This window comes from Ceratotherium simum, chromosome 3 (assembly GCF_057802395.1).
Source record: "Ceratotherium simum simum isolate JZ-2026a chromosome 3, ASM5780239v1, whole genome shotgun sequence".
NCBI classification, from domain to species: Eukaryota; Metazoa; Chordata; class Mammalia; order Perissodactyla; family Rhinocerotidae; genus Ceratotherium; species Ceratotherium simum.
The window spans coordinates 67,956,901-68,240,938 of record NC_141902.1 but is presented as its reverse complement, the minus strand read 5'-3'; the positions used below and the strand labels follow the sequence as shown (position 1 = coordinate 68,240,938).

At 55.9% G+C, this 284,038-nt stretch overlaps 2 protein-coding genes across 3 annotated transcripts; both read right to left on the bottom strand.

The window, feature by feature from the left end:
• Positions 1 to 45,983: 45,983 nt before the first annotated feature.
• On the bottom strand, positions 45,984 to 124,152 carry LINGO1 (leucine rich repeat and Ig domain containing 1). 2 transcript variants are annotated; one of them, XM_087428733.1, is made up of 3 exons: positions 124,004 to 124,152; positions 110,314 to 110,399; positions 45,984 to 48,515 (listed from the first exon to the last, which is right to left on the bottom strand). In XM_087428733.1, the coding sequence occupies exon 3, from the start codon at positions 48,501 to 48,503 to the stop codon at positions 46,659 to 46,661; it is 1,845 nt and encodes a 614-aa protein (XP_087284859.1). In that variant the 5' UTR covers positions 48,504 to 48,515; positions 110,314 to 110,399; positions 124,004 to 124,152; the 3' UTR covers positions 45,984 to 46,658. The 2 variants fall into 2 exon arrangements, with proteins under 2 accessions (XP_087284859.1, XP_004421901.1); XM_004421844.3 differs by lacking the exons at positions 110,314 to 110,399; positions 124,004 to 124,152 and adding an exon at positions 63,695 to 64,185.
• Positions 124,012 to 248,544, bottom strand: LOC147917601 (uncharacterized). The gene is made up of 7 exons (XM_087429080.1): positions 248,502 to 248,544; positions 248,094 to 248,206; positions 247,860 to 247,993; positions 247,037 to 247,490; positions 225,770 to 225,885; positions 171,062 to 171,104; positions 124,012 to 124,185 (listed from the first exon to the last, which is right to left on the bottom strand). Exons 1-7 carry the CDS (start codon positions 248,542 to 248,544, stop codon positions 124,012 to 124,014), a joined length of 1,077 nt encoding a protein of 358 aa, XP_087285206.1.
• Between the last annotated feature and the right edge of the window lie 35,494 nt (positions 248,545 to 284,038).

The window sequence follows — 284,038 nt, the reverse complement described above, 5'->3', positions numbered from 1 at the left end:
TGTTTCATTAATCCTTTCTACTGTTTTTTTGGTCTCAATTTCATTTATTTCTGCTCTGATTTTTATTATTTCTCTCCTTCTGCTGGCTTTGGGCTTTGTTTGTTCTTCTTTTTCTAGTTCAATATGTATGCCATGACCCCATTTTTGTTTTTTAAAAAAGTCTGTGTATAAAAATATATAGAATAGATACGGCTAGGAAAAATTCGGCAATGATACACAGCAAACTATTCATAAGGGTTGCCTCTAGAGGAGATGATGAGGAGTTTTATATTTTTTGCTTGCTTTCTTATGGTTTTTTTTTTTTAAAGTGAAGATTATTTGGAAGAAAAACAAAGTTGGTGTTTTCAGTGACCGGGTTTGTTGACATGGAAGCCCAGCTGTCCTCATACGGATTCTCCAACTTTTTCTCTTCTCTCCTGGCCCAAACCCACATCCTGTACTCCCCCCATAACCCACACACCCCTCGATCACTTAGGCATTCACTACACATCTCCCATCCCTTTAGGTATTTACCATTAAATATTAGAGCTGGAAGATTCTTTGGGGACCAAGGCCCATCTTTGTGGTACTGATAGAGGGAAACTGAGGCACAAAGGGGCAGGGACGAGTTGGAGGCCTCTCTGAGAGGCTGCAGCTGAGCTGAGGCAAGACGCAGGTGTCCTGAGGACCTGTCCACCTCAAGGAGCCCAGAGCAGACCCCACCCCCAGCTCTGACCTCCGCTGGGTCCCGCTTCCCACGGAGGGGGCCTCGAGGAAGAGGGACCAGCGCCCTCCTTCTCCGGAGACGGAGGAGCCATGAAGGAGAGGAAAAGAGACAGAGCCAAAGAGGAGGAGGGACAGGGTGGGGGTGGGTGTCAGCGCAGGCCTCGGCCTAGCGCCTCCGGCAGCAGCCAGATAATAAGCAAGAATAATAGAGGAAAGAGAGCGAAATGTCACACACGCTCTGGTGCCATTAGCCACCAGAGAAGGGAAATATCACATAATTATGCCGGGCCTTTGTTTGCCTTCGTGGAGGAAGAGTGTGAGGGGCCCTGGTAGTGTGTGTTGGGGGGCTGTGCCTCTGGGGATGGGCCTGTTTCCCCAGGGCAGGGGGGCGGCAACGAGACGAGGATTTCAGGGCTGCGGCTCCGGCTCCGGGACCCCTGGGCCTCCCACTCCCCAGTCCCTGGGCCTGATGTGACTCCGAGGGGGGTGGTGGGAACGGGGACAGGGAAGGGATGGGACTTGTTCCACCTGAAAACTGAGACCTGGAGCTCAGAGGTCTCCTTGCTAAACGGTCTGCGCCACTGTGTATTTATATTTCCCTCGTTGTTACCCAAGTCACAGAAACGCCTGGGTAATGGCTGTAAAATTACACACTCACAGCTAATTCAGGTCCGACTCTTGGCAGAGCAGCCACGTTTTAAGGAGAAATAAACACAGCCTGAAATAAAAGTCTGCAGGAATACAAATCTGCAGCAATGAGGCTATTCCCCCTTCCCCAGGCGACAAGCAGCAAACATCACTCTCTCACATCCAGGCACAGGGACCACGGCCAGCCGTTCCCATCCCTACAGGCCACTTGAGGGACTCTTACACTGAGCCCCGACTCTAACCCGGGGCTGGGCTGGGTCTCCGTTTTTGCAGACCCAGGCTACTCCTGGTCCTGACTCCCTTCCTCTTCATTTTTCTCCTAGCCAAGAAGGTTTTAACCACCGGCTCATCATTCGTTCATTCATTCATTCATTCATTCACCAAGTGTTTCCTGAGCACATACTTTGTGCCAGACATTGTGTTCTAGTGGTGAGAAAATACAGACATGGGTTCTTTCTTGTCTGGTGCAAGAGACAGATATTAGACCACTAGATGCATGAGCAAATATACAATAACAAGCTAGGATAAGTGCTCTAAAGGAAAAGAACAGTGTGGAATGGGAGAGGAAAAGGGAGGACCTACTTCAGATTAGGGGGTTTGGGAAGGGCCTCTTTTAAGGGAAAGGAAAGGCCTATTTGAGTTGAGGCCTGGAAGTGGGAGTTTTCCGGGAGTAGAGTATTCAGGTGGAGGGAACAGCATGGGCAAATGCCCTGAGGCAGGAAGACCAGCGTGTTGGTGAGCAGGGAGCTGGGGGGAGTGTGATGTGAACCCGCCTGGAGAGACCACACAGGTGCTGTAGGCCACCTTCGTGAGCTAGGAAAGGTTATAAGATTCTAAGGAAGGAGGGAATGAGATCTGATTTATGGTTCTGAAAGAGCTCCCTGTTGGGCTGGGAGAGGCTTGCAGAAGAGTGAGAGGGGATGTGAGCAGCTGGGGGACGCTGTGCAGAAATCCTGGGGAGAGATGACGGCGGCTGGGGAAAGGACCGTGGCAATGTGGACAGGGAGAAAGGGACGGGGAGAGAGGTCCCAGGGGCAGACAGGACTTGGATTTCCGGAGTGAGGGAGAAGAAGGAGTCAAGAGGGCTGGTGGATGCAGGCCTATTACCCGAGGCGGGGAGACTGCAGGAGGGCAGGTCTGGGACATATGTCTGAGGTGCACAGAGATGGGACTTACAGCCATGGGACTGGACAAGCTTGCCTAGGGAGATAGAGAGGTGAGAAGAGACGGTGTTTAGACACGTGTGAGTCTCAGCTCGGACTCTCTGTGACCAATGCCCTCCCCCTGTCGCTAATAAAATAAGAATGAGTCCCAACCACAATTTGTTGAGGGGACTAAATGAGGAGTGCCCAGTGTCAGCCTAGTTGTGGCAGAGGCAGCCCCACCTACCTGACGCCACCCTCGGGATCTGCTCAAAGCCAGTGTCTGCAGCCTGGGGGGTTCACAGGGGAGTTGGGTAGGGGGTGATCCATGTTGCAGATGGGAACCCAGGGGAACCCATGGAGCTCACCCCAGAGATGGGAGAGCGAAAGGTTGACAGTGGTGAGAGCAGGAGGGGAGGCAGAGGAGAAGATGGTGGGCTGGGAGGACAGAAGAGACAGAGCGCAGACAGAGAGTTGGGCTGGGGCAGCAAGGGGGTCTCTATCTCCACCAGGCAGGCTGGGCTGCAGGAACTAATTAGCACAGACATTGTCCTAACGAGGCCCTCTGACTCTGCTCAAGCCCATACTGTGTCATGTTCGGAGTGTGAGCATGTGAGCCAAGGCCCACCCCTCCCGCCCCCCGAGAAACCTGCGGGAAGGCGTGGGCACCCTGAGCTGGGAGATAGGAGGACCTGGCTCACCTGGTCTGACTCTGCCTGGTCCCCAGGCTCCCTGTGAGAGGGTTGATGGAGGTCCTGCCTGGGCATTTGGGCCCCAGATCACCCTTGGCCCAACCCCAGCCCCCTCTGGCTTCACTGTGCCCTGCTGCTTGCCCATCTGTGTGTGGGGGGACATGTTTGCTCTTGTGCACTTATTTTCCATGTTCCTGTGTGTACTTGAGTACTTATAAAACACCTACAAACATGCTTACATGTGCTCGTGTGTGTTGAACATGTGTGTGCACATGCATGTGCATGTACAGGAGCAAGAGCACGAGGGGAGAGGTTGGACCTACAGCTGCAGTGGTGAGCAGCAGGCTCCCAAGTCCCACCTCAGTCTCCCTCCCCAGAGGATTCCACCCATCTCTTCCCCCACCCCCCACTGCAAGGTCCCTCTGTCCTCGTGCTCCTGCAGCTAGCATTGCACCCACTGTCCTGGGGTTGGGCCATAGGCCTTCTCTGAGGGCCTCAGACTGACTGCTAGCTGCTCTGCAAGAGGTTGGGGCTCCTCCTTGTCTTTGTCAAGCTGGTGGGCTATGCCGGTGGCAGAGGCCCGAGGGTCCCAGGAGTGATGAAGGGAGGCTGCTGATGCTTTGGGACAAGTGTCCACACTGGCCTGGGGCTGCTGAGGGAGCTGTGTGCTTCAGCAATACCTAGCTGGCCCCCGGGGCCCCTGGGGTCTGGCTCCAGCCTCCTTGGCAGAGCTCTGGAAAGGAGAGGCTGCACCCAAGTCCTCATAACCAAGGACATCTGGATGAGGACAGTCTTGCCATACGCGGTTGGATGAAGTTTCACTTATATACCATAAATTGTCTAAGTTCCAGGTCCAGCCCTGCCATCAACATGCCCTTTGATGCTGGACAACGCCCTCCTCTCAGGGCCTCAGTCTGCTCATCCATAAAATTGGGAGGATAGTGGACTGGACGACTCCCGGGGGCCTGTCCAGTTCTAATGCCTTGTTGCATAATTGAGGCTGAGGCAAAGCAACTCTTGGCCACTGAGGATCCACCCGGCGGCGTGAGTAGGGGCATAGGCAGGAAATCGAGAGAGCACAGTGACGAGCAGCAGCAGTCCTAGCACCTGCCACGAATGCCCTTGTACGACCCTGCGTTGCTGCGGGCCTGCAGTATGGAGAGCCTCTCCCTCTTCAGGATCATTTAACAACGACTGCTCATCTCAGCACCTTGCCTTCCTGAGCTCGCAGGCCCGCAGGGAGACAGACGCTAAGCAATCTCAAGCCAAGGGCTGTTGGAGAAGCCGGTGTGGACAACTGGTTCTCCCCCGACCCCGGCTGGTTGTCCCCAGGTGGGGTCCACGTTTATACCTTTCATCTTCCCTACTGCATCTAACAGGGATGCAGTAGGCAGAAGCGGCCCTAGGAACAGCTTAAAATTTTTATGCATTATTTTGAAAAGGGATTTCATTCACATGTTTCAAAAATCAAAAATATATAACACAGTATAGAGCAAAAACCTTCCCTCCCGCTCCCTGCTCTGGAAGCCCTGCTTTTAGTTTCCTGTGTGTCCTTCCAGGGTTTCATTTGCTTTCAGAAGCAGATACAAACGTGAGCAGCTTCTGAATGGATGACTAAGTGATTTGGGGGCTTTTGCGGTGTGATGAGCGCCGGGCCTCCAGTCCCTGCCCACCCTTAACCCCAGGGCTGCAACCATCACAGGATGGGAATCAATCGGACACTTTCAAATATTTATGAAACACTGATGGATTTTTTTCAGTCTGAAGTTGTAGCTTTCATGGAATTTGGCTTTATTAGCCAGGAAGTCAATATTTTTCCTGGGCCACCGCCGAGAGGCATGCATTCCTGTGGTGCCCCCAGTCCTGTGGGCCCCGCTGCTCCTGCCGTGTCAGCTTGCTGGCGGCTTACGACTTCTCTGCCGCTGGGAGCTGGTGGAGAAGGACACAGAGAGGCCAAAGCTCGCGGCTGGGCGGAAGTCCTGCAAAGACGACCTCTGGGGCAGGGGCAAGTCAACCTCCCTCCCCGTCTCAGGTACCCAAACTCAAGAATGAGAAGTTCGGCCAATCATTGAGTGTCATTGCTGCTTGATGCTCAAGGGGACCCTCCAAGCCTTCCCAGACTGGGGGCCCCCTAAGTGCAGGGCTAGTTCTTCTCTTCCTCCTCTCTCTCCCTCCAGCAGCCCCAGACACAGGGCAGAGCTTGGGTGTGGGCTCTTTCTTCCTCACATTACGGCAGAATCAAGGCTCCATTATTCCGGGAATGGCTGTTTCCATGGGATCTAAGGGGGTCAGGACCCCTGGGTTTCATCCCAACTTGTCCCTGGTTCGTGGCTTCTTCACACTGGGACCGGAGTGGGCAGCTGTTACAAAGCTGACAGGACCCAAGTCTGATCAGGGTGAGGGGTGGCCACAGAGCACGGCTGATGGGGAGTTGTGAAAACAGAGCTGACGTTTCCACGACTCTGAGGTCAGAAACTGGGGCAGCAGAGAGAACTAATGAGCTTGGCTGCGATGGGGTGGGTTGGGGGGAGAGCCAAGAGGAGGGGCAGCTGGAGTGCAGCCAGCCTGGCGCCAAGGGAGCTGTGGCAGGGCCTCCTTACCCCCGTCCAGCCTCTCGACATATATGTGTTGTGTGTGTATATTTAATTTTATGGTCTTATGATCTTAAAAATACTTAAACGTATATTCAAGTAATATGAATACATGAATACATTTTCACCACAAAAACTGGAACAATATGCAAGGCCATGACACAAGAGGCTTCCTTTCCCTACGAGCATCCTCTGCTGCTACCGTCGCTAACAGTTTGATGTGTAGCTTGCAGACTTTTCCCCACATATTGTATTTACATATAAAATATCTACGTACACACAGATAATAATATGAATAGGATCCTATGAGAAATATCTTATTCTGGAATTTATTATTTCCCCATAAGCTTGGGAGATCTTTGCATGTTGTTATATGCAGATCTGCCTTACTCCTTTGAACTGCTTCCAGGTGTTTCTTACAAAGGATGGGCCTTAGTTCTCTTAACAATTCCCCTATCCGTGAGCTTGCAGGCTGTCTCTGGTTTTCTGCTGTTACACTAAGGCTGGGGCCATCCTTGATGGTCCTGCTCTCTTGGCCTAGCTCAGACCTCCCCTCAGTTCCCTCAGTCCCCAGGTGCACAGGCCCCTCTGGCCAAAGGAAGGTGTCTGGTCCGCAGTGGCAGCCTGAGAAGGAAGGGTGGTAGGCAGGCTCCCTCCTGTGGGAGAAGCGGAGTGCTGGGCTCAAGGGTGGATGCACGTTTGGTCGCATCTCAGGCAGTGAGATGGTGGGGAGCGGGTGGTTCATAATGCTGCCCCTCATGTCATGCCGTCTCTCACCCCCCACTCTCTCTAGGGGAAGAAACCCGGAGGCTCTGTGGGTGGAGGCTGGGAACGGAGATGTCACTGGTGGCTGCAAACCAGAATGGTGAGAGGGGAGCATGGGGTTTGACTGGGACTTGACGAGTGCACCACTCAAGGTCGCGAGCCAGGGTAAGGAGCTGGGAGTCCACGCTCTCTGAGTGCTTACCGTGTGCTGGGCACCGCCAGGGGGTTCAGATACTGTTTTACTTCTGTCCTGTGTGGCAGCGATGATTCGTTTACAGACACTGGTATCTCAGCTCAGGTGAGGGGGCTTGCCCCGGGTCACACAGCCGCTTTGCCTGACAGCACAGCCTGAGTCCTTCCACCTTCCCCGGCTGCCTCCCCTTGGCCGCTCAGCCCCCTGCCTGACCTGACAATGCCAGGTCTGGAGCCCCACAGGCCTCCTGCCAGCCTGGGGCTGTCAGGTAAGCGGTCAGTGGTGGCGGATGGACTAGGGGCCTCTCCCGGAGGAGCAGGGTCACCACGGGGCTGACACAGGCTGCCAGAGCTCACCCCATCCTGGTGTCACTTGGCTGAGGGAGAGGCAGGCCCTGGGATCTGGACGGCATTGGGAGAGTCAGGCGGGACTCAGATATGCCCGGGCCAGTGGATCTGAGGCCAGATTGGGGTCAAAAGACCAGCAGAATGGCCAGGGCCTTGTTGGTCTGTGTGACAAGCGAAGGCCTTCCTTTCTTGTCCCTTCACCCCTCTGTGTTAGGACAAGATTAGGGATTTCTTCAGATTCTCAAAAGCACCTGCAATCCCCAAAGAGGTTCCAAGTCCATGGACTAAGGCACAATCTGCAGAGGGCTCCTGGTGCGGCGGGAGAAGGGGGAGCCTGAGTCAGACCCCATCTCCACCCCGACTCAGCTCACCACTATACAGGGCTGGACTGAGCGTCCCTAAGGGCCTTCCCGGCACCTCCAGCTGGACTCCCCTTCCTGTCCCAGGGAGAGCAAAGTATTCTGGGAGGCCCAGGTAGGGGTGCTCCAGGGCACAAAGAATAGCCCCTGCCTCGGGGTGGGGGAGGTGCTGAGAGAAGTAGAGGATGGTACAAGGATAAGTCTCTCTCTCTTTTCTTCCACCAAGGAAACTTGGCAGCGGGGGAGGATCCAATGTGATGAGCTGGGGCTCCACGATTTGGGTGCTGGAAAAGCTGTCCAGGCTTGGGGGCCCCAGACTCCTCTGCTGCCCTCCCTTGGACCCAGGTGTTATGGGTACCCAGCTCTGTGCTGGGCCACGGCAGGGGACAGAAGAAGGGGGGCCCTGCCGTGCCTTCGGAGAGCTCCTGCCAGGCCTGGTGGACACATTCCAGGCCAAGCCACAGGGTTTGGACTCTGGGGCTGCAGGAGCTCAGGGAAGACCTGAGGCCCATCGATGAACAAGGCCCTAACATCAGCAGATGGCTTCAGCATCACATAGGCAGGGCAGGCTTCCTGGAGGAGGAGGAGGGAGACAGTACTGAGTGGGTCTCCTACTCATGTGCTCTGGTGCCAGACATACCCGGGTAACCCTTCCACCTCGTCACTTATTGGATGTGTGACCAGTGACAACCGCCTTTACCTCTCTGTACCAGTCTCCTCGTCTATGAAATGGGAATAATAACAGTCTAACCCAGAGGGCTGTGGTGAGGATCCCAGTTGTCCATAACAGTGCCTGGCCTACAGCAACTGCTCAACAAAGATGAGCCACTTTTGTGATTATTTCCATCACTGTGATTAGAGGAAGTGAAGAATATGAAAAGATGAAGGGGCAGCAGGCTGTCCAGGTACCTGCCAAGAGGGGCTAAAAGCCCCAAGGCTGGAATAATCTCAGAGGAGGCTCCACCTCTCTGGGAAGAGGGGGTCCAGCACAGATTTACAAGCTGCTGGATTAGCTTGTCCCCGGGCTCCAGAACCCACTCACCCCCAACTTTGACCAGACTTTGCCAGCGTTTAGCCCCAAGCTCTCTGACCCCTTCTGAAGACACCCAGAGAGTGAGTGACGAAACCTAGGTACCGTGACCTGGGATATGTTAGGAAACATTTGGGCCCTGAGTGAGACAGGAAGGAAGTAGGTGGCTGCCTACTTTGACTGTGCAGAAGGTCAACTCTTCTGGGAAGTGGTGGGTGGGTAGATCAGACTGAGTCAATCAACAGCTTCTCAGGGGACAGGGCAGATCTCTCTCCTGGTCTGGGCCTCTATTTCCTCATCTGTACAACGGAGAGGGGGCGGCTGGACCAGATGACCAGACAGGCCCAGCTGTCAGTGGCTGCCTCTGAGCCAGCAGTCCAGGGTAGAAGCCAGATGTGGAGGATTGGGTGGAGGGTCTGACCCGAGGGAGGGTCCCCAGAGGGAAGGATGGCAGAAAGCTGGGAAAGGGCAGACCCAGCCCCTCCCTTCTTACTGCCTGGTGGGTGACAGCTCCTGCATTGCCTGAAGAGGCTGAGGCTGACTGACGAGAAGGCTCCAGAGCCAGGCTGTCAGCAAGAGCCCCCTGTCACCTTTGCATGGCTAATTTGCATCAGATTTGCACAAATCTGCATAATTTAGGAAGCAGCCAGTGCTCATCTTGGGCAGTCCAATTCACTGTGATTTTATGAGCTTTGAAGCAGCCCTTTCTTCTCCTGCCCACTCCCCCCGGCTTCCCTCCCCTCTGAGTCTGGCCTGTCAGATCCCGCTGCCTCTGCCCACCTTCGCAGGGCTGGAGGATGGGCCTCCCAGGCTTGCTTGGGTCCCCCAAGAGAGCCCCTCTGCAGCTGCTGAGTGTAGTTGCCTGTGAGCTTGACGTTGGTCCCGGCCCAACCATCAAAGAGGCCTTCGCAAAGGAGGGGACCCTGAGAAAGCTCTAGTGTTCACCAAGAATGAGCCAGGCCAAGGGGACCGAATCTCCTTTCCCAGCAGGGCACGAGGTGCAGGGTGTGTCTGGGTTCCTGCGAGGCTGTGTACCTGACGTGGGTGAGGCTGGGATGGTGCTGTGGGGCTCAAGGACAGGGCGCAGACTGCGACTGACTGGCCAAACAGCTGTCCCCAAGGGAACTGACTCACGGATTATTGATGGCCCAGATGGACGTCCCCACACCTGTGCTGCAGGGCTCTGTCCCTGCACTCTCAACATATTTATTCTTGGATTAGTTGAGACTCTTTTGGGTACAAGTGACACTAACTCAACTCCAATTGGCTTAAGCAAAAGAAAAAAAGAGAAAGGAGATTTATTGGCTAATGTAACTGAGAAATCCAGGGGTATATGGACTTCAAGCACAGCTGGATCTAGAGGCTCAAATGCTGTCATGAGGACATTGTCTCTCTCTTCTGCTTTCCTCACTGTTGGCTTGAACTGGCTCCCTCACTGTCACGGCCCCTGGAAGCTCCAGTGCTATATCTTGTGACTCCAAGTCCAGGAGAATCAGAGCTTCTTCCCACCAGTTTCGGTTAAAGTCTAGAATGCCATTTTATTGGTTTAGCTTGGGTCATGTGCCCAAAGCTGAACCAATCACAGTGATCAGAAGCATGTGGCCCTCTCATTGGCCAGGTGTGGGTCACATGGCCATGGTGGGGGGACAGGTAGAGTCAGCCCCATGACAAGGATGGAGAGTGAAGGGGAAGTTTCCTTGGGGGGGAAAAGCAGGGCCCCTTCCTAGCAGGCAGGGAGGTGGGAGTACTGGGCAGGCTGACTCCAGCTGGGCTCTAGAGCTTTCCATAGATGACTATGCGGATGCCAACCGGGAGTGCAGGGAGCGGGAGGTGGGAAGGCGAGGTTTGTGAGGACTAACAGGCTCTGGATGGGGAGCCCATGGCAGGTGCCTGGCCATATGAATTTCCTTCCCGTTGTGACTAAGGCAGGACTTGGCCAGGAACTGACCCTAGCCCCCGGTGCCTGGGCACTTGGTGGGGAAGCGGTGACACCCAGTGACTACAGAGCCCTGAGCCACATGGCCTCTGAAAAACAATGACAAGGAGCATTGTAGAGCAGAAGGGACTGCAGTGGCCATCTGGATGAGGAACAGAGGCACTGTCATGAGCTCTGACGGAAGGGAGGCAGGGAAGACCCTGGATTTCCTCCCAACAAATGCTGAGTGAGCCCTGGCCCTTTAAAGCTGGGGAGGCTGAGAGGAAGGGAGTAATTATACACATTAGAAACCTCCATTTTAACACCATCCCTCATCAATGGGTCCTCTACCCCATCCCAGGCCAGAACTGCTGAGTCTGCCCTCCCCTCTCAGACCAGCTCAGCACTTTCCCTGCTCACTCAGGTCCCCGTGCTGCCTGGTCCAGGATGGAGGCTGTAGCTCAGGCCTGGCGCTCCCAGCCCTGCCCACACCCCTGCTGCCCGGGCCAGTGCGGTGGGGCCGACCTTGCCAGCTTTGCCAGAGGTCAGGCAGAGCCCAGGCTCCTCCTCACGGGACTCGGCCCCGGGAAGGGCCAACACTTACCACGTGCTCATGAGGAGCCAGGCACTGGGCTAAGTGCTTTTACTCATCTAATCCTCGACGGCCCACGAGAAAGACACGATTATCATCATCCACTTCCTCCCTGTTTTACAAATGAGAAGCCTGACACTCAGAGAGGTTAAGCAACTTGCTCCAGGTGGCACCACCAGCAAAGAGCAATGGGACTGGAACCTCGAAGACCTGGGTTCTTTCTATGGCACTGTGTCCCTTCCTCTCTCTGTGCCTCAGTCCCACCATCTGTACAATGGGCAGAATATCACCCAGGCTACCAGAGGTATGGGGAGGATCAAATAAGATTTTAGAAGACAAGGCTTGAGAAAGCATCCTCACTGACAGGGAGAGGCGGGGGAGCTGGAGGCTACAGCCCCAGAAGACGTGGGCGGATGGAGTGTGTGGAGGAAGACAGGCAGCTGTGTCTCCCACTGCAAAGAGGAAGAGGAGGAGGATGGGCTTTAGGGGTGGAGACTGGGGCCTTCACTGAGCAGTAAAGGCGGGTGAAGTGCAGTTGCCCAGGCCTGAGGGAGCCTGCTCGTGCCAACCATGTGTGGAGGATTTTAGCTGGAAAGAGAGGAAGGAAGAAGGGAGCGTGGGAACAGAGCAAGCAGAGGGCTTTCTGAGGCACAGGAAATGGAGCATGCTTGGGTCAGAGCAGGGGTCATCTGAAGGGGAAGGGGACAACCACCTCATCTCCTGGTTGCAGACCCCCTGCCGGGGGCTCTATGGCCATTAACCATTGCCTCCGCACCACAGTCCCCTGCAGCCTGGTGTCAAGCCCATTTTACAGAGGAGGAAATAGAGGCTCAGTGAAGCAAAGCCACTGATGGGTCTCCCAGCTGGGGGGTGCTGGGTGCTGGCTCTGCTCCCTGCCTGCCCACCTGCTCTCTGTGGTTTGGGACGCACAGAGAGAGGCCTTGTTTTTGTACGTTGTCACGCTGTTTTCCCAGAGCATGGGCATCGAGCCCCACTTTGGAGGTCTCAGGGGCTCTCAGGGCAGGCGGGAAGCCCACTTGGGGTCATCATCCTCACTTGTGACCAGCGTTCTCTCACACAGCCTTTCCCCAGAGGAAGAGCCAGGCTCGGGTTCAGGAACTTGGTACGGGTCACTACTGTCTCCAAGGTGACAAACTGCTTCTAGAGGTGGTGAGCTCCCCATTTTTCAGGGTATGCGAGCAGAAGCTGGGTGCTGTCTGGGTCTGGGCTACTTCAGTTGGGATTGCTGCCCTGCCTGTAAAGTGTCCCGGCCCACCTCTAATGTCCTTCTCAACTCTTAGGGCAGCCCCAAATTCCTGATGGTGTAATTTCTGGCAGGCCAGTTGACAGGAGTGTGTGCGTGAGTTGGGGGTGTCCTCCCAGAGTCCCTCCAACTTCACTGTTTAGGGGGTTGCCTCCTCTGTTTCTGTGTATGCCTGTCCCTGCCCCAAGAATTCCCTGAATACACAGGGTGGGCAGATCCTCATAGAAACAGCCAATACACCCTTGTGGGCGCCCACGGCAGCTGCCCAGAGCAAGAAAGAAAGAGAGAGGCCAGGGCCCTCGGGCTGGAGCAGTGAGCTGGCCTCCCCTAACTGTGCGGCACAGCGGAGCTGCCTCATGCGCACGGGTCTCCCTGGGAAGCCACTAATCCCATCTCACACCTCCTGTCTCCTGGGGGGCAGCTTCCGGAGGATCAGCACGCCCCACGCAGGAGACGAGACGTTTGGGGCGCTTCCCGACTTCACTGACGGTTTCTCATTCCAGGCCCTGAGCAGCTGTGTGAATTTCCTTCCAAGTCCTCAATTTCACAGATGCCAGCTTGCGGGGCCAACTGGTGGTTACCCAGCAACGCGGCAAATATTTGGGCCAGCCGGGCTGGTCTGTGCCCCCTACCCTGGGTTTAGTGAGACCCTAGAAGGCATGCAACTCCGTGGGCTTTGCCTGGTTTTTAAAATATCTGGGCACTTAGTAAAAATAACTCCGCTTGGCAAAACCTTTCTGCTGACCCCTTCTCCAGGGCTTTCTATTTGGGGACATGGCGGGGTAAGCGGGGGTTCTGGCAGAGATAAGGAGGGGATGGGGTGAGAAGGCAGCTTGCAGCAGTGGAAAGAGGAAGCAAGGGCTTTGGGGTGAGAAAGCCTGGGTTCAAACCTGGCTTCCCAACCTTTGGTGGGTGGGAATGAGTGGAGCCCCCGACTCAGGTCTGCTCTGCCCCCCCCCCCCAGGGTTCCCCGCCTCAATCCCTGGCCTGCAGCGTCTCCACCTGATCTGCCCCAGGTAAACCTGGCTCCTCCCAGTGCCTCTCACACTGTGCCCCTCTCTCGCCCCACTCGGGCACCCCATCTCTCCTGGAAGCCTCATTGGTCCTCCTGGCCCCTGCAGTTCAGCCTCCACTCTGGAGCCAGGGAGCCTGCACTAAAATGCAAATCTGATTCCCTCCTAAGACCCTGCTTAGACCCTCCCCGACAAGCCCCTTAGCTGGGTACCCCGCCCTGCCCAGCTCCCCTGCCTCCTCTCCCTTCTCCCAGGCACACCCCTCTGCTCGGCCATTTGCCATTGTCTAAACCGTGCTCCCTCAGGCCTCCAGGCCCTTGTCAGGGCTGTTCCCCGGGTACCACCCCACCCACTCCTCCTCAACCCCCAGTATCCACCAGGCTACTCCCAGTGCGTTCTGGAGGATGTTCTTGAGCTGGCTCCTCTGGCCTTCCTGGCCTGACGCCTGTCAGTAAACCCTGAGTGGTGACTTTTTCTTTACTGATTTATCTCGCATCCCCATAGCCCTCCTACCCTGTCCCGGTCCTGTCCACGCTGCATGCGGAGCACCTTGGGACAGGGACTGAGGTAGGGCCACTGCTAGCCCATACGGTGCCTTTGGGAGAATTAGAAAGAGGCGTCCTTCCTCTTGGCACACGGAGCACGGGCCAGACCTCACCCCTCTCCCTCCCCCGGCTGGGCACTGTGACCCTGGGCTCGGCTTGTCTAGGCTGAGTCCCCAGGGCTGGCGCTGCACCTGGCACAGCGTGGGTACTCAGAGGAAGCGGGTTAAGCTGGAGGGGGCCGTGTCCGTCACAGGGGCCCGTGTCTCCAGCCTTCAGCCCGGGGCTGGTCATGGCTCCCATGGGGGGTTATGGTTTCTTCTTGGTCGTGGGTGCTTCCTGCTGTGTCTGCTGCAGTGGGGCTCTCACCTGGTGGGGCTCACAACCTGGTGTCTGGCCAGGGTCTGTCTGGCTCTCTGTCCACCTTTGTAGATGTTCGTTCTTGTAGACTGAATCGATTTCATTCCTGTTGTAGTTGAGACTGTGCAAACAAAAACTCTGGTTGGAATTGACAAGCTCGGTGTCCAGGACACGGAGGGCACTGTGAATGCGAGGCAGGAGGGGTGGCTGGAACACAGGGAAGGGAGAGGCAGCCTGGAGTCCAGCCACTGTGGCCCGAGGTGCTGGCCTGAGGCAGAGCGACCTACAGACGGGCTGGGGCCCAGGGCCCACTCAGCCTCCCCCACACCCCCATCCTTCCCTGGCACAGGCTGTAGCTGCCTCCGGGGATTTTCTGAGAAGGACCGATGACTCTGGCCTGTCTGTCTTGTCTTGAGTGGGGAGCAGGTACCTGGCTCACTGGGGCAGGGAAAGGAATGACAAGCCTCCCGCTCATTCCTCGAGCACCTGACAGGGACAAGGATAACCCTGCAAGGGCTCCCGTCACACTCAGAGAAAAAGCCAAAACCCTCACAGTGGCCCACACGGTCTCACTGATTTGGCCCCATTCCCTCTCTAACCTCATATTTTCCACTCTCCCCCCACTCCCCTCCCCAACTCATTCTGCTTCCACCATGCTGGCCTCTTTGATGTTCTTCCTACACCCAGACACGTCCCCACCTCAGGACCTTTGCACTTGCTGTTCCCTCCATCCCAGATTCTCAGCTTAGGACCCAGAGGACTCACTCCCTCACCCCTTTGCACCTATACTCAAGGGCCACCTTCTCAGTGAGGCACTCCCTGACTGCTTGTTTAAACTGCAACCCCTCCCCAGCACCCCCAAGTTCCTGCTTAATTTTTTTCCATGACACTATCACCATCTAAAATATAATTTCTTTTACTTTCTTCTTTTGTTTCATGTTGGTCTCCCCTCTAGAATGTAAGCCCCATGAGGTCAGGCACTGTTCTCTGCTCTCTCCCCAGTGCCTGGCAGAGGGTAGGGAGAATGAATAACAGAAGAATGAATAAATTACAATAGTGATAAAAAACAGCAGCTGCCAGGTGTGGGCACCCACCTGTGCCAGCCCTTTGCATCCATTATCTCCTCCCAATACCCCTCCGCCTCATCAGTGAGAAAACTAAGGCTTAAGAGGTTAAATGACTGCCCCAAGTTCACTCAGCCAGCAGGTGACAGAGCCAGGCTACTTGGACCCCAGGTCCCCTGTGTACCCACATGTGGCCACTGCAGCAAGGAGCGGCCACCCCAGGCCTGTCCTCTGCTATTTCCGCTGGGGGCGCACTTGGCTTTGGCCTTGGGATCCCAATGCAGCCGCAGCCTCTGACGTTCCCAACCCAGCAATGGGCCAGAGCCTTGGGCTGGGAAGGAGGGGAGAAGGGATATTCGAGCATCTGTCCTCTGTTCCTGCAGCCTGTGGCCCCACTCTCTGTCCCCTGCAAGGTCCCTTTGTGGTCCCAGGGCATCTGACATCCTCCCACAGCTGGCACACATCTATGTTCCCACTTGCAGCTTCCTGAGCGTGACTTAAAAGGCACAGCTTTTAATCTCCCTTCTGCCCAGCCTGCCCGCCGCCGGTCATTCCAGTGGCACATGAAATATTTCCTGACTCAACCTCTTTCTAAATCTGCTTGTCACTCTCTCTTCTCATATTAGGCCCCCCAGCTCCTCATTCCCTGGCGTCCTCTGCCATCGCCTTCTCCAGCAGGGCCCCCAGGGAATGTTTGTATGAAATTATTTTGTGAAATCCAATAAAAATTTTAATCAGGTCAACATCATTACAGGAAAAGGAAATGATGGATCTTCCCTGGTGTAGAAAAAATGGAGAAGAAAAAAAATCCACCCATCCACCCATCCACTAATGCATGCACTTGTGCACACGCACATCCATGTGTGCGTGCACAGATGCACGTGGCACCTGGCACTTCACACGTGGGTGCGTGCTCATGGGGTTTGTGTACATCATTGGCAAGTCCCTGCCACCCTCTAGGCCTCAGTTTTGCCATCTGTACAATGGGGCCTTAATTGCCAAACACAAATTCTTACTAGCTGGGAGACTCCATAGTCTGGTGCTGCTGGCTGCCGTGCCCATAGTCACATCCCCTGTGGAGGAGGCTGTTTGCCCACACTGCTGAGAGATGCCATCTCAGATAATAGAGAATTGAGTCTAATGCCCCAGCCCCCCTCTCCAAGCCCACCCCTAACATTGTGGGGTCTGGGGCAATCATACAAACGGAGGCCCACATACCACATGTTTAGATATTTAAAGGTTACAAATCAAGCTAACAAACTGCTAAATAAAACATGTTCCAGGCCCTGACCTTGACAAATACACCTTCATAGCAACCTCAAAGGCTAGGGTCACATATAGAATTCTTGGGAAGAGCTGGCCCCTAACTCCAGCCCCAGACTCTGGCCTGCCCCCTCCTCTGTCCCTCTACCCCTGGCTCTGAGCCCCCTGACAAGGGCCTTGCTCACGCACTTGGGGCCACAGCCTGCAAGGCCGAGCTCCATCTACACTCCCCCCCGCCCCCACACACAGCCCCTTGGACACTGCTCAGGCCTTGAGAGTGGACATCGGCGGCCCGGTGCCCTCTTAGAAGGGGGCTGAGGGAAGAAGCCCCTCATGGCAGAGAGTTCTGGGGCCAGGCAGGGGCCCCCAAAGTGCAGGGCTCGGGGCAGGACCCCCTCTTACCTGGGTTTGGGGCTGTGCTGGCTGCTCTCCCCGCCACGGGGAGGGGAGGAAGGAGAAGCAGCGGTCACTCTCCAGGGCCTGCTGAGTCCTGTGGCTTGAGCCCAGCAGTCTGGCCCTAGACCCCTCTGTCCCCACACTGCCCTCCAGAGGCTCCCTCTGTGGCTGGGGTACAGCATTTAAGGGGTGCATGCCAGGGAGACCCTGGGCACAGAGACAGGCCTCAATGTGGGTAGGAAGTTTCTCTGCACCTGCCCAGTCCGGAGAGCTTCCTCATGCAGGGATGTGGTGGAAGCTGGCCGCGGGGCTGCTGATGGAGAGGGACACCCCGCCAGGCACTCACGTGGGAGAGAGGCTGGGCTTTCTGAGCCATCGGGTCAGGGCAGCTGGGCATGTGCGAGGGGCTGTCACCACCCTGGCAGGAGTTCTGTGGGCACTTTCAGAACCTGCCCCAAGGATGCCCCAGGCTACCAGAAGCCCTTAGTGTCTATGATTCTGGAAGACAAATCCACTAACCCATTAGTGCCCACTGCCCTGTTGCCAGGAGGAGAGTCTGGAATACAACCCAGGGAAGACACAGCCTCGCTCTGATTCATTTCCCCATCCATAAAATGGAGCAGGAACACTAGAACAGTTAGAGGGGGCTGCATCTCTGATGTGAGTAAGGTGGGGACAGAGGAGACCCCACCTCCAGTTCCCTCCCTTCTCCAGCCCTGCCCCCACTTCTCCCAGGCCCGAATCCAGGAAGCTGCTACGCTTCTGATATTTACAGAAGCCTGTCCCTCCTCTCCTTCCAGATGACATCTGAGCCTCCATCTGGACCATCAGGGCAGTCTAGAGGGCAGGGCTGGAGAGCTGCCTAACTTGACTCTCAGGGGCCCCCAGGGCCGGAGTCTAGAGCCCCCATCCTCCCCCAGGGTGATGGGAAGAGAAGTAAAACAGAGCCGAGGGACTGGGGGGCTTGCACTCCAGGGAGCCTCTCCTCGCACCCACGGCCCTTCCTCCCCCTGGGACTCCTCCAGCCGCCCAGGGCGAGGGCGCTGACCCCGTGCAGATCCACCGGAATCCCCTCAGCTTCTTGCCGGATGCACATTCTGTAATTGGGGACCCGAATTGTTCAATGTTCCGCATAACCCATCTCCCCTCCTCCTGGCCTTCTCGGCCCTGGCCCTGGGGCCTCCCCGACAGTCAGGGTCCGGGATGGCGAGGGGGCAGGGCTTGCTCTCCTTGGGCCCCTGAGCAGAGCCCTGCAGGCCTCTCTGCCCATGTACATCCAGTGGCGCCAGGCTAATGGCACTACTGGTGCAGAGAGGCACAGGAAGGGTCCCACCTCCCAAGGCTGTCGGCCCAGGTAATGTTCTTGGCTGTGACCAGATGGCCATCCTAGTGGCTTTGGCCACCTGAAGAATAACCAGTCATGCCTCTGTTTATGGACCTGGGGCTCTGATGGGGACTATGCCCTGGGCGGTCATGAATGACCCTGCAGCTCAAAAACAGCCTTGGATAGTCAGTGATGTTATCAAAGAAGGAAGCAAATCTTCCGTGAGCGCCACTATGTGCTAGGCACTGAGCTACTATTATCTTATTTAATGTTCAAAACAACCCTGCAGGGGAGTTGGTATTGTCCCCATTTTATAGGTGAGGAGATTAAGGCTCAGAAGTTATATGACTTTCCAAAATGCACTGTGTTGCAGATGTTGCTGGACCCTCTCCATACCCCCTCATCCCACTCACGCCTACCCACAGCTTCCCACACAAGCATTTGCAAGTCTTCGCCGAGAGCTGTCTCTGGCCCAGGAGCTAGCTTGGCCCATGGTGGGGTACACCAGCAATGTCAGGAGTTATCACTCCCGGGAGCACTTCAACCAAAGGCCAGGGGGTGGGGGGGATAAATACTCCAGTCCCTCACGCCACAACAGGAGGACTCTGAGTGTGCTCCCTGCAGTCCCTCAGAGGGCCCAGGAGGACACACCGGGTGCCCACAGCAGCCACCTGTGCAGCTTCCTTCTCTTCTCTGTCTTACTTCCCTTTTCCTCCCAGTGCTTCCTGGAATCGCTTCCCAAACAAACAACTTGCCCTCAAATCCCTGTCCCAGTGTCTGCTTCTGGGGAACCCAGCCTAAGACTGTCAGGCATGCTGTGAGTGCCAGCTGGGACTGGGTCCCTGGGGAGAAGACGACATTTTCAGTCCCACAAGGTGTTCTGATCCCAGTCCTTCCCGCAGGGCTCCCCATTCCCTCAGGACACAGTCTGCACTCCCGGGTCAGGCCTCCTCCAGCTCCCACATCCTCCTCGGCCACATCAGAGCACTCGCCAGGCTGCCCGTTCTCTCCTCTGTCCCCTGCTAGGCTGTGAGCCCCAGGAGGGTGGGGACTGGGACCTGGCACCAGTGTGGCACCCAGAAGATGATCAGAACCAGCTCCTTGAGTGAACAAGGGTGCTGGCCATGATCTGGGAGCTCAGGACAAGGGTTTGGTCACTTCCAGAAGGATTTGGCTGGGGATGGGGGGGAATGCCTTCCTCGTTACCAGCCCAAAGAGGCTGCTTCCTGCAGGCTGAGGTGAAACCATGTGAGTCACGGAAACAATGATTCCTTGTTGACTGTGATCATTGGAGCATTGGTGCCACTCTCCTTTGCAATTTCAGTGAAGAGGCCCTTCTGCCAGAAGGAAGCCTCCTGGCTCTGTGACAAGGTGTCTTGGGTCTGCCAGGCAATCCCTCTCTAAGTAGCAGGAGCCTTGGGGAGATGGATCCAGGTGTGCAAGACGTGAGCAGCAGGCTGGGAGAGGGCTCGGGGCCCTGCCTGGAAGGAGGTGAGGGGGGAGAGCATGAAGAGGAGCAAGGAGACTGGGGGACCTGCCACCCCTGGAGGCAGCTACACAGTGAGTTTGTGATTTCTTCCAGATCTGGAACTGAAGGCTCAAGTCTTTCCTCTGGCCTGTCCTCCCATTCAGTCTCAAGTGATTCCAGGAAGGGGTCTCAGTCACTCTAAGGATAACATGAGGCCCCTGAACTAAATGGCATTTTGGAAAGAGCACAGGTCTGAAGTCTGTCTTCAAATCCTGACTTTGCTACTTACCGGCTTGTGACCTTGGTCTTAGTTTTCTCATCTGCAAAATGGGGAGAGTCAGAGCGACATTTGCTTTCCACGGCTGATGAGGGGATAAGATTCCTTGTTTCATTCAACAAAAATGTACAGAGCACTTTCTAGGAACTGAGGACACAACGGTGAACTAAATAAGTGAAATATACAGTCTGTTAGCTATTGATAAATGCTCAGGAGGAAAATACATCAGGGAAGGAGGATAGAAGGCGTCAGTAGTGGGAGTGGGCCTGCAGTTTTCAAGGGGCCAGGGAGGACCGCCCTGAGGAGGTGACATTTGAGCAGGATCTGAAGGAGGTGAGGGAGGAGGTCATGCGGATCCCGGGAAAAGCGAACCAGCAAAGGGAACAGCAGGTGCCCAGGCTCTGAGGTGGGTCACGTGGCCGAGGAGGCAGGAGGCCGGGGTGGAGGGAGCTGGGAGACATTAGGGAAGGGGTGGGAGGAGCAATGGGAATGCAGGGTCACGGTAGGGACTTTGTCTTTTACTCTGAGTAAGGCAGAAACCGCTCAGGCTCCAGGGAGGGGACTGACAGGCCCCTGTTTTAACGAGTCACTCTGGCCGCTGCGGGGGAACAAGGCCGGCAGGGAAGCAGGGCGTCCAGGAGGAGGCCGCTGCAGTAGGCTGTGAGGGAAGACGGTGGCTCACACCAGGTGAACTGACGTGGAGGGACCTGGTGGCGATTGCTGGTGGGGAGACGATTTATGTCACACAGGGACACGTCATCATGTCACGAAATCGTCACTTGGTAAGAAAGTTATTCTGCTTTCAATTAGTTTCAGAAGCCTCTGGAGACACTGAGGAAGTCTCTGGTTGGTGCTGGCACGCCTTCCACACCTCTGACCCCTGCAAATCTCCCTGAGGCCCAAACGATAGGCCTCAGGCTCAAGGACTCCTGGCTTCTGGGTCTAGTTCATATTTCAGAATGTGGGTTTGTTTTTATCGTTTTCATTGTATTTGGTTTTCTACTTACCTTCTATCTATGAAAACTGAGACTGCGTTTTCTCTTAAGTTCCTAACAGAAAAGTTTCTTTTAAAACAAATTTATCTGAGTAAAAATGTAAGTTGGCTTAAAGAATATTAGGAGAATAACACAGATAGTATAAGGGTTCAGCAGAGGTCGTGGGGTGGAACCTGAATCTCTGCAGTTTGGGAATCTCTGAGCTGAAGCGGAGAGCCTGTTTTCAGCTGTGCGCTACCCCACCCTGCCTGGACGCTGATGTGCTAAGGCCCCGTGGCTCTGAGTGATGCTTTGTACTTCTGGTGTCTCCCAGACCTTTGCCGGCCTCCGAAGCCCAACACTGCCTCCACTGACCAGCCCTCTACCCCTCCTCCCCTCCTGCTCTGGGAAGGGAAGGGGGGCCAAGGCCAGAGGTTAAGAGCTGGGAGACGGGGTGCCACCCAGGGCAGGGCTGGGTCAGGAAGCAGGGACTGAATCCTCTCGCTGCCCCTTTGCAACACAGGGACCCTAGCCTTTGTTACCCTCAACAAGGGAGGGTCTTGAGACGTGGGAAGAAAGCTTTGCTGCAAGGCTCGCTGGATCTGGCAGGGAAGGTTGGGGAGGACTTTAATCACCATGACTGTCATGCCCCCGAGCCAGCCTCCCGCTCTCACCTGTCCCTTGGGATCTGAACCATTGTCACATTTTCTTAGCCTTTTCTTCACTCTCAACTTGCCCTTTCTCCACATGCAGCCTATAGATCATCCTAAAGGTTGGAGGGAACTAGAAAGGAGGGAGGCAGGAGGGGAGCGGCCTGCCGGGACGTCCCCAGGAAGGAGGTTTGTTTTGGCCCCAGAGCAGCTGTCTTGTGGCTCTAATCTAGAAGGATGGGTCTGCACAGCCACCCAGCCAGCCTCGGGGCTGGCTGGCGCCCTCTGGCCCTGCCCAGAACAAGTAAGGTCCAGGCCAGGCCAGCGTGGCCTGGGGTTAATCATTTTGAGCAGGGTCATTGTCTCAGCTTCTGACCCCACTGCCCCGCCTATCCATTCTTCACACTGTGCTCGCTGGGCTCCTGTTCTGACCACTCTCCTGCTCGTGCACTTGCACTAGCTCCCTATGGTCTACGGATGTGGATTCAGAGCAAGCATACCAAGCACCTCCTATGCTCCAACCAAGCTTCTAGGTGCTTCCACAGATGCCACCCTTTTTGAAAGACTCTCCCAGGATTCCAAGGCTGTTTTGACATCTCCATGGAGTTTTAGCTAGAGAAGATTGAAGTGGCCTGGCCAGACCTCTGCTGCCTGCCTACACTTGCTGTCCTGCTGTCGTCCCCGGGCCCAGCCCCAGCCTCCCTCGTGGTCAAAGTCTTGGGGTGGTGTTCAGGCTCTAGCCCTGGGTCCCCTGACCAATCCCATCTGGGACGTCTCTATCCGAGAAGGACCACGAGGATGGAGGACATCAGCCTGGCCATCCGCCTTTACTTGGCACTCAGGTTGCCTAGCCTTCTGCCAGGGTGCATCCTCTTTGGCTCCTCTCCAGCTGTGTCAGTTCCCCCCACACCTTTCCCTGCAGCCAGGACCCATTCTAACCTTGGCTCTGCCGTCAACTTACTGCATTAATCGGGGGTGTGGGACAGGGGATGGATATGGGACAGAAACCCCAGGATTGGCTGGCCTGGCCTCGCCCACTTTGTTCCATTGTCTAGGCTCTCCCTCAGTCTCAGCAGCCCCAGCCTCCCCAAGCCCTCCCCTGAGCCTCACGGGGTCCTCACCACCTCTTACTCAGGGGCTCGGGCCATCTTGGCTGGTTGTTGAGGTCCGGGGGGAGCTTTTTATCCAGATTTTGTCAGATAGGTTGAGGGGAGGGCAATGTCCCTTCTTGGACCCAGAACTTGACCCTGGGTTGGCAGGGAGCAGAGGGTCCAAGAGGCCACCCTGCCAGATGTGCCCTCTTCCACTTGGAGAGCTGGGCGCCTGGGTTTCCAGTTTCTTCTGAAGACTGACTGAAGGGCCTCCCTGCTCTTGAGCTTTCCTCCTCTGGGATAGCTGGGAGACAGACTGTCAGATTTCTGGGGTGTTCTGGAGCAGCCCTGCCTGGATATCAGAGATGACAAGGAGAATTCCCAGGAGCCTTCCCGCCCTAAGGAACTGGAGCATGCCAAGGATCCAAGACAGAAGGCCACGAGGGTGAGCAGTGGGGCTGTGGATGGGGGTGGGGAGACAACACAGCAAGCCCAGGATGGAGGATGTGTGGGTGCTGGGGCATGAGCAGCAGCAGAGTTTTACCAGAACATTCCAGATCACCAGGGACAAGGGTTTAGACATTCACAAAAGTGTATGCCAGGGATATGCAAAGGAAATAGGTCCCAGCTATGGCCCACTGGGTGGAAAATCCTGTGATGGCCCTGGGTCAGGGCAAATCAGTTCAAACTTCTGCCCACAGCAGGGGCAGTGGGGGAAAGGGAGGCAAGGCAGCACCTCAGAACAACTCAGTTAAGACCTCTTCAAACGAGACACTTCTGAGGGACCAGTGTTCTTCTACACTTCCGTTCCAGGCATCTTTGCAACTGGAACAATCTAAAATGTGACGATAATTCCAAGGAGTGAAAGATTCCACGATCAGACTCCAAGAGTCTGAGGTGCAAAGCTTCCCTACACTTGAGGCCCCAGTGTCCCCACCACGCTGGCATGTGTCTGGGGGACCATTCTTCCCAGTCTTGAGTCAGGGGAGGGGAGTTACCAGGAGATGCTCATGGTGTTGGCTTTGGGCTCCCAACGTTTCTGAAGGCCAAGCACTGATTTTTTTGGACAATACGGCCTCTGCTTTTTCAAGGGACAGGGCCATTTTCCCTCCTCACTGGGCTGGGCCAGGCCGGCTGGAGAACCAGCCACAGGTTGTTCTTTCTATGGGAGATTACAGTGGCAGCATGCCTGCCACGAGGGATGAGGAACACTCCACTCATCAACCTAGTGTATCTCCCCTCCCTGCTGAGGGGGAGGGGCAGGAGGAGAGAGATGGGCCTGGCTCTGGGGGGACACCTAATCTCTGCTCACCTGCGCCTGGGGCTCTCTATTCCTCTGGGGAGACAGGTTTGGCTCTCTCTTCTCTGTCCCCCAGGAGACCCCCAAGTCTCAGAGTGGCAGCTGTTAGGGGCCAAGGATGGGTTGGGGCCAAGTTTGCTTCTCTTGCCTGGTAATGCTCCCCCGCTCCCCTTATCTGCCTAGACCCCAAGGTCCAATGTCCCGGGGTCTGGCTCCTCTCCTCCCCTCCCCCAATCTCCCCTAACATGGGAACATGCCTATTACCTTATATTCCTGCCTGAGGTTTTCCTCCCACACGTCCCCTTGCTTGAGGGAGCGCAGAGTGCCCTCAAAGCAGGAATCCCGTCTTCTCCTTCCCCATAACATGTGCTTTTCACAGGACACAGAGTGTGACTGTCCAAGGCTGCGCTGTCCAACACAGGAGCCACCAGCCACATGTGGCCACCGAGCACTTGAGACGTGGCTCACTGAACTGAGATGTGCTGTAAGTGGAAAATACACGCCAGATTTCAGAGACTTAGAACCATAAAAGAATGTAAAACAGCTCAAAAAATTTTAATACTGATTACATGTTGAAATGATAACACTGGGTTAAATACACTTTTAAATTCATTTCACTTGTTTCTTTTTTTTAATGTGGTTACTAGAAATTTTAAATTCCATGTGTGCCTTGCCCTTGTGGCTCATATTATACTTCGCTTGGCCAGTGTTGGCCTAAGGGCAGGGTCCCAGACGTCTCTGAACACAGAGCTGTCCACACAGGAGGCCTGGGGACTCTGAGGGGGTGCCCGTGTGAGCCCCAGAAGGAGTTTCAGCCTTGCGCCTGAGAGCAAGTTCTGGGGTTGTGGAGGGGCATGTGAGGAGCCGTTGTGGCAGGTGTGGGGTGTGCCCGGTGTTGGGGGACTGAAGTCTCCGCTGGCTCCTGATGATGGGGGCCATGGGGGCCGTGGCCTCCAAGGCAGCCCTTAGCAGCAAGTTCCCAACGCCGGGGCCTTAATGCGTAAGGGACCTGGAGCAAGCATTGCGGGGGTCACATCATAGCTCCTCCATCAACTTGCTGGTGACACTGGGTGCTCTGTGCCTCAGTTTCCTCATCTTAAAATGGAATTAATATTAGTACCTCCCTTACAGGGTTGTTTTGAGGATTAAATGGATTAATGCATGTAAAGGAGTCAGAATATCATACGGCGCATAGTGAGTAAGCAACTCAGCACGCAGGAGTCGGTGGTGTCGGTGCCCTGGTCTGGGTCACTCAGAGGAGGGAGGAGGAAGGAGATGGGGCAGGCCAGGCTAGTGTCCCAGTTCCAACATGGCCTCCATCTCCTCAGTGTCCTCGTCCCCACCCCCGTCATATGAGGGTAACTAGAGCCCTGATGGCCCAAGGTGGTGTTGGGAGTTCGGCGAGCATGAGCCTTCCTCCTGGTCCTCTTGCCCTTCTGATGCCCTGCCATGTCCCCCAGAGAGCCGAGTGGAAGACTGGAGTCCGGCTCTGGCCTGGCCCTCTGGGGAAGGTGACCTTGAGGCCTGGCGGGGTGGGGGCAGGCCAGGCTGGTGAGGGGCTAATAGCTGGAGGACCCGGGAGCCCCGACTCTACCAGCCCCTCGGAAAGCCTGGTCTTAACACTGCTGGAAATTCTTAAGCTGGGATTTGAGTTTAATTACATATTGATTAAATGGAACAAAGGCGCGGGGGCTCCAGGGAGCAGGCTCTGTGAGTGCCTGATGGAATTTCAATCCTGCTTTTTCCCTGTCTCCCACTCTTTAGAGGCTCGGAGCTCTCCCCGCTGAGACAGCCCGGCTCTTCACGAGCTCTGTGGGCATCACAGACCCTGCCTGGAACAGACGGGCAGCAGGGGGCCCTTGGCTACACAGTGCTGGGCTCGCTCTCCTGCCCCAGCTGCCAGCAGCCCCATCTACCCGCCATCCCAAACCCCTGGTCAGGCCCAAGGAAGTCCCATGACCTGCCCAAGGTCACACCCAAGGTCAGAGGCAGATCTGGCACTTGAACCCGGGTCTCCTGACCTGTGCTCTCCCTGTGCAGGGCACTACTCTCTGGAAGGCTCTGGGTGGCATGGGGCCTGCTCTGTCTGCCAGGCTCACCATGATTCCACACTGAGAGGTGCCCAAAGATAGTCCTATTCCACAAGTATTTCTTGAGCACCTACTGTGCAGGTTCTGCGCTGGGCACTGGAAGTGAGGCTGCTGTGGTCTCTGTCCTTCTTCATGGAGCCCATGACCCGATCTGGGGGACCAGGCATCGTCTTCCTATGAGACGGCATCAGGCCTGAGGCTTACAGGACAAGAGGAAGTAGCCAGGCAAAGGTGGGGATGGAGGCAGAGAAGAGGAACAGCATTCCTAGGAGAAGGAACAGCATGTGTAAAGACTCAGAGGCAAAGGGGGGCACTTTGGTGGGCCAAAGGAGGCTGGATCACTGAGTGTGAGGTAGGGCATAGAGGGATAAGCTAGAGGCAAGAGCTGGACCCATCTCGAGAGGCCTGTGGTGGACAATGGGGCGTTACAACGTCCTCCCCACCGTTCCCCAGCAATGCAGTTGGGGAATTGGCCTCAGCTCAGGGGAATGGAGTTGCCATTCTATTTCCTTACCTGTGAGTAATCGGCTAAGGGATGGGCATGTGACCCAGTTCTGGCCAATGAGAGGTGAGAGGGGGCGCACCCACTTCTAGACTTCATATGCTGTGAGCCAATTCATTTCTGTATGGTTTAAGCCAGTACTAGTTTGCTATTTTGTTATTTGCAGCAAAAAGCATCCTGACATATATCCGTGTAGACCACGGTAAGAACTTTGGACTTCACCTTAAGAGCAGTGGGGAGCCACTTAAGAATTTGAATGTGAAAATCCTTTCTTTTTAAAAATTTTTGCTTGGAGTGCCAAGTCAAGAAGGAGGGAGGAGTGAAATCAGAGACCTCAGCTGGAGGAAGATGCTGCCCAGGGAGGCCATGAGCTCCCCATCAGAGCAGTGATGGGAGTGCTGGCGACTGGGGCAGGAGAGCGAGCCCGGCGCTGTGTGGCCAAGGGCCACCTGCTGCCCGTCTGTTCCAGGCGGGGCCTGAGATGCCCGCAGAGCTCGGTAGAGCTGGGCTGTCTCAGCGGGAGAGCTCTGAGTCTCTGAGAGAGTAGGAGGCAGGAAAAAAGCAGGATTGAAATTCCATCAGGCATCTGCCAAGGGGCGTCCCCTGCCCCAGGCAAGGGTTGTGCATGATGACACCTCTCATTTCTTAAAGATTCGACAAGGGTGCAGACAGCTTCCCTACTTCCTGCTTCCCTGGAATTACAAGATCTTTGGCCTGAGTGAAATTCCCAGACCTCAGAGCCACCCAGGAGCCCAAGGTCCTAACCAACACTCCCTATGTCCCTCCTGCTTTGTCTTCCTCCCTGGCACTAACCACCTTCAGCTGTTTGGCATATTTCACTCATTTACCTCGTTTATTGTCTGTTTCTCCCTAGACCTGCGCTGTCCAATATAGTGGCCATGTGGCTGTTTGATCACTTGGAATGTGGCTAGTTGAATTGAGATATGCTGTCAGTATAAAATACACACCAGATTTTGAAGACTCAGTATGAAAAAAAGAATGTAGAATATCTCCTTGATTTAAAAATATTGATTACATGTTGAAATGATAATACTATGGATATACTGGCTTAAATAAACTATATTATTAAAACTAATTTCACCTATTTCATGTTACTTTTTTAATATAGCTACTAAAAATTTTAGGGCCGGCCCCATGGCTTAGCAGTTAAGTGCGCGCGCTCCGCTGCTGGCGGCCCAGGTTCAGATCCTGGGCGCGGACTGACGCACCGCTTCTCCGGCCATGCTGAGGCTGCGTCCCACATACAGCAACTAGAAGGATGTGCAGCTATGACATACAACTATCTACTGGGGCTTTGGGGGAAAAAAATAAATAAATAAAATTATTAAAAAAAAAAATAAAAAATAGGGGCCGGCCCGGTGGCGCAAGCGGTTGGGTGCGCGCGCTCCGCTGCGGCGGCCCGGGGTTCGCTGGTTCGGATCCCGGGCGCGCACCGACGCACTGCTTTGGCAAGCCATGCTGTGGCGGCGTCCTATATAAAGTGGAGGAGGATGGGCACGGATGTTAGCCCAGGGCCGTCTTCCTCGGCAAAAAAAGAGGAGGATTGGCGGATGTTAGCACAGGGCTGATCTCCTCACAAAAAAAAATAATAATAAAAAAAAATAAAAAATAAAACTACATATGCCTTTAAAAAAATATATAGCTACTAAAAATTTTAAATTACTCAAGTGACTCACATTATTTTTCAATAGACAGTGTTGCACTAAACCAGGGGTTGGCAAACTATGGCCCAGGGGCCTAATCCAGCCAGCAACCTGTTTTTGTGCAGCCCAGGAACTAAGGATCATTGTTACCTTCTTAAAGGGTTGTAAGAAAACAAAAAGACAAATGTGCGACAGAGGCTGTGCATGCCCCGCGAAGCATAAAATATTTACTGCTAGCCCTTTACATAAAATGTTTACACTAGACTATGAGATTGACAAAGGCAGAAACTTCTGTCAGTTTTGTTCTCCGCTGGGTCCCCAGCGCCTACAGCAGCAGGCGCTCGGCTGGGCACACAGTGGGTATCCAATAAGCATTCGATGAATGAATGAATGAATGAATGAGTGTGTTGCCAAAACTGACATGGCTGCCTTTTGTCCCTACCCTGGGTGCTGCCCCCCAGCAGGCCTGGCTGCCCCAAGAGCAGAGCCGCACCTTTCCCGGGTCCCCCACCACACAGCTGAACCTGGGGCCCAGGCAGGGGGGTGAGGCAGGAAGGACACATGCGGGGCAGTGCGCTGCTTCCTCCCACCCTTGCAGACGCCAAAGCCACCGCTGTCCATTCCTGCCGCCAAGAGCCTTGGGGGTGGGGACAGGATTCACCCACTCCTTGAATCGGACAAATCCGGATTTCTCTAAGGCAGAAAGCTCTTGACAGACAGAGGGAATCAGCCTTGGCCTGGGCAGGCTGGGGTTTGGATTACTTATTCTTCAGCATCCAGGTCTTCTCCAAGGAGTCTGTCAGTGGAAGGCACGGTGACCACAGCCCACAGCACCAGGCCCGGCAGACACCAGGTTCTGCCTGCCCGGCACAGAATTCTGGGGCTTTGACAGATGGGAAATCGGGACTTGGTCATCACGTTTTCATGCTTTAAATAAAAGTGGGTTTGGGGGTCTTGTTTTTGCCTCCTTTGTGCTTAGCTTTTACATCCCTTGCAATAAAATTCCTTCTGACCATGTCCACCTATCCAGCAGGTGCAAGGAGAAAGCAGAAAGGATTTTGATGGTTCTGCCTGGTCCATACACGACCCAGAGAGAAAAAAGAAAGAGATGTGTGGCTTTTTCTGGGTCAGCAGTGATAATGGTGTGAAAGCCCCAAGAGATGCTCAGACCACCCCTGAGGGGGTGGGATTGCCCACGTTGTGGGCAGTATGTTTTCATGGAAAGTGCAGACTTAGAAATCAGACCCATTTCCTAGTGGCGGACATTTCATTTTTCTGGGCCTCAGTTCCCCCTCCGTAGAACGGCTTAGGGTAAGGGTTCCCACGAGGGTCAGAGTGGTGGTTGAGCAGAGTGCCTGGCACTCAGAAGGCCCTCGATAATCGGCAGTTGTAATTGATTATCTTTATTTAGGAGACAATTCCCTCACCGGGGTCCAGAGACCAGAGAGGTCTAGACAGCTCCTACTTGCTTGATGTGGCCGAGAAGGTCTCCAGCCTGCAGAGCCTCAGTACAGGGCATCTTGGAGCCAGGGGAGATGGGGGGCTCACTGAGTACCAGCGCCAGAGCCATTCTCGACTGAAAGCCTCCCTCCCTCCCTCCCACTCACTACCTTTGTCCTGGTTCGGAGCTCCTGGGATGTGGCAGCAAGAGATTGGCAGCTTCTGTGCTTTCCTTCCTTTTCTCCCTCCGCTCCTCGTTTATTTGTTATTTGTTACATGGGCTGTAATTAAGGAGGAAAAATCTGTAAAAATTAAGTGATTCGGAAGGTGCTGAGCAGGGATGGGGTGGAGGCGGAGAAGGGGCTTCGGAGAGGCTCACTGGAGAAAGGGTGCTGGTGGAAGCACCTGGAACTACCTGCTCGCTGCCTCGTCTGGAAACCCAACTGAGGAAAGCACCTACTATGTGCAGGTCCCTGGGTGGTGAGACAGACCTGGGCTCTGGCCTGACTCAGGAGGGTGGTAGCCTCTTGAGGCTAGCACCACACATCTCTTTCTTTTTTCTAGGTGGGAGAGAGACAGCTAAATAGACATCTACACTGCCAATGACAGAGGGAAGCTGGGCTCCTGGGCCAGACCTCTGCTCTCTTCTTGATTTGCTGAGGAACAAGCCCTTCTGGGCAATTCCTCATGAAGAAAGTGGGGCTTCCTTTAAATTTGTCCAAAATGTAACCTCCCTCATCAGTGTTTCCCTTATGGATCGTTCCCTTAGGTAGCCCCAGAGAGAGAGACCACCTCACCCAGTCTGAGGCAAGGGACGGTCAGGGAAGCCTTCCTGGAGGAGGCAACATTGGTACAGGGTTTTGAAGTCTGCTCAGGAGTTTAGCAGTCTGGGTCAGGACTAGGGAGAAAGCAGAGTTGAATTTCTAGTCAGAGGGAACAGCACGTGCAAAGGCTGGAGATAGGATGGTGCTTGGTGTGTGAAAGGAGCAAGAGCACCCTGGTGTGCGTGTGTGTGTGTGTCTGTGTGTGTCTGTGTCTGTGTCTGTGTGGTGGGGGACCAGAGCAGTGGAATGCGCCAGGGCAGGCAGCCTTAAATGCTAGCCTCAGGAGCTTGGGAATCTTGGCCTCTGGGTGATGGAAGCCTTTTGAGGGGGCGCATTTTTGCCCCAATTTATAGGTGAGGGCCCCGAGGCTCAGAGACGTGAAAGCCTTGCCCAAGTTCCCCAGACTGCGGGCTGGGCCTGGAGGGCAGGCGCCGACCTCTGCCTGCCTCTGATAACGGTGTTAATGACTCTAATTCACTTTAGTCCATTAATGAGTCTTTATTGAGCAGAAGCAGGCGCCAGGAGTGCGTGGGTGTGTGGGCGCTCCAGAGCCCTGCCCCCACTGAAGATGGCCATCTGAGCCTCCCTGGACAGCAGTCCGGGAGGCCAAGATATCTCCTCCTGCTCCCTGCCACCACCCTTGGGCTGCAGTGCCCCTAGATGTCCCTCCAGGCCAGTGAAGCCTTCATTCAGAGAATAGAGGGCAGACAAGGAGGTGGGCCGTCACTGGAGCCGCGTGTGACCTAGCCTCAGCACAGTCTCTCTTGGGGGCCAACCTAGGCCTTGGGTATGTGGTAGGGGGTTGTGTGGCAGGACCTCCCCGGCTGATGCAAGCATTCCTTCCCACCTGCAGAAAGGTGCAGAAGCAGCCACAGCAGCAGCCAGAGAAGAAGGGAGTCAGCTCAGCACCCAGAAGCAGCTCCCGGCCAGCTGCCCCCTTCAGCTCCCAGCGTGGGCTGCGTGGGGTAAGGTGGGGCTGTCGCTGGGCTGCTCATAAGAGGCCTAGGAACACAGGCTGACAGGGAGGGTCCTAGAGCACCGGAGGACCCTAGCCGGAAAGTGCCGCCTCAGCTCAGCCTACAATAGGAATGAATAATGCGTATGCATGAGACCTCATGACTATGCATATCAAGAAGAAGCCTAAATGCTCCAAGGGGCTGGCTCAGCTGGACTTGGGACAAGGCAGGGGTCTCTGGCACCTCCACCTCTGTGGCCCTAGGACCCTAGCTTATGTGGCTGACAGCTGTCAAAGCAGCCGGAGTTGGAACCCCAGTTCCTGCCTTGGTTCTGCTCCCGTCTCCCACTGTGACACTGAGCACACCACTCCCTGAGTTAGGCCTCAGCTTTGCCATCTGCACGATGGGGCGAAGACTCTGCTTGAATGCCTCCAGAGGCTGTGCTGAAGGTCAAACCCAGGCAATAGCCATCATGTGAGTGGACTCCCCTGGGAAGTTGAAGAAGGATCTTTAAGAGTCAGGGGTTGCCCCAGACTCTCAGTCGAGGTCCCCAAGATGCAGTGCTGCAATATTAACTTCATTTCACAAACGCGAAACTGTGGCCCAGAAAGGTAGAGAGACTTGACCAAGGTTATACTAGTGAGTTCTAAGCCCTGCGGCCTGGTCCTTTCCCTGGTCGACTTTAGGACCCTGGACAGGGCTACTTCTCCCCAACCTAGGCACCCGTGCTGTCCCCTGTCGCTTCACCAGGGCTTTCTGAGCCATTTGTTTTTATGTCTGTATGGTGAGCAGCCTGCAAGCTGGGCAGGCGTCCGCCTGTGAGTATAAAACTGACAAGAGGCACCGGCGGAGTGTGGAAACTGTCAGCAGAGCAGCCGCCTGTGAAATTAACATGATATCCAAAGCGTCAATGTTTATTTACTGCAAATATCTGGACAGGATGCAAAGCAGGCCTGCAGCTGCCGCCTTGGGGTGAGGGTGCGGGTCACCCCTGCCCACCCCTCCTCACCAGCTCCTAGGCCCTGCAGCAGAATCAGCCGATGCCCTGATTGAGACTCCCACTCTTTTCTTGACGTGCTGAGGAACAAGCTCTTGTGGAGAAAGTGAGGCTTCATCTGAGTTTATCCGAAAGTAACCTCCCTCACGTCCTCAAGTTCCCATGATGTGTCCAGCATCTGGTGCACAAGGATGGGTCCTTGTTCTCCATGGCAGCCCTCCCCCAGCCCCAGCTGATTGGGCCAGGTTGAGGTCACCTGACTAAAACTCATCCAATCAGAGTGTGTCTCGTGGGAATTTGAAATCAGGACACAGAGATTAGGTTCACTGCAGGGAACTGAGATACGAGGTTGTGTGGGCTCCTGGCACGGGCTGCTGTCTTAGAGTGGTCAAGCTGAGCCAAGTGTACGTTGATAGGTGAGGGAGAAGCTCGGTTGGCAGAGATGAGGAGGAGAGTGGAGCAGATATGAGGAGGGGAGAAGAGATGAGAGACCGAGCTCCTGGTAGAGACAGACGTGGACAGATCGTTCTCAGTTTGGGACAAGGAAGCCTGGTATTTCATTCTGCAATTGTGTTTCTCCAAATTGCTCTGTAACCTTACATTCAAAGGGCACTTTTTGGAAAAAGGGCAAAAATCCACTGAAACTGGCCCTAAGACAGAGACTGACCCTGGACTGAGGTGACCAGAAGCAGACCCTCAGATAAAATGTGGAATTAGCTGGGCAGGACTGAAGGGGTAGTCGGTGGCCCATAGCGAAGCCACTAATTATGCTGTGCCCATAGTTGTTGGGACCCAGACCAGGGGCCCACCAAAAGCCAGGCTCAGGAGACCACAGAGAAGAGCAGAATCAGGGACCCTCCCCATAGCTTGCCTCTGCTTCTCCTGCATCCTCTGTGAACTGGAAGCATGGCTCTCAGTAGCTCCCAGGCTCACCTTTCCTGGCCTCAACTCCAGGGAAAAACTGATTCTGGTATTCTCTGGTTCCAAGTTCAAATGTCCTGGGGAAGGGTTCTGGTTAGCTGCACTTGGGGCAGGTGCTTGTTTCTTGTCCACTCGCAGCAGCGAGGAGAGGTGGGTATGGACTGGCTTAGCTCGGGTCAGGTACCCTCCCCTAGTCTGGGCTGTGTCCCGGGCTGTGGGGTCCATAAGAAGATGGCAGTTCTTAGTCACACCACAGGGTCGGGAGGGCACCTTACACAAAGCAGACAGAACAATCAATGTCCATTCTGTTCTTTGAGCACAGAGATCTGGGGCCTCAGGCCTGCTCCCATCACCTACTTCTCTCCAGAGGGGACCCCTTGGCCTCTACTGAGGACAACTGTGCAGTGCTGGCCTCAAAGCTGGTTTCTACTTCCCTCTTTGCTACACGGAAGTTTTCACTGCACTTGGGCTGGTTTCCCCGCATGATTGCACACAAGAGCGTGGATAGTGGCTAACATCATTTAGCCCAGTGTCCCCAACTTGCCTGGTGACAGGATCAGCAGAGTCCCTCCCCAGACGTCGGATTCAGTAGGGCTGGACCAGGCCTGGAAATCAGCATTCTGACCTTGTCTTATTTTGGGGCTGGCTTGGGAATCATCGATTTAGGCCATGGAGGGCGAACCTCTCACCTGGCTCGAAACGAGACCAAACTAGAGGGAAAGAGGACACTGGCAGTGTGGACTTGGCCACCAGGAAGTCTTCAGTGGTGGTCTGTACCTTGGCTGCACATTAGAATCACCTGGGGACTCTTGAAAATCCTGTGACCAGGCAGCACCCCAGATCGCTGAAGTCAGAATCTCTGGAGGTGGGAGTTAGGTAGTGGCATTGTTTAAAGCTCCCTTGGTGATTCCAGTGTGCAGCCAGGGTTGAGAACCACTGGTCTAGGGAAAGCCCCTATTTTCACTCCACTCACACTCCCACTTTAAGAGCCCACCCCTCCCACAGCCTGGAAGAGGTGGCTCCTCTATCTTCTGGCCCTGCCTCAGCTGACTGGACCAAGGGTGGGCACCTGACCTAGCCTGGTCCATCACAGTTTCTCTCGGGAATTTGGAATTGAACATGGAGGCTGAGTGAGTTGCCGTGGGAGCTGAGGCTGCCTTCTTAAGGTAGCTGTGCTCTCAGGCACCCCCTGATTGGGTAGCAGAGGAAGCCGCTCCCTCTGCAGAGAGGGACAGGTGACCTGAACCACTGTGCAGCCAGAGCTGAGCCAAGAGAAGAGAGAGGAGGCTTCCTGTGATGCGCTTCCCTGAGGCTATATCCTTACAGAAACCCCCTTGTTGGAGAACATCTTTAAACAGGCTTCTGTTCCTTGCAGTCAAATCACTTTGGATACAGACAGCACTGAAATCCAAAAGTTACTCCTTCCCAAGAGCCCCACACACCCCCCCCCCGCAGCCTCCAGTGATCTGCCCTGGGGGGCCCCGCAAAGGACAGCGCCTATTGGGCACATCCCGCAAGCCAGGCCCTTTCCACGGGCATTGTGTCCAAGCTTCCCAACGACCCTGTAAGGTGGGAATGATTATCCGTTTTTCTGAGAAGTGCGGCATTGTGCCCCAGGGCGCCTGGCTGATTAGTGTGGAACAGAGACATAAACCGGGATGTGCCAAATCACTTCCAGTGGATCTCTCCGGAAGCCAATTATGCAAAGCAGGGCAGAGTGGAGGTCCTGCTGTGATAAGGGGGTGAGGGGCTGTGGCTTGCCCTCCCTCCAGAGTGGGGACAGGGCCTGGGGGAGGCAGAGACCATTCAAAGAGAGAGATCCTGCAGGAGAGCCGCAGGCCCAGAGACCCTACACAGGGCATGCTCAGAAGCTGAGAGCTATGATTACTCTCCTCATCATTGTCGTTGTCGTCAAACAGGCTACAGAGCCAAATCCCGTGTGATTTCCCACAACGCCTGGTACTTACATTTCTGATCGCAATTTTAAATGTGTATTATCTGAGTGATTGGCTGGCTGGAGTCTGTCTCCCCCACCAGACTTAAAGCTCCCCAAGGGCAGGAACTTTCCCAGTCTTGCTGCTCATAATAACTGCAGAGTAGGCGCTCAATGAACACGTGGGAGGGAGGGAGTTCTCAAGAGCAAGAATTATTACTCCATTTCATAGATGGGGAAACTGGAATCCAGGGAGGGGAAACCAATTGGACAGGGTCAGACAGGGAGGAACAGCTGAGCTGGGCACCCCCCGACCCAGAGTAGGGAGCAAGGGAAGCCCAGGAAGACAAAGCAGAGGTGAGATTTCAGGATGGCTGCAGGCAGAAGTGATCCTGGATGACTACGTAACTACAAATTGAGTGGGGGATGAGAAAGTAGTGAGAAGACTCTGAACAAAGCCCCTTCCCGCGATGAGACCTCTCTCTCCAGCGGGGAAGATCCTCTCCTTCCAGGGGTAGCGGGTGGAGTGAACAGTGGCAGCTCCCTACAAGGCTGAGAACCAGAGGCCCGTCCCAGAGTGAGCAGTAGGGGGGTCACGAGCTGGAGGGTGGGAGAGGTCTGGAGAACCTCACTATAGGCCTCTTAGGAATCATGCCTGCTTTTACTGTTCCTGAAGAGAGAGAGATATCAGCTTGTCCGTCCAACAGGATAAAAGACAATTAAGATTGGTTGTGACCACGGACTCCTAATTTCTACCCTGATGGGACAAGTCTCCCGCTTGGACAGGGCACCTGGTGTTGGAACAGGTCTGGCTGTGTGTCAGGGACAAATTCTCCATTGCTCGCCACCTGTGAGTCTCCTGGTCCAGGGCCCATGCTTGTTCTGAATGTTCTGAATGAAGGCTGGGCCCAGAAGCTGTGGGGGAAGGTGGCATTATGTATAATGCGGAGTCCATAAGAATAACAATAGTAGAAGCAAACATTTATTGGTCATTTGCTCTGTGCCAGACACTGTTCTAAGTGCTTTGCAGGCATAATCTAATTTAATCCTCACAAGTTACACGGGCAATTTGCCCAAAGTCACACAGCGGGTAGGCAGCAGAGCCAGGATTTAGACCCAGGTCGTCTGGCTCCAGATCCCACGCTCTTACTGGGCCCCTCTGACCCGCCTCCCCTTCTTGATTTGCTCTGTGTTTCCCTGTGATTCAAACATTCAAGGTCTGGTCCTGCCTAGGCCCATTGTTGGCAGGCTCCAAACTGGGGCATTAATTCAGAACTGGAGGGGCAGGGGCGGTCCTAGTGAGGAAAGGGAAGTGACCTATACCAGGCGCTGAAGGTTGCCAGAAAGAAAGACGGTGAGCACGTGTGTATGGGTGTGTGGTGGGGAGAGGAGGGGAGGCGCCTGAGGGGAAGGAGCTGGGACATTTGAGGGAAAGAAAGGAGGCCAATGCAAGCTCTTTAGAAGCCTCTGGAGAGAGACCAGACTGGATCATAAAGGCTCCCTGGAGCCTTTGAGCCAGGTCCTCTCACAGACCTCGCGGGGTCTGCCACACAAGGCACCTTTGGCCAGGATTCTCGCCTTCCTTGGCACATCCAGGGGGCCCAGTGTCAGTGGGATTCATTTCGGGCTCAATATCTGGTCGCCTCTGCGGCACCCCTATCACTCCTACCCTCAGCCTAGCCCTGCCTTCTAACCCTAGAAGGACGAGAACCGACGGGGGCACGAGGGTCCGGAGCGAGGGCAGGGTTCCCTTGGCCACGCCCCCCGGCCCCGCCCAGCCCTCAGCCAGGCAGCTCGGCTGGTCGCCTAGGAGACAGCGCCCGGCGCGCTCTCATTGGCGGGCCGCGGCTCCGCGGGTGCCAGCAGGCTGCGGGCTCGGGCCTGCGTGTCCACGTGTGTGCGCGGGCTCACGTGTGTGTGGAGGGTGCGTGAGCACTGAGCACAGGGCCGGCCTGGGCGCGCTGTGACCCCAGGAAGGAGGGGGGCCGCGGAATGGGAGGCGGGCGTGGACCTCTGGGAGGAGCTAGATGGCGGAGCTCGGTTGGGCGTGGCTCAGGCAGGGTGCACTGGAGGCGTGTGTCCATACCTCTGCGTGCTGCGGAGAGGGCTGTTTTGTGAGGCTGTGCTTTAGTGTGAACGCACGGGTGAGAGTGTCGAGTGTCGTGTACCAAATGCGAACAGCTGTTATCTGTACCAATGTGTACACGGAGGGTGTTTGCTTGCATGAGTGCATAAAAAGGTTTGTGTGGACACATAAATTGCTGCGTGCCTGTGTGGGAGAATGTGTGAGGCTGTGTAAATGTGAACTCTTCCGTGTGCACATGTGTGCCCGCTGGAGTAGGTGTGTGTGTGTACGCATATGAGCAAAGAGGTGTGCATATTCGTGTGCACACTCTGCCTCTACCTCTGCTCCCACACTTCAAATCTTTCCTCCTTAGACTCTGAGATGTGTCCCTCTCATACTCAAGTGCCCACCATAGCTCCGCATAGCCCAGATGGTGCTCTACAGAACACCTGCCTCAGCTTCCCCAGCCCCCACCCACGCACATCCGCCCTCCTTCCCACAGGAGCACCGAGAGCCAACAGGAGGAGGGCTTCTGTCCCTGCTGCAGGGATGAAGCCTTCAAAGCAGATTTTCCTCCTCTTGAGCCAGGGGAACTGGAGCTGAAGGCCCCAGGGACTCTTGAAAAGCTGGCACCTGCCTTTGATCTCCCCTACCTGCTCTCTCTACATGAATGGTACCTTCTCTTAGCCTCCTGCTGCCTGTGGGACACTGGCTCCACAGCTATGGGGTGCTTGCCAGGTGTTATTCCCTCATCTACCTCCCCACTCCATCCTCCTCTTCCTACAAGTGTGTTTGGGAAGGTTTCTTTTGTGGGGGAGGGCTGGGGGCCAGCTGGAGGGCCCATCACAGGCTGCCCTGGCCTCTCCAGCTCTTGGCCTCACCACAGAACAATCCTCCCATCTACCCGACACTTCCAGCAGCCCCTTCTGCCTCTGGGCAACTGCAGGGGCCCATCAACCTTGCAGTGTCCCTGTCCCTTCCAGCTGCTCTGCAGGAGAAAGGCAACAGCTGTTCTCCTGGCTCCTGGCCAGCCAGGTGCGGGCCAGTGGTCAGGCAGTCCTCCTCCGCACTTCTGGCTGCAGGGCCTCCCACCAGTCCTGCTTCCCTGCTGGCGACCCCCCTGGACTCACCATGGGTCAGAGGATCTTGTCCTACTCCTCATGGGCCGTCCTGCCTAGCTGAGCTCTTGGAGCCCTTCTGGTCCAACCCCAGCTGTAGAGAGGGACAATGAGGCAGAGGGGCAGGAGCTCGCCCCAACTGGCAGAAGATTGGCAGGTTCCCTGAGGATGACACAGGAAGACTCCAGAAAGGTGACCTCCGGGGTGTGTGTGTGGAGGGGGCTGCTCTGATGGCTGGGCCTCTGGGGGCTTTGGCTGTCCTGGCTCCAGAGTGAGCAGCACCTGAGGAAGGTTGGGGGGAATGGGCAAGAGGTGGCCTGAGGTAGCCAGGGCCAGGGCAGGTAGATGGGCCTCTGTTCCAGTGACTGCACAGTTGGGGGATGTATGGGCCCAGGCACAGGGCTGGGCAGTAAATGTCGTTGTGCAAGAGAGGCTGTAACTCTGCCTCACTTCAGCAGCAGTGTGGGGGCTGGGAAGTGATGCAGAGGACACTTGAGGTCTGGGGTGAACCTTGAAGCGGGGAGGGAGTGGGGAGACCCAGGCCTGAGAGAAGGGGTCGGCCCAGAAATGGTCAGGGACTGGTGCAAGGTCACACAATGAAGTGTCGCCACCTCCCGGTGCAGGCTCTGCTGGACAGAGCCCAGGAGAGACAGACGCCCTGACCCAGCTCTGGGTGCTGCTGAGGGGCAGCCGCACACCCCCTCCCACCCAGGTCTGCTCCCTGTGCCCTTGGAGTGTGCTGAAAGAGGCTCAGGCTGGCAGGTGATGGAGAGGACAAGGCTTTACTGTGCCTGTGTCTCTCTTTACGACGGCATATTTTTTAACAAGCTATGTAAATGTCTACTAGTCAGAGAGCAAAGTCAAGGCCTCCAGCTGCCCCCCTCCTCCGGAGCTGGGTGTCCCCCTGGGGCCAGCCTGGCCTTGTGTTTCCCCCGGGAAGGCTTTCTGGCCACTGACCACAGTGGTTGCCTCTCTGTCACCACTGCCCGCCCCCACCACCGCCCTTCAGCTGAGTCAGAGCTGGTGCTACTACTGACTCACTCATTTTGTGACCTTGGACCTGTCACTTCCCCTCTCTGAATCTCAGCTTCCTCATCTGCCAAATGGGAGCACACAGTGAGCATTTTGTGCTTTCCGAGGTGCCATGACTTAGCTGTGCAACCTTGCACAATGGCTCAGCCTCTCTGAGACTTGTGTTTCTCATCATCAAAACAGGGAGACGGGGGCCAGCCCGGTGGTGCAGTGGTTAAGTTCGCGTGCTCCACTTCAGTGGCCCAGGGTTCACAGGTTCGGATCCTGGGCGCAGACCTATGCACTGCTTGTTAAGCCATGCTGAGGCAGCGTCCCATATAAAGTAGAGGAAGATGGACAAGGATGTTAGCCCAGTGCCAATCTTCCTCAGCAAAAAGAGGAGGATTGGCAGTAGATGTTAGCTCAGGGCTAATCTTCCTCGCCGAAAAAACAAAAACAAAACAAAACAGGGAGACAGTCATGCTGATCGCCACCCTTGGGCTGAGCTCTGGACGCTGGGAACCAGGAGGGGTGGATCACGGGGAGGGCCCACTGGTGCTTTCTCTTTCCTCCGCCTCCAGCTTCCTCGTCCTCCTCTGTTCCTCCGGAGCATCCTGCTGCTCCATCCTCAGGATTGGCCGTCTCCATGGTGGCGTGTCTCAGCCCAGACTGGGAGTGAGGGGGTGGGGGACAGGGGTGGGTAGTGAGGGGTAGAGGGAGAGCCAGGCCCTGATCCTGCTGGGGTCACATCCAGGGCATGGGTTGGCATGAGGGCTGGGGTGTGAAGGAACTGGGAGAGGAGGGGGCTGGGGCTGAAACACTGGGGCATCCCTCAGTCTCCATGGCCCCCAAAGGCCCCAGCCTTGCCTTCCCAGACACCAGCAGTCACCTGGCATGATGACAGGGCCTGGGCTGGGGATGCAGGATGAGCCATAATAGGTTTACGGGGAGGCTGTAAATCCCTTTACAGGCTGAGCAATCAGCTCTCTCGGGCAGGCAGAGCCAGGGCCACGCTGCATGGCCACTGTTCTCAGACTCCTGCCCGGCAGCTCCCAGGGGCCTGCCAAGTACCAGGGCCAGATTGCCAGGTCCTCAGGACAGGCTGCGGGCCTCGTGTATCATGCTCTGATCTCCGGGCCCCACAGAGATGCCAGGTGGGCTGGGAGCCAGGAGGGGGGACTCACTGGCAGAAGCTTTGATCACGACTCCCACCTGTGCACTCACTCGCCCGTGCCACAGCACACTCTCCACCTCAACTCGTCCCACCCCAAGGGAAGGAGCCGTGGGAGATGATGTGGCTGTGCCCACTTCACAGATGAGAAGCCTGAGTCTGGAGTGGTTCAAAGTAAAGAGACCAGTCTGGTGCTTTTTCTGCCATGAAGGACAGGTGCCCTGAGTGTGAATCCTGACTTCATCACCCACCTGGCGGTGAGCCCCTGGCAGTCACTGCTCCTGCCTCAGCCTCAGTGTTCACATCCAAAAGGGAGCATAATAGAACTCCTTATGGCAGGATTAGATAAGAGAATGTCAATAAAGTGTCTGGCTGGGTGCCTGGCACAGCCCTTGATAAACAGTAGCTATTATTATTATTGCTCTATTACCCCAGTGCCCCCTGCCTCCTGCTTCTGCTCAAAAGGACACTGCACCAGGGGCTGCAAACTTGGGTTCAAGTCCTGGCTCTTTACTTACCAGCTGTAGATCCATTGGTAGGCCAGTCACCATCACTCGCTAAGTCCCCTACTCCTGGGTCAACTGTAGAGGCCTGTGTACCAATGAGTGGTTCCTAAAAGAAAAAGGGCACCGCAGAGGTCCCTGTGGGGGGTCACTTCCAAAGGTGGCTGCAGCGACTCTCACATCCTGCATGCCCTTTTGCTGTGTGACTTTGTGGCTCCTCCCACCAAGAGCTGGGGTCTGTCCTCCCTCCCCTTGAATCTAGGGAAGCCTGTGACTCGTCTTGAGCAATAGAATGCAATGAACATGAAGACGGGGTCTCCTGGCCTACAAAGACTTCCTTCCTCAAGAGACCCGGCAGCTTCTGTTTTCCCCGTCTTGGAGCACTGTGCCACCATAAAGAAGTCCAGCTAGTCTGCTGGAGAGACCATGCAGACAGAGAAATCAGCTCCCTCCAGGCCTGCCAGCCTCCCCAGTGAGGTGATGGACATGGCCGGAAGCCACCTTGGACCTCTCTGCTCCAGTCAAGTCTCCCCAGTCGACACCGTGAAGAGCAGAGATGAGCTGTCCTTACCAAGCCTTCCCAAGTTGCAAAACTAAGAACAAATAAATGGCTGTTGTTGTTTTAAACCACTAAGTTTTGGGGTGGTTGTCATGCAGCAGTGGATAACTGATATAGGCCCTAAGCCCTTTCTGTGCCATCTTCTCCCAAATTTGGCTTGCATGAGGCTAAGCTCCTTGGCCTTGGCTAATTGGACAAGGGGATGAGCACCTGACTTAGAGGCAGCCCATCCATTGGCTGAGAGTTGGCCAATCAGATCCTTTTCCTCTGGAGAACATGAATGAAGATATCAGCGATCCTAGCAAACCAGACTGTGAAGGAGGCTGGAGTTGGGGCTTGGAAGGAGAGCGGGGGTGGGGGTGGGGGGATGACTTTCAGCCCTGTGCAGGCTGTCATGTCATCAGAGGACACCAAATTGGGGAGAGAAGCAGGAAAGGTGATAGACCATAGAACCAGGTTCCGTGAAGTCCCCAATAAATCACTTAACTTCAGCTGGTCTGTGCTGTCCCCATTCGTTGTACCTCATGAACCCTCACTTCAGGCCCTGAAAGGCTCAAAGTCCCCCAGGACTCCCAATACCAGCCAGGGCTCTACACTGCTCCTCTGACCCCTTCTCCCTTGTTCCCTGTGACCTCCATCCCCCCAACACATACAGGCTGTGGCCTTGTCCTCCAGGGCTCCAGGGCACGGCCACTCTCTCTGTCCTGGGCAGACAGGGTGATGGCCTGGAGTCTGCTCCTGTCCTCCCCACACAGCCCTGAGGCCTTCAGTGGCGAATCAGAGGGCATAACCAAGCATGGTGTCCGCCCCAACCCCATTGGAGTCCAGCTGTTTCGGATCCCCATTGTGTTTTCCCATACAGTCCCTTTCCCTCCTAGTTCCTGAGGTCAACCACCACCCCCTGCTTGTCCATAATGATGTCATGCTAATAATAGCAGTCATTATTGCACACCAAACAGGTGCCACATCTGAGATGGGATTTGGACCAGGGTCTGCCTGACTCCAAAGTTCATGCCCCATCCACCACTCTGCTGTGTGACTCTGGGTAGGTTACTTCCCCTCTCAGAGCCTCAGATTCTTACTTGTGAGGAATAAACCAGGGGGCTCCTGGTACTTGCTGCTCCAATACTCACCCTCCTGGGTGCCATCCCTGGCCGAGGCACTTGTCCAGAGTAGGCCCCCAGTCTTATCACCTTTTGTCTTGAAGGCAGGTTGTCTTGTGGAGGAGCAGGCCTGGAGGCCGCCTCTGGTCTTGGTCTCCTGGAAAGCAGGCCAGACTCTCAGGCTTCAGCATCCTGCCTTTCCCCCAGTGGCTTGGACCCAGGCTGAAAGGTGAGCGGAGCAGCCAGCTCCCCACAGGGCTTGAGGGGCAGGACATCCTGACTCCACAGCCCCAGTGGGTCTGAGGCAGACTGGGGCCACCGGGACGGCATGGACTGTGGGTGGCCCAGGAAGGCTTTGGCCACCCAGACCACCTCTGGGTTCAGGCCCCAGCAGTGCGTGTGCCAGGGAGTGGGGGCATCTGCTCCTCCTCTTTCCTCATCAGAGGCTGTCGGGCCATGGAGAAAGTCCCCAGCCTGACTTCCCAGACTATTCCCCCTGAATTCTGGCAGGGCTCTTAGCAGTTGAGTTCATTACTGTCTTCTGCAGATGGGGGTCCCACAGCTGGGAAGGGGCAGTACTAAAACCTGGGCTGCCTGGCTCCCAGTCCCCAGGCTCCTTTGCATGGGCCAACCCAGCCCCCTGACCCTGAGCACTCACATCCCCAGAACTGACTCTCTTCCTCATCTGAAAACAACCTCACAAGTTTCTTGTGTCCTTGAGTTTCCTCCCAGTAGCCAGGAATAAATTGGCCCCTTGAACCCCCCTGCTCTTACCCAAATCTTGTGAAGCCCCAGGGACCCAGGCATCCCAGAGGGGTTCAGTAACCATCCCGTGGCTGCCGCCCGTGGAGGACAGCGCTGACCACGGCATCCAGGGCTGGGCAATGGAGAGACTGTGCTCTTCTCTCTCTGGAGATAGGCAGGCCTGTTGGGTTCTTGAAGCCTCATGTGATACCACTAGCCTCTTGTTGTGCACAGGCTGCCCCAATGCCCAAAGACTCCTCTCCTGCCCCTATGCTCCCCAAAGTGGTCTCCTGCCAGGTGGGGATCCCCAGGCCTGGCTCTGAGAAGCCCCAAGTTAGGATTAGAAGTCTGAGGCTCCAAGAGTCTTGAACTTCCAGGCTCTGGTCCCGTCACTTTAAAGCTGTTTGACTTTGGGTAAGCTACCACCCTCTCTGGTCCTCAGTCTCTGCATCTGTACCACAGTTGGACTCAACAGCAATCATCACCAGCACCATTGGTAGAGGGCTTTCTGAGTGCCAGGCACTTCACCAACCAGCGAATACACCTGTGCTCCTTCATTTAACCTCCTAACAACCAAAAGTAGTAAGATCATCTTTATGTTACAGATGAAGACAGAGGCTCAGGGGGGTTAAGTAACAATCACAAACAGCTAGTAAGTGCTAGAACAGGACCTCAGAGCCTTATAGTCACTAATCTGGGCTGCTCCCCAGGCACCATCAACCTTTTCCACAGCAACATTCCAGGATCATGTGAGGAGAGGATCCTGTTTCCTCCAGGGGATAAAACCATGGTTCAGAGGGCTTGAGGCTTCCGCAGAACTAGGGACAGTCCTGGGTGGGGGTGAGAGGTGTGGGCGAGGACATTCTAGCCCAGCTGTTGGCTACACACCACACCAGCCAGCAGCCGGAGCACAGCGGGCCTTGGGCACATCTGTGGACTGAATGATGAATGAGTGAGTGACCCAGTGCCAACTCCACATCAGACTGCTCACCGTGCCATCCCACCAGAAGCTCGGTTTAGAAGGTGCTAGACACGCAGCTCCCTAGTTCATGTCAGCACGCTGAGGGGTGAGCCCCAGGAAGAGCCCTGATTGGAGGAGCTGCGTTCTGGAAGTTTCTTGTTGCTGAGGGCTGACTTCCCTACTGCTCCTCCCTCAAGTTCAGCCAAGTCTGTGCCCATGGGTTCCTGCATCACTGGATTCCCCGTAGCCTGGGTGTTAATGGGCAGCAGGGTCAGCCTGGGCCCACCATGGGGCCTAATCCAAGGAGCCTCGAGGAGGAGGAGGAAACCTGGAGGGAGAAGCCAGGCCTCCCTGACCCTGGTGCCCTCGCTGCCTGACAGAGATGAGCACGCGGTCTGCTGGCCCAGCTCCTGTCCCTGTTCTCGAGCCAGGGCCCTCGGATTCGGGGAAAGTTACAAGTGACCTGTCTTCGCACGTCTGTCATCCGGGGCATCCCTTTCCAGGGTTGAGTTTTGAGCATCTAGGTTTGGCGTGAATGGGCGGGGCCGGGGGCTACTGTCTGATCCTCCTGGTCAGCCCACGTGCAGGTGGATCCTAGCCCCCAAACCAAAACCCTTCAAAGCCCAAGGGAGGCTCAGAGTATGGCCTGGTGGAAGATGGGCACAGCTGGGGTGGTGACCTGGCTCTGGGTAGTCCAAAAGGGCGGCCCCAGAACCACCTCCCTGGCCCCAAAGACTAGGCCTCTACATGGGAAGAGGCATACAGTAGGCACTCAATAAATGCTTGTGGAAAGAAGGCTTGGAGAGAGCTGGTGTTCCCAACCCCTGGATAGGTCCAGGCCAAAGCTGCAGGGGGCTTCTGCCTGGGGGGACCCCAGACCAGAGATGGCAGAAGCTATGATGCTCATGGCCTCAGGACTCCCCTGTGGGTCTAGAGCCCTGTCCATCCAGCCAATGGTTTTGGCCACCGCCCAGGCCACTGTCCCGGGAGAAGCCTCTGGAAGTCCCTGGAGCTGGCCCTCCCTGGTATGCCCCCACCCCTAACCCCATGGAGATCCCTTCAGGAGACCTGTCCCCAACAGTGAGAGAATAATGACCATAATGAGAACAGTCACCCACACGTGTGCACAGCGCTTTACAGGTTACAAAGTGTTTCACATACATCATCTCATCAATTCCTCACAACAGCCCTGTGAGGTAGGCAGGGCAGGGAGTAAGGTTTCCATTTGTACAGACGTGGAGACTGAGGCCCAGAGAGGGGCAATGACCTGTTCGAGGCCACACAGCAAGTCAGCGGCAGAGCTGGGACCAGAAGTTAGGCCTTAGTCCCGCCCCTGGCCCCTGGCTCTCTCCTTTGACTGTGCTGTCCTCCAGGAGAACCCCAGCCCCTGTCCAGAGTCTCAGCCACACCCTAGCCAGGCCCCCCAACCCCTGGCAGTACTGCTGCCTGGCAGCTCTGCAGACAGCCCCCACCCCATCGGGCAGCCTTGTCCCCTCCACCCGCTCCCTGCAAACAGCCAGCCCAGAGCTGGGCCCACACCTGGCACCCCGCCTGCTCTGGGCGGCTGCCCCCGCAGGGTGGGCACATGGGTGGGGCTGGAACCTCCTTTCCTGTTTTCCTGAGTGATCCCTCCCTGCAAGGGAAGAGAAGAGAAAGGAGGAAGAGGAGGAGGAGGAGGAGAAAAACAAGAAACCGAGTTGGAAGAGGGCCCTGGAGCAATCAGGACGTCAAAAGTTTGCATTCCCACTAGCTAGAGGACATAGTTTTTTTCTCTTTTTATTATTTCAAGTTTTCATAAAAATCCATACTTATTGAAACCCAAGTTACAGAGGAAGTTCGTAACTCTTTTTATTGAATTATTCACTGTGCTGCGTGTCGGCTAGTCAGCTTCCGACTCCAGTCTGGCAATGTGTGCCCCTGTGCAGGTGGGGTCCCCAGGCCTGGACTTCTAGGTCCTGGTAGGAAGAGGGCAGGCGGTGAGGGCCGGTGGGGCCAGCAGGGGACAGGGGTGGGAGGGAGAAAAAGAGTGTGTGTGGAGGGGCAGGAGGTGGGAAGGACCAGGGAGCGAGCCAATGGCGGCAGGCCCCTCCCCTGCCCGGCGCGCCCAGGGGTCCCTGACCCCGCCCTGACCTCATATCATCTTCATGTTGAACTTGCGGGGCGCGTCGGCGGAGGTGATGCCTGCGTCCGACTTGCGGGGCACGTACTCGATCTCAATGTTGTGCTTCGTGTTGCCTTTGCCCCGGCTCCAGAGAAACAGCAGCACCAGGCAGAAGAGGACGACACCCAGGAAAGAGATGAAGCCCATGGTGGTGGCGATGATGAGGGTCTTGATGTCAAAGGGGAAAGGCACGGTGGCACGGGTGCTGTTGGCCTCTCCCTCGCCCGGCTGGTTGGAGATGAAGGCAAAGGTCTTGTTGGGCTGATGGGGCCAGTCGGGCGAGTAGCTGCGCACATGCAGGTGGGCGGGCATGGAGTCGTTGCCGCCCGCGTTGGCTGCGATGCACAGGTACGTGCCGTTGTCCTGTACCTGGGCATAGCGCACCTCCAGCGTGCCATCGGGGAAGACCGTGAGCCGCCCGTTGCTCTTGGCCGAGACCAGGTGCTTGCGGGGCGAGAGCCAGAGGATGGCGGGCGGCGGGTCGCCATCCGCCCGGCACACGAACTGCACCGTATGGCCCTCATCCACAAACACCTGCTGGGCCTTGCGGTCCCGGATGCGGGCACGGCGGCAGGTGAAGTAGTTGGGCAGGAGCACATCGGGGAAGTCCTTGAACTCCTTGCCCTGGACGAACTCGGGCGTGGCACACGTGGGCTGCTGCCGGTTGAAGTTGAGCCGCCAGCGGCGCCGGAACACCCACAGGAGCCGGCAGTCGCAGGCCAGCGGGTTGGAGTCCAGGATGAGTGTCTCCAGGTTGCCCACTGAGTGGAAGGCCGACTCCTCCAGCGTGGTCAGCTGGTTGCCGGAGACGTTGAGCACGCGCAGGTAGTTGAGGCCGCGGAAGGCATAGGGCTCCACCACGGCCAGCTGCCCACCCACCAGCTGGATCTCCTGCAGCCGGAGCAGCTCATGCAACATGGAGCCCTCAATGGTGCTGATGGGGTTGTAGGAGAGGTTGAGGAAGCGCAGATAGACCAGGTGGCGCACGGCCAGGTAGGGCACGGCCGTCAGATTGCAGTGTGTGATGGACAGGGAGGTCAGGTTGAGGCCATAGAGGCAGTTGGGTGTCATGGTGTCCAAGTAGGGCCAGTGGGAGATCTCCAAGACCTTGAGGCGGTACAACCTCTTGAAGGAATAGTCCCGGATGGCGTTGATGTTGAGGTGCCGGAGCCTCAGGACGATGAGGCCGTGCAGGTGGGACAGCGCCTCGGTGGGGATGGAGGTCAGGTTGCATTTCTCCAGCGTCAGCTGCTCCAGGCTGTTGAGGCCGCTGAAGGCTCGGTGGGAGATGTAGACGAGGTCGTTGTCGCCGACCTCCAGTGATTTGAGGTTGTACAGGTCCTGGAACATGTAGTCCAGCAGGATGACGATCTTGTTCTCGCTGATGTCCAGCTTGGTCAGGTTGCTGAGGCCGGTGAAGACGCCCAGGGGGATGAGCTTCAGACGGTTGCTGCGGAGCCCCAGCGTCCGGAGGTTGAAGAGGTTGTTGAAGGCACCGGGCTCCACGGCGCTCACGATGTTCTCATTGAGCTCCAGCTCCTCCAGGTGCGGGAAGCTGGCAAACTCGTCCTGGTTGAGCGTTTTGATGCGGTTCTTGCCCAGGTCCAGCAGGCGGGTCTCCGTGGGGATGCCCTCGGGCACCGCCACAAAGCGCTTGCGGTGGCAGAGCACAGCGCGGTCCTGGGCGGAGCACTCGCAGCGGGGTGGGCAGCCCGTGGCCGAGCCTGACAGCACCGAGCCCAGCACCAGCAGGAGGATGGGCTGCCAGCAGGCCAGGAGGGGGCTGGGCATGCTCCTCGCGCCCCCCGCCAGCATCCTCTCACTCACCTGCAGCCGGAAGCAAGCATAGGACAGAGCGGGCAGTTAGAGGACAGTGTTTGGCTGGACCCCACCCTGAGCCCTCTGTGCCCCCTTGCCCTCCTGGCCCCTCAGGATGTCCCTGACACAGACAGAGAGGCGGGGGTCCACACTGGCATATGACACCTGCCTCAGACCCCACAGTAAAGTCCACATGCCCAGGCCAGAGGGCATTCTGCCACCCCACGCTGCTTCCTCCTTGCCCCTGACCTGCCCAGAACCCTCCTGAAGGATGGAGGGGGTTCATGGAAGGGGCGGAGTCACTTCAGAAGAGCCTGTTACTGACATCCTAGGCTGCGTCCACCTCCTTCACCTTTTACGTTTTATACCTTACCACATACCCTGAGCCTCAGTTTCCCTTGGTGCTCACCAGGGATAAAGCCAGACCTGCTGAGCTGCCTTCGGGGCTCACAGAGGGGATCAAATGGGCTCAAAGGCTGAGGCCTCCAGGAACAGCCAGCAGAGGAGCATGTCTGGTCCCCAGCCTGCCGGGCAAGGGCTTCTGAGGCTGCTGAGGGCCCCTCTCGCAGCCTTTAGCCTGAGCCTCCCCAGGCACAGACACCACGGTCCCCTCCCTGCCAACACCGCGGTTGAGCCCGCAGCCCAAGTCCTGGGCTATCAGCAAACCCGGTGGTACCTGTTAGGGTTACGAATCTGCTCCCCGACAGGGTTTCTAGATCAGGGGAGGGCAACCCACCCAGAAAGCTGGACCCAGTGCCAATGCCTCCCTGTGGAATCTCTCTGACTCTTGCCTTCCTCTGGGTCCCCATGGTGACCCACCCAGGCTCCTGAGCTCAGGGCTCAGGGAACGAGTATTCCAGGTTCCTGGCCTTGGCTTCTGCAGTTCTTTCCTCCTGGAGTGCCCCTTCCCCTGCCTGTTGAAATCCCATCTTCAGGGCCTAATTTAATGTCCGCTGCTCCAAGAAGCCTTTTCTGATCCCCAGAAGGAAGTGTGCTCCCCTCCAAAGACCCCCAGCCTTCATCCGCCTGTCTCTCGGGGTTCCAATCACTCTCCTCCTAGTACCGGAGGGAGGAGCAGTCCGACTCGCACAGCCCAGGGTGGCATGGGCAGCCTGGAAGAGCCAGTCCACATCACGACACTGAGGACGTGAGGCTTGTCACAGCCGGGCGCTGGGGAACATGCAGGACTCGGGGGGTGATGACACGGGAGACGGTGCCAGGAGGGGGGCCCAGCTTGGGTATGGGCTGCAGGTGGAGTGAACGGGGTGTGCGGGAGCTAGCCCCCCCATTACTGTCTCCTGGTCCACGTTCAGAGGCCACTTGCTCCCACTTGTGCCCAGACAGCCTCCCCATCTCCTCCTTCCGCCCCTGTTCCATCCCTGTTCCACCCCACGGGAAACTGGCCCGGCAGGGTTATTAGGGTGCTGGGAAGGCCAGTCTGGACTCCTCCAAACTTCTGGGGCTGGACCAGATAGTCTCTGGGGGCTGAGCTGCAGCCCTCCCGCTGCTGGTGGGGCAAAGATCCATCCATGCTCCCCCATCCCAGCTGGTACCCTTGGGGCTCTGCTGCCTATCCACACAGTCCACTCTCATAGCCCCGAGGGGCACTCACCGCAGTAAGGGGAGGCCCAAGGTGCGAGGGTCCCGCCTCTCTGCCCCAGCTCAGGCCCTCCTCCCACCCCTCCGACCCCCTCCCCACACCTGCACACAGCCTCTGCTTCTTGTCATTCACACTTCAACCCTTAAGGCAACTTGGGGCTCGGAGAGATTGTGACTGCCAAGGACACCCAGCCAGCAGAGGAGGCAGATTCCGGACTGGAGCTCTGGTCTGTCAGACTCCAACGATGCCACACACTTTCCAATGCTCCGCCGGTCTCCCAGGACTGACAGGCACTCCCTGGTTGTCGATCGACTAAGTGACTGATTAACCAGAGAGGGCTCTGGGTGTCACTGACATGTTATGGAATCTGCAAGGTTTTGTTATCCCCAAGGGCTTTGTCCACTGCCCTCCCCTCAGCCCCTCTCATCCTCTCTCCAGACTCTTCTGTGGTTCGGCCTCCCCCGCCCCACCCCCACAGGCCATTTTCACAGTCACACATGCTCCAGTGACCCACCAGAAAAGCAAACATCCTGACAGGCGATCAATAAGTAATTGGGCCAGCAGCTGGGGCCAGCGCGGGGCTGAGGCTGGGGACCTGGGAGGTAAATAGGACTTTTAGCACCCGGCTCGGGGCTGGGCTGGCGGGTGGGGCGGGGACTGCTAGAGAGGGGCTGAGGAATGAGGGGGGTGGCGAGGGCACAGGCCACACTGAGATGTTGGTAAGACCCTCACACAGACACAAATTTGGCATTCGAAGCCTCCACCCCCTTGCCTCAACTTACCCTTCTACCTCCTCTCCCTCCACTCCCCCCACTCAAGCCACCAGGTATCCCCACCTTGTCCTGCACATTCCTGCCTCTAAGCCATCTCCTATTGGAGAACTCTCCCAGCCTCCTGCCCCAGCAGCCTTTGGGACCTGCCAGCCCAAAGGCCACCTCTTCCATGAAGCCATCCTTGACCTACTCAGTTCAGAAATCATCTCTTGGGGCTGGCCTGGTGGCACAAGCGGTTAAGTGTGCGCGTTCCGCTGTGGCAGTCCGGGGTTCGCTGGTTCAGATGCCAGGCACGCACCGACGCACTGCCTGTAGAGCCATGCTGTGGCGGCGTCCCATATAAAGTAGAGGAAGATGGGCACGGATGTTAGCTCAGGGCCAATCTTCCTCAGCAAAAAGAGGAGGATTGGCATCAGATTTTAGCTCAGTGCTGATCTTTCTCACAAAAAAAAAAAAAAGAAATCATCTCTTGCCCGTAACACCAAACTACATTCATTAGTAGTTTCATTGTGTAATTGATGTATAGTGCACCTCATTCTAAAAGTGATTTGAGCTGACAGAAAAATTATGCTACGAGATGACAAAAAAAAGCTAAAGAAGGCAAGCCAGTCAGGAAAGAATGCCACAAAGTCCTGCATAATGACTAAAGGTGAGAGCTTCCTAGTGACCTGAGCAAAGAGGGAAATATTCTCCAAGGCCTCAGCACTTGGCATCTCTCCTGTGACATCTGTTTAACCCTGGGTCAAACAGTCATGGGTCCATTTGTCTCACCAGGTAGAGAATGAGGTGCCGGAGGGCAGATGGTGTGTCTGCAGCCTCAGACCAAGGTGTGGCACAGAACAGACCTCAGTGAATGTTCTTTGAAATGAAGCATGAGTTTTTGCAGGGTCGAAGCCCCTCTGATGGATCTGACCCTGCAGCAGGGCCTCTGAGCAATGAGAGACCTGGGGAATTCAAATACATTGATGGAAAAGCTGGTCGGCATTGCCCTGTGCTGCTGCCACCCCCAGGCCTGGCAGTTAGACCCGGAGAGCACCGGGCCATACTCCACAGGACCAGGATGGGCCTCTTCTCTCACCTCTTACAGGTGGCTGCCCTGAGAGGTGGGGAAACCGAGGCCTGGAGAGGCTAAGATGCCCGCCCAAGTGGGCATGGCAGGAGCACTGCACACCGGGCCTAGTCTCCTAATACTCCCAGGGGCCCTGTCATCTAGGGATGCTGGCAGAGTCGTGTCTGAGGGGGTCAGCAAAACTGCTGAGTGGGCAATGTGCTGCCCCTGCCATGCTGGTCCCGTTGATCCCACTGGTTACTCCGGCAATTGCCAAGGAGAAGTGTTTTATGCATTTTAATCAGCGTTTTATTTTGGATCCTTGTCCCCTGAAGGGCTTCCCACAAGGGCAAGACTTTTTTAAAAATTGAACCAATAAATACAAAGGAAATAAACACCGAAGGCAGGCACGTGGGCAGGCAGAGGAGAGCAGTGCCCAGGGCACGACGCACAGACCCTACAGCAGCCTGTGTCCGCCCAATCCCAGAGCCATCAGACCCGTGCCGCAGAGGGCCGCCCGCCCCCATCACCCCATCACCCGTGTCCCGGGGCAGACACAGCCTGGCTCAGTTACTTCCCACACTGGCCACGTGCGGCTTTCTTTGGCCACTCCATCGTGTGACCTTGGGCAATGCCTGCCCTCTCTGATCTGTTTCCCGCACTAGGCAGTGAGGGGCTGGATTCCAGGGTCCCTGAGGGAACCCACAACAGAAACTGGACTTTCTCCAGCTGGAAAGTCAACATCCTCAAACCGGCTGGGGAATGAAGGGGAGTGGGGGCTCAGGACCCAAACTGCAGTTCCACCAGGGGTGGAAGGATCTATTTGAGGGGCTGGTCGGCATCCCAGATTGGGGCCTCACATTGGGCCTGTCCCCCCAGGGGCTCAGTGTGGGATGGGGTGACTGGTGGAGACAGAGGGGGCCTGGGATCACTCATGGGTGGACTTGGAGAACCACTGAGGGAGGTCAGAGGTCATTCTATCTCATAAGACAGCTTCTGGAGGTCCCTGGGGCAGGGGCATGCCTCCCCCCCACACAGAGCCCCGCCCACACAGGCCAGTCGGACACCTGCACCTAGAAAAGCGGCGGGGCTGACATTCACAGAGCACCGGGTACGGGCAGGTTTTAGGCTTCATACGCAGTCTCAGAAACCCTCACACCAGCATTCAAAAGAGGTCTTTCTTACCCATTTTACAGATTAGAAAAACTGAGGCTTCCCAAAGGGAATGCCTCTGCCCCTAGGCCTGGGCACAAGGCTGGAGGAGGCAGGTCTCTGTCCCTCCTGGTCAGGCCGCCTGCCCCGAGAGCCACCTGGTGTGAAGCAGGATTCTCTCAAACACACAGGCCAGCACAGGGGAGGGGCCCGCAGGTCAGGACAGTGCTGGAGGGGGCCCCCAGGCCTCAGGGAAGGCACCAGTCCTTAGAGAGCCGCACGTAGGCACCCTGCCCCCCAAACCCAACAGAAGCTGACAGCCTCCAACTGTCAGAAAATGGGATGCTGAACACACTGAATTTTTTCAGTGTTTTTCCACCATATCCTTCCCCTGTGCCTGCTGCCGCTGTCTATGCTAGAATCTCACTTAATTTGGAGTCGACTGCAGCACAGGAGGGAAAGTTCAGTTATTTTCGGTTTACGGTATCAATATTTCATGGTGTTCCCACTCAGCGTTCCCCAAGGGCCGCAGGGATCCCCAGCCCACACAGGCATGAGATCCCTGGCACGGAGGCGGCCACTGCCACCACTGGGGCCTGGGGCCCTCTGGACACCAGGGCCTCTGGGTTCTCAGCCTGGCTGCATGTGACCTGGGCAACTGCACAGGGCTGTTTCCTCACTGGGAAATGAGGCGGGTAGGCACAATCTCATGTCATCCCGACACCCTACGTTCCTGTGACTGGGTCTGCAGCAGGAGGGAGCGAGGAGGGATGGCAGACCTGGCAAGGGGGCTGAGGGCTTCAGAAAGTCTGCCTAGGGCACTGCCCAGCTCCACCAGCAAGAAATGACCAGGAGAGCAGGTGAGGGGAAAGGTGACAGAAATGGAGAAGAGACACCCAGCAGGTGAAACAGGAGAGAAAGGGAGGGGAAGAGAGAGGCAGAGATAGCAGAGGGGAAAAATGAGTATGTGGACTGGAGGCAGGGGAGGGTGGCAGAAGTCGGGGGACAACAGAGCGAGAACGTGCCCTGCGGACTCTGCCACCATTTCCTACCACGTGTCCAGAGCCCTGGGCTTGTTAACGCATCCTGTCCTCACCACCACCCCACGAGGTGGGTCTGATTACTCAGAAGGGTGAAGGGACTCGTGCCTGGTCACCAAAGAACAGAGGCAAGGCCAGGTCTGCATTCCTTGTGACTCGCCCTGTCCCCAAGTCCCCACCTGTCTGAGGTCCTTTCTTTGCCTTCAGCTCCAGGGCCCGGAGCCGCTGGATCCATTTCGTGAAATGATGAAGTGCGTTGGTGGGAAATGTACACGCTCAGTGGCGGCCGTGTCCACGTGGCTGCGAGTGGGGTGATGTGGGGGTGGAGGGAGGCCTGTACAGAAAGCCCTCGATGGTTGCCCCAGCGCAGGGCCTTTCTCCCACACCAATGGTCAACCACCCACCCCGTGCCTGGAGATCTCCCACTAGGCCTTCAGAATCCAGCTCAAGGGTCTCTTCCCCCAAGCAGCTCTACTCAAGCCCCCAGGAAGAAGGGATTGCCCTCCTGTGGGTCCCCTCTGGATCTACAGTGGCCCTCTGCCGGTAGAGCACTGCAGATGTGTTTACTTGCCCCCTTCCTCCCTCTGTTGAAGCTTCTGCTGCCTCCCCTTCTGTGTCCCCCAGATTGAGAGCCCCCAGTGCACGGTTGGGGCTGATACGGCTCAGCACCCCAGGCCCAGCCTGCAGCCTCGTCCTCTTCAAAGGGGCAGAGAGGGCTGCTGGGCCAGCTCCTGGGAACAGCTTTCCACTCCCAGTCTCGGCCCTTTACAGAGGATTCATGGAGGAGGAGGAGGCCTCACGTGAGCTCAGGCTGAAATTCAAACACATTTCCACCACCGTAAGGGGCGGGGCGAGGGAACAGTGCGAGCAAGGGTGTGCAGGGTGGAGGTGACCTGTGGCTTGGTCCACTGGAGAGCATCCAGGGACTCCTAATTGCTTCTCTCCTACCCAAATCCTGACCCAGTCCCCGGACTCCTGTTAAAGACACTCCATTCCAGCTTTCCAGGGCTAATCCCTGCTGAGGTGTGAATGGCTGATAATGGCTTAAGGTGTGAGCTGCTAATGGGGAGACTCCTCCCGGCCAGTCTAATCCGGCAGGGCTATGCTGAGAGCCAGGGGAAGGGAGGGGCCGCCTCCTGGCACATGGGGAGGGGGTGTGGGGGGACAGGGGACCCTGGGGCGGGGGCAGCACCCAGGCTGAGCTCCAGCTGGAGAAACCCAGACTGACAGTGAGGCCCCGCTCGCAGGCAGCCGGACAGCGTCTGTCTCCTCCTGGGCTGGGCTGCCCACCGTGGCCGTCCTCTCCCTCCTCCTCCTCCAGCCACCCCCTATGGGGAGAGAAAAATCAACCTGGAAGAAAATTGAGGTCACATCCTTTGTCGTGTATAATTCTTTATTTTCCTCTTGCTCTTGGTTCTGGCAAAGAGCTGCCGGCCCCCAGGATGCGTGTATGTGTGTGAGAGCAGGCACCTCCGTGTGTGTGTGTGTGTGTGTGTGTGTGTGTGTGTGTGTGGCCTGCGCGGGTGTTCCTCCCCCCAGCACTGCCCGCCCTCCCTGCCGGCGCCACCAGCCCCCATCTCTTAGGCGCTCTTGGAAACTCAATCCTCTCCCAAGGGTGCTCACCTGGCCTCTCAGCCGGGCTGGAGGTGCTGACTGGGCACAACGTGGCTGCTCACCTGTTCACTAGGGCAGCTGCCAGGCTCCCCTGGCTGCCGCCACTGCCCCCGTGTGGCCCTGGGCAAGCACCTGGCCCCTTGCACCTGAGGGAGGGACGCCCCTGCCCACCCCAGCGCCCACCCCACCGGAGCACAGCTAATCTCAGGAGCTGCCAGCCTTCCGGCCAGCCCGCAGCCCCAGGCCATTTGCGGGATAAATTATGAATTTTAATTGTCAAAGCATCTTAGTGTTTAAGGGTTTCTATATATAGGCTCTGCTGTCCAGGAGTGGCCGGCCTGATGGGGAGGAGCCGGGTTGGGGCAAGGCCTAGAGGAGGCCACTTCTGGGGAAGCAAAGGGCACTGAGCTCACAGGTGCCAGGCCTGGGCTCCAGCCAGTGCCCCTGCCCTGCTGTGTGACCCTGAGAGAGCCCTGGACCACTCTGGGCACTGCTGGCCCCTTAACAGAGTTGTTTTGAGGTGAGAGGCCAGCTGGGCAGCTGGGAGCCAGCCTGGGGGAGGTGGAGGGGCACCGGTTCTGGGAAGCTTCCCTGTTGCCTGTGCTGGGCCTGCCTGAGCACACAGCACCCCTACTTGGCCTGGCGCTGCCCCAGAACTGAGGAGGGGTAAGAAGCGCCCATGTGGTGACCTGAGGGAGCTCAAGGAAAACGCAGGTCCTGCACCCTCATATCTCTCTCCAGGTCTGAGATGCCAAACCAGGCTCTCAGGTGCAGGAAGATGCCCCTGAGGGCCGCTGGCCCCATCCCCCACCCAGGCCAGTGGCCCTTGGGAGGTGCCTGGCAGACCCGCCTGCCTCATCTCCACTCACACCCTCAGCCCTGCACACCTTCCTGGGCCCCCAGGGCCTCTCCCAGCTGCCCCAGCTCCTCTCTCTACCTTGGGAACAGCTCAGGCTGGCCCATCTCAGCCTTTGGAGCCTGGGAACCAGCCAACCCCATCTAGGGGGGGTGGGGCACAAGCCTTGGGCTTGGGAGACAGGGGAGATCACAGCCTTGGAGACTTGGGGCGGGGAGGAGGAGCTGAGGGGAGTGGTGGAACAGGCGTGGGATTGGAAGGCCAGAGACCTCATAAATATAATGATGATGATGATGATGGGAAAAACCCTTAGAGGAGAACTTTGAAGTGCCAGGCATTATTCTAGGCACTTCACATATAAAAATTCATGTAATCCCACCACAACCCGTTGAGGTAGGTCCTGTTATTATCCCCATTTTGCAGATGGGAAAAACAGAAGCACAAACAGGTTCTCTAGCCTGCTCAAGGTCACAAAGAGGTTCTGTAACTTGCTCAAGGTCACACGACTAGCACAATATGAACTCAAACACGAACTTGTTTAATCTTCACAACAATCCTATCAGGTTTGTATTATTATCCCCATTTTACAGATAAGAGAACTGAGGCACAGAGAGGTGATGCAACTTGCCCAAAGTCACCCGGTGATCAGTGGCAGAGCTGGGACTAGGGCCGAGGCAGTTAGACCCCAGGCTGTGCTGACCACTCTCGCATACTGCCTCTCTCTGATTCCGGTTCAAGGGCCTGCTGAGCTGCATGATAGGGGGCAAGTGGCTTTGGATCTCTGGGCCTTAGACGCCTCCTCTAGAAAAGGGAATGGCAGACTTCACGCTGCCCTCCCAGGGCTGGGGGCAGACAGTTCAAGCAAAGGGGAGAGAAGAGACGTTTATATGGAGTACACGCACTTACGGGCTTCGTAGAACGACCCCAGCAACCCTCACCACACACCCTGTGCGGGCGGCATCACTGACCCCACTCTACTGATGGGGAACTGAGGCTCCAAGCCGCTAGGTCACCCGCCCAAGGTCACTGAGCTTGTCTAACCCCAGAGGCACCATCACCCTAGAGACCATCACATAGCCAAGGAAACTAAGGCCCAAGAGCATCAGGGACTTGTCAAAGGTCCCACAGATCTCAGGGCGAGGGCCTGGGGAGAACACCAGCCTCCCTGCTGCAGCCACCGTCTCCCCCAGTGTCACACCAGGGTAACACAGGGGGCCAGGTGAGGGACGGGTGAAGGTTTGGGTGATTTCTGCCTCAAAAAGGGGAAAAGATTTTAAAACCACCCCCAATACCTCACAAACTGCGGTCCAGTGAGTTATTTATAACATAGGCAAACTATAAGTAAAAGCGCTTGCCCTTCTCCTGGCGCTGACTGTTCAAAGCCCTCTCTGCTCACCTGAATCTTGGCCACCTCCTGCCAGAGCCCATTTTCCACCCTGGTACACTGAGCTCAGTATCAAGAGGTGATGAACCCCCCCGGTCACATACATGTGGGTGCTGTGTTCTGCTCAGGCACAATCAATGCCATCACCCAGCTGCCCGTTCATGAGAAGCCCAGACTTGAGGGGGGGGGCACTGGCATCTCTGCAAATCTCTAACAGGTGTCCCAAGGCAGAGGGTGCAAAGGGTCCAGTGCAGGCACAGAGGGTGCAGCCAAGACCCACAGGTGGAATCAGCGGGGAGGCCCATTTAGCTCAGTGTGAGGAATCAAATGGAAGATCAGATGGTTCAAGATGGAAGATCTGCTTTGGTAGATAGTGAGCGAGCACCCCGTTATGAGAGGTATGCAAGCAGAGACCATGGATCAGAGACACTGCAGGAAGACTCCTCTGCCGGGATCCACACTTCAGCACCCTCTGAGCTCTGAGACACCCCCATCTTGCGCCCAAGCAAAGGTACTTGAGAAGGCCAAGCCCCCAACTGCATCTACAGCCCTGTGCTGGGCCAGGCAGAGGAAGCATGCTGCCTGGGCCCCCACCCCCACTCAGAGCTGCGAGCAGGTTCTCTGCAGAAGGAAGCAGAGGAGGTGGCAGAGAGAGATTAATTCCCCGAAATGGGAAAAAATAGAAAAACACACACACACCACACACCCTAATAACATGTAATAAGAGGTTGGAGACGAGGAACAATGCCCTGGTAATGTCACCCTGGCGGCAATCAATTTGGGTGTCACATGAAATAGGCATAATTATTCCACCAGCCCTGATGCTCGTCTCTAACCAGCTCCAGGGGCCCAGGCCCGGGCGGGGAGAGCGGCGTGGAATCAATCGTTGGTGCACCAGGCTGGCAGAGGGAGCTGCTCCATAAGAGCTTGCCGGCACCAGGCTTCTCAGCCCCTGTGGGTAGGCAGCGGGCTTGAGGGCCTCATCAGGGGCCTCGCCAGTGCCCAGGAGCCACCTCGCTCAGCCACCCCTCACTCACTCAATGGGCAAGAGCAATCAGGGAGGACTCCCCAAAGAGGCAAGAATGAAGGAAGAACAAACATACGTTTGTTCCATCCAGTGTTCATTCTTCAAGTCACCAAACTCTTAATAAGCATGTACCAGTGCCAAGCCCCACGCCAGGTACCAGGGTTTGGGATAGGGTGTTCAGGGGGCTGTGTGTTATTAAGATAATGACGCACAGGCTCCCTCCACTTCCTAAGCTAGCACTGCCCCTGCCCATCCTGGGGGTGAACACAGAGTGCAGGGGCTTCAGCTCTCCTCGCTCCCCCTTCATTCCCACTTGGTTCAGGAGACCTCCGTGGCTGCTCCTGCCCATCCCTGAGCTCAAGGCTTGTACAGACAGCATCCCCACAACTGGGGAAACTGAGGTGCCGAGGGGACGATCGCTTACACGCAGGCTGCTGCCCATCTCACCCCCATTTCATACACCAGCAACCCTGTATTCCAGACACGCAAATCAAGGCCATAACGAAACACCACTTACACTCATTAAATCAGTATGAATTGAGATGTCCTACCATACTGAGTGTTGGTGAGGGAGGGGAGCAATGGGGACACTCACCTCCTGCTGGGGAAGCATAACCTGGTCCAACCAATCTAGAAAACACTTGGGCACATCTCCTAGTAAAGCTGAATATGAACATGCCCTACGGCCCGGCAATTCCACTCCTAGCTGTGTGCCCCAGAGGGCTCTGCACGCTGCCTCAGGAGACGGGACAAGAAGGTTCGTGGTGCCCCTGTTTGTAGGAGCAAAAAGGGAAACAACCCACACGCTCATCACAGAAGAACGAGCAATACCCTGTGTTACCTTCAAACGACGGAACATTATGCATCAGTGGAAATGAATGAACTACATCTACTATTATTTGCAACAATATAGATGAAGCTTATGAATATGATGTTGGGGGAAAAAAAGCAAATTCCAGAGGACTGCGTACAATTTCATGTTCTTTTTACAAAGTTCAAAAAAAAACTATAACTGAACAGTTTCTATATATTGAAGTGTATGATTTTAAAAAGGCAAGGGAATGCTAAATAGATAATTTAGGGTAGTGGTTGCCTCAGAGAAAGAGGCCAAGGGATGGGGCGAGGAGAAGCACGTGGGAAGATGTACATCATTATTAAAGGGCTAGCGTTCAGGATGGGGAGTAGGGTCACGGTGTTCATTATATTATTATTATTAATACTAAATACTTTTATTAATTAATTAACAGGCCACGCCCGGACCAGGGAGCAAGAGCCCCAGCCCAGAGTTGAGGAGGAAGGCTTTCTAGACCAAGCCCCATGCTTGTAAGCTGGGAACTTCGGGTAAGTCTTTCCACCTCTCTGTGTGAGTTTTCTCAGCTATAAAATCAAATCTCTGTACCACACACAAGGCTAAGACTGAGCGCACATCACTGATATCAACTACGAGGAGCAGGCATCTCTTGAGAGCTTCCTGTGTCCCAGGCAGTGGTCTAAATGCTCTGCACATGTCATCACACTTAATTCTCATAACGACCCAGAGGCTATCCTCACTTTATGGATAAGGAGACTGAGGCCCAGAGAGATTGAGTAACTTGCCCAAAGTCACAGTTAGGCAGTGGTAGAGCTGAGATTTGAACCCAGGCATCTGGCTCCAGGATCCACACTCAGCAACTTCACTATAAAATGACGTCGAAGGAACTGAACACACCAGAGGAGGACACTGTTATCAGCACAGCTCTACGGGGCCCACAGCACCCGAGGATATTCATTCATTCATTCAACACATACACAAAAGTCAGCATCAAGAATGCCTCAGATGCATTTGGAAATGAACTTGCTTCTCACACTCTTTATACAAAGGACCTTCCCTGATTCTGGAATCCCCTGCTTTCTGTCTCTGCAAAGTCTGCTACTACCTCAGGACCACCCAGTCTCTCTCTCTTCCTGGAGGACCCCTGACCACCTCCCCCCAGGAACAAATCCCATCCTCTTCTGAGTGCCTGTGTGTGTACCTGCCTTGGCTCTCTGCAACCCCTGCCTGGGGCATCCTTGATGTCACCTGGCTCTGTCCATCCATACAGGCTGAGGACACTGTGTCTCCTCCAGGTAGTCCTTGCCACCAGCCATCAGCTGCTCCCTGTGCCTCCCAGTGTCTTCTCTATCCCAGGGGCCAGGGAGGGGAGCCCAGGGGATGGTTCAGAATTGCCCAGGGTGTTCAAGGCAATCCATGTGGGCCATGGGAGGGCCTAGCCCAGAGCCAAGCAGGCAGCCCAGACAGGATATATAGAATAAACACATGAATGAATGGGCTGCTACAATATTAGGGGCAAGCCAGTGTGGTTCTACACTGTGGGTGCCTGGAGCAGGAGGATTGGTGACTTGGAGCAGTCAGGGGGGCTTCTTGGAGGAGAGGCCAGGAGAAGGAGAGAAGAGGGCTTTCTGGGTAGGGATGCTGGACCAAGCCAGGTGACTGGTGGGAACACAACAGAGAGTTGTCAATGGGTAACCACAGGGGGAGGGGGCCTGGGGCTAGAAGGTCACTATCCTTCCACAGAGTGCTATACACAGGACAGCTAGACCAAGAGACCCCAGCCAGCAAACCAAGGCCCTGACTCTGAAACTACCACCACCTACCGCCTCCCCTCCCTGGCCCTCCCTATCCCCATAGGACCCACTTCCTGAACCCACCCCCCGACACACTGCCTCACGCCTCCACGGGACCCTGTGCAAACCACTGTACTGCCTCACTCACTTCTCAACAGGAACGACCCCCCTGGCCCCAGCTGCGCTCCTCCCGCCACTTGGAGAACAGCACCAGATGAGCCGTCACTGGACTGGGGATCCTGTCTGGCTTTATGCCTCATAAGAGGTGTTTTTTATTTTTTTTCCCCGGTGTCCCTCTGGAATTCTGGGTTTTAGAAAGCAATATCTAGTACAGGAAAAACGGGTGTTCAGAGGCAGGGGATGGAGGAGCTGACCCGCAGGATCAAAGAGGACTGTTGTAAGGAGTAGAGTGGTCTCTCTGCCTCCCTCCAGTCACACAGGAGCCCTCAGCCCACAAGCTTGAGCACTTGGCTCTCAGCGCACACCCATTCCCGAAACTCGGCCCCTTGGATTAGGGACCCACTCTAGCTCTTTAGTCGTGACCAAGCCCTAGCCAAGGGCCATCTCATGCTCAAATTGACAGGGGGTGGGGGAGGGGTAGAGACAACAAGAACACCATGGGGGGCCTGTCCCCGCCTTTGTGAGCCCCCCTCCAGGCGGGGCAGCCGGGTGCTCCAGGAGCCCCTATTTGGGTTCCGAGGAGTTCTTGGCCTCTCCCCTCTGCCCCCTTATCCTCTTGCCTGCCTCAGGGCATGGGAAGAAAGCAGGAAGGCCAGGCAAGCTGTCCCAGCAGACCAGGTGCTGGCACCTTCCCAGAGGAGTGAGGACTCAGAGCCCCTCCAGGCCCACACAAGGACAAAGCAGCCAAGCCTCTCTGCCCTCACTGGCACTCCTTGCTGAGTGTGGGGAAGCCCCAGGCTCTCTGCTGCCTGGGTGCCCCGTTTCACTGCTCCCTGGGCATGGGATGCACCGGTGCTGGAGCCACTGGCATGATGACCAGCAGGGCTGAGCCTGGAGCTGCGGGCCAGGCTGGGCTGCACACCCTCCAGCTACCCAAGCCACGCAGAAGAGGACTGCCCAGATGGTACTGCCCCCTACCTCAGGGCCTCCTGCACTCCCACCCCACCAGGGCAGAGCTGTTCCCATCCTCCCAGATGCCCCTTCTCCCCCACCCAGACCCCAGGACCTCTGAGAACAAAGAGATGCCGATGCCTGAAGAACCAGGGCTGGATGGGGCTGGGCTGGGACCCAGAGCAAAAACCGGGAGAGGACTGCCCACTGGGCCTGGCCCCACCCCTCCTCACAGTGGGATCCACCTGGAGGAACATATCTCCTGGGGGTGCCTTGGGGAGCAGGAAGCCCACAGCCCTCCTCACAGGGGTGGGGGGCAGAGCAGGAGGCTCCCTCCTCACCTTTCTCTTTTCAGCTGGTTCCCACCTCCCAGCCGCTCTGCCTCAGAATGAAAAGTGGGGCAGGAGGAGGTGAGAAGCCTGGGCTGAAGACAGACAAAGGGGAGGCCCCTGAAGGGTTCCTGGGTCCTCCTCAACCCAACTCCCTCTCCTCTGCTATCCCTACCCCCCACGTCCCCTTTCCTCCCCATCCCCCAGGCAGGAGTTGGAAGGGGGCTTTTCCTTGTGAGGGGCGGCAGCTGTTGCCCAGGCTGGAGCCTGTGGAGAAACCTGGTCCCTGACCTGCATCCACCAGCTTAGGGGTGCCTGGTGCTGGCTAGGGCTGCCTGGGGGTACCCGGGGGAGTCGTTGGAGAGAGGAAGTCACCCACCGCTGAGCAGGGGGCTTACCCTCCAGGGTGACCAGTGTTGGAATGGTAGGGAGAAGGGAGGACCAGTAGGACTAGGACGCCGGTGGGGGCCCCTCCACAGCTCTGGGGTTCCAGCTAGCCAACCTGGAATTTGTTGGGGTGGGAGGAAGGGGAAAGGAAGAATCTTCACATCTGTGAGCCCAAAGAGGGGTCTGAGTAGTGCTGAGGTGCCCCGCAGCCCCAGGAGGACGCAGCCCGGGCCGACAGCGGCCCCCAGGGGCGCTTGCGGCGGGGCTGCCCACTCCCGGCTGGGCCGCGGCCGCCGGGCTCACCTGCATCTTGGGCGCGCGGTCCGTCCGCTTGGCTCGGTCACCAATCGCATGTCTCCTCCGCCGAGCCCCAGCCCCTGCCCAGCCCCCTCCTCCGTCTCCTCCTCCTCGTCCGACACCTCCGCCCGGCAGTCCACGCACCCTCGCGGGGCTAGCCAGCTGTCTGTCTGTCTGTCTGTCTACTCCACGCGGGCGGGAGCCAAGCCGGAGCCGGAGCCGGAGCTGGGGCAACAGGCCGGGGTTGGGTAGGCGGGAGGCCGCGGCCCCGGCGGGCAGAGGGGCGGGTGCGCTCAGGACGCGCGATGCTGACTCCACGAGCCTGGTGCTGCGCCCCGGGCCGGCCTGGAGCCACTGCCGCCGCCTCTGCCTCTGCCGCTAGGGCCGGGGTCGAGGCCGGGCGCGCTCCGCAGCGGGGCCGGAGCCAGGGCTGAGACCGGTGGGCAGCGGCCGCGCATGCTGCTCGGAGCCCCGCGTCGGGAGAGGGGCCGGAGCGGCGCGGGTGGGGACACCGCACGCTCCGGGGCCAGGACCACGACCCGTCGCCTGCGTTGTTGCCGGCTGCCCGCACCGGCTCCCGCGCCGGCTCCCGCCCGGGCTCCGCGCTCTGCCGCGGCGCGGGGAGGGAGCGCGAGGAGCGAGGAGAGAGCCAGAGAGGGAGGGGCAGAGGGAGGGAAGGAGCGAGGAGCGGCGGAGCCGGGCGGGGGAGGAAAAGGAGCGGCCGCAAAACCAAGGGAGGGGGTGTGTGTGAGGTGTGGGCTCGAAGGGGGAGGAGAGCGAGGAGCACCCCAACCACGGCCCCGTACGGATGGGGCAGCGAAACTGGCAAGCGGGGCGCAGGCGAGGGGCGCGCCAGCCTCGCGCCTGAGCCAGAGTCCCCGTGCTCCAGTCCTGTACGCGGCCGCGCCCATCCAAGTCCCGGGCTCCGGCGAGTCGCCGGCAGCACGGGCCCGGGGAGTCCGGCCTGCAGTCCTCCCTGGGAGTGTGCGCGCACACTCGCGTGTGGCCACATGCGTGTACATGTGAGCGCGTGTGTCACGCGTGTTAACTGGGGTCACTGCACCCTACTGTGTGGACGGTCACACGCACGTGAACAGGCGAGGCTCCCCACCCAGCCAGGGTTGTTTGGAGGACGGCTTGGGTAGGGTCAGGCCAGCAACCTCCATCCTGCGCCTTGTCCCCTTTTCTCGGAAATGTCCGCGAATCCCTGGAGGGCCCACATCGGGGCGGCCTTGGGGCGAGGCAGGTAGAGAGGGAAACTCGGAGGGACCGCAAGGCAGGCGCACCAGCTCCGCGGCTCTACCTCGAGCCGGGTCTTGCGCCCCCCTTTGCAGCTCGGGTCCCCGCCCAGCCTGCCTTCCTGTCCAGCAGAGGGCAGCAGGCCGCTCTGGCCGTGGGCACTGCACCCAGTGACCAGCAGAGAGCAGCGCAGAGCCTCAATCCGGCCTTGGCTGTCCATCAACCCGCTCCGAAACGGTCCAGGGGATCCTGGGCTGGGACCACATACTCAGAAGGGCACAGGGAATGGGACCTCTGCTCAGAGATTCAGATTCTCCTTGAGCAGCAGATACGGGAATCGGCTGACGGAGCTATCTTGGCAAAGACTGCTACGACCCTTGGGGACCTCACTTCCTTCCATCTCCTTGAAGCCAGATGCCCTTTAACACTAAGCTAATTTGATTAGAATGACCACCAATGCTGACACTACCACACACACGCACCCCTTCTCCACTGTTGGGAGTGCATCCCATTAGCATATCGGTGCTCCTGACACCTTGAGCCCACGGGGTAGGGGTTCCGCAGGCAGAGAAGGAAGCTGAGGCTGGGGGGCAGGAGACTGGCCCAAAGCTTCTCAGTCTCTGAGACAGACCCCGGGATCCTGCCCTAGCCCCAGCCCCGCGAAGCCTGCCTGACATTCATTGCAGACGCTTGGCTGGCATGATGGGGTCACCACCAGTCTTCTCCCTCCCCCAGCAGCATCTTGCTTCTCCACTGTCTAGCCTCACACACACAGCCCAAAGAGTTGCACGGACCTTTTGTTCCAGCGAAACAGTCTTGGTACTTCTCAGTCTCACTGCCACACCACCACCCTGGACAGTTCTGCGTGGAGAACTGTCTCCTCTCTTCTCTTTGTCCATCCTCATCCTAGGCCTAGCTGGAGCCCCTCCTACCAGGTATGGATGCTGTGCTGTGCATTCTACATTCATCCTCCAACAACTGAGAGGAGGCTCTGTTGATCCCCTTGTGACAGAGAAGAAAGCTCAGGCTCAGACAGGTTACAGGGCTTGCCCACGGTCACACAGCTAGCAAAGCTTGGAAAGGGAATTTGAATAGCCTTCCAGAGCTGAGTAAACCAGTAGAGGGCGGGCTTGGCAGAGGGACTTACAGGTGGGAGGGGAACAGAGGCGGCGGCCCAGGAGTCCCCCTCCCTTCAAGAGCCCAGCGAAGGCGGCTCCCTGGCCCCTCAACTCTGTGCTGCCTGGACCCCCTTCCAGGTTCCCCAGCTCCCCCACCCCGGCTGTTTGTGAGTTAGCCGTGAGCTCCCGCCCTCCCGCGCCGCCTCCTCCCACCAGCCCGACAGGAATAGACGCTCTCTAGCTCCTGCGTAGAGGCTCCGCCAGGCACCGGCGGGCGCGCAGACCCGCTGGGGGGCGGCGGCGGGGGCGGGGGCTATTCCTGGTGCGGAGACTGACGCAGGCACTGAGCGGCCACCGCGTATCTCCGCCCCCGACTCACCTGCTCCCCGCCTCAGTGATCTCGGCGGAGAAATGGGGGAGAGCCCATTGCCCCCACCCCCAACGCCCAGATGCTGGCTGAGGAAGTTGGCAAGCTGGGATGGGCTCTCCTGGGGCCCACCATTATCCCTCTGCGCCTTGGAGGCAGCGGGGATGACCACAGAGCTGTGTCTGGGAGGAATTGCCCTGCAGCCTTAGTTCTCTATGCTAAACAGTATCCAAGTCATTTCCCTTTCCGTTTCTCCAAAAGAAATGACCCAGCCAGCACTCTCTGTTTTATTGCACCAGTGGAAGTAATGAGGAGGGGGAGGCTTTGGGGGAAGAACTTGGAGAAAAGGCCTTTTTGAGAGTCCAGCCTGGGCCTGGTGAGAGTGCAGGCCCCTGGGCTTGTCACTGGAGACCCCATAAAGGAGGGTCCTGTCACTGGGTCCTCCCCTTTCAGAAGCCTCTGCACCAGCTGCAGACCACGTTGTCTCTCCACTCCTGTCTGGGGAGGTGGTCCCCAACCTCTCAGGGATCTCAGGGCCATGAGAATGGGAGACATCAGGGTGGCCCAGTCCAACTTCACTGGCACAACCAGGGGACCATACCCTGGAGCTACGGCTGAAAAATGTTCACCCATCCCTCCAAGCCTTTGTCCTTGCTGGTGCACCTGCTCAGCATGCCCTTGTCCTGGTTTCCACCTGTGCTTCAAGACCAAGCTAAGACCATTCTCTTCCATTCCTGTCTCCCCTCCCCAGACTGAAATGGCCTTATAGGCACGGCCCCAGTCTCCTCCTTCTCTGTCCTCAGACTAGGAGCTCCCCAGAGCAGGCCTGAGCCTGCGTGTCTCAGGAGCGGGCACACAGCAGATCCTGACTTCAGGGTGAAAACTCAGCAAGTCCCAATAAGCAGAAGCTGATGGCTAGAAGGAGAAGGAGCCAGCCTGCTGCGACCTGAGTGTTCCCAGCAAAGCACGGGAGCTGGGGTGGTTTGCCCTGGCACTCTGGAGGAGGGGACAGGGCCCTCTAACATTTACTCAGTTCCTGCTGTAAGCCACGCTTGAGCTATATTTCACATCCTTCATCTCACTTCAAGACTGGTATTGCTATCCCCACTGCACAGATGAAAAACTGAGGCTCTGGGAGGGCTGGGATCCTGCCAAGTTCACTGTTTATAAGAGAGAGAGCTGGGCTTTGAAGCTCTGTGCGTCTGATGCCGGAGCCCCAGCTCTGCTCTCCCCCACTCTGGCAGCTGAGGATGCAGGAGGCAGGCGTGGTCCCCAAGGCACAGGGAGGAATGCGTGGCACACACAGGCTTGCCTGCATGCCTGCTCTGTGCTGGTCCTGCCCACTTGCATCCCAGCAGCTCGAGGGGTTTTACAATGATGATGATTTCTGAAGGCACTTGAAATTAATGACAGGTCGAAAATGGCTGGGACAGTGGAGTCATTGCTAAGACCTGTAATTAGCAAGAAAAACGGAGACCAGGAGCCGGGGAGGCGGGTGGGGGCTGGGCAAGCGGCACTGGGCATGGAGCAGGGTTGGGGGAGTGGGCTGGAGCCGGCATCCAGCTGGAGATCCCTGTGGAGCAGGCGGACCCCATGTCCCACTTTATGCCACAAATTTGATTCTGAGCGCTCTTATCAACTTGCTGTGTGACCTTCGGGGGTCGCTCCCCCTCCTTGGGTGAAAGTTTCCCAGCTATGCAATGAGGGGTTGGTCTCTAAGCTCAGGGCTCTGTGGCCCTGCCTAGACAGTGGGGAGAGTGGGATGAGGCCTCAGGTGGGGGCTCCTTGAAGGACCCTGAGTCCCTAGAGGGCTGAAGCCCAGAAACTCAGGGCCCTGTAGCCTCCAGGAGCCACTGCTGAAGCCCCACACTCACCATGCTAGGGTCACCAAGGCCACTGGGATAACGAAGTCCTAGAGATTCCGGCCAGAGTGAAGTGGATAAGGAAGTGGCAAAAAATCCATAGGTCAGAGCCCCACACTGGTGCAGCGGGGTGTGGGTGTGGGGGGGCACGGCAATGAGAGGCACCTGAGGGGCTGGCAGGACAGTCCCTCTAGGAGTGGGCCTGGAGCTGCGGCCAGGATGAGGACCTTCCTGCCCCCTCTTAAGTCCCTCCCCAAGAGCCAGAAGAGACTCAGGATGCCAGGGTCCCACCTAGGCATGATACAGAGGGTTAGGCTGAGGCACCTAAAAGGGAAGGGATTTACTCAAGGTCCCTCATCAAGGTGCACCCAGCCCTGGCCCTCCACTCCTGCACAGGGCAACCAGCGCAGGGAAGGGCACAGGGCTCAGCTGAAGGGGACTTCTTTGTACAGTGGCTGGCTCAACTGGATGTGGACATGCGCTGGTTGACACGGAGGGACATCCATTGCGAGTACAGGCTGAGGCCAAGACTCCAAGGGCAGGAGTGTGGAAGGCCCACCCCTACTTCCTTGGGGCATCCTCTTCCCTGGCAGCCCCCACCACAGGCATGTCTTGTCATCGACAGCTTTCTCAGACCCCACACCCACTTCCTTGAATCCTTTCCCCTCCTCCCCTTCCAATGCAGGGCCCTCTGTGGCCCGCTCCTTCCAGAAGCCTTCTCTAAGCACCTCAGTCTCCCACTCTGAGCTGGCCTTTGTGTCTTTGGGCACCTCTCTGAGCCTCAGTTTCCCCCTCTGTAAGACAGGAATACTAGTAGGACCCATTTCTCGGGGTTGGTGTGAGGCTCTCCTGACCTAATGTATACCAAGTACTTGATGCTGCGCCTGGCGTGCAGTAGGCACTTAATAAATGTAGGTGTTATTATGGTTATTAAACTTACTGTTATGGTTTCTCTCTGCCCCCGACCCCACAGCCCTTCCTCTGTAAAGACGGGGTCTATCCGAAGGTCCCTTTCAGCACTCCCACTAGGAGAGGCCTGGACCAAGTTCTCCATCCTCTGAGCATCGAGAACACCCTGAGGGCAGGGACTGATCCTGTGTCTCCCCCAGTTGCCGCAGAGAGCCCAGAGCCCTGGTTCAGAGGGTGTAGAGAGCCCAGAGCCCTGGTTCAGAGGGTGTGATGTGTGCAAATTAAAATCTACTGCAGTCATTAATCAGGAAGGAGCAATGAGTTCCCCTGGAGAAAGGGGATACGGGGGCACGGGGGGCAGAGGTGCTCTCGAATCCTCAGCTCTCACTTCCCCTCATCTTGGGGCCCTGGTCACCCACGCCTCCACGGGAAACGCTCCAGCATTTGTGACATTCACTTATCTGAAAGCAATGTGGGCAGCAGCCTCCACTGTTTGGAAGGACACTGAAAATCGGAGGAGGCCAAAGGCTCTTGCAGGATCAAATCTCTGACAGAGAAGAGGTCCTGGGGCTGGCCCTACCCAGCCTGGCCACACGGCCCTGCTGAGCGGGTGCCAGGCTGCTGCATCCATAGGAGCTGAGAAGCAGGAAACCTGTCTGGAGCCAGTCAGTGGAGTTGCTCGTCAGCCCTGCCTGCCCTGAAGTCCCTCCAGGGGAATACCTGATATTCTGGACTTTACAGTTAGCTCTCCTTAAGAACACAGGGAAGTGTGCAATCCATTTAAAAGACAAAAACCACAAAAACACCCAAATGATTAAATTTAGAGCAAAAACAATAAAGCAAATACAAAAAGCAGTTTGACTAAAGGGACCACTCTCTGGCTCTTTGGGAATCTGGGCTCCAGGCTTAGCAGAGCGGCTTCTCCCGAGGGCCTGGGCTCAGCTGTCCCCACGGATCACGTCAGGGGGAACTTGAGCTAATGTGTGCAAACAGGCAGCGCTATTAGCAAATCCATTCATTAAGTGCTTGTCTTGAGTTCTGTTGTGCGGGAGACTTGTTTATTAACTTCAGTTGGAACCTGTTATTAACTTAAGTCAAAGGCAGTGTGGCGGCCCGGAAGGTGTCCAGCCTCAGAGCCAAGCAGTCTGGAGTTCCAGTCCTGACTGTCTCTAAGTGCTGTGTGACCCTGGATGAGTCACTTCACCTCTCTGAGCCTCAGCTGCCCTGTGATAGGCAGCCCCTAAGACCCCCGATGGTCCCTGCCTTCTGGTATTCCCACCCTTGTGCAATCCCCTCCCCTTGAGTGTGGGCTGGACTAACTGATTCACTTCCAATGAACAGAATAAGAATACAGCAGAAGTGATGGGCTATCACTTCCGAGGTTAGGTTACAAAAAGACTGTGGCTTCCATCTCAGCTACCCTCTCTCCATCACTTGCTTGTTTGCTATGACGGGGGCCAGCTGCCGAGTTATTAGCTGCCCTGTTGAGAAGCCTGCATGGAAAGGAACTGATGTCTCCAACCAACACCCCACGAGGCCCTGAGACCTGCCAATAGCTACATGAGCAAGCCTGGAAGCAGACCATCCCCAAGTCCAGCCTCGAGATGACTGACGCTCTGCTGACACCTTGACTGCAGCCTTGTGAGAAAGCCAGAGTCAGAGGACCCAGCTAAGCCTCTCCTGGATTCCTGACCTACAGAAACTGGGAAATACTAAATATTTGTTGTTTTATGCCACTAAGTTTGGGGGTGATTTGTTATGTAGCAGTAGATAACTATTACCTGCTCCATCTGTAAAATGGACATAAAAATTCCATTCTCCCAACATGGCATGGCCACTGAGATAATGCAGGCAAAGTGCCTGCAGCCAGTCAGGGTGAGGAGAGACACAGCAACTTGGTGGTTATCTAGTGAAGCGGAAAAGAAGCGCACTATGACCTAACAATTCCCTCTGGCATAGACCCTGGAGAAACACACCCATGGAAGACAAGCACAGGAACATTCACAGGGTGCAGTGTCTGTAATAGCGAAGAATTGGAAATGCCTTGCATGCCCAACACCGGGAGGAGGCATGAACAGAAGGTGGTATAATCACAGAGTGGAATATTACACGGTAATGAAAATGGGTAAGCCGGAGCTACTCGAATCAGTGTGGGTGATCTCACAAACCCAATGTGGAGGAAAAAACCAAAGATATGCACAAGATGGTGCCATTTATATAAAGTTTAAAAACAAGCCTCAAACTCTATAAACTGTGTTTATCCAACTGTGTTGGATACCTACATATATAGGAAAAGTACAAAACCATGCATGCGAATGCTCAACACCGGGGAACATTACCTCTGGGGAGAGAGGAAGTGGGGGCGGTAGAATCGGCCTATCCTGAACCCCACATCCCGGAGTGTTCGCCATGAGCAGGTAGGTGGTTCTAAGCAACCCACTGAATCCTTTCAACAACCCCACAGGGTCCACTCTATTATCATCTCTCCCTAGAGAGGAGGAAACCGAAGCACGGGGCCTCCAGGCAGATATTCCTGGGCTTTCAAGTGCAGTGGGGGGTCAGGTCTTGGGTCCTCACTTTGGCACTAATGTGGGGGAGGCCACAGTACCCTCCTGGCCTCCACCCATCCTGCAGCACGGGAGAGACTCGCCCCTTCCCCCTGGTAGGTGTGGATGAGATGCTGAGGAAGTTTTGACCAGTCCATCTGGAATATTTGCAGAGTCCCCTGTGAGCCAAGCCTGGGGCCAGCTACATAGTAGGGGAGACTAGAAACCAGGAGGTGTGGCCAAGAGAAGGTGTGAATGATATGACTCAACACAGTTCAGTGCGGTCCAATGTTACGTCGCCTCAGTTCATAGGCAGACAAGGGTTAAGGTTAAGGAATACTGCTTGAGGGCCTACACCCTGCTGGGCCCTGTATCAGGTGCTTTTACAAATGATCTCACACAGGCCTCAACCACAACCCGGTAAAGTAGGAACCATTATTACCCCCACATAACCAATGAGGAAACAGGATCAGGGAGGGTGAGCAACTTCCCCAGGTCACACAGCAGAGCTGAGATTGTCGGGATTTGCTCTCCCTCCCTCCTGACCGGCCCTCTGTTCGGTGCTGGGGGCAGAGATGGAAGGCCCGGGCCTTGCTGCCCTCTGGGGGACCCCAGCCCAGACTGGGAGGGTCTGGAGGAGAGGGAGATGTGTGTGGCTGGAGCAATCAGGACAGATGTCCTGGAGGAAGGGAGGGGGCAGGTGCTTCAGTGGGCACACTAGTGGTGAGGCAGGTGGAGGCATTCATCCATCTATCTACCCATTCATTCACTCACTCACTCACAAACACTCGCTACAGCTTTCTCTGTGCCCCAAAGAGCCCACAGTCTAGTGCACACGACTCGACGCAGCGTGATCAGGCTGAGGGAAGCGTGGGGGCTGCGCACGCACAGAGCAGGCCCTCGGGAGTCAGGACAGACAACCAGGAGGTGGTGATGCTGAGCTGAAATCCACAGGGTGAGTAGGAGTCAACCAGCTGTACGGAAGAGGGGCAACGGTGCTCGGAGCAGAGAGAACAGCAGGCGCAAAGGCCCGGCCCTGGGACGGTAGGCAGAGATAGCCGGCCCCAAGGAAGGCCAGCACCGGCCAACAGCTCAGCTGAGAGGGGGTGTGTGGCTGAGGCTCTCTCTCCCATGTAGAGTGTCTGCCTTCTGTGTTCTCTAACCAGCTGGGTCCCCATGCCAGCTCAGCCCTGTTGGGCAGGCCGGGCCCCTCTCCAGAGGGATTAAGAGCAGGGGTGTTTGAACCATAACGGCGCATGTAATTATGTGCAAAAATGAAGGAGAGCTCCTTAATAATTGATGGTAGGAGAGAGTAAATATCGGCAGAGGCACCCGGCTGCATCGCCCCGTCCCGTCTGGCTGGGACCCAGGGTGGCTGCCTGGCCACTAATATGCCCATAAATTATTGAAGTTATAAAGAAGAAAGCAGGTGTCACGTCGCACCCATAAACAGCTTGTTAGCTAAGACTAACGAAGGGGTGGCTGGCCGCTTGGCACTGCATGGGCTCCCCCACACCCTCCCTGACTGCAGAGGGAGATGGATGCGGGGTGGTGTGGAGAGAGGCTGAGAGGCTGGCTGCCCCCCTCCCCGCCCCCTCCACCATCCCAACCTGCTGTGGATCAGGTGGTGCTGGGACAGAGAGGAGGTCCACAGACACGAGGAGCCAAAAACGGGCTGTGAGCGCCCCATCCCTGCAGGGTCCAAGCTGAGGCTGGACAAACCTGCCACAGAGGACGTTAGAGGAGCCTGGAGAACTCTGAGGTCCTTCCCAGCCTGATGTGCTGAGGCCAGCTGGGGTGCTGGGAAGAACTGGACACTGGGGCCACACACATAGCGTACACATCCCAGGGAAGCCACTTGCTGGCTGTGTGACCTTAGGCAAGCCACCCATCCTCTCTGAGCTGCTTTGCATTCATACCCTCCCTGCTACCTGAGGGTAGTCATGCCTACCTTGGAGGATTGTAGGAGGGTCCTAGGAGCATATGTGTGTGATGTTCCTGGTGCACAACAGGCCTTGTGCATAGGGCACTCCCTCACCTCCCTCGTGCACCCCCAATCTCACAGGGGTGGGTAGATCAGGCCTAACGAGGCTTCCCCCTGCAAGGCTCTATTTACGCTCCATTAAGGCCCGAGTCCAGGACATTAGTAGGAAGGGGGAGACAGCCGAGGAGGGGGACGGAGTCCAGCTGCCAGGGCTTGGCCCACCCTAGGCTCCAACACACATGGGGCACCCCTACCCCCAGGGAGAGAGGAGGAGGATGGAGGCAGGGCTCCGGAGCGAGAGCTGCCAAGAGAGAGAGGCCTCATGGGGAAGCGGGGGTAGGGGATGGCTGGGATGCTGGCCTTCTGGCTCCTCGATGACCAAGAGCTTGAACCCCACTCTCAGGCTGGAGGTCTGCAGTCTCTGGGACGCTCCCTCCTGAAGGAGGCACCAGCAGCCTGATTTAGTCACATGGGCTCCCCTGGTGTGCTCAGCCCTGCGAAGGGCCACACCAGGCAAGAGGAGGCCATCTGGGCCTGGGGAGGTAACCCTCACCCCAGCCTGGCCCTGGAGAGGCAGCCAGATCACCCTCCACAACCTGCCTGAGGCCACAGGGGGGCTTTGGGCAGACACGCTCCTTCCAGAGTCCTGAAACACCCCCCAGGAGAGCATTTGTTCTCTGGATGGTTTCCTTCTCCCAGAGGAAAGAAGGGAATCCTGAAAGGTCAGCTGTGCTTTGGGCTGGGCCTCTCCTCCTGGGGTCCTCTCTGCACCGCCCATCTTGTGCAGCCTTGGTCTGTCCCACTGCGGCCTGTGGTGCAGATGCACAGAGAGGCATCAGTCGCTGTCCAAGGTCACACAGCAAGTCTGTGCTGAAGCCTGGAGTCTAGAGCCTCTCCCCACACCAGTTCAACTCAGCTCCCAGAGGAGGTAGGGAGATTCTCACGCTCATGCTCATGCTAGGTGTCACGTTGTTGGGACGAGCGCTCTGACAGCTGCCATGGTATGGCATTCCCAGGAGCTCTCTTCCTGCCTGAGAACTCCGGCCCTTGGCACCTGCCTGTCCATCACCTGCCCAGCGGGGTGGGACAGCTGGGACAGGTGCCTGCAGTGACAGCCAGGTGGCCTGATCAGAGAAGGATAGAGGCATCTTCAAGGGACAACTCTAGGGAACAGGTGCTCACTCTGGGCCCTAAGGATACCCCCTCCCGCCCTGAGAGGGGACATCTTTTGCCCAGGATCACATAGGTCATACGTGGGGATGCTGGAACATGCCTGTCTGGTTTCAAAGTTTGCAACAAACTGAATGGCGGGAGCATGCAGAAGGTGCCGCGGTATGGCCCCCGGCTGCTACAAGGAACTGGGTGGGTGTGCACTTTTGGGGGTGGGCTGGTCAGGCCACAGCCCCTCATGGCCAGCATCAGCCCCTCCCCGACCCCTCGAGGGTCTGTCCCTCTCTCTCTGTCTCTCCTCCATCTCTCTGGCTTACTCTCCTTCACTCAGAGGGTCAGGGGAGAGCAAGGCAGGCCAGACCCCTGGGCCAGTGACAGGTGGACCTGGATGGTGCTGGGAGCTGAGAAGGAATAGGGAAGAGGTAGGCTGCCTGGGCTGGCCCAGGTGGGAGAGCAGGGCTGTCCAGGGGGTCAGGGGAAGCCCTGGGGGTAGGACTGGGGGCTGAGGCAACCCTCAAAGGTGAGAAGGGCCCTTTCTCCTCCCTTGTCCAGGTCAGACCTTGTAAGGACTGCTGGAACCATCAGCAGTGGTCAGCTTACACCGAAGGGAAGAGAGGCTCACGGGCATCTGGAAGGTGGGCATGCAGGGAGGAAAGGCCAGGAGCCTCGGGTTCAGGGAGCTTCTGCAGGGCCTCTTCTGGCTAGGGGGGCCTCACCCCCTTTTCTGCCATTCTCGGGTGTGCCACCCTGCCAGTCATAGCCCAGGAGTCAGTGAGGGGGAGGTACGGAAGGTGGTCCCAAGCTCCATGGTTTAGGGTTTACACCCAGAGAGGAGGCCCAGCCCTGGCCCAGAGGCAGCAAGCCAAGGGAAAATCTCAGGTAGGGACGCAGGAAAGCAGGCATCATTCCTGAGAGTCTGGTGCCACCCACAGGCAGGATGCCCGGGCTTTTTGCCCTGCTTCCTGATGTCCTTCTAGTGGGGGACTAGGCGGGGGGGATGATATATCTGCAAACAGGGAGATGGGTGGCTGTGATGAGTGGGAGAACCTTCTGGAATACGGACCCCTCGGGCGAGTCCCCTTACTTGCTCCAAAGGGTTGTGAAGATTAAATGACATCTTCCATTCCGAGCCCTGGGAACAGGCCCAGCACGTGGTTGGCCCTCAAGAGGGTGAACTGTTGTGACCACGAGAGTGGTTGGTGCAGCGGGGTCAGCTTTGTGTGTGTATCCAGTTTTTTGTGTTATTGTTTTTTTAACATAACTGTTGTGTTGCAGATCTGTGCTGTGTGTACCACTGTTAAACATGAAGTGTCGTCTCTGTTGTGTGGTTGGGGTTAGGGGTCCTGAGCAGGACTTTTTCTGCATCTCCCCCATTCTCCGAGGCCCAGCAGTCCACAGGCAGAAACCCCAAGCCCCCATTCAGGGCTTCCTGGCTGTGCTGGGGAGGAGCAGAAACTGTGGTCTGTACCTGGGCGACGCCCTCCCTCTCTATCCCTTCTCTGCCCATGTCCTGGAAGCCCACCCCCCCACAACTGGCTGCCCAGAGCCTGGAGAGCAGGTAGGTGAGGTGGGTACCCTGGCTCCAGAGGTCCCAAGGGCAGACCTGAGCATCTACCTGCTCCTTCTGGGTCTACCACCTGCTTGTGGCATTTCTGTTCCCTGGGAACTGGGGCTGGCACAGGCTGAAGTGTGAGCAACACCAGGAGGGCAAGCGACGACCCAGCACATGCACCCCAGAGATGACAGGAAAGGGGCCAAGAGCAGGGCTGGGCGAGGGGCAGGCTGAGCCCTGGCCGACTTCTCCCTGGCCACTCCTGAAGCAGATGGACACAGCGCTGTGCTGGCTTCCTCAATCCATCCAGTGACACGTGCAAAAGGGGCTACTGTGCCCATTTCACAGATGAGAAAACTGAGGCTCAGAAAGGAGGTGACTTGCCCTGGTGGAGCCAGGACCAGAAGTCAGGTGTGGCCCTGGTGATAGTCACAGAGGTTTGGAGTTAGATGGAGGATCCCTGGTTGGAATCCTCTCCATGGGGTAAATGACGTGGCTCAGGCTGGCAGCCAGAGGTGGAGAGATCTAGAAGGCCCCAGACAATGGGAGGGCCTCCACACTCTCAAACCAAAACACGGGCGTATACACTCAGACACAGCGTGTTCACACCACCTGCTGGGGCGTGAAAACCAGCCATAAATACCTGCCCCGTCGTGGTGGCTCATCAGGCAAGTGGGGAGAGAGGTTGGTGTGCCCTCGGGAAATTTCCCAATGACTCACAGACTTGTGGACCCCCCTCTGCACACCCAGACACCCCTCCTCCCATACACACACCCCCGGAACTGGCTTCTCTGAAAGCCTCCATCCTCCCCTAAAGAGAGCAGGGTAGAGAAGACCACCCACCCACTTCCAAATCAGGGGACCCTGGCCAGCCAGCTTGCAAAGACTTCATACATCACAGCACAGGAAGCAGGGAGGGTCGCCAGGACACATAGGGGGTGGGTAGAATGGTGTGGAATGGAGGGCTGCCCCTGAGGCCCACTCCTTCTCACTGTCTCTCTCCCTAGAGTCAGTCCAAGCAGCAGGAGGGGTGGACCTCATCACCACTCATTCTACCTTGCCCAGCTCTCTCTCCACCTGTGAACTCGGCAGGGACATTTTCACATTTAGTTAACATGGCGGAGGGGTTACCTGCACATCTCAAGGCTAAAGATGAATGCCAGCTGATTCTGAAGTGTGGGAAGCATCATGAACAAATCCAGGCCTACAGTGTTCACCCTCCCTTTCCCAGGCAGGTTGGTCCCTAATGCGTGCAGGGCTGCTGCCTCAATTGCCCTTAGTTGCCTGCCTGTACTCCCGTTGTGCCCACACATGTCTAATGGTCCCACTGGAGAGCTGGCTCCAGAACCCCTCTAGAAAGGCTGGCGGCCTTTCCTTAAGCCAGCAATCAGCTCTGGAAACTGAAGGAAAAAGAGAAGCAAAGTTACCCACCTTGCTGATAGTTCTCCCCTTGTGGTGGACATTAGGCAGCCTTACTCAGGCGTGGAAGAGGAGACAGCCCAGGAGCACAGTATCCTAAATCCCTCAGACATCTCCATGCCTTGGGAGCCAGGAGGCCCCAGAGGAGCCTCAGCTTGGCTGGCAGTTGAGGGTGAGTCCGGCGAATGAGCAAGTGCATAAGCAGGCCTCAGTTTCCCCATCTACCAATTGGGACAGCACTGCCCACCCTGCCTGCTTCATGCAGGGCCCAGCGACATGAGAAGGGTGGTGAAGGGTCTTCTGCATGAGCCTGCTGGGCGTGTGATGGAGGCAGACACGTCTACGGCCCCCATCATCAGTAAAGGCACTGCTCATTCCCACCTGTGCTCTAGCTGCCTGGCAGGGAGGTGTGTGTGGACCAGGCCTGCAGCCCCAAAGGGACCCCCACCCCAGCATGCAGGAGGACCTGCGCATTACACGGAGGCACCACCCACCCTGGGCACACACTCGGGCACACTCTGGTTCTGTCCCCATAAGGAGTTCTGCTTACTAGCACCCTGCTGTCATGGCAACCAAGAGAGAGCTGAGGAGGGGGTGGGGATGGAGGAGAGGGGTGAGGGACCGGGCTGTGGCTCACAATTCATCCCAAGGGCCCAGCTCTCTTTCCCTCCTCTTTGCACCCCAAATAGAGGTCACAAATCTATGATCGGGGGAGTACCAGCAGGAACCTGGGGTTTCCCCCACTTCCAGGAGGGCCAGAGCAGAGGCCAGCCAGCCCTCCGTCCTGGGAGCAGATGTGGCAGAGAGACACCCACATTCGGGCAAGGTTTGAGGGCCAGATCCTGGCCCAGACATCTCCCCAAGCTGAGTCTGCCGTGACTACTCCCCCATCTCCATCCCCACGGCCTGAAGCTCCAGCATGAGAGTTTCCTCCATTGGTCCTCTGCCAGTCTCTGTACCCAGGAGCAACCCAGGAAGGGCGGGGACTCTGACAGTTGTGACTGACTGCGCTGGGATTAGCTGACAGCCAGGGAGAGTGCTCTCCTCTAAGCCGGCCCAGAGGGGAGGCAGGCCCCATCACAGCCCCTGGGGAAAAATCAAAGTGCCTGACATGTCCTGAGCATTAATTAACTCCACACCAGGCCCCAGGGCCCTCCTGTAATCTAGGTGTTCACTTGTTTCACACTCTCCTCTGCTCTGTGAGGAAGGCTCTATTCACAGCCCCATTTTACAGGTGAGGAGACAGAGGCAGAGAGGCACAGCAACTTGCCTAAGGTCATAGAGAGGTAGGTGGCAGATCTGGGACTGGCAGGTACACTGTAGCTGAGGAGTGTGGAGGTGTGCAGAGGGCTCCAGGCTGGTTGGTTGTGTGATGGGGGATGAGAACTCATTGGTCTGACTGACTATTTGACAGACACTGATGCTAAAGCCGGGAGGGCGGTTTCCCCAGTGGCCTCCCTCGTGGGAGTCTAGGGATGGGTGGGTGGCCTGCTGAGAACCTAAGGCCCCCGGAGGCTCTGAGACCAGGCCCTGCTATGGCCCTGGGCTGTCCTGCCCCTGACAGAGGGCACTAGGAAGACAGAGCTGAAAGGGCCCAGGTCTGTCTGCCAAGCACAAGCCAGGGGAGAGGTAGGCCCAGCTCACAAGAGGGTCTGACACAAGGTGGGTAGTGATCAGAGCAGGAAGGGAGGAGAGATGAACCCCAGGGAGGGGGGGAATCTCAGCAGTCTCCCTGGAGGAGGCAGTCTTGCAGGAGTGGTAGGATCCTGACATGCAGAGGGCGGGACAGACATTCTAGGAGGAAAGAACAGCAGGTGCAAAGGTGTGGAGGCTGGACAGAGTGGGGTCTGTACAATCGCCCAGCATGGGGTCAGAGTCAGAATATGGCCAGAGGCTGAGCAGAAGCCTGGAAATTCCTCTCCAAGGTCTCCCTCCCCAGCACCAAGGCCAGTGTTGAACTCATTGCTGAGATGCCACCATTTCTAATAGGCCAAGGGGCCCGAGGGCCTCCCTGAGGTTGAGCAAGAAGACTCACAAAAACAACCCCAACGTTCCCGATCCCAGATGTCTTCTTTCATTAGCGCTGCCTTTGAACCCAGGTTCCGGCAGGCAGTGGCTGAGGCTCAGAGAGGGTGCTGGGTCAATGGCAGCCTCGCGGAATCCTGTTCCAGGCAGCCCAGAAAGGCCCTGGCAAAACTTTGCCCCCTCCCTGCTGCCGCGCCCGGTGCCCTTCTCTTCCTGTCTGCTCTGCCCTTCCCCCCCTCCCCTCCCTCCCTTCTTTTCTTGTGTCTTTCTATCATTGTTCCCTTATTTTATTCTCAGCCCTCAGCACTTTTCCTGAAAGAGAACAGCTGGGCTGCTGGAGTCACAGAGGAAATATTTTTCTGACTACTTTGCAGATTCCCCTTCTCTATGACAACTGACGCCACCATTGCTAACTGACGGATGAACGGCGAGATATGTATTTCCTCCCCTCCTTCTTTCTTCCCTCTCTCTGAGCTCTGTTCTGGGGTATCCAGGAAAGACAGGGCAGTTGGGGGGCAGCCAAGGAGAAGGGGTGGTAAATGGAGGACTTGGGTATCAGGTGGGATCCTGGGGCCCACAGTAGCATCATTAACCCCATTTTACAGATAAGGAGACTGAGCCCCGAGCCCTCCCAGATACAATAATAATGACAATATTAACATTAGCCACAGAGCTAGCATTTAAGGAGCTGTGGCTGCATGCAGGCACTGTGCTAGACACTTCCCAAGCGCTGGACCTACGAGGCAGACACATTACTGGCCCCATTTTACAGAGGGGAAAACTGAGGCTCACAGAAGAGAAGTCACTAGCCCAAGGCCACACAGCTGGGCCGGTAGAGCTGGAATGTCCCCCCACGCAACCACGCACATAGCCACTCTGCCAGCCTCACCCTCCAGCCGCCTCCCAGCTGGCTGGAAAGTGGGGGAACCAAGATTGGAACCCACATTTGTCTACATTCTCCTTCCAAGGCTGGGCTTTACACCCACAGTGACTGCTGTTGCCAAGAGAACATTAAAGAGCAGTTCTAATCACAGGACGACCTGGCCTGAGCCTGACCCCCACCTGATTCCCGAGGCCAGGGGTACAGAGCTCCAGGCCAAGCCTGCTCAGCCTCTGACCTGCCCTCTCGAGGCCTCAGAGACCCTGCTAAGAAATGGGGAGACTGGACAGGCTGAGCCCTGGGTAGCAACAAATGAAGTGGGGCCAAGGCCCCCCAGGACCATGCTGAGCCACCCATGCCCCTTCCCAAGGGTCACCCTTTGCTCACCCTGTTCTCCAGGGTTGAAGACCTCAGGCAGGCCCCTGCTCCTCTGGGATCCCAGTCTGCTCCCTGCTGCCAGAGGACCCGAGGAGGGGACAACAGAACCTAGGCCTAGGCCTCAAACCTGCTGTTCCATAGCCCAGCGGCCCCCAGGACTCCTGCACATACACTCCAAAGCACCCCCATCAGGCCGGAAGGCTCTCAGCTCTGCATGTGTTATTGTGGGTCTTTATCTGTGTGCCCCCAACTCCAAACTTAGGGGAGTGCCTTTAAGACATCTCCAAGGAGTGACCCTCAATCCTGCAAGCTGAAGGAGGTCATTGGGATCAGACATGGCAGTAATATAGGAGAGCAGTCTGTATTATCTGCAAACCCAGAGCACTCCTTGGCTGGCCAATGTACGTGTGTTTTAATAGGAACACACATATTCATGTCAATGGCAATGTTCTAGGCTAATGTGTAGCCTGTGTAAATGTTCATGAATTCAAAATACACATGGCAGGTGGTGATGCCTGTGTTCAATGTAAATATTCTTTGGTAAGACAGAGGACTTTATGAAAAACATGTCTGGTTGATAGAAACGCACATGTGTGTGGTCCATGGCAATGCAGGTGTTTATTACAAATATAAGGTTTGAGGCAAATACCCATGTGAATCTGTAATATGGAGCTGACCATAGAGACGGAGATCACGATGGAGAAAGAGTGGGACCAGTTCTACTCAGGCACAGGGAGAACAAAGACCCGGGGGCACAGTGTGGAGACGAGAGAAGGATTTTGAGTGACGAGGCGGGTACAGAAAGAAGTTGGGAGCAGGAGACTGTGGCTGCTGGGCCAGGGTAGAGAACTTGGTCAGCTGGGGTCCAGAGGTGGCTAGGGAAGGTCTCTAGCTGGAGGACAGAAACCAAGGGAACCCAGAGGGCAATTAGGGGATTGGGAATCCAGTGTGGCAGGCTGGACCCTGCACCCAGGCTGGGCCATGCCTCTGGGCACAGCAGTTCCCAACACTGCTCATGACTGAGCAAGTGATGCCCTGCCACGGGAGAATGGGGAGGAGGAAAGGGTGGGGATCCTTCCACCTCCCAACTCTACCATCCCGGGGAGCCAATTACGGAAAATAGAACTAGAGTGTCAAAAGCCTTAGTTCCAGCCCCGGTCGCCACCAGGCAACACTGGTCAATGCATCTAAAATCCCAAGCTTCAGTCTTCTCACGTGAAAAACAGGAGGGGTAATAATATCACGCATGTGGTTCCCACATGCGATTGGCTTTGCAAACTGTAAAGTGATGTGCAATGTGAGTGGAGGAGTCCTGGTCCCTGGGGCTTTGCCGTCGATTGATGGGCACGGGGAGGCTAATTTGATGTCTACGCGGTGTGTAAGCATGTGCACAGCACGTGCGTGCATGTGCATGAATATGTTTTTAAGACCCAAGGCTCTTGGCGACTCCGCCACGGAGGTTTGAAGTGAGGGGGAAGAGGGAGAAGTGAGATTTCAGGATAATCTTAAAAGCAAAAAAAAAATTATTACATGTCAAAGGAGTGGGGAGGCTTAAATGGCTCCCATGTGGGACACAGAATAAAATAGTCTTTGCTGTCATTTTTCGATTGTCTCCATGCAGGGAAGACAGGCAGAGGGTCGCCATAGCAACCCTGGGCAACCGGCAGGGGGTGGCCTGGACCCCACAGGTTTGTCTGGGCTGAGCAGGGTGAGTCAGCCCATCAGAACCCAGAGACCAGGGCTGGGTCCAGGCCAGGCAGGACCCTTGTCTGGGCAACCAGTTCCTCCTGTTCTGGAAGCCACACAAGGACGGGAAGAGGACAGACTTGAGTTGCCACGTGGCAGGTCCAGGCCAGGTTGGGACTGGGAGCTGCATCTGAAGATGGAGAAGACTCAGGACAGGGATGGGGTGAGGTGGGGGGCTGAGGAGTTGTCAGAGGCAGCAAGGGAGTTGGCATGGTGGTCACAGAGGGGAGAGGCTGTGTGTCGTGAACACAGATGATGGGATGAGGATTGGGAGGTGGCGTAAGGGGTAGGAAGGTCCAGGTGCTGGTGTGGACAGGGCACGGTGTGGAAGCTAGTGGCTCTCCCAAGCAGGCCCTGAGCCTGTGCTATTGGAGGGCAAGTGGACATCTTAGAGGCTGGGCCTAGAGTGAACGTGGCCTCAGTGGTGGGCTTCCAAGGCAGGGGTCAGGCAGGAGAGGAATGAGGAGAAGGAAAATCCTGATGGGAAAACAGCAGCTGTGGCAGATTCGCACATCTCGGTATGTACACATGGACCACTTTTGATGGAAAACTGAACTGGGGGGAAGAGAGTCCTCCATTTGTGGGGAGGTAGCTGGGAGCTCGCTGCTGCTTTCACTCTGTATTCCCCGTGCCTGACACTCAATAAATATTTCTTCAAATAAGTGAATGAATGACAGAGGACTGAATGAATAGTGTTCAGAAAGCTACGTGGAAGCTCTAAGGAGGCAGTTGACACCTTCTCTCTGACAATTTGCAGGCTGGTATTGAAAGAGCTAAGCAGCTAAAGAAACCAAACCGACCTAAAATGCAAGTGAGGAAGGTGCTAGGAAGCCAAAGGAATCTTAACTTTACGTGGCCCAGGACACACCCAGAGCTTCTGGCAACGCAAATCTGGAAAAAGTGTAACAATTCCTTCTAAAGGCCAAATGATAAGAGCCCAAATTTGTATCAAGCAGTGATTGATAACAGTCAATTTCTACCAGGAAAGTACCACATTGTACCCACGTGTTTAGATTTCTTTAAGACATGCTCTGACTTCATAAGCAATGATTCTGAAGCATGTGCTAGCCTCACAGCTTGAAGCCCTGGAAGCCACACTTTCCAAATAGCTTCAAAAGCAGAACAAACACATACAGACTCCAGAGTCCTTGCTGGATTAATAACTCCAGCGAGGGGAGGTGTAGGTTCTGGGGTAGGGTTGTGGCCGATCTCTCCACCCAGTGAACTGACTGCTTTTGCCACAGTCTTGTTTCAAAGGAAAGAGGCTCTGCAGTGATTTGAGGCCCGGGGTCTTTGGGTCTCTGGGTTTGGCCAGGCCCTCGGGGACTCTGGACTGAAGGCTGAGCAAGGGTGGCCTTGGGAGACCTCTCAAACTTGAGCAGTCAAGGAAAGCCACAGAGCGGAAATCTAGAATCCATTTCCCATTCACACCAGAACACGCCCTATCTACTTACCAACGAGACATCCCCCTGATGAAGGCCCACATGACTCTTGAAAAGCGGGCACAAACACACCGTGGAGTCAAACGGGGTGAGCGCACGTCATGGACCCACCGGTTTGGGCAAATCCTTTGCCTTCTCTGTGAATCAGGCAATCAATGGGACAGAGCATCCCTCATGGCGCCATTGTGAGGATTGAATAAGACAATGGCCAGTGCTTCATTAACGGTAAAGTGCCAAAAAGAGTTACTACTATTCTTGTTGCAGTTATTGATTCACTCAGTGGAAGGGGGTCCCTTCCCACAGTTCCTGGCGGCTCAGAAGCCTCTTCGGGCCTTCCAGCAGCATCCCTTCTCTGCACTATGAAATCTTGGCTGACAGCTCTTCTGTCTTCCTGAACAATCCCTATATCTCTTGCTTGTGGTCACAGCTGGGAAAGGGTGTGTGGACGCACGCGTGCATGTGTATTGGTAGAACACAGAATTCACATTTCCCTACATTGATATATCCTCCAGGTGACGTCTGTCACTCACACCCACTCCAGACGCACACCACCTCCAAGCCATTGCTCCTGTTGTTCTCCACCTGGAACCTCCTCCCCCTCCTTGCCCAGCTAAGTGGTTCAGGGTCCAGCTCCACTTCTTCCTCCACCAGGAAGTCCCCCTGGATTTCTCCAGCCCAGTGGTGGCCAATGGCAGGACCAGGGGGAAGAGGGCAGGGGGAGAGGGGATGGGTTCAAATACAGCCTGTCTGGTTTGTGCCATGTCTGGTAACGAGTGAGTCTCCCTGGAGGGAGTGTGCCTCTGTCACACCGACCTGGTCTTTGCTTGGTTACCTGTCTGTCTCCTCCTCTGACTGTGAGCTACTGCACAGGGGCAGGGTCTGACCAGCCCAGTGAGTGCAGGGCAAGGGACAGGATGGATGGATAAGGCCCTCTCTCCTACTCTAGCCACCTCACTTTGGGAAGGGGGAAATACTGGTTGGTAAAGAAGCTCTCAGAACCCTGATGTCAGAGATGGGGATGGAGACCTAGGTCAATCCCTTAACTGGGGGAGACTGAGGACCAAAGAGGGGCAGGGACTTGCCCAAGGTCACACAGCCCTGTTGCTCAAGTGGCCCAAGCCCTAAGTTGCTGTCCCTTCACCCCAGGCCTTGGGGACTCATCTTGGACTTATCTTGGACTCTAGGGCAGACCTGTGGCCTCCAGCCAGGGAAGATGGCATCTTCCTGAGGGATGAGGGAAGGTGCTGAGTGAGAGGTGGGGTCCCCAGCCTGGCAGGCCACCCAGACCCCCCGGGGTCCCCTCAGTGTCAAATGGAACATTTGCTGAACAGAGTTGAATTTACTGTTCGATTGCAGGCGATGTAATTTGATCTGAGCCTTATGAAGCCCTTAATAAAGTCAAGGAATTACTGGTATCTGCTGCCTTCTTCATTTGTTAAAAGAGGCACTGGGGGTGGCTCAGCTGGGAGTGAGGACGTGTCTGCTTGTCCTGGCTCTGCTGCCACCATGCCATGGGCCCCTGGGGAAGACACCACCCCTCTCTGTCCCAGAAGCAAAGGTCTTCGTCCTCAAGGTGGGGCTTGGTCCTCACCCCTGATGACCCATCAGGGGAGACGGCAGGAAAGGAGAGGGGGGAGTGGACCTCCTAGGAGCTGGGAGCAAAGGGGAAGAGAGCTAACATTTATTAGTCACCTTCTGTGTGCCAGGGTCCCCATTCCCTTCAGCACATCATATGCTCGTGGGGTCCTTGTGGGACAGGCGCCAGTGGTCATCAGTGGGAATGTTTGCTAAGGTCCCTAAGTTTCCTTCCTTTCAGGCACGCGGTGAGGAACTGCACCTCCCTGTCCCCTTTGAAGCGGGGCATGGCCATGACTTGCTTTGGCCAATGAGCTGCTGGTGGAAGTTACTGTGTCACTTACAAGAGGGAGCTCTAAGAGCCTTGGCCGCACCTCCTCCTGCTGCTGTGGTATCGTGGGTGCACACGTTGAGAGGGTGGCAGCTCCCTCATCCTGGGGTCCTGAGTGACAATGAGGAACAGCTCCCCCCTCCCCCTGTTGCAATCAGGGCAAGAAATGCACCTAAGCCATTTTAAATCTCTGAAGTTTTTAAGGTTGTTTGTTGTGGCAGCAAAACCTATCTAGTTGGACTGATACCGTGCTGCTCTGTTCCCTGTGTTCTGATGAGGAAACGGGGGCTCAGAGGGGTTCAGTAACTTGCTAGGAAACCAGAGTGAGTGAGCAGCAAAGTTCAGAGTCAGTCTCAATACACTGATGCCAAGACCACGCTCCTCCTAGGCTGGGTCCTGTGACCGCCCCCGGCTTCTAGGTATGGTCAGACTCCAGCAGCAGGCACTGGGGCCTGGTGCTCAGCACCCATTTTTCCTCGTTTTCCACTCTTTGCTGAGCACGGTGGCCCTGCAGCCCCTGACAGCAGCCCTAGAGAGGCTGGAGTGGGGCCTTCAGTCTGTGAGGGCTGGAGGAGTCATGGACAGGGTTCCAAAGCTAGGCAGACCCGGGTTCTAATCCTGGCTCTGCTACCCTAGCTGGGTGACGTTGGGCAAGTCACTCTCCTTCTCTGAGCCTCAGCCTTCGCAAGTGTCAAATGGGAATAATGCTACTTCCCTAGTTATCGTAAGAATGAAGGAGATGTAAAGATCTTGGCATGTAGTGGGACTTGACACTTGGGCCAGAGCTGAGGCAGCCCCACTCTCCACCCTGCCCTCCCCCATCTGTTCAACGGGAATAAAGCCAGACGTCCCTCCTCTGTCTTCTCTAGACCCATCCCAAAGGAAGCTTGCCCCATCATCTCACGGGGCCCTCCTCAGCCCCCCGGGGAGGGAAGGACACGGTCTGTAACCCCACTTGTAGTCGGGAAATGGCAGTCCAGACAGTAGGGGCTTTCCCAGGGCCACACATCGGGAAGTGCTGGTGGAGCTGAAGTCGGCACGCACCTCCTCGCTCTGCAGCCCCGCTTTCCAAGGGTCTGGAAGAGACTTCCCAAGAAGGTGGGCTGGCTGCCCCTGACATGACAGGAAGGCTTCCGGGAAGAGGAGCTGTGGAGAGCTGGAGAGTCAGTGGAGGTGGCCGCTTACCCAGAACACGGCCATGCTGGGTCCCACTGCCACACCCTTGCTCAGGGTGGGCACTCCTCCAGGCTCAGACCCCATTAACTCATCCCTATGTCCCCAGCTAACAGCAGGGACCATGTCCTGAAGGATCATACCGTGGCAGCTGCCATTTGATGAGATCTGCCCTAGCCCTCCACTGTGTGCACAGCACAGGATACCTGTACCTAGGTGCTGTCATCCACGTGTTACAGAATTGAGGGAACCGAGGCTCAAGGAGGTTCATGTGCCAGAGGCGCCACAGGTGTGAGGAGATGGAGCCGCATTCACACCCAGGTCTGTCTGCCCCCAAAGCCTGTATTCTTAGCATAGCCACCCCCCATCCCTGACCAGATGGAGGGGTGGAAACATCCTCTCTTTTCAACTCCCCACATCCTCCCAAGCTTCCCCTCCCGCCACCCACCACTGCACCGTCCCCTGTGCTCCAGGCAGCCTTCCACGTCTGCCTGGCCACATGGAGTTCCACTGCCGAGCCGCTAAAGCCAGGGAGTCCGTGACGCACTCAGGTTAGAACAGACACCTGCCCCTGACTGAGGCCCCCGGGAGCAGGGCCCGAGTCCTCCGCCCTCCTCTCCCTAGTGCCACTGTCCACAGGGTGGACATGCAGGGGACAGGGATGAGTTGGTAAAGAATCCAGAAAGGGACCAAAGAGTTGATTAAAACCTCAGGCAGGGCGCAGGGTTGCGTGTTTGAAGGAAAAGGTTTACCCAAGGCCTGGACAAGGGGTCCGAGGGGATACCAGGCCCAGCTTTGGCCCTGGGCTGAGCTCTGGGGAACACAGGCCCCTGCTCAACCCTCAACGGCCCCAGACAGCTCCCACTGCTCCAGTGGCTCCCTCTGTCTTCTCCGTCTCGCTCCCTCCTTGCCTTTTTCCACCCCCTTCCCCTGCCCTTTTTCCCTTCCTAAAAAACACAGAGAAACGGGATTCAGAAGCCTACACCGCCTGCGAAGTATGGCTCAGCCTCCCCAAAAGAGGAAATGCCAGCGTGCAGGTTCTCATGGCAACCCCAGCTCCTCCCCCCGCAGCGCCCCACGCCCATATGGTGAGATTCGAGGCACTGACTCAGCTGGGCCTGGAGTCTGGGGCCTGGGCCACAACAGGGGTGATATTGGTTTATTCGGCTGCCCTGGTCAGAGCCTGCCCCCCTGAGCAACAAGACCACCTCCTGCAGTGAAGATTCCTGGGGGGGCTCAGCCATCCTAAGCTCTATCCGGGGTGCAGGGAGGTGGGGGGATATCCAGAAGTGGCCTCAGCCCTGAGAGGGGGGCTCGCTGTGGTCAGCAGTGACCTAGTACAGCCTTGGAACTGTTTCTAGCTCCTAAAGGCAAAACAGAGCAGGCTGGCCACACGGGGTGGGGGGCTCCCTCTGCCTCCCGCTTCCCTCTGCCTTTGCTCCCCAGTACAGGCCCTGGACCTTGGGAGCTCTGTGTTAGGTGTGGAGGGGTGCAGGAACAGGATGGAGCTGGGGCTGGTTGCTTTGCTCCTGGCAGCGGCACACCAGCTCCCTGCCCCCAGCCCAGCCCACGCCACAGCACAGGCACCCAGCAGCCCTGGTCTCTGAGCTGTGGAAGAAGGAAGCAAAGCCTTTGTCAGTGCCCAGGGTCTGGGCACTGCTCCCTCATGCCCCTGACTGCGCCCCATGCCCGGGGCAGCTCCTACCAGCCTGCTGTGTGGACTCTTGGTTTTCTAGGCCAGTTGGCATTTCCATGACTAATGAAATGGAAGCTCGTGCCAGGCAGGCTTGGGGACAGCAGGGCTGGCGGCTGAGAAGCAAATCTCCTAGGGCCTGGCACCCACCCTGCTTCCTTTCCCAGGGCCCTGCAGGACAGATCCGCACAGCAGGGCAGTGGAGGGATGTCTAGGTCCCTGGTACTACCTGATGCCTCCTCCCTCCACCTGGCCCTGGAGCAGCTGCCCCAGACCTCCGCCGGCCCTGGGTCACCTTCAGAGAACCACCCTGGGTGGGGTAGGTGGATTGGAGGCTGAGGGGGGAACCCACGCCCCAATCTGAGGGGAGTGAAGGTTGGGACCCACTTATGATGGCTTCACGAATGTGGCTCCCTCTGCCACCTTAGGGCCATTCTCCCTGGATGCTCTGAACCCCAAATTTCCCTGTCTTGATCCCGCCTACATTCTCCCCATTTCTAATCCCTCTCCTCAGGCATTTCTACGTGCGTCAGAGTCAGGGAACCCCAGAGGGGAGGGGCCTGATCCCTTAGGAGCACACAGATGGGGCACAGAGAGGGTGAGGAACTGCACAAGGTCACACAGCAAGTCTGGGGTCAGACCTTGCCTCCCTGCCCAGGGTTCTCTTGGAGTCCTGAGCTGCTTCCTCTGATTCTCTCCCCCTCTCAGGTGATGGGAAGGAAAGAAGGATGCGTGAGGGGATGGATGGATGGATGGGTGGGTGGGTGGGTGGATGGGCAGAAGGATGGATGTGCAGGGCAAGGAGCAGGGATTCAGGAACAGATGGGTTTGGAGGCTCTTCCATGGGAGCTTGGGGGATGGGGAAGAGGCCTGGAGAAACTGGAACTGTTACAAAGTTGCGAGTTAAAACATTCTTCACACTCCCGCCTCCTTTACTGTTCTGATGCACCAAGACGTGACAAAAATGTGTCAGATTTTTAAAAAACCACACACACACACAAATGCCAGTCCCCATCTCTGCCGCCCGCCCAAGCTTAGGCCATCTGTTTCCCGGGGGGTGGGAGGGGAGTGGGGCTTGGCAGTCAGTGCCATCCCTCTGGACACCCCCAACCCTGGGTCTGGACCAATGGCCTGGCCCAGAAATGGCCCTCAGGTGATGTGGGACGTCTAGGAAGGCGAGGGCTGTGACCCTCGGCTCTCCCCCAGCCGCACTGCCCCCTCTGCAGCCAGCCACCGCCAGCTCTGCCCACTCTGGAGTCCAGAGCACACCCGGCCCCTCACTGAGCTGGGCACTGCCCCTCCTTTCCAACTTGCTGCATTTGGGGGCACTGGGGCTGGGAGAGCCCTCCCTGAGACACCCGGAGCCCAACCTCATATTATAGACGGGAAACTGAGGCCAGAGAGGAGAAGAGGCTTGCCCAGGTCTAAGTCCATGCCCCTCATTCATTTATTCATTCGACAAACACTTACTGAGCCCATTCTCACGCCGGCACTGTTCTGGGCACAAGAGATTCAGTGCTGAACAGACAGACGCAGGCCTGCTCTCCTGCAGCTCAAGGCCGGTGGTGGAGACAGCCAATCAACGAGGAAAACCACGGGGACAAACTGGTTCCTCAGCCGCAGAGGGTGAGGGAGGAAGACAGGCGGGCCTGGCAGCAGGGGCTGGAGGGAGATCAGGGGGACCAAGCATCTGATGTGCCTGGGACTGTCCTGACTGTCCTGGTTCCAGCACTGGAAGTTCTGCACCCTAGAAACGCTTTGGTCCCTGGCAGACAGGGACGACTGGTCGCCTGGTGGCTATTTTAGGTCAGGCACATTGGATCTGAGTCCCCAACAGGAGGACTCAAGGTGAGTGAGGTCTGGGACCCTGAGAGAGAGGGGGCGGGCTCTGGGGGAGGGGGAGGCAGCTCACACAGGGCCTTGTGGGCCCTGGAAGGGAGTGGGGGTTTTATTTGGTCACAGAGTCTAATTTTATTGTGGTCATAAAGTCAAAAATAGGGGGCAGCTGGTGCAAAGGTTACAGCCTGTAGAGGATTAAATAACTCATCCCGGCTGGAGGCCCGGGGCAAGAGCAGAGGCTGAGGTGCCTGGAGAAGCTGCAGGGACCAGATCTGGCCAGGCCTCAGAAGCTTCCTGAGGGAGTGGGGACTTGAGCCCAAGGGCATCAGGGAGCCACTGAAGGGTGTAAGCAGGCGCTTGCTGTGGTCACAGTTGCAAGTGAGAAACCCTAAGGCCCCAGGCTGGTCATGCCCCCATGTGGGGACCCTTCTTGCCATCCCCAGAACACCGTTCACCACTGTCCCCACCCCTAAATATGGGGGAGTCTGGTCATCCTTCAGGGCCCAGCCCAAATGCCACCTCCTCTGAGAAGTCTTCCTTGACTTGCTGAGAGAGGCAGATGCAATCATGTCCTACGCTGGGCTCCTTTATCTTGAGGACCCCCAAGCATGGCTCCCATGGGTCCCTCATCACAGTAGCCACCTTGCCAGCTCCTACACTTTGTCACACTGGATCCTCAAGGCTATCTGATCAGATCCACATCCCAAGAGTGGACATGGAGGTTCAGAGAGAAGTGGTTTGCTTGAGACCACATAGCCGTTGGTGGTTGAGGTCTGTTCAGAACTATGTTACTTCTGTCTGAGTTCAGAGTCCCTGGGGCCCTGCCCACAGAGGGGGTGTGGGTGGGGAGAGACAGGGAGTGGCCAGCTACCTTCCCACAGAGAGATGGACGAGTGGCTATTATCGGGATAGGCTGGATGGAATGGGCTGTGGGGCGTGGTGGCTGGCCGTATGGGAAAAGCTGGCCACGGCTGGGAGATTTATAATGGAAGTCTCCCAGATCAATTACTGAATTACCAGGCAGCCTGACCTTGAAAGCTGGCAGGCGGGAGAGGTTGGGGTTGGGGGGGCAGCCTAGGAGCAGCTGCTCAGCCTCCTCCAACAGGGGGTGCCTGGGGGAACCAGGAGACCGCCTGGTGGAGAGGGAAAGGGTGGGGTCTGAAATGCCACCACCATCTCACATTCGTCTCTTTAAAGTGGTACAAGTCCCTGTTAGAAGGCAATAAGCCCGTCCTCAGCCCTCACTTCAGGAGGAGTTCATTAGGAGGACAGGAGGATTCAGCACAGTCATGCCTCTTCTCTGAGCCTCCGTCTCCCCACCTGCAGAAAGGGGATCCTCGTCCCAGCTCCACTCAGCCTGTAGGGTTCATTTGAGCCTCACATTACACTGATCTTATAGACGGGCTGCAGGGCGTGTCCAGCCTGGGGTAGAGCCAAGGGTGTGGCCAGAGGGCTGGGCAGCTGTTCAGCCACAGGAGACCTGGAGGGGTTCAGACACCACGGATGACATTGCCTTTGAGCCCACAGAGGGCCTGTGTGATGACCCTCAGCACTAAGGGACTTTCTAGGGGGTGCTCTGAGACCCTGGGGGAGGCTTCTGGCCTGGGTTGCCACCCTCCCAGGCGTCTCATGGGAGAACTGTGAGCTTCCCCTGCCTTCCCAAGGTGACGTCAAGCAAAGGCCTGACGTGGTTTGTAGTGCAAACAACTGGACTTGCTTCTCTGTACCAAGTGGGAGCTGGGATGGAGGGTCCGGAGGACGGAGAGGTTTGCCTCCTGCTCCCTCATTCTCCTCCCGCCTCTCAACATTCTTCTTGTATCTTCCCGTCAGTTAGAAATTCATTTGGGTTAGTGGATTCATTAAATGACTCAATACACGTACAGTGTTAACAACAGTGCCAGACACACAGTAAAAACTGAGTGTTAGTGATTATTATTGTTATTATTATTAATACTATTGCTATAATGCTCTTCTGTTTAAATCCAAATACCATAGGCAGGATAAATTGTTACCATTCACTCACACTGTAGTATGAATTAATTAAAACCCATCTTGCTTTCCTGCTCACCCTGATCTAAGGTCATCTTCTCGTGGGATGAGGGTAAATTTGGAGCTTGTTGTGTGGGGCATTATAAGCAAGATCTGGGCCTCTGAGCATCAGATGTCAGGGTGATTCCTAGGTCTCTGTAGTCTGGATGGAGAGGGTGCAGAGTGAGGGGTAAAAAGCCTCCAAGGGCTCGAGAGTCTGCCCCTAGTTCTCAGCCAAACCAGGCGTCTGGTTGGGAACAAGGAAATCCACAGAGGCAGGGATGAGACACCTGCCTGGAGCACAGACCTCTCCCAAGACAGGCGGGAGGGAGGGAGGAAGGGCTCTGGGCTGTACCCAGGCCTGGCCGCCTGCTCACCACTGTGCTGGGCACTGCAGGGAGAGGCGGGGGAGATGGGGATGGGGCTGGGGGTGATCATGGGCAAACAGAGTGGAAAATGAAGCTGCTCAGATGGCAGATGAGTTTAACAGAAATGAGATGGGCAGAGGCTGTGAAGAGAATTGCGATGCTGGGCAGAGGCGAGCTGCTTCTCCAACAGGCCTGGGCGGGAAGGCTGGGCGTGGTCAGCTTCACCCCTTGCCCTCAGGGGCTGGCCAGGCTGCAGGTGCCAGTGCCCCAGCCCCAGACTCTCCTAAAACCAAGAAGGCAGAGGAACAGAGAAGAGGCAGTGGGGCCTTTGAATTGACAAGATCCCCAAAAGTGGTGGGGTGAAGTTAAAGCAGGAGGGACTGTGGTCAGACTTGCAGAAGAAATTCTTGGTCAGTACAGGGAATAAACTGGGAAGTCTGGAGTCCTAAGGACAAGCATCTGCCTCTCTCCGAGGAGCTAGACCCAGCTCTGCCTCAACGCAGCGAGCAACGCTTCCTTGCTGAGAGTGTTTGGTTGTGGGACCCCCCTCCCCAGGAGCAGGTCTGTGTCCCCTACAGGCAGGCACTGTCCCTCCCTATCCATATGCCTTGGGAAGGCCTCCCTCTGGGCCTCAGTTTGTACGTCTATGAAATGGGGATAACGGTGCCTACCTTGCCAGGCCAGATGAGGCTCCAAATGAGACACAGTGCAGGTCACTGTCCTCTCCCCAGCTGGGCCAGCAGCCCTGAGGGCAGGGCGGAGACAAGCCATTCTCTGGCCCAGGGGCTCAGACATCATCTGCTGGGTGAGCAGTTGGTCCCATCCTCACAGTACCCTAGACCCTGCACCCCTTTCCCCACTGACTTCCCTTCCCTCTGCTCCTTTTTCCCTCCTGCCCTTCCCAGAGAGGGCTGAGCAAGCTGGGACAGGGTGGCCCTCACCACACACAGGCACAGGCCAGCCCTCTCCTTCCACTGGGCCTCAGTTTCCCTGTCAGCACAATGGCTATGCTGACCCAGAGGCCCTTGTAGACCCTCCAAGGGCCAATGGCTCTGGGTGGGGAGAGGTTGTCTCAGATTCTGTCCCAGTCTTCACGGGCCATTCCTGCCCAGGACACTGCGCACACTGCACCCTGCCCAGCTCTCTTTCCAGCCCGGGATCCTGCATGGCCCTCTGAACGGAGAAGGTGGGGGCTGAGGCAGAGAAGGTGGGGGCTGAGGCAGAGAAGGTGGGGGCCAAGGCAGGAGCCACCTCCAGCACAATAACCAATAACCAGCTGACAGATTGAATTATACCTTTTCCAGTTCCTTACTCTATGGATCAGGGAGGATGCACACGTGTGAGTGTGCGTGTGCCCTAGCCCGCGGGGTCCTGGGGGCTCCAGTGCAGGCACTGGGTCAGTCAGGTCAGCAGAGGGATGACGTGCTGGCAGCTCAGGTCCTCCCGGGAGGCCCAGCTGTCCCAGCTCCTGCCCAAGGGGCCCCTGAGCGTGGGGCTGCAGCTCCGCCGGGAGGGATGTGCCGGGCATGGTCAGAAGGAAGGAGGGATGCGGCTGGCTGGGGCCCTTGGGGACAAGGGGGCAGGAAAGTCCTTTCCACAGGTTCTCAAGGAGGAGGCAGGCTGTCCAGGAGCCCAGAAAATGCCACAGGGACCCCCGTCTGAGGGGGACACCCAGCCCTGATCTGGGACCCCATCTGAAGAGACCGTGACCCTGCCCTCATCACCTCTCAAACCCCAACACTCTCCACCCTCTCTTGAAGGCCCTGCCTGACCCTCCTTAACCCCCTCACAGCCAGGCCTCGAGGTCAAGGAGAGCTCCCCTCGCCAGTGTTCCCCCGAAGGCCCCGCCCGGGAGTCTCTACTCTGTAAGGGGCTGGTGAGTAAAGGGAGGCCAGCTACCCTCTCCATGGGCCTAGAAAACAATCCCTTAGCCCCTTCTGAAGCTGGATGGTCCCCGGGTCCATAATTTAAGACCACATGAAGTGATCCTGAGCCATCCTGTGCACACGTGCCCTCGCCTATCACACACACGTACACACAGCAGAGGTGTGTGCCGAAACACACACAAAAGTGACACCAATGTGTCAACAGCCAACCCCACGTGGGACGCCACACCCTATGCTTGAAAAAAGAGAGGCATCCCAGCGGGCTCTGGGCATCAGGTTCTGGGACACGCTGAAGCCCTGCAGGTGCAGCCAGGGCCTCCCCACACCTGGAGGCAGGAACTGGGCTCTGGGGAAGCTGGGGACCCTGAGGTCATCCCTTCCACCTGAAAGCCCTTTGAGGATCTGTCTCACCTCCACAGCATCAAGTCCTGTGGTGAAGGCTGCCCCAGTGGCAGCAGGAAGTCCTTCCTTATATCTAGCTGAAATCCAATCAATTCTCTATCCTTTCACTCAACAGACATTCTTGAGCAGGCCCTGAGGCCCACGTGGTCAAGCCCTGGTAGAAGGAAGGAGAACCTGCTGGGTCACCAGAGAACTGTGTGCTGGGGGCAGTGAGAAGGAAGTGGCTTTGGTGTCTCCCGGGGGTGCAGGTGGGGGAGGCTTCCAGTGTCCCTGGGTGACTTAAACCATGGCAATTCCCCATGATCCAGTTTCCCAGCTGAACAGCAACCCCCACCACCTCCCCCCCACCACCTGCCTCTGCCACCCAGTCCAGTGAACGTCCCCCAGAGCTCACGGGGTGTGGCAGGGCTCCCACCTGGACCTGGTTCTGTCTCAGGCCCACTCAGTTTAGCTGAGTCTCTACTCCAGGCTCCATCCTGATGCGGCAGCAACATCTTTAGCTGTTTCTCTGTCCGCCATCTCTCAGAAACCCCTCCCACCCCTGAGGCATCCTACCCAGACCCTAGACCCTACCCTACTGCCTGAAATTCCACCACTAGGGGTCCCTCCTCTGTCAGGCACTCTCTGCATGGGTTGCTATTACGCGGCCTCCAGCTCCAGAGACAGGCTTCTCAAACCCCTCCTCCTGTCATCCCCCAAACCCCAGGGCCCAACCCCAGGGGGGTGGGTGAGTTTCTATCACCCTCCACACAATCAGCAGAGTGTGGCAGAAATGACCTGTGAGTCCTGGGACCTGGCTGTGGGAGACACTGAGGTTCAAGCATGAGGTCACCTGACGGGGAGGCCCAGAGAGGGGCCAGGAGGGCGAGCCTGGGGTCCCACTGCAGGGCTTCTCCCGCAGGCGGGGGCGGGCGGGGGTAGGCAGGGGCAGGTGGGGGCCGGCAGGGGCCAGCCTTGGCCTTCAGACCACAGTCAGAGTGTGCAACACTGATCATCTGCTGGGAGGGTGAGGAGATGCCACAGAGCCTTCCCTGAGAGACTGACCCAGATTCTCTCCCTCCCTCTCAGCCACAGAGGAACACCGAGGATGAGAGTGTGTGCATGTGTGTGTGTATGTGTGTGTTCTCAGCCCTGGCAGGCGGAGGGGTAGGAAGGGAGGAGGCTTGCTGAAAGCTCTGGGAAACGAGAAATCCTCCCCAAATCCCCTGCTCTGTCACTAATAGCTGAAATATGCTCCTGACAAGGTGAAAGCCCCAAATCCTTGGGCCTGACCTTGTGCCGGGAGCTGGAGCCCCAGGCCCTGACCCCACCCTCTGGCCTTCCTGACCTCTCCTTTCTGGGCAGTGTCCCACAGGGCCCCTGGGAGGCAGTGAGCTCCCCATCATGGGGGCTGTGCAAGTGGCAGGGGAGGGGTCCTGCCTGTCAGGATCCCACAGCAGGCACTTAGGGATGGATGGGGAGGGGCGAGCACAAGGAAGACTGGAAGGTCCCTCCCAGCCCGAGGTGTCCCCTTGCTGCCCATGTCTACCCACGGCTTCTGTCCCTGGGGCCAGACCTCAGCACCCAGGGGAGCGCCTTGTAAGGGGCAACACAGAGCGGGGCCCAGGCCCGGCAGCGGCAGGTTCGGAGCTTTCTGGCTCTCATGGGAGGAAAAGAGTGTGTCCTGTGGGGCTGCTGGCCGTGGCCGTGGCCGGGGCTCTTGTGCGCACATCCAGAGGCAGACTTGTACTCCTAGGCACACACTCCTTCAGACACGTAGCTGTTCACACAAGGACACCCACATGACGTACACAGAGACCTGCATGTACATCCAGAAGCAGGCGTGTACACTCGAGCATGAGCTGGTACACTCGTGGGCACACAGGTGGACACATGCATGCATGTGCCTGTGCACATGTAAATGTGGGCTGGGCAGTGCTTGGTTCCCTCATGGGCTACTCTGGGCCCCAGGCGGCATGTGAGAGAAAGGTTTCCCAGAGACTGGCCACTAGGTGCTCAAACTGAATCCTGAAAACCTTCCCACGGCAAGACTCCAGAGGGAAGCCTCCTCCGCCGGCATTCCAGGCTCCTTGGCTGCCCTCTGCCCTCGAGGGGCCCGGCGCCACCTCCTCTCCAGCCAGGCCTTTGTGCCATGCATGGCAGCTGCCCTGGCTCTGCCCTGGACCCTGAGAGCTGGGGGTCTTGTCCTTGCCAAGGACCCCAACAACCTGCTGAAGGGCAGGAGGAACCCCATCTTACCTACTGCTCATGCGTGACCCTGGGCAGAGCCCTGCCACCATCAGGCCTCAGTTTCCCTTCCATCCCATGGGCTACCCCATTGGAGGGGCTGCTGCAAATGCTGGCGGTGCAGCACAGGTGGATGCAGCCACGGTCACGGCTGCTCTCCACGCCAGCTGCAGCCCAGAGCATCTGGTTCCTGAGCCCAAGGCAGCCTCCCAGCATGGTCAGAGTATCTTTTGTCCTCACACACCTCCCCATGGCTGGCTAGCTGGGGACCACCACCCACCCGTGGATGCTGACCTGCCCACGCCTCACCCTACACCGGGAAGGAAAGGAAAAGCGCTGAGCTCCCTGCACCGTGTCCTGGGCCTGCAACCATTTGCAGAACCCCTGGCCTTTAGGGACTGTCCTCACAGGCCTGGCCAGTGGTCCCCAGCATCTGCAGGAAAGAAAGGCGTGCACCTATCCTTCCAACAGCTCCCACAGCTACTCCCACCCATCTCTATAACCGGGCTCCCACACCTGGGTATTCTGGAATCGAATACCTTGCCTCTTCCTGAGTCTAACCTGCTCTCTCAGACTCAGAGCCTTAGCACAGGCTGTTCCCTTTGCCTTTGGTGCCCTTCCCTCTCCGTCAGCCTGAAAACACCTCCTTCTTCTTAATGAACCTGTTCGAATGTTTCCTCCTCTGTGCAGCCTTCCTCCCCCATCCCATCCACACCCACGCGCTGCTCTGGTACTGCCTTCACTGGGCAGGTTTTACCCTGCACTGGGCAGGTCTGGTTATGCTTCTGTCCCGACCAGGCTGTGGGTTCCCCCAGGGCAGGGCATGGTCTCAGCATGTGTAAGACTCTCCTTAACGGCCTGGCACCAAGCATGTGGCATCCAGCAAGTGTTTGTTGAATGAACGAATGAATAAATGATGTGAATATGTGGACATCCTTGCCAAGTCCCACCATGAGCTGAGATAAAAGCTTCAAAGGTCTCTTTCGAGGGGGGCTGCCTCTCTCTGCCTCAGGGAGCCTTGCACTCAGATGCTGGCCCCTCATTCAGCAAACAGCACCAGTGCGGCATATGGTGCGTGAGGCCCCTGTCCTCAGAGAGTGCATAGTGCTCCCGGGGGCAGCAGGCACACACAGGGAAGTGGGAGGGGGACTATCCACGTAACGCAGAACTCAGAAGACTGTGCTGTTGTCACCACTACCTCATTTGCCCATCATGAGCACCTCCTGTGGGGCCAGCACTGGGCTGGGGGCTGGAGGACCAGGGAAGACACGGCCCCTTCCGCCCCTGGGAGCTCATGGAGGAGAGATACAGGTGGAGGAAATGACTCGATGGGCTAAAGCTGGAGGCAGAGGAGGGTGGCAGCTCAGCGGGAGGGCTTGAGAGCACACGGCCTGCTTCACGCTGCCCAACACTTGGCAGCCCTGTGATCTTGGGCAGCTAACTTAATTTCCTTACATCTCAGTTTTCCTCATCTGTAAAATGGGGATGATAACTGTATTAACCACACATGGTTGTTGTGAGGATCAAACGCTTGTAAGGTGCTTTTAACAGAACCTGGCACAGAATAAACACTCAAGAACAAGAACTGTTGCTATCATTTGTTTCATCACTAGTCTGGAGCAGCCCTAGACTGGGCAGGCAGCACACAGGCAGGCCAACAGCAAGGGCAGTGGGGAGATGTCAAGAACTGAGGAACTCAACCGCTCTGGATGATGCCTGGCTTGGCTTCCTCTGCTCAAGGAACCAGAGGATCCAAAGAGATCTGGATGGAGGGACACCAAGGCAAGCAATACGGGGGGGGTGGGGGTGGGGGTGGAGATACTGACCCGAGAAGTCCCTGGAGGGGAGGGAAGAGGGGAAGCCTGAAGTGGACGGACAAAGAGGTTCCCAGGGCTCTGGGAGTGCTAATCTTAGCCCTTCTGCTCAGAACAGTGCCTAGATGAGAGGATGTGTGCAGGGACCTGCGGGAAGGGGCTGTGCTCGCCCCGCTGTGGAGGCCAGCACCAGGGGGTGTGCAGACCTGAGTGTGGTGGGCCTCAAGTTGGGGAGGGCTTTCTCTTGGCTGGAGGAGAAGGGCAGAGGGCTGGGGAGCTGCTCTCCTGCCCCCGGCCATCTGGGAAGGCTTTGATGGAGCCATCCTGGGATGTGGGGGCCCTGGGGCTGAGTGCCTGCAGGCTTTCCCAGGGGTGTGGATGCCACTCTTGAATCCAAGCCATCCTGGCAGAACAGGGAGGGGCGAGGGGCCATGGGGTGAAGGAGGAGGCAAGCTGGGAAGTGAACTGGGGTGGGACTATACAGGATGAGGATGCTCTAGTGGGCCATGCTCACAGAGAGCAAGTGCCTGGGGGAGGAGGGGAGAGCTGTCAACCTTCTGGTCAGTGCCCCCACTCCCACCCCCAGTTCTCTTTCTACCTACCTAAGGCCACCCCATTGGCCTTGTCAGGGTGACATTAACGGGCTGACAGTAATAAGCCAGAGCTCCTCCACTTCTCTGCCAGATCAGGCCTCAGCCGTGAAGAATTGCTAATTACAGCCACAATCAGGAAATATCAATGATGGATGTCAATATTATTGCCTCTTGCGTTCCTGCCTGTTGATCTGGAGATGAAAAGAGCCCTGGGGCTGTCTCTCCCAGACAATGCTGAGTGATGACAGAGGGGAGCAGAGCTCCATGTGGAGAAGGGAGCACCCTCCAGCTGGATTCATTCATGGAACTGGGGTCTGTTTCCTCTGGACAGGGTCCCCTCCACTAAGGGCCCAGGGCTGGGGGTGAGGACAAAGAGTCCAAGCACAGGGAGGAGGAGCTGGTGATCGTGCTCAAAGCCCTGGTTCACTAAGTGACTTCAGGCAGGTCTCTTTGCCTCTCTGCACCTCAGTTTCCTCATCTGCTAAATGGGTACGCTAATTCCAGTCCTGCCTACTTTGTGCAATGCTGAGGATGAAAGCAGTGCAAAACAGTGACCCTTGGTGCAAATGCAGGAGCTTTACAGGCCAGAGGACCCAGGTCCTGGGGGGCAGCGACAAAAGGACAGACGTGTCCCAGCTCAATGAACTCCCAGAAGCAAGTATGCTCCCCCAGCCCCTCATCAAGCACTCACAACTTGGTGGAAATCAAACAAACACGAAGGCAGAGAGAAGAGAGGCAAAGCTGGACTCAAATGTGCAGTAGGCCAGCTGCTGTCTGGTGTCCCGAGCCCCTGAGACTGCGAGGATTTCAAGGCTTTCAACTCAAACCCCAAACCCTGCGTGCCATGCCAGTCACAAGCAGAGGTCACCCAAAGGGTGGCCTTTCACCCGCCAATAGGGTCTCACTGGCATCCCACCCAGAATCAGGGCATAGCGGAGAAGCAGCTTCAGAGACAACCCAGACAGCCATGTGAATGCAGTGTACACGCCAGGGTGTATCACAGATGCAGACACGTGTAAACATTCACACTCAGAACACATACACGGCCAAGTTCATAAATGAATGTGCACAGGCTAGAAACAGGCAAACACCCGCACACGCACGCATGCACACACACAGTGTTTTAGGCCCAAAGCCAAGGTTCTTCCTACCCATGGAAACCTCCCCCTGTTGAGAAGGAAATAAAAAGCCCCATGCGGCCCTCCAGGCACACGTGGCCCCTCGAGCTGTGGCCAAGCCAAGCAGCAAAGATTAGGGGCTGGGAAGCGAAGCCCAGCGTGGCCTGAATATTTCACGGGAGATTTTGCTTCACAGAAAATCCCTTTTTCGCCTCCGTGCATGTCAGGGTATAATTACCCATTAGGTACTGGAGCAGAAACCTGGGAGGATGTGTGGGCAGCTCCGGGCCTGGGCCCCTCGCTCTGCCTCTGCCACAGGCCTGGTCCAGCCTAGCGGCGCCCATCCCACCTCTCACCTGCCCCTGAGGAAGGGAAAACAGGATGCCACTTTGGGACATGGAGTGTCCTGGCTCAGGGACACCTCTGCCCTAGGTCCTCGGACTTTGCCCCCAGCTAAGGGAGCCCCCTTAGGACCCCTCCCTGAGTCAGGAGCCTTCTCTGGCTCCTACAGCCCCCTATGTTTCCCTCCATCACTGTGCTGTAATCAAGAACTGAAAACTTAGATGCCTACAGGGGCCAGGGAAGAAAGAACAGTGAGCGAAGGGGAGCAGATAAAGCAATCAGGAGTGGGCAGGACTTGGGATGTGGAGAGCACATGCCCTGTCTAAGGCATCAACACCAGCTCACTTTATGGCCCAGCGATTCCACTCCTGTGACAGACCCAAGAGAACGGAAAACACGTGTTCCCACAAAGACCGTTACACAAATGTTCATAGCAGCATTATTCACAACTGCCAAAAAGTGGAAACAATCCAAATGTCCATGAATAAATGGATAAACAAAATGTAGCATATCCATAAAATGGAATACTATTGGGCCATGGAAAGGAACGAAGTACTAGTACATGCTACAACATGGATGAGCCTTGAAAACATTGTACTATTGAAAGAAGCCAGTCATATAAGGCCACATATCGTATAATTCCATTTATAAGAAAGGTCCAGAATAGGCATACCCAAAGAGACAAAAAGTGGATTAGTGGTTGCCAGGGCCTGGGGGATGAGGAGGGGGCTGTGACTGCTAACAGGTGTAGGGTTTCCTTTTGGGCTGATGAAAATGCTCTGGAATTAGATACTGATGATGGTTGTACAATCTTGGGAATATATTTTAAAAAACCACTGAATTATACACTTTAAAATGACGAATTTTATGGCTGGTAAATTATATCTCAATTAAAAAAGAACAAGTGGTTTAAAATGGAACAAAACACATTCACAAGCCACATGCCTTGCTGGGGCCTCCGATTTTCAACTCTAGTTTATACGTCCGTCTCTCCCACAAGAGCGGAGGGTGGGCGCTGTCTGAGGGCGCCCCAGCGACCACAGCAGCACATGAACCCAGGCCACATTTTGTGTTCTGCAAAACCTCCCTCAGATGGCTGTGGCCCAGAGTCACAGCCTCTGCCTCAGGCAAGGCCACTGAGCCCAGGTTCAGGGTCGTCTGTCCTAAGGTCACATGGTAAGTTGGAGGCAGAACTGGGACGAGAAGCTAGGCCTCCCAGCTCAGTCCAGCACAACCCAGGGCAGCCGATGGCCAGCCTCTGGGGGGCAGAGGAAGGTGGATACAAAAGGGCAGGCAGCTCCGCTGCTGCCTCCTGCCTCAAGGCCCCGCAGACTCCCCAGGCCTCAGAATCCAGTCCACCTGCTGGGTCTGCCCTCAATCCCTTTTGGGGCCCTGAAGGCAGCTCTCAGCCATGGCAGCGAGGCTCCTGCGCCTCACTCCTTCTTCGGCACGCCCCCAGGAGCCTGGGATGGCTTCCCACAACCCCTGGGCATGGCCAACACCATGACCTAGACCCCAGTTTCTCAGAGGCCCAGCATGGCTTGACTGGACACGCTGGGTGGGCCAGGGGCAGAGGCCCAGCCTTAGATGCAGAGTGGCTTTCAGGTGGGGTGACCAACCGTCCTGGGACTGAGAGGCGCTGAAACTGGGACAGTCCTGGGTGACACGGGACAGTTGGCCACCACACCTGGGAGGGCCCCCCTAGTGAGTGAGCCACGGAGGGGGCTCCTCTCCTGAGAGCCCTTCTCTCCTCTCCTCTCGTGCTTACACTTTGTCTGTCTCGGCCATCCTCCCTCCCAGAACCTTCCATCAGCAGAAAGGAATCCTCTCAGCTTCTTCTTCAGGTCCCTCAAGGACAGCAGGTTTCCAGAACCAGCCCAGCGAGCCCCTGTGTTTGTGGAGATGCCCTGGGGGCCACCGGGCAGAGGGGACAGAGGGTGGAGGGCTGCAGGGTGAGGCCCTTCACTCCTCCTTCAGCCACAGCCTCCCGGCAGACTGTCAGCTCCCTGAGGGCAAGATACTAGTTTTTATCTGGTTCACGGCTGTGCCTCTGGGTCTAGAAAAGTCAGCACCCAGGAAATATTCACTGAATGAATGATTGATCTACGTTCCACTCAAGGCTTCCCTGTGATAGGTTTGAACTGCTAACAAGAAAAAGAGTTTGGAGAACACTGGCCTTGGGAATAAATTCTGAAGTCTTCAGCAGGTCACGGAGGCCTCCTCCTTCTGCCCCTCACATCTCCCAACCACCCCCCTGCCAGGGCCCCCAGCACCTCCAGAGACCCCTGCCCTCAACGCTTCATCACTACCTGCCCCATCCTACGGGGCTCCCTCCCCAGCTCGGCCCTTCAGCACCTTTGGGAGGGTGTGCAGGTGAGAACGAGGGAGAAGCTGGAGGTGTGCATGACTGCAGGTTACCCGGAACCTGCGCCAGCCTTGAGCTGGAAGGGCATCTGGGTGTCTCACGGTGTGACTGCCACCAACCTGGTGCAGGGCCAGGGTTGGCTGGCAGGGGAGGGGAAGAGAGGCAAGGAGAGGAGGGAAAAGATAGGGGAGAGGGAGAGAAGCGAGGAGCTGCTCTTAGCCCCAGGGTGCCAGGAAGGCTAAGCCAGAGTCTGACATAGTGATGAAGGCAGTTGGGCAGCATATCACCCTTAGACACAGGAAGACCCCCAAAGACGCAGATCTGAGCTGAGTGAAGTAAGGGGAAGGAAGCCCTTCTAGGAGAGAAACCTCAGGTTTAGACAAGCAGTCACATCTCCTTTCTACTCCCCCTGCTCCCATGCACCAGCAGCGTGGGAAGCAGCTGGTACCCACCTAGGGCCTCTTGCTACATCTTTGTTCAGCCTAAGGAGTTACCCACCTAGATGACCTCCAGGGTCAGACCCTCTTGATCCTGGTTACAGACTGAGCCCTGATCCTTGCCCTCTACTGAGCCTTGGTTCTGTTCATACATTGAATCTTGACCCTGGTCACACACTGAGCCCTGACCCTGCTCATGCACTGAGCCCTGATCCTGGTCACGCACTGAGCCCTGACCCTGCTCACACACTGAGCCCTGACCTGGGAGGGCAGACTGGCCCTCAAAGAACTAGAGGAGGTTCCAGACACCTCAGCCCCTCTCCTCCTACAGCAACTCAGGGCTGGATGACAGATTTGGTCTGTAGGTGTCAGAGATGGGTCCTAGCTCCGAGTGACTGCTGGCAGCTGGTGCCCAAGGTGGCTCATGGGCGGCCGATTTCCTGACCTTCTGGAGACTGAGACCAAGCATGTGACAAGCCTCCTCTGGCACCAGGACACAGCAGGTGTCTAATAGATGCCAGCTCCTCCATGAGCCCCAGTCTCAGGTTTCCACAGAGAAGTGGCCACTCTCCTTCCCCCCTCTGCAGCACTTGCTCCCTCTGCTCTGCCCCCTTTCCTGCCACCTGGATCCAGCTCCATCTCCCTCTCTTCCCCACAGCCCAGCAAAAAGCTGTGAATTGCTGGGTACCTGCCCCCACCCCTTTCACCCTACCCGACTCCTGGCCTTTCCCAACCCAGATACACATCACACCCAGCCCCATTCAGTGTCCTCAGCTGGCTGTCAGCTAATCCCTACAGAGGTGTTAACTGATAATTAAGATGTTAGCTGCAAACTTAACGTGTGATTCCCCACCAGGAGTATTTTGGTTTTAACAGGTTGCTCTTGGAAATGGGAAAACCTTCAAGACCCAGCCAAATGGCAGACGGGGATGCAGAGTTGAGGGGCGGGGGTATTTTGTGCCTGGAGCCCTTCCAGTCTTCCAGGAAACCCCCCTTTCACCTCCCCCTTGGACAGAATGCAGGCATTGGAGCCAAGAGAGCTGCTTTCCAGTCTCAGCTCCACCTCCTAAGAGTTGACACCATTGGACACGTGATGAAACCTCTCTGAACCTCAGTTTCCTCATCTGCAAATGGGGATATAGAATAGCAACTTGGCAGAGTTGTGACGGCACGTAGGAGGCCCTCAGTACTGGAGAGTTCCCATCGTCCCTAACTTCCCTTTGCCTCTTCCCTCATTGAAGGTAACTGTGTCAGCTTCCACTCCTCCTCCTCCTCATACTCTACCCCCAGTCAATCAAAGAGTCCATCTATTCTCTCAACTTCCTAATCTCTCCCCAGGCAAAGATCAATGGAATCGAACAGCGAGGCTAGGACAGACATGAGACGATGCGGATATTTAGCAGATGATATGATTAGAGCTTTAGAACATCAAGGAAAGGACAGTTACTCAATAAATAGTGTCCAAACAACTGGCTAGTCATTTGCGGAAAAAACACTTAGATCCCTACCTCAAACCACACACATAAAAACATTCCAGATGAACTAGAGATTTAAATATTTTTAAATTATCATAAACAATTAGAAAACAATATAAGACAACATTTTCAAAACTTTGCAGTGGGTAAGGCCAGGAACTCTAAAGGAAAAGGGTGACAGACTTGACCACAGGACAATTTTAAACTTTTAAGGGGTTAAAAAAAACTCCATAAACTTAAATGACAAAACTGTGAAAAAATATTTGCAACATACGACAGATAAAGGGTTAAATCCCTTAACCTCTTATAAATCAATTTGCTCTTACAAGTCAATAAGATGCATTTCACACACACCTTCCATCACTGAAACCAAGGTTGCCTGTGACTGCCCCATGGCTAATGTGTGATCAATGCGCAGTCTGCATCTTACTCAACCTCATGCTTGAAACGCCCTTGGCTTCCGGGACATCATACCTGCCGAGTTCTCCCCCACCTCACTGGTTGCTCCTTCTCAGTCACCTTTTTGGTTCCTCCTCAACTCCCCAGCTTCTAACTGAAGGAGGCACCAGGGCTGGCCTCTGGTCTTTCTTTTCTTTTCTGTCTATACTCACTCTCTTGATGCTCTCATCCAATCTAACGGCTTTAAATACCATCTTTATGCTGAGGACCCCAGCCCAGCCCTATCCCCTGAACTCCAGCCTCATATATCCAACCGTCAACTCCACATTGGATGTCTACCAGCATCTCACACTTTCCGTGTCCACAGCCAGGGCCTGCTCACAGGTGCCACCTGGGCCGTCGCACAGGCCCCACACATTCAGAAGGGCCCCAGGCTTGGTTTAATGCTCTCCTGTCACCACTTTGAAATTCTTAATAATTGTTTTAAACAAAGGGCCACTCATTTTCATTTTGCTCTGGCCCCACACATTATGTAGCCAGACCTGTCCACAGCTGAGCTCCTCCCCTCCCCTACACCAAACCCTCTCCTCCCTATTCTCTGCCCCATCTCTGTTGATGGCTGCCCCACCCTTACTAGCTACTTGGGCCAAAACCCTTGGAGTCATTGTTGTGAACTAAACATTTGTTCCCCCTAAAATTTACATGTTGAAGCCCTAACACTCAGTGTGATGGTATTTGGAGGTGGAGCCTCTGGGAGGTAACTAGGGTTAGATGAGGTCATGAGGGTGGGGCCCTCATGATGGGATTAGTGACGTTATAAGAAGAAGAGACACCAGAGCTCTCACTCTCTCTCTCTGCCTGTGCACAAAGAAGTGGTCACGTGAGCACACAGCGAGATGGCGGCCATGTGCAAGCCAAGCAGAGGGTCCTCGCCAAGAACTGAGTCTGCCAGCACCTTGATCTTGGACTTCCCAGTCTCCAGAAGTGTGAGAAATAAATGTGTGTTGTTTAATCCATCCAGCCTATGGTATTCGATTGTGGCAGCCCAAGATGACTAAGACAGTAATCCTTGGCTCCCTCTCTCTCTCTCACACACACCACCCCATCCAATTTGTCAGCAAATCCTATTGGCTCTACCATTAACATGCACCCAGAATCCATCCACATCTCCCCACCTCCATCAAGATGCCCTGGGCCAAGCTTCCACCATCTCTTCCCCGGATCATTGCAAAAGCCTACTGACTGATCTCCCTGCTTCCACCCCAGCCCCCATCACGGCAGCCAGAGCGATCTGGTGCAAATGAAATTCAGATCACGTCATGTCACTATTCAGAACCTTCTGTGGCTCCCTGCTTCATCCTGAGTTAAAGCCAAGTCCTTAGGGTGGCCCACAAGGCCCCGCGTGATCTGGCTCTTGATCCCTCTCTGGACGCACTTCCCACTCTCTCCCTCACTCGCCCTGTTCCAGCCACACTGGCCTTCTCACTGAGCCTGGAACAGGCCGAGCCCGCTTCTGAGTCAGGGTCCCAGACACCCACGCGGCTCACTCTCTCACTTCCTACAGGCCTTTACTCCAATACCACCTCCCAGGGAGGCCTCCTGACTACCACGGCCAGGTTGCCAACACCTCCCATCCCCTCCCCTGCTTTAGTTTTTTCACCTTAGCACTTAACCCCGATACACGCACTATATTCCACTTGTCTGTTTTTCTCGGCTGTCTCTCCTCCACTACAGCATAGGTTCCACGGAGCAGGTATTTTTTGTCAGTTTTGTCCACTCTTAGGTCCCTATCCAAAACATGCCCAACACATATAGGTGCTCAATAAATGCTTACTGAATGAACAGACAGATGAATAGGAGAATGAGCCGAGGATGTGACGTGAACGGGTAGTTCACAAATGAAGAAATAGAAGTGGCCAAGAAGCCTAAACAAATATGCTCCACCTCATTAGTGATCAAAGAAATGTACAAGAAACCAGTTTCCCTATCAGACTGGCAGGGACTTAAGTGATCGATATGCTCCTGGTTGGCAAGGGCAAGGAGATGAGGTCCCTTCTGCATGGTAAGTCCGCAGGACAGATCAAATCTTGCAATGTGCGTGCCCTCTGACCCACGCAGTCCCCTTCTGGAAACATTCCTGAAGGAACCATAGCACAGCGCACATGGATGTACGAACCGGGAGGTGCCCTGAGTGAGGTTTACAAATAGCCAAATGCAGGAAATAACCTAAATGGCCACCGACAGGAGTAACGATACATAATTTACAGACCATGCATTCAATGGGCATAAAGGGATAGGGAAGAGCTCTGGAATGATCTACACAATATACTGTTAAGTGAAAAATCAAGTGACAGGGCAGTATAACCAGTATGACCTCATGTTTGTCCTTTTAAAATATGTTTATAAGTGCACAGAAAAAAAGTCTGGAATGATATATATGGAACTAGTTAGCAGTGGTTAGCCCTGGGGAGGAAGAGATTATGGGAAAAGCTTCAACTGCATGCTTTAAATACTTCTAGATTGTTAGATAGATAAACAGATAAAGAACATATTAACTTAATAATCAGAAAAATGACTCTGCTTAGGGAGAAAACACTTCTCATGTCTCTCCAGTGTTGAAAAATTCAGAAATAGGGCATTCCAAGCACTCATTATCGGGCCCTGCCTCATCTCTACTACCCCCACCCACCTCCACCCTCGCACCCCCAACACTCTGGGTTCCAAGCTCACGAAACAAAATTCTATTCCTGGTTCCTTTCACAGCCCCACACCTGTCTCACAGCTCTGTTCACAGGCACAAATGCCCAGCCGACCCCGCCCATGACCTCTTCAGCCTGGACTCTGCCGTCAGAGAGCCAGAGAGGGAAAGACAGGACCCTAGAGCACTCTCACAGCCAGGCCTGCTGCCCCAGCCTCTGGCGGGAACCCCATGTCTCTGCCCCAGAGACCGCATGTGGGACCTGGGGGGTCAAGAAATGCCCAATGACTGTGACCTGAGCAGGCTCGGCCGCCCCTGGCTCTCGGACATCCCCCATACGCACTAGAGGCAGCTGATCTGAGGGGTCCAAGGTGCGCCCAGCAGGGAGGACTGGCCAGAGGAGGAGGGAGACTGGGGCTTCAGCCCCGGCTAGGGCTGCCAGATTTAGCAAATAAAATTGTATGTCCCATGCAATATTTGGGACATATTTACTCTAAAAAATGATTTGTTGTTTGTCTTAAGTTCAAATTCAACTAACTTCCGGTATTTTTTCTGGCAAGCCTAGCCCTCACCCCATCCCAGTCCTTGGGAATGTGACCCCAAGCTGAAAGCCTCCACCTGGGGCACCCAGGAGCAGCAGAGAGCACGCTCTCCCAGGCCCATTGCCGGGTGGACTAAAAGTAAAGGTGGGCTGTTCCTGGCGCCAGGAGGAGCACCTCTGCCCTGGGGCAGTCCCACGGAGAGCTGGGACCTTCCAGAGTAAGAGCCGCCACTCACGGAAGCACACACACGAGGCGTGTACAGTGATGCTGGCAGGGAAAAGCCAGAGTGTCAGCAAGGGGAGCCAAGCCGCAGACGCAAAACCTCCCACAGCCAAAGAACTTGGCAGGTGTGCACGGAGAAAGGACCTGCACAAACCACAGATGGCAAATACGTGAGGGCAGAGCTGGGGCTGGAGGAGTTACGTGTCCGGGGACCTCTCCGCACCCCAGGGACGTGGCTTGGCGAGGAAGGATCGCTACTGGGTGGCCGGCCTCTCGGACGTCCGGGCACTCCTCCCCAGGAGGCCCTGCTGTGGCTGGGGCCTTCAGACCCCGCGCTGTGCCCCGCAGCGCTGCCCCTGGCAGGGGCTCACTCACCAGGGCCAGCCTGGTCCTCGCACCCAGCGTCCTCCCACTCGGCGCAGAGGTATGAGGCAGGGTGAGCCCGCCTCACTCTCCCCCTACCTGGGTCAGACGGCGCCGGGAGGCAAACAGACGGGCCTCTGGGGGCCCAGGGAGTGGCGGCCTGTCCGTCGCGGTCCCAGCATGCACTGCAGGGGAAGAACAGGAAGGTTAGAGCGGGAAAAAATGGGGCTTCTGCCACCCCAGGGTGGGTTCACCTCAGCACAGGGTCCCCACAGCAGATCCCGATCCTCCAGCGCAGGGGCCTCGGTGCTGCCTCCTACCTCGGGGATGGGCCTCGTGGCACCAGACTCCCTACTGTCCCCCAGCCCCCTTAAGGGGCCAGCCCTGGACTGATTACAACCCTAGGAGCATAAACTCTCGGCCTGCCACTCAAGGCCCTGTCTTCCCACTGTCTCACGCTGTCCTCCATAGGTCAGGCCCACCTCTGCAAGTTTGGTTCACACCATGTGTACACACACACACACACACAAATGGCAGCGACACCCCGTTCTCTCTGAGGTTCCCATTGCTACCCACCAAGTCTGTCCCCTGCCTCCTGGAAGCTTCACTTACACGTCCTCACCCCTAGCACCTTCAACCCAGGATGTTTGGTTCCGCCCCACCACCGCCCGCAATACTCTCAGAAAGGACCCCACCTGCTGTCCCAGTCCTCCGACCCCAGCCTGCCGGGTCTCTGGCTGGCTGCCCACTTCCTCCTGTAGGAGGCTCCCTGATCCATCCTGTGCTCCTTTCATCACACCCCTCCATCACTCCTCCTACACACGGTCACAGCTGCTGTTTCCCCTCCCCCTCCCCTCTCCTCCCTTGGCTATCTCAGCCACACCAGTGTCTCAGTCACCCTCTACCTATGCCCCCAGAGATGCCCACCCTGCCCAGAGGAGAGTCAAAACCCCCAACCTGTCTCCCACCCTCTCCTCCTCCCTCACTCAGTCCAGCCCCACGGGCTGCCCTGCTGCTCTCTGCCTGGCACACCCCTCCGCCGGATCCCCCCAGGCCTGGGTCCTTCTCAGCCAGGTTCAGCTCAAGGCACCTCCTCAGAAAGCCTTCCCTGACCACTGTGTTCGTGAGCCCCTCCTTACCCATGACACCTACCCTGACTGACTGACTTGTCATTTGGTTTTCCCTGTCTCAACAATCCCACAGCAAGCCTTTTCCCAGTCAGGTTAATTGAGGTATAATTTACCTACGGTAAAATCTACCCTTTTTAGTGCACAGTCCTATGAGTTTTGACAGCTGCATACAGTCATGTAACCATGACCACAGTCAAGACAGAGAACAATCCTATCACCCTAAAAAGTCTCCCATGCCGTCTCTTTGTAGCCAAGTCCCCCACCCCAGCTCCGAACAACCTATTTTCTTTCCCTGTAGCTTTGCCTTTTCCGAATGTCATACAAATGGAATCATCTACATGTCGCCTTTGAGTCTGGCTCTGTTCCCTTAGCATATGATGCATTTGCGATTTATCTGTGTTGTTTCTTGTATCAGAATTGCATTCTTTATTTACCGCTGAGTAGTAGTCAATTGTTTATCCATTCACCAGCCGCAGGACATTTGGGTTGTTTCCAGTTTTGGGCGATTAAGAATAAAGTCACTATAAATATTCACATATAGGTTTTTGCGTGAACATAAGCTGTTATTTCTCTTGGATAAATATCCAGTAGTAGGATTGCTGGGTTATATGGTAAGCGTATTTTTAACTTTATAAGAAACCGCCAAACTGTTTTCTAAAGTGACTGTACCATTTTGCCTTCCCACAAGCAACATATGAGAGTTCCAGTTGCTCTGTATCCTCATCAGCACTTGGTATTGTCAATTTCGTAAACGTCAATGTAATAGGTAGGCAGTGGTATCTCATTGTGGTTTTAATTTGCATTTCCCTACTAACAGATGATGATGAGCAATTTCTCATGTGCCTGATTTATTGTTTTAATACCATCACTATTTGAAATTATATTCTTAATTTAATTACTTATCTGCTCATTTTCCATATCCCCCATCGTATGTGAGAGCAGGGACCTTGACATCTACTCCCCCAGCGTCTAGAACAGTATCTGGTACTGGATGATGGTGGTGGTGGTGGTGATAGCTGACATTTATGGAGCCCTTATCATGTACCCAGCACTGTCTGAGTGCTTTCCAAATATTAACTCATTTAATCCCCACAACCACCCTAAGAGAGACAGGTGCTATCAATATCCCCATTTTCAAGAGGAGAAAACTGAGGCAGAGAAAAGTAGCCCAAAGTCACACAGTGAATAAGGGGTAGAGCCAGGCTTAAATCCCAGGTGTTCTGGAGTCAGAGCCTGAGTCATAATCAGTACATTACAGGCCCATAGCAGCCACATTTGCTGAAGGAGTGAAAGTGTGGAAGAAAGCCAACAACTTCCAGCTCTCTCTCTCCCATTGAGGGTGCTCCCCTGGGCTTGAGGCCATCATGTCCAGGGTGCCATAGACCGAATGTGTGCCCCCTCCACCCCCCCCTGCCAATTCATATGTTGAAACCTAATCCCCAATGTGATGGTGTTTGGAGGTGGGACTTTGGGGAGGAGTTTAAGTCACGAGGGTGGAGGCCTCCTGAATGGGATTAGTGCCCTTACAGGAGAGACACCAGAGAGATCCCTCACCCCTTGTGCCATGTGAGGATACCTCAAAAAGACGGCCATCTATGAACCAGGAAGTGAGCTCTCAGCAGACACCAAATCTGCCAGCACCTTGATCTTGGACTTCTCAGCCTCCAGAAGTATGAGAAACAAACTTCTTTGTTTATAAGCCACCCAGTCTATGGTATTTTGTTACAGCATCCTAAATGGACTAAGACACAGCGGCTTCTGGATGTCGCCTCTTGGATTTTCTCCCTCCAAAGCTGAACTCATCCTCACTCTCAACCCTGCTTCTCCTCCTGGGAAATTCATTTTACGGGATGGTGCTGGTAATGAAAGCGATCAGTGGGGGTAAGAGGGGAGAGGCTGAGTCGAGCCCGGCGGTGGAGGGCCCAGGCCTGCCGTGGGGCTCATTTACCCACAGGCCTCTTCCTCAAAGCTTTTCCCGTCAGGCTCTCCCAGGCACTCTGGGCCGCCTGGCACCTGCCACCCTGACCAGGTGGAGAGAATGAACAGGAAGTCATGGCCTTGGCAATTCTGACACCCTTGCTCTGAGAGTGGTCCCATAACACCCTTTGTACAGAGATTTTACTGCTCACCGAATGTCTGGGCACGTTTCCTCAGTGCCCCCCCAGCACAATGTCGCCCTCATTTCCTCAGCCCCTTTACAGTTAGTTCAGGCCGTATTAGAAGTTCTGGCCAATGGGCTGTGAACAAGAGTGATGTGTGTCATTGCTGGGCCAGAGCACTCAGGAGCCAGCGTGTGACTCCACCATTTTCCACTCTCTGCCGCAGCGACTGAAGGAGGCCATGTGCTCCAGACGGGGCAGCTCCAAGATGGTGGCGCTTCTGTCAGCCAGGGGCCCCGCATGACCGTATGGACCACAGTCCGCCACCCTCCCCACTTCCCACACTGGCCATGTGACGTGAGGTCACAGGGTAAAGGAAGAAAGAAGAAGGGAACCTTGTTGCATTAAATCGCTGGGAGCTCAGAGAGAACTGGGTGCAGCACAACCCTGCCTGCCCCACTACTGCCCGCTCGCCACTTGTAGGCACATGACCTTGCTGTATTTGGTTTGAGAACATGTTTGGGTGACTTTCTGGGTGAGAGAAAGCCAAATGTGGGAGCCCCTCAATAACTAGGATTTCAGTGGGGGATGGAATCCTCTCAATCCCCACGTTGAAGGGCTCCCTATTCGCAAAGAAAAGGGGAAGGTTCCAGGCCCTGCAGTGGGATCCACCAGCAGGACTATCCCCACCTGGAGAAGGGCAGTGTGAGCCAAGGCAGGTGGCAGCATCTCCATGACAGCTGGGGCCTTGGCCGACATTCAAGGGCTTGAACTTGACTTTAGAACAAAGGCTGGGGTGTCTTCAGAGCTTTATCCCTGACTCAGGGCTGAGACCAGCTCTCAGAAAGGCCCTGGGGCCCCCAACTCATCTGCCTGGACGGACAACTTGGAGGGGCAGGGAGGAAATCTCCGACAGGCCTGGGAGCTGCAAATGAAACGAGCTGCAAACTTAACTGGAGGTTATATTTTGAACTTATTGGCACTTCACTTTGGCAATCATCACCTTAAATGTTGTGTGTGCCTGCAGGACAACACGGGGAACAGGGAGCAGAGGCAGCCCCTCAAGATAAGAACGGGCACTGGCAGGTGACCTGAGGGGAAAGCCATTAGTGTCTATAAACGCATCCCCCCCGAAAAATGAGTGCAATACAGTTTCTTTGAGGCCATGAGAAAGACTCTTCTATCGTGAGGGCAAACTCGAGAAGTTTCTGCATGTGAGCGCTGGATGCAGGTGTCAATACTGTTCATGTGCATCCAAAGGCTTGTCCAGTTTTGAACTTGGGCCAGGGTACCTGGAAACTATGGCGTGCCCAGCACCCTGCAGGGGTACAGGGGTGTGCTGAGGGAGGGGGCTTGGGTCAGAGGCAGGGGGGTTTGTTTAAAGTGCAGAAGCCCCTAGGACAAAGGCAGCCTTGGTGGGACCTGGGGACAGGCTTGGTGAGACCCTGGGGACCGGAGCTTCCAAAAGAGCCGTTGTAAAGAATCCTCTCTCGGAGGCTTTGGGGGGAGCCTGCACCTGGGTGTGGCTGTTCCCTAGGAAGGACTGGAGCGAGTTATACCATGCTTTTAGTTCAGAATAAAAGGGTGTGACTGACACAGTGCACTTGAGAACAAAATCCTACAAAGACGCAGGCAATAACCGCCCCATTCTTTACCATGAGGACTTGTTTACTCGGGAGTTTATTGTGATGATGAGAAAGCCATAATGGGGAGTTTGGTGATTTTGGTGAGATATTTGGCATAGGAGCAAATTTAAATTGGGTGCAGACCTGAGGTTTTCACCCAGTTTCGACACCTTGCACCTGCACTCCTGACCACAGGATTTGCTTAGATATGCTCGAGGTTAAGGAACTGTGCCCGGAATTTGCTGTGCCGTCTGCTTTTGTTTCCTATGGGCAAGTTTCCTGGCCAATGATGCTGAGAATTACTCATCCTGGGGTGAGGGATCGAGTGACGGCTCATGGCTAGAGTGGGGAGTTGGCGGGGCTGGGGTCAGCTCGGACCTCCGGCTCAGGAGTATGCCTGAGCATCCACTCTCAGGGAGGAAGGGGTTTGGGTTTGGACGTTATGGTCTGGTTCTCAGAGGCCCAGGCAATGTTGGGATGAAGGCACTGGCTCGTGGATAATGCCTGACTAATACTGCTTGGGGGAGGACTCTCTAAGCGCAACATGAATCGTTTTCCCTTGAATGGTTTCTGCTGACTGATGGGGCTCTAATTCCCTGTCTGCCAAGGGTTTGGAGGCTGGAAACAGGACAAAGGTTCAAAGGCAAATGTTGGAAGAAGTTCCTACGGGGAATTGAGGAAGAGCTGGCACAGGAGCAAGGCGATAGGTGGAGGAAGGGTTGGGGGATAGAAGGTAAGAAGTGCAGACGTGAGGAGACGGGTGAGCGCCGTCGCCATCCTCGTCATCACCGTCCTAGTAGACAGCATCCAGCGAGCCCTCACAGCCGAGCACTTCACATGCCCTCACACACTCAGTTCCCGCCAACACACTGGGAGGTGACTACTGTCACTGTCGAAATTTTTGGGATGGAGAAACTGAGGCATAGAGAGGTGGAGTAACTTGCCTTATAGGAATGGGGCTGTGTTTCAAACCCAGGCAGTCAGGCCCCACACTCACCCTGAGTCCCTGATGACACCAGGTTGGTCAAGTTAGAAATGAATGAAGGCTCCTCAGTGCCATTGGCGGGAATTCTGTCTGTGGGTGGTCAGATCTAAGCTGGCAAAAAATCCTCTTCCTGTCACTTACTAGCTCTGTGACCTTGAGCAAGTGACTTAACCTCTCTGAGTCTGGTTCCTTACCTGTAAAACATACTTCATACGGTAGTAGAGATTACAGAGCATGTGTGAGAGTGTGTGTGTGTACATGTGTGTGTGTGTGTGTGTGTGGCTGTGTGGTGCCTTGTACAGTACTCAGTAGAGAACAGAAACTCCACGGAAAGCAGAGACCTTCCCCCGCCTCCATGGAGCCACAGCACAGATGCGCCAATCTCCAGAACTTCTAAGCATGCACGTGTGTGTGCATCTACGTGCTCAGATGTACAGTGTCCCTGCCAAGGTGAGCACTCCCGTGCACCCACGTGCATTGCCCTCCCTGGTCCTGTTCCCAGCTCAGGTGGTGGCGGAAGAGCCACGCAGTCCCCCAGCCAAACACCCAGGCCTCACTCCGGAGTCCTCTCTCCTGCCTCATCCTCACATGCTGTCTCCAAGGGCAGCCAATTCTTGAATATTTCTCAAACTCACCTTCTCCCCAGTTCTCCCCCACCCACCCAGCACAAAGGTCTCAGCTGCTTTCTGTCTCCTGGCTCACAGTCCTCTCCACCTGCCCTCCACTCAGTGGCAACCAGCACGACCTTTCCCACTCACAAATCCGACCTCATCCCCGCTCCACTTAAAACCCTTCCAGGAAGCCTGGCCAAGCAAGACGTGCAACTCAGAAGCCCTGAGGAGAAATCTGACAGATTTGACGGAATAAAGCTTCTATGTGGCCAAAGACATCATAAACAAAGTTAAAAAGACAAACGGCTGACCAGGGAAAATATTTCCAACACACACAACAGAAAAAAGTTTTAAAATTCCTAATATACTAAAAGCTCCTTTATATCAATAACAAAAAGGCAAAAAGAAAAGAAAAATGGGCAGAGGATATGAACAGTCAATCCAGAGAGGGGGACATACAAATGGCCAATAACCATAAGAAAAGATGCTCAGCCTCGCTGGGGAGGAGGAAAGCGAGCGTGGAAACCACAGCGAGATGTTTTCCTGGATTGACAAAAATTAAAAAGCTTGATCATGTTCGGTGTGGAGGATCGCGGGGACACGGCCGTCCACAGATACTGGGGGCGGGAGCACAAAGTGGCCCAACCTTTTGAAGAGCAGGGTGGCAGTACCTATCAAAATTTAATAAGCATACCCTTCACCCTGGCAATTCCACATCTAGAAATCTATCCTACAGAAAGGCTTCCATATGTCAACAAGATATATACACAAGGATGTTCACTGAAGCATTATTTGCAAGAGTGAAAAATTGAAGACAACCTAAATATCCATCAACCCAGAACTAGTTTACATGAATTACACTAGGTCCAAACAATGGAATATTAGTCACTGATTAAAAAGAACATGGCAGATCTGTATGCTGTGACACTGACAGACAGCCACAGTACATGGGTAAGTGAGAAATGGAAGCTATAGAGCACTGTGCATAATATGATTCCATTTCCTTTTTTAAAAAATAATATACAATAGATATGTTTGTAAAGAAACAGAAAAAGTTCTGGAAGGAGACACACCAGACCAACAACAGGGGGACCTTGGCAGAAGGAGATTTAAGGGCAAAGAGGGAACTTTCCTACTTAACAGGACACACTTCTATATTGTTTCGATTTTTTTGCATGAGCAAATATTACTTTTATGGTAAAAAAAAATATTCACAGGCGGCAGGACAAAGTCCAAACTCACTGGTGTGGCACCCAAGGTCCCTCAGGACGCAGCCCTGGGCACCACCAGCCTGGGGTCTCCCCTCTTCCATTCTTACCTTAAGTCTAGACACGCCCAGCTCCTTTGCATGTCCCCCAAACTGCCTCTGGGCCTTTGTCCATGCGGTTCCCTCTTCCTGCAGTGTCCTTTCCTGCCTTCTGTGCCTCATCTTTCAAGTTGCTGTTTATGTGTCGCCACCTTCTAGAAACTCCCTGACACTCCCCCACACTCTGCTGTCTGGCTCCCTCCCGTATTCATGGTGACAGCCAACACTCAGGGAGCGCACAGGTGTGTCTGTGTCTGGGGCTGTGCTCTGTGCTTTACACTGTACTGACTGGCTTAATCTTCGGAACAACCCTAGGTAGATTTGTCATCACCTCATTTAACAGATGAGGAAACTGAGGCACAGAGAGGTTACATGACTTGCTCAAAGTAACACAGCCAGTAATCAGCAGGGCCGGTAAGTGCAGCCAAGCAGAGTGCTCACACAGCCCTCCACCAGCCCTGGACTCCCTAGGTATCGGTACCTGCTGGGCCCCAAGACTTGCCTGTGAGTCTCAAGGTGGGGTTGCCTTGTTCCTGCACCCAGAACCTGGGCAGGTCAGGAGTTGGCACAGGGTCTGCTGGGGCCAAAAGCCAGCCCCCACCCCCACCAGCCAGGGTAAAGTAAGCAGCTAGCAGGCTGGGCTGGGCTCAGGGGGCTGAGCTGGGGGTGGGGGTGGGGGCTGGGACCAGTGCTGTGAGGGGCCAGCCCACCCAGGACTGCGGAGGAAAGGGATAGGTTTATGGAGGTGCAGCCCCTCCCAAGGCGAGGACCCAGCTACCTCCTGCACACCTACTGTGTGCCAGGCCCTGGGGGTCAGTGGCCAGGAAGCCAGAGGTGAGGAGACTACCCTGCCCTCCACACAGCTGCCAAGTCAGACACAGGGAGGCCAGAAGCCAAAGGGGGGCAGGAAGGAGCTGTAGGATGATGCTCAGAGGAGGGGGCCAGTTTCTGAGGGGGTGAGGGCAGACAGGGGTCTCCACGGAGGAAGGGGCATTTGGGCCCAGCCTAGAAAGATGAAGGGGATGTGGGCAGAAGGAATTGGGAGGGGACTCCAGGGGCTGGAACAGCTCGAGGGGCCTGGGAGTGGGAAGTGTGGGGATCCCTGGGGAAGAGGCACTGGCGCTGGCCGGAACACAAGGCAAGGAGGGAAGCAGCAGTGGACGGGCGGTGCTGGGGGCCCTCGGAGAGACGAGGGAGGTGAGCTGCCCACAGTAAGGAGGGGCCCATCTGGGGGGAGAGGCTTGGGAGGATCTGAGCTCGTCAGGCAAGCCCATCTCTGTACTCAGCTGTGTGACTGTGGCCTAGTTCCCGACCTCGGTCCCCTCACCTGGAGAGAACAACTCACCCTCCCAGACTGTTGAGATTAAAGGAGACACCTGGAACCTGGGGAGGGGGACAGACACGTCTGGGGGCATGGTGCCTGAGGAGACGGGGTGGCTCCGTGGGGGCGTCTGCCTGTGCGGCGTGGACTTGTGTGCGCATAGGCCCCCCAAGGCCTCCCAGCCCAGGAAGGTGTTTCAGTACAAGACAATGTGGTTTCAGACTCTTCACCTTCAAGAGAGAGGACAGGCAGAGCCCCAGGATCCTGAGCAGGACCCGGCCCCTCTCAGGGCCTTGATTTCCACATGTGGGTGGCTGGCTGGCTGGTTTCTCTAGGCCTGGTTATTCAGAAAGGGCTGGGCCACGGAAAGAGGGAAAAGGGGAGCAGGGGAGTGGAAATCCAGAGAGGAGGGATCTGGAGAGGGGAGGAGCGAGGAGGAGGAAGCAGAAGACCCGCCTTCCTGGCCTCGTCCATCCGGAGCCCTGAGCCTGCATCCGAGGCCTCAGCCTGATCCCCATCCCCTACCCAGCCCTCCTCACTTCCCCACTCCGAGGACCCCAGCTGTAGCGGGAAGCCCTGGATGCCAGTCTGGCCTAGGCTCAAGCCCCTCCTCCGCCCCCATCAGTGCCCAGGCTGGGTTCGGCCAGGTGGAGGAGGAGGGGTCGGAAGAAGAGGACCCGCTTCCCGGGGCAAGCTCACTCCCAGGAACAGCAGCGTGCAGCCTGGAGGCAGGCGAGACCCGGAAACATGCCCCACTGGCCACTGAGGCTGAGCGGCCTCAGGCAAGTCCCTGCACATCTCTGTTTCCTCTTCCGTGAAATGGATAAAAATGCCTTCCTCCCTCGTAAGGTAACACTATCAGCCCAGTGCGGCACACTATCAGCCCTCCCCACTGAGGAGCTGAGGGTGGCCTGGGAGGTCCCAGCCAGCTATTGAGGGGAGAATCACTCACCCTAGACCCCCAATCCCCCCCTCCACAGGTGCCATCCTCTCCATCTCTCACTGGGGCCCCATTTCAGCCTCCCCACCGGCCCCTGCTTCCAGCAACCCCCCACCTGCTGCCAGGAACACTCCAAGTGCAGATACACGCCCCCCCCACCCTCCCCCGCCCTCTGGGCCTCCCCTGCCTCAGCTGCATCACTCACTGGATCACTCACTCGGTGCCTGTTTGCTTGTCACCTCCCCCACCAGCCCTTCGAGCAGGGACCACATCTGACTCATCTCAGCCATTCCAGAGACTAGTGTGGGGCCTGGCACCGGAGTCCTGCCCACAGGCAGCAGAGCTGAAAGTGGGGATGGACGAGCAGGGCCACTCACCCCTCCCACCCAGCCTCCCACCCCAGCACCTGCTTCTCTGTTAGCATGTCCATGACAACGCTGGGCTCAGTGTGGGGCTGGGGTTAGCGCTCAGTGTAGGACTGGGATCAAGGTTCAGTCTGTCCAGGATCAGGGCTCTGTGTGGGGTGGGGTTCAGGGCTCAGTGAAAGAGGTTTTCTGCCTCCCCAATAGGATCCTAGGGCTCAGGACGCTCCGCCTTACCCACTGCTCTGAAAACAATTATCTTGCCCCTGGGATGCCGACCTGTCTTCTGGGTCCCCACCATGCCCACCCTCTCCCCTGAGAAGGCCAATCCCCGGCTCCACTCCAGACAGCGATGCTGGGATTCCCATATTCCCTCTGCCCCAGCCTCCACCTGACCCCACAGAAGCAGCTCAAGGCGAGAAGTGCTTCCTTGCATCCTAACTGGTCTTCAGAAACCCAGCAAGGATGGTCAGCCTTCTGGCATGGATGCATTCCCAGGCCAAGGAGAAGAAGCGGTGTGCGGGTTAGCTCAGATTGTCCAATAATCCACCCCACTACCCCCACTCGATCAGCCAGATGATCCAGTGCTGACGGAGGTAAACCCAGGGCTGGCTGAACCCGCGGGTGAGGGTGTCACTGGCCCACGCACGAGCTGTGATACTCAAAAGGCCTCCTCCTGTCCCAACGCTGAAATCCCTCCTCCGTGCTCCTTGCTTTAAGCCGCCCTCGCCGACTCTCCTCTGAAACCCCTATCCTGGGTCAGTTTCCACCCCTCTGAGCGCAGGGACTCTTGGACCCCTCGGCCCTGGGGGACTTGCAGGGTGAGAAATGGGAGCTGAATCAGAGACTCGCCCGAGCGGGTATCAGAGCTGGGCTTACTTCCAAGGACAGCAGTGCCAGGGCAGAAGGCTGTACCGCCCCTTGGCCCCCACCCACCAGGCCACGCCCCCCACCCTCTCTGCCCACTATTCTAAAGCAGAGGGTCAAGTCAGTTTGCTGGCAAGACACATGGTTCTCATTTTAATTAATTAAAGAAAAATCTAATCACTGCATTAAACTTCTCATTACTCCACTTGAATACCCGTTAAGTAAATTTAATTACCAGAGGATTGGGTTTCCCAGCCTCTTTCATTAGCTTCTGATAAGACGGGGAGGGGGAAGGAAGACGGCGGGAAGCAGAACAATGTCGTTCCCGACCCACAGAGGGCACGGTGGGCACTGTACTGGGGCCACCATGGTTGGCTTTGGTGTCTCTCTGGGGACAGGCCCAGCCCTGGGCCTGGGGGAGACCCCTCCACCCCAGCTGCCCCAAGGAAGGGGAAGACCTAGCATCTGACTACACTCAGCACTGAATGCTTCATTTACGGCCACTCTTGTTTATTTACACCCCACCTCTTTCTAAGAGTCTGAGGCTGCTGAGAACAGCATAAGCTGAAAAATAAGAGAAGAAATCAGAATGAGGAAAAAATGATAAAGAAGAAGAAGCCAGAGGCAAAGCTATTGAGTAACTGCATGCCACAGCATCCAGAGCACTTATCAGAAATGGGCCACAACCCAGCTATGAGCTTCCCAGCAGCCAAGGCAAAGAGAGCAATACACTTCGGCACTGATGTAGTAACCAATAGAGTATTTATGAGGAAATGCACACTGAGTCTTGGTCTTTCCATCTGTAGAAAGGGTGGAGCAGGAAGACAGACTAAAGGAGATAACCACTGGCTGGAGCAGTCAGCAGAAGCTTCCTGGAGAAAGAAGGACCTAAACTGGACCTTGAAAAAGAGGACAGGGTAGAAAGCGAGGAAGGGCATAATAGGTGGGTGAACTGCATCACTAAGGTTTAAGGGAAAGAAGAGGAATGACTAGGGGAGAAGAGGCAGGGGCAGAGGGAGGGCAAGGGGCCTGGGGTGGAAAAGGCTTCTCCAAAGGAGGGGCTGAAGGTCCCCCCCATCACCAGACCCCAAGCTGGGCCCCCCAGCTCCCCATGTGCAAGGACTGGCACTGCTGGCTGGGGTGGGAGGAGCAAAAGGAGGCAGCAGACCAGGGCCTGCAGACTGGCCAGGCCGGGGACACAGGTTCCTGCCGTCCTGTACGGAATGGTGCCTGCCCAGTGCCCCTCCACAGCTGGTGCACCCTCCGATCTGCCGCTGGGAGTGTGGGCTGCTTCAGCTCCCTGCTCCCCGTTCCTCCAGAGAATTACCCTCTGCACATGGGGGCCACCTCGCCTGAGCAGGCGCCCCAGGAGTGGCCCACAGTCCATGACTGATTGACACAGGGGTACAAAAGCCTGGCCCCCTTGTCTAGGGGGTGATTCTATGGTATGAACTACACTCCAGGGCTCCCTGGACCAGCCCAAGGCTAGACCTTCCCTGAGACCATGGCCTCACTGGGCTCCCATTCCTGCCCCAATCTCTGTCTTCCTCCCTTCTCCCAAGGCCCACCCTTGGTAAGTCTCATGTATACAAATCCTTGTCTCAGGCTCTGCTTCTAGGGATCCTGACTGATGATGCCCCTTCTGCAGCTCCTTCCAAGTTTGAAGAAAGCAGGGGTGTCCCAAACCCCTGGGAGGGAAGGGGAAGAGAACAGGATTTACTGAGTGCCTGCTGGATGCCAGTGCTTTCCGTGCACCAGTCAGGTAGTTCCACGGCACTCCTGCCAGGAGACTCTCATCATCAGGTGAGGAAACAGACTCAGAGAGGAACAGGGGTTCACCCAAGGACACACAGCATGTCCATATCCATCTAGGACTGGCCTCAAGCTGTCTAACCTGGGCAGACTCCCTCCATAATGATCATTTGTTATTTGCCTCTGCCAGTTGGGGGCGTCTCTTTCCTGCCAGCAGGACCCCAAGCTTCCTTTGGGAAACACCCACTCCTTATTCCTGGTCACATGGTTGGGGAAAGATGGACCCTGGGCCCCAGGGGACCCATGTTTCCAAGCTCTGTAGACCCAGTTAAAGGATCAAGATGATCCAAATCCTGCCAATAGGGCACAAGAGATCAACTCCAGGACTTTTGTTTGTTGTATCAGGAAAGCAGATTTTGTCTCCAACCCCGACCCCAGATTTAAACCTGGAAGCATGTTGCCCTAGAAACTGCTCGCAAACATCTTGCAACCATATCATGTGGAATGCCACTGGGGGTGGAGCCATCACCGAGGAAGAGGAGCAGAGGAATACAGGTGGAAACCAGGCCCTGGTCACATTGTTTGAACCACTGGATCAAGCCCTGCCTGAAGCCCATCCTACCTCTGGACACTGAGGTTACATAAGCTAATAATTTCATTTTACTGAAATAGGTTTTTTGCTACTTGCAACCAAAGATACAGTGTTCAGAAAGGTATCCTTCCTGTTCCAGGGACCAAGAAGGCTCAGATCCCCAGCAGCCAGGGAGTGTGAGGTTGGGGATGCCACCTACCGTGACTGCTACTGTGCCCCGCTGAGTCCTGAAGCTTGAGGAGTCCCCTCGGCCCAGGCTGGGGTGAGGAGTAGGCTTGGGAGCTGGTCCAGGGGCTGGACAGGGCCAGAGCCCTGGAGATGCGGACGGGAGGCTGTATGGCCCCACAGACTCAAGGCAGCCAGGACATGGCTGCGGGATCCCTAGAAAACAGGAGAGGCAAGAGTGAGCAGTACGGTTCATTTGGGGGACAGAGGAGCATCTGGGCACAGCGGGGAGGGCAGATGGTGGCCACACCTTGACAGAGGTGAGACCAAAGTCAGCCAAGTGTATCTTCACTTCCTCACACCTTGCATCTCATTTCCTTCCCCATTTACTGCTCCTTCCCCAGGTACCTCCCCTTCCCCTGGAGTACCTCCAGGCACAGGAGTCTGCAGAAGGCCTTCCCTCTGAAGGGAAGGACAGGCTGGGGGCAGTGTGTGTTTTTCCAGGGGAGAGGGGTGGAGAGATGAGCAGAGCTTCAGCCTCCGTGCTGAGGACTCATTTCTCTCAGCTCCTCCTCCCATCATGCTCAGTACTGTCACACTGTCTCAATGCCCCCCGACCCAGGCTGCCGCTCCTGGGACAGGGTACCAGGCCACCTTGGAAGGCACCTACTTCTCCTAGCCACTGCCACTGGCCTGTCCCTCAGCCCCCCGGCAAAGCAGCCTGAATGAATGTCTCTGAGGTTGCCCAGGAAAATCATCCATCAGAGAGGAAGTGCTCCGGGCACAGAGCTGTTCACTGCAGGGTTATTTATAACAGCAAAATGGTGGAAGCTGCCTAAATATCCCACAGTAGAGATGACAAAGTGCAGCATGACACCTCTGCTCAATGGAATATTACACAGCCATTAAAAATGATAAATACAGAGACTGGTAGCGAAACAGGGCAATGTTTGCCTAATAATATTGAGGAAGAAAACTGAGAAAATGGATGAGGGCTGCAGCAATGCACACAGCTCCGCAATCACAGAGCCCACTCACCTCCATTACCCCTGACATGTGCTACAGCATCGCGGGGTCCACATTACGTAACCATTCCACAGGTGGAGGAGCTGAGGCTAGAGAAGCCACACACACACCCCCAGTTACATGGAGAGAAAGGGTAGAGTCGGGGCTCAAACTCCAATTTCTGACTCTAAGGACAGACTTCCACAGCTGCCGCTTTGTGCCATGATGGCAGCATTACGGCTGCCCTTTCTTCTCTACTTACTTACTCATCTTATTTAACAAACACATACTCAGGACCAGGCACCTTTCTAAGGCTTTATAGATGCTGACTCACATAATCTGCACGACAACCGTAAGAGGGAGCATTTATTACATCCTTATTTTTTGGATGAGGAAACTGAGGCACAGAAAGATTAAGTAACTTATCCAGGGTCAACGGCCACCTCTACTTCCCACACATTCTGCAAGCTTCCAGTATTGTCTTCAGGGGAAAAGGGCACACGGGCAGGGAGGGGACACTTGTTGCCTCGGGGTGGTGGAAATACAGAGGGGTGGGTGTGTGTGTGTGTGTGTGTGTTTTCCCTTTTTAATTTCATGGAAGTTCTTTTTGTAGCACTTGAAAGAAAAAAGTTCAAGAAACAAAACAAACATATCAAAGTTTTTAAAAAACAAGCACACACAAAAATGAAAACCTATCAAATTGAAGCTACGTGCGCATCCAACAGACCTCGGCTGTGAATGTAATTTACCTCCCGGCAGCAAAGCTCACATCTCCAGGCTTTTCTGCCAATTTCCTGTCCCCCCGGCCACTCCCTCCCGCCTGGGTGAGATCCTCACCTCAGAGGGCAGCGGGGAGCAGCCCTGCGTGGAGGTGAACTTCAATAAACACCTCCTGGCTCCTGGGCCCAGCGCAGCAGGCCAGCAGACAGACTGTGGAGCTGCTGCCGTCTGTGGGGCTCCCGCCACGGGCAAGGGCTGACCTGGAGAGGCCAGGGCCCCCGGGCCTCTGCCTCCAGCCCCAGGCAGCCCCATTCCACAGGTGGAGCAACCGAGGCCCAAGAGATAAAAGACCTTGGCAGAGGTCACACTGCTACTAAACAGGGAAATGCGTGCGCACATGTATGTGTGTGCGTCTGACCCACACGTGCACGTTTGTGTCTCTGATTCATGCAGTGCTTCAGGCCCAGGCACCTCCAAGCCTCTCCTTAGAAGGACAGGTGATTCCCAGTTCACACTCACACACACACACACACACACACAACTGTTACATTATTCACTGTGACTATACTCACACTTGTACAACCTGCTATTTCTCCTTTACATGTTTCTGTGTTATTTTTCATTCATTCACCAAGTATTTATTGAGCACTTACTAGATGCTAGGTGTCTCATAGGTGCTGGGGAGTCGGTGGGTACAAGACAGACAAGATTGGTGCTCTCTTGCGGACGGGGTACAGATGATAAGCAAATAAATAAATACGATCATTCTCAAGAGTGACAAGTGCAATTAAGATAACCAAACTTGGGAGGCTGGCCTAGTGGTGCAAGCGGTTAAGTGCGCGTGCTCCACTGCGGCGGCCCAGGGTTCACCAGTTCGGATCCCAGGCACGCACCAATGCACCACTTGGCAAGCCATGCTGTGGCAGCGTCCCATGTAAAGTGGAGGAAGATGGGCATGGAGGTTAGCCCAGGGCCAGTCTTCCTCAGCAAAAAGAGGAAGATTGGCAGATGTTAGCTCAGGGCTGATCTTCCTCACACAAAATAAAAGATAATCAAACCTGGTAACATGAGAGAGAGTCCCTGGGTGGGGCCAGGGGTCACTCCAGCTGGAGGATCAGGGAAGAGGTCACGTCTGAATTTATACCTGGATGATAAGAAATCAGCCCAGCCTGGAGCAGAAGTTGTAGGGCCAAGGGCAGAAGCGGGAAGGAGCCGGGTGTCTCTGAGGAGCAGCAGGCAGGCCGGGCGCCTGGGCCGAGGTGGGCGGAGGTGGGGCAACCGTGGGAAGTGAGGCTGCAGAGGGAGCCTGGGCCCTGAGGGCCAAGGTCAGGGCTTTGGACCTCATCCCGGTGAATGTGAATGAAAAGTCATGGGAGGGTTCTAACCAGGGAAGGGCTATGATGTTTCCTTCACTGTGAAAAGCTCCCCCGGGGCTGCTGAGTGGAGACTGGACTGAAGGGGAGCAGGCACGGGATCTGGGGACCAGTGGTTGGCTGTCGCAGCTGCCTAAGACAAGAGCTGAGGCTCGGCCAGGGTGAGGGAGGGACCAGACAGATTCAGGATCTATGCTGTGGCACACCCAGCTCCTTAGCACTTGACTGATGAGCTGGATCTGAGGGGGTGGGGTAAGAAAAAGGACGAAGGACGACTCCCAGACCTTCTACCATAGACATGTACTGCTTTTACAACCAGACCTCTCTCCAAAATCAAAAATATCTATTAAAAAATAACACAGCAGATGAGCTACCCATGGAGACCTTTGAGTCTCACATCCCCGGGGGTACACTTTTCTCTCTGGAGCCCCTGCTCTGTTCCCTGGTCCTGTGTGTAGCACGTAGGGAGGGGCAGAGAGTTGACGCCACCCTCAGGCTGACAGGAGACAAGATTGTCCAAAAAGACAGGATGGGGCAGGGTGGGAGAGGGTGCAGAGAGGCCCCCAGCACACACTTGTTGAAGAATGTGTTGGCTGAACCCGGGAGAAGCTGTAGGAGGGAGCCCGGGGGACAGGGGCAGCATCTGGGAAAAGCACGAGTTTGAGGGTAGGACAGTCCTGGGCATGAGTCCCGGCTCCGCCCTCGCCAGCTGTGGGGCCCTGGGTAAGTCATCCACTTCCCAAGGCTCAGCTCCCTCATCTTCCAAGTGGCGACCACAATCCTCCCACACAGAGCTGTGCTGGAGATTCAGAGAAATGAAGCATGTCAAGAGATGGCATTTACAAATATTAGCATCCTTCCCCTTTTGTTATAAAAAAGGGGCTAAGAAAGCCAATTTGGGCTTAGACTGGTAAGCTTCACATCCATTCTAATAGAAATTCTAGAAGCACTGCACAGAACACCAGGAAGACAATGGCAAGTTTGAGGAGTTCATCACAGAGAGTCTTGCAGAAGAACCGCATGTCCTCTCTTGGCTGCTTGAAAGGGTGACGTGCACTCCAGCCAGCCATGAGCAAGGCCCTCGTGACATCCTTGTGGATGAGACAGAAAACTATGGCTGGTTTCTCAGTGGTTAGCTAAATAAGCATGTCCAAGAATGTGGCAGAGTGGGTCAGACTGGCCCCCAGGGTGGATTTTCACTGGCATCGGCAGGGCTGGTCCTTGACCCTGCCTGGAACAATGTTGTTGGCAGACTAGGATGGAGCCTGGAAGGTAGGTCCAGCCTGGGAGGGGTCAATTAGGGAGGCAGGTCCCCTGTTCAAAGCCCTCCACTTGCCCTGGGAATAGGCCAAAGTGGACAAGAGGGAGTTACTAGAACCTGGCTGAATTCCGTGAGTATCTCCAAGAACCAGCTACACAGAGTGGCCAGGGAGTCGTGGCCTCTGGAGCCTGGTGGCCAGGACATGTGGGGGCTGGGTGAGCCAGCTGCTCCAGCTCTGGAGATGGTGCAGCCACCTCTAGGCAGCTGTGTCCAGTCATCAAAGTACCTGTCTCGAAGGTCTTTGATAAAGTGGGGTCTGCTCACAGGGGCCTTGATAGGAAGAGGTAGGCCTCGAACCCATGTTCCCTGGGGAAGCCTCAGGGACCTGGTCAGGACTTCAGGTCTCTGACAGAGACAGTTGGCCTTTACGAGCCCAGAGAGCAGAGCTAGGCCCAGTGAGAAAAGATTCCAGGGAGATAAATCTCTGTTCAGCATGAGGAGTAGTGAGCTCCCTGTCCCTGGGGGCTTGCAAGCAGAGGTCTGAGAACCGTGTATGTTGGGTGGGGATTTGCACTACATGGGGAGACTGCTTTCAGCTGTGAGTTTGATTCTATCAACATATGAATCAGGGCTAGATTGTATGGATCAAAATGGGTGTTACAGAGAGTGAAGGGAAGGCAAGGTAATGCCCAGAATCATAGTTATTGCTATTATTACGTTATAGATCACTGAACAGTCCCATCTATTCTCTAACTGGATCTTCTGCCCACCCCATGAGGCATAGAGGGCAAGACTCTTAACCTCATTTAGCAGATGAGGAAACTGAGGCCCAGAGAGGGAATGGGACCAGCCCAAGGTCCCATAGCATGTCAGTCCCAGGTTCCCCCTATGGCCCCACACCTAGAGGCCTTCCCCTCCTGCACTCCCAATGGTCATCCCACCACCCCTGCCCCAGAAGGAGCAGGAATCCCCCCTCCACCCCGGGCTTCCATCTAGCTGCCAAGACGCCCCATCCCTGAAGGTTAGAGGCCCTCTTTGCCCACTCCCCCCCAAAACCTGGGAGGGGGGACCCCAACCTGGAAGGCTTCTCCTCCCAGGTTACACAGGCCCTGCTCCTCCCACTCTCTCCTTTCCCTGGTCGTCCTGACACAGCCCCTTAGGTTGGTTCCTTCAAACCAGAGCCAGAGCAGACACTAGGCTTTGCCCAGTAATGGAGCTCAAGGAGCAGGGTCCCTCCTGCTCAGCCCCGTTCTTCCCCTCACACCTACACAGGCGGCTTGTGACCTGGAGAACCAGAGCCCACCTTCCAGGCAGCCCCGCTGACCCCCTTCCCCTTTCCTGGCCAGAGGAGCAGAGAGGGCATCTGGGTAGGAGGGGTGGGCGCGTCGGGAGGTGGGGTCTCCCAGGGGAGACTGGCACCACCGAGGCAGGGAAAGCTGCCACCCCCAGCACCACTCCTCACCCCATCACACACAGAACCCTCCAGACACTCTGTGAGCCGAGTGGCAGCATCTCACTTTACAGGTGAGGAAGGGAAGTCTCGGAGAGATTAAGGAACTCGTCCAAATTCAAAATATTAAATTGAACAGAAACAGCTTGTAAGTCCTGGAGTCAAGATTTGAACCCAGGACCGGCTGATCCCAAATACCAGTGTTTTCCATACTCCCTGCTGCCTCCACAGGAGTGCAAGCCCGCTCAAGTAGGCAGCCTGATGAGCAGAGGAACGGGAGGCAGGGGGCGGCAGAGAGAGGGAGAGAGAAGGCCAGACAAAGACGCGACAGAGCAGCAGAGACAGACGATTGACAAGTGGACCCTGCAGGGGCCAGAAGGAGACAGCCCTCTTGACCAATGAAAGACCCTCAAGTGCCACTTCTGCTGCCATCTGCCTGTCCCATCTAGCCACTAGTGTTCCCTGGGTCCTTCCTGGGACGCCCAGGCCCAAGGAGCCCCCAGTCATTGAGGCGGCCAGGCCAGACCAGACCAGTGCGGGCCAGCCCTGGGGCAGGGAGGTGGGCAGAGGGAGTAGGGGGGCCAGTTCTGGCCCCAGACAAGGCCATCTGCCCAGCCTCTGCCTGCCCACGCCTGGCTAGAAGGTCCAGCTGCCCAGACTCCCCACCGGGCACAGCACACCTGCCAGCCCCACATGGCTGTGGGCGTGTTCTGGGCCAGCCAGGTGTTCCCAGGCCCGGCTGGCAGCCGAACACAATCGGCCTGTCCCCAGAGCATGCAGGGTTGAAGCAACAGCTTCTCGACTGAATATTTAAGAAGAAAAATACCTTTTTTTTTTTTTTTTTTAAGTAAGAGAGAGAAAGGGAGGGAAGAGGAAACCAGCAAAGGAGGGGGAGGATAGGAGGGAGGGAGAAACCTACCCCATCACTGCAGTCAAGGTCACAGGCGTCATTGAGGGGCAGGCGCGGGCAAGGAGGCTTTAATCTGGAGTTCAGGCCGAGGAAACTAAACGCTTGAAGCCGGAGTACATTACTGCCCTGGATGATCTGTCGGCTTCTATTAGGCTAAATATCTCTGTATAATGGGGAATTATCCTCTGAAAAGGCAGACTGCCGGCCTCTCCAGGGAGGGGGCAGCGGGAACCTCTCGTCGTGAGGGCTCTCCCACGAGGGGAGGGAAGAACAGGACCAACTAGGAAAGCCACCCCCCATCCACACCCCCTCCCCGGAAAGTCACAGTCAGCAGCTGTTTGATGCCTGGGGCGGGCGCCAGCCTCCCTCCCCTCATCCCCAGACTCTCCCTCACTCCCTCCACTTAGGAGCCTGAAAAGATGCCAGACCTGGGGTCAAGGCCTGACTATGCCTTGGTGACAGCAGATGACCCTGGGCGCATCCGTGAGCCTCCTGAAACCTCTGTTTCCCTGTTAGAGGGAGCTAATAATACCCACCCGAAGGCTGTGCTGGGGGGTGGTACGGAGCTGGCACAGAGCCCAGCATAGAGTGGGCACCCAGGACAGTCTTGCTCACGATGCTCTGCCCACCAGTGAGGACCTCCTCCCCCTCGTCCCCTCCTCCACGTCCTCACTGGCCCCCATAGGCCACCACCACCTCCCCCAGGAAACCCTCCCTGACCCCACCCACAGGTATCTCCTACAGCCAGAACCCCACCTCTGGCCCTCCCAGTCTCCGGTGGTTGTGTGCCTATGGGTGCTTCAGCCTTAGGGTTCCCTCTGAGCAGGGTAGCATTTCCTCCTTCCCACCATCCCTAGACCCCCGCCCCCCACACTCAGGACTGGACACCCTGGACTCTGCCCAGATCTGCAGGCTCGGAGATGGGGGTTGGTGAGAACCAGGAGCAGAGGTGGTAGCACCTTAGGCTTCGGCTGGGTCCACTGAAGGGCAACACTCATGGGAAGGCAGTCAGCACCAGGGAAGCCGGGCCAGGAGGGCATAAATCCCAGGACATGAGTCCGAGAGAGCAGGGTGGCGGCCAGACCACCTGCAGGACTGCCAGGGCCCAAGGCAGGGCTGGGGCCAGGTCAGAGGAGTGTAGAGGGCCGTGCTGGGGCCACTCCAGGACTGCCAGCAGCCCCGCGGGACACTCAAAGGAAGGCCTCCCCAGGGCAGGTAGAGGCATGCTGTGCTGCCTCCTCCCACCGCAAGCCCACAGGTCCAGCCCAGAGTCCCTACTGCCTGGGGCAGGGGGCAGCTAGTTCATTGACTGACTCATATATTCATTCATTCAGCAAATGCTCTCTAATGCTTTCTGTGAACTAAAGGTACAGAAATGCCCAAGATCCTGCATCAGGGGGTCACAGTCCAGTGGGACAAGTTGGGGTGGGGGTGGGGGCCCACAGGGAGATAAGAGACAACAACAACTGGGGATTGTGTGAGAGTGGGAGCCCAAGGAGCTGTGGGAACAGGGTAGGGGGGCATCCAATCCAGGGTGGGGGGGTCAGGGAAGGCTTCCAGGGGAAGGGATCTCAAGAAGGGTCTTGAAGGAAAAGGAGTTGAGTTTGAAAGCGGAGGGGAAAGGTGCTGTTGGCAGAGGGGCGACCTGTGCCAAGGCCCAGGGGCATGAACAGTGGGCTGGAGAGGGAGACAGGTCCCCCACCAGGGAGGGCCTGTGTGCACGACTCAGAGGTTTACTCTTATCCCAAGAGCCATCAGGAGCCTGAAGGGTTTTAAGTGGGACATGACAGGGTCCGATTTGTACTTGATAAAGATCATTCTGGCTGCCACCGGTGGAGGATGGATTACACGGGAGGAGAGGAGAGAGCCAAGTTAGGACTGAGGCAGTGGCCAGGGGAGGGATGATGGGGCCTGAGCGGGCAAAGGGATGGAGAGGAGGGGGTGGGCGCAGGAGGTATCTGACAGGCAGAATCTGCAGAGCGAGGGCAGCAGTTGCAATACTGACAGCAGAATATCCCCCTGAGCAGCATCAACGCTCTTGTCCAAACAACACTGTCAACTCTGCAAAGCCCTCTTAAACCCAGCAGTTACTTTGATCTGCACAACACTTGGGTGAGGAGGAGAGGCCTGGGACTAGTTACTTAGTTCATTAATTCAGCAGAGCTTGTTGAGTCCCACTATATTCCAGGCATTGTTCTGGCTCACTCAACAGAAGGGGAAACTGAGACCCAGCAGTGCCACCCAAGAAGTTGCACAGCCACATGGGTGGGTGGAAGTCCGGGGCTGCTGTCAGTCTCCATTAGTGAGAGGTGGTACAGGGCTTCCATTACGGCCCAAGAGACTGCGGGGGTGATTGGTAATGGCCACTGGCTTGGGGGATCCAGAGATCCTCCAGAGCTGGGGAACGGGTTGGGGCAGAAGCCAGATGGGAGCTGTGGGAAGGGAAAGACTGACAACAGGGGCTGAGCACGGGCAGTGGCAGGGATGAGCCTCAGTCTGGAGTGGAAGCACCTCTTCCTCCAAGACAGGCTGGGAGCCAGAGAGAAAGCGTGAGGGGGAAGGAGGCAAGTTCACGGTGGAGGGTGCTCATCTCCCCCAGGGGCAGGAGGCTAGAAAGGTGGGTAACGGCAGGGCCATCAGGCCCACCTGAGGAGAGGAGGGGGCAGGCAGGGCCAAAGGGGAGAAGGGTCAGGGTGGGCACACCAGGAGGACCTGGAGCTGGGCTGGGCCCCCTAAGGTGGCTGCAGGGAGAGGGGAGGGACAGGGCTGAGCTAGGGGAGGGGCAGAGGACAGGGAGCCCCAGGAGGGAAGAGCAGGCCCCATGACTGCCCTAGTGGGTGCTCAGTGCAATGACCTCAGGGTGCCCTGTGCTTAAGGGGGGCTAAGAACCTCCTCAGAGCGTGGGCTCCCAAGGGCCCAGCCACGTGTCGGGAAACGCTGAGAGCAGCCTAACTGCCTCCGGACCTCTGCTGCCACTGACGGGAGCCCCCTGGGCAGCCCACGAGTGCTCCTCCCCTCCAGGTCCCTGTCACAAGGCAGGTCTCAAGGCCAGCAGGTCCACACCGAGCATTCGCCAACAGGCTCCTCACTCCCCTGGGCCCTACCTGCCTCATCAGTAAACTGGGGCAGCCCCCACCTCTCAGGCAGTCAGGTCAGGAGAGCACTGCCCAGGGCCTGGCACACAGTAGGTGCACACGGACGACTGCCCCCTGCCCTCCCTGGTGGCGGGGCCTCTTGGAGGGCAGTCCTCACAGCACCCCCAGGGCCTCACACACACTTGTGCTCAATTAACTTTTACTGACCTGGGTTTAACCACTAACCACCTGGTAGCAACGTAAGAGGTCAGAATTCTGCCCCCTGGACCTGATGGGGAAGGGCTGAGAGGAAGGAGGACACTGCAGGAGGACACGGCAGATGCTCCAGGGAGCAGGTGTGAGGATGCAGCAGAGGCCAAGGTCACCGGGGGCGGCAGAGGCCCTGCTCTCACCACACACATTAGCACTCCTCAATAATTCAGCAGGCCAGCAGGGGACCCAGGGGAGGGGAGTGAGGGCTGGGGGCGGGGTGCCCCCAAGGGGAGGGTCCTTGGGCAGATGGGCCTCCTGGGCCCAGCCTCCCCATAGCACCCACAGCATTGGGGAGAAACTGAAATAAGTCAAAAAGAGGGAGAAGCCACCTGAGGGACAACGGGCAGAGCCTGGAAGGCTTCACAGAGGTGGTGGCTTTTCAACTGCTATGGGCCTCATCTGGCTCTTCTGTGAAATGGCACTACTACTACTACTACTACTACCACTACCACTACCACTATCACTACTACTACTACTACTAATAATAATAATAGCTAAAGTATTTGGGGCACTTACTCTGTGCTACGCCCTGTGCGAGTACTTTGTGCTCAGAGAGATGGAGGTAGAGCTGAGGCCGAGCCTGCCCCCTCCTAGACTCCCTTTGGCTGGACTGGCTGGAGGAGGGTTGCCTGGGGTCTGGGCCTTGACCCAGGTGCAGGCAGGGTGGTAGGCTAGGTGGGTGTCGCCAGTGGCCAAGGTCTGAAAGTTGCCCAGTGTCTTCAGCATCCCTCCAAGTGGCCACCCCTGAGCCGGGGTGAGTGGGACGGTGGTGGGTGGTAGGGGAGGGAACCTTCCAGAGCCAGGTCAGAGGCAGCAAGGTCAGAGGTTACACAGTGGCTGTGGCGGCAGCTCTGTTTGACCCTCCCAGTGTTGAAAACACTGGTGCTGAGCGTGGCCTAAACCTGCAGCTCCCCGCTTCTGTCTTCCACAGGGCCAACCTCACCCACAGGCCAGGCTCCAGAAGTTCTCAGGCTCTAAACAGGCAGGATGGAGGAGGAGGGAAGAGGAAGGAGAAGAGCAGCAGTGGTCACCACTCCATGTGTCTCCTACACTGAGACTGCACGACAACGCTGGGTGGGAGGTGTTATCACTCCCACTTGATGCGGAAACAGGCTCCAGGGGGTTATGTCCCTGGGCCAAGGTCACAGATGGGAATGGCCGAGCTGGGACTCACACCCAGGACTGTCTGGTTGACTAATGGGCAAGGAAATGCCAAAGGCTGAAGGGCTCACGGGGCTGAAGTTGGAGGGTATTTCAAGCATCATCAGCAGGACTGGGCAGTTTGAGAAGATGAGGAGATAAGAGGCAGGGGATTTGAGAGAGGTCTCTCCTTTGGCTTCCAGAAGCCCTCTGCCCCACCTCACCTCTGCCCGAAAGCATCTCATCTCCCTGGTGAGATGGGGCACCCAGGAGGCCTGATGTTGCCAACATAGCTTGAGAAGGACCTTTGCATGGGGCCTGGGGGGATGAGGGTGTGGTTAAAGAGAGATAAAAGCTAAGCCCTGAGCTAGGACAAGGCCACCTGTGGCCTGAGGCTAGCGGGGGTGGAGGTCAGGAAGGCCCAAGAGGACAGGTGTCACAGTGCCTGGAATCCCTCTATTAGAGCATCATTCCTTTGAGTTCTCAAAGGCGTTTGGTTTCCACAAAGCTTTCAAGCCTGGGAGAGGCCCTACCTAGGAATACTGGCAGTGGGAGGTAGGACCCTGGGGTTCTGGTGCCCTGCCTCTACTAACTTGTGTTTCTTGGCACAAGTGTCTTCCCCTCCCTGGTCCTCAGCAGCCTGATCTGCAACATGAGGCGTCCAGGCCTAAAGGCTGGGGGATACCTAAGGTGGGTGGAGACACTCCAGACAAGCCACCCCTCCCAATGACTGTATCGACTGTATGCAGGCTGTGTGCTCAGCACGACTCTCTACGGCCTTCCTTTGTCCTCTCCAGGAGGAGAGGACCTCTGCAGGTATCAGTATTCCAATCTTCTAGGTGAGCAAACTGAGGCTCAGACACGAGAAGGGACACTCCAAGGTGTCCACGAAGAGCAGCGGACAAGCCCTGTGGGGGCTGTCTCATTCAGCACCCTGGACAGCTCTTGGCTGCTGCCTTCCTGACCACCACTCAGTCACTACCTGCCACCACCCCCCAACACCCTTAACTATGGCTTTTCCCAGTCCCCTCTTCCCACCTGAACTTCACCCAGCTTTCCCTGACTGCTCCAGCTGCACAGATCTCTCCTGGGCTCCTGGCACGGCTGTGACCTGTGCACATGGCACTGAGACCTAACGTAGCACTTGCTCCCTTTTACTTCTGACTTAAATCTCATTCTCTCAGCAGCTCCTCAAGGCAGGGAACTGTCTCCCTCTCTCTTTTCTATGCCACAGTCTGCGCACACAGAGGGGACTGGTGGAAACCCACTGGCTTTGGATCAGGCAGATGTGGGTGAGAATTGGGCTGGAAACTCTAGGCCCACCACTTGACCTCACCGGCCTTCAGATTCCCCAGCTGGGACACGAGATGACCCTGTCCATCTCACAGGCCTGCTGGCATTTACGTAACAGAGTACAGATGAGCCGTGCAGGGGGCTACTAGCCCTCATGTCAGCATGGCCTCCTGCTGACCCTCCTGGTACTGCACTCAAATTCTGGACCACTTCTCCCCGTGAAATTTTCTAAATGACTCACAAATGGGCGTATTCTGGTCACTGGGACATGTCTGAGGCTAGTAGAAGGGTCAGGAAGGCCCAAGAGAACAGGTATCAGAGTGCTTGGAGTCCCACTGTTAGAAACAATTCCTTTGTGTGCTTGTGGGTGTTCAGTTTCCACAATGGTTTTGAGCCTGGGAGAGGGAACTCTTAGGAATATTGGCAGTGGGAGGTAGTATCCTGGGGTTCTGGTCCCTCTTCTCTACTAACATTCCATGTGTCTTGGCACACGTGTCTTCCCCTCTCTGGTCCTCAGTTGTTCCATCTGCAATATGAGATGTCTGGGCCTACAAGAGGTGGGGTGGCCTCTTCCCACCACTTCCTGGAAGCAAAGGAGGAAAATGCCTATAGAGGTGATGTCAGGGGTGCTGGTAAGCACCCCCAAAGCGCTCAAAACCAGGACCACGATGCCCAGATGCCTCCATGGGGACCGCCACATTCCTTTACCCCTGGGATCTATGGGCCTTGCAAACAGGCTCCACCCGTTCCCAGCCCCGGCGAGGACAAGACCTGCCTGCATGCCTTGGACCTCACAGTCCCTAATCCAGATGGAAAAAGGAATAAGGTTGCATGCGGGGACCTGGGCAGGAAGAGCTCTGCTGAGGGTCCCCCGCTCTGTCCCAGGGAGGGATGCTGAGGAAGCCTGCAAAGGGGGAAAGGGACAGAGAGTTTGTATCCTGGCTCCACGACTTAACTAGCTGAGTGACCATAGAAAGTCATTCCACCTCCTTGAGTTCCAGTTTCCTAATCTATAAAATGGGGACAATACCCATTTGCAACAATATGGATGGACCTGGAGGGTATTATGTTAAGTGAAATAAGCCAGACAGAGAAAGACAAATACTGTATGACCTCTCTCATATGTGGAATATAAACCAACACATGGACAGAGAGAACAGTTTGGTGGTTACCAGGGGGAAGGGAGTTAGGGAGTGGGCACAAGGGGTGAAGGGGCACATTTATATGGTGACTGACAAATAATAATGTACAACTGGAATCTCACAATGTTATAAACTATTATGACATCAATAAAAAAAATTGGGGACAATAATACCCACCTTCCCAGAGCCCATACAGTGCATGGTGTGTGGCAAGTTCAGGAGAAACTGTAGACATTATGACCAGATTCCTGGCCAGGGCTTTGGGGTTTTTCACATCAAGGCCCAGAGTGGGTGACATCAGCACTGGACACTTAAATAACAGGCCCCATGGGAGAGATGAGCGCTGGGAGCTCAGAGGGAGCGTGGATGAGGTGGGCATCAAACCTGCCTCAGTGGGGCTCCACCTAGAGAACCAGGCTGAGCCCCGACCCTGCTCACACACTGAGCCCCCACCCTGCTCACACACTGAGCCCTAACTCTGCTCACACACTGAGTCCCGACCCTGGTCACATACTGAGTCTCAATCCTGCTCACACACTGAGCCTTGACCCTCTCACACACTGAGCCCCGACCCTCCTCACACACTGATCCCCGAACCTCCTCACACACTGATCCTCGACCTTGCCCACACACTGAGCCCCAACCCTGCCCACACACTGAGCCCCGACCTTGCCCACACACTGAGCCCCGACCTTGCCCACACACTGAGCCCTGACCCTGCTCACACACTGAGCCCTCTTCCTGCTCACACACTTAGCCCTGACCCTCCTCACACACTGAGCCCCGACCCTGCTCACACACTGATCCCCGACCCTGCTCACACATTGAGCCCTGACCCTGCTCACACACCGAGCCCCAACCCTGCTCTCACACTGAGTCCTGACCCAGTCCCCAGCCACCGTGTCCAGTGCCCACCAGAGACCAATGTCATAGTCGGCCCTAAGGAGAGCTGCCAGGCTCCCACTTTCCTTAGAAAAGCTGCTGGGTTAATCTTCCATCATATGAACTGGCTCATCCCGGGCGAGGAGGATGCAGGAGGTGTGGGCTCAAGGTGTCCCCCCCAGCCCCTCGCCCCTCATGTCCACGCCCTCCCCACACCTTCCCTCTATGCCACTGGCGTCTGCCTTAAGATGCCCCCACACACACCAGCCCCCCTTCCATCACCCCAGCCACATTTTCTACGTCCCCAACCACACCTCCACAACTCAAGCTCTTAAGATGTTTTTCTGCTCCCACCTCAGAAGATGGAAATGCTGGAATGCCTGAGGGAAAGGGCCTTAGGCCTCATTCGCTCACTGGGCTCACTGTCCAGGTAGGGATACTGAGGTCACTGGGGGTGAATGGCAGCCCCATCCTGGTCCAGGGCTTTTTCCACCCAGCCCTCTGGCTGCCAAGGGGTTTCCCTCCTCTCAGTGGCCCACCAGGCCAGCAGAGGAGGAGCCCCTGTAGATGGGGGCAGGCAAGCCCCAACCCCCTCCCACATCCAGGAAGGCAGCAGGAGGTGGCAGAGCCTCAGGGAGCCACTCTATCCTGGGCTCCTCTGTCCTTGGAAAGCCCCAACTCAGGGCTAATTTTAGACCTCTTCTCAGGCTGAGCAGTTGAAGAACTTTTCTAGATCGCCTCTGGCATAATGGGGCCACAGGGCTGAGCTGCCCCCACCCTCCCCAGGGCAGCTGAGGCCTCCTGGCCAGGGTCCTACAGTGTGACACTAGTGGAGAGTCTGCAACTGAATCCAGACATGGCCTTGGGTGAAGACCAAGGTGGCAACACTGGGCGATGACCTGCCCACCCATGCCTGAAATGCCACCTCTCACGACTCATCCTTTTAGGTAAAGCACTGCTCTTCTCAAACATGAGACTAGACAGGGGTGGGGGTCACCTCTAGAGGCGACGGCTCTGGGTTCCTCTCCTGGCTCTGAGCACTACCAGCTGCAAGGCCTTTCTGAGTTCAGATCCCTCACCTGTGAAATGGGGATAATAATACATAAATCATATGATTGTTATGACTAAGATCCTGACATCCTTGCCATCTCCCCCAGGACGTCCCACAAACCCCTCATCCCTCATCTTCCCCCAAGCCCGCCCACCCTTCCTCGTCCAGTGCTCCTGCCTCTGTGAATGTCTCCAACATCAGCCCAGCTGCGCAAGCCAGAAACCTGGGGGCCTTGTGACTCCTCCCCGACTCCCTCCTCATCCAAACCAGGACAAGTCCTGAGTGTGTGTCAGTCCGGCCTCCTCTGCACCTCCGTCCTGGTCCAGGCCCACCACTGCCCGCTGAATCCTGCTCCTGCCCTTGTGCATCTCCACTCTGCTCCCCACATGGCGGCCAGGGCAGCACCAGTGAACCCTAAACTAGATTAGGCCCCTTCCCTGCCTAAAACCCTCCAGCAACTTCCTCTTTCTCTTAGAACAAAACCCACCCACCCTCCCTGCCACAGTCCACAGACTGTCTAACCCAGCCCTGTCCACCTGCCCTGACCCACCTCCGTGGCTCCCTTCCCCTACCCCACAAGTTTCCTTCCAGCTCCTCAACACGCCAGGGTTCCCCCAGGCATGGAATGCTCTCCTCCCCTTCTTGCACACAGCTCCCTCCTCATCCATCTGATTATGGGATGAGACACCTTCTCGGAGAAGCCCTCCCAGACTGCCCTGTCTCAGCGGGCCAGGAGCTTCCCCCACCTTGGCATTCTCTATCATTCCCTTGTACTACTTGTCACGGTTTGCAATCACACACCTATTTGTTTGTTTACTTGTTTATTATCTATCCCCACGACCACCCCAACAAGACCTGTGAGCTTCACAAGGGAAGTGGCCATGCTGCCTTGTTGAGCATGGTATCCCCAGTGTTTAGCACGAGGCCTGGAACACAGTGATGCTCAACAAACAGGGATCCCCCTGATTTCAGCAGCAGACCCGAGAGTTCGCCCTCCCTGCTTCAGTCCCTGAAGCCTTATCTGGAGTCCCAGAAGAGGCCCTGGCAGGTGCAGACACCCAAATAAGGCATGGCTGTGCCTCCCTGGCCAGTGCCCATGGCTGCGGCTGTGCCAGGATGCCATGCAGGTCCCCTGAGGGGGACAGCGCAGCTAGGGACTGAGCAGGGCATGATCTGCGGCTGCTCAGACCACACAAGGGGCTGAGCATTCTTGCAGCAAACCATCTCGGTAGGCAGCGGGCAGTGGGCAGGGATGCCAGGGAGGAACAGGATGTGACCACATCTTCTGATGCTCCAGAAAAGAGAGAGAAGAAAAAAAATCCAAGCTCGTCCCTCTGATTGTGCCTGTCTTGGAGCTGGGCTCTGGCAGCCTCGGCCAGGTCAGCCCATTGTGGGGCACACTCCCTGCAGCGGGACAGACTCAGGACAACCTGACCTCAGGTGGTGGTGAGTGGCTGGGCAGGGCTGGGTCTCACACACACACACATTTGTTTGTGGACTCGGATCATGGAGTTGAGCCACTGTGACCCCTCCTAGAAGTGCTGGCAGAGCAGGGAGCCAAATAGCACCCATCACCTGGCATTGGGGGCCCTCAGCATCTCCCAGCCTGACCTGCCCAACCTCCTCCCACTCTGGCCCCTCCCAGAAACCCAGATCCTCATCCTCCTGCCAGCAGGCCTTGGACGTCCAGTCACACCGCAACATCTCTGCTCACTCTGTTTCCTCCACCTGGAACACCCTCCTTCACTATCACTGTCCATCCAAATTTCACCCTGATCACGTCCCACTTCTTGCAGGAAGCGTTCCTGGCTCCCCAGCCCCATGGAGCTCCTACAGAAGCAGGACTCTGTTCCCATCACTGTGTCCCCAGCTGGAGGTCAGCACTCAGGGAGATGGGATGGAGATCTGGTGAGTGAACTGTGGGGTGGTGGCGGCAAACCATGGCCACATGTGTAGTGAGAGCCCACTGCCTCCCACTCCTCAGCCAGCCCACAGCCGTTCCTGGCCAGGCCCGGGGGCCAGACTTCAGGGAGGAAGAGATACCCTCTGCCCTCGGATGAGCCTCAGTCCTAGAGCCAGGCAGAGTCCCTGCCCCTAGGATCCCCTGGTCTGATGAAGGAGACCTGGCCACAGGGTCCAACCTCCTATCCTTCAGTCGTGAACAAATCTGCACCAGGCACCAGGCTGCTTGGGCACCGGGAGTGCGAGAGTTAGCAAGCCCAGCACAGGTCCCCGCGTGACTCCTGGGAGAGACGACTGCACAAATACGATTCCTTCAAGCTCGCCTATTCAGGGTCTCTGGGGTTCTGGACGCACACGGGCAAGAGGGAGGAGAGCCCTGTGGTGGCAGTCCAGGGGGCTGAGGGGGCACAGAGTAGGGGTGCCCAGACCCCAGAGGAGGGCTCAGGGATCCCGGAGACAGACGTCCCGGAGGAAGGGTGTCTGCACTGAGATGCAGTGTTCTGACAGAGGCCAGAGGAGGGGTGCAGCAGCAGAGAGGGTCAGGGCTGGTACTAAAGCCCAGGTGCTCTGTTCCCCCATCCAGGGGCCTCGTCACACAGACCCTCTCCCCAACTCCTGACCACCAGGTCTGTGGGGGAGGGAACTTGGTCTGTCCCCATAGCTGTCCCATCACTGGCACAGCAGCCCCCCTCCCAAGGGAGCCACTTTGCCAGGATCCACCGATGTCATATTTCCACATGCCACCATCCCCTGGCCGTGGCCCACCTAACAAGTCAGTGGGGACTAAGGCGGTCCTGGGAACCTATAAGAATGCCGAAAACTGAAAAAGTCAGGACAGCAAAAAAGCCCCGTTGAGGATATCTCCAGTGAGGGGCAAGCTGATGGCCTCTTTTCTCCTCCCACCACAGCTCTCCAACTACACGCTGGCGACCTCCCGGGAGGGGAGGCTTGAGGAGTGGCCCCAGCTATGCCCACAGCTCTGGTCTGGGCACGGCTGGGACGGGGACCAAGAAAAGGGAAGCAGTCATCCCTGCCACCACCCAGCATACACATGCACACACACACACAACCCCCTGGCTGGGGAGGGGGAGGGGGTATGGGGGAGAGGAGCCACACCCACCCAGGGCCACTGAGGGACTCTAGGGAGCCATGCTTCACCTCACCCGGACAGCCACTCGGTCCGGCATTATGCAGAGAGGAGAGAGAAAGAAGCCCACAGCCAGCCTCTCCTGGGGAAGGGGAAGCGGCATGGATTCACTTCCCTCTATGCACCCAAAGCCAGGCATTCCGCACCCGCGGCCACAGCCCATGTTCCACACGACAGCTGAAGCAGAAACGATCCTGACCACTCTACAGGTGAGAAAACTCAGCTCAGAAAGGCCACATGACTTGCCCAGTGTCACACAGCCAGGAAGAGAGGAGCTTACAATCAGGTTAGCACGGGGGTAGCAGAGATTTTAGCCAGACCTGAAGGAAATCCCCCAAACAGGTCAGACAGAGAGAAACCTTGATCCCAAGAAGATGATCCCAGGAAGACGGACTGGGGTCCCTTCTCCGGAGGCTGTTGGGGAGAAGGAAAGGGCAAGTGGCTGAGGGCAGAGGCTGGACATACTGACCTCTGGGGTCCCACCTAGCTGTGATTTTTCTGGGACCATGGGGCAAGCTCCACCAGCCTCCAGGAGGGTGGGCTTGGGAAAAGGCTGGGCAGCCCCCAAGAATGGCTGGGGGATGCTGTGACCATCAGAGCGTGGGCACCAATCACAGGCTGCCACCCCCTGCCCCGGCCACTCTGCAGCTCTGCTCTCTCCTTGGGAGGCTCTGACCTGCTGAGGCCACCAACAGAGACGAGGGTGTCCAGATCCCAAGAGAACTGGGGCCAGAGAGGATTAAATCGGAGAGAGGAGGAGCTCGGCCCAGTGGCCAAACCAGCCACTGGGGAACCCTGTCCCACGGTTTCGACAGGGCCAGGCACCAGCTCATCCAGAACCCGTCTCGCACAAGGTAATTACAGTTCTTCCTGTGTAATGAGATGGTTTTTAAAGGCCATTCAAAAGAAATTTCCTATAATGAGGTGAAGGGGTTTATAGTGTTATACATCAAGGCAGCTGGTAATTGGTGGGACCCTGGCTGAATCCCAGAGTGGAGCGATGGGAGATGCATGCGGAAAGGCGAGAAGAGCAGGAGGAGGGACGCCAAACCCCGGGAGGTAAGACAGACACTCTGCCAGAAAAGTTTCTGCGACACCAGCAGGCATCCCTGTAAAGCAGATGAGGGTATGGGAGGCTGACAGAGCTGGGACCGGGCAGGAGAGACTCCATGGAGGAGGTCACAGGGTGAAAGTCTGGGCTCAAGAGAAGGAAAGCGAAGGTACTGGGTTGAATTGTGTCCCCAAAATTCATGTCCACCTGGAACCTCAGAATGTGACTTTATTTGGAAACAGGGTAATTAGTAACTGCAGAGGTAATTAATTAAGAGGAGGTCATACTGGATTAGGATGGGTTCTGATCCAAGGACCTGTGTCTTTATAAGAAGAGGGAAATTTGGACACACACACACACATACACACACGGAAGAATGCCCCATGGAGATGGAGGTAGAGATTGGGGTGATGCATCTATAAAGAAAGAACGCCCAAGACTGCTGGCAATCACCAGAAGCTGGAAGAGGCAAGAAAGCTCCTCTCCTAGAACCTACGGAGAGTGTGACCCTGCCGATACCTTGATTTCAGACTTCTAGCCTCCAAAACTGTATAAAAACAATACATTTCTTTTTTTTTTTTTTAATTTTATTTTTTCCCTCAAAGCCCCAGTAGATAGTTGTATGTCATAGATGCACATCCTTCTAGTTGCTGTACATGGGACGCGGCCTCAGCATGGCCGGAGAAGCGGTGCGTCAGTGCGCGCCCGGGATCCAAACCCGGGCCGCCAGTAGTGGAGTGCGTGCACTTAACCACTAAGCCACGGAGCCAGCCCAAAAAACAATACATTTCTGTTGTTTTAAGCTGCCAGGTTTGTGGCAATTTGTTATGATAGCCCTAGGAAATTAATACAGTGACCATTCTAACAACTGCAAGTATCCAGCAATGGAAAAGGCAGCCTTGAAAGGTGGTAAGCACCCCACCTCCAGAGGTGTGCGAGCAGAGCCGAGTGTCTCCGTTGCCCCAGTACTCTGAACAGGGCAGGTTCACACCTGGTCCTCCATTTAACCTCACTGTATGCAGTCCAGGGAACTGGACAGGACAGAGTTATCATTCCCATGCCACAGATGTGAAAACTGAGGGCCAGAGAAGGCCAATAACCTGCCCAAGAGCACAAGGTGGCCAGTCACCGCCAGCGGCAGGCCTGGAATCCTGGAATCCTGCGGCCAGTCTGGGTCTCTGTCAGGCTCAGGCTCATTACCCTGAGTCTTCCTTCCACGCCTTCCCTGTCTCGACCCAACTGTAGTTCAACGTCCTGGAAAACAGAGAAAAATCCACAGTCTCCCTGGACCCAGGTGTTCCAGACTGAAAGTGACACCACTGCTGACAGCCTTGCCCAACTCTAGCCTGAAGCTCCCCAGTGCCTCTGAGGTGTGTGTGCTGGTGCAGTCACCAGCCTCTGGGAAAGCACTCAGCTATGAGAGATGCTACACTGGCGACAGACCCTTATTGAGCACCTACTGTGTGCAATCCCTTGGCACACTGCGGGGTGGGGGTAAAAATCAGGAGAAGGCAGAACTCTGCATCTCCTCGGGGACCCAGAGCCCGTGCAGATAGACCACCCAGTGAGACCCCATAGGGTGTCCCCAGTCCAAGTGTGACCTCTGGCTGGGCATCCTAGGCCCTCTCCTAAGGCCCCTCAGGAGAAGCCCGACATGGAAGAAGAAGGAAGAGAGGTGAGAGTGTAGCCACGGGAGAGCAGCGGCTCCTCTGCCTCCTCTTGCTCCTTCCAGGCCCCTGGGCCCTGCGGGGCAGGGCTGCCTGGGACTGTCCGTCACCCTCACCTGCACCCAGCACTCAGCTCCTCCCATCTGCGCAGGAGCTGGGGAACTGCGCCGAGGCCCCCAGCTCTGGACCCAAAAAGATCCCGAGCGCACTCAAGCTCACCAGCCCAGGCAGCCCGCTCTAAACGCTGGTTAATTGGCACTGCGCAGCTGAGGGATGTGAAGGGGGGGCTTTGAAGTCACCTGGTGTGACTTGTCCAGCGGGAACAATGGGCTACCCAGCCGGTGGAGAGTCTTGGCTCCTTCTAATTAGGTGCCGCTTTGAACACGGAGGCATCAAATTAATGAGGTTTACGGCGCTCAGTTTCACGGCGTGGCGGGCTGCCTCTGTGCTCTGATCGCAGTTTGATGCCAAAACCTTGTTCTCTAAATCAAAGGTCCTCCTGAAACTCTGCTTTCTGACGCGCCTTGGGTTTCTGCTCCGCATCTCTGCCAAGGAGCTAAAAGCCTGCACCTCCATTCCATCACTCCCGGTGCCTGCTCACCTTTGTTTCGCTGAAGACAACTTCAAGGGCTGTGACACCTCACACAGACCCCCTAGGGGGGAGCTAGGGGTGGCTGGGGTAGCCCCATTTTGCAGAAAGGTCACAAGTGAGCTGGCCAATTGCACTCTGGGGCCGACAGCCCTGGGCCTGCAGGCCCCTCTGCCTCAGCTCTCAGCGGCTCCAGGCATTCCGGGCCTTGAAGAATCCACTGGCCAATTTCCCACTGTTGGCATCTGTTCACAAGACTTAGGGGCATCTGGTTCACCAACTCGGAGAAGATTAAGACATCGCAGAAGCCAGCCTGCGCAGCCTGGCCTTGCCGCCTCTTCTGCTCAGGCAGGCACCCCCTCGCACCCCCTCTCTGGGCCTGTGCTGGCACAGCTCCCCTCCCCTCTTCCCCCTGGGAGGCCCCTCTCTCCCCTCCACCTCGCTAAACTCACACCCTTCAAAATCCAGTTCCCCCCTTGCTCTTCCTTCACCACCACAGTCACGGGACCTTCTTTCCTTCTCTGAGACCTTCTGGCCCCAAATCCCTGCCACCTCAAGCAACGGTTTCCTGGCCTGTGTTCCACTGTTTAATGTTACTACCTTTGCTCAGTACTTTGTCCTGTCTTCCCTATGAGACTATGACACAGGGACAGGAGCAGCGTCTGTCACCCCTGCGTCTCCCACAGTAAAGACTGGCTGATGATCAAGATTCTAACCGCCTTGGCACTCTGGGAGACACAGGGAGAGAAGCAGCACCCTGCTCTCAGCTTCCCATTCGCCAAATGGGAATGAGGCCTTCCTCCTGCTTCCTCAGGGGGCTGCTGGGGCATCCAGGACGACACCGGACAGAAGCATGTGCTTTAGGGGAGCTAGGGAGGTAGGGCAGTGCAGTGGGTGGGGTAAACCTGGGGCAGGGGCTGGGCCAGGGCAGGGAGGCTGGGGACCACGGGAGCTTAGACAAGTCAATTCCTCTGAGGCTCAGTTTCCCAGTATGTAAACAGGGTTGGCCCCAGGACTCACAGGATGCATGCATTAACTCACTCAATCCTCACAACCACCTCTGGAGTATGTACCGTTATTAGCTCCATTCCACAAATGAAGAAAGGTCCAGAAAGGTTTAAAACACAACCTCTAGGAGAGGAGGTAGGACTCAAGCCCAGACAAGTGGCTCCAGAACTTTCTCACCACTGTGCTCACTGTGCAGGGGGCCCTGGCTCAGCCTTGGTGGAGTCTGTCGCTTCTGAAACTTGGTGAACCTCTCTGCGCCTCTGTTTTCCCATCTGAGGGGTGGGCACACAGTGACACTCTGTAGATGACTTCTGCTAGGCCAGGACAGGCTGGCGTGCTCCCTGCTCCTCTGGGCCCCTTCCAGACCTCAGCTCCAAATCTCTCCCACCTAGAATTATCCTGCCCCTTGGATGCCCACCCCATGGGGCTGTGCCTCCCCTATCTCTTCCTTCCAATTTCCTGGCCACTCCCCCTCATCCACAGAAGGCTCCTGTCTCCCTCTGCACCTCAGCCCTTGTCATCCTCGAGGTGACGTCATCATGGTCTGGATGACCAGACCAGCACTGGGGCTCTCCGTCCCCTGGCCTCCTGCCTCCAGGGACATTTGGCTTCCATTCCCTCCAGCCTCCATCCCAGGCCACAGCTGGCCTTCGTCCCCACCACAGCTCCTGGTCAAGCCTCCCCACCCCGCCCACTCGTGCCTTTCCTAAGCCCTCTTGCCACAATTCTTTCACCGCACTGAGCCCTCCACACCCCACTCTCTCCATCACTGCTCTTCTGTCCTCACTCCCCTTTGCTTGGCTTCCACAGTCCATCAGTGTAACTAATCCCTCAAATGCCTTGCCCTTCTCTCTCCAACCCCAACCTAGATGACCCCAACTAGTACCCTCTTGGCACCTATAGCTGGCAAGTCCTATGTTGGTGGAGAAAATGAGCCCACCGTGAAGGCTGTGCCCTCGTGAGCTCCACATCTCACCCCTTGAGGGATCCTAGCACTGCCCAGCAGTTCCAGCCCCTGTCATTACTGGCTGGCTCTCCTGCTCTCCAAGATGGCGCTGTCCCCCTTCCCCGCTCTCCTCACACCTCCCATCTCCCATCACACTCGACTGAGCCCTCCCTCCCTCCTCACTGAGGAAGCAGAGGCCAGCACAGCTGAACTCCCTCATCTGCCCACTGCGGATCCTAGGAGTCCACCTGCTTCTGCCTGGATCCCCTCCACCTGCCTGAGCGGGGGTCACACTGCCTGTCGAGGGATAGTTGCTCCACTTGGACTCTCGTCCCAGGAATTTGGCTCCCCCACTATGTGGTCTTCGGGCATCACCCGTCTTTCTCTACTGGATCCCTCACCCTTCCCACCAGCAAACAATCATGTTCTGGCATCTCCCATACTTTAAAAACCCCCTCCTTTGGGGCCGACCCGGTGGCATAGTGGTTAAATGTGCGCGCTCCACTTCTGTGGCCCCGGGTTCGCAGGTTCAGATCCCGGGTGCGCACCGACACACCGCTTGTCAGACCATGCTGTGGCGGCATCCCATATAAAGTAGAGGAAGATGAGCACAGATGTTAGCCCAGGGCCAGTCTTCCTCAGCAAAAAGAAGAGGACTGCACCAAGAAAAAAAGAGAGAAGGCACAAATAAGTAAAATCAGAAATGAAAGAGGAGAGGTTACAACAGACACCTCAGAAATACAAAAGATTATAAGAGAATACTATGAAAAGCTATATGCCAACCAATTCGACAATCTGAAAGAAATGGATAAATTCTTAGAATCATACAACCTTCCAACACTGGATCAAGAAGAAGTAGAGAATTTGAATAGACCAATCACCAGTAAGGAGATCGAAACAGTAATCACAAACCTCCCAAAAAATAAAAGTCGAGGACCAGACGGTTTCCCTGGTGAATTCTACCAAACATTCAAAGAAGACTTAATACCTATCCTTCTCAAACTCTTCCAAAAAATTGAGGAGGGGGGAAAGCTCCCTAACTCATTCTACGAAGCTGACATCACCCTGATACCAAAACCAGACAAGGACAACACAAAAAAAGAAAATTACAGGCCAATATCACTGATGAACATCGATGCAAAAATCCTCAATAAAATACTAGCAAATCGCATACAACAATACGTTAAAAAGATTATACACCATGATCAAGTGGGATTTATTCCAGGTATGCAGGGATGGTTTAACATTCGCAAATCAATCAACGTAATACACCACATTAATAAAATGAAGAATAAAAATCACATGATCATCTCAATAGATGCAGAGAAAGCATTTGACAAGATATAGCATCCATTTATGATAAAAACTCTGAATAAAATGGGTATAGAAGGAAAGTATCTCAACATAATAAAGACCATATATGAGAAACCCACAGCTAATATCATCCTCAATGGTGAAAAACTGAAAGCCATCCCTCTAAGAACAGGAACCAGACAAGGATGCCCACTGTCACCACTCCTATTTAACATAGTACTGGAAGTCCTAGCCAGAGCAATCAGGCAAGAGAAAGAAATAAAAGGGATCCAAATTGGAAAGGAAGAAGTGAAACTGTCACTATTTGCAGATGACATGATTTTATATATAGAAAATCCCAAAGAATCCACCAGAAAACTTTTAGAAGTAATAAACGAATATGGTAAAGTTGCAGGATACAAAATCAACATACAAAAATCAGTTGCATTTCTGTACACTAACAACGAAGCAGCAGAAAGAGAAATTAAGAATACCATCCCATTTACAATTGCAACAAAAAGAATAAAATACCTAGGAATAAACTTAACCAAAGAGGTGAAAGATCTGTACACCGAAAACTATAAAACATTGCTGAAAGAAATTGAAGAAGACACAAAGAAATGGAAAGATATTCCGTGCTCTTGGATTGGAAGAATTAACATAGTTAAGATGTCCATACTTCCTAAAGCCATCTATAGATTCAATGCAATCCCTATCAAAGTTCCAACAACATTTTTCACAGAAATAGAACAAAGAATCCTAAAATTTATATGGAACAACAAAAGACCTCGAATAGCTAAAGGAATCCTAAGAAAAAAGAACAAAGCTGGAGGTATCACACTCCCTGATTTCAAAATATACTACAAAGCTGTAGTAACCAAAACAGCATGGTACTGGCACAAAAACAGACACACAGATCAATGGAATAGAATCGAAAGCCCAGAAATAAACCCACACATCTATGGACAGCTAATATTTGACAAAGGAGCCAAGCACATACAATGGGGAAAAGAAAGTCTCTTCAACAAATGGTGTTGGGAAAACTGGATAGCCACATGCAAAAATGAAAGTAGACCCTTACCTTACACCATACACAAAAATTAACTCCAAATGGATTAAAGACTTGAATGTAAGACCTGAAACTATGAAACTTCTAGAAGAAAACATAGGCAGTACGCTCTTCGACATCAGTCTTAGCAACATCTTCTCAAACACCACGTCTGACCGGGCAAGAGACACAATAGAAAAAATAAACAAATGGGACTACATCAAACTAAAAAGCTTCTGCACAGCAAAGGAAACCATCAACAAAACGAAAAGACAACCTAACAATTGGGAGAAGATATTGGCAAACCATACTTCTGATAAGGGCTTAATCTCCAAAATATATAAAGAACTCATGCATCTTACCAACAAAACTACCAACCCAATTAAAAAATGGGCAAAGGACCTGAACAGACATTTCTCCAAAGAAGATATACAGATGGCCAACAGACACATGAAAAGATGTTCAAAATCATTAACTATCAGGGAAATGCAAATCAAAACTACAATGAGATATCACCTGACGCCCATCAGAATGGCTATAATTAACAAGACAGGAAACAACATGTGTTGGAGAGGATGTGGAGAGAAGGGAACTCTCATACACTGCTGGTGGGAGTGCAAACTGGTGCAGCCACTATGGAAAACAGTATGGAGATTCCTCAAAAAATCAAGGATAGAACTACCATATGATCCAGCCATCCCACTGCTGGGTATTTACCCAAAGAACTTGAAAACACCAATTTGTAAAGGCACATGCACCCATGTGTTCACTGCAGCGTTATTCACAATAGCCAAGACTTGGAAGCAACCTAAGTGCCCATCAAGGGACGAATGGATAAAGAAGCTGTGGTATATATACACAATGGAATACTACTCAGCCATAAGAAATGATGAAATCCAGCCATTTGTGACATCATGGATGGACATTGAGGGTATAATGCAAAGTGAAATAAGTCAGAGGGAGAAGGTCAAATACCGCATGATTTCCTTCATTAAGTAGTAGATAATAACAACAATAAACAAACACATAGGGACAGAGATTGGATTGGTGGTTACCAGAGGGGAAGGGGGGAGGGAGGAGGGTGAAAGGGATGATTCGGTACATGTGTGTGGTGATCGGTTGTAATTAGTATTTTGGTGGTGAACATGATGTAATCTACGCAGAAATAGAAGTACAATGATGTACACCTGAAATTTTTACAATGTTATAAACCAATGTTACTGCAATAAACAAAAAATTAAAAAAAAAAAAAAAAAAGAAGAGGATTGGCATGGATTGTAGCTCAGGGCTAGTCTTCCCCACCGAAACAAAAAGCATAAATCAGATCAGTCACCCCCCTGCTTAACCCATCAGTAGCTTGTCACTGCCCCTCGGAAAACATCTCAGCTCTTCCCCATGTGCTGTGCAAATGCCCTCGTTTGGGACCCCCTCCCCCATGCCACACAGCCTCCTCTTCCCCCACTCAGGGCCCTCCTGCAGGTGCTCCCTCACCTGAGAGAGGCCTGGGCCTCATCTCACCAGCGTCCCCATTCATCCCATCACTTCACCATCAGCAATTTCATGCTCCTTCTTTGCCTTTATTCTGTTAGTGTCTGCCTTCCCCACCAGCCTGAAGGGGCCCGCACAGTCAGCGCCTGGTGCATAGCAGGCGCTCCATAATGCTTGCTGAGTGAACGGACAAGCCCCCCCCGGTCTCCCCCCGCCCCGGCAGCATCCTCTCCCCCCCGGGACAAGGCTGGCTCGCCTGTGCACGGGGGAGGGTGCACATGTCTACACATCCACACACTCCACTCTCCCCCAAACAGTAACTGATACCCACATGACTTGACGACATAGATAACTTCCTCACGTCTTGCTGGGAGCTGCTTCTAGCGGTAAAAGTTTGCTGTTTTATGGGCCCAAGAAGACATCAGCCATAATGTGCTAAAATTATAACCCAGTAGAGTCATCCGTTTAAATATTGGGGCTGAGCACTCTTCCCGGTTGTCCTGGATGCCAGTGGTGGATCTGGCTGTCTGGGATGCTGAACTGCCAAGGCTGGACACCGGAGTTGGTCCAGCCTATTCTACAGGGTGACTGTGGTCACTTGTGGGATGCAGCAGTGCCACGGACGGCGTCCAGCACACTGTGGGCGCTTAATGTGGGGTACTCTCTATTGACACGTCAGTGGGGCACTGCGAGGAAATGATGCAGCCCTACTCAGCGTGGGCCAATCACGCAGCATCAGGACCAGGCAGGGTATGAGTGAGAGGGTATGGGTGGATGAGGGGTGATTTACAGAAACCAGATTTTGGCTTAGCCTAAATACCACTGTTAGAATGAGTGGAGCCCTCTGAAAATGGCATGAACTGTCCAAAAAGGTAATAAGCTCCCCATCACCAGAGGTGTCCAGGCAGAGCAGGACCTTATAGGGGGAGGGTTTGCACGGGCTGCCCTTCTCCAGCCCTGCAGCACTGGGACCTGAGCCACGAGTAGAGTAGAGCTTCAGGGTCAAACAGACACAAGTTCAAATCCACCTCTGTCACTGACAGCTTGGGTGACCCTGGGCAAGTCACACATCAGTGCTCAGATGCAGTCTCCTCATCTCCACAGACAGATAACATATACAAGATGTCTGCACACAGTAGGTGTCAACTAAATGTTAGTCCGCCCCCTCCCTGCTTCCCTCTGAATCAAGGTAAACACCTCCAGCTGGGCCTTGGTATGCTCCAAATATCCTTCCTCCCTGTCCCCAGCAGGTGCCCAGGCCCACCCCCCTCTCTATCTGGAGCCTAGTGCTGATGCCACCTCCTCCAGGAAGCCAGCCCTGGCTGCTCTGATAGGCATGGGCTCCTCCTCACTTGCAGACTGTGGCACACATCAGGTAGGTGTTGGAGGATGGTGGGCTGGCAGGCGTGGCTAGTGTACCTCTGGTGTTTCATTGTCAGCGAGTTGGGGGAGGGAGAGTGCTGTGCGTGACTGTGTCCTACACCAGGGACAACAAACACTTACACTGCACTTACTAGTACCAGGCACTTTACAGGCAACTCATTTAATCTACACAACGAGTGATGAGGGAGGTACTGTTCTTAGCTCTATTTTACCGATGGGGGAACTGAGGCCCAGAGAGCTTAAGTGACTTATCCAAGATCACACAGCAGTAAATGGCAAAGCCAGATTTGCACTCAGGCAGTGTGGTCCCAGAGTCTGTGTTCCTAACCTCGACCCGCACCACTGAGCCTCTCCATGCAGATCCAGCTCCCCACTGCGGGCCCTTCCACAAGCCCTGCAGAGGGTCAGGAGTCACCCTAGTAGACCATGGTGGTGCTTCATGACCCTGGAGGCCAAGACATGCCAAAATGCACACACACACACACACACACACACAGGCACTAGTGAACACATGCAGACTCATGCACACAACAAGAGCAAAGAACCACCGCTACCAGCCCCATGCCCGATAGTCTTGCCTCTCCCCTCCCCAAGCCTCCCCAGGCCAGGAGTGAATGGCAGAGCCTCAGGGGCTGCCCACCTCTGCTGTCAAGTGTGTCCCAGATGTTAAAATCAAATCCTGGTCTGCCCATGTGGTAAGGTATTCTCACACAGGTGGTAACCAGGAGGCTCAGAGAGGGCTGGACATTCTCCTTAGGTCACACAGCAAGTCAGGGCAAAACCAGGCCAGTGCCCAGGCCTAAAAGTTCCCAACAAATGCTTTCTCACACCATCCCAGGGTCCTCTCCACAATCCCCAGTTCCAGACATCTCCTCTATTCCTACTTGCTTTGAGCAAGACAGAACTAAATAGACCTGAAAAGAATACAAGTAGAGAAAGAGGAGAAACAACATCGAGGAGAGAGACCCAGGAGAAGAGAGGAGAGGAGGGAAGCAGGAGGGAAAGTCTGAGCATCGAGTTTCGGGGCGCCCGGCTCAGCTACCTGCTCACCAGCCCCACTCGCCAGAAGCTGCGGCCCAGAGGAGTGCGGCGAGGCGGGGGTTAACCCTCTGCCGTGGAGCGGAAAATGAGGTTCCAGTTATTAGCTGATTTATTGCTCTGTCCTCAATCTGCGCTCAGGTCCTGGAAGGAAATGTTCCACTCGAAAGCATTAAGCATCTTCAAAGAGCAGAGGCATTAAAAATTGAAATCATAAAATAGACACGTAAATACAGTGCAGGTGGGGGGAGCAGCCCCTCTAGGCGGGTGGAGGTGGGGGTGGCCGGCCCAGGTCCCCGCAGGCCTATGGGGCCGCCGCACACACGCAGGAGCCAGTTGTGTCTACTGAAGCGAGGGGGGTGTTCCTGCCAACAAGTGGCGCCCAGCAGTGCTTGCAGTGCCCGAAACCCCTCCCTTAGCACACCACGTCTAAAGGGTCGGAATTGCCCTGTATTTGAAAACATGTTTTCCTCTTGGTAGAGGGTCATAAGCTCAGCCCCAGAGCCTGTCAGATAACGTGGGGGTGGGGGGGATGCGGAGGGGAGGCAGATGGTCTGGAGGGCTCAGCTGACTTCTGCCTTAGCCAGTTGGTGGGAAGAGAAGGGGGCAGCTCCTCTGTGCCAGGGCCCGGGCTGCTCTGGAGCGGGGGGCCCTAGTAGACAGGCCCCCACACCAAGGCCCTCCTCAGAGCTGCTCAGACCCCACTGCATACTGGGCTTTGTGGGGAAGGGCCACTCCCCAGCCACAGCTGGGCCTCAGAGCGGAGTGGAAGAATGGGGTCCCTGCTCTGTCCTCAGCACATCTGGGCAGCAGAGTCACCGGGCAGGTGATACAGCACATGCTCTCTCCATACAGGAGCTGGGGGCCCCATGAGCTAGGAGTGGGGTCCAAGGCCTGCCTGGAAGCCGGCACCCAAGAGGATGCTCACCAGCACCTAGGGAGATGGTGCCATCCTCCTGAGTGGGCCGGCTCCCAGCACCAGCCCAAGCTCACACCTCTGACTTGTCACCACCCTCCTAGAGAGCCACCCTCGTCCAGGGCCTAAGGAAGGGCCTTGCCAGTTCCCTTAGCTGCACACACAGACCTACATGGGAAGACACACATGTGTGAACATGCGGGGGCAGAACTGCAGGGGTGAAGCACCCCAGACACACACGTGTTAAACAGCCATGTGTACACATGCCCCTGCCCACAGATGTGTGTACACAGGAGCACATGCACATATGTGACCACATGCCTGCACACGCCCACATGTGTGTGCACAAGCACGTGCCAACACGTATATAGGCACACCCCACTTGCACACACGTCCATGCATGTATATGTGTAGCTGCCAGTACGCATGTGTGCATGCCCCCACACACGTATAGGTTCATGTGTCCACACATATTACATAGGCGTGTGCCCACATGTGAGTGCCCACATCCATGTACACAGACAAGCCTCTGGACACCAATATCTGGCCCCAAAGCTGCAGGCCAGGAGCTAGTCGGCAGGGTTCTCACGAGAGAGGACTAGGCGTCTAGGGAGCCAGCAGCATCACTTCTCTGGCAATGGGGACCCCTCCGCCTTGGCCACCCTCATAACCCCCCGGGTCAGGGGCTCGGGATCTGTGCCTCCCCCAGACCCTGGCTCCAGGCTCTCTGACCTTGGACAAGCCCTGCCACTCTTGGCCCACATGCTCTGTGGCCTCAGGGGCCTCCCTGACGGCAACAGCCTCTTCCTCAACTAGGCAGCATGTTCCAGAAGAACTCCCTGGTCTTATTTTCTCATTGCTGGAAGGAAGAGAGGCTGGGACGGGGCTGGGGATGGAGGGGAGCAAGGAGATGGACAAGGCCCCAGTCTGTGTTTCAGGGGAAGAGTTGGCATAAGCAGAACAGGAGCCAAAGTCTCCAGCAAATGGCCAGCAGGGTGGTACCAACAACAGGGAGGCGGCATCCAGCAGAGAGCTGCGTCTCAGGGAGGGGGGTGCGCAGGCCACTCTCCTGCACCAAGGCCTCTGGTGGGGGCATCTTCTATAACCCTCTGCTCACTGCCTCCTTGAGATGGTCAGCCCCAGCTTTGTCTGAGCAGTCAGGGGCATGACCAGAGCTGAGAGGCTCCCAGGCCGGGTGTGAATGTAGAGGGGAACCCCGCAGTCTCCTCCCAGCATCAGGGACACTTCCACTCGGGGCCTCAGTGACCTCATCTGCACTCAGCCCTTTCAGGAGAACGGGGTGGGGATCAGCTGAGATGTCCTCCCTCTTCTTTGGAGCCTAAACTCCCTTCTCCATACAAGACTATCCCCCTAGTCCTCACGGGCCTCACCAGACCCCAGAGTCACATGGCGCCAGAACCACATCAGTCCCTAGAGACAAGAGGTTGAAAACTCAGAAGCCTCCCAAGTCAGGCTGTGATGAGAGTGGGGAGGGGGGAGAGGAGAGTCAACGGGTCCACCACCAACCCCACTGATGGCTCCTTGCGGAGCGTGGGGTTCTGGGCTTTCGACTTTTCAAGGGACACCAGAAATCCTGATTGTAATGGGAAACCTCCCAATCTTTCCAAGACCTGTGGGCTGAGATTTTAACCACACTCTGTGGCTGAAATACACATACTGTTCACACACATGCATGAATCCGCACATTCACACTTACACACTCATATTCTCACACTTACACACACACTTATACACATAAACACTCACAGTCACCTACACACACTCTTCTACACATACATGTACTCATACACTCATACTTGCACAATACACTCACACAAAGAAACACACAGTCACATACACACACACTCAAATACACACTCTGCTATTCTCATAACACACACACAAACACAAGGATACATTCACACATACATTTATACACACATACTCATAAACACACTCAGTCACATACACACTCACATACATGTACTCACACTTGCTCACACACAATCACACACACAACTCTCACACACACACACACACTCACACGCATGCATCCATGGGGCAGATTCTGCCTCTGAGCCACCACTTGGGATCTCTGACCTAGACAGAGGTGAAGAATCGAGGCTGAGAGACAGCGAGGCTGTGCTCAGAGTCAGACAGCGTGTCCGTGGAGGAGCTGGGCCCAGAACTCAGATTTCTGCCATCAGGGCCCCGGCTCTCCTTCCTTCCAGCTCAGCTTCCCTGGGAATGGGAGACGGGTGCCACCCCTCCTCCCTGCCTTTCCTCCCTTGGTCCCTCCCTCACTCCACCCTTCATCCCTGCACATCAACAACCACCTCCACTGCATCAAGGACCCACCCACCCTGCTCCTTATCCCAGGTACACCCTCCTTCCCCCACTTCCCCTCCTTGCCCCCCAAGGCCAGGGTGGGGCCCCCCCAGCTCACCCCTCAGCTCTAGAACCACTCCTGGCCCGGGCACCTCTTCCCCCACATGTAATTTTTCTTAATTGGGAGCTCGTTAATTATCCCCATGCTTTCCAGAGGAAATAAACAGCAATTAGAGAAATAAGTGGTATTTTAATTCTCCAGCAGACTCAGCAGCACGGCGCCCCATCCCATCCCCGCCCCTGATGGCCAGTCCAGCTGCCTGCCAGGTCTGCTGGCCCGCCCTGTCTCCCTGCATCCGTCCCCACACATGTGTGAGCAAAGGGCCTGCCACCGGGCCACCCCGGCAGCAGGTCACCTCTTGGAATCTGCTTGAAAAACCATAAATTGCTGAGAAAGGGCCTCCTTTCCCGTGCAACAGAAGGTTAGAGTGTTTAAAGAGAGCAATGGAACTGTTTTTATTAATCAGAACTGCTATAAAGAAAGCATTTTAATTAACATAATTATCCCGATTGAGAAAAGCAGTCCTTACCCCATAGATACTTTTCAGACTAAAGACGCAAGCTGTCACAATCAGTCATAATTAAGTAAAGCGAGCTATTTTTTTTTCTCTTGCTCCCTTCCCCTCTCAAGCACCCGCACCTCCCTGGGTTAGATCTCAGGGTGGAGACAAGGCAGCTGTCACACCCTCAGTGCGCTTGCGCACGCGCTCACGCCGAGCAGCCTCTTGAGCTGTGTGTCCGAGAGGGGGCGCCCCACACCACACCCCACCCACCCCCCGTGCCTGGCCTCAGCATGGTCTCCCCGCCTCCTAGAGAAGGACGGTGTTATCTCAGAAAGGCACCCACCTGACCCCCTCATCCCTCCACCCCCACCCAAAGCTGAGTCCCAGGGCACTGTCCCTCCCAGACACCTACGGGGACTTTCCCGGGGCAGCAGGCCCAGGGGAATAATGAGGGAGAGCAGACAGCCAGTAGGCACCCGATCATCACCCTGGGCCAAGCCACCAGCCTCTCCCACCTGGATGTTCACATCAACCCCTAAACACCTCCCCAGTCCACTCTTGACTCAACTTCAGGCCATTTTCCCACGTAACAGCCAGAAAGCTGTGCATACCCCAAATCTAAATGTCTAACCCTCCCCACCCCAGCCTAAAGCCCTTCCTGGCCCTCACAGAGGCCTGGGCCTGCCCCCTTCAGCCACACCTCCCACAACCGCTCCCTGAGCTTGCTCCACCCCAGCTACACTAGCCTTTCCTCATCTCCTTGAGCTTCTACCACAGGGCCTTTGTACATGCTATTTCCTCTGCCTGCTCCCCCTATTCCTCCAGCTACTGCCTCCCACCTTCTCGGCTCACCCATTCATCCTGCAGCACTTGGCCCAGGTGTCACCTACTCAGGGAAGCCCTCCTCGACCTCCCTGACCTGGTCAATCCCCTCTTAAACCCTCTCACAGCACTGCATATCTGCCCCTTAGGTCATATGTGCACGGCACATACAGAGAAAGACTTTATTTCTGCTGGTTTGTTTGATTGTTTGCTTGTATTTTTTGTTTGTTCACTGCTGTATCCCAGTGCCCATCATGGCACCTGGCTTGCGATAAGCACTTAAGAAATACTCTCGGAAGCAAAGAAGGAAGAGAGACAGGAGGAAGGAGAGAGCCCCAGCCCAGGGCCCTCTCCAGGAAACTGTCCCAGCCCCATGTCTGCTGAGGGCCTTTCAAGGAGGAAGTGAGGGGAACTCTCCACTCCCGTCACCCCACCTGGGCATCATTACTCTCCCCGTTTTACAGATACAGCCCCAGAGAGAGGCAGGATGTGTCTAAGGTTACAGTGACCCAGTGTGGAGTCCGGGCCCGCCCCAGGTCCTGAGAATGTCTGTTCAGAGGTGGGATGAGGAGGGAGAAGAGAAATACAGGAGTACTCCCTGTGGGTACAGTGTCTCCCTTGGGTTTGGGGGCTGTGTGACCCTGGGCGTTTCATCCCCCACTCTGGGTCTCAGGTTCCCCAACTGCAAAACGGGCAGCCTGGAGCAGGTAACTTCCTCCGTCCTCCACCCACGCCCCCCACTCCACCGCAGCCTGACATCTAAGACCCCCAAAGCTTCAGACCTCCCTCCTCCTCCCCCCACAGAGCTGAAGATGCTGACGAATGCACCCGCTCACCAAGTACCCGCCACCCTCCAAGGCCACCCGGGGGGGGGGCCCGCTGCTCCCCCACCAGCACCTGCAGGGTGACACGTGCATAGGTGACACCATGAATGTATTTTACCCCAACACGCTGCAGTTTCTTCCCTGAAAAGGTGCTTGTTTTTTAGTGCATCTTAAAGAGGAGCCACAAAGTGTGCTGCCAGCACTTTTTAAATGGCTTGTTAATGCCCCCGTAAAGCTCGGTGCTGGCCGGAGGAGACAGCTCACTCCTGGCCCTGGTGTGGTCTGAACACGCTTACAGCCTGCGCTCCAAGCACACACGAGCTGAGCCTCGGGCTGGGCTCCAGCGTCGCCAGGAGGCCCGGGAACCAGGCACTCCCCAACGAAAAAATGCCCAGAGCCCCGAGGGGACCACGGGACTTGGGGACTCTTTGGGAACAGCTAGGGGCAGACTTAGGACCTGCCCAGCGAAGGAAAGAGGAATGAGCGGCTTTGTGGTCTGGTGGCCCAGCTGCAAATCCCTTCTTGGCCTCTTACCAGCTATGTGACCTCAGGCCAAGGACCAAACCTCTCTGGGCTTCGTTTCCTCATCTAGGACATGGCAGTGCAAACTCCTATCTCAGGGCTATTTTGAAGAGTAAGTCAGGTAATAAATACCAAGTGCTAGGTAACATTCAATTTTTAAGGTGTGGTAATGGCATTACAGTTATGTGTTTTATAGGGTCCTTACATTTTAGAGACACGCACTGAAACATTTATGGATAAAATTATACAATGTCAACATACCCTAGTGGTGGTGGGAGTGGGTGGGTAGAGAGGAAAGGAGTCTGGTCGTGAGCTGATGCTGGTTGATGGGAACATGGGTTTCACAGTCTCTCACAGTCGTGCAGGCTGATATTTTCACACCCAGCCATCACACAGGCCCCCAGGGGGCATTCACGACACCCGGGGCCGCACTGTCACTCCAGGGGGCCTGGGAAGCCTGGGACCCCTCACAGGACAGGATTCAGAGAGAGGCAGCAGCAAGACAAGGTAGAGCACCAGAGAGCCTTCACAGAGGCCCCCTGGAGGCTCCCGCAGCCCCCAGAGGGGGAGACAGGCAGGTGAGGGGGCCCGATAACCTGGAGACTCGGGAGCCCAGAGGAGTTGGGCAGCCTCTGTTTCAGGTCCGCCGTCCCAGCTGTGTGACCCAGGGACCACAGCTTTCCCTCTCTGAGCTCCGGATTCCCATTGTTAAAATGGGGATGGCAACACCCCACCTACTGCACCCCATCCACATAGCGGGGGCCTGGGCTGAGGCAGGTGCCTGATCACCCTTAGACTCCCTCGCTTTCCTCAGCGAATTTAAATACAGCCCTTGTCACCTACTCACCGCTGTGGTGGGCAGGCGGACCCTACACTGGGCACGGGGTGCAGACCTGATAAGGGCCATCCCTGCCCCCAGGAAGCTCCCAGGGAAAAGTCATTTTTTAAATTACACTGTATCCAGCAGAGCCTCAGGAAGTGGGGCTCAAAGGACTTCCGGCCTCGGGAAATGAGGGCTCATGGGCGGGCCGAAGGTGAGGATAATAACAATAACACTAACAACAACGATGGGTGTGCTGACTTACTCTCAACGTGCCTCGACGCACCTGGCACTCGCGGCATCCCTCCTTCCACCCTCGCCAACCCCTGTGAGCTAAGCGTATCATGACCCGCCGCCATGTAGATGGGGAAACTGAGGCCCAGGGGAGGACGCTGCACCGGCCACCGAGGCCAAGGCCCCGCAGGGCCCGCGCCTGGGCAGTCCCAGCCTGGGCGCTGCGGCCCCCCTGAAGCCAGCCCTCTCCCGGCCTCAGTTTCCTCACCGGAGAAATGGGGCGAGGAGACCCCAGCCCCGCCCGGCGGGCGCCAGAGGCAGGCGGCCCCGGTTGGGGAGGAAGCAGCCTCCCGAAAGTTCCAAACAGAGGGAGCGAGGCGGCTGTGAGGTAAGCCGGGGCGCGGGGGCGAAGGCGAGAGAACGAGACAGCTCTCAGGCTGGGGCTCAGCGCTGGGATATTTCCCCCGGCTTATATTTTTAGATGGACTACTTTCTCTCCCCTCCCCTCCCTCAGTAGGAGGAAGCACACAGAAATAGCTGGTGTGCTGTCTGAGCGGCTAAATATAGTGGGCACAACCCCTCCCCCGGCTTCTCCCACTGCCTGCCCCGAGCAGGGGCTGGGAGGGGAAGGGGTCCTTCCTCTGGCCCCATTGCCGCAGGGCCCCTCAGCTCCGCCGCTCCCTCCAGGCGCCGCGCCCCCAGCACGCATGTGAGCTCGCGGGAGCAGCCAGACCGGTTGCTGACGGCGGCCTGCACTGACCTGAGCCTGGGGGGTTTGAGAGGGCCCAGAGCAACCCTACCCACAGAGCTAAGAGTAACAGCACGACTGGCTCCGCGCAGAGGGACTTTCATCCGCCGTTTTGTTTAATCCTCAGAATTCCCCAATGAGAAGGAAACAAGGGTCACGTTACAGATGGAGAAACTGAGGCCCACGGAGGGGAAAAGGCCTATGTGGGTCCCACAGAAAGCTAATGGCAGAACCTGTTAACCCCCCGGCTCCATGAGCAGCCCCGTCACAGGTGGAGACTGCGTCTGCCAGGCCTGGGAAAGCCAGGACGCCTGTGCGGAAGAAGTGGCTGCAGAATTCCTGAACATGTGCCCGAAGGCGTGAGAGAGAGGTGCGCGAGCCGGCTCCAGCACGGCACTGCAGGGAGTGAGTGTGGGAGCGGCTGCCCCGCCTCCCTCCCGTGCCCATGCCCTGGCCATTGACTTCTCAGGCTCCACGCAGAACTTCACCTTTCCAGCTCTAAAATTCCATTTGGTTTGGTGGGTTTTAGCCCAGAGCTTCCCTTGGCTGAGCACCCAAGGTGAGAACCGCCTGTCTCTGGCAGATGTGGGGCTCTGCACCTTCATCTAAGTCACAGAAGATTGGGGCAGGATGAGGCCAGAGCCCTAGAGTGCACCAATAGTGACCTTCCTCCCACAGACCAATATCCAAGTGTTGACTCTTCGGGCCATTGGTCCTGCCCAAGTCGTCCTGAGTGGACTGACACTGGGCACCCATGTCTACCCCATCATGGAGCTCCTGAATCCACTCAGAGGCCCCAGCCACCCTGGGGATGGGTGGGGCAGAAGCCTGCATCCTGCAGTGGTTCACACCACCCCAGTGGGGCTGCAGACCCCTGCCCTGGGGACAGCCCAGCCCTCCCTGACCTGGCCTGGTGCAGCAGCGTCCAAAGAGGAGGAGGAAGGCCGCCGGGCCAGGGCAACAGCCATCCCCCAGGAGGAAAGGACGTGGGTCCTGTTCTCAGTGGACCCGGATATACAGACTTTGCACAAGAAAGAAGAGCTAGCCGTTGCTGCAGCCTATGTTCAGCTTCTGGATATCCATATGCAAAAGAATGAAGGTGGACCTTTATCCTACACCACACACAAAAATGGCCTCCAAATGGATTAATGATCTAAACATAAGACCTGAAACTATAAAACTCCTAGAAGAAAACATGGGGGAAAAGCTTCATGATGTTGGATTGGCAATGATTTCTTGGATATGACATCAAAAGCACATGCAACCAAAGCAAAAACAGACAAATGGGACTACATCAAACTTAAAAAGTTCTGCACAGCAAAGGAAACAATCAACAGAGTGAAAAGGCATCCTGTGGAATGGGAGAAAATATTTGCAAATCATGTATCTGATAAGGGGTTAATATCCAGAATATATAAAGAATTCCTACATTCAACAACAAAAAACAAATAATGCAATCAAAAAATGGGCAAAGGATTTCAATAGACATTTCTCCAAAGAAGATATACAAATGGGGGAAGGGAGGAGGTCCCTCAAACTAAGCTTCTTCAGAGAGGACCCTCAGGTCAGGGCTGTCTCCTCCCTCAGGCTGGGTCTCCTCCCCGGCCTACTGCCCCCTCCCCTCCCCGTCCAGCCAGGCCTGGTGGGGATAGATGCTGCACCAGGGCAGGCATTTCAGACAGCTGCCTCTCCCACAACCCGGCAATGTGGTTAGTACTCAGCCTGCCGGGAGCTGTTCATCACGGCCACGCCACGTGCCCCCAAGCCCAGGGCAGGTGGGCTGCACCAGGGCCTGCCTGAGTCCCTGTCCCCAGAGCCTGCCCGTTTCCCGGCCCGGCTGGAGACCAAGGCCTCGCTGAGGGCTGGGCCCCGATGATGGCCACACCTGGAAGAGGGCTCTCACCACCTCACTCCTGCCCCCTCCCAGCCTCCAGGGAGAGCCCTGGAGGGGCGGCTCCAGCTCCAGCTTGGGGATCAGATGGAGCTAATGGGAACCTCACCTTGTCCACTCCCTCCCAGCTGTGTGACCTCAGGCAGGCCTCATTCTGTCTGAGCCCCTGTTTCTTCATCTGTAATATGGGTGTCACCCTACCCCCTCGCCTGACCTCAAAAGGAACCAAGGAGACAGCATGTGCCAAATGTTTGGAATGTAATGGAAGCATAATAAATGGTGAGCCCCTTCCCTTTCTGCTGAATTCAGACTCCCTGGGTTCAAATCCCCAGTTGGCCGCTTATGGGCTGTGTTACTTTGGGCAAGTTACTTAACCTCTCTGTTTCAGTTTCTTCCTCTGTAGAAATAGTCTCATGGGTTGTGGTGAACATTAAGTAAATAAAGATTTGTGAAATGCCTGGAACAGCGCCTGGCACGCAGCAGGCAACGTGGGAGCGTCAGCGGGGCTTGCTGTTGACATGCTATTGGTGTCCTATTGCACGGGGCTGTTCTGAGGTCTGCACGTGGCCTGGTATATGCAAGATTCTGCAAACTGGAGAGCCCATCCCCTGTGACTGCTGAAAGTCTCTCTCTTGAACCCTCCTTCCCTGCAAGGCTCTATGGAGCCCTCACTGCCCCGGGAGCCAGGCGGCACTGGGAGGGAGGCAGGGAAGACTCTGTCCTGCCTTTGAGCAGGTCGGGGGGCCAGTGGGGGATGAGGCTGGCACACCCCGACCAGCAAGCACCTGCAGAGTTGGGCCGTGGGAGGGGGTGTGGGGGAACCCCAAGGGCTGAGCTAGGCTCACGGCTGAAAGCCAGGAGACCAGGCACAGGGAGCTGCAGCCAGTGCTCAGGCAATGGGAAGACACTGAGAGTTCTTGAGGAGAAGAGCAGGGAGGCAGAGCAGGCCTCAGGCTCTGCCCTGCAGGTGTGCAGGCCCACAGGACAGGAGAATCCAGAGCTGGGGGGCTGGGGAGCTGCTGGCGGCACAAGCATCAGGGGCTGTCACCCCACACGTCCTGTCCAGACAGTCCTTGCCCTGTGCCCAGCATCACCCTTGTGCAGGGAAAGGGTCTTCCTGCCTGGAGCTGGCCAGCCCCCTGACCCAGATCAGGCATCTGACTCCCATTCCCCAAGTCCTGGGCTTCTGTGGGGTACAGAAATGGCTGGCCAGATGCAGCCCCATCTCAGCCAGCCAGGATCTTGAGGGGAGAGAGCACTGCACATCTCCTCCCATCTCCTGAGGCCAGATAGGCCTGGGTTCAAGCCTGGCTCCTCAGCCTCCCAGCTGTGTGGCCCTAGCTAAGTTACTCAACGTCTCTGAGCCCCAGCTTCCTCATGCACACACAGAGGGCACAGTAAGGAGGAAGTGAATGACGGCCTTAAAACATCTGGTACACAGTAGGTACTCAGAACTCCCCTCAGTTCCCCATCTGTACAATGAAAGGGTTGAAAGAGATGGTCTATGAGGGCCCTTTCACACCAGACTATTCCCCCGAGGCAGGTGCAGCCCTGCACTGGAGAATGAAGGATGGTCCCAGCAGGATCAGACCCCAGCTCTGGTGCCCGCTTCACTGCTCACCAAGTTCTGCCTCCCTGGGCCCAGGTCCAGGTGCAAATGACAAGGTGATACCACCCACCTGGAGGCCACCCCTCAGCTCCAACCAAGGACTCCAGGTTCTCCGTCCCCACCCCCAGCTGCAATGTGAACCCACAGTATCCACTGTCCAGGCTGCCGGAGGGGGCGGGGCAGGAGGGCAGTGGCCGCTTTGATCCACCCTGACAAGTGTGGGGAAGCCTGCCATGCCCCATTCTCCCAAACCCCCTCCTCCCGGACACCGCCTCCTTCCCAGGGACGCTCTGCTGCTTTGCTCCTGAGGACAGTGTGAATCTCATAACTGAGCTTTCCCTCTTCACTCTGACCACCAGGAAGCGCAGGGCCAACTAGCCCAACATCAGGCCCGTGTGCCCATATTCTGACGTTCCCGAGCCTTTTCTTCCTATTCCATCCTGTCTTCTCTGCCCTGGATTGTGTCTGTCTTGGTATCACACATGCTTGGAAGCCCTCACAGACACTTGACGGAATAAGGTGGGTATAAATAGGTAACATGTAAAATGGTGGAAGAAAACAAAAAAACAAAAACCCCACCCATGGCTCCTCCCCAGGTAATGGAGAACTCAGGGCCTGAGGTCTGGGGAAGGGAGTGGGGTGGGGGGAAGCTGAGGCAGGCTCCAGCACTGTCTCTCTTCACTTTGGCCTCTAGCTGCACACAGGAGCTGGGGGTGGGGGGGCCTGCTCTCGTCCTAGAACATTCCACAGCCTGCATTATAATAACAACACTGACAGCTATGACTAGAACTACTGAGTGCCTGCTGCATGCCAGGATCACTCCTAGCCCAGGACATGAGCCCTCCAGCTAATCCTCTAACAGCCCTGCCAGGGGCATCTACTATCATTCTCCTTTTTCCAGATGAGAAAACTGAGGCCCAGGGTTTAAATGACATGTCGAAGGTCATTCAAGGGGTAAGTATTAGAGCCGGGATGCACACCAGCCTGTTTGATGTCATAGCCAGTTCTTAATAACTACTCACACCACCTCAGGTGGTAGAAAGGACATTGTGGGGGCGGGGGGGCTCAACATGACATGCTGGCCTGAGACGAGAGCCCAGCCCCCCACCTACTGTGCACAGGCTGGCCCTGCCTCTCTGTCCGTCTGTGTCTGGACTGGCCCAGGCTCTCCCCATCGCTCCAGCTGCAAGAGCAGGCATCAGGCCTGGGGTTGGGGGCGGTGGACACATTTACTCCACAAGAAGCAATGAGGAGATGAGCAGGCAAAGCAGGTTACCAGACACTCTAGGGTAGCAGGGCAGGAGGATAAGGCCAGACTTTGGCATCAGAGCAGCCTGAGCCCCTTCTGGGCCTCAGCGTCCACATCTGTAACATGGGAACAGTAAGAACCTGCCAGCAGGTTCAGCTGAGGTGATGCGTATCGGATGCCGCCCTCGGGCCTGGCCCACAGCAGGGCTGGGGCAGGGGCCTGGCCCCTCCAGGTCTTGAGGGGATTACACTGAGCAAAACCAGAGCTGGGCCCCACCAGCTGGGTCAGAATCCTGCCCCACAACTGGCTAGCTGTGTGACCTTGGGCAGGTCACTACACCTCACTGGCCTCAATTTCCTCAAGAGCAGAAAAGGGATAACAGAAGAATTATCACTTACCCATGCTTGGCATACAATATCTTAGCCACTAATTATTTTTATTATCCCAGGGCACCCCTCCTTCCTGGCCAGCAAGCTGGGTGCGGGGCTGGGCAGAGTCATGGGAGGTGCGTGCGGGAGAACAGGCCGGGCCCAGGTACTGGCCTCCAATGTGGAAGCCGCCCCCAGGTGCCAATCCTGTAGGAGGTGCTAGAGAGCTGCTCCACCGCCCTACTTTCCCAGAAGGCTTTCTGCTGAAGTGGGGGGTGGGCATCGGCACCCAGTCACACAGGCACAGTCACGTACGTCCAGGACCACGCGTGACCACTGCCCCTGACAGCCTGAGCCTGGCACTAGAGCCCACCATTCCTGGTGCCCTGCACCCCCATCCCTACCCCAGGACATAGGACACAGGTGGGTTCAACCCCAGATCTGCCTCTTCTGTGACTTCCCCACATGGGCCTGCTTCTCATATGGGAACAGGGCTAACAACATCCCCCCGTATGAGGAACAAGTGATGTCACACGTGTGAAGAGCCTGTGCCAGGTGCACAGCACGTGACATGTGCCCGTTCCTTCTCCTCCCTCCTCTCTCCTCCCTGCCCCACCTCCACCTGCCAGGCTTTCCAGCCCAGCCTCAGCATTACCACCTCTGCCTCCCTGCGCCCGGGAAAGCAGCCTCCCTATTTCCTCACAACCCAGAGATTCCACCCTCCATGCCCACCTCCACCCTGGCAGCCGAGAGCCCCAGTCACCAAAGCCCCAGCAACCAGCCACCAACCTGGCAATAATAACAGCTTCATTGACCAGCCCTCACCACATGCCAGGCCGTCGTTAAAGGCTTCTCGTGCATCACCTCATCTAATCTTCCCAACATCCCTAGGAGGACGCGACTGTGGTGTCCATTGTACAGATGAGGAAACTGAAGCACAGAGATGAGGAGACTTCCTCAAAGTCACACAGCTCACAAGTGGTGAAGCCAGACGGTCTGGCTCAGAATATGAGCTCTTAACTCTACACTTTTCTGCTAAGTCCACCCCTCAGCACGTCAAAAATGCCCAGGACCAGAGGTCTGGTGGAGAGAGGAGAGAGGGCAATGGGATCTCCCTTCTGTGCTGGGCTAACTGAGGTGAAAACCAAAGTCACAGAGCAGTATTTGAGGCAGAGACACTCTGACCTTTTAAAGCTGAAAATTCAGTCCCCAAGAAAAGGATGTCATTTAGGGCCCGGCCTGACACCCAGCGCCATCATTCTCCTGTGTGAGAAATGAGGCAGTCCCAGCTTGGGTCAGCGTCTCAGGCCCACACAGAAAGTCAGGCCAGTGAACTCTGGCAGCAATGATGGGGTGGGGGCAGGTGCTCCGCAAGCCCACCAATCCAGGCAAGACCCTTTCTCCAGGCCTCCTGGGCTGTGTCGGGTGGGCCCAGGCCCCTTCTGGAGTGTCCCTCACACTTCTGGTCCTCTCAGACAGGTGTCCACCCCTTGGTGCCCACATGGGCTTCACCTGAGGCAGAGCATTGGCCAAGGCTGGCCAGCACCCACGCCCAGCCTTGACTGCAGGCGGGGCCCGGAGCCCGTGCCCTGGTGTGACCTGCGGCTCCTCCCACCCTCTGACAGATGCTGTTGCTGTAACCGTGGCTCCCAGATTTGCATAATGCCTCCCCGCAGCCTCCGCATGCCCCTCCCACACAGGGGCTCTGATCCAGCACAGGTTTCCTCCAGTCCAAAGATTCCACGGGGCCATCCCACGAGTCATAAATAATCGCACGTGCATCAGATGCTGGATCCAGGTGTGCTGGATGACGTCCCTTCAGCCCGCTACGGTCAGCCTCATGGACTTGAACCTGCCCCTTCCCAGCCCTACCCCGGAACAGCATCCCTGCCGCTGAATCCTGCGTCCATGGGCTCCCCCGAGTCGTTTGCCCACCCTCCTGCCTGTTTCCAGGCCCTCCCAAGGTGCAGCGGCCACCTCACACTGCCATGGCACCGCAGGGTCTGGGACAAGCGCCTGGAGTGTGCTCTTGCTGAACCAAATGGGGCCCGGCCACTCGGCCACCCAAGGGCTGGCCGGTGAGGAGGGCAGCTGAGGGCACTTACTGTGGGGTAGCTTCTAAGAGGGGACAAACGCCAAGCAGCAGGGCTGTCAGCATGCAGCCATGGAGAAGAGTGAAGTGGGTCATGTGCAGGAAGGGTGGATGTGCCCCAAAGAGGGAACCCCAGAGACCTCCCAAGCAGCCCCATCACTGCAAGCTACGGCCTGGTCCATACAGGCATGCCCACTGACCTGATGCAGCCTCCCGCTCCACCCCCCACACCATGGCTTCTCCAGGGGGCCGACTCAGGCTCCTGGGGGCCTGGCCAGGGGACATGGTGGCCAAGGGTGTGGCCTCCAACCATCCCCTCCCCTCGGGAGGCTCCAAAATGGGAGGTAACATGCAGGGTAGTAGGGAGTGGGACCTGGAAAACACACCTGGGCCGAATCCTACCTCAGCCACCAGGGTCCATCCTTACCCTCTCAGCCTCGGCATCCCCACCTCTAGGAAGGGAACAAACTGCTCCCCCTGATGGGTTATCGTTGTTAAGACGAATGAGCTAATTGAAGTGTGAAAAAGGTTTCTTGTAGACTTAAAAGAGGTGATCAACCATGGCAAATTAATAACAACACCCTTCTCCAGGCAGTCTGCTTGGACTGGATCCACTGGATGCAGTTTCTCCTGAAAGAATGGCAGGAAGTCTGCGCTGGCCTTTGCAGGGGTGTCTGAGCTGCTGAGGGCTGCACTTCTCTGTTCCTTAGAGTCCTGCAGACTCTTCCCAATAACCAGTCCCACCTCATATCTGGCCCAAGGCTCTGCCCATGAGGAACTCAGTCCATGTGACAAAGTAACTGATGTGTGTTTTAACATTTATTGGGCACCAACTGTGTGCCAGGCACTGTACTTGGCCTTCTCCACACAACACAACGCCCAGGAGGATACACTGTGAGGAGCACCCTTTTACAAATGAAGAAACACAGAGGAGTGGGTCACACAGACAGGGAGGAAGCAAAACTCCAACCAGGCATCTCAATAACCCCTGCTGTGTGCTGTGTGCTGTGTGCTGTGTGCTGGGCACAGGGCTAGGCTAGGCAGGGGTGGAGGACCAGACAAGGGTGGAGGACCGGTAGCCCCACCTTCAAGCCCCCCACTGCTTTCTACCTGCTGCTGCTGCGAAAGCATTGGGGGTAATGGAGCCACCTTACCCCCTTCACACCCCTCTGCTCCCTCCTGTGCATGGAGGTGAGACTGACTCAGCAGATACACTTGGGCCCCCCGACGCCAAATTAAAACCAGGAGCCCTCCAAGAAATCATCCACTCAGCAAAGCCTCCTTGGAACTGAAATCCAAGGAGACACAGGAAGCTGGGGGAGGGAAAAGTGTCTGCCCCTAGACCTGGTAGGGCCTGCCCTTGCACCCCCTCATCGAACCGTGTTCTCCAGGCACAGGAATCATGTCCCGCAAACACTCACTCATCACAGAGCACAGCCAGGCCCCCGAGGCCCAAGCCCAATCACCCAGAGCACCCACAGCCTCAACTGATGCCCCCACAGGCAGGCCTACCTCCCCTGAGTGGCCCTCAGCTCTGCCCCCTGCTTAATGAGGGGCCTCCAGGACCCCTGGGCCTCACTCCTGGCTGGTGCCTGGGCCAGGCACCCCCAGGACCCCAACAGCTACTCCCAGGAGCCCCCGAGCACCCATACCCCTGACCCTGCCAGACCAAGGAGCCGCCCTCCTCTTCTCCTCCTGAAAGCTGATTCCCAAACCCTCTCACCCTCTTTTTCACCCTGGGACTCAACAGCGCCCCCAGGAGCATGGCTGGAGGAGGGCAAAGGTGGGCTCCAGAAGACGGAAGAGGAGAAAGGGGTGGGACAGAGAGAGGGCTGAACAGAGGAAGACGACACCCCTGGAACCTGCCCTGCACACACACCCTTGGCCACTGACCCAGACAACGGCTGCTTACCTCACGGGGCACGAGTGGGCTCAGGCGCTCTTCAGCGGGACACCTGCAGAGAGACAGCAGGTGTGAGACCACAGTCAGACAGGGCCCACAGACTCCTCACCCACAGGACCCGTCCTGCAGTCAACTCCGCGCAAGCCTGTGCCCGCAGCCCTGGGGCAGACAGAGTGGGAGGAGACCTGGACCCTGCCCGCCAGGAGCCCGGGCAGCCCAAGGATACCAGACGCACTCCCCAGAGTCAAGAACGCACTTTCTGTACAGCAAGCACCGGGGCTACAGCTGGCTGAGGAGGGGCCGCAGGAGGGACAGAGTATCCAGGAGGCTCCCTGTGGCAGGCCCTTAGCTCCATGTGGGCCCTGAGGGACATGCACCCCACACAGAGAGAGCAGCTGCCCCACACCTGCCCATGGCAGGAGTGACGGTTCTCCGGCCCCTGGACGCACAGCGCTGAACCTCAAATCCTCCCTCCTGGGGCCAGACATGGTGGCCAGAAGAGAGCATCCAAGCCCTCTCCTCCACCTCTGACTGGGACCTTGACCTGGGTCACCTCTGCTTTGTCACTGGCTCACCCCGTGACCCTGGGCCAGCCCTTTCCCCTCACGGTGCCTTGATATCCCCATCAGTACCAGCAGGTGCATCAGAGTCACCTGGAAGGCTTGTGACAACACAGCTTGCTGAGCCCCATCCCCAGAATTTCTGAATCGGCAGGTCTAGGGTGGGGCCTGAGAATCTGCATTTCCAACAAGCTCCCAGGTGGTGCTGATGCTGCCATTCGGGGGTAACAGTTTGAGAACCGCTGGTCTAGATGTGTCTGGCCAGGAAAGTTCATTGCCCACACCCTCAAGGAGTTCACAGGCTCACTGGGGAGACAACACACACACATACACATGCACATGCGTGCACACACATGTGACTCAAAGCAGCTACAGCAGGAAATGTGGCTTCTAACCACTAAGGAAATCTGATAGGAGCGGGCTGTGCAGTCAGAGAAGGCTTCCTGGAAGAGGTGAAGACCTAAATTACCATTTTTATATATTGTAGTCTTATTATTATACAAATAATACATGACAGCTTTCTCTTGTTAAGAACTTCAACTACATGGGCTGGCACCATGGCTTAGCGGTTAAGTGCACGCGCTTCGCTGCTGGCGGCCCGGGTTCGGATCCCGGGCGCGCACCGACGCACTGCTTCTCTGGCCATGCTGAGGCCGCATCCTACATACAGCAACTAGAAGGATGTGCAGCTATGACATACAACTATCTACTGGGGCTTTGGGGGAAAAAATAAATAAAATAAAAAAAAAACAATTATAAAAAAAAAAAAGAACTTCAACTACAGAGGTCTGGAGAGCAAAACAGTAACTCCTGGTCATATCTCAAAAGAGGTCCTGACGGCCCCTTCAGGGTGAAACTTTCACTGTGCATTTGCACACACATGCAGAGAGGTATACATGTGTGTGCATACAGACACACACACGGGGTTAGACACCAGGGGTCATAGCTTCCGTGCTGCTGTGTGACTGCGGTCCTCACTTAACAGTCGACTGGGGACCTCTCCCTGTCCATACACAAAGATAACAGTAATTGCTGCCTGTACTCACTGAGCGCCCACCGCATGCCAGGTCCCTGGTTGAGCGCTGTGTGTGTGAACCCTTTAATGTTCACAACAACCCCTAAGATGGGTGCTGCTGTTATCCTAGTTTTGTAGATGAGAAAAAGGAAGTGCGGAGTGTTCGTTAGCATCCTGCCCAAGGACACCCAGCTAGGGAGTGGCTGAGCCATGAGGTGTCAGCGTCTGTGCTCCTGACAGGGCCCTGCACTGAGGAACTCCCCGGGGGGCGTACCCTCACCTGTTTAACCAGACCCCCCCATGAGTGCTCAGGGGTTCCCAACATTTTATTTCAAACATTGCTGGAAAAACGCATCCGGCCTCTTTGTGCAAGTGTGCAAGTATTTCCAAAGGGTAAGTCAAAGAGTAAACACATCTTCAATTTTGATACTCATTGCCAGATTGTCCTCCAAAAATGTCAGTACCAATGCCCAGCTGCCCATTTCCCCCTGTGAACGCCTAGTGAAGAACAATTCCCATTCACTGAGCACTTACTATGCGCCAGATTCAGTAACATCTGGGTTGTCATCTCCATTTTGCAGATGTGGAACTGAGTCTCAGAGAGGTTAAGCTACTTGACCAAGATCCCACAGCTAGTAAAACGCATACCAGGTTTGCCTCAGTATCGTGGAGGGAGGGAGGGAGGGACATTCCTTGATCCCACAAGCCGTTCCGTCTTTCTGCTCCCTTTTATGGCAGAATTCGAGAGCTGTCTCCCCTAAGAGTCTCAGTCTCCACTCCCTCACCTCCCACTCTCCCTCACTCCTCTCCATTTCGGCTTCCTCCCTACCACCCACAAAACTGCTCTGATCAAGGTTCCCAGAAACCTCTGTTTTGCCAAACCCAGTGGTCCTTCTCCGACACGACTGGCTGCGTCCTCTATCAGGAAACACGTTATCTCTGGGCTCCCAGGATTCAGCCTCTCTTGGTTGTCCTTCCAGCCTCCCTCCCCTCATACCCCACCTCCCTCCAAACATCCGAGGGCTCACTTCTCTCTGCTGTCTGCACATTCCTTGCTGGTCTCACCTGGTCGGTCGTGTGGCTCTAAATTGGAGCCAGGCCCCCAAGCTGTCTCAGCTCCAGCTCTTTCCTAAGCACCAGCTGCTCGTGTCCACAGGCCTATTTGTCATCTCCACTTGCTCATCTAACAGACCTGTCCAAAACAGAACTCTTAATTTTTATCCCAAAATTACATCTCCCTCAGCCTTGACTCCTCTCTTCCTCACCCCACACCCAAGTCATCAGCAAACCCTGTCAGTTCTAGCCCCAAACACATCCAGAAGCTGCCGCTGCCCCAGCGTCTCCTCCCGCCCTCGCCAGCCCTTGCCTGGATTATCAGGGCAGCAGCCTCCTGCCTCGCCGGCTCCTTGCCCCCACCCTGGCCTCAAACTATCACAGCAGCCACATAACGGTACAAATCGGATCCTGTCATTACCCTGCCATAAGCAAGGGGTCTCCATGGCAGAGAAAATCAAGCCCAGACTCTTCAAAGCCTACCCACCGCTCACAACTCACCTTCTACCACAATCTGCCCCTCCCTGCTGGCCAGACTCAGGGTCTCTGTCCACGGTGCTGGTCTGTCCGACCGCTCTTCCCCCAGACTATCCTGTCAGTCTGTTCCAATGGGACCTCTTTTACCTTCCCTGGGCACCCCAGGTCAAATGCCCCACGCACCCCAATCGCTCCCATTTGTCATAGTCTCCCTCCCCACCTGACATCATCCTGCTTATCTCTTTGTATCCTTGTTTCTTACGTGTCTCCTCATCATAATATAAACTTTGTGAGGCAGGGAGGGACGTGTCCATCTTGTTCGGCTCTATGTCTGCCTCTATATTATGTGCAGTGCTTGGTGCACAGTAGATGCTCAGTACATATTTGTGGAAGGAAGGAATGAACAAATAGGCAGAGCCAGCTCTCTCTGGCTCCAAAGCCTGTGCTCCTATTCCCTACACAACCTGCCCCATCTGAAGAAGAGGGAAGGAGCCAGAGGGCACTCCCAGCAGGGCAGGACCCTCTGGGCAGAGGCAGGGAGGTGAGAACAGGCCGAGACAAGGCCAGCTGGAGCGGCGGATGCACAGTAGAGGGCAGCGGGGCCTGGGGCCTCCCTGGGGTGCCAGGCCCAGCAGCCCCACCCTGGGGGTCTGGGGCTCTCACACCTGCCAACCTGTCCCATTCAGGAGGGAGCCTCGGGGGGCAGCCGGCAACTGAGCGCGACTGGCGGGGGCCAGGATGCCTGCCAACAACTGGCACAGCTGCCAGGCAGCCAAGTAATCGTGTTAGCCAGCGGAAATTGGTCCAGGGAGTTCTCTTCCTTCGCCTCCCATTTTCTTTCTCTTCCCTTCCCCCCTCGGAGCTGCAAGACTCGGAAGATTGATCTTTGCCTGAAACGGAGGAGATAACTCGATATAATGAACTCCACTGTCCCTCTTGCTGTTTGGAGCTTTTAAAAAATTTAAAAGGGCTGGGGACAAAAAAGCTTGTCCTCAGGGCTCTCTGGGGCCGCTCCCCTCCCATGGAAGCCCCTGGCTCTGCTCACGCCCCTCCCCCAACTCTCCATCTGCCTCCTTTCCCCCTTTTTTCTCTTGGGATGCCTTGATGGAACAAAGGTTAAAAATATCCCCTTTCTCTTGCAGGTTTTAAAAATAATTTCATTGAGGTCAGGGCTGGATCCACCAATTGCCCTGCGTCCCATGGCCCCCACCCCCAGCGTCACCCCCACTCCCCAGAGTCACCAGTCAGGCTGGGGGTGACAAGCTGCCTCAGTCCACCCATTCTCAAAGCCTTTCCGAAGGGAGCTGGTGGGGCCCAGCCCACCCACAGAGGCGCTGCCAGAGATGGCTTTTGTTTCAGCAAACAGCTCTTTAAAGAGCCGCCTGATGACACACAAAGGGGCATAGCTCCAACCAGGACCCAGGCTTTGCTGCCACCTCATGGAGGTCCATGTCTCCCCCTCATCAGCACCACTGAGCCAGCAGCTCCTCCAGCCTGGTGCTCATGGGCTCTGTGCCCTGAGTGCATTCACATAGTCATTCAACATTTATTGAGCACCTATTCCATGCTAGGCACTGGGCTGGGAGCCAGGGACCCAGGGAACAGCCAAACCCTTCTGATTCCTGCCCTCAGTGGCCTTAAAGCCTGAGCAATCAGTGGTCACAGTTGGAGGAGGTGATGCACTGGGATGAGGGCTTTAAAGGAAAGGCCAGGGGCCCTAAGAGCGTGGAGGGAGGGCTTCCCTGAGGAAGTGTCCTTGGAGCAGAGATCTGCAGGACGAGAAGGAGACCACAAGGCAGGGGGCATGGTCAGACAGCTCCAGGCATCACTGGGAGTGTCTGGTCTCAGGAACATGCCACCCAGTCTGGGGCCTCTCCCCTGGTGCTCTCTGCCTGTAAAATCCCATGATTCCTTACCTGGCACTCAAGGCCCTTCCTAACTTGACCTCTGTCCCCAAGACCCCCTCATCTCCAGCCTCCCCCTTCAAGGTGCAGCTCAAATCTTGCCTCATTGGCCCCAGGGCAGGCGTTGCTGCTCCGTCTACGCTCCCACACCAGCACAGACCACATGGGCCTGCTGCTGGATGCTACAGGTCCCGCTGCCCACACAGGCCATGCTGACCAGTCTGTGTAGCCAGAGCCCCACACAGAAGAGGAAAGAGGAGTGTGTGCCAAGTAGAAGGAAGCAACCAAGGACACCATCAGAACATTTAGACTCAGATCAGGGCTGAAGGCATCAGGGAGAGCTTCCTGGAGAAGCAGGCTGGGGATCCGAATAAAGATTTGGACAATGGAGGAGAGGGGTCCAAGGGCAGCAGGGACAGAGGCTCAGGAAAGGCCTGAGGAGGTGAGTACCCAAAGACTGAGGCCTGCCTAGGCTGATCTCTAACCTGCAGCCCCCAAGAAGTCGAGTTGGAGAGGGGGACAGGGAGGCTCAGAGAGAGCAGCTGCTTCCGCTAGGCTATGCAACCAGCAACAGGACGCTGGCAGGCAGGACGCCGTCCAAAGGTGGCAGCAGCCTCCCTCGTGCCCTTGAGAAGTCACTGCCCACCGGCACCCTCTCGGCCAGAGGAGCTCACGGGACAGAAGTCAGGCAGCTACCACACCACGTGGCCAATGGAAGGGGGACGGGAGCCTGGAGGAGGAGCCCAAACCTGGGCTGGGGAGGCAAGAGACACCTGAAGTGGCTCTCCAAGAAGGAGACATTTGCTGAGCTAGGAAAGACATTCCAGGCAGGGGGATGTCCTGGGCAAGGCCCCCGAAATGCCTCCCCCTAGATTTGTTTCTTTGCCCCCCAGGGCTTCTGGCCTGGCTGGGCTCCTGGGAACACGGGTCAGCCCATCCAAGCCTGAGCCTTGAAGAAACCAACCCCCTCCCCACCCACCACACTGTCCCGAGAGGCTACTCTGGGAAACTCCAGGAACCCGCCCTGGCCAGGCTCAGGTTTTCAGTCCTCCAATTTTGGGGCCTGAGGCCCCACCCCCTCTCTGCCCCCTTGGGTTGAGAATACAGCAGAGGCTAAGGGTTCTTGCCTAGGAAGCCCCCTGACTACCCCTCCCAGGGCCTCAGCCAAGGACCCAGCAGCCCCCAGAGCGGCCCTGGAAACAGGGTTTGGCCCCGGTAGGGGCAGGCCACAGGCCCCACAGACTACACTGTGGCTGGCTGCTCTTCCCAGAGCCCACCACTGCTGGTGGGAAGAAAGATCCAGCCTGACTTTGTGGTTCTGCAGGCAAGCGGCTTCCTGCCTCAGTGTCCCTGATGCGGCCCCCTGGGGCTGTGGGCTCTGCGGGCCTCAGGGACGGCTGGAGGTACAGGAAGCTCAGTGTAACCAGCCCTGCCCCGCTGCTGGGGGCCGAAGCCCTGGTCCCCACGCAGACCAGGGAAGCCTTGCCCAGAATGTCCAAACACAAGGCTTCCCAAGACTTCAACTGAACCCAGAGAAGAGAGGGGTCGAGAGGAAATTGGGGTTCAGATGGAAGGGGAGAGAGTCGGGTAGGGGAGATGGGCAGAGGAGGGCCTGAGCCATACCCAGTGGGCAGAGCCTCGAATGTCAGGTGGACAGAAATGTTGGGCATCACTCTCTGTGCGCAGTAGCTCCATGGGCCAATTCAAGGAGAGGAGTGGGGACTTCAGCCAGTTACTAGCAAAACAGGAGGCTGGGCAGAGGGCTGCTCCAGGGGAGATAACCTGCCTGGCTTAGCCCCCGACGCCCAGCTCAGGCCAGGCCAGAGAAGTGGCTGTGGGCATGTATGGGGATGAACATTCTCTCCTAAGCCTCTGAGTAGGGAGAAGACCCAGGTTGGCCCCCCACACCCAGCCTCCCTGGCCAGCCCAGTCGGAGCTGCCCCAGCCTGCCACTGCACCTTCTCCCCACGGCCTCTGAGGGGCAGAGTCACAGCAGACAGGGCCTTGCAGGGCCATCGTGCAGGTGGCTGGCAGAGCTGCTCACCTACCTCCCAGCCACTTTCTGAGGGGGGCGTCAGCATCCCCCCTTACGGAGGGGGAAACCAAGGCTGGGTAGAAGCCACAGAGAACACCGCTCCCAACCTAACAATGAGAAAAAGTCAGATGACCTGCAAAATCGTATCTTTTAACCAACCCCTCAGAGAGCTGAGGCCACAAGGCAACCAGGTGAACCAAAATGCGAGGGTGATAGGCTGCTCTGAGGAGAGTGGGACACGCAGCCAGTTTCACCCTAGGCAGAGACTGGAGGAAAGGGCGCCGCCAAACAGCAGGTAAGCAGAACACGGCTGCAGGTGTGAGAAGTCTTGGGGGCCGAGTGTGGGCTGGCGTGACTGTTCAGATCCTGGGAGTCCCAGACACAAGGGGGACCTGCCCTCACCACCCGCTCGTTTCCTCGGGCCCCCACAATGCTCACGAGGGGCACAGTGGGAGAGTGGAGAAGGACCCCTCAGTGGCGCACAGGCAGGACCCCAGCCCACCACCCCGACCTTTCTGGTGCAGAAGGTGGGAAAGGTGAGCATGCCTGACAGAAAGGGCAGGGAGGGGTGGGGAGCAGAGCTCTCCTGGCCTCCCTGCTGCCTTGGCTCTTCTGACTAACCACCTATGTGCCCCCATCCTCCTCATCCGGCCAGGAGGGGTCTTGCTGGGGGATTCTGGCAGCTCCTTCTCCTCTCTGGGCTCCTTCCCTTCGTCAGTCACATCCACCTCTAGCACACCTCCACCAGGGCCCACATGGTGGTGCCATGGGCCTGCAGGGATCCCAGGGGCCTGGCGGAGGGGACAGAGAGCACTGGGGCCCACACCTCCTCCGTAAAGGGAGGACCGCGCCCCAGACCCCCCAAGCTGGAATTGGGAGGCTGAGAGGGTGTCACAGATTCCCGGAAGCAGGGATCAGAGCCGAGGCCGCCCGGCCTCAGGCCTGTGCCCCATGCCCTTGGTAAGGAGCCCCAGTCTAAAGAGGGTTGGCAGGGTTTGCCTTGTTCCCCTTGAAGACAGAATCTACTCTGGGCACAGAGTGGGGCTGATTTTCTTTTCTCTCTCCTCTAAGAACCTTTAGACAGTGAAATTATAGTTTGATATAAAAGCAGAGACAAAGACATCAAGTTTAGGAGTTATTCTCATCTTAATGAGCAAGTGGGGAGGACAGAGGGATGCAGGAGGAAGGCTGAAGATTTGCTGTGACCGGGGTGTGGGGCACAGAGTGGAACAAAAGCCCCCAGGCTGAGGCCTGCCCCTGGGGAAAGGAACAGCAAGACAGGCAGCTGAGTGGGCACTGGGGGTAGTGGGCCAGAGGTGACAGCTGCTGGGATCCAGAGTGGGGAGCCCTCCCAATCAGGTACAAAAGATGGAGGTCCGAGGAGCCTGTGCAGTGAGTGCTGGGAGCCCTGGGAGCAGCTGGGGGGCCCACTCTACTTTCATTTATGCAGCCAGCCAGCCAATCAAGTATTTCCTCAGCACCTACTATATGCCAGGCCCTGAGGGTCCTTAGTGCGTGAGACAGATGAGGTCCTGCCCACAAAAGGGCTCAGAAGAGAATGCATCATGGGCAGAGCCTGGTCTAACACCTCCTCAAGGGAAGCCTCGACACTGGCTGTACACCGGGCACCTCTGGCAGACACCAGGAATGCCAGGAGTAGAGGAAAAAGCAGAGCTTCGGAATTAAACGGGCATTGGCCTAGATCCTGAACCTTCATTACAAGCTGTGTGTCCATGGGCAAGTCCCCCAGTCTCTCTGAGACTCAGTAAGAATAACAATAGCAGCTAACTTTTATTCAACAGTTACTATGTACTCAGCATTGTTCTACAACTTTACCTGTATAAGCTCATTTAATCAATACAACAACACTATGAGGTAGGTACTATCAGTATCCCCCTTTTCTTGGAGGAAACCAAGACAGAGAGAGGTTTAGTGTCTCGCCCAAGGTCACACAGCTAGTAAGTGTGCAGCCAGGATTCACAGCAGGGCCACCTGGCTCCAGAGCCTGTGCCCTTAACTGCTGCACCGTGGTTGAGAAGCTGTCCCCAGCAGAGGCCCTCAAAGCTCCAGGCATCCCACTACCATTTAGAATCACTGCCACCCAACCTGTCTCTGCCTACTGAACTCCTGTTCACTCTCTGGAGCCCATCCCAAATGCCCGCTGTGCAGCGAAACCTGCCTCCCTCTCAGGATTAAGGCTCAAAAAGACGAAGTGGCTTGTCCAAGGTCACTGAGCTGGTTGGGTGCAGAACTTGCCATATATCACATGCCTCTACCAGGGATGGATATGGGGGAACTGTGCCATTGTGGGGTCACCTGATGGTTCCTGAGCCACCTGAGAAGGACATAGGGCACCTGAGCCTGAAAGAACAGGAGATTATAAGGACTGGGGACAGGATCGGTCACGTGGTCCACAAGCACTGCCTGGGCGCCCTCCACAAGGAACATGGGTGTGAGTAAGGGACCGCCTCCACTTCGGCCCATGGCCTCCCGTCCCAACTCCAATGCTGAATCACCTATTCTTCTCTCCATCTGGCCAATTCCTGCCCAGCTATTTTTTCAGGTCCAAAACCAGTACTGCCACCTCCTCCAAGAAGCCAGCTCTGATTGCCCTGGCACGCCTTGGAACATCCTGAACCTGCAGTCTGGCTGGGAACTGGAGCAGACCTGGAGTGCAGAATTGCCCGCATACCACATGGGTGAAGGGCAGTCAAGCGCAGGAGCGGGGCTGGGGGAGGGGAGCCCTGCCTGGAGGATAACAAGGCACTCTACCCTGCAGGAGGCTCAGGCAAGAGCCAGCAGTGCCTGCTGGCAGCAAAGCTAACATGATGGATGACACCATTCAGGGAGAAATAAATCCTGAGGCTCGTGCGACAGGTGAACGGGGGGGTGTATCCATCTTAGAGATGCTTAATGCATGTGCCGGCTGCCGCGGATGGCAGCACATACGTATAGCCCCCACCACTCTCCAGCTCCTTGTGCTCTGGGACTACCCCCTCCCCATCCCCGGAGCTCAACCCCCTCCCCAAGAGACCTTAGAATCAGAGATGGGGTGCAGAAGAAGGGGTCCAGAGATTAGCTAGTTCAGACCAAAACTCCCATTGCACAGATGGGAAAACTGAGGCCCAGAAAGAGCAGGGAGTTACCGAAGGTCACATAGGGAGCCAACTGAAAACCTGGACTAGAACCCGGGCCTCCAGCCTCAGCCCACGCGCCTCTCCCACAGACTGTACACTTTCCTGGGACCTCTCCAAACCTCCCTGCCTTCAAGATCTGCTGAGTCCTCAAAGAAGAGTCGCTGACCACCCCCTCTCCAGACCCAGGACTGCAACTCCAGAGCACCAGTCCTAGATTCCCCTGTCCCTGTCTCCCTCCTCCACCCCTGAAAACATGGCCACGCCATGGCGGGCACCCGGAGCTCAGGGGCACTTCTGTTAGGACCAAGTGGATGAGAAGACACAAGTCAGAGTGGGAGCCCAGGCAGGTCCTGGGGGACTGTGTTAATGACCAGATAAGACCCATCCCTGGAGATTCTTCCCAAGGAAGGGACCCCCCAGGTGCCCTCCAACAGGCTAATCACTCCCCCTGTGTGTTATTCTCTGCCGGGTGACCCCTCACTTCCTAGAAGAGCAGAGGTCCGGCTGGCCCTGCCTGCATCAGAATGCCCGCCAATTCCCGGGCTGGGCTCTTACCGAGCTGATGAGCGAGCGTGCTCGGAACAAATCCCTCAATCAAATTAACGAGACTGCTGACCTGCCTGTGAACAGAGCAGTGGGAGCCGTGGGGGAGGGGGCGGGAGAAGGGCCAGAGAACAGGGCTGCACACCACGCAGGAGCCAGGCAAGCCCCACCCAGCACCTCCCCACAGCTGCCACCACGCCTGAAATGTCACCATTAAAGGGAAACATCGTTCCACTGGGGTTCAGAGGCATTAAAGTCTCCTATTAAAGTGAAAATATCCCAGAGAGAATCGTACCCTCAGTCATTGCCCACCTCCACACATCAGCAGAGGAAGTGGGCGGGGAACGAGGCAGGCAGGTGACACGAGCACCTACTATGTGCCAGACGTTGAGGCTCAGGGCTCAAGTGGCCGGCTGGAGGTCACTCAGCAGGTGGGAGGCAGAGCTGGGATTTGGACCCAGGAGCAGCAGAGCCCAGAGCCAGGCTCCCTCCCGACATGAATCCAGACAGGGGCCATGGCTGAGCCCCTGAGCTTGCTCTGGTAGGATGAGCCACTGGCCACCACCATCAGCCAAGCAGGGCCTCAGGGCCTCAGGGCCTTTGCGGGGGCGCCAGTGTGTGAAAGCCAGGACTCAAACTCTCCTCTGAGCTCTCCTAGTGAGGCAGTACTTTCCACACTACCCCACTCTCCGGACATGCCACACCTCCACCCCAACCCCTGAGCCACCCACCCGAGTTTACTACTGAGGAACGGGAACTGTCTTTGGAATCAGATGACCCAAATTCTAGTCATGTCCTTCAGCCTCTCTAGGCCTCAGTTTCCCCACCTGTAAAATGGAGAGAGTAACACCCACCTCGCAACATCCCTGCGGGGGAAGAAGCCCAGCTCAGTGCCTGGCTCGGGGTCAGCACTCAGGGTAGGCCCCTCCATCTCTGGGTACAGCCACCCACCTTACCTCCTGCAGAGCCCAGCCCTCCGGGAGGTCCTGGAACCCTGAGGTGGCTGCCACCAGAGGAGGGCTCAGGCACAGTGAGCAGAACCAGAAGGGCACAGGAAGAAGCAATGGGTAGAGAAAGCCCGGGTCCCTGCCCCATCCTCCCACTAGCCCTGCTCCAGGACAAGGTCATGACCCCCAGCCCCAGCCCAATTTCCCCTGGGGGTCCTGAAGGGAGGTCTGGGCCCCGCTTCACCTGCCTGGCCCACTGCAGGGCTCCTCTGAGACCCCTGCCTTTAGCCTGACCACAGGAAGCACTGCCAGAAACCAAGCACAGTGCCAGCCCCTGGGCGGGGCCCTGGTGAGCACCCCTCCTCAACCCCATCTCTGGGCCCTAAGTCTTCCCGAAGCTCTTCCTCAGTCCTCTCACTTCTCCCACATCCTGGCCTCATGGCCCAGATGAGAAAACAGAGGCTCAGCAGGAGCTGCCGGCTCGCCCAGAGTCTTCACAGCAGAGCTTGGCCTGGAGCAGGGATCGCTAACTCCTGCCCCTGCTCCTCCAAAGCTACCATTTACAGCGCACCTATGCCAACCAGCTCTGGGGTCTCCTTAGGAACATCCCCTCTCCGCCTCCTCCCACAGCTGCTGGGTAGACCTCCTTGCTGCTGCCCAGTGAGATGGCTCCAGCACCTCTGGGTCCTGCCACAGACCACCCTCAACCCACCCCACACACCCAGGCCCCCAGCCATCCCCAGAGGATCATCTGAAAAAACCCACTGGTTGGCCATCAAGTTAGTCCATCACCTTCTCTCTGCCAATGAGCTGAGGGCTATCTGGGAGCGTCCAGAAAGGTCAAAAGCCAGAGAAGTGGCCAGCTTGGTGGGTGGTGAGGGGAATAACAAGGGCACAGGGACGAGCTCTGGGGCAGGCCCGCTCTCTCTGATTCAATCCTCCCAACAGCCTTGGGAGGGTTATATTATGCCCACTTTATAGATGGGGAAGTGAGCCTCTCTGAGGCTACGGCTTAACCTGGATTTGAACCTGGGTCTGCCTGGCTCTGAGGCTGGGCTCTCTGTCACTCCCCTACTCCCACCCCAGGTGCTAAGTAAACACAAGCAGATGAACTGCCCTTGAGCCAGAGCTGGGGCCATTTCCCAGTTCCCCTTGGGACAGCTTTCCCAGTGACCCCTACCTCCCCACCCTCAGGGTCAACAGCCGGCCCCAGGGTGGGAGGACGCCTGCTCGTCCCTTTCTGTCTCCCTCTCCCCTCTGTCTCCACTCACTACCAAATGAGTAAGAAGAATAGAATTACAGTTTGGCTATACGAGACACAGAATTAGCAGGATTAAATATAAATAGCTATTAAAAGTGCCTTATAATTAAATTCATTTTCCAGTTATTTGTTTTACAGACACACACCCGCCCACACATGTGCACGCACACGCGCGCTCCCATCGTCAGCTCCACATGGAGTGGGTGTCAGGCCCCAGCTGCTAGGCGGCCTCCTCCCCGCTCTCGCCTCTTCTTGGGAGTTCCGGCGCTGCCTCTCTCCTGCTTCTCCCCCTCCCTGGCCCTGCTTCCGGTCCAGCCACCCAGCCCTTTCCAGAAGAATGGAAACTACTGCTACTGCTGTTCCCACGTGCTGAGCCTACAACGAGCCAGGCACTTGATACCCATCACCTCCTTTATTCCACCCAAGGATATTTTTTTCATTCAATAAATATTTGTTGAGCACCAAGTACTTAACATGCACAGCCTCATCTAATCCACACAATGACACTCATTCTTCCATTAAACAAGCATTAACTGAGCACCTTCTACAAGCCAGGGCCTGGTAAGTGCTAGCAATACTTCAGCCTACAAGACCCGAGCCTCTGCCCTCGTGGAACCCACCCCAAAGAAAGCCCAGAGCCAGAGGCCAGGCCAGGCGAGGGGAAAGGGCAGATGCCACCCGAGTCGGGCGAGGAGGATGTCAGGAGGGACGGGGGAGCTTGGAGGGGGCGTGTGGGGAGACTCTCCCCACTGTGAGCTCCTCGAGCTCGAGTATGTCCCATCACATCTCTGTGTCCGGGGAAGAGGCGTGGTGCAGAGTGGGCACGTCGCTCATGACCGTCAGCCTAAATGACCTGAGCGGTGTGAGCCCATCTCCGCCACCTCTCCTGCTCTGCCCTCAAGAGGCCCTTCTCCTCCTCAGGCCTCAACTCCCTTCTCGGGAAAAGGAGAGTGAACCTAACCCTGTCCCCCTGCAGTAAAGGAATGACTACATGTAGAGAGGCTGGAACCGGCTGGGCACAGAGTAGGTGCTCAGTGAGGGTTAGTCGCGTCTGTGATTACCATCACTTCTACAACTCCTGCCATTACCGTATCCTCCTCACCTGTGAGGTCAGTGAGTCATGGCTATGAGAGAACTCAGAAAACGCCTCGCGGAGATGGGAAGGATTATAAGACCTGGAATAGTGTCTGTGTGTTGTGGGGGCTGCCCTGGGAGGATCACAGTGCAAGTCTATGGGGAGGGGTGTCACACAGGGAAGGAATACCTCCAGCTGGCTCCCAGAGGGCTTCCTGGAGGAGGCAGCAGAGCTTCGGGCCTCTCCACCCCAGACCCCTCTCCTCTGCTCACTTGGCCTGATCTTCAGCTCCTTCTCACAGGGCCATGGGAAGACCCCAGCCCCAGAGCCTGGACTGTAACGGGGGGGGCACTTCAAAAGCCTTAGCCTTTGAATCCAGCCATTCAACTGGCCCCATTGCCTCTTGAGCCCTGGGAGAGGTAGGAGAAGAAGGCCCCATCCTTCTGAGAGGTCAGATGGCTGGGAGGCAGGACCCATGTGCCCAAGATGAACAAAGTCTGAGACAACACGAAGGTAAGGGCATGACCCCAAATGGTGAACCATGAGGCCACCAACACTTTCTAAGTCCCTGTTGTGCATCAAGCACTCTCCTCCATTATCTCACTCAAGCCAAACAGCCCCCTTCTCACACGGTGGGCACGACCATGGCCCCATCCTTCAGAGGAGGGGACCCAGAGAAGTCAGCCCCCCCTCACACGGTGGGCACAACCATGGCCCCATCCTTCAGAAGAGGGGACCCAGAGAAGTCAGCCCCCCCTCACACGGTGGGCACGACCAGGGCCCCATACTTCAGAAGAGGGGACCCAGAGAGGTCAGCCCCCGCTCACACGGTGGGCACGACCAGGGCCCCATCCTTCAGAGGAGGGGACCCAGAGAGGTCAGCCCCCCCTCACATGGTGGGCACAACCAGGGCCCCATCCTTCAGAAGAGGGGACCCAGAGAAGTCAGCCCTCCCTCACACGGTGGGCACGACCATGGCCCCATCCTTCAGAAGAGGGGACCCAGAGAGGTCAGCCCCCCCTCACACAGTGGGCACAACCAGGGCCCCATCCTTCAGAGGAGGGGACCCAGAGAGGTCAGCTGCGACTTGCCCAAGGTCACAAGACCTGCAAGTGGCAGAGCTGGGGACAGAACCCAGATCTATCTGATCCAAGGCCTTTCCTTACCCCACGCTGTCCTGAGCCAGGAAGGCCCTGCTGGGGGACACAGGGCCAAGGAGACGGTGTCCCTGGGAAGCTTGGCCTGCACGTCCTGTCTTCCTGGCCCCTCTTGTCCTCCCACTGTTGCCCTCAAGGGGGACTGCCCGCCCCACTGGCTCCCCGCAGAGCCCCACACTCAGCCAGCCCTGGGAGCACAGCAGTAAAGACTTTTTGTCCTCAAAGGAGGCAGCTGAGCTAATTAGCAGAGACTCCATCCTTTCCTCGGCGAGGACATTATTTCATTATCTGAAGCCAAACACAGCCCCACGGTGCCCAGCAAACACACGTGAGCAGCTGGCAAAAGCAGCACAAATCAATGGGCAGCAAGAGGCCTGCTCTGGCCCGGCCTCCCCCAGGGGCTTTGGGGCTCCGTCCCATCTTTCTAACAAATGCTGGGAAAGAGAAACGAGGCTGTGTTGGATGGGAAAGATTACAGGTTGAGCGATACAGCACAAAGGCCCCATAGACAACCCACGCCTATTGTCACTTGTAGATGAAATCGGCCAACCCCAGGTAAAGGAGGAGGGTGGGAGGGGTGGGGGGTGGGATTCTGGTAGCAGGCCAGGCTGCAGCACTGGAGATATGAGTGAAAATCCTGTTGTGTCCATGGTGATGGACAGCCTTCCCTCGCACCCACAGGACAGAGACTAGCCCCTCAGCAGGGGCACTGCCTACCTTCCCAGACTCATCGCTGCCAGCTGCCCTAAGCCCATTGGATGGGCTTCTTGCCATCCCCCACACACCGGTGGCTTCATGCCAGCCTCCTCCTCAGTGTCCACGCTGCTTCCCCCTCCTTTCTGCCTCTCCAGGCTATGTGCCACCTCCTTCAAGGGGCCTTCCTGACTGTTCCACCCTGCAGGGACCTGCTCTGCCTCACATCTCTGGAACACTGCTCATAGGCACAAAATCAAGCACATGGCTTGTAGTGCCTGCCATGCTCAGCTCTTGTGGTTGTTGATTGTGGGTCCAGTTGTGGATCTGGCCGCCTCCATCTCTCCTCCATCATTGAATCTGGTATAGAGACAGGCACACTGTGGGTGCTTCATAAGTGTTTGTTGACTAAACACTAGGAAGTCCTTCTAAAGCCTCCCTGTGCTGCAATGGGGAACATCCTGGCCTGGGAAGACCAGGGTTGTAGTCAGCTCTAAAGCTAAGCTTCTATGTGCTCTTGGATAAGTCACTGGCATTCTCGTGGCCTTAGTGTCCCCATCTGACGAAGCAGGGCTTGACTCAGCACGACCTCAGAGACTGTTCAGCTGAGATGGCAGGCACTGGGCTGAGCCAGGCGCTGTTCATGGTGCTGAATCTGGAAGCGGCCCTCTCTCGGGCTGGTGGGCAAAAAAGATGAACAAAGCTGCGGAGACAGATGACTGGAGGCTGCGAGGGAAGGAAGGCACAGCTGAGAGAGATAGTTTATTTGGATTGCTGGTTCTGGGCACTGCCAGGGGCTGTCAGCATGGGGCCATGTGCTCAGGCTGACGGAGGAGGTTCCGCCTCAGCCAATGGGGAGCTAACAGTCTAGCGAAGGACCCAGAGCCACGTTGAAAACATGGTCTGATGGAGTAGGGGGCTGGAGGCACACACACACCATGCGTGCACACACTTTACAATGTCTATGTAAACAATGCATGGCAAGCCTTACAGATATCAAGCTTCCCAGCCCCAAATGCCCACCCAGGCATCGCCATGCTTGATTCTCCCCACAACTGACGAGGTGCAGGGCACCCCTTACAGACCCATTTAAAAGAGGAGAAGAGTGAGACTCAGTTCCTGGATCCTTCTCACTCCCAGAGTGTGAGAAGCTACTGCCCAATCCCCTCTTTGTCCAAACTGTGCCAGGTGCTGTCTTCATGAGAGACGGGACAAAGAAGGCATTTGCTGTGGAAGAACAGGCAACAGGCCCAGAGCTGGGAAAGAAAGTGGGAGCAGGGAGGGATGGAGGAAGGGAATGAGGGTGGGAGAGAAAGGGAGAAGAAAGAGAGAGAAGAGGATGGGAGGACGGAGGGAAGGAAGATAGATTCCACTGCTATTGAGGAGCACACCTTGGCAGGGCCTTGTGCCGGCCCAGCCGCCGTCCGCTTCTGAGTAATTTCTCCAGCAGAAACTCCTTAATTATGGGTAATAACAATCACTCTGATTTGCATGTATTGAGCACCTTTCAGCCCGAGACTTCCAAGTGCTTTGCCACCATTACTTAATTCATTAGGCACACCCGCCTCCCTGGGACAGGGTGACATGGCACTCCACCCAGTATAGCACAGCTGGCCCCGGACTCAGCGGGTGGCAGTCCCAGCATGGGCACATGTTGGCTGTCCTGGGGGAAGGGGCTCCGAGGAGGAAGAGGCTGCAGAGCAGCCCCTCTGGCCCTGGACCCCGCCTCTGACTGCCCTCTCAGAGGTCAGGGCCCCATCTTCGTGCCCCAAGGCGCAGTCTCCCAGTCCAGTCTGTTAGAGGGTAGTCAGGGGCACAGAGACAGCCTAGCCCCAGCTCTCCCCTCCGTCACTGGGGACCATGGGAAACTCGCAAGCTTCCATGAAACAGTTTCTTCACTTACAAAAAGGGACCTGGGGTCTCCAGCTCCCCAGGTGGTTGGGAAGCTCAAGGCAAGCAGTGTGCATAGGAAGCATTTAGACTTGACCAGGGCTGTGCACAAGAAGGGGGTCGCTTCTCCCTCTGCCAGCCAGCCCTGTGGGAAAGGGGACCAGAAGGGGAGCATGCAAGTTCATGTACATGCAGAAGGGCCCAGATGCACAAACTCTCCCTCCAAGCTAGGACCCTCCTAGGACCATACTGGGCACTCAGTCCCCTTCAGGACCATGGAGGCGCCTCTTACTCCAAAGAGCTCTCAGTCCTGTCCCTATTGCCCACGCAGGTCTGGCCCCACACTGGCCTTGGTGCCAGAGGCCCTAGGGATCTGACCGGGGAGGAGGAGGTTCCCCTGAAGGCCAGCCAGGAGGGACCTGTGGGGTCAGCAGGCTCTAGCCCCAAAGCAAGGCACTCCCCACACTCCCAGAGAGTGGCCAAATCCAAGGTCATCTCTTCCAAGCCCTCACAGTGCAGAGGGGGAAACTGAGGCACTGGGGGAGAGGAGCACAGGATTTGAAGTCAGGCCTGGAATCAAATCCTTGTACAACATTTATTTGTGCTGTCACCTGGAGAAGTCACTCCCTCCCTGAGCCTCCGTTTCCTGATCTGGAGAGTGAAAAGGTAATGCCCTCGGCTAACAGTGCTGCCCACACTGTAGGTGTTTAACAAACCAAGCTGTTGTCATTAATTCTGCTATAGTTACGCTTTCTGTTTAACACCTTCCCTAAGGTCACATAGAAAACTCCATAATTGGACCCCTGGTTTCATGTCACAATATTTACTGGGCATCTACTATGTAGATGTAGCATCTGCTCTGCTGCCCCCACCTCTCTAGCTCCTCTCCTTCGTAAGTACCCTCTCTCCAGCTGGCTGGCTTCCTCCCGATCTCCTCCACACTCCTGCCTCCTTCTTGATGCCAAGCATTTGCCCTTGCTGTTTCTTCCACCTAGACTGCCCTCCTTCCTCCCCTCTGCAAAGCTAAATCCCCTTTCAATCTGCCAAGGCCTGCTCTAGCCCTGTTTTCTCCAGGAAGCCTTCTCTGATTGTTTCAATGAGGTTTAACATTTACCTGCTCCCAAGTTCCTCCTCCTGTCTCCTGAGTGGGACTGGGGTCTCCTCTAGGGCTCGGACCAGGTCTCTTCCCCATCCTGTCTCCACAGTGTGATTGAGCAAAGGTTGGTAGGGGGGTTCTGGGCCTGGGGAGGTAGAACCTCAACTACAAGGAGCATGCAAGTTCATGTACATGCAGAAGGGCCCAGGAAGGCCCCAGGCAGGCCCCAGGCTAGACCCTGCCCAGCCGGGCCCACTTTCTTTCCTGAGGGGTCTTGATCTCTGCATGGAGATCATGTCCTCGTGTGGTGACAGCAGATGACCCCTCATGTGCGGACAGCACCTCACAGTTAGGGAGCCCACAACCTCACTGGGGACCACGAGGAACACAGAGTCCAAGGAGCTCAGACACTTTGACACCCACGTTCACAAACACGGTCACACACACACGGCACTAACACACAACACAGTCATGCACGCATTCTCACACGCATATTCACACGAAATCACAGTGATACACAGTCATTGACACACTGACGCACAATGACAACCACACACTCACAAACAGACGCACCATCAAGGAAAGGCCAAGCTGGGGTGGGGGCCCAGGGTCAGCACCCCTGGTGGGTTAGGCAGTGAAGACGTGACCATGTCCCTCCATCTGGGAATCTAGCTGTCTGGCTTTCCCCTACTTCTTCTGCACATTTTCATCACAGTTTTAAGAACACTTACGTCAATACACTAACTTGAAAGATGATTGCAAAGGTGCCACTTTAGGGGAACGTGCTCGGGGGAAGGACCCTGCACTCTCCTCTTCCCACCCACACGTCCTCCCCATAGGGCACTGGATACCTCCACACGTGTGCACACACACCCAGTGCTCCACTGCCCACACACACTCATGTGCACTACCTCACACACACACTCATCCATGCTCACACACACAGCCCTCAGGGAGACCTTGGAGCCCAGCCCTGGGGGAATGGCCTCCACCTCTGCTGTGCAGGTCTCCCCATCCATCCTACAGCCCCCACAGCCTGGGGGAGTGGGGACAGGAACCCAAGCCTGGGAATGAGTCTGACCGTCCCTGAACAAGGTTAGGTGCTTGGGCCCCTGCTACCTCCCTCCTTGGCCAAGCCACCTACCTTCTCCCTCCCCTACCAGTGTCCCTGTGTCAGGGTCACCTCCTCCAGGAGGCCTCCCTGGTTCCCAGGAATCATCTTGGTTTGTTTGAGACTATGTCTTTGAGAAGGGTCTTCTTGGGCAGTCCACCTAGGGATCCTGGCTCTGGTCTGACAGGACAGGAGGTCCAAGCCCCCAGAACAAGAATGGTTGTGAACCACTCTTGTGGGACATTGGGACTCCTTCCCAGGCTTGGGTCCTGCCCACTCCCCCAGGCTGAGCTCATCAGGCATTGACCATGTGAGGGGGTTGACTCCAGGGACAAAGCATCACGGGGGGGGGGGGGGCAGTCAGCCAGAGCAAAACTGAGCTGGGGGTGGGAGTACCACATAGGCGGAGGCTGGGCCCCCATAGGCTTTATGGGCGTCACTTTCTATCTTTGTGCTTCAGTTACCTTGTCGGTCAATGGGGATATTGTGAAGACCAAGTCAAGGTGCTTTTTGATCTAAAAACGCCATGTAGGTGTTAGGGTCTCATGGTATCGCAGAGATATCACTTCAAGTCCCCAGAGGAGAGGACGCAGTTTGGAGACACGGTAAAGAGAGGCAGCAAGGAGCAAGAGGTTGCCCTGGAGGCAGACAGAAGGATGAAGAGGAGAAGAAAGGCAGCCGCAGGCCTCCCATGAGCAACGGCTGGCTGGATTGCCCAGAGCCTGGGAGTCCCACCCCGGCACAGACTCCAGGGCACAGAGCCCCTCGTAAGGAGCCCACCCTCCAGCTTCTTAGCCAAGACCTGCTCGTTAATCACGGCAAGCCACCTCTCCCTGCCTTGGTTGTGTCAGGCCATAATAATAGATGAAGAACATTCATTTATTCACCAACTTCCCACTCAGGAAAAGATATATGACGTTGTAGGAATGGATTTATCCTGACACCCAGCTTTCAGCAAAGTGAGGCTAATTTAAACGTTTAAGTCAACCCTCACCTCCCAATTTTTTTAATGGTGGGAAGGTGAAGGATGGGAGGGAAGTTGAAGATGCACAAGCTTGCATGGTTTGAGGGTCAGAGGCAATGGAGAGGAAAAGGGATCTTGGCCGGGTTTCCCTCTGGCCTCTCCCCCACTCATCTCTGAGATAAAATCAATGCAACAAGTGGATTCAGAAGAAAGAGCCCTGAACTTGGGCTCTGGGGTCCTGCTTTGCCACTAACTGACTGTGCACCCCTGACAAGCACCTCCCCTCTCCAGCCTCCATTCCCTCGTCTGTAGATCAGAGGGCAGAGCAAACTAGATGCTGTCTAGGTCCTCTCCGGCTTCCGGAGCTGGGTTCTTTTGCCCTCTCCTGGGCATCTCCTCACCCCTGTAGTCCATCTGCGTGCTCTGGGGAGACAGAGGACAGGCAGGGCTGGGGCCTGCTGCAGAGAGCCCTCAGGAACAGCCAGAGAGACAGCTGGGCCTGGGAGAGTTCACAGCAGACTAAGGCAGTCAGGGTGTGCTTCACGGAGGAGGAGGGAAGGGTTAAGTTCCAGCCAGGGGAGCAGCCAGGCCTCAAGCTCTTTAAGAGCACAGCCTCTGGGGCTCGATGCCTGGACTCAAATTCCTGCTTTCCCATCTCCTCTGTGGCCTTGGCAGGTTGCTTACCCTCTCTGTGCCTCAGTTTCCTCGTCTGAAAATGACAATGACAGTGTCTACCCCATAGGGTTCTTGGGAGGCTCAGATGGGGCCACCTTCCATGAAAAGCCCCTGGCACTACCCTTGGCACAGAGAAAGAACTCAGGCAAGGCCAGCGTCACCATCATCAGAGATGGGCCAGGAGGAGAGGAGGAAAATATCCGGTGAGGTTGGTCTGACTCAAGTCTCCCCAGAGCTTATCCTCCCTTCACCCCAGGCCCATCTGAGGTGTCCCAGGGTGGGGTCTGCTCCACTCAGCATTTAGGGAGCCCACCAGGCCTCCTGACCCAGGCAGCAAGATTTCTCTTTGCTACAGGCTGAGACCAAACCGCTCCACCCTCCATGAGTAAGAAATAAAATCAGGGCCCTCTCTGAAGTCCTGGAAAGCACTTAACAGCAGGGCAGGCGAGTAAGCAGCAGGCACCCAGGGGGCGGGCACGTGACCTGTGTAAATGAGACACTCTTGTGTGTGTGCAGGTACACACGCACACACTCGCACACATCACCTTTCCCACAGCTCCCCCTCCCTTCACTGGCCTCTGACCTGAGGTTACAAGACACCTGCTGCCCCCAGCACCTCTGGTCCCGAGAGTGGGTGGTGAGGAAGAGAGGTATATAGACTGGAAGGGCCCTGCCCAGATCGAAGGTTGGAGGGCACCTGGGAGGGAGGACGGGGACCTGCGAGGCCTGCTAAGGCCACACTGCCAGAGCCAACTCAGCCCAGGCGGGCCTGGGGCAGCGGGCCATGGCCAAGTTACCCTCAGAATCTGAAAAACAGAGCCATTTACAGCAGCTTCACAAGATGGCCGTAAAGATTAAGTGAAGTCGTGTAGTGAAGCACCAAGGATGGTGCCTGGCACACAGTAGGTGCTCAACAAGCATCCCCTTCCCCTCGATGCCCCTCCCCTAACCTCAGAGCTGCAGGGAATGCTGAAGGCAGCTTTCGTCTCATGCCCAGCGAGAACAGGAGACCCCATCAGACAGTGACGGATTGGAGCTGGCGACGGGGGGAAAAGGTGCCAGCTTACGTGGGGGCGTCTGCATCTCTGTAAATCTTGCTGTAATTAAGTGTCCTATTAAAACACAGTGATTGGTAACACAGCCATTTTAATAAAAGAGTTCCCGTATTATTTTTAAAAGTCATAACTGAACAAACATGCTGAAGCCTTTCCCCTGGCCACACCTGCAGGGAACCATCTGAGCCACACCCTGTAACCAGGACGCCACTGCTCACCTGGTGCCAGCCAGCGCCATCCATGCCCCAGAAAGTGACTGCCAGGTCCCAGAGGCCCTTTCCTTCCCCAAGTGGGCCAGGGCGACAATTCTAAGGAAGGAGCTTTTGCTCCTCTTCAAAAGGGAGCTTGGCAGTGACTCATGCCTGCTTCTGCATTGTTGCTCAAGCACCCCTGATGCCTCCCCCCACTGTGGGGGTTGGAGGGTGCCTGTCGGGGTAGGGGAGGCCAGCATTTAACAGCCCAGGCTGGATACGTTGAGGTTCATGGAGGCGGAGTGAGCCCAGCCACTGAGGGTGTCCCGTGCCCCACCCAGCGACACCAGCCCCATTGGGCCTCGGGGCCTGTCTGTTGAAGCAGGGCTTGGACCACACCCAGAGGTTGCAAACTGGGCAACAGAATGTTTTGTTTGGACTGTTCAGTGGTTTTTAAAAGGTTAGAATCAGTTGCCAACTTTTACAAATCACATAGAAATCTGGATTTCTGATTTCTCTTGGAAAAATCTGATCTAGCCACACAGGGCCTGCATTACCACATGGCAACAATCAGCTGGGGCCCCCAGTGGCCCTCTAGTTCCCCACAGTCCCCACCCAGCCTGCTTCGCATATTTCCATTCCCAGCCTGGCCCCTGGGGCATTTGAGTTTGAGACCCCAGGGCCTCTAGTTCTGAGCTTCCAAATCTCTAAATCTGTACCCAGCCCCTGTCCCCTGCCCAGGGCTGGGGGAAACGGGGCACAGGAGGAAAAGGGGGTAACAGGACTCACAGCTAAACCCAAATTGGGAACACAATCCAGCAGCATATGAACTACAGAATTTATTGTAAAAGGTTTCATTTGTTGTTATTTATAAGCATCCATTTTTAATTCATGCCATTCTATCAAACCAAACATTTGCTCCAGTGTACATGGGGGGACAGTGCTGGGACCTGCCACCCAACTGTGACGGACAAGGCCACAGCAGCCTAGTCCAGACACAGGACCACACATGATCAAAGGGTGTCCTAGTGGTCTTACTGAGGCACAGGAGCTGGGATGGACATTCTCTGCTTTCATATTTCGGGATGTAACAACTAATTTAGAAGGTTGTAATTGTGCAAGTACACATAATGAGCTAAAAGCTTTTTTCCGCAATAATTGTGCCCTTTCTAGTTAAGATGTCTAGTCTCTAGAAATACCATTAATCTGGTCCAGGTCAAGTACAAGACACTCCAGGTAAATAATCTCCCATTGTAATTAAGTGCTGGAAAGAAAGATTCCGACAGAAGGAGTTCTCAGAAGGAAGGTCACCAAGGGCTGGGCGAACTCAGGCAGTTTCCTGGCCTTGGGGCATGGAGCCAAGTCCCTTTGCTCGCTGCCTGTAGCCCCCCTGCCCAAGGAGTCCCACCAGTGGAGTGGTGTTAGAGGAGATGACCCAAAGGAGCTCAATGAGGCCCTGCCACATGCCCAGTGCCTAGAGCTTCCATCCCTGGCACATGGCCTCTTTGAGCCTCAGTTTTCTCATCTGTAAAGTGGACATGAGTGATGGAGTGAGGCCTGGCTGTGCAGCAGTGTTCAGGGAGCAGGCCTCTGCTTCTGTCACCCTTGTTCCCACAAGAATAGGCCCATAGGCCACCTGAGACCTGGTTCTAGGCTCTGCTATGCTACTAACTCCTGGCTGTGTGACCCCAGGCCAGGCCCTGAACCTCTCTGGCCTCAAGTCCTCCACCTGTAAAATGGGGCTTTACACCCTCTTGGGTCTTTTGAGCCCTAGAACTTCATGGCCCAGCCCTGAAGTCACCTGGGCATGCTGGGCTGCAACCAGAACAGCCTGAGGCTTCCTGGTGCCTGGGGGTGGAAGAGGACAAGGAGAGGGCTGCAGCAGCGCTAGGTGACCCTTGCTGGGTGAAGGCAGAGCAGGCTGAGAGGTGGGTAGAGGGCAGAGACATGAGGACAGGGAGTGCAGGCCAGTCTTTTAGGACCCTGGCTGTGGTGGTCAAGTCTGGATGGAACGTGGGGCCGTGGCACACAGCAAGCACATCTTATGCTCAAAGCCCCAAGTGCAAGGGCAAGATACAGTCTCATAGCTCCAGAGTAGCAGGCCTTGGGCAAGCCTCCTCCAGGAAGCCAACTTTGACTGCCTTCCTCTCTGGGTCAGGACCCCACCCCCCACAGGCCCACACCAATTCCTGACCAAGCCCTCAGGGTACAGATGGAGTAAGTGAGGCCTGAGGGGAGCAGATACCTGCCCAAGATACGGAGCCCCCCAGCCCCCTGTGCTTCAGGCCAGGAGATCTGGATCAGAGGCTGGGAAAGCAAGACCAGAGCAGGAGAGAACTTTGGGGAAGCCACACAGTGGACGAGGCTTTAACCACGAGATCTTTGCCCAAGCAGGACCCCCACCCAGACTCAGGTCTCTTATCTACCTGGTGAACACCTAGCATCAGTCCACGGGCCCCCTCCTCCAAGAAGCCTTCCCTGACCCACCACCCAAGAGACACACAACTTCTTCCACTAGACCCCCTATCCCACCAAGCAGCCCTGCACACCTCTACCTCTGTGCAGGGGCCTTCAGTGCACCCTCTACTTACAAAGCTGCCTCTCTACAGGGCTGAGAGCTCCCCGAGGGAGGGACTGGGTCTGACTGAGCTCTGTCACAGCTCCAGGACTGTGCCCGGCACATAGTAGGTGCTTAACAGATGTCTAAGAAACAAACTGAGGACCAAAGTGAGGCGGCATGGGAGAACCACCCAGAGAGGGAGGTGCCCACCCGCTCCCGCCCCCAGGCAGGTGCCTGCCCCACCCTGCCTTCACCCCCTTGGCAAAAGCTGCAGAATTAAGCACAAGTTATAATTAAGACGGGATGTTTGAAGAGAAACATAATCTCCGTTTCCGTGGGATCCGCGGGCACAACAGTAATTAACGTCTCATTAACATTCGCCTAATTAAGCAGTTTATGAAAGTGTATGGATTTGCATACCGCCATGCCAGGCTTGCTCAGGCGGTGAAATTAACCCCTCAGGCCCGGGTGGGCCGGGGGCGGAGGGCTGGGTGAGGCCAGGAGGAGGAGGGGCGGGGTGACACCGTGGGCGGAGGCTGGGGTAGGGGCTGCCCTCCCCTTCCCGACCTAGCACCGCCCCCGGCCCCACCTCCCCGGCCCCGCCCCGGCCTGAGTGGACAGTGCACTCCTCGCCTCTCCCCACCCACTGGGCCAAGGCCAGAGTTTCTCAAAAAAGACCTTTCAAAGGAAATGAAGGTCACTGGTCCCACTCCCTCCGTCACCCCAGGCTTTTCTCGCCCCCCACTGACCAACGCCTGAGTGTCTCCCTGCGAAGCCCACTCCTCCGCCATGTTCCTGGGTGCCCACCTTGCCCCGTGGCTCTCCGCAGGGAACGGAACTTCCACCTAAGAAAACCCTTTTAGCTTCAGGTGCTTTTACCTGCATCAACTCACTCAGCCCTCCCAGCCCCATGAGGGCAGTGTTAGCATCATGCCCATTCTGTCCTGGAGGAGAGAGGCTCCGGGAGATCCAGACCCTGCCCAAGATCACAGAGCAGGTGAGCGGCAGAACCCCGGCTCTGTGCCCCCAGAGCCCCTCCCACTCCCCCAGGCAGGCGATTTTGGAGGCGCAAACACTCCACTGCCAGCAACAACACACGTGGCCCCGTACGGGAAAAGGCTGCTGCTCCTTCTAGCCTCCCCTGCACAGTAATTAACCACCCTCCCCGGGGCCCCCTCAACTCCCCGCGCAGCCACCACTGCTGGATCTGAGCTGGAATCAGTCACCTGTGACGGGGCCATGGCGGGAGTTCTCAGTTCTCCGAAGGAGAACAAAGGAAGGGGCCTTTTAGGATGGTGTCGTGGATCAAGTACAGATTTCTCTCTAAAGCACTTGGAAGCCTTGAGCACAGTAGCATTTCAGTTGTTCATTAATTATCTTACTCCTTGATCCCCACGCCCCCTGCAGTCAGGCCCACCACTTGCACACCTGGGGTGCCTGTCAACTCTCTGCCCATTTCAAGGGCAAATGAGGACAACTTTTCTCAGTGATAATTTAGCAATATATATCAAGAGCCTTAAAAATACTCATTCCCAACAAGCTATAAAAAGCATAAGCCATAAAGGTGAGAAATTTGACTTTGTTACAATTTAAATCATCTGTGCAACAAAAGACATCACAGAGGGAAAAGACAAGCCGTGGCCAGACCAGAAGAATATACCTGCAGTACACAGAGCTGAGAAAAAATTTGTTTCCAGGCTATATAAAGAACTCTGCAAATCAATAAGAAAAAGACAAATCGCTCACTTTTTGCAAAAAGCAAAGACTAGGAAGAGGCAATTGGCGGATGAGGGGACCCGAAGGGCCAACAACACATGACAAGACTTGGCTCAGCACCGCAGAGTTGCGGGAAATGCTGGGTAAAACGGAGATACAATTCTGCACCCATGAAGTTGGTGGCCATCTAAGAAGTCACAGCGCCAGCGTTGTTGGGGCAGGGGGGCAACAGGAGCTCTCATACGTTGCCAGTGGAAGTGGAAGCTGCTACAAGCATTTGGGGAAACAATTTGGCCTTATCTTGCAAAGCTGAAGACGCACATACCCTACCACCAGCCATTCCACTCCCAGAGCAACACTCCCACACACGTGCAAGGAGGATGTACAATGCTCACAGCAGCCTTGTTTGTGAGCATGAAAGGGGGAAACACTCTCAGCGTCCACCAGCAGGAGAATGGATCAACCGCAGGATGTACAGATTAACTGCGGCAGATTGAACACATGCATTTACCTTCACTCCCTCCCAAAACCCCATTACAACAATAAAGGATCTTTTTTGTACATAAATCCACAAGGACGAAGACTGGAAGAAGAGGAAACAGCAACATAATTTTGGAAGTTGGAAAGCAGATGGATGAGTGGTAATTGATTTGGCAGAGCTGAGAAAGCAGAGTCTCAAGTCCCGGTCCTATTACCTGGCAGAACCCACCAAAGGCTCAGTAACTGGTGGCACCGGGTAGCCCTAGACAAAGGAATGAAGGGCTGGCTGGAAAGCTGTGTAAAAGGAAGTAGACCCCAAGGAGCTTCCATCCCCAGCTCTGCCCAGAGAAGACTGGCGGACCACACTGAAAACTGAAGGAGTAGGTAAAAGTTTATAGAAGCTGGATGTCAGGTCACAACCCCAGCCTTCCTCTCCCATTCAGCTCCAGGAGGCTCTGCCATCGGGGCTCCCCAGTGAACCAGCCTAGGCAGACCAGCTACAGGAAAGTCACAGTTGACAAGCCCACCCCGGCATAGAAGACACCAATCAGCCTTTAGTGCCGCACTCATAAACAGGAGCTACCAACTGAGCATCGCCATACATGTGAATGTCAGTTCCACCAGCTCAGGGACTTTTGACCATTTTGTTCAGGGCTATAGAATGGGGCTGGCACAGAGCAGGCACTCCATAAATTTCTGCCAAGTGAATTAATTAAGGAAACCTCTAATAGGAAAGACAGAGTCCCAAACAAGCAAACAGAAAAAAAATACAACTTGAAGGAAACAGACAATGCAGATAGAAGGAAACTTGAAAAAAAAGAGCTATTATTATCCTTAGAGAAATAAAATATAGTATCCATGAAACAAGAACTGGATGCAATATATTTTAAAGAGAATATTTAGCAAATTAAAAAGCAATCTTTGAAATTTAAAATATGTAGAGCAGAAATTAGAAGCTTTATTAGAAGGGCAGAATGACAACGTTGAGGAGACCTCCTAGAAAGAGGGACAGAAAGATACAGAAGTGACAAAGGAGGGAAAAGATAAGGGAGTTAGGGGTCCCTCCAGGAAGCCCCTCATCTGGTTCATTGGGGTCCTGGAAAGAGAGAACAGAGGACACGGAGGTCAGGAAATCATAAAGGAGTAAATCGAAAGCCTTTCCTGAGCTGAAGAACGCGAACTTCCAATCTGAGCTGGAGGACGTGGACTTCCAGTCTGAGCTGCAGGACGTGGACTTCCAGTCTGGAAGGGCAGCCCCTCACCAAGCACAGCACATGAATTATCAGAACATGGAGGGAAAGAGAAGGTTCTACAGGCTTCCTGGAAGAAAAATCTCAGGTAGCCTGCACGGAATCGATGTCAGACAATGTGGACCCCTCCACACCAGCACTGTCAATAACATTAAAGCCACGACTTTAATGTGGGCTCCCCTTTAAAATCCTGGGGAGAAAAGGTCTCCATCTGGAATTCTACATCCAGTCAGGCTATCAATCAAGAGTTGGGACAGAATGAAGAGTTTTCAAACATGCAGGGTCCCCAGAAAGGTCCCTCCCATGCTCCTTTGCTGGAAGCCACTGGAGGAGGTGTTCCGCCAAAACGGGAGTGTGAACTACGGAGGGGACAAGGTGGGGTCCAGGAAGCAAGGGATCCAACCCAAGAGGTGAGAGGGAACCCAGGGATGGAGGCGGCCGTCCGCTGCCTGCAGCACAGCAGGTGTCTAACAAACCAAATCAGGGCAGGTCAGAGGCTCAGGAGTGATTTCTTCAAGAAGATAAAATTGATAGAGCGCTTCATGTGTTTACTTCTCTCAAGAGGAGATTTACCAACCAGAGGAGAGGTGGGAATTGAATTAGTGGAAAGTATAAAAAAATTTTGAAACAACTAAGCACTCCCACCCCAACCCAAGAAAAAGACAATTACTAACTCCAGGGAAAACAGAGCTGTCAAGAAAGGAACGTAATCAGAGAATTCTACATGGTTCAGCTGGGAAGCTCAGCCAACCAAAAATGTGGCGAGTGGGGTGGGAGCGGGGGATGGCGGGCAAAGGGAGCGAAATTCTCAGCTTCCAGTCACAGGTAATGCCTGAAACCGAACACCCAAGGAGCAGCCATACAGCCACTTATTTAGAAATAAGGAAGTAAATCTACAAAAAAGAGTTGAAAGAGTTTGCTCCAGAGGAGTGGCAAATGGCCCAGAGAAGCCAGTGGAAGCAGGATTTGTGACAAAGGAATGCCAGTGGCCTCCTCCCCGCTCAGGGGCCTCCCCTGCCTCAGTGGTGCCACCTCCGGCCCTAAACACCCCCCTCCCTGCCCTAACCTGTGGGTGTCCACTGTCCTGTGCACTCCCACCCACCAGCACCCCAGCCTCCCAGCCAGCTCCCGCCTCCACTCCTGCTAGGTTTCAGCACCAGGCACCCCCCTCCCTCAAAGGGGCAGATGCAGCACCCCCCCACCCCCCAGCAGATGGGGAGGCCCTCAACTTCCTCGTCCTCTCCTCTGCTCCCTGACTGGGGGCTTCCTGAAGGTGGGGGTCTGCCCAAGCCTCAGGCAGCCTACTGAGTGTTTCTTTCTACCTTTCATTTAACGAATAGTCATTGAGCGCCTCCTCTGTCCGGGCACTGGGGACAGGGCTGTGAACAGGACAGCAGCACATTAAGCGAATAAAGCAATAAATTCAAATTGAGGGGAGGCCATGAGGGAGGAGAACCAGGTCTGTGGAAGGAGAACTGTGATTTCTTCACAGGGACACTGAGGGGCAGGCTGGGACAGTGACAGGGACATGAGTGTTGGGGCTTGGATTTGGGGGGGAAGGAATAGGTGGTGAGGAGGGGGGAGCGTGAAAGTCTACCCCCACCCGACCCCACCTCTGTCTCACCTCCCCTCCTTTGCTCTCCACCCATCACACGGGCCAAGCCCAGGGCCAGGCTTGTCAGAGAACAGCAGGAGAGAGAAATTCACGGCCCAGCCTTTAATGGAAATCGATGCCCACCTCACCAGGGTGATCTACACCCTTGATTCATTCCTCACTCAGGTCAGATGAGGCACTGCAGCCATGGAGGGAGGGCGTGGCAGCAGGTCCCCTCTGCCAGGGATTTCTCTCTGCTGTTGCAGCCCTGCCACTGCAGGTGTCTTCCTGCCCTGTCCTTCCTCCTTAAACTGTGTTTTCATTCAGGCATCCCCAGCTCAAGATTCTTCCATGGCTCCCACTGCTCTCAGGGACAATTTATGGGCCCTGGCATGCAGCCCTCCCTGCAGCCAGACCCAGGCCAGGCTCAGGGCCACAGAGCTGAATCAGGGGCTGATGACCACTTAGCACCACCCTGGCTGGAACAAAGGAGGCTGTCCATGGCAAGGTGGGGCCCAGAGTGGAAGCCCCCACCAGCTGCCACAAAGTCAGCAAAGGCCTCCAGGCCTCCAGGGGGGCTGTGCTGAAGCCCAGCCTTGGGATGAGTAGAAATCTGCCAAGAGCTCCAGGAGAGGAAGAAAACCCCACTCGGCCCATTCCCACCTCCAGGCCTTTGCTCTTGCTGGGCCACCTGCCAAAAGGGCCCTCCCTTCTCCTGCCCAGTTAACCCACTTCAAGTCCGCCTGAGGTCCTTCCTTCAAGCAGCCTTCCATGACCTCTCTGTCTCCCCCATGACTTGGGCCTCTCTCTTTCCTGCCCCTAGCACACAGCAGGTGCTCCGGAAGAGCTGTTGGCCAATAGAGTGGCCAGGGTCAGCAAGGGGGTGGGGAGGGTACATTCCCATGGGAGGAACCCCTGACGCTGTCATAGCCCAGTGTCAAAGCCAACTAGAGCCAACGATGTGGGCAGGGGAATTGCCACGGAGAGAGGATGAGGGAAGAGAGTCAGCCCCTCCGCCTCCCACCCACTCCTGGTAGACAGCGACCCACACCTGACAGTGCTGGACAGCTGTCCTCCACTTGTCTTGTGCCCCTACCCCCACCTCACACCATGAGCAGAGAGAAGCCCTGGGAAGAGGGCCCAAGGAGGGCCTGACATAGCCACCATCGCCCAGCACCTCCCGCTTGCCAGGCACCTCACCTAAGACCTGCCTTCCTTATGTGCTCACTCTGCACTAAGTGTGTGATACACAGAAGCTTGTTTAATTCTGAGACTCTGGTCTGTCCCATTTTCCAGACGGAGAAACTGAGGCTCAAGAGGTTTAATGACTTGCCCACAGTCATACTGTGTAAGTGGTAGGGCTGGGATCTGGGGTCAAATATGCCGTACTGGGGAGATTGGTTCTTCCCAGAGGCCGCCTGGGGCGGGGGGGGGGGGCAGTGTCCCAGGATAGAGGGACACATGACCTGGGGTCTGAGACCCAGGAAGCAAATAGCCCTTGGTGCTCTCAGCCAGAGTGGTGGACCCCATGGCAGCTTCCCAGGTCACCCCCAAAGAGCCAAAGAGGCAGGCCCTGAAACCAATGCCTTCTCCCCAGGGAGAGACCTACTAAGTGCTAGGCACTGAGTGGATCCTCACCACTGCCTGGAGGGTCGGATCATTGATACCACTTACAGCTGGGGAAACTGAGTCTCTGAGAGACTAAGGGACTTGCCCAGGTCACACACTAGGAAGGGTGGATTCAGATCCAAGCCTGACTCCAGACCCAGGAAAGATTCATCCTCCTCAGCTCTGCAGGAGTCCGCAGGCCCTTCCTGAGCTCTGGACTGGCTGAGGCCGGGGACATAGGAGGCTGCTGCTCCCAGCCTGGCCTGGCAGGCTGCCTCCCAGGCAGAGAGAGTGCCCAGACACCACCACCTTCCATCCCCTGCCTGGGCCAGTCAGGGAGGCACGTCCCAAAGGAGGGGGCTGGTCGCCATCTTCAGGCCCCCGAGTGATGACTGCAACCCTTCCCTAGACTCAAGTCACCCAGAAAGCTGAACCCCACCCCACCCGCCCAACACACACCTCTTCACCCACAGGCACCTGGGTCAGAGAGAGGACGAGACCACACAGAGGAGGGATGGCAGCACCACAGCCTGGGGGGAGGAGCAACCCCCTCCTTCTAGAGTGGGGTTGGGCCGGAGGCTCCGGAGGTTCCTTGAACCTCCTTGACATTCAAGAACCCGGACCTCCAAAGGTCTATATTCTAAAATCTCATGATCCTGGGACTTTTCTATCTGCTACCACTTTTGAGCAGCGACTATATGTGCAACATCATACAGCATCATGTCTACACCCTCCACTGCCCCAGTAGGAGGCAGGTTTTAACCCGCTGTTCTCAGAGGGAACAGGGACCTGCCCAAGGTCCTCAGTGAGGAGAGGCAGCTGGGGTCCGACTCCGGTGCACTGGAGCCACTGTGCACGCAGCCCACAGCCACATGTCCTCACGCTTCATACTGCCCCGGGGGGCTTGGGGGCTGAGGACAAGGGTCTACAATAGATTCCTCTGATCTAGAAAACCAAGGATCTGAGGGTCATCATTTCCCAGTCCTAGGATTCTCCACAGAGAGTTCTCAGATGATGGGATGGAAGACCCCACCCTGGTCCTGCCCCCCAAGACCCCCTCCAAGTTCTTGTCTAGAGCTCCCGGTGTTCATGGAGACCCCTGAGAAGGAGCAAGTGGTGCTTGACCTCAGGTCCCCCAGAAGCTGGGCCAGGGGGCTGGGGCCATGCCTGAGAGGTGCAGGGGGCCAGCGGGGACCCTAGAAGCCACTGCCAGCCCTCTGCCTGCATGTGAACAGGGTACTATTGGGCCCATTCCGCAGATGCAGTAAGTCAGGAAGGAGGATTCTGGGCTCAGCTCTGCATCCTGGGCACAGGGTACCTGCTCCTGCCCCAGCTCTGGCCCTGAAAAACTATGTGTGACTGGGCTGGCCACCTACCCTCTCTGGCCTTGAGTTTCTATTCCATGGATTGGATCATCCCCCTCCAGCCAGGCTCCCAGGTATGGTGTTAGAATCCTTAGAGCGGCCACCCTCCAATTCAGAGGCCATGGGAGAGATGGGACCTCCACTGTGGACCCCACCTAGAGGCCTGCAGCGTACACCATTCAAGCAGCATCCTCCGTGCAGAAGGAGGAACCTCCTCCTTGGTCAGTGTGTGCTCCGGGGCCGGGGCTGGCCAGTGGCCAGGAGACTCTGCAGGGCTTCTCTAACCCGTGCTCCCTGTCTTGTCCCTGAGAGTGACTTGGGTGGACAGTCCCACTCTGGCTGGACTCCCGCCCCCAGGGTCAGGCAGTGGGATGTAGTAGCAAGAGTATGGAGTTGGGTGTCAGACAGCCCAGGTTCAAAGGTCACCCACCAACCCCTAAAATTCCAGAGCGATGTGGGGCACATCTTTTAACTTCTCTCAATCTGTTTCCTCACCTGTAAATGGAGGCCACAAGCACTCTTCTAAGAGGAGGGGACACATGCGAACAGACGGAAACGGTGGAGCCGAGGTGGCAGCTCTGCCCAGGCCTCCCTGAGCAGTCGGCCTGCCCCCAGGTGCTCCCAACCTGACACCTCGGCTTCCAATTTCAATGCCCAAAATCCACACACAAGGGGGAGAAAATCTGTAGTTTAAAATAAAGTGGAATTCGCCTCTCATTAAAATGAAGTTTGTCACCTCCATCATAAATTGTCCTTCCCAGCTGCAGGAAAAGGTCCATTAACACATTTTTTTTCCTTCTCCAAATGAGGCGAGAGTGAGTAGATTTGAAAATGCCCGTGGACAGTAAAAAAGCCAGAAAAGCCCTCTCCCCGACCCCCCTAGCTGCCCCCCAGAAACCAAAAAATCATTGTAATTATCTGTCTGGGCGCAGGCTGGGGAGATGCCTTAGCATGGTTCATTAAGGCGCTAATTAGCAGGAACCAGCTTCGGCTCCGGGGATTGGGGAGCCGGGGAGGGGGCTTCAGTCTCTCCCTCCCCTCCTCCCACTCCCAACATTCCACCCACTCAGCCACATCTGCTCCATGGGCATTTTCTCTCAGAGCCCAGGCCCCTGCCGTAGCCCTCTCCCTTGAGGCCTCAGTCTCCACATCTGAGCAATGGGAGGCTGGCCCATGTGACTGCTGAGGGCCCGTGGACCCCAGATACTCTGTCCCTGGGAGGCTTTGGCACAAACAGAACGACAGCATGGAGGGGGCCGGCTGGTGGGGGAAGTTGCCTGGATCTCTGGGCACTTTCGATTCCAATATTATAAAATGATGACCAACATTTAATGAACACCTGCTATTTGCTGGGCTTGACTGAATGGACTCACTTAATCTTGGCACAAGAGCCCTGGGAGGTCATCCCTCCCAACGTCCTTTTCAGATGAGGAGGCTGGTTACAGAGAAGTTAAGCGACAGATGGGAGGTGAGATCTGAACAGAGGCAGGCCGCACTGAGCTCCACCCCTGCCCACCACCCTCAGCCGCTGACTCCAGCTCCAGGTCCACGCAGGAAGGACCACAGGCTCCTCCAGCCCTCGGCTTCTTCCAGCACAAGTGGTCCCATCAGGCGGGAACTATTACTGCAGAGTGATACACAGGGAGAAAGGCACTCACCCCGGGTCACACAGCCCTGGAGAATGAGGATTTTAAGAATATGGACCCTTGACCCCACTTCGCACACCTGGAAACTCACTCAGGGCCAGTCAGCCCCCAGTGGCCCCGCCTGGAACAGAGCTCTCCTCCAGTGCCCTGGCCCTGGGAACCTGTCACAGCAGCTGCCCCTCCCTGGGCTCAGAGGCCCCATCTGGCCTGCCTACTCAGGGTCGTGGGCCCCTCTCGCCCCTCCCTAAAATCCTGAAAGCACCCCTCAAGCCCCTGCCTGCCCTCACAAACAATGCCCCTCCTCAATGCCCTACCTCCAGGGCTCCAAAGGGGTCACCGAGTCATGACTTCTGGGAGGGCTCCCGACCCCTCCGGAGCCCTGCCCACTGGAGCAGCAGAACAAGACTCCAAATGGGGAGGCCACTCCCACCCCCGCCACCCTCCTCAGCTGCTCCCATGGCAGGAGGCTCATGCTCTGACCCCTGCCCTGCCAGAGCCCCTGCAGGGCCCTCTCTGGGGAGAATGGGCAAGAGGAGCTGGAGGCCACAGAGGGATAGTCCCAGGGGTGGTGAGAGTGTGCAGGGAGGGTGCCTCAATTTCCCAGAAAGTTTTCTTGGCTCTGCAAGTGAGCAGAGATGTGTGGACCTTCACTCACATGAGACACTGAGCTGGCACTGGCCACACCTGACCACGCCTGATGGGTCCTGATCCCACATCTGATGCTCACTCTGCCCCTAGCCAAGCCCTCCAGCCCCTTGCCCACCTCACCCAGAGCCTGTTGCCCTCAAGCTCCTTCCAGTTTAGATTGCACCTCAGAATCGAGGATCAGCGTCCACCCAGTTCCAGTCACACACCCCATACACCAGAGGTTGTGGGGCGTCCTGCGGGAGCCTGGCTCCAACCCCACCATGCAATGCACACACACGTCCACACACAGGCTCACACATGCAACCCCAGGTGCCCGCCCCTGACAGAGCACACAGTCCTTCTGCCCACCCAGCTCAGGCTGGCGACGTCAGTAATGAGAGCGGCAGGTCAATAGGTCACGGGGCCGACTGCCACTCAGCAGCAGTAGGTGAAAGAAGCTTCTGATCCCTGGTCACAGGGATCACCAACAGGTGATCCTGGATTTCCAGCCTCCCTCTCTACCCGGGTCCAACCATCTGTGGAGGAAAGTAGCCAAGAGGGGCTGGAGTCGGTGCCCAGCGTCAGGCCCTAAGGTTCCTCCACAGCAGCTCTCAGCCCAGTCTCAGTGCTCCTTGTTCCTGCCCCAGAGAGGCCAAGGGCTCCAGCTGAAGTCACACAGCAAGTCAAGGCCGAGCTGCACTAGAACTCGGGTCTCCCATGGCCTGGACCTGGGGCTCAGCTACAATGCATGTTGTGAGAGGAGCAGAGCCACAGGCCCAATGCTCATGTCATGGGCCACCTTATCTCCTAGAACTCAGGATGGCAGCACCTCAGGCCTAGAAGGACAGGCCCCAGACCCACCCCCCACTCCATCAGGAATTCCCTCTCCAGTCTACTTGGCCATGGCCATCAAGCCCCCTGCTTGCATACTTGTGAGGACAGCAAGCTCACCACCACCTGAAGCAGCCTGTCCACCCAAAGCTCTAACTGGGATCCCCTCCCCGGACATGGTTCTGCCCAGGCCAGTTGGTGCCTATTGCAGGCCAGGGTTTGGGGGAAGGGTTCTGGCCCCTCAGAGATTTCTGGACAGCAAGTGCAGCCCCTGAGCCTGCCATTTTCCAGGTTGCAGGTCCCCGTCCCTCCTTGCCGTCCACTTCCTGTTAGTGTCCCTGTGGGCCCAGGTGGCACCCAGGCTGGAGCACCGACTGGCCGGGTGGCTGAAGGCTAGTTCCTCACTCTCAGAAATGAGACAACTTAGGTAAAGCCCTGGGCCCAGAGGCTCTGGCAGTGCGGGCCCACCACACCCAGCCCTGGACAGGGCCCCATACACCAGGCATGACTGTGTCTCCCACTCATCTCCTCCTTCACGCCAGACTCACCGCTCCTTGTGATACAGCCTCCCACAGCCTGAGCCAAGGCTCTCCAGCACTCCACCCTCTGTCTGTGCCTCTCCAGGCTAGAACAACGTTGCACAGCTGGGTCTCCTGTGTGCCTATCACTAAAGAGTTAGGGAAGGCCTCTAACTCTGAAAATATCTCCCTGCTAGCTTGGCCTGTCTCTGAGGCTGGTCCTGGGCCAGAGACCAGAGGCTAGAGGGTCTCCCCCAAACCCTGGCCAGCAGCAGGCACCCCACTGTCCCCCCAGATGCCCAGTCCCAAGCCCCCATCCCTCCATCAGCATCCCCACCACACCCTCACTAGCACAGCCGGCTGTCCCTGAGCCCCAGGCTTGGTGAGTTACAGCCCATCCATCCCTCCCCATGTCCTCGCACCGCCACCATGGGCCCATATTATGGCGTACACATCTGTCAGCCTGTGGCCGCCACCGCCACCACCGTTTCCAGGGAGGCAGACTCTGTTTATGACATTATCAAAAAGTCTGGCCCCTCCCTCCCCCTCCCACCTCTACCCCCGCCTCCCTTTATGGGGACGGAGATTTGGGCTGTAAATATCACATCTTTCCTGCAGATTCTAACGGGGCCTGAATATACTGCTGCTGCCGAGGCCACCGCGACCACAAATACTCAGCCACAGTGTGTTAATGGTGCACTGGGCTTCACTCTGGCTGCCCTGGACACCCTCCCTGCCATGCCCAGGGCCTCTGGAGAGTCCTCAGCCAGCCCCTTGCCCATGCACCCCCCTGCTGCCCTGCAAGCCCTAAGACAGAATCTGCTCACAGTAGAGGTGGGCAGGGTATGGGTCACCTGCCCAGGGCTTTGGTGGGAAGGAGCATGGGGAACTGACTCTGGCTGAGCCCCCAACTTGGGACCCCAAACCTAACAGGCCTTTTACGTATCAGCCACCAAGTCCTTCTCCCAACAGCCCTGCAGGTAGCTGGTATTAAGAGGAGAAACCAAGCCTCTAAGCTGGTCTGTGGGGGAACCTAGATTCGAACCCAGAACCATGGACTGCAAAGCTCCTTCCACCACAGTCCTGGCTCCCCAAGGCCTGAGGGTTAACAGCTGACATGTTCTAAGCATTTTACATGTTTACATGTAATAATTTAAGCCTCACAATGACCTCATGAGGTTGACACTACTAATACACCAATTTTACAGACAGGACACGGAGGCATAGCCAAGGACACACACTTTGCAGGAGGAGGAGCAAGGATTCAAAGCTAGGCAGGCTGGCCCAGAGCCCAGCTCTTAAGGGCTCGGCTCAGAGCAGCCTTCAGCCTGGCCAGGTGAGGCGTTCCCGTCACCTCAGGAAGACTTAGCCCCCTCCCTGAGCACCCCCCGCAGAGATAACTGTAGAGGAGGGGAGCCCAGCCCTGACACATTGCAGGTGTTCACCTAGCCCTCCCCAACCCCCAGCTTAATCACAGGGGCATTGTGAGGAGCAAATGTTCAAGATCAAGTGGTATACGCAGTATTATTATTATTGTCCTTGCTGTCATCATGGTGGAGGTTTGATCCCGTCAGTGTGGGCATTCTGACCTCACACCCCACAGGAAGGCATCCGCTGCCTCTGTCCATGGCCCCAGGACACTCAGGGTGCTTCACTCACTCTCTCTCTAGGCCTGTCACAACTGCACTAGTTTCCTATGGCTGCTGTAACAAAGTACCACAAACTTGGTGACTTAAAACAACAGAAACTTATTCTCTCACAGCTCTGGGGGCCAGAACTCCAAAACTGGTTTCACTGGGCCAAAATCCAGGTGTGAGCAGAGCTGGTTCCCTCTGGAGGCTCTACGGAAGAATCATTCCTTGCCTCTCCCAGCTCCTGGTGACCGCCAGCATCCTTGACTTGTGGCCACATCACTCCAATCTCTGCCTCTGTGGTCACATCACCTTCTCTCTCAGCCAATCTCCCTCAGCCTCCCCCTCATAAGGACACTAGTGATTGCATTTGAGGCCCACCCAGACAATGCAGAATAATCATCCCATCTCAAGATCCTTAACTGAATCACATCAGCAAAGACTTTTTCCATATAAGGTAACTTTCCCAGGTTTCAGGGATTAGGACATGGACATCTTTGGGAGCCATTATTTAGCCAGCCACAATCAACAACCAACTATTCAACACCCCTCCTGAACAACTAACAGGCTGATCAAACTTCACATGTCACAGTTGAGGGCCTCATTTTACCCAAGCCTGACCCTGCTGGCTCCCCCATTTCAGGTGGTGGAACCCCAGCTTCCCAAAAACCAGGGGGTCAACTCTTAACTCCTCTCGTTCGCTCACTCCCACAGCTGATCCCCATCAGCAAGTCTTGCTGGTTTTACCTTCAAAAGCTATCCAGAATCTGACCACTTCTTGCCACCCCCACAGCCAGCGCCCTGGTCCAAGCCCCCATCCCACTCTCCTGGATTATTGCACAGCATCCTCCCTGGGCACCTGCCTCCCACAATGTCCTCAACACAGCAGCCGGGGACCCTTAAAACCCAAGTCACAGATGTCACTCTGTCCAAATCCTGCAATGGCTTCCATCTCACTCAGCGCAAAAGCCAACATCCTTACAATGGTCTGCAATTCCAGCCCCATTTGCTCTCAGACATCAATTTCCACCCCCCCTCCCCCCTCCCCTTTCTTCTCCACTCTGGCCTCCTCCCTGCTCCTCACACAGGCCAGGCATGCTCCCACCTGGAGGCCCTTGCTCCCTGGCCATGGATGCTCTCCCAGGTTTCCACGTGGCCCCCTCACTTCCTTAAGGTCGTTACCTAAAAGTCACCTTCTCAGGAGGCACCCCCACCCCTGACATGTCCTTCTCCCCTTCTCTGATTTACTCTTTTCTCTTTGACATTATTACTACCTAACACAGTATGTATTTTGCTTATGCATCTTGTTTAATGTCTGTCTCCTCACTAGAATGTAAGCTCCAGGGTGACAGCCACCCAGGTCCAAAAATAGTGCCTGGACCAGTAGGTGCTCAATAAATATTCATCTGTTCATTCACTCCATAGACAATTATGGAGCCAGGCACTGAGGGGGTACTAGGACACAGCAGTGAATCAGACACAGCCCTGACAAGGACCATCCAGAGTGTTAAGCACAGTGGCAGGGAAGCCCAGAGTGCCATGGGAGTACAGAGGAGGGAAGGACCAACTCAGCCCAGGGGGTTGAGGAAGGTTGTGCTTGGGAGGGCTTTGCAGGATAAGTAGGAGTTCACTGGCTGGATGAGGAGACAGCTTCATTCCTGGCAGGAGGAACAGCAGGTACAAAAACAGGGAACAAAATAGTAAGACTGTTCTTGGGATAAGGGAGAGGGCAGGAAGTGAGGCTAAAAGGGTCTAGCAGGGGCCAGGTTCGAAGGGCCTGGAAGAACAGGCCGAGGGGTTGAACTGTTCCCTTTGAGCAGTGGTGGGCCACTGAAGGGACAGACGTGGCAGGTGTGGATGTCTGGAGGCTCCCCCACCTCAGATGACCAACAAGCAGCCAAGATGTACGGAAAGGTTAGGGTACAGGGCCCCCCCACCACTCACCAGGGGAAGGAGTTGGAAATTCCCCCAAATTGTGGCCTCAGCCAGGAAGCAGCTCAAGCCACACTGTCATTATGGAGCCCCCAGCATGCTCAGGACGGCACTGGGAGGAGGCCAGGGGAAATTAAAGCCAGTTTGCAACAAATGCTAGACTGTGTGCTTCAATGTGACCGGGGGACAGGAGGGCAGGGACGGCACTAGGGACTAATGGTGTCCCCCAAAGTTCATATGTTGAGGCCCTGACCCCCACCATGACTGTATTTGGAGTAAGGAAATAATTAAGGTTAGATGAGGTCATAAGAGTGAAGCCCTGATCCAACAGGGTTAGCGCTCTTATGCGAAGCGACACTAGAAATGTCTCTCTCTCTCCGCCGTGTGAGCACACAATGAGAAGACAGCCGTCTGCAACCACACCAGACCCCAAGCATACTGGCACCCTGATCTCGGACTGCCAGCCTCCAGAACTGTGAGAAAATAAATTTCTGTAGTTTAAGCCACCCAGTCTATGGTATTTTGTTATGGCAGCTGAGTAGACTAAGACACATAGCGAAGTCAAGGAGAGCTTCCTGGAGGAGACAAGGTTTTGGGCCGTGCTGAGGCCTGGAGACAGGCCAGATCCTGGCTGGCTGGGCCTGTGGCCCCAGGGCGGGCCCCAGCCCAGGCCCACCCCCCCTCAGGCCTGCACAGCTTCAGCAGCTTCTTTGGGGTCGACTCCTCGCTGAGGAGCATAGAGGCAGTCGTGCGATTGGTGGGACTCTGCGTTTTCCACCGAGTATAGCCAGACCCCTCAAGGGCAGGACGTTGGAATTTTATGGCTCCTGAACACCAGATCCCAGCTTCCCCCTCTGCCACCGTGCAAGGTAACTCAGCCTGGCCTGAGCCAGCCAGGAGTCAACGTGCAAGGGCCTCCCCCTGAGCCAGGCTCCCACCCCTAAGGGGGCTCCTACAAGGGGAGACCTGGGCTGGGCTGGGAATGACAGAAATGATCAGGATATGCAGAGAGAGAGAAGGTTTATAAATAAACATACATTTTCTAAGGCATGTTGAGTTAAAGTGGGGATTAAAATTAATTTGCTTTAAGAAAATCAGAAGTGCCCTAGAGGATTCTAGAGCAGGGCAAGAGTGGCTGAATCCAAAGGCTCCACAGAAGGGCCAGGGGGCGCAGTAAGGGGGCAGCCCATTCCCTGCCATGGGGTCCTCAGAAGGAGGGGGCTTACATAACACAGCACTCAGTACACGGCAAGTTGTACTCACGTGGGATGGCAGGTGTATCCAGCCCCACTTTGCCAGGGGGAAACTAAAGCCCAGAGAAGGCAGTCACTCGCCCAAGGTCACACAGCATGTCTGTGGCAGGGCTCAGGGGGAAGCCACTGGTCCCTTCTGCCAGCCCTGGGCATTCCATTCATGCTCAGCACTCCAAAAGCCCCTCAGCCTCTATGCCCCCGGCCTGAGCTGCTGCCCCAGGTTCCTCCCATCAGCAGGGTGGGGACCCTTGCTCTGTGACAATCTGGCTCCTCTGAGGCCCGGCACAGGGAAGGCAGAGGGAAGCAGCCTGAGGGTTGGGGACAGGAGCCAGAAAGAGAAAGGACCTGAAATCAACAAGCGCTCCAGAATTTTAAGCAGTTTTTGGAGGAAAATGAGGAGTAGGTTCAGCTGTAGCAATTTGCTCCAGGGGAAAATTGTGTTCCTGTGCTCTATTATACAGAACAGAAGGAACATTTGGTGGGTTGAATACTTGTTAATTTATTTCTCTGTTTGTTAATGGGCCCGTCACACGCACACGCTCACACACACACAGCCCCTCCCCCCAGGCGGCAACAGGAGCCGGTGTTGAGCTTTCCTGCCGCCTTCCCGTCAAGTACCGCTCAGGTTCCTGCTCCCTCCCCTCAATGCTGGAGCTCTAGAGGGATGCCCTGTGCCGTTCAGACACTAAGGCCCCTCAGTTTCCTCATCTGAAACATGGACTTGGCAATGGGATGACCCAGCTTATTAGGGCAAAGCCTTTGACCTTGGAACAAGTGTGATGAGACGGGAGACATCGTTCTGAGAGTGTCTATGGACACAGGAGGTCCCGATACTGACCTCGGGAACCATGCTCCACAGGACGGCTCATTGGCGCCCCGCACCCAGCAAGTCCAAATGAGGATTGTCACGCTTCCTCCTGGCCCAGATTCCCATCTCAGAAAACGGGGCCATCCTGTAACTCAGGCCAAACTGACATCCCCCTACCTGGACTCTCCACCTTCACACCCCACAGCCAATCTCCAACACCTCCCGTCCACCCATCTCTCACCATCCCGCGGCCACCCCGCCTTGACCCCACGGCTCCCCTCTAGACCCTGCACCCGCCTCCCCCCCAGGCTCCCTGCTTTCCCGCCATGGCCTCTAATCCATTCTCTCCCCATGGCGGCCAGAACGGATTTGAAAAGCACAAATCAGATCCTGTCACTCTCCTGCTTAGCGCTCTCCAGAGCTTCCCATGGCGCTCTGAAGAAAACCCACTCCCCAGGAGGGCCTCCGAAGCCTCCGTTTTCTGCCTCCTCTCCTCCCTCTCTCCCTCATTCCCCACTGCCAGCCACCCTGTCTTCCTCCCGGTCTTCAAACACTCCCAGCTCCTTCCCACCCCTGCCACCCCTGTTCAGTTCAGCCCCCGTGGAATGCGTTTCTTCTCAGATGAGGTCTCAGCTTCAGTGTCACCTCTTCAGAAAGGCCTGCCTGGACCCCTCCTGGTCCAAAGCCGCCCAGTCCACCCAAGCCACTCCCTGTTTCACAGGCCTGGTTAGTTCCCTCCCAATTTCATCAGTCTGACGTTATCCAAATTATTCATAGCTGGGCTCACTGTCACTCTCACAAGAATGGAAACCACCTGAGGGCAGGAGCAGTGTGTAATGTTCTAGGTGCTGAGTCCTCAGAACCTGGAGCAGCACCTGGCACTCAGTAGGTGCTTCATAAACACTTGATGAGTGAATGAATGAATGAATGAAAGGATGAAAGGACAGGTCAGCTCTAAGCCAGACAGGGGGAGTGAGAAGGGGGCCGGGGATCCCTGTCCCCAGAGTCTCCTGCCCCAGCCTCTGAAGGGCCTCGGCCCCTCTTCTGCTCAGGAAAGGGAGCAGGTGGGGACGAGGTTTATGGAACAGCACCTACGATCTGAGCCCTTTTCTCTAAGCATCTTCCTGAAGCAGTGATGGGAAACCAGAGACCCAGGTCTGAGTCCTGGCCCAGCTGCTCTGCAACTCATCTGACCCCTCTGAGCCTCAGTGTCCTCATCTGTATAATGAGGATAATCACAGGACCCTCCTCCTAGGACTACGGTGTGGGTGAACGAGATCGTGCTCTCAAAAGTGTGAAGTGATGATGATGATGATGAAAAGAACCCCATCTCCTACAGACGAGGAAGCTGGAAAGACTGAGGGAGCCACCTCAGTGCCACAGAGAGTGGGGAGCTAGGACCTAAATTCAGGCTTGTCTGACTCAGAAACCAGTGTTCTTGCCTCCGTGCCAGCCACACCCCCCTGGGAGAGAGGAGGGGAACACAGAAGGCCTTTCTCACACCTTAGTGGTGTTCCTTTAAGTCTGGAGTGTGAACTGGCTTAGCCTCTCTCTCCCCCAGGTTCAGCACAGAGACACTCTAGGAGGTGAAAGAGCTGCTCCCACCCCATCTGCGCCTGAGGCAAGGGAGCTGGGGAGGAGGGGGTGGGCCAAGCCTGGGACTGGTAAACTGAGGCAGTCTGTCGGGAGACTCCCAGGTGGAGGAATGGGCAGGCCTGAGTCTCAGGAGGTCCAAGGGGAAGAGTTGGCCCACAAAGCAGGGGAGGAGGACTTACCATTTGGCAAGCGTGCACCCCCACCCCTACCCCCGCACCTGGTCAAGGGCACAGAGCAGGGAGAGGAAGCAGGACTCCCAACGCCCTGGGGGGGGGGGGGTGCCTGAGGACAGACTCGGGGCCCACCCACTCCTGCTCAGACTGGCTTATGGAGGTGGAAGGTCGTCACTGAAGGTCCAGACCTAGAGGTAAGTCCGCCCTGGCAGAGACCCAGCTCAGGGATGGATAATGAGGGATCGAGGCTGCCAAGCCAAGGTGCCTTTCGCTTGCAACCCATGCACATTAAGAATTATTCCTCTTGCGAGCAAACAATTTGTTACAATATCCATCGAGAGCTTTTCCTGGCTGGGTGCCCTCCCATACATCCTGGATTAATCCCGGAAGTCACTCCATTCATTTAGGACATGCCTGAGTGTGCTTCTTCTTTTATTAGGGAAATTTTTCATTGTTTTGAAGCACTCACAGGTTTTAATTTGGGGCTCAGATTCTAAAGCCTCCCTCAGTGGCAAAGAGGCCTAAGTAGGCTTGTGGCTGGAAAGGTTCCCTCTGTCCTCAGGGGCCACCAGACCCCGGGGTAGGGGAGGAGAGCCAGGGCCTGCGGACCCCAGTGCTGTGTACCATTGAGTCACACCCTCAACTTCTCTGAGCCTAGCCAAGAGAGGCAAAGCAAAGGAAGACTGCATATTTGGGTGTCCCTCTACTAAGCCTGCCCAGGGAAGTCTGGGAGGTCATCACCTCTAAAAACCACGGCCCTGGGGAGTAGTGGGGCCCATTGAAAAGGCAAGATGTTTGGAGTTCAGATTTGAAATCTGACCCGGGCAGGCCAGTCATTAGCCTCTCTGAGCCAGAGTGTCCAGCTCCTGAGGCTGAGGCTAAGCGCCGCGCCCTCTCTGGGCTGTTGTGCAGGTAAACAGCCTGAGCTCAGAGCAGGTCTGGCCCAGGGCCTGGCACACAGTGGGGGCTCCCGACCCACCACAGACCCCTCCCACTTCTCTGTCTCTGGTCTTTGAGAAGCCAGACCCTGCTTCCTTCATCCTGGCTAGAGGCTGCCTCAGGCTGACCCCACCTCCAGCAGAGCCTCCCCACAGGCCTGCCCTGCCAGTTTGGGCGGCTGCCACCAGCCTCCTCCAGGCTCTGCATGAGGCCTTCAGACCTCCCACCTAAGACCCCAGGGCCTGGGGAGTCCTGTCTGTGCACAGACCCTACCCTGAACCCACCCCCTACCCGCAGCCCCCATGCCGGGCTCTGTGCTGGGATTCGGGCTGCATGTTTGCTGTCCATTCCCCCCACCCTATGTCAGGAGACAGCTGTCCCACTCCCACCACCAGAGCTCCTAGTCCCCCACCCCCACCTGGGCTCCACGGCTGGGACCTCTCTGGGATCTGACCACACCCTCCTCTCATGCCCGCCTCTGCTCTCAGGAGCTGACACCCTACCCTGTGCTTGCTCCTCCTGCCTGGTCTTTGCTCACACTATTCCCAACCAGGAGTGCCCTCCCCGCACTCCTCCCTGCTCCACCCCCTTCCCCAAATCCTCATGAACACAAAGGTCCTGCCTCCTCCAGGAAGCCCTCCCTGACTTCTCCAGCCCTTACCTCCTTCCCTTTCCTGGGGCTCACAGCATTTCTCTTCAGTCCCTTTAACTTTATGTTGCTACCCAGAGGCAGTGTCCAGGTCACCTACTCATTTTGTGGCCTCCAAGCCCCAGCAAAGCCCACTGGGTACTCAGGAAGGACGGGCTCATTAAATGATTCAGGCAGAAGGGCGCAGAGGACTCCCACGAATGGAGTGGGATACCTGTCTCACACCTCTGTGAGACAGGTATCATTATACCCATTGTGCAGATGGGTAAACTGAGGTTAAGAGAAGTGAAGCGCTTGCCCAAGCAGCAGGGCTGGGATGGGAACCAGCCCCGCCAAATGGAGCTGCTAAGACACAGCCCACAAATCCACATTCCCCACACCCACCAGCCCTGCAGCTCACACACGCTCTCCCGTGAGACCCTCCCACCTCAGCCCCACTGGCAGCTGTACCACCCAGGATGAAACTAGGTCCAGAGAGGTGAGGTCACTTGCTCAAGGCCACACAGACAGTAAGTGACCAGGCTGGGACTTGGATTCAGTCTCTCAGCTCCCAGCCTGACCAGAGCTCCTGCAAGATATGCCCCTACGGGGTCTGCAGGACCCACTCTGCCCTCCCTGGTGGCCCACGCTCTCTCAGGCTCCTGGAGGGCCCCCTCCCTGTCCCCAACCAGTACATCACCCTCTCCCAACTATCGGCCCAACCCCAGGGCTCTGGGGAGCGCCTCACGGTCGGCTGACCTTTCGGAGGGCCCAGCTCTCACAGTTCCGGGTATTTACACAGCCAGCCTCGCTGCGGTGGCTCCCAGAAAGTAGGACACGCAGGGGGAGGAGGGGAGGCAGGTGTGGGCTGAAAACACTCCCACTACCCTCCATGCTGCCTGGACGGTGGAGCCACCTGTGGCACAGTCTTCTCAAATGACCTTGGCACTCCTGGGGGCAGACCCTGTGGGGCCTGGGGTAAAGGCCTGGATGGCCCACTGAGGGGAGGGCCTTGGCCAATGTCCCCTCCAGCTCCTCTCTGCTCAGCGACCTGGAAGGCCTCAGGGGACATGGGAAAAGAATCCCCTCTTGGCAAGAACCCTTCTCTGTGTCAAGAGGTCACTTCACTTCACTGAGCCTCTGCCCCCCATCTGTAAGTGGGGTTCAGGTACTAGTTGCCTCCACATTCTAGCACTCAGGTAAACCAGGCTGGGTCACCCTGCAGGGTCTGAGGGTGCACCTCTCCTGGACACCTAGCAGATACTCAGCCCCAAGCAGAAGAGATCTGGCTCCCAGGAAACCAGCTGGGTGCGCTGGGTGGGGTCCAGGCTGAAAGGCAGGTGGACACACCCACGAACCAGCAACAAAACCACACCCAGGATGTCACCCGGAGAGCCTGGGACAGGGTTGCAGGTGTGGCAGGGGCACCAGGGAGCCTGGGGTCTCAGAAGCCAAGAAGACACTGCCCCCTATCTAGACTGGCTGCTCCTGAGCACAAGGTCCAGGCCACATACACCATTACAGACAGTCGTCAGCATACCCCAGCCTCCTCCCAACTCCGTCCTGGCCTGAGTGGCCTGAGTGGAAAAGTGGAGGGTGGGCTGTGAGGACAGAGGGGTCTGGGTGGAGGGCACCAGTGTATGGGGTTCAGGCTGGGGCCAGAGAGGGCTGAAGGGCTGCGGGCTGAGGTGGGCACAGCGCCCTCCTCTTTGCCCCCCCCACCCCCACACTGAACAGAAAGGAGCTGCAGCTTCGCCCGCCCCGTCAGAGGGCCATCCTGCTGGAGGCGAGGCCGGGTATGGGGTGCCCGCTTCAGCATCTGCAGCTGAGGCTTCCACTCGCTTTCCAACCCCAGCTCGAGCTCTTTTATTATTCAGAAGAGCCTCTTGATTGAAAAGGCCTCTAAGGCATCTCACAAATAAGAATCCTTTAATTGAGAAGTTGTTAACTTCTCAAAGAATAATTTTAATTTTGTTTCCCCACCACCTCCTCTCTCGGAAACCTGCGGACTAAACACAAAGGTTAACAAAGCCAGGCCCCAGGGCACCCCTCCCCAACTGTGGGGGCAGAGGCAGGAGTGGCAGCCGCTGCCCCACCCCACCTGCACAGACCCCCAGACCCCCCCCCCCCCCCCCGTGACTGTGAGGAGGCCTCGAACCTCTCCCACCGGGCATGCCTGCTCTACACCCCCTCCCCACCCCACACTGAGCAAAGGGTGGCAAGTGGCTAAAGGGTCAACAGGATGACAGTCCACTCAGACAGGGCAGGGACCATGTCTGCTTGGTTCCCAGAGCCTAACACTCAAGGCCCAGCTCCCCACAAGCCCCCTGCCGCCCTCTACCATACTGTCCTGCAGCTGATGACTTAGAATTATATTTACTGAGCATTTACTATAGGCCAGACACTGCTCTAAGCCCTTACATGCACCAACCTACTTAATCCACATGATGTAGATGCTATTATTATTCCCAATTTATTGATGAAGAGACTGAGGTCCAGAGAGCTAAGGTCAATGCCCTACATTGACACCATAAGCGAGAGGCAGAGCTGGGACTGGATCTGGGCAGCCTGGCTCCAGAGTGGACATAACCTCACCCGCCTGCCCCACCACGGCCTGCCTGTGCACTCCTTGAGGGCCAGGGCCATGGCCGTCTCATCTCTGTGTCCCTGGGGACAGCACAGAGCCTAGCAGACAGCCACACTTCATACATGTCTGCAGAGAGCACAGATGAAAATGAACCAAAGCAAACCCCTTCCTATCCATTCTTTCCTTTGAGCCTCACCAGAGGTTCACCTGTGACAAAAGCAGGCAGGCAGGATGGTCCCCAACTCACAGTCAGGTAGACTGAGGGCCCGAGTGAAAGTGACTGCTCCAGGTCACCCAGCTAGGTGGTGCAGAGCCCAGGGAGTTCCTCCTCCTGGCCCCAAACGTGCATACCTGCCTTCCACCCAGAGTGCACAGGGACTGGGGAGTTACCAGCACACACCAGTGCCATGCTCCTGGGCCCCAACTAACATCTGGATCAAAATAGACCTCCGAGAAGCCCTGGGCCTGGCCTTGATGTAGGAATCTCCTCTCTCTGTCCCTGACAGCTTGGCGCAGCCTCGGCACTCCCCTTGCACACCTCAAGGCATGAGACGCTCACCACCACCAGGGCCAGCTGGTCCACTGTGGGAGAGTGCGCTGCTGTGGAAACCCCAGGCTAGCTGCTTGTTGTTATGAGTTGAATTGTGTCCCTCAAATTTATATGCTGAACTTCTAAACCCCAGTACCTCAGCATGTGAGCTTACCCAGAAACTGGTCGTTGCAGATGTAATAATTAGGAAGAGCTATGAGGAAGAGGTCATACTGGAGTTGGGTGGGCCCTTAATGCAATATGGCTGGTGTCTTTCTAAGAAGGAGAAACCTGGACATACAGGCACCCAGGGAGAAGACCATGCGATGAGACACGGGGGAAAATGGCCACCTAGAAGCCAAGGAGAGAGGCTGGAACAGATCCTCCCTCACAGCCCTCAGAAGGAACCTGCCCTGCCAACACTTTGATTTCAGACTCCCAGCCTATAGAACTGTGAGACAGTAAGTTTCTGTGTAAGCCACCCAGTTTGTGGTACTTGGTTACAGCGGCCCAGGCAGACAAATACACCTGCAGACCTAGGCTGCAGTGCGGACTCATCCGTCAGTGGTTGTGTGACACTGGACAAGCCCTGGCCCCTCTCTAACCCTGGGCTTGTTCACTTCATCCCCAGCACTCTGCCTCGCACACAGTAGGCACTCAATCAGTGCTTGTTGGAAGAACGAATGGGATGACAGCATCCATCTTCCATGTGGCTGTGACAAGGATGAGATGAGATGTGCTCTGGAAACGCTAAAGCCCTCAACACCCGTGGTGATGGCTGGATCAACACACACAAGACAAACAGAGGGCTGGCTGGTGTGGCCGCAGCCGCAACCTGAACATAAGGGGAGTTGCTCTGGGCAGGCAGGAGGTGAGTCCTCCATCCATCAAACCACAGACATGGCACATCGCCTGAGTCCCCACCACCTGCCAGGTCCCCACTGGGCCCTGAGAGTAGGAAAGGAGAGCTTTCGGGTGCCAAACATGGCCCCCGCCCCATGTGGAGCCTAGACCCGTCCATGGAGGCTACAGGGAGGCGGGGTCAGCTCAGTCAGCACAAGGAAGGGCTTTCTCCACATCAGAGCTGCCTCTAGGGCCTGGGCTGCCATGGAGACAGTGAGGTCCCCTTCCCTGCAGGTGTGCAAGTAAAGGTCAGAGGCCATGCTCTCAGTGACACCTACACCCCCCAGTGTGAGTCTGGCTTGAGCCAGTGGGTCTCAACCTGGCTGATAATCAGAAGTGTGGAGCTTGTTAACCATTCAGATTCCTGGGTTCCCCCAGTGGAATCTTTTGGATCAGAAGGTCCTGGTGGACCCCTGACGATCCTTCTTTTTAATGACATCCCTGGGTCGTCCTGATGTAGAGCCAGGCTTGGGCCCTGTAGCCCAGAGAGCTCCGTGGGTTGAGCAGGATTCCACTTGGGAAGAGCTTTGATAATGTGCATGGGGGCGGGGGCAGCATGCGGACAGATGTGAGGGACAAGCTGCAAAGATGGAGACAAGTCGAAGATGATGACAGTAAAATGACAGGATAGCTCCCCAGTGAAAGGTACCAACGGCCATTCAAAGGGGCCAAAGGGGGTGGGAGAGTCAGGGAAGATGTTCTGGAAGGGGTGGGATTTGGCTGGTGGTGAGAAAAGCATTCTGGAAGGAAGGTGAGACTGAGCGTGGGGTATGCAGGGGATGGAGGAGGAGAGTCACCTGTTGGAAGGAAGGAGGGCAGGAAGGGTGGACTTGAGCCAGATCCTGAAAGGCCTTGAATAACCAGGAGGAGGAGTTTGGACTTCAACCTTAGACAGCAAGGAGCCCCCGAGGGTTGCTGAGGGGGAGCATGACATGAAGGCAGGCCTGGAGTAGCGACCACCAGCAGGACTCAGAGGGGCCTAGGCTGCTCCAGACTCACCAGATGAGGCTCCCTTTGGGGAGGGAAGGGTGAGAGGATTGGGCCCAGTATCAGCACCCCACTTCCTGCCCACAGCCCTGGAGAATGTTACAGAATGATGGTGCTGACCATCAGGCCATTTGGGAGGAGCAGCTGGGTTGGTGAGCTGGCAGCAGTTTCTCCAGGCTGGTAAATCTAGAGAGCTGGGCTGCAAGGCTGGAGTACCGGGCCCACCCGCGGGCAGGGAGCCCCCACGGCTGGATTCACCCTAAGCGGTGAGGGCCAGATTCCTCCTCTACATGACCTTGTCCAGGCTCAGAGGCTTTAAACCCCCCAGATGCTGGCGATCCCACCTTTACACACCAGCCCCAGCCTCTGCCCTTGGCTGCAGCCTTACACAGCCAGTCTGAGCAGCCTCTCCACATGGCTACTGGCATCTCAAATGTACCAGTTCCCAACAGGACTCTTCCTTTCCCCTCCAAACCCATCCTCAGTCCCCTGTTGCTCAGCTCAGTCAAAGGCTCCACCACCCACCCCGCTCTCAGGCTCTGATCGCCCATAGCCCATCTGTCAGCTACCCCTTCAGTCTCCTACACTCAGCTTCTCCTGCCTGCCCAGGCCCAGCCCCGCCATCTCTCTCTGGATGATGCTGGGGCCTCCTGAGTGGCCTGCCAGCTTCTACTCTCACTCACCCCCCATAGTCTTTTCCCCACGAGGCGGAGGCTGTGAGAGGGAGCCTGTGTGCCCTGCGTCACCTCCACGCACACTCTACCCCGCGGCCCTGCGATCCTGTGTCTCAGCCCCTTCCCTGCTGGCTGCCCTCCAGCCACACTCGCCTCTGCACTAGTCCCAGCTCAGAACCTGTCCAGACCTCCAGAGGGCCTATCCTCTCTCCTGGGCCTCTGCTGGAAGGGCACCTCACCTGAGAGGCTTTCTCTGACCTCCCTGCCAAGGCTGGCTCCCCCTCCACACTCACTCGCTTTTCCTGCCATATTCTTCTCCACAGCATTCACTACTCCCTAACCCTGCATTGTGAATCTACTTATTCTGTTTTTTTCTGTCTACTCTGTTAGAATTTAAGCTCCATGAAGGCAATGACCTGGTCTAACTTTTCCCCGTACATGTGCTGGGCACGCAGAAGAGTGCCTGACATGTAGCAAGCATTAGAAAAGTATGTGTCGAATGAATGATGAATGAGCCATTGAACGAATGAATGACTTCAGTAAGCATGTGTGCAGCACCGGGTATATGCCACAGGGCAGTAGAGGGGCAAGTCAGGCTAGGTCTGCCCTGAGAGCCCCCACAGTTTGTGGCGACAAACAGACCCATGCCCCTGGGTAATCCTCCCCGGCATGTGAGCACTGCTGGGGTGAACAGATGTGCACCAGCTGGGCCCAGAGGTCAGGGAAGCTTCCTGGAGGAGACACCCCACCCCCAGCCTCCCTCCCTGGCTCTCCGGGGTCATGGGCCACCTCCCACTCCCCACCGAGGGGATGAAGGGAGGCCTGTCTGACCAGCCACACTGATTCAGGAGCCAGTAAATATTCAGAGCTGGTGTGTGCATCCCTCCTGCAAGGAGGAGACGGGGCAGGGCTTGTCAGAGAGAGAGGGGCTTGATTTAAATGCCATTGTTCCAGCCAGTGAGCGAGAGGGCAAGGGCTGTGGCATCTGGGACCCCCAGACCTGCCTGTCCTTCCCCCACCCCACCACCTGCCCCCTCCCCTCTGACCACAAGGGCGCTGGAGAAGCGGGCAGGGGAGGCAGGAGACAACAAGGAAAAACCTAGTCTTCCTCCAGGAGTTCAGAGCTTTGCTGAGTCAAGCCTCAACTCTTTAGCAGCCTCCATGGCTCCCCCTGACCTGCCCTGCCCCCTTCCTGGGCACATCACGCCCCAAACACTCCATAGTCCCCTAGGCTGGGCCCACCCCACTACCCTAAACCTTCTGTGCCTATCACAACCCTACATACATCATCTTGTTCATCCAGGCATTATTTATAATGACACACCGTTGGAAACAATCAAAATACACAACAGAGACTTGGTTAAACACGCTACAGCACACACAGGCTGGAACATTACACTGCCATTAAAAATCCCTTTACAGAAGAGTATTTAATGATGGGAAAATGATCTTGGTACCATATTAAGTGCAAAAGGCAGGTTAGAAAACAGTAAGTACATTTTGATCCCAATTATGTCATAAACATATATTTTGTAAAAGATTGACAGGAAAAACACCCATGTGTTCACATTTTCTATAGAGAACACGTGTTTTTTTTAAATAATCAGAGAAATAGAACATTTTAAAAGAATCCTACAGCCTTCGAGGCTCAGCCCAGGCATTCCCTCCTCCCAGCTCCCCTGAGCCCTCCGGTGGAGAGAGCAGCCTCTGCGTTGGTCCCCCCTCTGTCTCCCTGCCCGCTGAGCTTCCTGGTGCCTCACGCTGTCCGCCCGGGCAGCCCCTGATGCCCTGATGAGGGTGGGGGCAGGGCCCAGCCACCAGCCTCTCCTCCTACGCCCCTGGCTGCCTTGCAGATAACCCTGACCACATCCTCTCCCCATCTCCCAGCGGCAATTACAGGTCATACTGGAGGGGCTAATTAGCCGCTCATTCCACCTGGGGCTGGCTGAGTAGCAGGAATATGTTGATGGAGATAACTGGACTTCAAAGTGAGCCCTAGTGCCTGGAAGGAGATCCAGCCCATGGCTCCCTGCCACACCCCCCGCTTAGGAGGACAGGGTCGGCTGAGCCCCGGCCACCCCACAACTGTCACCCAGTCCTTCAGGAGAAGGGGTTCGAGGCCTGCTGCTTCCTCTGAAAAATGGGGATAACATTCCAGTCCAGCCTGCCGCCCCAGCCTTTCCCCGGCATTCCTTCCGTTTAGCAAAGTCCCTCCGCAGCCTTCTCATGGGTCATAGAGGCCTGTCAAGAACAGGCGATTGGCCCGGATACAGTGTGGAAGTCACTTGTCCAAGGTCACACGCAAGCCAGGGGTCAGGCCAGGCAGCAACCCAGGTCCCTCTCCTTCCCCATCTCCCACTTCTTCAGGACTTGCTGTAGTTTCTCCACATTCCTCCACGTGGGACACAGAGTAGGAGGGCCTGTCACCTCCCACATTCTAGATGTCCTGCTCCTCGTGATACAGTCCAAGAAGCTATCTGTTCTGCTCACACAGAGCCAAGGTCATCTGGTTGCCAGTGTTTGTCACACGCACACCCCTGGGGCTGAGCCTCATCCTGGCCGGGAGTGTCTGGATCCACATGCTGACTCCGGCTTGGAGCCCTGTTAAACTTCACAGGTTGAAGCCAGTGCCAGCCTCTTGGCAGTTTCTTGGACCCTGACTGTCTCAGTCCACGCATCCTCGCTCCCTCCTGACCTGGAGTCATGCACACATTTGGTCAACAATGTGACAGAGCCAAGGACACAGCCCTTCAGCTCACCATTAGAGACCTCCCATGCCACATGGGAACCCATTAGCCAGCGCGACCATGAAGCCATGTCGCTCGGAAGAAAGCCCCAGGCTTCTGAGCTGGCTGCCAGAGCCCTGCCATAGCAAGGGCTAGCAGGAGGTGGTGCTGCCAGGTCAAACCTCCTGGACTTCACGTGGTGGGGGAGACATGGGGGCACCCCCAGAAAGACTGCCCCTCGACGGCCTCCCTACCGCCTCTCCCCTGGGGACCCCACATCCACCCCCACGGCCCCCACTCTATAGAGTGTCTTCTTACCTCAGGTCGGGCGGGCGTCTGGAGAGTGCAGCTGGGCTGGGGGTCAGCCTGGGTTTGACTGCGGCGCCCTCTTTGCCCGTGGGCAGCTGAGCCTCAGGGCCTGTGGGCGCAGGAGGCTGTGGGAGGAAGAAGGTGAGCTGTCAGCCAGAGCAGCCGCAGGGGGCAGTTCTGGGGGGCAGGGGGGACCATGCACACAGGTGCGTCTGACTCCACCCGGCTGGGCAATAGCACTCATACATCTCACACACGCGCGCCCCCCTCTTGCTGACACACTCACTGGCACACTCATGCTTACACACTCACAGATGCTCTCACATGTACACACACATGCACTTACTCGCTGACACATTCACACATCACTCACACACTTGCATTTACACACATGTGCTCTCACTCACTGAAACACTGAAGTGGGGCCAGTCCCTCCTGCCAGGACCGCTGGGAAGACAAAAGGAGAGAAGAGACTCACGGCCTGGTGCACAGTACGTGTCCAGCCAACACCAGGGCCTGCCTTCCTCCCCAGCTCGGCCCCAGGAGGCAGGCCCGGGGGCTGCCCTGAGAGGGGGTGCAGGCAGAGCACCAGGGGTGCCTCCCCCTGGGCCTGAGCCTCGGCCTCCTGGTTCCCAAGGATCCCGCAGCTCACACCCATCCACCCCCCCTTCCCTCCCAGCCTCTCCTGGTTTTTCCTTCACCAAACATTCTCCAAGGGCAATTCGGGCCCCAGTCCCCCCACCCTCCATGAGTGAGGGAGGATACCAGGGAGTCCCATCTCCTTGGCAAGGCCCCAAGACACAGGCCTCGGGCTGGAAGTCCGAGGAGGCAGGTCGACTCCCAGCTCTCCCACTTGCTGGCCCCGTGCCCTGGGCAAAGCTTCCCCTCCCAGCCTCAGACAAAGACCCGAATCCCCTTCTCAGCTGTTGCCAAGAAGTTCTCATCCAATCAATGTTTCTCAAAGTGTGGGACACACGCCACTGGGGGTGCACAGGGGATTCTAGGTGGTACACAGACAAACATTTTTATTTTCATAGGTATGTGTTTATTTTTTGGTGTATTAAAAAAAGTGACAGGCATACCACAGCTGTGATTTCACAGACATGTGGCTTGGGGAGCGCTGGGTAATCCACCTTCTAACGCGAGTTAACGTAAAGACAAGGATTAAGAAAACACGAGTGCAGGTGGCGCCCAGAGGTGGCTACAGCCGTGATGGTGAAAAGGAGACTTGGGAAGCTGGCATCTACCCGGGCCGGGCTCCTGGAAGCCCCTCCTTCCCTGGAGGGCCAAGCCAGCCCCTCCTTTCCCTCTTGAGGCCCCACAGGGCACCATCCAGCACAGGCCTTGGTCCTCAGGGGGACTCGCAGGGCTTGCAGGTGGAACGGATGGAAGCATAGACGGATGGGGCTCGGAGACAGTTGCTACAATGTCGACAGAGATGGCAAAGGCCTCTGAGTCCCTGCCAAAATCAACATTCCATCAAGTCTAAGATGCAAATGGTGGAATTTCTAGCCACAGGGTAGATGAAGATGGAAAGTCTTCTCATTTCACAGGCTGCAAACTTCTCCTCCAAGAAGGAGACAGAGAAATGGGCACTGGGCAGGTTCACGGCCACCTGGGCTTTCCCGTCCTGACGACAGAGCCACAAGCAGCGTGGGCCCGGTAAGAGAGGGCTTGCCGAGCCCCACAATTCACCACCCCCAAATTATGCTCCCTGCTGCCAGCAGGCCCCAGGGGTGCCTCCTAATGGCTGCTGATCCTGGAGGACAGGACAGGACATAGTGGCGCCAGTTTGGGACAGAGGAGTAGCCCGAGACTGGGCAGTTCCTCGGGCCTGGGTCCTCCAAGCCAGGCCCAGCCAGGCAGGGGGGCCCTTGGTAGCTGCCCAAGCTGGCTCCCAGTAGACTGGCACAAGCCAGCCGGGCCCAGGCCAACCCGGCAGCCCTGTCCCTGGCAGGCCTCCAGACCACCTGGCTGGCGGCCCTGAGCCCAGTTCCACCTGAGCTGGCAGGGCTAGCCATCCCACAGCACCGCTCCAAGCCCCCAGCTGCCATATTCCGAGATAATGAATGGGCCTCCTGCTCCCTTCTCCCCACACCTTCCTGAAGCTCCCACTCTCCTCAGTGGCATCGAACGGAGTTGCTATGGAAATGGGACCAAGGCAGAGCATGACAATGATTTGGGGCAGGGGAGGAGACGCAGTGGGAGCTGGGAGCGCTCCTGGACACGAGGCCTGCCTGTGTGCCAAGTCCCAGGAAGGATACGAAGTCCCGGCTGTGGCCTCATAGCCAAGGGGGGCAAAGGGGACCACGGCAGAGGTGGGGGCTTCCTACCTGCCCTCCTGGCTCCTTTCCCCTCAGTGGAGCCCAGGGAGCTCTGAGAATGCCTGTACGTTCAACAGAGTTAACACGTGCTCCAGGGAATGTGAGACTTCCACGGAAATGGCTACTCCAGCATGCCGCCAGAGTGGGGTCAGCTGTGGGGGGCGGGCACCCGTAGGTGCTCAGTGAACACTGTGATCAAAGAGGACGGTACTGGCGTGTGCATGCATGCACACATGTGTGTGTATGTGTGAGAAAGAGAGGGAGATAGGGGCATGTGCCGGCCCTGGTCAACACAGTCACAGAATCAGAGCTTGAGAGGCCCACGCCCATCATACAGACGGGGACACTGAGGCCCAGTGAGGGTCGGGGCCACCCAGAACGTCAGCCAAAAAGTCAAGGCCAGAACCCAGGTCTCCTCTTCCCCAGACCTGAGCCCTCTACCCAACATCCTGGCTTTTCGCTCATTCATTCATTCATTCATTCATTCTCCTTTCGGTAAGCGCCTATTTTGTGCTCGGTGATTGGGACAAAGAGATGTAAAAGACACCGTTCCTGTCCACCAGGAACTCAGAGAAGAGACAGGTCATCGTGATCAGAGGGAGGGGGCTGGGTCAGAAGTCCAGGGGGCTGCAGGGGCCCAGGGAAGGCTACCTCGGAGATTTCGGTTATGGGCTTCTGAGCCACGCTTCAGAGACCTCCAGGTTTCCCTGACTTGTCTCCCAATTGCTCCTCAGCCCAAGGCCCCTACAGCCCCCGCACGGAGACCTCTAGCATGGGCAGTGCTGAGCCCACCTGGGGCCCTCACCTCCAGGAGGCAATGGGGGTGCTGCCCATTAGCACCCTAGTCCCTAGAAACGAGGAACTGTGAGGAAAGTGCCTTGCTACCCAGGAGGAGCTCAGAGAATGCAGGTGCCCTGACTGCCCCCTCCTCCCCAGGCTCAGCATCCCCCTGCACTGTTCACCCTTTCCCGCTCATTCTTCCTCTCCTGGGCACCTCTTACGAGGCAGGCACTGCGCTGGGCCCAGCTGGGGCAGAGAACAAGTGAGCCCTAAGCATCAGTCGTCACCCTCATGGAACTCAAGTCCCCATCTCTTTGTCAGCAGCACACAAATTCTCTCCTGTAGTGGTTTTTGGCGGGGTGGGGGTGGGGTGGAGGGGTGGGTAGCACTGAGAGAGCAATAGGGAATACCTTCCAGAGTTGGCTTGGAAGACCGTCCTGAGAGGTGGTCCGGTGGACCCCAGGTTGCTCAGCTGAGAAGGCAGGACCAGGACAGGCAAAGACCAGGGAGGACAGAAGGGAGGGGCCGGGTCCAGGGCTGTGGAAATGGAAGAAGGAGCTGTCTGGGAAGGCTTCCTGGTGGAGGAGGGACTTGGATTGGCTCTGAGCCTGCCCTTAGGCTCCTGGCAGGAAATGAGCTTCTCTGAAAGAGAGAACTGGGCCAGGGCCTGCACTGCCAGCCCATGTGACTTGGAGCTAGGCTGGCCGGTAGAGGGTGAGGGGGGCACATTCCCTGACTGCCATCATCCCCCCCAACCCCTGAGGGCTGCCATAGCTGCCATCTCATGTCCCTAATTACCGCTGTCCAATGGGAAACCAGCTGGGGACAGGAAAACAGTGGAGACACAGAAAGGAGGACAGAGCACACAGGAGATAGAGGCCCAAAGAGAGACAGAGCGACAGCAACCCCAAAGCCAAAGCCAGACAGACAGAGGGAGAGGCAGAGAGACGAAAATGATGGACAGACAGGGCGATCCTCCCCTCCCCCAGAGCCAGGGCTGCAGCTGCCAGGAGGAGCAGACACACAGCTGGGGAGAAGCCTGGAAACCAGGGCTTTGCAAAGATTTTTCAGCAATAAAATTCTATTTGAAATGAAATCTTATGCAGTGGGGAAAGCCTTTCTATGCCAGACGTTAAATCCAGAAGCCATAAAGTGCAAATTTGATAAATCTGACTACATAAACACATAAAGCATCTGCACAGCAAAAGACACTATAAACAAAGCCAAAAGGCAAGTGAGACACTGGAAGAAAATATCACTAATATACAAAGAGCCCCTACAAATCAATAAGAAAAAAGACAAAAGAAGAGAAAAATTGGCAGTGAATTAGAAATCTGCAAGGAAGAACTAAATTGGCCAATAAATGTATGAAAAGATGTTCTATCTCACCAGCAATCAGGGAAATGCAAATGAAAATGATGCGATACCATTTTCTGCCCATCAGATTGGGAAAATTAAAATGATTGATAACAACCAGTGCTGGCAAGGATGTGGGAAATGAGCACTCGCAGACCATTGCAGGGAGGGGGACTTGGCTCAACCTTTGGAAGGTAATTTAGCAATATTGAATAACGTTTCAAACTCACGCCTCTGCAACCTAGTAATCCCACTTCCAGGAGCCTCTCCCGCAGAAACGACTGCACGGGCACTTGTACAAACACTCAAGGATGCTCACAGCAGCATTGCTGGTAAGAGAGAAGAAGAAATTGGAAATGGCCTAAATGTTTATCAATAAGGAAATGTTCAAAGAAAATATAGCCCATCCATACTATGGAACATTCTGCAGCCATTCAACCAGAGTCACATCTAAGTATAACAATATGAAAAAATCAAGCCGCGTGACACTATTTCAGAATAAGCCCATTTTTATAAACAACAGTTTGTTGGTATATGCCCCAAAAGGCTGGAGGGCAATACTCCAGACGTTACAGTGATCACCTCTGAGCGGGGGATGAGGGAGCTTTCATGGTCTCCATTATCCACAAATGTATCATTGGACTTTCTTTTGTAATCAGAAAAACAAAATCAATAGAGTTAATGGGTGTTTTTTTAAAATCCTGTCCAGACCCTAATATAAAACGCAGATCTATGCTGCTGTGGTTGAAAGAGGAGGGGCCTATCCAGCCCCACCCCCACCCCCTTAGCCCCCAGGCCCCTTCCAGGACACCAGGGCTCTAGCACCAGTCTGAGAACCTCAGCTGGAACGTGCAGCCCATACCTCTGCTCCTCCAAACCAAGGCCAACAGGGCAGAAGGTCATCCAAGGTCACATAGGCAGTCCAGACCGGCTGGGGCTGAAGCCACAGCCTCTGGCTCCTCGGCAGGGCTCCAGGGCTGGGGTGGAGGCTGCCCTAGGTGCCCAGGAAACCCTGGGACCGTCACAGTCTTGGGGAATCCTAGGCTGAGGCTGAAGGGAGCCCAGGGGGTGAGGGCAATGTGGGAGTGGCCTATGCAGAAAACTCCAGGGAAGGGGGCTTTGAGGCTCTGCTCTTACAGGGCTCCTGTGTGAGGGAAGGAGAGGGAGAGAGAGGAGAAGGAAAAGTAACAGGGAAGTGGGGTGTTTCTCTCTGTGCAAAGAGAGGAGGGCGGCCCATGAGTGCAAACAGAGAGGACCGGTGTGTGCAGGTGTGCAGTGCCCCCAGAGAGAGGGGCTCCTGGGGGTCTGCGGAGGTGAACTGTGGAGGGGTGTGTGGGCGTGTCTGTACCTAGAGTCAGCGGAGTGTGTATGTGTGTGCATGCGCACACATATGGGTTAGGGCATATGGGCAGCCAGCAGGCCTGGGGAGAGGCCAAGAGCAGGTGGCAAATTCCAGAGATCTATCCCCAACTCGCCCTCAGCCTCATGCCTGACCCCAGTGCCTTCTAACCCTACCCGCCAGTCAGACCGGCGCCCCTGTCCTCCTTAAAAGAGACAGGCCTCCAAGCCTTCGCACTTGCTGTTCCGTCTACAGGGATGCCCTTCCTCCCTGACCAGTTCCCAGTGTCCTCCAAGAAGCCTCTCCTGACTCCCCACCTCCCTCTACAGGCCAGGGTGGGAGCCCCACCCTGGGTCACCTCTGTTCTGCCCTGACCCCCCAGCTGTGAGTGCTGACAGGTCTGACCTCCCCAGGGGCAGGGGGTGGGTCTTGTTCTTTCCTGCACCCAAAGCCCAGCCCAGGCCTAGCACAGAGGAGGCACCAAGGACCAGTCTGTGGGGTGACTGAGTGGGTTAATGCAGCACTCGGCCCCCGGCCGGGCACACACTGTGACCTTTCTAGGGCAGCAGGGCAGAGCAGACAGAGCATGGGCAGGGGACTAAGATGCCTAGCTTCCCACCCCAGGTCAGCACGACAGGCAACACTGACCACATCACCTGGGCAACAACTGAAGCAGGGGCTCCTAACTGGGGTCTCCAGGGAGGGGGGACTTAGGAGGTCTGTGAGCACTGAAACTGCACAAAACAGGATGTAGGTTTGTGTGTGTGGTGGGGGAAGGGAGAATGCACCTGTTTCAGACGTAGGGCCGCAGCTTTCATCAGATTCCACAAGGGGCCCACAGTCTAAAAAGATTCAGAACCACTGAGCGGGAACAGAGCAAGGCTGGCCCCCCAAAGGAGAAAAGGCTCAGGGGCTCGACATCTGCCTGCACCTCAGGGAAGCTGCTGGGGGGCAGAGGCTAGCACAGGTTCGGTGGCCCCAGGCCCCAAGCCAGGACCCCTGTGGGAGTCCCAGGGAGCAGATGCTGGCTCTGAGCAGGGAAGAGAGCTGTCCAAGATGGGCAGGGCTGCTCGGTAGGGAGTGAGCTCCCTGTCATGGAGGGGTGAGAGCACAGGATGGATGGAGTCAGACTGAGCGAGTGGCAACCCTGAGTCTCATTCTCAGACTCTCTGGGCCTCGGGTTTCCCATCCGACACCCCATGGCTGGACAAGGTGGTCCCTGTGTGTCCATTCTGAGTGTGTGAAAGGACGTGCCAGGGCTGTGCAGGGTGTGGCTGGCGTGGCCCAGGCTCCAAGCTATGGTCTGCATTTGGTCAGTCCTCCCAGCTAGTGGTGGCCTGAGTCCCTCCTCCCCCAGACTCCTGCTCCCCAACCTGGGCTAGGGGACAGGCTGCCCTGCTGCCCCACACTGCTAAGTGGGCCTGCGGAGCCCAAGCCCTTCTTGGGTGCCGCAGTCCCCACCTTCCACATGACAGTGACCCCAGAGAAGACAGGAGCAAGAGGTTTCATGAAGAGTCTGGACTGGGGCCAAGGGAGCCCGGGGGTTGGACAGAAGCACCGAGCAGGGCTGGCAGCCAGGCCAAGGCCACATGAGGTCAGTGGGCCCCCCCAAACTCTCTGACCCCTCCAGGGGCCTCTCCCAGCCTAGCCTGGGAAAACCGAGGCACAGACAGAGTGCCCTCTGCCCTGGGTCACATAGGGAGTCGGTGGCAGATCTGGGCTGGGATCCCAGGCCTCCTTCCCCCAGCTGGGCTCCCTCTGGGCACAAATATACCTTGCCCGCCCAGTGACTCAGTGTATGCCTCAGCACCCCCTAATCCTGCCAGACAGAGGTGGCTGGCACTGGGGCTTCAACAGACTGATTCAAACGCAGGCCTGCAGTGTCCCCCTGGATCCAGCCTGAACCTTAGTTTCCTCCCCTCTAAATCAGAGGTGCAAAACCCACCCTCCCACTCCTGTTGTGAGGGTTCTAAGAACACGGATGTGCAGTCTGCTTAGAACAGAACAGGGGGCCTTTCCACCCCCCTTCTCTGGGCCTCAGTTTCCCCATCTTTAAGCAGGAAAGTTGCCCTGAGTGATTCCCTGGGTCCCCAGAGCCTCTGATGCTTTATGGGAAGCCTGCCCGGGTGCCCAGTCCATGCCCAGGCCTGTGGGGAGACAGGCTGCAGTGGCAGAGACCAGGGCTTGCCCTTGGGGAGCCCGCCGCAGATGAGAACTGGGGTTGTGAAGCAAAGGCTACTTAGCAGAGCTGTGTATGCAAGCGCCCATGGCAGGGATCCCAAACTGTTAGCCCCTGTGCCTCCACATGGCCACAGTCTCCACCTCTCTCTATTGCTTCACATCCAGCCTGCTCCACTCATTACCTGCCTGTCCTTTTTAGGCACTAGGTTTGTACCTCTACTCCACGGGCCACAAGAGGCTTGAAATTGGAAAACTCAGTGTGAGCTGGGCAGTGATCAAGGAAGGCTTCCTGGAGGAGACAGGACAAAGAGAGTCAAGTTCACACAGGGGGCCTTGAATACCCAGATGAGGAATCCAAACCCTGGGGAGTCACTGTAGGTTTCATATGTGCCCCCTCCCCCTGCGCAGGGATGCCCGACCCCACCCCAGGCTGGCCTCAGAGCTGTGTCCCCAGCAGAGGGCTTGAGGGGGAGAAGAGACCTGGACATGAGGCCCCCTCCGCCCCTCCTCCGTAGCCATGGACCGTGACTCCATCCCAGAGAAATTAGTCCTGGCTCGTGATGCCCGGCGGCCGCTGAGGCCTCACTGCAAACAGCTTTGCCACTGGTGAGTGCCGCCTGGCCAGGGAGGGCTCCCCGACAGATTAAGAGCAATGCCCGCCCTGGACTCATTCATATTCCGGTCTGGCTGCCGGCTTCAATATGGCTGAGAGACGCGAGGGCAGAGGCGGCCCTCCGAGAATGCCCAGCGATGATTCCTCTCCAATTCCAATTTATTTTCTACCATTAATGCTTTTGAAAGCCCCACACGCTCTGCAAACAGGGAAGGAGCACAGGGCTGGAGAGGGGAGGAGAGGAGAGGGCTGAGGGCGAACAGGGGCTCAGCAGAGGTGATACGGGCAGCAGCTGGGGGCCCTGAGACCCAGGTTCAAATCCCCACCCATCTCCACCTGCCTGCAGAACCCTGGCACAAACCTGGCCTACACCTGCCAGTGGGGAATGGCCCCCTGCTCTGCCTGCTCTGCCCACCTCAGGGGACGGTTTCCAAGATCTACTGAGGGGTCAGAGGTGAGCGGGCTTTATACACTGTAAAGGGCTGTACTCCTTGAGGACCCGACAGCGAAGCACACCTGACTGACTATGGCAGCAGAGGCCTATGAACTGGATGCCTGCCTCCCCAGCTATACCAGGGGACCCCCACCCCAGGGTCCAGGGAAGGCCCGGACAGTGCAAGAAGAGGAAGCACCAGGATCTGGGTCCCCCATCTTGTCTGTCTCAAACTCACACTGCCGTCCTCTCTTCCCCCACAGGGTCACTGGGACCAGCCTCCCAGCCAGCATCCCTCCTCCCCTACCCCCTACTGTGAAGCCACGGGGATCATCCCCACGTGCCCTCTGCTCAGAACCCTTCCAGGCTCTTCAGCAAAGACAGAACTGCTCCTTGCCCTCAAATCGCTTCCCATGAATGTTGAATGAATGAATGGACCTACCATCAACCTGTAAATGGGGAAACTGAGGCCCAGAGAGGCAAAATGCCCTGTCCAAGGGTGCGCCCCGCCTACATCTCTTTCTACTCCATTTCTCTCCCAGAACCTTAGCAGTAGTGAGAAGGAACTCAAAACGAAAGGTTAAAGTCACAAAAAAAATGGAAGAGGAAAATGTGGTGGATTTTCCCCCTTTCTCCATAATGTAAAGAAAATTGCTTTTGCCAACTATCACAGCTTAAAAGCAATTAGAGTTTTTGGAGGAGACTCTGGGCACGAGCAGAAGTGACAGAGCAAGCGCCCAGCACAGAATTTTTCCAGCATTCGTTTGTATCAAGCAAAAGGGAAAAAAAGGTGTTAAAAGCAGCAATTTCTAGCAGCAGAGATGTTGGAGAGAAAATATTTACAGTCTCCAAGGGAGGGGCCTGGGAGGGGCCAGAGACCTCCGTGCTCCCCACTCCCACTCCACGTCCTGGAGGCAGGAAAAGGGAGGACAAAGAATGAGAGACAAGGAAGGATGAGCCACCCCCTCGGCCTGCACCGACGGGGGCTGCGGGCAAGGAGGGGAAAAGCCTCCAGATGCCCCCTACTCTCTCACCCCTTCCCCACCATCCACGGCCCACGGCCACTAACCAGCCCCCAGCCACCAGAGATCCACACCTCCAAACCGCAGACCTGGCCACGATTCTCCCTTGCTCAAAATCCGGAGAACGCCCACCACTGCAGGCTGGCATTCAAGGCCTGCACAGCCCGGGCCCTCTCCAGCCTCATCTCCAGACGCTCCCCACATGGCACACTGCCCTGACTGTTTTCTGCGGAGCCTTGCTCAGTCCCACCTCCAGGCCTTTGCCTGATGAGGGACCATAAGGAATATGCACCACTCCCCTGACGGGGAGATAGAAGAGGTTTGAGGATACAGACCCAGAGCAGATGATGGAACTTTAGGCTAGACGCTGGGCTTCTGACCAGGCCTCTCCTGCTGAACCACTGCTGCTTCCCTTGGACTTTTCACCTGACCCTTGGCCTCCTCTCTCCAAACACAGAGCAGCTACCAGCGGCCCCTTCCTAAAACCTAACTTCCTCGTTCCAGGCTGCAGCAGACTCCCCTCGGTCTGCCACACAAAAGACATAGCCTCCTTTAGAAGCAGACGTTCCTAGGTTCGAATGCCCACTTCTCCGTTCACTAGCTGTGTGATCTTCACAAGTCCCTCAATCACTCTGAGCCTCAGTTTCCCGTCTGTTAAATGGGGATGGTGACAGTACACATCTCACAGGGTTGCTTTTAGGATTCAACGAGGTAACATATGTGAAGCACCTGGCACTGTGACTGCACTGAGTAGGTACTCATTAAACTCACCCTGCCCTACTTTGTGCTTGTGCTCAAGCATGACGCTCAAGGCCCAGGATGGCCACATCTGTGCACACAGGCTCCCACGCCACCTTGTAGTTACCTCATAAACGCACGGAAGGCACACACTAGCCGGGAGGAAAGGCTCTGAAGGACTTTGCACACACGGAGGCCCAATCCCTCCGCACGGCGCCAGGGAGCCTCTCGCTTTGCGTGGCTGAGGGAGGATTCCTCCAAGAACAGCTGTAAGCCTCAGCCAGAACCCTGAGAACCTGCCAGGCCAGGCAGAGGAGGTGACCGGAGGCTCAGCCTCCCCTCCAGCCTGTGGCTGCAGGCCCGCCCTCAGCCACCCTCCCAGCCCCATTCAACAAAGACAAACACTGACGCCCAGGGAACAGCAGCTAGTGGTACAGCTAAGAGCAGAAACCAGGTCTCGAAGACAGTGTGCTCCAGCAAAGCCAGGCAGTTCTGGCCTCAACTCCCAGTCCCACCATTGACCATTGGGTGACCTCTCTGAGCCTCAGTTTCTTCATCTATAAAATGGAGTCCATAATGTCCACCTTGCACAGCAGTTGTATGCACTTATGAGAGTAACGTTCGTCCAGTGCCCCACCTAGGTTCCAGCATGTAGTCAATGTGGGAACGTATGGTGGTTCTGACCCACCCGCCCCCTGGACTCCAGGCACAGTGCTCTCCCTACCCCTGCAGCACTGGGAAAGCAGAGGAAAGATCTGTGGGGTGGGGGGCAACAAGGACCTGCCCTCTTTGCTGTGACCCTTCCTAGCTCACTTCCCATACAGCAGGGGACTAAAGGACCAGCCAACAGATAGGCTAGCAGCCCACAGCCGGTCCTCCCTACCTCACTCTCAGAGAGGAAGAGGCCCGTTTCCTGCCTCATTTTATCAGAAGGGGTGGTGACACGCCCCAGGTCACACAGCCCTTCTTGAGCCATTCATTCAAGGTTGAGCTGTTTTCCTTTCTTCCCCAACTGTGGAAAATACACAGGCTGGATGCAGGGTCTGGCAGCACCCAGGGCCATAGACCAGGGATCAAAAGATGTTTTGATGTCCCTGTCTCTTGCTTTCTCTCTGGTTTCCTTTCTCCCAGGGGCCTCTCTCGCCCACTGCCCTGCCTCCGGTTCTCTCACAATAAGCACAACGGTGACCCTGGCACTAATCACGGCTCACCTCTTTGTGGGGATGGGGAGGCACGGGAGGCCAGTCCCAGCCCTGGATGGCTAAGCCTCAGGACACCCCTCTGAAGCCTCCTCCCCAACCTGCACACCCATTTTCCCCACTGGCTAAGTAACTGGGCACGAGCACTAATAGGAGAACCCAGGCCCGCCCCCAGGGATGACTGACAGCCTTTCCCCAGCTGGCCCTGCCTCCTCCCCTTTGCACCTGAGGGAGCACTTGTCTGTCCTAAACCACAAGCCCATGTAGCCTGGAAGTGGGGGATCCTGGGGCTGAGAAGCCAGACACTAGCCTTATTGCCAAGGCTCTGCAATGCTTCATTGTGAGACCCAAAATAGGGTTGGCCACCCCCTGTGCCTCGGTTTCCTTATTGGGAACTTATAAGAAGAATGAGATAAATTCTGAGGCTGCCTTCTGGTTCCAACATTCTCTAATTCCATACCCGTGACCTCTGCGACCCTCAAAGAGTCAAGAGGTGCTCCCAAGTCACCAAGGACAGGATAAGGAGTCCCAAGCATGTGTGAGTGCTGAGGGGCAAGATCCCCCAACCCTAAGGAGACAAGGAAGCACAGGGAGACCTGTGTCTGCCCTAGAACACCTGTCCTGCAGAAGCCTTCCCCCGGCAGGAGACTGGGCCCGGGCAGGAGGAAGAAAGACAGCTTGTCAGGATGGCCAGAGCCCTCCCGACTTTCTGCACACACCTCAGGATCTCCCGGCTCCGTGCCTCACTTCCCACCTCCGTTCCAAGGCTACAGAGTCTTCGGCCCAGCCCAGATCTCAGCTCAGCCCCAAGCCCTGTACACAAACACCTCCAGTTCCCTCAGACCCCACGCTGTCCAGACTCGGATCCTAAGCCCTCCCACCAGGCCAGCCCTCCCCTTTCCTTCCCCATTGCCCCTCAAGGTGGCTGGTGGAGGGCAGCCCTGCTTGCTGTGCCAGCGGAGGCTCCCCTGGCCTGCCCGGCCAGAGCCTGATAACATTCTCCTAAATTAAACAACAAACAAGATATTGTCTTAGATTTTCCTGACGCTGCAGTTCTTGATTAATCCCCGCAGCAAACAAAAGGGAGAGAGACGATTAACCTAATGAAGGTCACTTCCTGTTTTCCGGTGGAACCCCCAGCCCGAGCCAGAGGAACCCCCCAGAGGGGGACCCCGTTCCGGCTACCTGGCCAGCTCCAGACCACCTATCCCCTGCCCTGTCCCCTCCTGTCTCTGCAGTCCTGGGCTGACCCCCTAGCCGGCCTCCTAGATCCTACCTCCCCTCCCCTCTGCCCTCTGCTATGTGACCTTGGACAGGCCAGGTCACCTCTCCAGCCCCAGTCACCTCATCTGTCAGCATCCCCATCTCTCAAGGATAAACGAAAAGAGATGTGGGACCACTTGAGGTTAGACAGAAATTTTCTATTATTTTTTAAAGATGGATGCTGAAATATTTAGGGATGAAATGTCATGATGTCTATAATTTACTTTAAAATGCTTCAGAAAAAAAATAAAGCAAAATGTGGCAAAATGTCAACAATTGTTAAATCCAGGTGAAGGGTATGTGGCAGCTTCCTATACTATTCTCTCTACCTTTCTGTGTCAGAAAATGTTCCCAACAAACAGTGAAAGAAAAAAAAAAAAGCTCTGACCACATGTAGCAGGGGCCCCACAACAATGCACTGTGCTCCTGGCGGGGGAAAGGCAGCCGGGTCTCCTAAGTAGGTTAAACATGCCCCCTGCCATCTCCTTTGTGTGGTTTCCTTAGAAATCGCTTTTTCACAAATTCCACTGAGTCCCAGCCCCACATTTAGAGGCCTTAGCACATTCAGAAGCCAGACACAGCACCTTAGTGAGGCAACTATTGTCTTCCGACCGACCACCTCCTCCTGCCCACCACCTCCCGGTCCTTTCTGCAGAGCAGCCTGGGCTGGGGACTGTGATGCTGGCTCCATCCTCATGCGGCCACCACCCTCTCTGAGCCTCAGAATGCCCCCACCCCTTAAGCAGAAATGATGGCAAGTCAGTGACTGCCCAGTCGTCTCAATCAAAGGCACAGTGTTACCCCACAAAAGACTGAAATTCCCATTTAACAGACGGGAAAGCTGAGACCCAGGGCCAGCAGAACACGGAAGGTGGGGACAGAGGGAGGTAGGAGTGGGCAAAAGCTCCTGCCTGCCCCAATTCCCCCTCCTCCCCATCCCTCTATCCCAACCCTGGCAGCACGAATCAGAGAAAGAGTGGCCTGCACCTCCTTGTCTCTGGCTCCTGTTTTATCGAGCTTCCTGGTCAGGAATAAATGGCCGTGATCGCAGTCTCCCAGCCAGGCCCAGCTGACCTGCACCAACGCTGGCAAGGCCCGCCTCCGCCGATCGATAATGGAAGAGTTATCGGTACCCCAAATAATCAATCCCTAATTGCTGAACGCCATGCAATTCATCGGGAGAGTTATGTGTGGCCAGCGACTGGGCGCCCCGCCCTGACAGAGCCTCTGGGGGCGGGGAAGGCTACGTCTGTGGTGAGCACCTCAGCAGAAAAGCTGCCCATAACTCGGGAGCTCCTCAAACAGACATCCTGGGCCTAGCCCGCATCCCCAGGCCCAAGGGGAAGGAGGAAGTGGCAGTGGCCACAGAAGCCTGAGGGACACGCCACGCCCCTGATCAGCCCATCTGGCCCCAGGTCCCCGAATGTGCCAGGTACACAGGTGGATCAGCCCAGTCCCTGTCATTAAGGCATTCCCAGGCCATGAAGAGAGACGAACTGCCACGTGTCACAGGCCTCGCACGCAGTAGGCCTCGCACACAGTAGGTGCACAGCAAATACTTGCTAAATGTAAAGCAGATACACTGCTCTCAGAGTTCTGAGGAAGGAGCAGCTCCTTCCAGCTAGGGTGACCAGGAGGAGGGTTTTAAATATGGCATTTGGGCTGAGTGTTGAAAAGTGGGTGGGATCTACATGGGCAGAGTTGGAGGAAGGAATCAGGCGGAAGGAACAGCACAGCCAAACCCTGGAGGAAGCAAAGCCACAGCACGTGCGAGGGGAGAGTGAGTGGTGTTTGGCTGGAGCCTGGGTGCCAGACGAGCATGGAGGGAGATGGCTGGGGCAGAGGGTCGGACTGAGTGAGGCATGAGGGGTCCGGGCGCCATCCAGGAGGCCACAGGGAGCCCTTGGAGGGTGCTGAGTAGGAGCGGGACAGCCAGCACGTGTTTGGAAGGACCATTAAAAGCCATGAAGTCCACAGTTCCTGCCAGGTTGCACGCCCCAAGAGGGCGGGGCAGGTCTTATTTATCTCTGTCCACATAGCAGCCAGCACAGCTGGGCCCAGAGGAAGCACCCAACAAGTGAATTGCTGAATGATTGTAGGATCATCAGCTGTAGGACTGGGGACTCCTGGACTCGCAGCTGTGGCATATCGTGTCTGTATAAAATTATATATTTATAGGAGAGCCTCGAAAACAGCCTTGTGGGGCAGGCAGGGAGATAATTATCTCCAATTTACAAAGAGGGAAGCTAGGGCTTAAAGAGCGACAGACAGTGACCTGGCCAAGGCCACACAGCTGGTCAGTGGCAGAGCCCAGTGCTCTCCCTGCCCTGCCCAGAAGGCTAGGGCTGCCCAGAAGGTGAAGGCCCACCCCTCCCTACTCCCTGCCCCCCGCCAGCCCTGTGCAGGGCAGACAGAGAAAGGCAGCAAATGCTGCCTCACTGAGCGTCCTCCATTCCAACCCCAGCTGGGATTAGCTGCTTGTCACCATGACAGCCTGTCCCTGTAACGGAGACACGGCTGGGCAGGGACTCTCTGGAATCCCCAAGCTTGGTCCAGACAGATCTTGTTGAAGACAGACCCAACCCTCCCAGCCTCCACCCCGGAAGTCTGGGAGGCATCCCCACAGAGCAAGAGTCCTGGACCAGGAGTTTAGAGGCAGGGTCAAGCCCAACCCCCTGTGCGACTCTGAAGAATCACTTCCCAGTGTCCTCATCTGTGAAACAGGCAGCGCTCTCTGCCTACTTTCTAGAACTGCCTCGAGGACTAAATGAAGGAAGGAGTGTAAAAACTTATGGAGGATTATACAGCAAATTCTGTCCAGGAAAATAATAATAGTAAGGCTCCTTTCTACTTCAGTCTGGAAGTTGAAATTCAACAGCACTCACTTCCCTCTCCCAGCAGAGAGCAAAACCTGAGCTAACATTTACCGGAATTCTTCAGTGTATCAGGCTAGTGCCTGCTTTATGTGTATTATTTCAAAGTATGGTAATGACACCCCCCCAAGGGAGGTATCACTCTCCCATGGCACAGAGGAGCAAACTGAGGCTCAGAAAAGTGATGTGACCTACCCAAGCTCACCCAGCTCGGAAGCGGCTGAGACAGGATTCAAACCCAGTTTCAGACGGTATCCAAACCCAGGCCCTTTTGATCGCACCAGGCTGATTCGAGGGGCCCATTTCCATACCCCTAAATCTCAGAGCTACAGAATCAGGGCTCAGGGTGAGGCTGCATGTCACGCACACCTACTCCGCTGAGGCCTGAGACCCTGACATCAGATGTGCTGTGCCACCCCATGGCTTGTGGACCAGCAGGGCCATCAGAGCTGAGTGTGGCACAGAAGGGGGGTGGCTGGCACAGCTGGTCTTGAGCTAATTGGATCAGTCCTGGGCATGGAGCCGCCTGTCCGGCTGCCCTGGCAGATGGGTGCTGGAACTGGGCCACCTGCCAAGGCCCAACCTCATGTCCAAACCAACCTGGACACTGAGGTTCCATTTTGGCCTCCTTCCGCCCTGACCCTGGTGGCTGGCAATGCCCACATACATCCAGAAGGCCAGGGTGGCAGCCGCTATCTCTCCTTCGGTGGCTGGCCCCTCCCCTGATGTGGCCATATGGCCCCATATGCTCCTTGACAGCTGGACTGCCGAAGCAGCTGCCTGAGGATGTCCTCTGCAGAGGCCCTGAGGCCCCGGCTACCCCAACCACCACTGCCCAGCAGGCCACAGGCACAGCCAGGAAACCCCGGGCTGGAATGCCCTGCCCTCAACTTGCTTTATGACCTCGTGTGAGTCACCACCCCTCCCTGGGCCTCAAACTCTTCCTCCATCAAATAGCAACGCTGACCACCCCTCTACCCCTTCCCTTTGTATCCCACTTCCAAAGTCACAGACTTCCACCCAAATTTTCTCCAGGTCTTCAGGGAGACAAAAAAATTTATCCATTTTACAGACATAGAAACTGAGGCCCAAGGGACCTCAGGAACTTGCTCGAGTGTGCACAGTGGGAGAGCCAGTACTAAAGGCTGCATCCTATGACTCCAGGACACCTGCCGCCTCTGTATGCCCAGGCAGTGGGAATGGTGAAACCCGAGGCCCTGCCCAACTCTGATGGGCTACCTCGCCCCACCTGGCTCCCCACCCAGGCCAAATCTCTCCATCCTCCATCCGATGGGGAACCACACACGGCCCCTTGACCATCCTGGTGAAGGCAGGCTGCTGCTGCCCTCACCACCAGCCCTGATTCCCACAGCAGCCTCAGGACCGCCTCCCTGCCTCTGGCTCTCCTGGCCAACCCCTCCCACGACCACCAGAGGGAGCGGTTTAAACTGCAAATCTGATGGCATCCCTCCAGAACATCAACCCTGCAACCTCTGAATACAGAATCAGCCCACACTCCTCAGTCGGGCACTCAAGATCCTCCATCATCTTGTGCCAACCTGCTCCTCACCGGCTGTGCCTCTGTGTGAACTACTCCATTGCACACCCGTCCCGCCCATGCCTGGTGCACCCTGCCTCCACGCCTTTGCTAACGCTGTGCCATCTGCCTGGAAAGCCCTCACTTGTTCTCATTCTCCACTCATTCATTTATTCAACATGTTTACTGAGCATCTACCAAGTTCCAGAAACATCTGAGCAGGTCCAAATGCACCAGCCCTTCCAGTCCATCTGAAATGACCCCTTGCCAACCCCTCCCCTCACCCCTCTGCAGCCCCCAGCCCACTCTGCCTCATCCCCAGTGGTGTGGGTTAATGTCTCTGTTCCCTGTCAGAGTCCCCCCAGGAGGGGCCCAGGCTCGTCATCAGCATCCCCAGGTATCCCCAGTACCCGGCCCAGGCCTTAGACCAGGAGGTACTCCCAAATGTGGAGCAAGCTCCAGTGTAGGATTCCAGGCAGTAACGAGCAAGGCCAAGGCATGGATCTTGGGAGCAGACGTCTGGACCCCAGAAACCTACAGAAGAGACTGTGATTGGCCAGGGTGGCCCCCAGTTCCCCCCAAAGGAGGCCTGAGTGGTCAGTGGTACCTTTCCCCCCTCAAGTCACTCCAAGGCCCAGCCCACCCAACAACTTCTTATCACTGAATTTGTTAGAATATTTTTATAATTCAAAACACAAACATGACAGGGTCAGGGCCTGGCTGGAGGAGCAAATGAAGGGGGCCACATTGGGGATTTGGGGAGGAGAGTGCTATTTTCCTAAAGGGGGCAGCTGGGGGGGCTGGGAGCACCTGGCTGGGATTTTCACCCCTGATGGTACAGACCAGGGGCCAAAGAGGTACCCTGCTCTCTCCTTCTATACCACTCGGGGCCCCAAATGGAGGGCTCATCCTGCTGGAGCCAGTTGTGGGGGAGAGGGTGGCACCAGAAGAACCAGGGCTGGGGTTCAAGCAGGCCTTGGTGACAGGGGTGGGGTCAAGGAGGCATCTGGCCATGCTCCAGCCACCAAGTGTCAACTAGAGCATCAACCAACACACAGGAGGCAAAAGTCCTGAGCTTTGGGAGCTACAGGGGGATGGGGGGGCATGGAGAGAAACAAAGGCTAAGAAAGACCAAGTCAGGAGAGCCTGACAGAAACGAACGGGGAGAGGAAGGAAGAGGCTGCCTGAGTGAAGCCAGCAAAGAGGCTGAGGAAGCCACCACAGGAGCCAGCAGGCCCACCTCACCCCAGCCCAGCCCCAGCCCCAGGAGGAGACGTGATCACCCCTGGACAACAGCTCTCACCCCCGGAGGCCTCCAAGGGCTCGGGTGGCCCTGGGGATGAGTCTGGGCTGCCATCAGGACTGGGAGGGGTCAGAGGGGCCTGCCTAGGGCTGACAGCTACTCTAGCCTCCTGTGCCTCAGGTGGGCCATCTGGGGAGGAAGTGGTCCCAATGGCCACCAGACCCCCCTCCCCCCAATGCACATTTAAACCTCCGTGAGGAACCCATTCCCCTGAAGGTGAGCTCTTTGGTCCAAAAAGAGGCTCCAGGATGGAGCTCTCAGGAGAGTGGGAAGGATTCCAGGGCCCAAAGAGGAAGACAATGCCAGGAGCTACCTGGGTGCCAGGCTGGGGGTAGGGGTGCCCTTCTGATCCCCAGAATGATACCAACATGCCAGTGCCGAGGATTACAAGAACCAGGTTTGCAAACCATCAAGCAGAGCCCAGGCAGACTCTGGTCCCTGATCCAGGAAGGTTAAGGAGGCTGGGGTCGAGAGGTGCCAGAAGTCAAGCCAGGGAGTGTTAGGAGCCTTTGCCAAACTGCCTCAGGCTGAGAGTGGCTGTGACCACCTCCCTGCCCATCTGGGGAGGGTGCTGGTCACAGGCAAAAGGAGAGCTGCCCTGGGGAGATCCTCCAGCAGCAGGTCCCAGAGCTCTGCTGCCAGGTCAATAAAGAGGGCCTGGGTGCCCTCCATGCCCCCTCGCCACCTCGCCGGAGACCAGGGTTAAAGGATAAATTCACAGTGGCAAGGGGCTGCCCTGGGCCTGGAGTTCTCACAGCTCCAGCTCTGCCTTAGAAACCTCCTCTGTGAAATGGAGGGGAAGCGTGCTCATGGACCTTGCATTCTCCCAAGGTGGCTGAGAGACTCCAGAGAGATAACGGGGGTGGAGCAAGGGTTAAGCCTGAGAGCTGGTCAAACATGGATATTACCACACCTCAGAGACCCAGGCAGCTACTGTCTGGTCCAGCACCAACCCCCTCCACCCAGCATCTAGGCTGAGAACAAGACCTCTGAGCCCACAGGCTCACGCTGAGTGCCAGGAAAGAGGGCATATGGAGGAGGGCTGCCAGGGAGCCCACTGCTCCAACCCAGAAGCCCAAGCTGGAAGGAAGGATTCGGGAGCAGGCAGAGAAGGCTTCCTAGAGGAGGAAGAACCTGCCCTAGAAGCAGGGAGGATTTGGTAAAGGGGAAAGACCTGCAGGGGGCCCGACCTCTGACTCTTCCTTGGGTCTCACAGTCCTGGAAACACAGGGTTCCCACCTCTGGGTGGAGGGGAACGACAGGGACCACGGGGCGGGGGGACACGACTGGGACGGGACACGGGGGACTGACAACCATCCTGGACCACATCTCCCCATCCTATCTACTGCACAGGCAGGGTTGGCATTGGCATGGGGGGGGCGGGGCGGGGGGGGGGGGGTGCTGGCAGGAAGTTCCATGAGGCAGCCTGCACAGGACAAGAGTGTGGGAGGAGGCTCAAGAAGGGGGGGAGGGGTACAGCACTGGCCCAACCTCACCACACAGAGTGTGGCACAGCAACGTGGCTCCAAGCAAAGCAGGGATGGGTGGGGCACCAATCACCATCCTGACGGCAGCTCCCGGGGGCCAGGTCTGATGAGATGCACTGTCCGGCAGTTCCCTTCTTCCAGCTGCCTGTCTCACCGAGCAGAAGGTGCCAGGACACACACATACACACATGGGCATGTCTATCCACTCCCCCACCTCAACCCCTGCGTCCTCAGCCTGGCTGCAAAGACGATCTCGCGGCCCCGGGGCGTGGAAGCTGTCGCCGCGCAGTCCCGCCTGACCCTGGCGGGGTCACAGGAGTCCGGCGCCCGGAGCGGCTCCAGCGCGGCGCCGCGGGGCTGGACGGGTGTCCCAGAGAGCGGGTGGCTGCGCTGATGGGTTGGTGGAGACACACCCCTCGGCCGGCCGGGCGGCACAGCTCGCGCCCCCGCCCCATTCCTCCCTCGCGTTCTCTCCTCAGGAAAGAAAGGCCAGAGTTCCACCATTAAGGCTCCTCCATCTCTTCCCCCACACACAAAGTTGCTCCAAGTCGCCGCGGTTCTGGCGGCAGGCGAGGGTTAGGCGGGGCCGCGCAGCGGGAGGGAGCACGGTCACGGACCGGGATGCCGAGCGCGCCCCGCTCCAACTCCGCGCGTGCACGCCCCCCACGGGCGCGCACCCAACACCCCACCCCCACCCCCTGCCCCCGAGGCTCCCGCCCAATCAGAGGCCGCGCACGCGGCGCTGCCGGCGGGCAGACACCCCAGCTCCCCGGCCTGCGCCCCCGTGGCCCCCGCCCCGCCGCAGCTTACCCGCCTGGCCACACTCACCGTCCCGGGCGCGCAGTCCGCGCGCGGCTCCCCTCCGGGGCCGCATTCCCCTGCTTGGCTCAGCTCTGGTTCTGGCTCCGGCTCAGGTTCCCGCTCCGCAGGGCTCGGCTCCGAGATGGTGGCAGCGGCAACGAGCGAGGCAGGGAGGGCGTGTGCGTGTATGTGTGCACGCGCGCGGCGTGTGCGTGTGCACAGGAGGGCCCTGCGCTCCCCTGCGCGCCCCGCTTCTACCTCCTGCTCTCCACGCTGCGATGCCAGCAGAATCCCTAACGCGCGCTCCCACCCACCTGAGCGCTCACACTCGCGCACACACAGGCACACTCGGACAAGCACACACCCCCGCCGCCGCACACCGGGCTCCGCACTCTCGACTCTCGCCCTCCTGGGGCGCTCACAAAGGGGCCCTTGCCGCGGCCCGCGGGGCCTGCGGAGTAGCCCTGCGTCCCCTTCTGGACTGGCCCCGCCTCAGGTCCCGCGCTGCTCCCAGAGGGGACCCCTCAGGCGTCCCTGCTCCTCCACCATGCCCGGCCGCACCGCGACCACGCTCTCTGCCTGAACCCCGGCCGGGGCGCCCGACTACGGCTTCCGGCACTCCCACCCAGGGGCGCCGGCTCCCTCCCCCTCGCCTGCGACCCCGCCCGCAGCCGCGTGCTCTCTCGCTCCTTTCTTTCCCCGTTTCTGTCACTGCCTCTCGTTTTATCTCCTTTCCTTTCTCCCTCCTGACCCCGATCCCCGTCCGCGGTCTCTCCCGCGGTCTCTCGGTCTGTCTGCGGCCGCCCTCTCCCGCGCCCCCTCCTCCCCGGGGCCCTGCGCTGCCCCTCACATTCTCCGCATTACACTGGGCGCCGCCCGCCCCTCGCCGGACCCAGGGTTCGAGCGCTCAGTGGGCGGCGAGGGGACCCGCCGCGCCACGGCCTCGCCGCCCTCTCCGCTCGCTCCGCGGCTCCTCGCTCCGGCCTGGCGGGCGGCGACGTCCCGCGCTAGCCTCGGCTGTCGCTGACAGCTCCCATCTCGCCTGGGCTTAAAGGGATAGCGCCCCGGGCTCGGCCTGCCCCACCCGGAGGCGCCGAGGAGGGCGGCCTCGCCGCGCTCGCACGATCCCGGGCGGTGGCGCAGCCGGGTCCGCGCGGGCGGCGCCCTGGCCGCCGCTGTTGAGCGTGGTCCTCCGGGCTGGAGGTGAGTCAAGGAGAAGGGCGGTCGAGAGCTGCCCGGACCACGCCACCCAGGGGGCGCTCAGTACTTGTTGGTGGCTAGGCCTAGGGGCAGGCTGGGGGTGTGGGGCAGTGCAGCCTGGGCGCCCGGGACTGCGGGGCCAGGGGAGGAAGGATCAGGGAAGCGGCTGTCCGGATCTGAGCTCAGGGTGAGGACACCTGTCATGCTGGGAGGACAGGGCTAACACGGTGGCCTCCCTCTCCTGCTGTGTGACCTTGGGCAAATGCCTGCCTCTCTCTGGGCCTCAGTTTACCCTTCCTTGGAAGGACATTGGCTTCCATCATCTCTGGGGCCATGCCCAACTCTGATATGGTGTTCAATCCCATAGGAGAGGAAGTCTCCAAGGCAGGCCCTTAGCCCTCAGAATCCTACCCACTCCTTGCCTCTGAGAGCTGGGGCCATTGCCAGGCTGTGCTCCTTGCCACCACCACTCTACTCACACCAGGCCTGGTCTGCCCCTCCATCTTTCTATGACCTTTCTTTTCCAGCCTCATCAGGGCAACAAGGCAAAGTTGAGAGGTACAGGGACCTACCAGGGACAGCACACTACAGTTTGCAGAGCTCTTTCACATCCAAGATCTCCCTGGACCCTCATGACACCCCCGGGAAGTAAAGTGTACCCCTAGGCTCCTGGACACACCTGGCGCATGACCATTTCATCTTCCAGATCCTCCACTCTTACTCCCACCCCAGACAGACCCTTGCTCCCCAGCCCCCACGGTGGGGTGCATTTTGCCCATTTGTCCACTAAGCATCTATTATGTGCCCCATCCTGTGCTAGGTACTGGGGACACACAGATGATTTACACACGTTCCTGCCCTCAGAAAATGAGAGAGCAGGAAGTATGATGGAACTTTTGGGGATGGAGGAGGTCCAGGAAAGCTCCTGGAGGAGGTGACATTGAAGCCACGTATTAAAGGACAAATAGGAGTTGGCCCAGCAGAAAGACACAGAAAGGGCATCGAGTGTGAAGAGAAGAGCACGTGCAAAGACCTGGAAGCGAGAAATAGGGAAGGAGGGGTGAGGGGTGGGGGAAGCTATAAGAGCCTTGAATCGAGGAGTTTCCGCTTTGTTCTGGGCCAGCAGGGGGGCTGCCGCTTATCAAATCGAGGCAGAAGCCCTCCCCATTGTTCAGCCATCACAGAGGCTTGCCTAAGGGCCCCCCAAGCCCAGGAGCTTTTGAAAGAGGCTTCCTCTCCTCTCCTCATAAACCCAGTCCCAACCTCTGCACCCAATCTCTGCAGCCAGACAGAGCACAGACGCCCCCTGCTGCCCGGAGCCAGAAGTGGGAGAAGCCCAGGTCTCGCTGTGGCAGTGATGTGAGTCCAGGAAGCGCCAGACTTTGGCACCCACGTCAAGCTGCCCTGCTAAGACCTCGGACTTTGGTGTCAGGCATACCCAGTGCCAGTTCCAACCTCAGTGTCCTCCTCTGTACAATGGGAATAAAAGTACTCAGCCGCAAGGAGGTTGGTGAAGAATTCATGAGGAATAATGCACAGGAATGACCTAGCACGCAGCAGGCGTTCCTCAGTGTCCTTTTCCTTCCTCACACCTGAGCTTGGCTTTGTGGCCCATCCCAAAGGCCCTTACTGTCTCCTTTTTCCCTCCTTCCATTTGGCCATTTTCCTTCTGCCTTCTTACCAGACTTCCTGGGGGCCTCAAGGGAGATGAGCTCACGGCTGTTGCCTGCTCTGGCTCAACACACCTCCTGAGGAGTCTTCCCAGGGCTTCCAGGTGGGCCCCAGGGAAGCCAAACAGAGACAAACAGCCTTTCCCCAGGGTCCCTGACATCCAAGCAGAGCAGCAAGTCCAGTCTACATCTCCATCCATTTCTTCCGCTCTCCTGTTCTGGGAGCCACACAGCCTTTGTGTTTGTGCTTGGGAATTATTCCCCCAGCTTTGCTGTGCAAACTCAGATAGGTAGCAAGCCATCTCTGAGCCTCAACTTCCTCCCTAAGTATGGGGGCAAGCTGGTGTGCCCCACAGGGGCAATGAATGTAAGTCTAAGTCGCTTATTTCCCCTCAGCATGTCCAGGCCTTGGCCCTCTATCCAGGAGTTCTGCACAGAGGCGGACAGGGACAGAAGTCTCTTAGGGACCCCCTTCTGTTGCCCCTCTGCCTCCCAGCAGGCTTTACCAAGAAGCAAGGCATGAACAATAAATGGACCCTCCTGGAGGAACCACTCTTCACGTCCAGAGCAGCAGTAGCTCGGGGCCAGGGGCCAGAGGCCAGGGGCCAGGCCAGCGTGGGCAGCTTCAGGAAGCTCGTTTGCCAGGCACTGGGAACTGGCTGTGTCCTGCACAAGGGCTGAGTCAGTGCCCTCTGCAGATGCCTGCCCAGGGCCCCTCTGCTATTTTCAGCCATCTCCACAGGCCAGTGGGGAGACCTTGGCAGTATCCCAGACCCAGTCCAGCCCAGGGCTGAGCGGCCCACGTTGAGTCCCAGGAAGCAGTGGGCGTTTCCTGTCTGCCTTCTCAACCAACCCCTGGCTTCCTGGGTCAGGCTGAGAAATAAATACAGTCCCCAAGCATTCAGAGAAATGCGCCAGCCAGCCAGGCCGTCTCCTTGCTGTCTCCCATCCCATCTCTCCACCTCCAAGTCTTTTCCCACCTGTCCCCACCACCTCTTGGCTTCCACACAACCCATCCACCTCTCGAGTCCTTCCATCCCTAAACAGTCTTCCTCGACTACCCCCTGCCCACTCCAATCTCCCTCCTCTTTACTCTCAACCGACTGTATGTCAGGTGTTTTCATTCATTGGTTCATCTTCACACTAATCCTGGTGTTATCATTCCCAGTTCAGAGAAGAGAAAACCAAGGTTCAGTGTGGGGTTCTAGGATTTGAACTGAGAGCCACTGTTCTACATTCTTTCCATGAACATTTGTCAAAGGCCTATTGCATGCCAGGTGCTATGCCGAGTGTGGGGAATACACAGCAGAGAACTTAGAGTCTTAAAAGAAACAGACAGAAACCAAATCATCATGCAAAGAAATGTAAAAATACAACTGCGACAAGGGCTGTGAAGAGCTGCAGAGCTGTCAGGTCGAGGCCCAGTCTGGTCTTGGGAGTCAGGAAAGGCTTCCTGCAGGATGCGACATTTGACCTAGCACCAGAAGGTTGGGTAGACATTAACTTGGAGAAGTAGGAGGCTCCAGAGAGTGGGAATAGCATGTGCAAAGGCCCTGTGGTGAGAGGAAGGAGAGAAAGCCCATGTGGCTGGAGCATGAGGAGAGGGAACTGGAGATGGGGCTGCAGGTGGCATAGGGCCAGGACAACACGTTCTAGTGGGCCATGCAAGGAGTTGGGAGTTTAGCCAGGTGGCTCTAGGCTGGCTCTGGAGGTTTGAAGCAGAGAACAGTGCCCCACTGCTCCTCCAACTGCTTCCCAGCCCACCACTTAGCACTCTGAACCAGGGAACACTTCTACCCCCTGCTTCTGATGCCCAGGCCCTAGCACAAGGTAGGTCATGCTGGGACAGATGACTTGCAGCTGAGCTGGCAGCATGGGGAGGGCAGGAGGCCTTGGCTCAGCCTCACTCAGACTCTAGCTGAATGATTCTGGGTAGCACCTGCCCCGCCCTGACCCCCAGAACTGGAAAGCAAAGATTGGACTGATCCTCCCTGCCATCTCTGGTTGATCCTGGGCCATAGCCTGTAACAAGGGGACGGAGAAGATACGACAGTCAAAATGATGCCACCAGAGCCAGATTCCAGGGCCTAGAGCCCTGCAGGGGGCACAGGGGGGCTGCTTGGGCCTGCTGCTGGCCTAGTGCCTACCCATCCCTCCTCCATGCCGGAGCTTACCTTCCCCAGCCCTTCCCAATGGAGCACCCCAAGGGCCTTTCCTCCTCCTCTCACCCCCAACCTGGCTGTGCCCTCACCCACTTCCCCCTATCAGATGTCTGGGGTCCCTGTTGGCCTGTAAGAGCTGAACTAGATCCTTGGGCCTTTGGTTTTCCCATCTGTAAAAGGGTACAATTCGTCACTCCTCCTGTCTCCCTGGGCAGGAGAGGATGAAGGAAACTGGAATTCTTGGTATAACCTCCACCTACTCTCTCAGGGCACTGCTCCCTTGTCAGCATCCTCCTGGGACCCTGAAGTCAACCCCACTGGGGGAAACAGACACACCAGCTAACCTCATAAGACCTGCCCCTGGAAAACCTTAGCCAGCTGCCCCTCCCCGGGGACACAGCACGCCTCCCCAGTAGGACCGCATCACCCTCGTGGGGGCCACTGGGCAGAGACGGGCTTATGGGTCCCACAGGGTGGGAAACAGGCTCCAGAGAGAAGGGGCTGGCCCAGGTCACCACAACAAGCCCTCCGCCCTGCTTCATCCCAGACTGCCTGGGGAGTCCAGGGAAGGGGGACCCTGTGGGTGCCACCTCCCCTCCCCCAGGGCCCCCTTGTGTGTCCAGACAGCAGCTGGAGGTGGGGCCGCTTCAGAACTCACCCCCTAAGGATGCAGGATGCTGGTGTAGGAGCTGCCCCGGTCAGCAGTGGCCTTCAGCTCATGGGGCAGGTGCCAGGCCAGCTTGCTGAGAGGGCCTGGGTCAACCCACGGTTCTATCAGGTCAGCTTCTTCTATGATAATCACACCCACCTGTACTGTGGGGACCTGCTTTGCCGTCCACAAGTCGATCGCGTGAGCCTCTCACTGAAGGCCCGCTACGGCCCAGGGAAGTAGGAACAAGGGTTATCCCCACTTTACAGATAAAGGAACTGAGGCACCAGGTTATGGCCAGTAGGGACATTGCAGACCTGCAGTCCAGCATAGTCACACAACAGGGGGTCAGGAAAGGGTAGGGCCGGGGTGGCAGGAGTGGTGGACATTGGGGATCTGGGCAGAGAGGTGACCCTGCCTGTTACCCAGAGGTGGGATTGGAGTTGCAGTTTGGGAAGCGGGTGGGGCAGGGGGAGTTTGGGGGCCCGGGAGTGCGCACAGCTCAGGGGACAGACCTGCCGTTTAGCTCCCACTCGCAGAGGTGCTGTGAGTGCTCTCTGGAGGCCCTGTGGGCCTGTCATCAGGGAACTCACAGGCTGTGGGCAGACAGGCACGTGGACAGCCACATCCACAGAAGAAGGCCAAGGTTCCAAGTTCTGGAGTGGGCACTGTGTCTGGGTGGGGCTAGAGGCCAGAAGTGGGGGTCGGGAGCCCATGGAGCCCGCCCTGAGCCTCAGAGGAGAGGAGGGGCTGCTGCACTCACATGGGCTGGCAGCAGCGGATCTGGCTGTCCCAAAACCAACACGGAATGCTCGCCCTTGAAGGATGCATAGGAATTCACTGGGCAGTGGCGGGGGCCCTAGGGAGAGGGGATTGTCCCGGGGCAGGGGGCACAGCTGGGTCTGGGTCACCTCTGAGTCCTCAGCACCCACCAGCCCAGGCCTGGCCGCTGCAGGGGTTCAGGGAGTATGTACTGGCCACACGGATGGTGTTTGAATGACAGAGAGAGAGGGAGAGAGAGAGAGAGAGGGAGGATGGGAGGAAGGGAGGGAGGAGGGAAGGGAGTAAGGGAGGGAGGAAGGAAGGAAGGAGGGAAGGAGGGAAGGAAGGAACTGCACGAGCACAGATGGAAACATAAGGAAGCACCCACGCTGTGGAGGGAGTAGCAGGAGATGGAGCAGAGTGGAAGCTGGCAGGGTGGGGGTCAGGGCTGGTCACCAAGGTCCTTGAATGCCATGGGAGGACGATTGGACTTTGCAGGGGTTTAAGGGGAGGCGGATGATCAGATGTGAATGTGTGGACACTTGCTCCAGCGCCTGTGGGGGGGGTGGATTAGAGGGGGTGAAACTGGAGAGGAGGCTGTTGGGGTGGTCCAGGAGCAGAGACGGGGGTGGGGGCAGTGGAGGGGTCCAGGGGCAGATACTTAAGAATTCAAAGGCAGGGCTTGGTGAGTGGGTGTGAAGGCGAGGAAAGCAGGGGCCCCCAAGGCCTTTTCAGCAGAGTAACGGCTGTTTCCTGTGAGCTGACTCCCCCAGGCTTCGTGACCTTGTTCCTTGTTCCTTCGTGTCCTTGTTCCTCGCATACCCACCTCCCTCCTCTGTCGGCAGTGTATAGGGCCCCACGGTGCGCTGCCCGGACACCCCTCGGCCGAGGCCTCCCTCCCTGCTTCTGGGAGTGTGGAGGCCACAGGTGGGTTCCTTCCACCCAGCTGAAGGCCTTGCCCTTCCACGGGCAGCTGCGTCTCACGACGGGTCAAAGCAGGGAGTAAGGGCCCAACCCTCTTGCCCAGCTCTGGACAACCCCACAACGACAGCTCAGGTCCAGAGATGCCCATGGGTCTCTACTGCAAGTGCATCACAGCCTGGCTTCTCCCTCTGCCCCATCCCGCTTCCCTCACTCTCTCCCCCAACGAGTGTTGATCTCAATAAACTCATTGCGTGCTAATCTCCCTCCACACACTGCTATTATCATCCCCATTTATCCAGAAGGAAATGGAGGACCAGAGATGTTCTGTGACATTCCCACAGTTGCACAGCTGATAAGTGCCAAGTCAGGGCCTGGCTGGGAGGGAGGAGACCAGGGCCCCTGGGTGGCTGGGGTGGTGGGGGCGGGGGGTGACGCGGTGTCAGTCCCAGGGAAGGCCAGTCCAGCCCATAGGCCGGCGCTAGAACCAGGAGGGACTTACTCCTCTCTCTCCCCATTCCACAGATGGGGAAACTGAGATCAGAGAAGGGATAAGAGTTGCCCAGGCTCATACTGTCAGTTGATGATGGCCCAGGAGGACTCCTCAGGGTTCCGTGTGTTTCCTTTGGACCAGAGTGATGTGCTCTTCCTGCCTGCCCCCCTTTCCAAGCCCAGCACTGGGCCTTGGGCTCAGGGATGGGGCTGGGTTGACCTTTACGTGATTTCCCAAGTCTGGAATGAGGTGCCTGCGGTTCCCCGCACCCTCTGCAGAGACCCATGCAGCAGCCCAAGCTGCCCAGCCCTGGCGTGAAGCTGGGATGTGCTGGGCTGGGCGGGCAGGCAGGCATCTGACTGGCACGGCAGAGCAAACAGACGGGAAGGAAATCAATTTGAGTGTTTGATTAATTTTAATTTTTAATTTGCGTGGAGAGTAATGCACCCCATTTGACACTGCATACTCACTACGAGCTGCTGGCATTCGCCATTGCTGCCACTGCTGCAGCTTGCTGTGCCCAGCAGCTCCCTGCCCTTCTGTCAGGCAAGCCAGCCCCTCGCCTGGCAGACTGGTCCTCTGCAAAGCTGGGAGCAAGGGTCCTCTCCAGGGACCTCCACCTCTTCTGTCCAGGAGAGCAGCGTCTGGTAAGTCCTCTCTGGGAGGAGCCCAGGCGGGCGATGTCTGTTCCAGAGTCAGGGTGTGCTAATGGACTCTTGGGTGTAGTGACATACCAGTTTGGGGGGCAAGGGAGATTCTGGGTGCACCTCAGCTCACAGGTGCTAAGTGTTTACGTGGGCCACCTACATTCAAGAGCATCCCTGTACCTAGAGTCAGATCTGTCTTAAAACTAGGACAATCCCAGCTCTAGTGTTTTGTGACTTCGAGGGTCAAAGCTCTGCTGTCTCCAAAATTTGACCACATATGGGGTGGGGAAAGTTGGTCTGAATTGGGAAAGTCTAAGTCCACAGCACTCTCTAGCTCCTGGCCCTCCCTTCTCCCCCACCAGGCCTCATGCCCTGAGACCATTGCCCTATGAGGTTGAGAACAGAGACTGTGGAGTGAGGCAGACCTGGTTAGAATCCTGGCTCTGCCACTCATTGGCTGTGGACCTTGGGAAAGTCACATAATCTTGCTGAGCATAGCCTTCAAGGACCCTTCTGACTGTGCTTCTTTCCTGTCCCCTTGAGACCTCACCCTCTCTTGGTAGCTACAGAACACACCATTCGATGGCCTCCTCCAGGAAGTCCTCCCTGATTAAGCCTTCTTTTCTCCCCATCATTACTATTCCCAGTTGCTGGTTCTGCCCTGAACATGAGCCCTCTCTGACCCCTCCTTGGGCCTCAGTAACTTGACTATGTGCCCTGCACGCTCTGCATGGAGTGGTGTGCTAGAGAGCTCATGGCCTTTGACATAGATATCCCTGGTTCAAATCCAAGCTCACTTCCATGCTAGCTGCGTAGGCCCATCCTTTGAGCACCTCAAATCCAATGGACCCAAAACTGAACTTATCATCCCTCCCCAAACCCACTCTTGCCTCTTTTTCTTCCCTGTCTCAGTAAACAACACTCCAAACACCCGATTGCTCAAGCCAGGGAGCTCGAACCGCTGGGACTCCTCCCTCTGCCTCATCGCCCACATGCTATCCTGTCCCCACCCTCCACTACGTACCCTCTGACGGGTGAGCAGAGGAGAGGAGAGGAATTCTCTGGGGAATTTACTCCCCTGCAGGGCAGGGCTGGGAGAGCCTTCAGGGAGCAGCCAGTCCCACCTCACCTCAGCCCGATGGGGAGTTGCCCATAGCAGAGCCACATAGAGAAGCCAGGTCTCCTCTGCGTCTCAGAGGTCATGGTCAAGGCCAGGCCCTGCGACTGTGGCAGAAGGGAAGCTGAAGTCCCGGCCCACTTCCCCCTACGCCCCAGGCCCAGAGAGGCTGCAGGGGAGGCGTGAGGGGCTGGGGCTGTGTTCAGGTTCCCAGGCAGAATGGATAATCCACCAGCGAGAGCTCATGGAAACCAGACGTCACTTCAGGGCGACTCCAGCCTGGCCCTGGGAGTCCTGCCTGGTCGTGGCCACAGGAGCAAGTGAGAAGGGACCTTAGCCATGATTGGAGCAGGGGGGCCATTCTCTGTGTCCCCCACCCAACCTTCACAGTGCCTGAAATTCCACCGCTGTGCCTGGCTCAAATGCAAATTCATGCATTCCTGACCCTCTGAAGAGCTGGTACAAGAGTGGGAGCGAGGGCACGAAGAGGAGTCATCTCAGGTAGGGGTCGCAGAGAGGGAACACAGGTGGACAGGGCTGTCACCTTTTACTGAGCACTTTCTGCACACTAGGCACTGTGCTAAGTGCTTCTTCACAAGCTTCCTCCCTGTGGCTCCAAACCACCCGCCATGTGAACCAAGCATCACTCAACCCCTCTGGGCCTCAGTTTCCTCTCCTGTAAAACAAAGTTGGTAATAATAGATACCTCTAGAGGCTATTGGGTGATTAAATAAGAAAAGATGTGTAAAGTGTTTTCTACATTGCTGACACAAAGTGGATGCTAATTAAATGCTAATTATAAATGAGATAACTCATGTAATAAGGCCTAGAACCCTCCCAGTCCATGCTTGTCAAATCTGAGCTGTTAATAAGATAAATGTTTCACTACTCACCACTGGAATGAGGCGGAGCTGGGGGTGGGGAGGTGTGTCTGCCCAGAGCTATGGGACAAAGGAGTTGTCTAGAAATCCAGAGCATTAATGCTAAGACAAAGCATATAGAAGGAGGGAGGCCACAGAAATGGACCACCAGAGGCCGGAACCTGTTCTTATCTTTTAGAAGCCTCTCTCTGAGGTTTCAGCCTGGATGGGCCAACTTGGAAGGTCTCCAAGTCCTCTGGATTGGACCAAGCCAGGAAGTCAAGGAGAAGGGGTGAGAACCTCATCCACCAGAGGGAGAGGGGAGTGGCAGAGGCCAGAAAGAGACAGAGACATCAGGAAGGCAGCCATGTGACAGCTACTGCTGGGAAACCCATACAGCACGTACACTTGACGTTTGCCGACAGCTTCTCATTTCATCCTCTGGACAACCATGTCGAGGGTATTGTTATGCCTGTACATGGATGAGGCTCCAAGAGGCTAATAATGACGTGCCCAAGGTCATTGCCTGTAGGTCTCAGAGCCAGGATTTGAGTCTGGGTCTTTCTGGCTTCTCAAGACCATGCTTGGAACCACTATGAAGGAGCAGGGAGGGAGCTGGGTCCAGCCTCTCCTCAGGGTCCCAGAGCCCCTGGCCCAGGGCAGTGGTGCCTCCCAGTTCCCAAACCAACACTTCCCCAGACAGCCCTGTAGACACTCCAGCGGTTTACAGGCCCAGGAAACGTCTGCCTCTTCCCAGTCTGACCTTGGAAACCAGACTGGGGGTACCATGGGAAGAACTTGGTCATGCATCAGAGCTGGGGCAGAAATGCTTGGAATTAAAAAATAATAATAACATTTCACTGCACTGACTACATGCCAAGCACTGCTTTCCATGCTTTATATTTATGTTTAAATCTCACAACAGGGCCGGCCTGGTGGCTTAGCCGTTAAGTGCACGCGCTCCGCTGCTGGCGGACCGGGTTCGGATCCCAGGCTCGCACCGACGCACCGCTTCTCCGGCCATGCTGAGGCCATGTCCCACATACAGCAACTAGAAGGATGTGCAACTATGACATACAACTATCTACTGGGGCTTAGGGGAAAAAAAGGAGGAGGATTGGCAATAGATGTTAGCTCAGAGCCAGTCTTCCTCAGCAAAAAATTAAAAAAGGAGGATTAGCATGGATGTTAGCTCAGGGCTGATCTCCCTCACACACAAAAAAATAATAATAATAATAAATCTCGGGCCGGCTCCGTGGCTTAGCGGTTAAGTGCGCGCGCTCTGATGCTGGCGGCCCGGGTTCGGATCCCGGGCGCGCCCCGAGGCACCGCTTCTCCGTCCAACGCGAGACCGAGTCCCACGTACAGCAACTAGAAGGATGTGAACCTATGACATACAACTATCTACTGGGGCTTTGGGGGGAAAAAAATGAATAAATAAAATCTTAAAAAAAAAAATAATAATAATAATAAATCTCACAACACCCTATGAAGTAGGTGCTTTATCATACCCGTTTTATAGATGAGGAAACTGAAGCATGGAGAAATTAAGTCATGCACCCAAAGTCAGGCAGCCTGGGCGAGGCAGAGCCAAGATTCAATTTCAGGCAGTGAGGCTGCAGAGGCCGTGACTGTAGCCATTCACCACACTGCCTATCAAAACAGGCAGGTACAGTCCCCCACCCAGAGCCACCCAGGATGGTGTTGGGGCTAGGATTCGACTTACAGCACTCTTATTTGCACACACTTTTTAGAGTGCAGAAAGTGAGATGCCTGTGTCTCTGCAGACTCAGCACAGAGAAGCAAGCTGGGCTCCCCCGGCTTTTGCCTCTGTTCCAGAAGACACAGCCCCGCAGTCAGGCCATGCGGAAACATGAGGCCACTGACCCACTGAATGATTTGGGAATGTCGTGTTCCCAGGGCCCTACGCCCCAGGTCCCATCTGTATGATGATTTCCCAGGATGAACCAGTTCTGAAAAGGCCAGCTCCTCATCCCACCCACCTCCGGCGAGTTTGGGGGCACTCTCCAGGGTCCTGAAATGCTTCTCCTGCCTGTAGGCGGGAGTCCGGAGACCCCAAGGCTGACTGGGTTCTCTGGACGTGTTCTCTAAAGCCAGGCAGGTAAATCAACATTTTGGACATGGACTATTACCCTGAACATGGGGAGTTTTTTCTTAGATTCACCACCACCACCACCAAGGAGAACCCTTTTGTGAAGTTCATGAGTTAATGCATCTCTCCCTCCTCGCTGTGGGTGGCTCCATTCCCATCTGAATTTTCATGTAAAGGATGTGCCTCAATGAGACGCGCTGGTCTGTAGCCCTGGGATTGCGGTGAGTGTGGCAGGAGGTGTTTAGTCCAGGTGCTCAGTAAATGTCATCAGCTGCCATCGTCACCACCATTATCATCATCTTCCCTAGGCAGCACCCTCCTCTGGGACAGCAACCACACCGAGATGTGCACCCCCAGCTTGTGACTCCAGAAAGCACATCCAGGGAGAAGGCAGTGGTCTCCATTGCTGTATTTGAAAGATGGCCAGATGGCAGCATTTAGGGGAAGGAGGGGAAGGCATCTCCTTTCAGAGCCTGCTCAGATCCTCTCTGTCCTAAAGCTCTCCCCTGGGGACCTGGAATATCCTTGTCCTACCTGTGCTTTCAAGTTAAAACTGGGCGAGGGTCTGAAAGGGTCTCCTTCAGTCCCTACACCCACCATTCAAAAGTCTTGATGGGGCAACCCCATGCGGTGACTCCAGGACTAATCCACTACGGAGCCATCTGATCCCTCCACACCCTGCTTCTCTGGGCGCCCCAGCTCCCCATCTCAGCGGGAAACCGGGCAGCCGGATACTAGTGATTGAAGAAGGCAGGGGCCCTCCCCATGTAAGGAAGGGGCGCAGCTCACGGGGAAAGAGCTGTGTGCCCACTAGAAGGGTGGGGGATGGAGAAGAGAAAGAGCTACACCTCTGCCCTTGGCGTCCTCCTCCCACATTCTCCAGTTACCCGAGCTTGGAAGGGGCAAGGTCTCAAGGCAGAGGCCCCTCACTCTTGTCATCACATCCAGCCCCAGCCAGCCACGGGACCCTGTTACTCAGTCTCCATTGCAGAGCAACTATGTGGGCTCCACTGCTGGGTCTGAGAACCCTCAACTCCTTCTTTCAGCAAACATTTATTAAGTACCCGCTGTGTGCCTGACCTGTGCCAAGCAATTCTCTTACACTTGATCCCACTGATCCTTATGACAACCCATGGAAGAAGGTATTTTACAGGTACGGAAACTGAGGCTCAGAGCGGTTAAGTTATTTTCCCAAGATCACACAGCTAAGGAGGGGTGGATCAGGAACTCCAGATGGCCCCTTTTCCAGTCTGATGAGAGTGGATCTCTCAGCCCTCCCCCAAATGGTTGATCCCACAGAGCTGGCCACAGCACAAGCCTCTGCCTGAGTACAAGTGAGCTTCACTGAGGGATTGGGGGTAAGGAATGTCTGGCCTGGCTCACCCCTGCTCTGGGAGAACCTGCCCAGCTGGCTCCCTGGGTCTTAGAAGGACACCCCATGTGGGCAATGGTCAAGGTGATGGAGGAGGAAAAGCAGTCACATCCAAGGTGCAGCCCCTTCCCTGCTCCAAGGGACCCAGAGCAGTGCTGGGGCTGTGGGGTGGGGAACAGAGACAAGGGTGTACACTGAGGAGCCCAGAGGCAGCTGCGCCCTCCCCCGCCACCTGAATACAGGCCACCCACTTGTCTGCATCACTGGGGAAGACCTCTTCTGAAATGCCAACATTTTCTGAAAGGGTCAGAGATCACCACCCCCAGGGGTCAGGCAGGTAACTGGAAATCGGCCTGTTGAGGAGGGACCAGGGGAGCACAGGCCCTGCTAAAAAGCTCCAACCACCCCACATGGACTTGCTGATTTTTCAAAAGAAGCCAAAAGCCAGACTTCCCTCAGAAACTGCCCATTTTTTAAATGTTGGCCACTAATTCAGTTGTTTAAAAGTACCCTATGAGCTAAACATTTGCCATCTCTGACTTATGCCCTTAGGGGCTCCCATTGACCAAGGCCCAGTGGGTAGCAGCACAGTGTGGGCCCAGCAGTTCACAGTTCACAGAGCCCCAGCCCAGCCCCCTCATCTGAGTCTCAGGGATCACAGTCCCCTTTTTACAGATGTAGAAACTGAGGCTCTGAGGGGGCAGAGTTCTTGGCAAGGCTGGGTCTTGACCCCAGCCCAGGCCTCCTCCTGCTGCCCCAGGTCAGCAAGCTGACCCCTTGTTGCAGCCCAAGGAATACAGGCAGGCCCTTCGATGGGAGGAAACCTGGGCTCCACCCAGACGGAACCAGCCTGAGCACAGATGAGGACACCAGTCTGCTCTGAGGAGCAAGTCCAAGAGCCTGGGACAGAGGGGCACTGAAATCATTCACCCCTCCATCCTCAGGGAGCCCTTTTGATCGACATTCTGTGTGGGAGCAGGGCCCAAGGGGCCGGAAGAGGTAAAACTGGGTGGCAGGTGGGCTGCCAGCGGCTTGGTAGTGGAAACAGATGATGGATCAGATCAGACTTTCTCTATTTGGAGATGATGCTGGCTGTGCTGTGTGCTAGTCTTATCGATATTTTTCATCAAGAAGTTGCTACATTGGATGGGATGGGGATTCAGAGGCCTGGGCCCACAGGGAGCTAGAGCCTAGGACACAAGACACCAGGCTTCTCATGGGGAGACGGAGGGGAGGTGAGGAAATTCACAAGTCCAAGACAAGGAGGTGCCTATGTCTTTTCTCGGTGTTTTACACACTTGCACACGTGTGCCCAAGGCATGTGCATGGAAGCACCAGCACATGCACATACATGTATCCGGGCAGATATGCATGCATACATTCTCACACCTCTCCAAGCCCTTGCTCACACGGTGCTCCCCACCTAGGACATCCTTCCCTTTTCTCTAAACTCGCCCATGTCATTCCTTGGGTCCCCTCCATCCCTAGCCTCTGGAGCCAAAGAGGGGTGTCTGGACCATGACTCAGGCCTGGGGGTAATACAGATACCCAGCCCCTACATGAGTCCCGGGTGTGCGTGTGTGAGGGGAAGAGAGTCCTAGAGCAGGATGGAGTCCAGGGACCAGGACAGTGCCGGAGCTGGCGGAGGGTCAAGGAGGTGTCCCAACGCAGCTACGATGAGAGCGCTGAGGCTACCGGCAGGGGTCTGAAGAGGGCCCGCTGTCCTGCACGCCTGAAAACCCCTTCTTCTGGCAGCCTACTGGAAGTCCTCCGCACTGCCCGGTGCCGAGTGCTTTCTCCTTCCCCTGAGTTCCAAAAGCCCTGATGGTCGGCAGAACCCACTGGACACTGTGCTCAGGAAATCTTAGATCCATCTTCCCGGAACACTCAACCTCCTAGATCAGCTCTAGACCAAGTTTGGACTTTTAAAACCCAAGCTCTTCGGTGGTGGGGAGGCAGCCTCTAGCACCTAGCAACGGGAAACCAGATCAAGTGTGATTGGTCAGTCCTCGCCCACGGGAGGGAAGGCATGAGCTGATTGGCTGGCGATGCTTATAAAAAGGAGAAGCCAGGGGCTACGAGGAAGCAACTCTGTGCGGAGGGAAATGGGAGGGCTTGGCTGTGCTCTGAGAACCAGGGAGCCGTTGGAGGCGGAAAGAGGGCTCCCCTGTGGAGGTGTCGGGTTTCCATACTCCCAGCAGTTCCCAACCTTGGTGTTCCCGGGAAGATGGGCCCAACTCGCAGTCTGCTCATGGAGGAAGAACTATTTGCAATAAAGCCAAAGTTTCTGGCGCTCAGAGTCAAGCCTGGATTAACCAGAACAAATCTATAAGCATTCCCCAGAGGGTCCTTTGCTCTCAGACAAGTTCCTGGAAGGTAGGCCAAGAGCTTCCAAGTTGGAGGGGCTTTTGGGATGATGTTGCCCAGTTGCCATTACAAAGATGAGGAAAGAGGCCCAGAGGAAGGGGGCGGGGGAGAAGGATTTGTCCTTTGGTCACTCAGGTACTGAGAAGCAGAGCTGGGACTGGAACCCAGGTCTCCTGACTCCTGGTGTGTCAGGCTCTCTTTCCTCTGCCCCACACAATCCTGTGGATCCTTCATGAGGCCTGGCTCTGGTGCCCCTCCATGCCTTTGCATATGCACCTGGAACGCCTTTCCCTCCATCTCTACCACTCCCATCCCCCTGTATTTTTAACTCAGGGGTCACCTTGTCTAGGGAGCCTTCTCAGATGCCCCTTCTGTCCATCCTTGTGCTCCAATGGCTTCCTGCACACCATCTATCATAGTTCTGGTCACACTGGACTCTTACTGTCTGTTTACACGTCTGTTCCCACACAGGGCTGTGGCCCGTCAAGGGCAGGGACAATCTGCTCTATCCGCCTGTCTCCACCACCCAGGGAAAGACCCAGGGTGCAGCTGGGGGCCAAGAAGTAAATGTCTCTTCAACAGAAGCATGAAGAACTTTGGTATTTTCATCTCGCAGTTTGCCTCCGTCATGATTTCCATTTTCCATGTGCCCAGCCCTGTGCTTGGTTGGATAGAGAGGGGAGGGCAGAGGCCCTTCCTGCACATGAGTGTTCCCAGACTGGAGCCAGGACAGGAGTGTTAAGTCAGGAGTTCAAGCATGGTGTGCTCAGGGTGGTTACTTAGAGGCCTGAGTGCCAGTAGGGGAAGTTGCACCAGACAGGCTAGGATAGGCTTTTGCCCTGGCCTGGGTGCCCATGCAGCACACAGACCCAGGGAGGGGGCTGTCCCCTCCCCAGGTCTCCCAGCCAGTTGCAGAGCTGTGAGACTGCTGCCCTGCAGAGCGCTCAAGCCTCAACAGTACACCTCCGGGGGCATTAGTCACGTTGTTTCCTATGACAGTGACGCCCCGCTGGAGCCCAGCTCCACAGAGACAATGTGAACGGTGCCCCAGAGCTGGTAACTCGGTGGCCCTGGGCGCTCGGGGCACCCAAGCTGACAGTGGGCCCCAGCTGAGTCCTTAGTCCCACCTTTGCAGTATCTCTTGTGATGGTCATGGGTGGGGCTGACTAAAGACGACTAGCTCAGACGCCCCTGCCCAGGGGAGCCTGGACACTCCCAACTCTGAGCCTCTCTTCCTAGACCCTGCTCCCAGCCTACCCCCGCTCGGTGGCCAGCGGCCGTCCAGCTGACCACCCCCGAGGAGAGCATGTCTACAGCACCCTGATGGCAGCCAGGCAGTTGTTAACCGCAAGACACCCATTTACCGACGGACAGTATTTACATTTTCCAATGCCAGGCAAAGAGGTGATGAATGTAACACGAACATGGGCATAAGGGCTGCTCCACGTAACAGTGGCACCACCTCTGTGAGCCAGACCCCAGACAGCACCTCCATTCTCACAAAAATCCTGGGAAAGAAGTATAATTAGTCCCACTTTGCATGTGAGGAAACTGAGGCTCAAAGAAGCTCAGGGACTTGCCCAAGCCACACTGTGTCACGGCAGAGCTGGGACTAGAGGGTGTCCTATCTGACACCAGACCTTTCCACCTGCCGCCTACCAGCCTAGGCCCCCAAAACTCTCTGTCCTCAGGGACTATAAAGGCAGCAATGACTTGTGTCTGAAGTAGCTTTGGCCAGTCCAACAGGACGACAAGGATGCACAATAAGGGTCCCCTGCCCGAGGCTTTGGGCTATCCTTTCCTGCAAAGGAAAGAGCTGTCTGCTTTGTGCTGCATGCAAATGTGGCTGTGTGTGCATGTGAATGTGTATACGTGTGCCCCGTGGAACAGTCACGTGCCCTGGTCCCAAAGAGCCTGGCCTCAAATCTCAGTCATTCGCACAGGAGCTAAGAGTATGGACCCTTGGGAGCCATGTCCCAGCTCTGCCACTTACCATCTGTGTGACCTTGGGTGAGCTACTTAGCTTCTCTGTGCCTCTGAGTCTTCATCTGCACAATGGGGATAATAATAGCACCTTCCTCAGAGCTAAGTGAGTTTATATACAGTGCCTGGTGCATGGTAGGTGCCATAGGAGTGTTAACTAGTTTATTTTTCAGCAGTGACTTATTGAACACCCACTATGTGCCAGGGAGCAGAAAGGTGCTAGGACCACAATAATAATCAAAATAGGCATAATTCCCACCTTCAAGGGAATCACAGCCTATCAAGCCTCCTCAAGGCTGCCTCACAGGTAATGACTGAGACACACAGAGGACCGGGACAGGTGGCATCAGAGGCCCCACTCTCTCTGGTTTTCCTCCTGCTTTTCTGGCTACACCTTCTCAAGCTGCCCTTGGGCTCCCTGTCCTCTGCCAGCCCCCATCGTGGGGGGCTCCCAGGGCTCTGTGCTTTGCCTCTTCTCTCCCCACTGCCCACCCACACCAGCCTGCCCACCCTCTCCCATCTCCACACAGGTGGTGCCGACATCTCTGCCCCAACCTGGCACACCCAGCTGCCTGCTCAACACCTCCACCTGGACGTCCACCAGGTCCAGAGAGCAAATCACCCTCCCCCCCACCCTCCTTCTGGGTGCCCATCTTAGAGCCCGGTACCCCCAGCCTCCTAGTCATCCAAGCCAGTAGCCTGGAAGCCCCCTTGTCACCCCTGTCTCCATCACCCCCTCATTCAACCACTCACCAAGTCCTATCAACTCCACGTCCTAAATCACCATAAATCCATCCATCTCTCCACACCCCCCCAGGCTCCCCCTGCAGTCCATCTGTCGTAGGTGCTGTTGGTGCCTCGCCCAGATCCCTTTGTCCACCCGCCACCCTGCTGCTGTGAGACCTGGCAGTTATCAAAGCACCGCTGCCCGCAGTCAAGAGAGAGTGAGCTTATTGGGAAATGGCTGGGCGGCTACAGCCCACAACCCTTGGCTGATAGATCCAGGACCAAAGCCCGCCCCATGGCTCCTGACAACTTGGGTGCTCTCCAGGCTCCAGAGCTCCCCAGGATCAGGCTGAGACCACACTTCAGCTGACCCCACATCCTTGCCTAGCTTCCTCCCCCTCCTCTCCTGCTCCCCTCACCCCTTGTGGGCATCCCTTGAAAGCACTCATTTAATGCATCTCTGGCACTCGGATCCCCTTTTCCAGCTCTGCTTCTCAGGAACCTAAGACACCATCTCCCATGTTGGGCCAGTCAGAGGGACATATCCCATCCCCTGAGGGAAAACCTGGAGGACAGGTTGGGCAGGCCGGGGCTGGGGATGGTGGGGGCCCTGGGAAGGGAATGCCTAGAAGGAGCTGGGATCCTCCCCGCCCATCTTGCCTCAAGCTGTCCCCAAGGAGCCAGGTCCAGCGCCCCCCTGGTGGCCTAGACGCTGTGATTAAGTTTTGTGCCCGAAGGAGAATGGGGAGCTCTCCCTCCTCCCATTGTTTCTTCCTTCCCTCTTGCTTTTTTTCAAAGGCTGAGCCCAAGTTAATCAGATAAATTCCTCGCCAGCCGCACCAACAATTTTTCTAAGGTTCATTCTCCCCAGAGCGACTCATAATTACTCCAGACTGAGACATTAAAGCAAAAGGGAAAGAAGAGGAGAGAAAAAGATGTTTTTAATTAAAAAATTAATTTTTCCAACAGACGCACTGACGGCTGCCGGGCTGTGGTGCTTCACTACCCCCGAGACCATCTCCCCCATCCTCTCTTCCTCATTAAACCTCCAGGAGGAGGGTGGGCCTGGCGAGAGCAGCCCCCTCCCCTAAATGAAGCTTCCTCTCCCACCAACTCTCTGGTCCCCTGTAGAGTAAGTGCGTGGGTTGCAGGATTGTTGGTGGGAACAGCAGGCACAGAGCACGGGCTTTGGAGTCAGACAGACGCTGGATCCTATTCTGTCATTTAGGGTACTTGTGACTTGGCCAAGCTCCCTGGCACCTCCCTACTCAAGTGAGGTCCTCGGGCCAGCAACATCGACATCACCTATTAGGAACCAAAATCTTGGACCCCACCTCACGTCACCTGAGTTCATTCTGTGTATTAATAAGCCCCCCGGTGATCCATACACACATTACATTTTAAGAAGCACTGCCCTAGCGGCTCTGAGCCTCAGCCATCTCCTCTGGAAAATGGGGATAATAACGGCGTCTGCCTTGCAGCTTAGTTCACAAGGATTATGAAGACGTACAAGAAAACATTTTGGCAAACAGTAAAGCAGGAACCTCAAAAAATGTTCACTACTTATTACTCTGAGTCATTCTGTTGTTTGGTGTCAAACCTCACATTTGGTAGCATTTCAGGAACTTGACCTGGTGAGTCAGATGCCCTCCCACGCTCTCGGGCACTGTGTTCCCTGTATTTGGGGCCCAGCCAGGAGTTTCCTAAAGGAACCAGAGAGTTTGTAATCAAGGAACTCGACTAGAGGAAATAAAGTCACTCGCTGTCTGAAGCATCGTCCAGGCGCCTCCCCTGCTCACAGTATACTGGGAGCTACTGGGTGGTGGCAGGGCAGTGGGTGAGGGAAGCTCAATTCCAAAGCCACAGGGATGCAGGTGTCTGCTCTCGACAGATACCAACAGCAAAGGGTTCCGACTCCTATGTTGTCATTCCCTTCTGGGGTCTTTCCTGAAGACACAGTCTAAAATGTGGACAAAGCTTTATACCATCAGGTTACCTCTAATTGGGAGTAACTGGAAATAACACTGGAGAAAGATTAAGGAAATAGTAGTAAGGAGTTCTGAAATACTAAAGGACTTGGAATGACAAGAGGAAATGTTTATTATGTAATGTGGGATACAGAACAGCTGTAAACTCACCTATGTCTAAAAAATTGTATATATAAATGAGGTGTGTGTGTGTGCATGTGTGTGTGTGTGTCTGGCTTCTGGCCAGGGAATGCTGTAGTGCTGGTTTCCAGGGTCTCCACGTGCCCAAGTCCCCATGGCCAGGGGATCCTGTGAGCAAGGCCCTGCTCCAGGAGAAGAGGCTGAGGCAGGAAGAGAAGCTGACAAGGGGAAGGGTCAGGGCAGCAGTTGACAGAGCCGGGGTTCAGGACTTATCTCCAGCACCTGCAGAGAACTAGAGACCAATAGAAGGAGGACAGAGAGTGAGGTGGGCAGGATCCGCGTTGCAGGGGTGTGAGGGGAAAGCCGAGGCCTCAAGATGGAGCTCGCTCTGAGCCCTGGGATGCAAAGCCATGCAGCTCCCAGTACAGTGCTGCCCTGGCTCTCGGAGCCCAGCACCTGAGTGGGGCTGAACCTGCAGCATCAAGGCTCACGGGTACCTGAGCCCAGAACACACAGGAGCTGACACCACATCACAGCACCAGAGGTCTTTGGCACTGGCTGTTCAACATTTAGGGACAAGCTTGCTGTAGCTAATAGTAATGTTGGAGTCCCAGTAGCTAAAGCAAGTAGACCTTCAGTCAGGATGGTTCTCCACATTCATGCTCTGTGGCCCTACCACTAACCCCCTCCACTTTCTGAAAACCTGTAACCATGACAGAGAAAATTTAAAAATAAAAAAAGTGAATAAGGTATAACCTAGGGAGGCCAGAGGAAGCTGGCCCAGCAAAGCTGCATGCTGGCTCAGGGACTGGATTTGCAATACTTACAAAGTCACCAAGGGATAAGAGCCCTAAGCCAGCTATTTAAAAAGGGGTAAACCAAAATTTTAGACAATAACAAAAAAAAATTTAAGACCTCGTTTTGCACTTGGGACTTTTGGGCACTGAGGGAGCAACTACAAAACTCATAGTTGTAGGGACAAAAAGACAGAAAAACTCCCCATGAGATGAGCTTGAGGAGCAAAATCCCAAAACACGTAAAGAAGATTGATGCTAAAGCAAATCCACAGTTAGAAGATGAACTGATTGCAGACGAAATAAATAACAGAGTAATCTTAAAATGACTTAACATAAACCTGTTTAGAAACCTTACAAAACTGAAGGAAAGATGGCATCTGCCAGAAGAAACAAGAACATATGAAACAAAAATAAGCATAAAGCAACAAGAATAGATAGATATGAAAAAGAACCAATTGGAAATCTTAGAAATGGAAAAATATAGCAACTGAAAAAAACCCTCAATAATTGGATAAATTCTAGGCTTTTTTTTATTAGTGCCATTGAGTCGTTTCCAACTCCTAGTGGCCCTGTGTACAGCAGAGTGGAACCCGGCCCCGTCTTTTTGCGCCATCCTCTCACCTTCCAGCACTATATCAGACAATGCTCCTCTGTTATTTATAGCGTTTTCGTGGCCAATTTTTTTGGAAGTGGATGGCCAGGTTCTTTTTCCTAAAATTCCGAACTACACATCGCCAATGAGAAACAGTGAATTGGGAGCTAGTACTAGGGAATTTACATAGAACACAGCATAGATAGATAAAGATATGATAGATCCATTAAGAACAGAAGGTAAGTTGAGATCTCCCCACAAACACCTAATGGGAGTCCAGGAGAGGAGAATCAAGGGATGGAAGACAAGCAATCGTCAAAAATGTAAAAGCAGATCATTTCCCAGAATTAAAGAAAAACGTAAGTTCTCAGGGTGAAAGTCAAGTAAACATCGAGTGCCTGGCATCATAAATACAGCTAACCACAGCTGGACATGGTAGTACAACTGCAGAACGTCAAAGATAAAGATAAAAACTTAAAGGCTGCTGGAGAGAAAGGACCTTTCACCTACCAAAGAATTGACAAGATGCACAGACCTCTCACCAATAAGAAGAGAGGCCAGAAAACCATGGAGCAAATGCTGCAAAGTACTCAGTGTAAAAACGTGGAGGGTAAAATTCCATTTGCAGCTAAATAATCACTCAAGATTAAAAACAAAATAAAACCTTTTTCAAACATATAAAGAGTAGGAGAGTTTATACCCAAGAGACCTTCCCTGAAAGAAGTCCTAAGGGATGTACTGCAGCAAAATGAAGAGTGAATCTAAGGGAAAACGTGGGATGTAAAAAAACAAGATGAGTGCAGAAACTGATAAGAAAAATAAATAAATAAACTGAACTATTGACCCTAAAATCATCATCATCGTCGTCATCATCATCATCATCATCATGGCTGCAATTGTGTTTTTTTAGAGGCATAAGATTTTAGACAACAATTTAAAAAATACTTGTCCAGGGGCCGGCCCAGTGGCACAAGCGGTTAGGTGTGCACGCTCTGCTGCAGCGGCCTGGGGTTTGCCACTTCGGATCCTGGGTGCACACCAATGCACCACTTGGCAAGCCATGCTGTAGCAGCGTCCCATATAAAGTGGAGGAAGATGAGCATGCATGTTAGCCCAGGGCCAGTCTTCCTCAGCAAAAAGAGAAGGATTGGCAGATGTTAGCACAGGGCCGATCTTCCTCACAAATAAATAAATAAATAAATAAAAATAAAAAATACTTGTCCAGAAGGGTGATAGAGATATTGAATAACCTTCAACTTTGTTAGAAAAACTTATAAGTAAAGATGTATATTAAAATGTAAAAGTAACCAGTAAAGATGATAAATACAATTTATAGCTTGTGAGATGCAGCTAAAGCAACATTTAGAAGTAAATGTATAGCCTTAAATAAATTTATTAAAATATAGAAAAGATTTTTTGTGTGTGTGCGTGTGAGGAAGATCAGCCCTGAGCTAACATCCATGCCAATCCTCCTCTTTTTTGCTTAGGAAGACTGGCCCTAAGCTAACATCTATTGCCAATCTTCCTCCTCCTTTTCCCCTTTTCTCCCCAAAGCCCCAGTAGATAGTTGTATGTCATAGTTGCACATCCTTCTAGTTGCTGTATGTGGGACGCCACCTCAGCGTGGCCGGACAAGCAGTGTGTTGGTGCACGCCCGTGATCCGAACCGGGGCCACCAGTAGCAGAGTGCGCACGCTTAAATGCTAAGCCACGGGGCCAGCCCCTAGAAAAGATTTAAAATAAGTACACTGAGTTATTTAACTCAAAAAGGAAGAAAAAGAACAAAAGAATAAGCCCAAAGAAAGTAGAAGGAAGAAAACAATAAAGAAAAGATCAAAATTTTTAAAAATAGGAAACAAAAAGCAACAGAGAGGCAGGGCAGTCAAATTATTTCATCTATCACGTCCGCCCTTCAGAGCTGCATCTTTACGTGCTATAAAAGCTTTCACTCTACCTTTGTCTATTTGTGAAAGTTATGACTTGTTTGCATAGTCCCATTATATCTGGTCAATTTTTCAAGAAGTTGGATGATGGACTTCAGATACAGGCCTGAGTGTTTTGATCAGGATGTGGGGATAGAAATTTTGCCAAAAACTTTCAGGATTCCTACCTTGTTTTCATCCTCTCAACTCCAGGTGAAGTGGAGAGGGCGGGGCTATCACTGAGGGGCAGAGAGGCAGAGACTTGTCTGCAACGGTTAGCGGTTAGCGGCACAGCTAGAAATAGAACCCATGTCTCCACCCCCCGCGACCCCAGTGATCCCCCTGTCTCCCCAAGCCGCCCCCAAGTTGCAGGGGGATTGTGTAGTATCTTTCCATGAAGTCTCCTTCCTGGGGCGGATTCAGACCAATCTTGTGTGTGTGACCTCATTCAAGATGCCGGAGGTGAGAGAACTCAAATGCCCCTGGGGACACCGCTGAGCAGTCCAGGCTCCCCTTGCTCTTTCTTGGGGGTGTGATAGATCTCACAACCCAGAGAGCTCAGGGCACTGGTCTCCATCGCCCGGTGTTTGAGGCTCACCTTTGCCGGCAGACAGCAGGGAGGGGCTGTCTTACAAGACCAGGGACAGCGTTTTCCAGGTGGACAGAAATAAAGCTCTCATAAAGAAAATCATCATTCTTAGGATCTGCTTAAAGTGAGGCCCAGCCATTCTTTAGTTAATATCTCCACCTACTTGGAAGAAAGGTAAATCATTGACAACTTCTCACTAGAATGACTTGGCCCAATATTGTGGTTATAAAACCCTAGACTGGTAAATTCTCTGTCTGTGAAATGTCTTTCCCCAGAGAGCTTCTAGAGCACGGCAGACATCCAGCGATCTGAGATGGGCACAATTAGATCCAGCCTGAGATGGGCTGGAGGTGGCAACTGGGTTCTCCGCCAGGCCTGCTTTGCCACCTCTCTCCCTTTGTGGGCTGCTCCTGTTTGTTGAGTCCAGATGGCATCTGACTGCCCCACAAGCTCTGACCTAACGCACTGGACTCTAAGGCAGCCTAAAGGAGACTCACCAGCCCGCTGGCCTGGGGTTAATAGCATGTTTCCCTGGAGGATAAAGAAGGATGCCTACATTGCGTGGGCTTCCTGTGGAGTGAAGGGAAGACAAGATCAGCAACCCGTGGTCACTTCTGTCCCATCTAATTCCTTCACACTGTCAGGATCTGGGAAGAAAACGCTATGCAGTTTGCTTTGAAATGTTAAAAAAATAGTAAGTCACAGAGTAGTCAGGGCTGAAAGGAACCTCAGAGCACAACTGGTCCAACCCCTTGTTCTGAGAAGGAAACTGAGGCCCAAGGTCACACAATGAGGATGAAGCGGCCCAAGGCCGCAGCCCCATGGTCAGCATCAGCTGCCAGCAGCTCACACCCCCAAGGCCCACTTGGCCATGGGGACCAAATCTCCACAGCCCAGGGGGAAGCCTGAGGAGCAGAAGAGAGAGGAAGAGATGGGAGAAGAGAGCACAGGGGCAGGAAGTGGCATGAGTCTGCTCAGCCCGGTTGTAGCTTGATCAATGGCAAGCAGGGCATGCGGCGGCGGGAGCGGCTGCCGGAACCACAGCTCCCCCGAGCCCCATCACTCAGCAATATGGTAATAAAGTGGCCGGGCCTGGAGAGACGCTATGAGGCTCCAGAGAGCTCCGTCTCATCCCGCTGGATTATAACCCTGTTATCGACACTCCTGGGGCTTGTTCTATCTCCTTCAACCCCAGCTCAGGAGATGAAATCTGCCAGGGGCATTAGGGGGTGGGGGTGCTGGCTGGTGGAATGCAGTCTGACCCCACCCAAGGGCTGCGTGAGAGGGGAGGCAAGTGGCGGGAGAAACTGACTCCTCCAGGGCCACACCTGCCATAGATGTCTGGGGGCGACTCTTCTCCCTGAGCCCCAACTCCAGTGTCCACTGAGGCCTCAGCCATGCACTGGGCTGTGCCATGGGGTGGCAGAGGGAGGAGAAACTGCGGGCCAGGGCTGAGGGTCCTGAAATGCTTGGGGCACAGTCGTCACCCACCAAAATGTTAACGGAAAGCAGAGATTGTGTGATTCAGCTGTCGATACTCAGAAGACAGAAAGGGCCTTGGCGGTTTCAGAGGGGAAGAAACACTTTCTGGGGGAGGTGAAGCTACACCAGGCTGGAAGGGTGGTAATTCCATTCCTGAACCACCGTTGCCATAGGCTCCTGCAGGCCCACCCTTCTCCCCATCCTCCTGTGCATGGATCGGAGAACATCGTAAATAGCAGGTGGCTGCTGTCATTCTACGTGAAACTCTCCCCAGCGTGCCAGCACTTCCAGGAGATAGTCAAAATCCCATCACATAATAATAATATCCAGCCATAAACAGAAATGAAGTTCTGATATGTGCTACAACACGGGTGAAACTTGAAACCATTATGCTAAGTAAAATAAGCCTGGCACAAAAGGACAAAGAGTGTACGATTCCACTTATATGCAATACCTAGAATAGGGAAATTCATAGAGACGGGAAGTAGAATGGTGGTTGCAGGGGCTGGGGGCAGGGGGGAGCAGGGAGGAAGGGGAGTTATTAATGGGTATAGAGTAGCTATTTGGGAATATGGAAAAGTTCTTGAAATGGATAGTGATGATGATTACACAACACTGTGAATGTACTTAACGCCACTGAATTGTACACTTAAAAATTGTTAAAATCGTAAACTTCATGTTATGTATATTTTACCACAATAAAAAAAATCCGTCACGTGCTGCCATGCAAGGCCCCTGCCAGCTGGCCCTGATGTCAAGAGGGCATGTACCTGGAAGGAGGGGAGAACTGGGAGTCGTGCTGAGCACAGGTAACGCCAGCACAAGCACATCCTCAGCCCCTGAGTGACCCTCTGTCCCAGCCACTGCAGACTGCTCTCTGCCTCCTCTGGGCACCATGTCCTGTCATGTTTCTGTGCCTTTGCACATGCTGTTCCTTTGGCCTGAAATTCCAGCTCCCCCTTCTCTTCCTGGCTAACGCCAGCTGGTTCTTCAAGACTCTCCTGATGCGTCACCCTCTCTGTGAATTCTCCGCCACCACTCTCACAAACAGAGTTAGACCCACCCTCCTCTGGGCATCCACGTCTCCTTGGATGCCTGCACTGAGGGACCCAAGTTGACATGTGCTGAATTTGTGGGTGCATAAGAACATGCCACCTCTTAAAGTGGGGTTAGACGGGGTAGCCCAAGACATCACGGCGAAGACTCCAGCCTCACTGCCTGTGGGTATTCTTCATTACAGCAGCAACAACAATAAGCCACATCGTTGATCAGAGGTAAGATTTGGGTTACTTCCCCAGCGTTTTCGATTTGAATACAAGCCATAGCTCAAAAGCGGTGGAGGCATTGCTATAACATTAGGGTCAAGCTTAATATTAACTTGCCAAGAGAATGCAGTGGTATTTTGGTCTACCAGCAACTGAGAAAAAAAAAGAAGACAAGGACTTGGAGAAAATCAAAAGAGTAGCTCAAAGCTGTAGCTACTCCATCTCTCTGGGGAATGTGTAATGTGCCCCACCTGGAAGCATTTAAAATAGGATATTAGCTTAGGAACTTTATGATCTATAAAAATGATAACCCACCAATCAAGACCTGGCTCCCAATTCTATTTCAGAATAGAGGATGCTGAATTTACATAAATAAAATCATATTCGATAGAGACATAGAGATATAGAAATATATGATTTAAAATACTTAGATTTCTTAAATCCTTGTAAAATCACATTGAGCCTTGCACACCTGCACATCTTATATTTCAGCAAATACAGCACTGTGTCTGTTTAAGTCCCTGTTTCCTCATCTAGACTGTGAGCTTCCTGAGGGCAAGTCCCTGTTTGTGGTCCCAGCCCAATGGAGTATGGCACATAAAAGGAAGTAAGTAAATGTCTGCTTTGTAATTTAATGAGTTACCCTTTGTTTCTCCAGCACCCAGCAGGGACATGGTTCATAGCGGAAGCTTGGTATGTGTTGGAAAAAAGGAAGGAAGGACCTGACATGGGACATGCTGTCCTCCACTCTAAAATGGCCCTCTCTCCTGCTGGAAGCGCTGGGGGAAGTTGCTGCACACAGGGGAGCTGTTGTATGCTCGCTCACTGGTCTGCCAGCTGGGAGGACAGCAGGAAGGTGAGGAGGCTTGGCAGGGTCGCCTCCATTGCTGAGGGGCCAGACGGCCTGGGTTGTAAGGCTTTGAAGGCTGAAGCTGAAGTCTCAGTGAGCTGTGAGTCGCTCAAAATCTGCAGTTTGGGATGATGAAATCCAAGTGATGTTTCAAGAAGAGACTATTCACAGCAGTCGTGTTCGTAATAGCGAAAAAAGAAACCCTTCCATGGAATACTGGACTGCAATGAAACGGAAAGAAACACAGCTACACACAACAGTGTGGATGAATCTTAGCAACATAATGTTAGTGAAAAAGTAAATCTCAGCAGATCACGTATAACACGATGCCCTTTTGATAAAGTTCACAAACAACTAAAATCAAAAACATATTGTTTAGGCAGCCACAGATATACGGTCGTGTAACATTATCCAACTCGAGGAGACTTCTGGCTCTTCCTTCTTTCTAGGTACATGCGGCTCTCTTGAAATTAGGGATAGCCCTGGGAAGAGCTTTGGCCAATGAAATGTCACCAAAGTTCTCAGTGAAACACCTAAGAACTAGTGCGGAGTTCTTATTCTCCTCCCCTGGCAAAGCAAACCCCAGAACCCAGTGGTGAATAGCAATGTCAGAGGACTGTGGCTGTGCCACGCCTGGGTCCCGTGTCTGCCGTGGGCAGAGCCCTGCCGATCTGCGTTGGTCAGGTAGCATGAACAAGAAATAAGCCTTTGCTGGGTTAAGCTACTGACATTAGGGGTTATTTGTGACTGTGGCATAACCTAGTTTATCCTGACTGATACAGTAATAAAATCATATTTAAAAAGGCAAGAGAATGATAAACACAAAATCCAGCATCGTGATTACCTCTGAGAGGGAGACGGGGGCTGTGATGAGGGAGGAGCACAGGATTTGTGCAGATATTGCTAAGGCTCTAGATCTCGGGTTGAGTTCTGAGTTTATACGTATTTACCATGTTATTGTAAACAAAAATATATCATTATAAACAATCAAATTACTTAATTAATTAAAGTGGCCCTGCATGGGCAAATAACGAGAGTGTGTCATAACCAGGGCTGTGATTAACCCAGTTCTGCGTACCTGAGGTCCATTTAAAAAAAAAAAAAGAAATTGTCAAAAAAATAAAAAAGGAAAAGGAAAAGAAAAGGGAGTGTCGTTGGGATTTGAGCTGGAAACCCAGTCACTGTACCAGACCAAGGGGTGCTTGTATCTCATCTTGGAGGCAATGGACACTTACAAAATTGTGTAAGGGAGGGCAGGGGATGAGCTCAGAGCTATGTTTTTTTCCTAATTCCCTGAGGCCCAGGGCCTGAGATTCCACTCCCCACAGCCCTCCTCCAGGCCCCTGGGGAATTGCTGGCTGGCTGGGGAGATGGGAGACCGGAGGATCACAGAGACTTTTTTCCTGGCGACTTGTCAAACCTGACCCAAAGCCTCATTTCAATACATCTGCCTGTAATGGGTTCATCCCAGCAGCTTCCTCCTCCCCACCCCGCCACCCCCACCCCCAGGGTGCTCGCTGGCTCTGCTCAGTGACCTCATGGGCCCCTCGACCAACCCCAGGCCCCCTTTGATGATGTCGTATTTACCAGGAGAATTCTGCTTTTTCTGTACTCTGAGCATCATGAATCTTACATAACTTTTTCTCCCTCAGCCTTGATGCTAAAATCGTTGCATTCAATGGGGAGCCATTGGGGAGTTTTAAGGAGGAGAGAGTGTGCTGGGATTTGCAGCTTGAAAGCTGCTCTGGTTACCAGTGAGGGATGAGGAAGGAGGCAGGGGGACCAGTGGGGCAACAAATAAAGGCATCCGGACTGGGGGCGAGGTGTGGGGGGTGGAGGCAGAGGTGGAGGAGATACCTGGGCAGACCGAGAGCCACTCAGAAGGCGGAATCAAGAACATGGCAGTGAGTCAGAGGGGCAAAGCCGGATTCCCTGGTCGCTGGGGAAGAAACAGGAGTACCACTCGGGGTGGAACAGGAGGTCAAGTGTAGAGAGGGAGAGAAATATCAGGGGAAATGGGGGACTGGGCCCAGAGTGGGGGTGAGGCCAGGGACAGCCGTCTATCTTTGGACTTTTAAAAGTGTTTGCATACATTAATTTGAGGAAAAACAATTCTACAACAAAAAAGAAAAAAAGCACATTCGAATTAAGGCCTCAGTCACATGTTCTTACACATGTGAGCTCCAGGAGTTCATAACCCCAGAACCCGTACAGCAAGTCGGTATGTGAGTGCAGGTTTTTTCTGAAAAGGGGTCTATATGTTTTATTAAATTCTCAAAAGAGCCTGTGAGCTGGTGATAATAATTAATACTTATATAACACTATACGTCAGGCTCCACACTGCATATATATACTCATTTAATCCGCACAGCATCCCTACGGGAGACATCCTATCGTCATCCCCAGTCTACAGATATGGGGACTGAGGCTCAGGGAGTAAGCAGGTGCTGAAGTTTGCTCAGTTAGTGAGATTTGAGTCTCCAGAGTGTCAACCATTAATCGGACCTGGTTTGGTTCAATACTGAACTTGCCCAGATGGACAAGTAAGGCCCCAGGGCACGGAAGTGTTCACCCCAGGTCCTGCAGAAAGACAGAGCTGGGCAGCCGGGACATGTGGACCTCTGTGCTCCCAACCCTTCTTGTTCCCCTGACTTCAGGAGCAGAGGAAATCCTGGTCGCTGGCTGTCATCCCTGCCCACGGCAGGGAAGGCAGTTTTGTGCCAGGGACATCGCAGGAGCGAGCATGGGGAGGGAAGCCTTCCCACTCACGGGCACCCCAGGCGCCACTGCAGAGGCAGCCCAGTCTGGCCGACCACCCCCCACCTTGGTAACCAAGCCCTATGGTCTCCCTGGCCTCTCCTCCACGCCTGTGCCCTCAGCTCCATCTGAGGCTGAGGACAAGCATCGGGCTGGCCACTGCGGGGGGACCAGCTCCTCTAGCCTCAGTTTCCCTGCCTCTCCTCCCTGCCCATTGGGACTTATCCTCCGAGGCCTCATCTGGGTCCTGCCCCACCCTCTTCCAGGACTGTGTGAGCCCCTCCCTCGGCCAGACTGGAGCCCTGGTCCAGGGAACTATGGCAGAGGCAGGACCCTGGAGAGGATACAGGGGACGAGGCTGCCCACAGGTGGAGATGCCTCAGGAGGTAATCAGGGTCCCTCCCCAGGAGGCATGTGCACAGAGGCTGGACCACCAGTCATCTAAGAGGTGCCTAGACCAGTGGTCATGCCCAGGTCTCAGATTCCCCCCTCTAGAACTCCCTGTGGTGACACTTACAGGACATCACAATAGGATGTACAATGGGCTCCAGCAGCTGTGCCTCAGAGCCTGCTCTAGACCTTGACTCCACAGAGGCCCAGAGAGGGACAGGGGCTTGCTCCAGGTGCCACAGCATCTTGAGCTACACTAGAGGAAGGGAAACCCCCAGGCCGCAGATGGCAGGGGGAGAGGGATGAGCTTGGAGGAGGGGCTGGGGCTTTGAGCAGGAGGATCAGAGGGGCTTCCTGGATGAGGGAAGACGTACATGAGGGTCCTGAAGGTAGGAGGGTTTGAGTAGGCTGAGAAGGGGAGAGGCCAAGAACAGGACACGTTCAGTCAAAGCAGGAGATGGCTGGAGTCAGACATCCTGATGGGGGTTCGGGGTGGGGACTTTGGGCCGGAGAACTTGACCGCCCACCTGAGCAGGAGAGTCACCTATTGACCTTCGCCAACCCACCTCATCCTCGTGTCCGGTCTCAGCCTGATAGGGGGATTCCTCAGTCATTCTAACAAGGTAGGAGTCGGGGCAGGCAGGTCTGGGCCTCCCCCCACCCACCCTCAGACTGGGACCCTCAAGCCAGAGCTCTGGGCCCAAGGAGGCAGCGCCAACAGCCGCCCCCCCGAGCCAGATTTTCCAGGGTTCCACTGGGAGCAGGCTATTTTTAGCGGGCTCTCTGCAGCAGCGAGCCAGCTCAGAAGTGCCAGCGTGGTCGGTCCCACACTGTTCTCAGCTTTTAGCTCTCACAGGCAGTGATTCTTGCACCCAGCACTCTCCGATCACCAGGGTGACCTGAACAGCTGGCTGGAGTCTTCTTGTCTGCTGACATGAGAGGAGGCCGAGGGCAGGCCTTCCCTCTACCCCTGTGCAGCGCTACCGCCCGCCGGCCACTCTGGTGCCCCTCATGTCAAGGGAATCTGGGGGCAGAGGGTGGAGTGGATGAGTGTGCTTCGTTGATTTGACTTGCATAATGTACCTGGTGCTTCATGGGCGTGAGGACATTCTGGGAGCCCCACCTGCCTCAGCCCTTTGCAGAAGGACATGCCCTGGAGGGGGTTGGGTCAGGTATAGGTGCCCCCAGTAAAGAGGAACTGGTTGAAAAGAGCCCCAAAGTCCCCTTGACAGGGATCAGAAACTCAAACGCTTTCAGGGGGGCAGCGGGTGCCAGGAGTGAAATGATCTGCTTTGCATGTAAATGGTCTTGCCTTTCTTCAATTCCACAGGGGGATATATGCACACTGTGTTGATAGGTCTTCTAGTTTTTAAAGAGAACTTTAAAATTCAAAATCTGTTGTGGAATCTCCCAGGTTTTAAATGTTGGCAACCAGGTCAAACTGTAAAAGAACGTTCTGTGGTTTAAACAAAACACATCCAGGAACCCCGCCTGATCTACAGGCCAGGAGATGGGAGTGGGCATTACCCATGGGGCAGCTTTCCAATGCCTACTCTGCCTCGTGCCAAGATGTGCCCCCACGGGAGGACCCCCAGACCAGAAGGGAGCAGGCCTCAGGACCCCACAGCCCAAAGGACAGGGCATCACAATTTAGGGCCCAGCCAGCATTTTTCAAACAGTGTCCAGGGAACCAGCCCTAGAGCTGTTCACAGATGTTCCTTATTTATGGGCAAACACGATGGAAATCTCTGGGTTAAATGAAGGAAAACAGACTTCTTTACTCCAGGACGCATCTAAGCCTTTACCAGGTCACAGAGAGCCTTGTGGATTCCAGGAGGTGGAGCACACACAGTGCCTTCTTAAAACAGTTCCACGCGGAACCCATTTCCAAGGCATGCCCATTAACTCTGGAAAGACGCTACTACTGTTCCATAGAATGTGGTTCTGGAAGCATGGCTCGCCACACTAACCTACCATTCCACAGACCAACATCGCAGGGTGGCTGGAGCACAAGAAGAGGGTTGGAGAGGGCAAAGGAGAAGCCGGGCCCCACGGGCGCTGGTCAGGAGCGTGGCTTTGTCCTGAGGGCAGTGGGAGCCACTGAAGGGTCTAGGTCAGGAGGGACACGGTGGACTGACAGGTAAGAGCTCAGCGCCTGGAGAGCAGACTGGTGGAGGGGCCAGGCCAGAGGAGTGGACGGCTCCCAGGGATATTTTGGAGGCGGGACAAATGGTCAGGACTAGGTGGCTGGAAGGCTGCGGGGAGTGCAGGGGAGGGAGGAGGTGAGGAGGAGGCGATGGGCTAAATGGGCAGATCCAGGTGGAGGCTCTGGACCCCAGGGGAGGGAGGAGTTCAGAGTCCAGGCTGGGGATCGGTCCCTTCCATGTGCCCTGCCCTACTGCCCATCTTGTCAGGGAGCTGGGTTCAGGCAAACTTCAGCCACCTGGGGTTCCCATGGCAACCGTGGGAGGGAAGCAGCCCAGCATGGGAGCACGCAGGAGGCAGAGAAGTGGGTCGGGTGGGGCTGCCGGCCTCGTCAGTGCCCTGTGGGCCCTGGTGGTCCAGAACCCAGCACCCCTTCTCCTAGGCAGCTGGCAGTGGCAAAGAGGTGGCCAGGAGAGAAAGGCAGGGCCCTCCCTGTTCCTGCCCCTGAAGGCTCCTGCTCCCAGAGCCAAGTTAGGAGGGTGGTCCAGGTTCTTGCTGTTGCCCTGAACCCCAGCGCCGCTCCAGGTCCAGGCCTGGGTCCATCGTCTTCGGCAGCCCTTTTCACTACCTCTGAGAGGAAAGGCAGGGCGATTCTCATGACTGTCTCTCCTGTTGCCCCCACCACAAGGTAGTTTTAGCTGGGACATCAGGCTACAGCCGGGACTTTGGGTTAGGGAGGGCTGTGTATCTGCCCAGCTCTAAACACAGGCCCCGGGAGCCCAGCAGCAGGGCCTATGCTGGCTGTCCCAACTCTGCGGACACACAGAGCACCACCCCTGGCCCTTGGGCCTTTCTGCTCTCACTGGGACCCACCCACGCCCAAACAACAGCCACACCTTCGGCCAGACACACAGGCCCTCCAGGAGCCGGCCCTGCCCACTTTTTGGTTAACTCCGCTGCTCTGGGCTCTCTCACCAACCAATAGGCTGGTTAGTAGTCAGCTCCCCTCGCCCCTACGCAGAGCCAACATGTTATATCACCTGTGCCTACACAGACAGGATGTTTCCAGCAACCCCAGAACCACATGCTAAAATCCCACCTGTGGCTCGGGTCAAATATCACCCCCTCCATGAAGCACCCTCCACTCCTCAGTCAGCTAAATTCTCCCTCCTCTGTGTGTCCCATGCTCTTTGTATCCCTTCATCTGGAAGCCCCCGAGAGCAGGGACTGAATCCTGTTCATCTCTGTTTCCCGCATAAGCCAGCATGGTGCTCTGTTGGCATACAGTAGGCACTGCAGGGCCCAGGTGAAGGGGGCAGGAGGCGAGCGCAGCCTCTGAGTGTGAGGGACGAGGCTGCTGATCCCAGCTCAGCCACTAGTTCACGGTGTGGTCGTTGCCCCCTGCCCCCACTCCCGCCCTGTTCTAGGGAAGACGGCCGACTCCAAGCGCATGGCTCCCCTGAGTCGCCCTGGAGCAGGCGTGGACGTCTGACCCCAGAGGCCAAGCTGTGGACTGTTCACTGACCTATGGCCTGGCGGGAAATGACTCAGACTGTCCCCCTAAGTAGCTTGACCTGAGACCTTCCACGTGATGTAGTTGGTTCACGGCAGAGGCAGAGGCAGAAGCCAGGAACCGTGTCTAGAGCTGCCAGGATGTAGAGTCAGGGCCACAGTGGAGATGGAGGAGATGAAGAGGAGCAGGCAAGGAATAGACGGAAGAGCTCAGGCTCTGCCCTCCCCCCACGGACCCCCCCACCCGCCCGCCCAGTCCCGCCTGGCCCCACCCCACCCCCTGCTCTGTGCTGAGGCCCTGGGCCCCTCTGCCTGGCAGGTTCATGATGCTGATTCAGTGCCCGCGACCCCCATGAGCAGACTCCCCGTGCAGCCCAGGCAGCAGGGGGCTGTCCAGCTCCCTCTTGCGGGGGTGGGCTCTCGCTCGGGGCAAGGAAGCCCAACCTCACCCCCCTGGGAAGAGGAGGCTCAGGGAGCCCAGAAGGACCTCAGCGTGGAGACCACTCTGTGCCCTCCCACGGAGGTTAAGGCTTCTCTGCTGTGGGACGCTGGGCCCCTGAACATGGCCGCAGGCCCTGCGTCCCAGCCCAAACAAAAAGACCCCCTTAGGTGTGCAGGCCGCAGGGACACGGGCGCCCCACGTCTGTGCTCCAGCTCTGGGAGGAGAGGCAGGGAGCCGCCTCAGGGCCTCCACTCGCCAGCCCAGAGAGAAGGGTCCGGATAAGCCAGTGTGGCCCCATGGCACGACCCCATGTCCCCTCCAGCAAGTGCCAGAGAGCTCCTGGCCCGCGGGCCACGGCCCCCACTGTCCAGTCCTGCTGCGAGGAGCCTGCTGCTTAACCTGGGCTGGGACTGTGGGCCTGCTGGGCCGAGGCAGGTACTGGAGGCCACCGCTGGCCATGTGGCTCTCCCGTCTGGGCCTCAGCTACCCCTGTGTGAGCTCCTGAGGGCAGGACTAGGGTGGCTTCTCTGTTTCCCAGTCTGAAGCTCTCACATGCGGGGTTGGAGCACCTCTGATTCTATCCAAGCGCACCAGGGCTGGGCGCCCACCAGGCCTAACACCACTCTGTTCCCTCCCTCCCTCCTTCCCTCCCTCCAGAGCCAGGAGATGCTGGAGCAGGGGAAGGGGAGAGCCCCCAGGCCTGGGATGGAGCAGGCCCAGGAAGACCAGTCCTGCCCTGCCCCACCCCCAAACAGGCAGCGATCCCCTGGAGACACTTCTCCAGGATAAGGGACCCAGGTGGCAGCCGGCAGTCATAAAGCCATCTCGAAGAGCCTCCTGACAGCCAAGCATAAGTGCCTGCCCGTGCCACCAAGAGTAGCAGAGCCGGTAAATTACCGCTGAGGGCCGCACCCCACCCCCTCTGTATTTATATCCGCCTTGGTGCCTGAAAATGGATATTTATGCATTTTCGATATTCAGAGCAAACGCTCCATCACTCAGCGCTGGGAGGCTGCAGCACGCGACGTTGGCCCCGCCGAGACGTTTCTCTTCCACCTGATTTGCCAACCTGGGGGCTTCCAAATGGGGCCTGGATCCCGAGCCCCTGCAGAGCCCCCACCCCCGTCTGCAGGCCC

Coding starts and splice junctions, on each gene's coding strand:
- LOC147917601 (XM_087429080.1), bottom strand. CDS start 248,544: ATGGCCCCAGAGATGATGGAAGCCAATGTCCTTCCAAGGAAGG. Junction 247,994..248,093: donor GCCCTCCTCGGCGCCTCCGG/GTGGGGCAGGCC, acceptor GCCGCCCGCCAG/GCCGGAGCGAGGAGCCGCGG. Junction 225,886..247,036: donor CGGACTGCGCGCCCGGGACG/GTGAGTGTGGCC, acceptor TTCCTCCCACAG/CCTCCTGCGCCCACAGGCCC.